The sequence below is a fragment of the Taudactylus pleione genome, unplaced genomic scaffold, assembly GCF_031769625.1.
Source record: "Taudactylus pleione unplaced genomic scaffold, aTauple2 ptg000556l, whole genome shotgun sequence".
Taxonomy (NCBI): Eukaryota; Metazoa; Chordata; class Amphibia; order Anura; family Myobatrachidae; genus Taudactylus; species Taudactylus pleione.
In genome coordinates, this window is record NW_028284958.1 from 19,361,666 (window position 1) to 19,650,023 (window position 288,358).

Consider the following 288,358-nt stretch of genomic DNA (forward strand, 5'->3'; position numbering starts at 1 on the left):
CATTTTAGATAAACACACTTTAGTACATGTGGCGATATTACTATTAGCATCATGCCCATTTCATGACTTTACGTAGTTTGAGTTCTCGGGATAAAGTGTATATATTATTATAATTCCCCTAAAGGATATATTTCAGAAATGGCTGTACAGTATGTCAAAATTGGAATGCATTAGCTAAACAGAGCAAATGGCCACGTGACAACTAGCCTGTGAAGACAAGCTTCATGGACATAACGTCTGCTCCCACTTCAGGTGGCCCTGCTCGAATACAGCAAGAGGGTCGTTTGTAGCACCTTACATTAGCAGGCTTCCTACAATAAAATACCTTCAAAGCCAAGAGTGTTATCTGAGGTTTGGGTATTGTAGCTGTGCTAATTTGCATCTACACAGGCCCTGGGAGAACAAAGACCAGTATTTTGGAGCCTGAAAAGGGTGGGAGCTGCTGGGGCATGAGCAAGTCATGGAACTATAATGCTCAGCATTCCACACTGCTAGGTGTTCACTTCTAGAGATCGCTGAGAGCGAAGAAGTGCTCCCCATGTCGGTCTATGGTGGTCTCCCTCCACGCAGATTCTCTAAGACTTCAGATCAGCATTATCTCTGTGCTCTAATGAATTCACGTGCCTGTAGAGGCTCATGCTATAATTGCGTAATCACTGCTCATGCTATAATTGCGTAATCAATCTCATACACACATTAATACGCACAATTGCGCTGTTAACTAGTCGCATATTAGCGAATGCATAAGACCCTGTATGAAAATGTTGAATATTAGCTCCATGCACACGCATCTGCCCCAAGTTAACTAGCGTCTTTACATCAAACCCCACATACTCACACATTACATATTCACATACAAGGTTCCATAAGCTTTAAGGTATAAGATTCAATTATGCACATTTACTATAATTGCTATGAAATAAAGATTATTTCGTAACTAAGGTTTTATACGTGATAAGTAAGCCATGTTTGGTATTGTACTGATTCGTACTCTCTCAACAGTATTCCGGTAATATCGATGGAGAGATCGCAACATGCATTCTCAACTTATGGACCGCAGAGACTTGAAGCAACAAAATGTACATTATATGAACAACTGTTAGGATTTGCATGAGGCTGGAAACCAGAGACCTCCAGTTGTTAGAGGCTGGACTGTATCTATTTGAACCAACCTGTTAAATTCCTTGTAACATATGCCCTCTCCTTTAGGACCAATGGTATTCGCAACAAACTTCTCTATTGTGTTGTTTATTCCTGGGGGGTATAAATACGTGTGCTCTGACGCTGGGTTCCTAGTCTTTGTGCTGATTGACGAGGGGTTTCTTTCTGATGCCTAACATCTGGACCAGAGAGCGCTGCGTATGTATAATTGTACTTGGGTCTGTATAATCTCTTTGCGCTAAGATTATATGAGGATCATAGCGTGTAACTGCTGTACTTTTACTTGAATAATTGTGCTTTGGAACCACAGGTGCTAGTTCTTCGGAAGTTCAAGTAAGGGGGCATGGTCCTGTTGGTAGCTCCTGCTTGGCCCAAACGCCATTGGTACTCTGATCTTCAAAGTCTCCATAGATGCTCCACTCCAACTTCCTCTACGACCAGACCTGTTTTCTGTGTCCCTGTCTACTGTACATCCAGACCTGGCCCATCTGTCTTTAACGGCTTGGCTCTTGAGACATCCATCCTAAGGTCTAAAGGGTTTTCTAGCTCTGTGGTCCAGACTATGCTAAGAGCGCATAAACCGGCCTCTGCCAGGATTTATCACCAGATGTGGCATACATATTTCCAGTGGTGTGCTACTTGAAACTATGACCCTCATGTTTTAGGGTTTCTAGAACCCTTGCCTTTCTTCCAGCTGGATTGGATCCCGGACTCTGTCTAGCCTCTCTGAAAGTGCATGTCTCTGCTCTGTCCATCTGGTTCCAGCGCAGAATTGCTCCTCTGCCGGATGTTCACACCTTCCTGCAAGGTGTTCTCCATATACAACTTCCCTTTGTCCCTCCTGTGGCTTTCAGTGGGATTTGTCAGTGGTTCTCCACGCACTTCAGGAACCTCCATTTGAACCCCTGGATTCAGTAGAGGTAAAAAGGCTCACTGCAAAGACACTTTCTCATGGGTACTTCTAATTGAGACATAATGTTCTCACCAGTATTGGCTAGCAGCTGAATCAATACATACATTTCAACTCTCATATTGTCTGAGTATTATATTTTTATATTCATGTTTTTTATTGTCATGTATTTCATATGCTTTTTTTTTTAATTAGCCTTTCTTTTTATTATAATTTATCCCATGTCAATTGTTATTAAATGTGAGGTTAATTTTTAACTTGCCATCACCATTTATGTGTGTGATTTTACCTATTTCACAAATCATTAGTGCTCCCACATTTGTATTTCTCTCTTTCTGAACTATGCAAAGCGGCCACATGATCTTCTGTCCACACTTTTCTTAGGTTCTATGCCTTTGATACATTTGCCTCTCAGGATGCTTCATTCGGGTGCTGGGTTCTCCTCTCAGCTCAGGAGCGTCCCCACCCTTGAATGACTGCTTTGGGACATCCCCATTTTCTCCCTATGAACCCTGAAGAAGAAAAGGAAAGTTATGGTTAAACTTACCCTTGTTAACTCTCTTTCTTCGAAGTCCATAGGGTCCACAGGGCACCCGCTCTGTTGCACCTGTCTTCTATGGGTTTCTTCTCTTGGTCATTTGTTTCCTTCTCTGTGTGAGTGTGATTCTTCACTGTACCAGTCTTCCTTCTCTCCTATATTGCTCCTGCCTTGAGCTTGTTAACAAAACTGAGTTGCCTTCAGGCTGTGGGTGGGGTATAGGGGGGAAAGACCAGAGCATCCTGGGATAGAAAAAAAGCTTTGCTGTTGGTGTCCGGTCCTCCAAGTACCACCTACACCCTATTGTTTCCCTGTGGACCCTATGGACTTCTAAGAAAGAGTTAACAAGGGTAAGTTTTACCATAACTCTCCTTTTTGCTTTGTGGGAAAATATTGTAGATTTTAGGTTATTATTTTGTTGTCTCTTTGGCAGATGAGGGACACTTTTTCTGGAGCACAAATGGTGAGTGAGGATAGAGATCAGTCTGGTGCTAGACATGCCTCTTTGGTAGCTGGTGCATTCATAATGTGGTGGTGGTACATTGGACCACTCATTTAGACTATACACCCAGGCTAAACATGCCAGCCGCCCTTCCTCAAATACATTAATACATGTCTCTCAGTTGTCCCGACTGTAGCGACTCTAGAAAGAGGACTGGAAAAGACTTCGGGCTAAATTTACTAAGGGTGGTTTTGGTGTAATTTAGAAACTGCTGCCAATTGACGGTAGTTTCTATGTCGAATTGACAGCATTTACTAAGCATTGGTTTTGGAGTCTAAACTGAAACCGCTGTCTATCCCCGTTGGTTTCTAAATGACAATCTGCCACGGTGTGTTCTATTTGGTAGCGGTTTCTGCAGGTTAGAAGCTCTTCTATTCATATTTATTTAATGATGCTTTTATAGAAACATCATTCAATTGACATCATAGAACAGACCATTGTGGAATAGAAGCTATTCTATTCAATATTCATTTACCTGTGCTATTCTATTTGTTATATGGTATAAAACACCATTCATCTGATATCATAGAAATAGACCACAGTGGAAAGAAGCAGACAGTTGGCTACTTTCACTTTGTGGGTTTGTGAGGAGTTTAAATTGAAAACAGGAAAGTTGTAGGAAAGTATAAGGAGAAAGAGATAAAGTGATTGCTAATTGCGCTGAGTGTGCTCAGTTTTTTTTTAATAAGTTGTCTTGTTCTGTATTTGCCTATTTAAGGTCTGTTTCCCATATAGTTTTTTTTTTTTTTTTATTAAAGTCCTGTGTGTTTTTTTTGTGTGAGTGTAGTGCGATTGTGTTTTATTTTTTTCTGAAGATTTTTGTTTGTTTGTTTACTTCTGTTAAAGACCAGTCATGTCTGGTGAGACATCATAATCCTCCATAGCCCAATTGGATGATATTCCTGTCAATCAACTATTGCCTGCCAAAATCAATCAATTTACCTACTATTTCAGCAAACACGCCTGTCAGGCTAGTCATTTTTTGGGGGTGGGTTCAACAGCAATTTTACGGCGGTTTCAAAACTGCCACTAAATCCGTGGTTACCATTCTATTCTTTTTATGGTCTAAAACATTGATAGTGGTTTGATATTCAATTCTGTTCTATTCTCTTCTATGTGCTTTCTTGGCGGTTTTGGCCTTCGTAAATAGACGGATTGCGAAACCACCAAAACTTACAATCCGCCGCTTAGTAAATTTTGCCCTTCATCTTAGAGTGGGAGTGCTTGGAGAGAGTAGGGCATATATGGATGAATTAGAGGCATAGTTTCCATGGATTGGATTTGCCTGTATTATTGTTGCGAGGTATGATAAATACCATATATATTGGAGATGGAGACTACAGAACTGTACACAATACTCAAGGTTGAGCCCTATAATGTGGCAATATAACCTCGCTCTTCCTGCTACCAATCAGAAATCATCTCATCAGATACAGTTAATAAAATGACAGTTTTATACCAATCACTGACTTTTATGCCAAAGTTGATGTCAGGGTTCGGCCTAGAATCGGCAGTTACTCACCACAGTGCCGACTTCCCGACTTCTCCTGCGGTTAGAAGTCAGGTGCAGCGGCAAGTGACGCGCTGATGAATATGCCTTAGGTGCACTTTGACATCCATGTGCAGCTCCGTGATTTGATCACTGAGGTTACCGTCATGGGCGCAGCCATGACAGTCTTCATCACCTGACTGATCCTCCGTCCAATGGTAGCATGGTCGATGTCAGCTAACACTGCCCTCCAACGGACTGCTACCTTAGGGTATTTTACTGTGCTGTGGCCAACAGGAAGTGTCCAGCGCACAGTAAAACAATGTCGTTACTACTAGTGTTTGCTTCCAGTCACTTCGTTCCAGGTTCCATTGCTGTTCTACTCTAGAGTAATTTCTAGTTCCTCTCCTGTGCCAGTGGTGCATCTGGATACCTTACAAGCGTATTCTGTACATCCTCCGAGTACAAGCACAGTGTCACTCATGTGCCAGCAGTGTGTCTGGATACCTTGCCCACGTACTCTGTACATCATTATAGTACAGAATTATCGTTAGTGCTTCTTTCAGAAGTACACTCTCTTGGGCCTTATCTTGGGTGTTATCTCCCTCCATTTCCCACCTGTATCGCATACCTGACCAAAGGGCCGCGACCTGCTTGCTGGGTGCAGCTTAAACCCATATACCGCTTGGAGGGGTCCTTTGGTCAGGTCTCACCAACATCCGATACTTGTGGATGAGGAGGTCGTACATCCAGGCCCCTCGCCTCAGATTTCTTCCTCAATCCCAGACCTCAGCTTTCAGCTGCTCAGTAGGAGATTCTCCTGAGTCAGCCGTGACAGTTGAGTAACATTACAGTAGCTGTTTATGATATTAGTCAAATTATAAACCTACTGAACTGATAGATCACTACCTGCCTGCATTTTACCACTGACATATCTAAAATAACATTCATATGACATTTAGGTTAAAATAAACTTACCTTTCTCCATGCGATATCATATTCGCACATACAGCTAACAAGTAACATTTCTATATGAGGCAGTGACTCATATACCAAAGCTGAGTATCATCAAAAAGGCTTTTTATGATTTAGTTAGTCACATTATTAGCCTACTGAAGGGATAAATAATAACCTGCCTGCATTTACCACTGATATCTAACATTAATCCATTAATATAACCGGTTCAAAATAACCCTTATACCAGACAATGACTTCTATACCAAAGTTGAGTGACTTCACAAAAGCGGTTTATGATGCAAGCCAGTATTATAATTAGTCTACTGAAGTAATAAATCGCTCTCTGCTTGCATTTTACCACTATCATTATAACATTAAACAAAAGATCCTTCTGAAGAAATTCTCAGTGAGAAAAATGCGTTAAGGGTGTCCTTAGAGCAAGACTGCACATCTGATTTGTACTGCTGATCCACAGGAGAGTGTGTTGAACAACTTCCAAGTCTGATTTCCACCGGTGATTATTTATCCATCTTACATTATTTACATATAAAATTTAGATTAAAATAAGCTTACCTTACACAATCAGAAGTTATAGCTGCTAAGTGAAAGTTCTAAATCAGTGACTTCTATGCCCGATTTAAGTGACGTCACATTTAGCCTGCTGTGGTGATAACTTGTATTCATCTATTTTTACATGTATTTACGCATCTATTAGTCTATACATATATCTACACGTATACAGCAGTCGTAATCCCAGTGCCACAATCCTGATCGCCGGCATCTCGATGGTAAGTATTCGGATTTGGGGGAGGATTAGTTTTAGGGTTAGGCACTAGGGGGAGAGCTAGTCTTAGGCTGTGGGGGGGATGTTAGGGGTAGGCTGCTGGGATGGAGGAATAGGGTACTTACCTAGTTGGGTCTGGATTCTGACAGTCGGGATGCCGCTGTCGGTATTGTGATTGCCTGCTTCCCAACCGCCAGGATCCTATACCCAACCAATCTATACATCTTTCATTAATTATATATAACATTTAAAGTAAAATCTGCTTACCTTACACCATGAGTTTGACTGGGGCGGTACACCTGTCAAACCGTAACGCAGGTGTCCTAAGGCGAGCTCAGGGAGGACAGAAACCTCCCGTGGAGCAGAAGGGAGGCTTTTCCAGAAATTAGATACCAGCACCAAGCAGATGTATCCGTGTCTGCCTAAAAGGTTCGAGATCATTTCAGACACGGATACATCTGCTTGGTGCTGGTATCTAATTTCTGGAAAAGCCTCCCTTCTGCTCCACGGGAGGTTTCTGTCCTCCCTGAGCTCGCCTTAAAGAGAAATACGTCTAGCACAAATGTTTTTGTACACTGCCCAAAAGGTTCGAGATCATTTCAGTGCACAAAAACCATTTGTGCTAGACGTATTTCTCTTTAAGGCGAGCTCAGGGAGGACAGAAACCTCCCGTGGAGCAGAAGGGCAAAAGCTTGCTTGATCTTGATTGTCAGTATGAATACAGACCGTGAAAGCGGGGCCTCACGATCCTTCTGACTTTTTGGGTTTTAAGCAGGTGTCAGAAAAGTTATCAGATGCAGCCGATAAGGGACAGTTCTATATAGAGATGAGTGGGTCCGGTTCTCAGAGAACCGAGGCCACCCAAACTTCGTGATCAGAGTACGGATCAGAGTCCGGCTTGGGTTCTGCCGCGGATCCCAAAATGGAGGCAAAAAGTCATCCTCCCGCTGTCAGATTCTTGTGGGTTTTGAAATCTTTAAAGGTCTCCGGACATCTGCGCCATTTCACTCCGTCTGTGGAGAGTGTAGTGAACAGACGTGCTGTGTCCATCCAGGGGTTGTTGTGTCCATCCAGGGGTGAGAGGAGAGCAGGAACTACATACTAGTGCTGGAGCTGCTGCCAATACCACCAGTCATGACGATACTAGTACGTCTAAGTCATCTACTAAAGCCAATGTCCAAGGGCATACAGGGCTTAAGTCAGGGCACCTAAGATCAAAGAAGCAATCTTTTACATAGGTAAAGAAAAAAAACAAAGGAAAGTTAGCTGCAAAAAGACAAAATTGGCAATATGCCTTTCGCCACATTAAGTGGCCTTTATTTATGACTGGTGGTTCTGCCTCTTATGATGCAAGCTCTTCTCCCTGTAGATGTTTAAAAAAATTGAAAATCATGAAGCCACAGGAACTGTGTGCTCAGAAATGTCACAAATGCCTGAGGAGAGCCTAAGTGTGTTGGCGGCTGCCATGTGTGAGCCTGACCTTTCCAATAATGTACTCGAAGAGGAGCTTTCTTCCACCACTTGTGCGTCCTATGCAAATGTGGGGATGAGCAGCACAAGTCAACATGCTGACATAGAAATTGCGGATGCTTCTATGGAAATGAGGATGTTTGTGTAGCTGACACTAATAAGGATGTTCATGAGAATGTTGTTTGTGTAAATCAGGCAGTGTGGAAACAGTTGTTGCCCATAAGGAAAAGCCCATTTTCATGCCTGGGCATAAAACAAAAAAATCCACTTATGTGTGGAATAATTTCTCCAGATAACAATTGTCAAGCCTTCTGTACCCATTGTAAAGCCAGAGTAAGTAGAGGTAGGGACCTTAACCATCTAGGAACCTCCTCCCTGTTACGTCATTTGCAGCGAGTTCATGGAGCATTTTTGGGTAAATCAGAAACTGGTGCTAAAACAATAACAGACAGTCCAGCATCAGTTAACTCCCTTCCCTCAGCTAGATCCCAGCACCTGCAATCTCCACCCCCAACACCTTCGTCATCAATATCTTCACTAATTATCGGAGGTAGTTTTGCATCCAGGATAAGGCTAGGTGACTCCTCCCTTATCCAGTATTCCTCAGAAGAATCCTTGAGTGCTAGGCCTGCTGCTGGGGGTGGATCTTCATTCCAGAAAGACCCCAAGAAGACTACTACTAATAGTATTTTAAAAAATAATTGACTGTTTAACAATCCTTTTGGAAGCAAGTATAACAGCGGTTACGCAGTTGCACAGCTGATCACTGACGCCATGACGGCTGTGCTAGTATTACATGGTGAAAGAATAGAAATAGAGGATGATAGTTTGGAGGAAGTGCAAAAGGAGGATGAGGAGGATATTTGTGTCCTAAATTATAATGCAAAGAAAAAAGCGCTTCAACACAACATTGAAGCACCTAAACTCAGAGGTCGTCACACCCCAAAAAGTCAAGTATATAAAAAAAAAAAGTACACAAAGTCTGGGGTGTTATGACCTATTGTTGAAATTTCCTGGAGTACAATGTTCCTGGGTCTCTTCAGGAATCCATATTTGATAGGGTTATTGATGTCCACTCTATCGTCTGCCTGTACTTTTTGTATTTCTTCTTATAGGTTATTACATAAGGTTATTATATTGATAAAGAAGAGGGATGAGTATTTAGGAGTGACCTCTCCATTTGCTGAATGCCCACTGTCCCAGATAGTTGGAATGCATATAGTGATATAGTGATGTTTGCATTCCAAAGGGAGAAAGCTTAGATCACTCCCGACAGGTTCCGGTGTAAGCGGATTTGATAAAGCGGAGAGTGATAGACGACCAGCCAATCAGCTCCCAACTGTCATTTTTTCAAACACAGTCTATAAACATGACAGATGGGAGCTGATTGGTTGGTCGTCACTCTCCACTTTATCACTTTCCAGAGCTTCATACATCTGCCCCATTATATGTTAATTAGATGATCACCAAGTGGGAACCAGTGAGGGGGGGGATGAAGGTATATTAAGGAGATAAGGCCACCAGGGACATACACTTTGAGAAAAGGCCAGAGGAGAGCCAAAATGCATTGGTGGACATAGGAGGGCAGCAATCCAGGTGAATACAGTGAAGGATTGCAGTATGCAAAGGACCAGGAGTATTCCAGTACATATACCTGGGAGGTGGCTGATAGTACACCCGACCCCACATGTGTGGAGTTCTATGATAGCACCCGAGTCAGTCTGGTATGCTGCTTTTTCTATAATTTTTTATCATTTTGGTGGCATTGCTATGGATATGTTTTAAAGTATCTTTGTGAATGAATGAACAGTATTATACTATATACCTTATCTCAGAAGAGGAATAACCTTATGTAAGAAGCTATAAGAAGAAATACAAAAAGTACAAGCAAAAGGATAGAGTGGATATCAGTAACCCTATCAAGTATGGATTCCTGAAGAGACCCAGGAACATTGTACTCCAGGAAATCTCAGCAATTGGTCATTATACCCCGGAGGGTGCGCACATTCGCAAGTACTTTGTATATTTTTGCCCTATCTGACGCTAATGAGGATGTTTGTGTAAATCAGCCACCATTGGCAGCAGTTCTTGCTCGTGATAAAAATAAACATATGGTCATGTCTAGGCATAAGACCAGGAAAAGCCACATCTTAGGTGTGGAATTATTTTAATCAAAATCCTGACAGTTGTGAAGGCATGTGTACCATTTGTGAAGCCAAAGTTCGTAGCCGTAGGGACGTTAACCATCTAGGCACCTCCTCACTGTTACGTCATTTGCAGCAAGTTCATGCAATTTAACAAAACAATAATTTGTAAATTAACAACAAGTTTGGGCTATATGGAGCATGTTCCAGTGCTGTCCCATTAATTTCATTCAGTGCTGCCAATGCAACAGCAGCAACATGTGGTTGGGCATTGTCTTGGAGAAAAAAAACACACTTTCTTCAGCAAATGTGGTCTTTTCTTCCTCATGGCTCCATGCAAATGGGTTTTCAGGACGTTTGCATAGTAGTCACCATTAATTGTCCACGGGGAACCCAGTGCAGTAGGATAATACCATGCGCTTCAAACACCGGCAGGAGCATGACTTTACATGCAAAAGGAATCACACAGAATATTTTGTGGCGGAGTCAAATTTGCGTGTTTTCATACACTGGACTAATGTTTGGATTCCGGATCATAATGATGAATCCACGATTTGTCACACGTCACAATCGATGTCAGGATATCGGGTATCCTCTCTGACACTCGAACAGTGCATTTTCAGTTCTTTTGTCACTGCTGAATCCATTCGAATGAGATGCAAAGTGAAACCGAAAGTTTACGTAAAGTTAACCTGTCATTTCGCAACATCTCAGCACCTTTGGCAATGTTGACATCTGTAACCGCGGTGCATGGTCTCCCAGAACATGCTTCGTTAGTCACTCACATGTTTCCCTCTTTGAAGTGCTTCCACCACCGAAATACTGCAGCACGGCAAATTTTTTCTCCACCGTATGCTGACCGTAACATTTCCACTTTTTCCAAGTTTATCACAAAATTCAATCAATCACACATCTCTGACAATCTCACAGTCACGTCTTCCTCATCCACCATGACGAAAGGTACGAAGATCTTCAACTCACTGTGACCAAAGACAACTATGGCTGTACAACCACAGGTTCAGACACATTGATGTATGAGCTTCACAATAACCAGGATAATGTTGCTACATCTACCTATGGGACAGAAAAACAGAGGCAGTCTCATTACTTTTCAGTCCGCCCTCGTACATGATTTACATTTATATTAAAATTAGCTTACCTTACACCATGAGATGTTATAGCAGCAGATACAGCTGATATGTGACATTTTCTATATGAGGCAGTGACTTCTTATCCAGAGTAAAATGACATCACAATGGCTGTCTATGATGTAAGCCAGTTACATTATTAGCCTGCCGTGGTGATAAATCATAGCCTCCCTGCATTCAAAGACAGCAATATATCTTTCTATACATCTTATTATCTGTAAATGTATTTGTCTATACATCTATCTATACATCTTTTTGTCTTACATTATATACTTATAACATTTTGGATTAAAATTAGCTTACCTTACACCATGAGATGTTATAGCAGCAGATATTAGCTGATAAATGAGAGTTTTATATCAGGCAGTGACTTCTACTCCAGAGTTGAGTGACATCACAATGGCTATTTATAATTTAAATAGTCACATTATTAGCCTTCCGTGGTGATAAATCATAACTTCTCTGCTTTCAAACAAAGCAATCTATCGATCTGTCTGTCAATCTATCTTTAAATCTATCTAGACATCAATTTATACATATATCTATAAATCTTTGTATCCATCTTACATTTACATATAAAATTTAGATTAAAATTAGCTCGCCTTAAGGTCGGTACACACCTGAAAGATCGAGTGATCTGCAGATATATCTTTAGATGATGGTCGTTCATACACAGTGAACGGCCATCATCTATCAGACAGCTGCGGGTCGCGCTGGCAGGGGGTCAGGGTGGGGTCACCCCTCTCCCCGCTGCAGACCGCCCGTACACACTTGCCGATGGACAGATACGTCTGCAAACATATCTGTCCATCGGCTGTGCAGCACAGCCAATGCGATATATCTGAACGACACGGTTCACCGACATCGTCTGTACATACTGTCCGACGGCCAGCAGATATATTGGCAGATCAATTATTTGGCCAATATATCGGTCAGTGTGCTCCCAGCATAACACCATGCCATGAGATGTTAAAGCAGTAGAAGCAAGTGAAGCAAGCCATCATTAGGCTGAAAAATCAAAACAAACCCATCAGAGAGATAGCAAAAACATTAGGGGGCCTATTCATCAACACTAAAATAACGTTTTTAAGGACATTTTCCTTAAATAACGTTATTTTGGTATTCATGAACAGACTTAACACAGGAGATATCACAGATATCTCCTTGCTAAGTTCCCCTGCGTTAATTTCCACACTCCCCATACATTAGTATGGGGATGTGGAAATTATGGTATTCATTAAATTCCGAAAATTATCAATTTTTGGAATTTGATGCAGTTACTATTCGCCACTGTGAGGTGGCGAATAGCAGAATCGACTTACCTGTATCCGCGTGTGCAGGTCCCCCGACAAGTCCCTCCGGCGCTCTGCTCCGTCCTCAGGCTCGGGAGGCTGGTCTGTCATGTGTGCTCCCCAGCAGAGCACAAGAAAGTTTAGAAAAAGAAATTTTTTTTTTTTTTCTAATCTGTCATGTGGTCTGCTGGGAAACCAGCAGGACGGAGCCGGAGGCTGCTGCGCGGACAGGTAAGTCGGGGAGGGGGGAAGGTGAGCGGAAGGGGGTCGGGGGGGGGTACAAAACTTAATGCATCTGTAGGCAGTGCTGCGCATGCGCTGGTTTTACAGATGTAACAGCGCATGCGCATCACTGTTTCCAGATGCGATAAGGTAGTGTAGGCAGGGAAAAGTATCTATTTCCCTTTATCTATTTTTCGGAATAGATACTTATGGAGAGGTGGAATGATGAATTCCACCTATAATTAGGTAGAACTCCATAATTAGGTAGAAAACCTATAATTAGGTAGAACTTTAGAGTTCTAAAGCTAATTATCTCCATTGAATTTTTACGGTTAAAGAATATGCCCCTAGGTGTGGCCAAATCAACTGTTAAAAAGAAAGAACGCACCGGAGAGCTCAGCAACACCAAAAGACCCGGAAGACCACGGAAAACAACTGTGGTGGATGACAGAAGAATTATTTCCCTGGTGAAGAAAAACCCCTTCACAACAGTTGGCCAAATCAAGAACACTCTCCAGGAGGTAGCTGTATATGTGTCAAAGTCAACAATCAAGAGAAGACTTCACAAGAGTGAATATAGAGGGTTCACCACAAGATGTAAACCATTGGTGAGCCTTAAAAACAGGAAGACCAGATTAGAGTTTGCCAAACAACATCTAAAAAAGCCATTACAGTTCTGGAACAACATCCTATGGACAGATGAGACAAAGATCAACTTGTACCAGAGTGATGGGAAGAGAAGAGTATGGAGAAGGAAAGGAACTGCTCATGATCCAAAACATACCACCTCATCAGTGAAGCATGGTGGTGGTAGTGTCATGGCGTGGGGATGTATGGCTGCCAATGGAACTGGTTCCCTTGTATTTATTGATGATGTGACTTCTGACAAAAGCAGAAGAATGAATTCTGAAGTGTTTCGGGCAATATTATATGCTCATATTCAGTCAAATGCTTCAGAACTCATTGGACGGCGCTGCACAGGCAGATGGACAATGACCCGAAGCATACTGCAAAAGCAACCAAAGAGTTTCTTTTAAGGCTAAAAAGTGGAATGTTATGCAATGGCCAAGTCAATCTCCTGACCTGAATCCGATTGATGCCCCAAAATGCCCCAAGAACAAGCAGGAACTGAAGACATTTGCAGTAGAGGCCTGGCAGAGCATCACCAGGGATGAAACCCAGCGTCTGGTGATGTCTATTCGTTCCAGACTTCAGGCTGTAATTGCCGGCAAAGGATTTGCAACAAAGTATTAAAAAGTGAAGGTTAGATTTAGGATTGTTTAGTTTGTCCCATTACTTTTAGCCCCTTAAAAAGTGGGAGGCACATATAGAAACCATTGTAATTCCTACACCGTTCACCTGATTTGGATGTAATTACCCTCAAATTAAATCTGAAAGTCTGCAGTTAAAGCACATCTTGTTTGTTTCATTTCATAGCCATTGTGGTGGTGAATAGAGGCCAAAATATGAAAAATCATGTCAATGCCCCAATATTTACCCCCACTTGCAGCAAGGGCTGAATGGCTTTCTAGATAAGCAGGGCCCTGCTTGGGTCTGATGGAGGGCCTGTGTAGAAAAACTGGTGGGGTGGCCGTCTTATGAAGGACAGGGCGCACCCATGAGGGAACACTTCTTGTACCCAAGCGTCTGTAGTGGTTTGATGCCAGCACTGGGCAAATTGAAGTCGGCCTCCTACTCTGGGGTCCCCCAGGGGGAGGCCTGCCCCGTCAGGCTGAATACACCGGTATGATAGGGTTATAGTGAGAGGAAAGGGAAAGGCATAGGGTGACAGATTAGAAAATTCATACAGACAGCACTAGGAAAAGTCAAACTATGCAGAAAACCACTAACTGCAAAAGGGCAATGTCTGGTAGGCTATAGCGCTACATAACCTCACTCCTGGGAGAGGTATGTAGGGAGATCGGACCCAGCGTTTTCCAGAGAGCTGTGTCTGAGCCTGCAGAAAATGGCCAATGGACACCTTAGGGGGCGGGGTCCGAGGAGAAGAGCAGCTCAAAGCGTCCAGACCATGGTGGAATGGCGCCTCAAGCTGGGAGAGGGGCCACTGTAATAGGGAAAGCTTACCTCCCCTGGCTGATTTTTGACCTCCGGGACACTGGATTCCTGCACTATATGTACCCTGGTGGTCTAGTGGATCATGCGGTCAAGGCCAGTGTTCACTCCGCACCGCCGGTCTGTCCCCTGAGACCGGGGGTAAGACGTGCCCAGCCGTGGGCTACCGCAACGGCAACCCGCCTTACCTGTCCCCTGCGTCCAAGTTGCAGTCTGCGGTCCTCCGCGGGGCCGGCTAGCAAGGTCCCTGGGAGCCCCGCCGAAAGTACCAAGTGATGCTATGGAGTTGCGGCGCCCAGGGGAGTGATAGAGTGGCAGCACAGACGTCCTAAAGACTCTCTGATGCTGCGCACTCAGCATGCCTCTCAACATGACCCTCTCCAGGAGGGAAACAATGCTCTGGACTTCCCTGGTAAGTTATGATTGGTGGCGGCACCAGAGGTGGGGCTGCAGTACAGTCCAAAATTCAAATAGGGGAGTCACACCAACTGCCAGCGAGTCCCAGCCAGTGATGTTTGGCAGCATGTGAAATGACAGTTGGTGTGGCTCCCCTATTTGAATTTTGAACTGCGCTGCAGCCCCGCCTCTTACAAGGGAAGTCCAGGACCAGAGCATTGTGTCCCTCCTGGAAAGGGTCATGTTGGGAGGTATGACTCAGTAATTAGCTTTGGGCTGTATAAGGCAACCCACTGTTATATAAGGTGATCCGAGCTCCTGCAGGGGTGGGGTTTAGGGGGGAGGGACCGTTGCATCTTGGCAGTTGAAAGCTTAACTGTTGGTGTCTGGTCCTTATCCACCACCTACACCCCATGGTATCCCTGTGGACCCTGAAGAAGAAATCTTTGTATCCATCTTACATTATTTAAATATAACATTTAGATTAAAATTAGCCTTAAGGTGGATATCCACTACACGAGTGTAGAATGACTGTACAACTAACATTGTAATCGTTCAATCAATTATTATACTGTGCAGTGGATATTGTGCCCACACTGAACAATACGTCATTCAGTGTAGGCACCCTCCCTTATCCCCGAACATGCACAACCTGTCGATATCGGCAGGTTGGTCTGTATGTTCAGGCAATGACAGATGCCATGAGATGTTATAGCAGTAGACATAACTGATAATTGACAGTTCTATATGTGTCAGTGACTTCTTTGCCAGAGGTAAGTGACATTACAATGTGCGAGCTGAAATGGTGCGCCGGCAGCTGATCGTGCCAGACAGGAGTAACAATTGAATAGCTCCGTCGAGCACGAAGGGGGCTAGAAACAATTGACTTCTGCCCAAAGAAAGGGAAGGCATTTTCCCAATTGACTAAGCCCTAGCTTAGCAGTTGTAGAGGATTAGATAGTGTTCACTTTAGGAATGTTTTAGGGCAGGGGGTACTGAACAAAGAGGATGATACATCTGTGCAAAGCAGAGCCATTACTACACATTTTGTGCCCTATGTACATAAAGAGCATTGGTGACGCCATCCACAACCATAGCAGGGAGAGTTTGCGTCGAAAGAAAACAGGTGTTGTCTCGCTGGGAAGGGGCGTTACCACACAATTGTATCCCTAATTCAAATGCCACACAGTAGTGCTGTTTAGTCACATTTCACCACACAGTAATGCCCCTTATTCACATAACACCGCACAGTAGTGCCCCTTAGCCACGTTACATTACACAATGGTGCCCCTTATTCACGTTACGCCACACAGTAGAGCCCATTCACTTTATGCCACACAGTACAATAGTACTCCTTATAACACATAAAACACAGTTGTGCCCCTTACAAAAAAAATATGCCTTACAATAATGCCCCTTATAACACAGTAATGCCACACAGTAATGTCTATAACACATTATGCCACACAGCTTTTCCCCTGACACCATAACACTCACTGTAGGATCCCCTTCCGTAGATGTACCCTGACACAATCAGTTACTGTCCAACGTCATTCGTTACACGTCGACATAGATGGGGAATACAAACCTGTGGTGAGCGAGGTGAGCCATTGTGCCCGAAGCCCATCCCTCACACAGCTCTCCCCCTGACACCATCTCTCTCACAAAGTCAGGCCCTGCCATACACCATGAGATATACAGTAGCAGCTGATAAGTGACAGTTCTCTATGAGGCAGTGACATCTATTCCAGAGTTAAGTTACTTTGTAAAGGCGGTTTATGACGTAATCCAGTCTTATACTAGGCCTTCTCCGGTGCTAAATCACAACCTGCCTGCATTTTGCTAGTAATATATATCTGCTCTTCCCTTCATGTAACATTTAGACTAAAATAAGCTTATCTTACATCATGAGATGACATATCAGCAGATACAGGTGAAAAGTGACAGTTCAATATCAGGCAGTGAGGTTTAGTCCATTTTCCCAGAGACCCGTGCATGCGCAATAGATTCTAGCACAATGCCCGAATCTACAGTGTACTGCGGGACCACCGGAGAGAGGAGGAGGCCCGCACTGAGTCTGCACACGGCCCCCTCCTTGCATAAAATGCTCCTGTATAGCAGCAGATATAGCTTACAAGTGACATTTCTATATCGGGCAGTGACTTCTGTTCCAGAGTTTAGTGACATCAAAATGGCTATTTATGATATAAACCAGTCACATTATTAGCCTGCCATGGTGATTAATCATAGTCTCTCTGCTTTCAAACACAGCAATCTATATATCTATGTTACTTCTAATTATCTATACATCATTCTATTCATCTTACATCACTGACATAACATATAGATTATAGTTATCTTACCTTACACCGAGAGATATTATAGCAGCAGATGCAGCTATAAGTGACAGTTCTATATGAGCCAGTGACATCTATGCCAGAGTGAAGTGATATCGCAAAGGCTGTTTATGATGTACACCAGTCATATACTAGGCCTACTGAGGTGATAAAATGGGTTGGGTACGGGATCCCGACGGTCAGAATCATGGCAGGGTTAGGATACCTAACACCCCCCCCCCCCTCCCCTGCATCCTAAACCTCCCCCTAGTGCATTTGTTCACAGGGGACAGGGAATCAAGTCAATCCCCCATACTTAGTGTACTTCACTAGGAAAAGGGCGGCTTGCAGGGACTGACCTGCTTTTCCAGGAGAACTCCATGAAATTCATGAGTCTTCTAGATATTCCTGGAGAGTAAACCACTCAGCGTACCTGGACTTTTATCCCACTACTTGGGTATCCTGTCTCTGAGCTCTCTCTACCAGCCAATCTGGCTGTCGGACTTGGCACATGACTTGGTCACAGCATGCTTTCAGTTTCCACACAGCACTAACGGAAACTTAGAGGCTTCCGCACAGATGAGCCTGTCTCTGGAACACCCCTCACTAGCCATACAGGGGCCTATATATATATCATCACTTAATTTTTACAATTGCAGGTGAAAATGTTATCGGGCCATTCATCAAGAAGGTAAAGCAGGAGATATCACAGATATCTCCTACTTAACCTTCGTTTTGCGGAATGGCCCGCTGTCCCCATAGACTAGTATGGGGACTAATTAATCAAGCTTGACTGTGGGAGCATTGGCCATCTTCGGGCTCGCAACCTTTCGGATCCCTCCGCCCCTGTCCGGCTCCGTCCTGTAGGTCGTGCATGCGCGCAGTCCCGTCGTGAAAAGATTCACTGTTTCCGAAAAGGAGCAGTGAAGCCGCTCACTGGGACAGCTGATTTTGCATCAGCTGTGGCGAGTTAGAATGTTAATTATCAAGGTCCGTTCGGACCCTGACATTTAACATGAATAGGCCCCAGTGTAACAATTTAGGTTAGTGAATGAAGGGATGATCCTCTCAGGGGTTTACTAATTCTACTCCCAGAGGGTAGCATGAATGGTAACCCCCATATGACATATTTATGATGTTAGACCCTCCTAACATTGGACATTCTCTGATACCACCCACAGTTATACAAAACACTCAGGGGTGCCACGGTCCGATCCATGCAGCCCTTGTCCATTATATAGAGGTCAAAGGGACATTACAATACATAAAGGAAGAAATTAAGGTACGGTACTCTCTCTTTGGTCACTGGAGATTGTGTGGAGGGTTCCTTATTTATTATCCCTATAGCAGAGATTCCCAAACTCCGCCATTACAGTCCAGGCTTTTTTTCCCCACAAATGTTCTTACTGAGGTCAAGAAAAACAAACAGACGGCACAGTTTTCAGGTTATACCATTTTGATAACATGTATGACAATGCACTATGATAAGTTATATTTTTACATGCAAAATAGCCACTTACAAAAAGTAATTATAGTAGAATGCAATATATTTGTTGCACAAATCAAGTTATCATATTATAACAAGATTAATAAACATTCTAAAACACTATTGTGTTTGGATATGAAAAAAGATTGTGTCTTTATATTGTCCGTATTAGAAGTGATACATATAATGATTAGATTATTTACAGTTCAGGTTTTAAAGGATATCGATGCTTGAGTCCAGATGGTTAAATCAAATTGACTGAGGTACTAATTAAGTCACCTGTGCTCAAGTATGGAAATGTGGACTGTAATGGCAGAGTGTGGGAATCTCTGCCCTATAGTAGGGGATGTAGTTTCCATCCCAGCGGTCTGGATGCCGGTGCTCAGAATACCGGGGCAGGAATCCCAACAACAGTCTGAATCCCAACGCTGACAAGTATTAGGGTTAGGGGGAGGGTTAGACTGTGAGAAAGGTGGGTTAGGGGGAGGGTTAGGACACTTGCCTAATTGGGTTGGCATCCCGACTGCCGGGATCCCGTACCAAACCCCCCCAATAGTTTTCTTGCTGGATGCCTGTAGCCATGATGTGCCTTTAACAAACTATTACAGAGGTGTGCATTGAATGCAGGTCATATGGATGGACAGTTCCTGACCAATGATGCTGCAATCACTACACGTCTACTACTCTGTTCCTCCTCCGGTTAATCAGCACTGTCCATCAACTATCTGGCAACAGTTGAAATAGCAGGCCAGACCTCCCTAGCTATCCTGGGGAGCATTTTACAGAATCAGGGAAGTAATGCGATTTCTTAAACATCATACAGAAGAATGTCAATACCTACGTAATGTAAGCTACATGATCAGAAATAGTAGAGAATACAAAGATTACCCTACCAACCCGCTGCCCTCGCCAGAGCCCTGGAAGCTGCGCCATGCAACCATTTTCGCTCACATTCTACAACGAGAGTAGAAAAATGAAAATAGCAACATGGAAATGTAAACACAAAAAAGTGCTTCTCTTAACCCGTCTACCACATCCTCAAAAACAAAAACAGACACTGCTTCATTAGCTCATGCACCAACTGCTATTTTCTATTCAGAACACACAGCATTATACAGTATTTAATAAAAAAAAAAATACAAGTTTCTTGGTGCACAGTGATTGTAATGACTGCAAGCTGTATATACAGAACAGGCAAAGCTATTAGAATCTGTAGTCCGTTACATCTTGAGTTCCTAGTAAAGCTGTAATGGCTCGGAGCCTGAAATTCACATTATCCTTTTCATTTTTCTTCTAGTTTCTGTATTAGGACAGCCTTTGTACATTTCCCACATACTGTAAGAAAGTTGAATTTTAGCCTCATTTGTCTGATGTAAAAAAAAATTTAAAATTTGCATGCCCGTGGCGTGATGAAGTACTGTTGCTTGTAATTCCACGCCATAGCAACGGTAATGCACCCCCCTCGCGGCTAATTTAATTAACCCCTTAAAGTGCAGGTTTCTCTCCCAGGTAACAGCTTAGGTACAGATTCGAAAGAATTTAGGCTACATTCGCTGCATCCAGATGTAATGTGACATAAGCAGCTCTCCGCAACACTGCATTCTGTTTTTGCATATTATACTATAAACCGTTGAAGCTACAATATGTTCTTGGGAACTACTGAAGAGCTCATTGCTGTACAAAAGGCTGGGTGGTGGTAATTGCTAATACTGTATATGTCAGTGGTTTCCAAACTTTTCTGAAACACAGCGCCCTAGAGTATCAGCATTTTTTACATGACACACATGGGCCAAAATTTCTTATTGAGAAATTCAGCAAAAATGTAAGTAAATTGTGCTTATAGGTCACCCTTAGGTTCAGTTATGTGGTGGATAACAGAGCTGTGCTTGTTTTTATCCACATTTTTTGATTGGCAGCCATTAGCACTGGTTTTGCCTATCACACTGACTAAAAATTATTTTATTTGGTACTGGACAACCAACCCAAGGCACCCATGCAATGCCCCGAGGCACCCCAGGGTGCCACGGCACACAGTTTGAGAACCACTACTGTATGTTCATATCTTCAGTCATTACTAGCCATACCTGGAGAGATGGTAAATCACAAAGCTTACCTATCAACTTAATACGTGTGTATAACTTCAGACACAACTGGAGCTCTACCACAAAGTATATAATAAGGCAACTTGTGCTTTATTACAAATTAAAGCAGACTGAGGTGAGAAAAATAAAAAATTATAACTTGACATACCAAGGAAAGCCAGCAGGGGGCATCATACTACCAGTTCTAAACTTTCACTGTTTATCCACAATTTAAGTGCACTATAAACTTCTATTAAAAACAAAATTTGAAGTCTGCACAGTGCCATGTTTATATAATGAGGGTAATATTTATTCAGATGCTGAATTAAATCTTCCATTATCCTCATTTAGCCGACACATACCTGACAATGTTTTGTTAACAATTGTTGGGCATGAGAGCAATTACTCTTTGCAGTAATCTACGCAGAACATAAATAACTACTCCAGGCAAGAATAATGTTATTATGGTCTAATCTTTAAAACATTAGCTTTTTCTTTGAAATAATGACCAGTTGAAAAAGATCACTACAGAAAAAAAAGTGCATTTCTAAGTAAAGATTTAACAAAACGGCAAATATAAAACATCCCATATGCTACTTAAAGAGATACATGAATTATGTACCTCCAGAGAATTTAAAGAACTGAATGTGATCGACATGGTAGGGAATATCAGGAGAGGGTAGCAGCTCAGCGAAGTCTTGTAGGAGGGAGTAAAAGGTGGTTATTGGTGACAAGGAAATGAGCAGTTTAGCCTAGAAGCCTACTCTCCCAGAGCGGCCAGGATGCTCCCGAAAATAGTATGGCACTCTAACGCTCCTGGAAGAGAAGCCAAATGTCCTGCAGCAGCCCCCAACCCAGGCCACAGCTGCCCACTTCCTGAGTGAAGTGGTCGGTACAGTCGGTCAATGACGCAGTTCGCTGCGAATCACATCTTGGCCCCGCCCCCACTTTACAATGCCGACAAGCATAGCATTGTCTAGCAGAGGGTGAGGCAGAGGACAAATTTGTGTCACCACTCCCCCAGCACTGCTCACTTCAGCAGCTCGACGCCTGCAGCAGTGCCGACCTCCCGGAGGGGGCAGCCCGAAGATCGGCAATTATGAGCTTAGATGTAGATCTAAGGATGATAGCATCTCAAAATACTTGCAAAAAAAGAGAGAATTGCCTTTGAGGGCTTTGTATGTGGAGTAATTTAACCACATAGCTGGCTAATTATTTCCACAAATGTCCCCAAAATGGTTGATTTTTTTTCTATGATCGAATTATGTAAATAGCCATTTAAACCGGATTCAGTATATCTTCTGCAACAAATATGCAGCTTAGGTAATACTATACTGAATCAAGGCTAGGCTGTTACTTCTTGCAGGATTCCAGAGTCCTGCAAGTGTAAAAAGATAAGATAGCAGCATATAGTGGGTGATCCATCACAGCTGCAGCTTCTCTGCATAGGAGAGGCACAGCTGCAGAGAGCCGTGAGCCTCAGACTGCGAGCGATCCTATCAGGATCACAATCAGACTGGATTGAGAGAGGCTGCCCTGAGCACTGAGGTTGACTGCAGGAAGACAGTCTTCATGCAGCCATGGCTGTGATCCTCAAGTCTGCACTGTGCCCGGGGAGGGAGGGGACTGCAGGGGATTCAGAGGGATCCAAAGGCCCAGCACTGCTTCCTGAGCCCGGCAATAGTTTCTGACACGGTTGCATCAAATGCGACCTAGTCAGGGAAAGTTCGGCTTGGTGTGGTCGCATCTGATGCAACTACTTCAGGCAAGGGGTTAAGTTGGATACTTGGGGAGGGGTGCTAGTGAAGGGATTAGAAGAGGGAGTTCAGTCTTGCAGTGGACTTGGGATAGATGCCAGATAGGAGAAGGCAGGGTCAAGATGGGAGATGAGAATGGATAAGTGTTTTGATTGTATCTTGGATAAGAAAAGTGCATATTCTAGCAATATTCTGAAAATGCATGTAAGGAACTGAGGAAAAGACAAGATGTGAGGAAAAATCAAATCAGTGGCTGACACCAAAATTGACACACAAGAACGTAGTCATGGCAGATTGAGGAAACGGTGGTGACAGAGAGAGACACTTAAAACGAGGTGGTGACTCTTGGAGGAGGGAATGTAGTCTGTTTAGTGCATGTTGTGCTGTAGGTAGTGTTGGTACATTCATGTGGAGATTGTAGCAAGGAAGACTTTAATACAGAAGATAGTATAGAAGGGGAGAGGCCTGGGGAGAAGATAAACATGTAAGTGTAATCAGCATAGAGGTCATATGTAGACAGATACCCCTTTTCAACTAGCTTGAAGTGTGTGTTTTTGCACAGGAATGCACATCAACCTGGGTTTTTGGGCAGTGAAAACTGCTCTAAAAAAAAAATAAAAAAAAAAATCCTGGGTCAAGTGATCCGGGAATCCAACCCGGGTAGCGACCAGGTTTGGACACAGGTTAAGGGGCAGTGTAAACAGGTGCCCCGGGCCCATTTACAGCATGGGGAGATTTGGATTTCCCGGTGCTTGGAAATGTCATCAAAAAGCACCGGCAGAACAGTCCCACTGTGCAGTGTGAATGGGTGCAGTGTGAACGCGGCCGACCTGGGAATAATCCAGGTCAAAGTGTAGTGGCATCGGGCCTGAAGCCGGGCCCAACCCAGGTCTTCAAAACACAGGGTCCAACCCGGTATTTAGGTGGAAAAGGGGTATGAATTAGTTCAGTCGGAGTAAAAGCTGTGCAGTGAGAAAAACAGTAGGACCTACAGCCTTGTAGGACTCCAATAGATATAGGGAGGAGGATGTGTCAAATATACAGTCAGGTGCATAAATATTGGGACATTGACAGAATTTTCATATTTTGGCCTCTATTCACCACCACAATGGCTTTGAAATGAAACAAACAAGATGTGCTTTAACTGCAGACTTTCAGATTTAATTTGAGGGTAATTACATCCAAATCAGGTGAACGGTGTAGGAATTACAACGATTTCTATATGTGCCTCCCACTTTTTAAGGGGCCAAAAGTAATGGGACTATCAACTCAAAAACTATTTCATGGACAGGTGTGGGCTATTCCCTCGTTATTTCATTATCAGTTAAGCAGGTAAAAAGGTCTGGAGTTAATTCTAGGTGTGACATTTGCATTTGGAATCAGTTGCTGTCAACTCTCAATATGAGATCCAAAGAGCTGTCACTATCAGTGAAGCAAGCCATCATTAGGCTGAAAAATCAAAACAAACCCATCAGAGAGATAGCAAAAATATTAGGTGTGGCCAAATCAACTGTTTGGAACATTCTTAAAAAGAAAGAATGCACCGGAGAGCTCAGCAACACCAAAAGACCCGGAAGACCACGGAAAACAACTGAGGTGGATGACAGAAGAATAATTTCCCTGGTGAAGAAAAACCCCTTCACAACAGTTGGCCAAATCAAGAACACTCTCCAGGAGGTAGGTGTATAAGTGTCAAAGTCAACAATCAAGAGAAGACTTCACAAGAGTGAATATAGAGGGTTCACCACAAGATGTAAACCATTGTTGAGCCTCAAAAGCAGAAAGACCAGATTAGAGTTTGCCAAACAACATCTAAAAAAGCCATTACAGTTCTGGAACAACATCCTATGGACAGATGAGACAAAGATCAACTTGTACCAGAGTGATGGGAAGAGAAGAGTATGGAGAAGGAAAGGAACTGCTCATGATCCAAAACATACCACCTCATCAGTGAAGCATGGTGGTGGTAGTGTCATGGCGTGGGCATGTATGGCTGCCAATGGAACTGGTTCCCTTGTATTTATTGATGATGTGACTGCTGACAAAAGCAGCAGAATGAATTCTGAAGTGTTTCGGGCAATATTATATGCTCATATTCAGTCAAATGCTTCAGAACTCATTGGACAGCGCTTCACAGTGCAGATGGACAATGACCCGAAGCATACTGCAAAAGCAACCAAAGAGTTTTTTAAGGCAAAAAAGTGGAATGTTATGCAATGGCCAAGTCAATCCCCTGGCCTGAATCCGATGGAGCATGCATTTCACTTGATGTAGACAAAACTGAAGGGAAAATGCCCCAAGAACAAGCAGGAACTGAAGACATTTGCAGTAGAGTCCTGGCAGAGCATCACCAGGGATGAAACCCAGCGTCTGGTGAGGTCTATGCGTTCCAGACTTCAGGCTGTAATTGCCTGCAAAGGATTTGCAACAAAGTATTAAAAAGTGAAAGTTAGATTTAGGATTGTTTAGTTTGTCCCATTACTTTTGGCCCCTTAAAAAATATGAGATATGGTAAGAACTTACCCTTGTTATCTCTATTTCTACGAAGTCCATAGGGTCCCACAGGATACCTTGGGGTATAGGTGTGACGTCAATCATCGGGCACCAAAGAGTTAAGCTTTCAGCCTCCCAGGATGCACTAGGTCCCCCTCCTATACCCCACCCCCGAGCCAAGGCACCTCAGTTAGTTACCAAGCCATAGGCCGGAGGAGGAGAAGGAAGAGAGAGAAAAAAAGATCTGGATACACACAAGAATTACATTCTCACCAGAGGGAGATGGAAAAAACGGTGACCAGAGCAAAGCCCATCTGCAGCACAGGTGCGACAGGGCGGGAGTCCTGTGGAACCCTATGGACTTCGTAGAAATAGAGATAACAAGGGTAAGTTCTTACCATATCTCATATTTTCTACTTCAGGGTCCATAGGGTATCCACAGGATACCTTGGGGATGTCCCAAAGCAGTATCCTTTAAGGGTGGGGACGCTCCTGTGCTGAAAGGAGAATCCGCCGCCCGAAGGAAGCATCCTGAGAGGCGAAGGTGTGAAACCTGTAATACCTCACCAAGGTATGGACAGAGGACCACGTAGCAGCCTTGCAGATCTGGACTGCAGAGGCACCACGTCGAGCTGCCCACGAAGGACCCACAGACCTAGTGGAATGAGCCTTCAGAGAAGGAGGAACCGGTAGGCCTTCATGAAGATAAGCATCAGAAATAGCCATACAGATCCAGGCTGCCAAAGTGTGCTTTGAGGCAGGCCAACCCTTTTTACGGAAGCCATAGAGGACAAACAAAGCGTCCGACTTCCTAAACGAAGAAGTGCGGTCAACATAAGTCCTTAAGGTCCGCACAACATCCAAAGAGGCCTCACCCACGGAAAGACCCGGTGAGTTAAAGGCCAGAACAACGATTTCCTCATTAACATGAAACTGGGAAACAACTTTGGTAAGAAACTCGGGCCGAGTGCGGAGCACTGCCCTGTTCCCATGAAAAACCAAGAAAGGGGGTCTACAAGAAAGAGCCCCTAAATCAGAAACACGTCTGGCCGAAGCAATAGCCAGAAGGAAAACAGTCTTGGCTGTCAACCATTTAAGATCCACTGAGCCCAGTGGTTCAAACGGCGGTCCTTGGAGAGCCCTCAGGACCACAGCCAAATCCCAAGGCGCCACAGATGGAACAAAGGGCGGTTGAATGCGGAGAACACCTTGCATAAAGGTGCGCACATCCGGGATTGTAGCAATCCTACGGTGAAGCCAGACAGACAGGGCCGAAACCTGTACCTTCAAAGAAGCAAGGCGAAGCCCATGATCTAGTCCCACTTGTAGGAAGGCGAGAATCCGAGACAGACGAAACTCCCGCGGTGCATAACCTCTCGGTCGACACCACTGGAAGAACGTATGCCACACGCGATGGTATATCCTCGCGGAAGACGGTTTCCGAGCTCGCAACATGGTACGCACTACAGGGCTGGAAAACCCCCGAGACCTCAGCATGGCCGTCTCAACAGCCACGCCGTCAAAGACAGCCGAGTCAGGTCCGGGTGAAGGCAAGGACCCTGAGACAGAAGGTCCGGTCGTAGCGGCAACCGCAGAGGACTGTCCACGGACAGACCCTGAAGGTCTGAGAACCAGTGCCGTCTGGGCCACGTGGGAGCTATCAACAGGAGCGTCCCTCCTTCCTGTTTGAATTTCCGGATTACCCGTGGAAGGGAGACCGGAGGGAACAAGTATGCGAACAGGAACGTCCACCGGACGGACAGAGCATCCACCAGAGACGCCCCTTCGTCTCTTGTGCGAGACCCGTACACCGGCAACTTGTTGTTGTGCCGGGACGCCATGAGGTCGATCTCTGGAAGACCCCATCTGTCCACCAGCAGTTGAAAAACGTCCGGGTGCAGGGACCATTCCCCCGGATGAACGTCCTGGCAACTTAGAGAGTCCGCCTCCCAATTTAGCACTCCCGGGATGAAGACCGCTGATATGGCCGGAAGATTGCGCTCCGCCCAAACCAGGATCCGAGAGACCTTGACGAGAGCCGCCCGACTTCGGGTTCCTCCTTGCCTGTTTATGTAGGCCACGGTGGTAGCGTTGTCCGACTGGACCTGTACCGGGCGACCCTGGAGAACCCAATGTGCCTGCTGGAGAGCATTGAAGACCGCATGGAGTTCCAAGATATTGATTGGAAGCTCCGCTTCTGTCGGCGTCCACCTGCCCTGGAACAAGTGTGGACCCGAAACTGCTCCCCAGCCCCGAAGACTGGCGTCCGTTGTCAACAGGACCCAATTTGGAACCCAGAACGGACGTCCCCCGCTGAGATGTGTCGTCTGTAACCACCAGGCAAGGGACAGGCGAACCTCCGGGGTGAGCACAATTGTCTGGGACTTCAGAGACTGCGGCAGCCCGTTCCACTTGGACAGAATCAGGTGCTGCAGAGGTCTGGAGTGAAACTGGGCATATTCCACCATGTCGAACACCGACACCATGGAGCCCAGTAACCTCATCGCCGAGTGTAGAGACACCCGGCGACTGAGCAGACAACTGCGCACCCTCGGCTGTAAAGCAGAGATCTTTTCCTCCGTCACGAAGATTCTCTGCTGTTTCGAGTCCAATAAGGTTCCGAGGTGCAGAATCCTCCGAGACGGGATTAGAGTGGACTTCTGCCAGTTGATTATCCAGCCGTGCCGTTGCAGTAGCGCAATGGTCAGGCCCAAGTGGCGTAGAAGGAGCTCTGGAGATCCTGCCACCAATAAAAGGTCGTCCAAGTACGGTAACATGCGGACTCCCTGCAGCCGCAGAGAAGCCGCCATGACCGCCATCACCTTGGTGTACACACGTGGTGCTGTCGCCAGGCCAAAAGGTAACGCCCGAAACTGGAAGTGGTCGCTGCGGATTGCAAACCTGAGGAACTGTTGATGGCGCAAAAGAATAGGGACATGCAGGTAAACGTCCTGTATGTCCAATAACACCATGTAGTCCCCAGGTTCCAGCGCCAGAATGATGGACCGTAAGGTCTCCATCCGAAACTTCGGTACCCACAAAGACCTGTTGAGAGCTTTGAGGTTGGGTTTCTGTACCAAAAAAAGATTTGAATAGAAACCCTGGCCCCTCTGGGAGAATGGAACAGGCACTATAACTCCAGCCTGGAGCATAGTGTGCAATACCTTCCGCAGCTCCGTAGCCTTGTTCTGGTCTGATGGTAGACCCGTGGTAGAGAATCGAGCCGGGGGTCTGTGCCGGAAGGAGAGGGCGTACCCGTGGGAGACCACCTCGAGAACCCAAGTGTCTGTCGTAGTGACCGACCCACACTGCAGCAGGCGGCCTCCCACTTTGGGATCCCCCAAAGAGAGGCCCGGACCGTCAGGCCGCAGGCTTGTCATCTAGCTTGGGGGACGGACGTCTGGTACTCCATGCCTGCTTCCGGGGCTTGGCCGATTTCTTAGGGCCAGCCTTACCTTTGTCCCCCTTGAATCCGGCCATGGTCCGGAACATCTGGGGTCACCGCTAGCTGTGACCCCAGATGCTCACCAGCATGTCCGGATCAGTACCGGCGTTCTGGTACTGGCTGGGGTATAGGGAAGACAGCATGGACGTCAGGACTGACTGTCCATCCAGATGTGCAGCCACAGCTGCATAGAAGAAAGCTTCAGGGGCTCTTCTAGCCCCCACTCCGACAGGTGCACCCGACTCCGGCCGGGCACCAAACTAAACTGAGGTGCCTTGGCTCGGGGGCGGGGTATAGGAGGGGGACCTAGTGCATCCTGGGAGGCTGAAAGCTTAACTCTTTGGTGCCCGATGACTGACGTCACACCTATACCCCAAGGTATCCTGTGGATACCCTATGGACCCTGAAGTAGAAAGTGGGAGGCACATATAGAAACCATTGTAATTCCTACACCGTTCACCTGATTTGGATGTACTTACCCTCAAATTAAATCTGAAAGTCTGCAGTTAAAGCACATCTTGTTTGTTTAATTTCAAAGCCATTGTGGTGGTGAATAGAGGCCAAAATATGAAAATTCTGTCAATGTCCCAATATTTATGCACCTGACTATAGATACATTAAAGGGTCAGTTTGATAGGTAGGATGTGTACCAGGAATGAACAGTCATGTAGACTAAGGGTGAGGAGGCATGCAAAGGCTGGAGAATTATTATGGAGAAGTGCCTCTTTGCCATTAGTAGATTGTGGATTAGTTTTGTGAGGGGAGGCTCAGTGGTGTTTGTGAGAGAAGTCTGATTGCAGAGTCAACTATGAGCGAAAGGAGAAAAAGCGAGGTGAGCAGTTGTACACAAGTACCTCAAGTACTCTGGAGGTAATAAGGAGGAGAGAAATATGGCAGTATAAAAAGCTAGGCAGAGCAAATTTCTTTAGGATTGGTGATATGTATAAAAGGAGGACAGAAATTTGCCATTGGAGACTGGTTGAAGAGGATGTAGAACTGGGCATACCGGGGAAAGAGGTAGGCGCAAGGAAGCAGAGTAGTTCAGAGGGAATAGGGTTTCAGTGGGCAAGTTGTTGGGTCACAAGAGGAGAGGAGTGCAGATACGTTGCTCTTTCTCCAAAGTAACAAAGGCCCTCATTCAGAGCCGTACGCTCTGAGCAGAGCGCACGCTCTGAATGAGGGCCGGCCTCCATAACTATGGAGCGTCCTCCTGGACGCTCGTATAGCTGTGGGTCACCACCCACAGCCTATACGAGCGTGCAGTTTGATGGCCGCGATGGTCTTGACCATCGCGACCATCGAAACTGCGAGCCGGAGCCTGCGGTTGAGGTTTTCAACCGCAAGCCCCGGAGTGATTTTGGCTTTATCAGAGCCAAAATCACTCCCACTGACATCACTAGTGAGGTCAGTGGGCCGGCTTCTGACGGGAGGCGTTCCCGTGGGAACGCCCCCGTCAGGGAGGCACGCCCCCGGCACGCCCACCAAAGGGGGCGTGCTGTCAATCAACATCGACAGCACGCCCCCTTTGATCAGATACAACGAGCGAAGGAAAGTCCTTCGCTCGTCGCGTCTGGCGCATGCGCACGACGGAGCTCCCTCCGTCGTGCGCATGCTCAGTGCAGAACATCGATCCACTTGCGAGCGGACAGCCGCTCGCGAGTGGGTCTGAATCAGGGCCAAAGGACAGACAGTAGATTAGGGAGTGTAGGTGAGGGTTGCGGTGAGCAGGATCTTTTCAGATGTAATATCCTGTGTAATGGTAGATTGGTCCCTGAAGTGTGTTAGCAAAAGTATGGGCTATGAGGAAATGAAAAGTGGTACAGACAGGCAAATTACTAATACTGTACAATTAGTACTCGTCTATTGCATACCTTTGGGGATAAATCAGGCATTGGTAGGACTACGAAATATGCACCAATCACAATTTTGGGAATGTAGTTAGTATCCCGGCTGTCGGGTTGCCGCAATCTGGACACCAGTCAGAATCCCGGCGCCAGCCTCTCGATCGCTGACATCCTGGCGGTAAGTATTGGGGTTAGGCTGCGGGGAGGGAGGTTAGGGTACTTACCGGCAGGTGTCTGAATGTGAGGCTAATTGGTAAATGTAAAAATTGTTTATTTAAAAATGGTTCAGAGAGGAATTGTGATACTTTCTCAGGTAAGTCCCTTGGAATTACCCTTTACTGTGTATACCTTCCTGATTGGTATGCTCCCCACAATTCTGAGGACCCCTCTAGGGAGTGGGGGTTCTGGATGATCCTTTAGAACACTTTTCACATAAAGTACCTTGCAAAAGTATTCACCCCCCCCCCCCCTTTGGCTTTTTACCTTTTTTGTTACATTGCAACCTGTTATTTTTTTAATCTGAATATTATGTGATGGATCTGCACAAAATAGTCTAATTTGGTGAAGTGAAATGAGAAAAATATATATAAAAAAACGATCTTTATAAATAAAGATCTGAAAATTGGCATGTGCATATGTGATCACCCCCTTTGCTATGAAGCCCCCTCAAAAGTTCTGGTGAAACCAATTACCTTCAGAAGGAGCTCTCCAAACAAGTCAGGGACAAAGTTGTTCAGAAGTACAGTTCTGGGTTGGGTTATAAAAAATATCCAGATCTTTGATGATCCCCCGGAACACCATCAAATCCATCATCATCAAATGGAAAGAACATGGTACCACAACAAACCTGTCAAGAGAGGGCCACCCACCAAAACTCACAGACCAGGCAAGGAGGGCATTAATCAGAGAGGCAGCACAGAGACCAAAAGGTAACCCTGAAGGAGCTGCAGAGTTCCACAGCAGAGACTGGTGTATCTGTGCATGTGACCACAATAAGCCGTATACTCCATAGAGCTGGGCTTTATGGAAGAGTGGCCAGAAAAAAGCCATTACTTCGTGATAAAAATAAGAAGAGACAATTTGAGTTTGCCAAAAGGCATGTGGGCGACTCCCCAAATGTATAGAGGGCAGGTGCTCTGGTCAGATGAGACTAAAATTTAACTTTTCGGCCACCAAGGAAAACGCTATGTCTGGCGCAAACCCAACACATATCATCACCCCAAGAACACCATTCCCACAGTGAAACATGGTGGTGGCAGCATCATGCTGTGGGGATGTTTTTCAGCAGCAGGGACTGGGAAACTGATTTGAGTCGAGGGAAAGATGGATGGTGCTAAATACAGGGATATTCTTGAACAAAACCTGTTTCAGTGTGCCTGTGAATTGAGACTGGGACGGAGGTTCACCTGCCAGCAGGACAATGACCCGAAGCATACTGCTAAAGCAATACTTGAGTGGTTTAAGGGAAACATTTAAATGTGTTGGAATGGCCTAGTCAAAGCCCAGATCTCAATCCAATTGAGAATCTGTGGTCAGACTTGAAGATTGCTGTTCACAAGCGGAAACCATCCAACATGAAGGAGCTGGAGCAGTTTTGCCTTGAGGAATGGGCAAAAATCCCAGGGGCAAGATGTGGCAAGCTCATAGAGGTTTATCCAAAGGGACTTGCAGCTGTAATTGCCGCAAAAGGTGGCTCGACAAAGTACTGACTTTAGGGGGGTGAAGACTTATACACGCTGAAGTTTTCTGTTATATTGTCCTAAATGTTGTTTGATTCACAATATAAAAAAAAACAAAACATAACTTCACAGTTGTAGGCATGTTCTGTGAATGAAATGATGCACACCCTTTAAAAAAAATCCATTTTAATTCCAGGTTGTGAAGCAACAAAACATGAAAAATGCAAAGGGGGTGAATACTTTTGCAAGGCACTGTAGATTCCTAATTCCAGAGCCTGTTACCCTTTATTTGAAAATGTCATGTATAATGTCTTTCCAGCAGTGTATAGCCTGTAAGCGGCATTCGGCTTAAGTTCTCACTGGTTTGCAAATGTCTGTTTCCACACTATTTGTACCAGGGTATCGAGCTTGTGGTTGTAGTCATCACTGGGGACACGCTACTGCATGCCTATGCTTACTCACCCTGTGGTCTCCAGCTCCCTGTGTTCTCTACCTGTCCAGTAAGTCCACTAGCTCCTGCTATAGCTTTTGCTTCACATTCGTCATATAGTATCCTCACCCTCCCATGTGAGTGGATCTGATTTCACCAATTTCTCATTCCCTCTCTGACAATCATCTTCCCTATTTTAACTTATCCCTCACTCCTTCCTCCAAAAGCTACAATCACTAAGCATCACCTTGAGGTTTCTGACACCGTATCCTTATCCTCCTTGCTCGACTCACTTCTCTCCCCCATTGACACACTCTCCTACCAAACATGTGCGCCATCTTGGAGTAATTCTCGACTCCTCCGTCAACCCACACATTCAGCACCTTTCGCAGTCCTGCCATTTCCATCTCAGGATATCTCTAGGATCAGACCCTCTCCCTGGAGGCAAACAAGACTCTCAGCGCCAGACTGGACTACTGTAACCTCCTCTTATCTGGCCTCCCTGACTCCCACTCTCCACTCCAATCTATCCTCAATGCTGCTGCATGGCTCATCTTTCTCTGCAAACATACTACATCTGCCTCCCCTCTCCTACAAGCCCTACACTGGCTCCCTTCCCCTTCAAAACCCAATTCAAGCTTCTCACACTCACAAAGCCTTCACCCAATTCTCTTCTATTTAAATATCTGACCTTATCTCCCCTTACACTCCCGCCCCCACTCACTTCACTCCACAAATGAATGCCACCTCTTCTCCCAATTCATTACTTCCTCCCACTCCTGACTCTTAAGCCTGTCCCCATTCTGCTTCCTACCACTGGAACTCTCTCCCGCAGACTCTCCACAAATCCAACGGCCTTTCAAGACCCACTTCTTTATCAAATCCTTCCAGCTCTCATCCACCCACTGCTCCATGCTCATTGTATCTCCCCTCCATCACCCCAATCTGTTTGCCCCTCAACATTGGACTGTAAGCTCTCACGAGCTGGGCCCTCTTCCCTCATGTGCTTTTCCTCTCCTCACTTATATCATCTTCTTCCCACTGCCTACAACAGTACCTATCGTTTGGGTTCTGCTGCCTTGCTGCGTATTTGGGTACGACTGCTGATGCAGCAATGTTTATAAACCATGTCCTGTTATGTTCTATACTGTAAGCCATTTTTTTCTCTAGTTTTGTTCATACTGTTTCTTTACTTTGTAAGGCGCTGTGGACCCCTTGTGGCACCTCAAAGATAAAAAGTACTATTTTGTTTGTACTGTTATCCAGTAAAGACCAATTAGGTTAGAGCTCATTTTAATACTCACATGAAAGTGTGTGCAGAACTGAAAATAAAGATGGTATCCGGTATAACACCACCTTCAAAACATAATGACGTGCAAGCCACCAGGAATGCTGCTTGACTGCAATGTGCACTTGTGCTGCAGTATGTAATCAATCCTATAAATTAAATAATCATAGGGGACAATTCGTTTGTTTGAGAGAATCCATCTAAAGGAAGCAGTAGCTATTGAATTGTTTTGCGCAACCAGCCCACACTGGTCATGATGGCCACATTCTCGTGCGTGGATGCACAAGATTAGCCGCGTTAAGCAGCTTCTCCCATGTTAAGTGACAAGCACGCTGCAGTTATGTGACCAGCCCCAAAGCTCTACTTATCGCAGATTTCTGCTCACACCTTAGGAGGGTGCAAGCAGAAATCCGCAATAATTGCAGCCTTGGGGATGGTCACCCAAAATTATTAAATAGCTCCCTGGCTCTTTATACGGGAGCTACAAACCAACTGAATTTAGTGTTATGTTGGTGTTGGCAATTTAAGGTTTGCATATTTGCACATTTTATTCCAAAGTCTAAAGCTGTACTTACTAAAATTGTTGTAAACACACAGACACATTGCAATTGTGGTCTCTGAAATAAGAAATCAAAGTCATTTCATGTAAGTAACATTTTATTGATCCAGGTGGCAGATCTTGGACCAGACCTCAAGTTCCACAGACTAAGGCCATGGAATTGTGTCCCTTTCCATTTTACATAGTTCAGAATTGCTGATGAGGCAGAAGGATATTTAATATAAAGCCAATAAATATACCCAGCCCAGTTTGATAAATGAATATAAGGTAATGTATTAAAAGCAGTTCACGTTAACCTGTCGAATGCACAGTGGAGGCAGCCAGTTTGAACCCTCATGCCTTAGTAGATTAGTAGGCAACAAGTGCACTTTAAATGCTAGGACAAAGGTGATCTTATTCCAAATGTATTCTTCTCCCTTCCCAGCTGTGTGCAGAATGGAACCGGGGGCAAACTTTAAACAAGCTACTCTTTAAAAGATTCTACTAAAAATATATTTATATATAATATACATTACATACAACACAGAAGTATCTACAGTTTGATTTATGCATACTGTATATGTGCACACTAGAAAGACTATACGAAACACATTTTTATACAAAATTACATTTATGGAAAAATACACACAAATTGTCATATAATTTAAGACAAAAATTGTAAAAACAGTGCTCAGCATTAGACAACCATTACTTTAAAAACATCCACTTCTTAAGTGACCAGCAGGGCACAGATTCCTACAGCCCCTCTTGCATCTAAGGAGCCATGTACAATTTTGACAATGGTCCTTCTGGCATATTGCGAATGCAAATGATACATGGCATTAGGAATAGTATTGGCTAAAATATCCCAAAGCTTGCATCCTTATCTAGCAATTCTGTATTCATAATGAGGGGTTTTTTTTGTTTTTTTTTGGGTGGACAACCTCTTTAAGTAGCTCCTATTTGTAAATTATTTAATACCTCTGCTTAACATTTCAATGAGTTGCTGGATTGAAGAGTAGATTAAGTAAATCGCAGTATATTCACATGTATGCATTTCCCTCAAACCTCATTCAGTCGATGGTAATATTTTCTGGTTGGTACTGTAAAATCTGTTAAATCAGACTCCGCATTCAAGAGAGATTCATTGTTATTTTTTGGGCTACAGTACCTCACAGCCTGCACCCGCTGTATAGATGTATGTGATTACAGCTCATATATAGCTGGCATCTTAGAACTCTAGTAGGTTGTGTGAGGTGCTACAACCATTACATACTACTTTCCACAACTCCCAAATGGAACACCTACAGTGCTTTAAGTGCATTCAACCCTTAGTGACAATGTAATCCATTCCTTTTATGTACAATTGTGTCATGTGATAGACTGCTGCTAAGCAACAACACACGCTGCCCTCTCCACATTGCAGAACTTATGGTCGCTGTTTTGAAACTGTTGCACTGGGTAACAATTATGATACAAACTGATCACCTATTATACAGAAACCAGGTGACTTTCAAAATTTCTGTGAACTTCTTGCACATTATGAAACAATGCTGGCAGAGTGTATGCTCAATAGAACAGTTTAAATGAAGTGCCCTGTGTGATGGCTTAGGAAAAAACGTGCAAACAAATCTAGATTACTTTGTGGCTAAAAAAAAAGAAATAAGCGCTAAGTAGTGTTAAATGATTGTGTCAATTCATGTCTGTGCATTGTTAAGCTGTGACCCTACAAATTTAGCAGATTTAAGAGATTGCCCGATAACAGCTACACTATTCAGTATCAGTAGATTCACTACGCCAACACTAATCATGCCCAAATGCCATAGAAACTTTGCAAGTTCTCATGTTCATGCACCAACTCCCTCACTCTCTCTCAGGAATGCATGGATACATATGCAGAATGCTTCGGTCAGAATACACAAAGCAGTGGAACCAAGTACTGCCAACACCGATTCACATTATGCATCCCTCCTCACTTCTGTCCACCCATCACAGTAACCAGTGACATTCAGCATTAGAGAATGAGCTGGTAACAAGCCTGAGCATTGGAACATAGGGCCACCAAAAGACAATCAGAAGTATGCTCTTGCACTGAAAAGATAGAAGTCCAATCCTGAATGAGCCCAAAAACCTTTCCAGCCTCAGACATCTGTGGTGGAGAGTGACTAGCAATGCAACAAATTAGGGTTTGGTCAAGTAGAAAAGCCTCTTAACCCATCCAGTCAGCATTGGCATGAAGTATATTAATGCCATCAAAATAGCACCATTGCCAGAAGTGGGTGTTCTGGACAGTATACACGGTAAGCAGTCACTCCATGGTTGGAAGCAGAAGATACTGGAAAGAAACCAGGTTCAGCCTGAGTGCATACAAGTCCGACAGCAAAACTGGATGAAAAGCTTCTGCTCGCAAAGCTTGGTGGACTTCACCATCTCACAGAACATCTCGTCAGCTGGTGCAGAGGGGAAACAAATTCAAGACATTATATACCGACTAACTGTATACCAATGAATTATATAGGCAACTATACAGAATACGGTCAATATCCCTGCACTTGGGATGCCTTGGCACCTGTCAGAATCCTGGCGCCGACATCCCAAAGGTAAATAGCAGGGTTAGGGAAAGGGTTAGCGTTAAGGTTAGGCACTAGGGGGGGAGGGTCAGGTTTATAGTGCGGGGAGGGGGGAGGTTAGGTTTAGGCACTGGGGAAGGTGGTGTTGGGAAAGGGTTAGGATACCTACCGACAGGTATCGGTCTCCTAACCATGTCGAGATGCCGGCGTCAGGATTATGACCACCGGGATCCCGAACACTGGCAACCCGTACCCAGCCCCTGTATAAGGTCACAAATGGTGGCCATAACACACTACATGGAAACAACCAATGCCTAAATCTGCCATCTAGTCAGTGGTTGTGTGGCAGGTTAGAGATCTTGTGATCTTTCACAACTACAGGTGATCTCTTCAAAGGGTTTAACAGCATTTCATCAATTTGAATACTCAAGTGACATTTAAATGATACCAGTTCAGATGTACATGGAAATATTTAATTTTGTAAACATCACCCATATAACCAAATGGGCTACTTCCACACATCTTGCTCCCCAGGATATTGTTCTATGGGGGTCATTCAGACCCGTTCGCGAGCAAAGGAAGCTAGCAAACGGGTCGATGTTCCCCCACTGCGCATAACGGAGGGAGCTCCGTCGTGCGTATGCGCGAGACCCGGACTGCGACAGCCAAGCTGTCGCTCCGGGTCTCGCACCAAAGGGGGCGTGCTGTCTATGTTGATTGACAGCACGCCCCCTTTGGTGGGCGTGCCGACGGCGTGCCTGCCAGACGGAGGCGTTCCCATGGGAACGCCTACCGTCTGGAGCCGGGAGTGGGAGTGATTTTGGCTGATAGAGCCAAAATCACTCCAGGGCTTGCGACAGCGAGACCCTACCGCAGGGTCTCCGTCGCAAGCCCGATGGTCGCGATGGTCAAGACCATCGCGACCATCATCATGGACGCTCGCATATGCTGTGGGTGGTCACCCACAGCTATGCGAGCGTCCAAGAGGATGCTCCATTTTCAGGGAGGAGGGCCCTGATTCAGAGCGAGTGCTCTGGTCAGAGCATTCAGCTCTGAATCAGGCCCTATATTCTTACCCAGAAGCCATTTTTTAGCACATTTGCCAGTAACATCCTCAGGCAATATTCTTAATACAGCTAAAGCTAGGTACACACTGATTGATTTTTTTTTTATCAAACCGATAATTGGGACGATTTTTCAGCAAAATTACCATCCCGATATCTCTGCTACACAATTTAAATGAAATACCTGGTGAATTTCAGTGAATTTGCATAGGAGCGCCCACAAGGAGGATGAAATACTGACAGGAGAACATAGAAAATAAGGGCAGGTTACTGAGAATGCACACACACTGCTCTATATCAGGAAATTGAGGCCGACATTTTCAGACTTGACTGACAGGTCAAATAATGGAAGGAATGAGTTTGTGGATGTTTTTGAACCGTTTTATTGGTGAACAGCTGAAGTAATTCATACACACTATACAATGAAGGTGGCCGATCGTCCCGATTATTGGCAAATCGGCCCAATAATTGTATAGTGTGTAACTAGCTTAAGTCATGATAAAAAAAAGTTGGTCACCATTAACACTTCCATATAAGAGCCATCGGTATTAACTTGCATGATCTTCTGCATGCTTATGGTAAATTCTTTCATTAAAATTCCCCATCCTAGATACTCACCATTGTTACATGTATGATTAGAAACACATGATCCAACGAGCAGGCTGTAGCCCTCTTTGCATTTCACACAACTCTTCCCACCGGCTTCACAGACTAGACAGTTCTCTTCACACCTGTAATCAAGACTGGAGATCAGCACTGAGCATTCTGTGACAAGTAAGAAGTCAATGGATGAAGTCTAGAAATACAGGCTGCTGGATAACATACCTCCTACATATCTTGTGTGGCAACCCAGGCACCTCTTCAGAATAAAAGCCTGAGCTGCAGGTTGAGACACAGCGCCAGTCATGCAGGTTAAAGTCTTTGGTACACTGAGTGCACTGATCCTTCCCTGTCCCTGGGACACAGAGCAAAGTGATTGAGCTTTTCCAAAAACACTGGTGTTGCACATTTATCGCCGACAATTGTTTCCAGGTCAGATTTCTACAAGTAGCTATATATTGAATTTGCTGTACAAATCACAACTTGGATTTTGCAGTAACCCAAGGATATACAACAGGAAGCCCATCTACCTATTCTAGTCTATAGCCCTTGATTTGTATTATGATCTGGAGGCACATAAAAAATGCACACTGCTGAAGTACCAGTCAATGAGGGTCACCATTGAAAATGAAACTAATCCTTCTGGTCATTGCAAAATCCATGCAGTGGGTGTGCAGTGTGCTAACATCTGAATAAATGCAATCTGTACCTACTTATGCAGGTTGGAACATGTTCTACAAGAATGCACATAGTGTAACCAATCTAAATTTACAATAGTTAACTTGAAGATCCACTCCAGCAATAATTTTAACTTTTTAGTTACAAAAATACTGCTTGGTGTAGCCTTCTTTACACATCACTGTTGGGATATATTTCACCTACACATATGGTGCAATGGATAACATTACTGCCTTACAACACTGAGATCTCAGGTTTGATTTCCACCAAGGCCCTCACTGTGCGAAGTTGGTGTGTTCTCCCCGTTTGCATGGGTTTCCTCCCAGACACCAAGCATATATACTGGTAGGTACACTAGTTTCTGGCAAAAATCAACCCTAGTGTAGGGGGGTATGTATAGATGTGGTAGGGAATATAGATTGTAAGCTCCACTTAGACAGAGACTGATGTGAAAACCAATTATGCTCTATAAAGCGCTGTGGAATATGTGTATTATACAACTGGTAATAATAAAAACAGTAACCAACAGAAACGCAAGATGCATTACTGTGTCCCATATAAAGCAAGACCTAAGCATTCCACTCTCATTTGAATAATTCTGTTCCACAAGATGAAATCTTGTTTTTGCACTCTAGTGTTGCATTATGACACTTCAGGGATTTCAACACTAATCTGTATTAAGGAGTGGAGTGATTACCTATAAATATAAGAATTGTTTCCAACATCAGTTACAGTAAACAGCGCTCACATGTCACATTCAAGGCACCTCCTTGATCACTTAACACTTAATTAACGCTGAAGGCTTGCACAGTGGAAATGACAGAAGGTTTCCCACAGCGTGATGTCATCACTCAGATCATGGAGGTGCCAAAGCAATGAAGTGTATGTGCATCCAGTCCGCAAGGAATCAAGCATTTGCTTGTCTGCAAATGACCCTGTGGTTCTAATATAAATCTGTGAAAGCGCTGCTCACCCACTGTCATTCTGCCTTAATGTAGTAAAATCCAGAAACACCTCTCTGCTTTTCCAGCACAGACTGGCGTCACAGGTACATGTGGCCACCCAGACACATCCAAAACACTGTGGAGGGCAAAACCACAGAGCATACAAGAGTCCCCCTGCTTGGAGGTCAAGCAATAGTATCAATGCTAAAGAGATGCAAGTTGGGAAAACACACAGGACCAAAATATTTACTGCAAACCTGAACCAGTCTCCTGCTGGAGCAGCTCAGCATATAGCATACACAACAAATGTAGCTATCCAGATTCATAGCAACTTACTCTCCTCCAAAACAATCTGAGGTTGCCCACACCTACTCTAGACACTGGTTAGAACTGCACCGTGTTCTTATAGAATGAGGTTGGTGTAAATTGCGAACATTTTATGAAAGTATACTAATTTATACTGTTACCATATATGCAATTTTATTTGTAGTTAATAGAGATCTTTTTGTAGGTATGCAATATGCTTATATGTACAAAATCTGTATTTCACAAATCAATATTACCAGGCGTAACCAGGGTATTTGGCACCCAGGGCAAAATGAAAAATGCCATGCATCCCCTCCCAAACTGTGTGCGCACCGAAGTCGTGTGTGTGAAAAATGGGCATGACCACTGGTACATGGGGCGTGTCATGGGAATATTCTTTTCCATTTAAGTTTGAATCCCAGGTATGGCTGTATTTTGGATTATGGAGAATGTGTAGTAGCTTGATCTAGTTCGAATTCACAGGCTTTCACTGTAGTAGCAAGTGGCTCCATTGGAGAGGTGACTGACTGCAAGCATGAAGGTGCCAAGTTCAAATCCTAGGTGTGACTATTTTAGATTAATAAGAATGTGAAGTAGCTTGATAGTTAGAATTCAGTTATCCCTTTTAATAGATGGCTCATTGGTAAGCTGTCTGACTGCAAAGCATGAAGTGACAGGTTCGATTCCCTACTATGAGCCGTATTCAATTAGAGCGGATCCGCGATACTTTTTCGCCTCCCAGACTTCTCGCCTACATCACGTGTTTTGTAGGCGGAAAAGTATCGTGGCCGTCCCAGCTTTACCCCGTATTCAATATGGAAGTACGCGAAAACAAGACCCGGCGAAACTTGAACAGGTGGAAAGTACTGTCAGATTTGAGGAAATCAGCCTGACACCCCCCAAACGATGCTCTGACATGGGAGTTAGCTATGATACCCCCTATTTGGCTTGCTGAAGGTGGGCTCAATAGCTGCTAAATAGTGGTGAAGAATAGTATTCAAGAGTATTTTTTACAGAAAATAAGTTATCCCAACAAATTTGGGGTACTTGAAAATGGGGGCCAGCATATTTAAAAGTTGCTAAAGTTAAGTTGAAAAAAATCGTGAAAAATCCACCTGCCACAAAAGCACCTGCAATTAAAAAAACACTTGGGGCATTCTTGGGGACCCCCCCAGAGTTAAGTACGTTCGTGTTTAACTTTGTCCCCCAACTTTTTTTTGTCCCCCAAATTCAAAGTGATTTTTTGGGTGTCTAAGTGTTTAACATTTTTTTTGACACAGTTTACCTTTGGGGGACTGTCTAAAGGCTGCACGGGGGTTCCTGCAACGTTGTACCCCAATTCTGCACTTTCTTCCGCCTGCTATTCATAGGCAAAACTTTTTCACCTATTACATTGCATTGACTTTCCGCCTAGACGGAAAGTCTTTCAAATTGAATACGGAGTAAAACCAAGCAGGCGAAAATTACGTCATTGGCGAAAAGTTATTGCCAAAAACACGCGAAAACTGCTTAGTTTCAAATTGAATACGGCTCTTAGATGGCCAGCAGCGCCCCCCTCTGCTGGGCCCGCCAGAGCACGTGCCCTGCTCGACCTCCCCCCTAGTTAAGCCATTATTACATACTAGCTGATGTACCCGGTTTTACCCAGGTAGAACTTTTCCATCTCACCACTCCAGTAACACATTAATCCTTCACCTCTATAGTAATGCATCGCTGCTATAGTAAGTCATTAACACATTTCCCTCCCTCGCCCGTGTTGTAACACATTCGACATTCCCCCTCCTTCACCTGTGTAGTAACACATTTCCCTCCCAAACCTATGTAGTAACATATTCCCCTCCCTCACACCTGTAGTAACACAATCCCCTCTCACTGCTGTTGTAACACATTTCCCTCTCATACCTATGTAGCAACACATTTCCTTCCCTCACTATTCAAATAGTGGAGCCACACCAACTGCCAGTGATGTTTGGCAGCAGTTGGGTTGACAGTTGGTGTTTGAAAATGACCTGTGCTACAGCCACGATGAGTCCGTCAGGCAGCACATTGCACAGGGGGAGGAAACATTTTAACCCTTTTTACCCCAATAAGAGCCGATTTTCAAAAAAATCCTTTCTAAGTGGGCACCTACGTCATGGAAGGAATATACTACCGATTTCCATGTTTCTAGGTCCAGAGGTTTGGACTGGACGTTGAGGAGTCTGAGTCAGGACATTTGAGATAGATATATATTTATATATCTATCTATCTATTAGTGATCGGCAACCTGATTCACTCCAGGGGCCACATGCGAGTCCAAATAAACTATAAAAGGGGTCACACGTTACCTTTAATCTCAGTTATCATGCAACATACATTAAAAGAAAAACCACCATCTAATAACATTAGCAGGCATTTTATACAAGCTATAACAAACTTTACAGTAAAGCATGAAGAAGCTAGCTGGGGGCTGCAGGTAAATGTTTGGATGACCACATGCAATCCTAGTTTGCCTTTTCACTTGTATAGATGTTTTGCAGTTTGTACTAATGTTATATTTGCACTGACACCTGCTTTTTCTAATACCCAGGGGGTTAATTTCTAAAAGTGGATGTAAATTACCACCATTGGGTCAGGAAAACTAGTACATCAGACAAGTGTTGCCACAGCAACCAGATGTTTCATTTTGTAAACCACTACGGCTAGAATCAGAATGGTTGTTATTGGTAATGATTCTTTTTTTTTGCCTGGAGGTGAAAGGTGTTATTTTTAAACCAGTTAATTTTTCTTCCATGTTACGAAGTTTTCCTCCACTGTTACCGAATTTCCCCATAGGAATTATGCACCATTTTAACAATTGCACAGGACATAGAAGGGGCAACTAAACGTAAAAGGAGTAGGATCAATTTGGCCTAGTGATAGAATTAAACCAGACAGTTTATTTACAAAACTGCTGATATGCAGAGGAGAAAATGTTAAAATTGGATAAAACCGAGTATTATTATTTCATATACTATCATGGGGAGCGATTCAATATAGCGGGGATTGAATAGAGCCGGGTGGGAGCTCCTGGAGCTTATTCAATTCAGTAGTTTAGTCCAACTAATTATTTTTTCTCACACCCTCCTGAGGGTGAGAGCAGAAATCCAACTACAATGCCGGCCGCGAGGCTGATTTCCGGCTAAGTGCGGCGCTAACAGCCTCGTGGCCGGCACTTTAGTCGGAGAATGCCAGCTCTCACAACTAAACACCCTGGTAAAGTCACAAGAACCGGCATTGTCCGACTTAGCTTCTAGTCTGACTAAACAGCGCGCTGAATTGAATAGCTCCGAGAGCTCTCTCCATGGTGTGGTATGGTAACTGCACAGAGGTAGATTGTAAGTCCATAGATAGGGTGGTTAAAGCGGCAAAAAAGATCATTGGTCAAATTTTCCCTCGCTTGGAGTAGATTTATGTGAGGAGGGGCATGATAAAGGGCAAATACATTCACTGCCGACGCCAGTCATCCTGGTTATACTGCATTTGCATTTTAGATCCCGCACCAACAGGTTGAAATTTTTTTTTTCTTCCTATCGGTGATCTTTAGGCGATTTATAACGGTCTTGTTTTTAGCTTTCTTTTATATCTGGATGTCCTGTAAGTAGTACAAGGTCATTTCACTTCCAATGTTTAATGTTTTGCAGTGACAAACGGATTATCGTGTTTATATGGCAATATATACTGTTGTGCTAAATAATATACACAGTAGATGTTTTATAGAAAGGACAACAAATGGTCAGGAGGAAATATGAATCTAGTACAGGTTGAGTCTCCCATATCCAAATACGGAAAATTTTTAGCATGACTGAGAAAGTGAAACCATTGCTTTCTGATGGTCCAATGTACACAAACTTTGTTTAAAGCACAAATTATTAAAAATATAATATAAAATAACCTTCAGGCTGTGTGTATATGGTGTATATGAAACAAATGAATTTCATGTATATAGACAAACTTTTTCTGATGCACAAAATTATTAAAAATATAGTATAAAATTACCTTTAGGCTGTGTGTATAAGGTGTATATAACACATAAATGCATTCTGTGTTTAGATTTGTGTCCCATTCCCAAGATATTTCATTATTTTATGCAAATATTCCAAAATACGGAATATTCCGGTATCCGAAATACACCTGGTCCCAAGCATTTTGGATATGGGAGACTCAACCTGTATAGTTCTAGGATCGGGAATTTAATTTTCAGCAATGTCTGCAAAGTTCTGTCAAACCGCTGGCACTCTGCAACCAGGAACAGTGCACATTTTATATTGCACCCCTTTATAGTTGCTTCGTAAATTAGCAATGCTGGGCTACCCTAACTATTGTTAATGGGTGGTGTCAAACATTGTGACCGCACATTACTTAGTACTGAATACTTTAACAGGGAAAAATGTTAAAGCTTCATATTTCTTGCAGGAAGTAGTCACTTGGAGAATCTATACAAAGTAAAAATTAAAGTTACAGACTCAAATGAAGTTTTTTTTTTTAGTACCTGAAAGCTTAAATTCATAGATGGCTGCATAACTACAAGAGATATTTAATGTGATTAAACGGATTGAAGCATCTCATGTTACATTTCAAGAATGTAGCAAGTGATCAGTTTAAAAAATACTATTGCTTATAGCTTACATGTCATTTAGTCTTTTTAATAGCTACAGTATGAGTGAATCAATCACTTAAACCTATTGTGTGGACGCTCAATACTGGAGATGATCTTGGAAAAATCACCACATTTGATATGAAACCTTTTGAGTTACAGACAGGGGGCGTATTAATAATGGGTGCAGGGTGTGCGGTGCCCAGGGGGGCCTACACCGCACATCCTGCACCCATATTATCTAAAACTTGCCTTTCCGTGGTCCCGGGTCGGGTCTCTCAGCGCTGCCAAAAACGCGGGTAAAATGGTCACCGCAGCCATTTTTCCGGCAATTTGCGCATGTGATGTGAGGAAATCTCCAGTAAAATGGTGACCGTGCCATTTCCCAGGCGATCTGTGCATGCGCAGTAAACTCTGGGCACACTGTAGTGCCCAGAGTCTACTGATTCTGCGATGGCCGGCCAGCCGCGTCAGTCGGCTGCCGGGGTGAGAGGAGGGAGCCCGTGACTGGGGCCCCATCCTCTCTAAAGACGCCCCTGGTTACAGAATGTGACAACGTTGTGATTATAAAGGGACGCTAGCTGAATACACCATTCCAGACTACATCTTGGTAAATATGTCAGTTATAAAATTAGGAAACATTAATGTGGCCTCAAAGAAAAAAAAACAGTTAATATAACATGGTTTCCAGCCAATCATTGCATGTAAGGAAAATAGTGGTTAATGTATTATCATGTCTGCCTCAGAGGCCTGTTTAATATCAGATTACTTTGATTATTTATCCAGGGATGTCTGGTGTCACTCATCCCTTGTTTATCACCCAGTTAGGAACTTCAGCTTCTCAAAGCTCAAAACACAACGGACTATTTATGGGGTAATACCCAGTTCAGTATATATTCTATATGGGGAATATAATGCAATATAATGGATCAAACGGTTTCCATAATCCAGATTTGATGAAACCGCTGTATAAATATGAAACTACTAAAACGAGCCAGATAAAATACATCGACAGAGCAGCCCAATAAATAGGCTCTCCTCAAGAGATCTATATAAAAAAAAATTCTAAATCATAACATGTTTAGTGGACTTGAAGCAGTATCTCTGCCATGTTCAAGAAGAGCGTTATTACATTTAAAGAACCCATTGCAACAGGGTTTCCCAAACGCAGTCCTCCAGGCACCCTAACAGTCCAGACTTTAAGGATAGCCATGCTTGTGTATGGATGGTATAATCAAATTGACTGAGATACGAATTAAGTCAAGCTGGAATATCCTTAAAACCTGAACTGGAGAATTGAACTTGGGAACCACTGCATTACTAGAACTTAAAAAAATAATGAAAAACTGTTGCATAACAGATTACAATACAAGGTTATCTTCTTGCCATGGTCCTGTCCAAAAAAGATGCAGCTAATAGCTATCTGCCATACAGAGGAGTAGCGTGGAACCATGATGCCCGGAGAAAGTGCACATCATAGCGCCCCCCACCCCTGTACTGAACTGTGCCAGTAGGGTATAGCCAGCCTGTAGGGGAATACTGAAGTGAAGAGGCAAACAGTGGCACAGTATCACGCTGGGGTATGGAGTCCCCATTGGGGGAATAGAATGCTTCGGTGATCTGACATTAAGGAGTTGCTCCTTTGGCACTGCTTTATTTATGTATAGCACCTAGGATCTGACTTTTATCTCCTTTGAATCATAGTTATTAGTCAATAGAGGAGATTGTATGATATATTCTGATCATGTAACTTAAATTAACAGAATATATGTGCTAGAGTGAGATTCCACAGGGTGCACAGCTTATTACTGCAATTACTGCCCCAAGCAGCTATCACTGGAGTGGGAACACCTATGGGAAGCTCCATTCTCAGCTATGCTCTCACTTTGCAAATTTGCTGATAAAATAGGGGAGGTGTTAGAGGCCAATACGAAAGGAGAGGGGAAAGGCAAAGCCAATCAGAAAAGGAGAGGAGAGGGGTAGTGACAGAAGCCAATAAGAATGGAGAGGAGAGGGGTAGTGACAGAAGCCAATAAGAATGGAGAGGTGAGGGACAAAGTCGATCAGAGAGGGGTGGTGACAGAAGCCAATAAGAAAGGAGTGGACAGGGGTAAAGAGCCGATAACATGGTAGAGAGGGGAGGGAATTAAAGAGACGAGTAGTGAATATAATCAATCTGACAGGGAAGGGGAGGTGACAGAAGATTATCACAGAGGAGGGAGGGCCGGTGCGGAGACAATCTGGGCAGCTTGAGGGAGCATGAAATGTAGAAACGGATCTCAGATCCATAACTTATTTAGGTTATAGAGCAAACAAACAAGAGATAAAACTAACAGGCGGCCGTCATACTGTGCAGCGCCGCATGAATTCCAGAACTCTGGATGGCGCCCTCTCTCCAGTTTGGCGCCTGGAGCTCATGCTCCACTGGAACCATCCTCGCTACACCCCTGCTGCTGTAGAGAAAACTGTTTTTTTTTTTTTATATTAACATGTTTGTCCAGGACATTACAGTAATGTCATATATAATTAAATGCCATTTATAAATAAATTAAATTCCTAACCTGTTTGGGGTATTGCTGTGTTATAAACATCTGGTTATTAATTCTGCCCTTACAGTTCCACTTTAATCTGTGACATCCTTGTGGCTCCTCCCTGATGCATGTATATGTGCTCTCCCTAGATGGGTGAGTAAGGGAATGCCTAGTTACAGCTCTGTGTCATAGACACATGTTTTAGGTTTATACCTACCCAGCACTGGAGAGTCTTCTTGTATTTCAATTTGTACCCTAAGAGTAGGCAAAACCCTTAGATCTCCTTAGACTGCAGGTACAGGGTACAGTTTGGCGCTACTCATACACCCAGAATCTCATGTTGTATGTATTACGTGCCTACAAACCAGATTGCGGTCTATGATGTGGTCCGCAGATAGACAGAGGTCTTACCCACACATGAATGACAAGATGAGTGACAACGATCACATTTCATCAAAGCTGTATTGTAGAAAGTCCCCGGCTCACACTCTGGCACACACATTGAACCTGAAAGGCTAAAAGAAAAAAACAAAGCAAATCAAATGATGCTAAAGTATGTCCACAAAATGTCACTAGAACATGAGTTACTAACAAGGAAACCTATTGGCTCACATTAGATAACATTAAAAATTAGCACTAAAGATAATAATGTGGCCCCCAAAAATGTGCCTTTCATTACAGACATTTCTTTTGGCAAGTCCTCAAAATGGCATCATACATCAAGGACTCATGCCATTATTAGAACAACCATATGATCGCCCTACACACTTCACTTTTTCCACATTTTATGTTACAGCCTTATTCCAAAACGGAATGAGGGCCTGATTCACACCTGCTCGCGAGCGCTATGCGCTTGCAAGCGGGTCGATGGTGGCCCAGTGCGCATGATGGAACCAGCTCCATCGTGCGCATGTGCGAGACCCGGATAGCGACGGGCAAACCATGGGTCAGGGTCTCATACCAAAGGGGGCTTGCTGTCGATGTTGAGTGACAGCACGCCCCCTTTGGTGGGCGGGCCGGGGGCGTGGCTGCCCAGACGGAGGCGTTACCATGGGAACGCCTACCGTCTGGGGCAGGCCCCACTGACATCACAAGTGGGAATGCTAACGGCTCTGTTAGAGCCGACAGCACTCTTGGGCTTGCGGCAACGAGACCCAACCACAAGGATCTCGTCGCAAGCCCGATGGTCGCGATGGTCTTGACAGTCATCATGGCCGCTCGCTATAGCTGTGGGTGGTCACCCACAGCTATGCGAGCGGCCATGGGGCAGTTTTGAAAAACCAGAGGGCCGGCCCTGATTCAGAGTGAGCGCTCTGTCAGAGCATTCGACTCTGAATCAGGCCATAAATGAATTTTTGTCCTCAAAATTCTACACACAATAGAGAGGGGAGGTGTCAGAGGCCACTACGAAAGGACAACGTGTAAAGTTTTTTGGAGAAGTTTGCAAATTTAATTCAAATAAAAAACTAAGAAATCACATGTACATAAGTATTCACAGCCTTTGCCATGAAGCTCAAAATTGAGCTCAGGTGCATCCTGTTTCCACTGATCATTCTTGAGATGTTCCTACAGCTTAATTGGAGTCTACCTATGTTTGGACATGATTTTGAAAAAGGCATACACCTGTCTATATAAGGTCCCACCAAGCATGAAGTCCAAGGAATTGTCTGTAGACCTCAGAGACAGGAATGTCCCGAGGCACAAATCTGGGGAAGGGCAGAGAAAAATATCTGCTGCTTTGAAGGTCCCAATGAGCACAGTGGCCACCATCATCCATAAATGGAAGAAGTTCGGAACCACCAGGACTCTTCCTAGAGTTGGCTGGATGTCTAAACTGAGCGATGGCGGGAGAAAGGCCCTAGTCAGGGAGGTGACCAAGAACCAGATGGTCACTGTGTCAGAGCTACAGCATTCCTCTGTGGAGAGAGGAGAACCTTCCAGAAGGACAACCATCTCTGCAGCAATCCACCAATCAAACCTGTATGGTAGAGTGGCCAGACGGAAGCCACTCCTTTGTAAAAAGCACATGGCAGCCCACCTGGAGATTGCCAAAATGCACCTGAAGGACTCGGACCATGAGAGACAAAATTCTCTGGTCTGTTGAGACAAAGATTGAACTCTTTGGCATTAATGCCAGGTGTTATGTTTGGAGGGAACCAGGCACCGCCCATCACCAGGCCAATACCATCCCTACAGTGAAGCAATGGGGTGGCAGCATCATGCTGTGGGGATGTTTTTCAGCGGCAGGAACTGGGAGACTAGGATAGAGGGAAAGATGAATGCAGCAATGAACAGAGACATCCTGGATGAAAACCTGCTCCAAAGGGCTCTTGACCTCAGACTGGGGCGACGGTTCATCTTTCAGCAGGACAATGACCCTAAGCACACAGCAAAGATATCAAAGGAGTGGCTTCAGGATAACTCTGTGAATGTCCTCGAGTGACCCAGCCAGAGCCCAGACTTGAATCAGATTGAACATCTCTGGAGAGATCTGAAAATGGCTGTGCACAGACGCTTCCCATCCAAACTGATGGAAATTGAGAGGTGCTGCAAAGAGGAATGGGCGAAACTGCCCAAAGATAGGTGTGCCAAGCTTGTGGCATCATGTTCAAAAAGACTTGAGGCTGTAATTGCTGCCAAAGCTGCATCAACAAAGTATTGAGTAAAGGCTGTGAATACTTAAGTACATGTGAAATCTTAGTTTTTTGTTAAATAAAATGTGCAAAAATCTAAAAACAAAAAAACTTTCCACGTCATTATGGGGTATTGGGTGTAGAATTTTGAGGACAAAAATTAATTTATTCCATTTTGGAATAAGGCTGTAACATCATAAAATGTGGAAAAAGTGAAGTGCTGTGAATACTTTACGGATGCAATGTACACACACATAGAAATGTACAGCCATGACCAAAAGTTTTGAGAATGATACAAGTATTGATTTTCAAAGTCTGCTGGTTCAGTTTTTCATGATGGCAATTTGCATATACTCCAGAATGTCATGAAGAGTGATCAGATGAATTGCAATGTACCTCTTTGCCATGACAATGGACTTACTACCAAAAATAAAATTTCCACTGCATTTCAGCCCTGCCACAAAAGGACCAGCTGACATCAGGTCAGTGATTCTCTCGTTAACACAGGTGAGAGTGTTGACTAGGACAAGGCTGGAGATCACTCTGTTATTCTAACTCAATCAGCATGACAGACTGGAAGCTTTAAAAAGGAGGGTGGAGCTTGAAATCATTGTTCTTCCTCTATTAACCATGGTTACCTTCAAGAAAACATGTGCAGTCATCATTGTTTTGCACAAAAAGGGTTTCACAAGCAAGGATATTGCTGCTAGTAAGGAGTGAGGTTCAATAGTTGTGAAGAAGGCTACAGGGCACCCAAGAACGTACAAGCAAGCGCCAGGAACATCTCCTAAAGTTGATTTAGCTGCGTGATGGGGGCACCACCAGTGCAGAGATTGCTCAGGAATGGCAGTAGGCAGGTGTGAGTGCATCTTCACGCACAGTGAGGCGAAGACTTTTGGAGAATGGCCTGGTGTCAAGATGGGCGGCAAAGCAGCCACTTCTCTCCAGGAAAAACATTCTGCAAAAGGTACAGGGATTGGACTGCTGAGGACTGGGGTAAAATTATTTTCTCTGATGACTCTCCTTTCAGATTGTTTGGGGCATCTGGAAAACGCTTGTCCGGAGAAGGAAAGGTGAGCGCTACCATCAGTCCTGTGACATGCCAACAGTGAATCATCCTGAGACCATTCATGTGTGGGCTTGCTTCTCAGCCAAGGGAGTTGGCTTACTCATAATTTTGCCTAAGAACACAGCCATGAATAAAGAATGGTACCAAAACATCCTCCAAGAGCAGTTTGGTGACAAACAATGCCTTTTCCAGCATGATGGAGCACCTTGCCATAAGGCAAAAGTGATAACCAAGTGGCTCGCGGAACAAAACATCGAAATTTTGGGTCCATGGCCAGGAAACTCCCCAGACCTTAATCCCATTGAGAACTTGTGGTCAATCCTCAAGAGGTGGGTGGACAAACGAAAACTCACAAATTCTGACAAATTCCAAACATTAAGAATGGGCGGCCATCAGTCAGTATGTGGTCCAGAAGTTGATTGACGGCATGCTCAGGTGAATTGCAGAGGTCTTGAAAAAGAAGGGTCAGCACTGCAAATATTGACACTTTGCATAAACTTTATGTAATTGTCAATAAAAGCCTTTGACGCTTATGAAATGCTTGTAATTTTACTTCAGTATACCATAGTAACATCTGACAAAAAGGTCTAAAAACACTGAAACAGCAAACTTTGTGAAAACCAATCCTTGTATCATTCTCAAAACTTTTGGCCATGGCTGTATACTGTATCTCTCAAAAGCATGTGCTCTCATGGTCACTTCAATGTAACAACTTACCTTTCAAGCGTTACATTTACTTTTTTGTATTTCATGTGGAATCATTCAAGCATTGGGGCAATAAGAATGGGACAATAAGAATATGGGACCTGTCTCAATACTTGACATAATTTAAGATTATGGCTAAAGCAGTGTGTGTGGGGGGGACACACACCAGTATCCCTGCCATAGGCCCCTCAAACTTAACATGTTTAAGAATGAGCTGATAATCTTCCAACCCTCCCAAACAACCTCACCTTCCACATTTTTATTAACTACTGACGGCATCACCATCTCCTCTAGCCTGCAAAAGTGCTTTGGAATTCTCTGCGACTCCTCCCTCTCCTTCAGACCTCACATTCAGTACCATTCGCAGTCCTTCCGTTTCTATCTAAAAAATATCTCCAGGACCAGACACTCTCTCACTCTGGAGGTAACTAAGACCCTCATCCACTACCTGGTCATCTCCAGACTGGATTACTGTAACCACCTCTTATTTGACCTCCCGTGTCTCCCACCTCTCTCCACTCAATCTGTCCTCAAAGCTGCTGCCTGGCTCATCTTCCTCTCCAAATGTACTACATCCCCCTCACCAACAAGCCCTACACTGGCTCCCCTTCCCCTTCAGAACCCAGTTCAAACTTCTCACATTCCCTTACAAAGCTCTCACCCAATACTCTCCTATTTACATCTCCAGCCTCATCTCCCTTCACCCACTTCGCTCCACAAATGAATGCCGCCTCTCCTCCCACTCCAAGAGATCTTGCCCATGCTGCTCCCTATTACTGGCACTCTCCCCCTCCCCCTATCAGACCTTCTACCAAGCTTCAAACAGGCACTCAAGACCCACTTCTTTATCAAAGACTCCCAGTGCCATATTCGCTGTCTCTCCCAAGAGTGTCAATCCCCTTTACACTGTAAGCTTTCATGAGCACGGCCTTCTCATGTGCTTTTCTTTCCCTCACTTATACCATCATCTTCTCCCCACTGCCTACAATGGCACCATACCTTTGGGTTCTGCTGTCCTGATGCTTATTTGGTTATTATGACCGCTGCTGCAGCAATGTTTATAAACCTTGTCCATGTCCTGTACGGTAAGTCACTTCTTTCTCGTTCATACGGTTTATGTACTTCGTAAGGCACTGTGGACCCATTGTGGCACAATACAAATATAGAAACGCCTTTTACTCACCATTAATGTGACATGCCAACCAACAGAATGCCAGTGAAACTTTTTTTTTTTTTTTTTTACAGACTTTGGTGGGGGTTTTTTTGTTGGGTGGGGGTTTTTTGTGTGGGGGGAGAAATTGCTTCTGCCTTGCCACCCTACTGCCTGGCCCAGACATAAGAATATGGGAGATGGTGTCACATGCCAGAAGTGACCAGTCCCTTATAGAAATTCCTGCAGTATTAGGGATGTTAGAGACCCATATGAATGGGGTTCACCTTGACGTGGTGGATGGCCAAACACGTACTAAGAACCTCAGATATACTCCATGTTAATTGTACAGTTTATCAAGATTATTTTGACTATCATTGTTCTTCGTACTCAGAGCACCTGCATTTTATGTTCCCCTTCTTAGCACCTGTATTTTCTGTCCCCTGCATTGTAATACAAGTCTCAGCAAGGTAGCACCTCCTAGGGTGTGCAGTCCAAGCTCCCCCTTTCCAAGATAGTAAATAGCAAGATTCTAAGTTTCATTTTTGACAACAAAATCTGCACTTTAAAATTAAAACCATTTAAACATTTCCTAGTCTCTTCCTATGTGTGGGAAGAATAGGATAGTCCAACAAAGCCTAACATTTCTAACCTACACAACCTACCACATTTTTATTTGATACAAGATGGGGGAGATAAAGGCTTTAGATGCCTCCCAATGTTGGAAAATTGTTTTGTGTACAGTTTCAGTTATTGTCTTGTGATCACCAAACAATCGCTTGCAAGAGGAGTCTCGTCAGGGTGTCCCCATGTGTGTGTGTGTGAGCCATTATGGAAGAGAGTGCACAATGTGCCTTTTCCCATATATGGAAAACTATTTTTATCTGTAGCACTTGGTGATATTGACTGGGGATCAATAGACAATAACTGCTAAGGGGATCACAATTTAAAAAAGACCCTCTCACATATGTGAGCGACCCCACAATGACAGGTGTCATCATGAGGGCGAGTCCCCTCATATACGGAAAACTTTCTTACAGGCACTTTAATTTCCCGATTGCTCCAAATCTACCTCAGTTTTCTTGTGAAAAATCTTAATCTGAGCCAGAGGAGTCTTGGCATGGAAACATGCCTTCTTGCCACTCTCCTTAATGCAGATAGGTTGGAATGACATTTTTCATAAGGAGTGAACAGATTCCCTCCTTGATAAAACCAGGCGTAGACATGATTTCCACACAAGATTATATTAATGCCAAAAGGGCTGGTAAATGTATTTAAAAATGTTTAATACTGTCCGCCTCTGTGGCGGAAGCTTTGATTGTATTCCTCCCCAAGCCTGGTAAGGATCCGGTTCATCTGGATTCATATACTGTAGGCTTATTTCTTTGTCACTCACGGATGCTAAGATTTTGTCAAAATATTAACTATACATTTGAATTAAGGTGATTTTGGAGATTATCCATTATGATACGTTTTATGCTGTGGAAATCAACTACAATTAAGCTCCCACACTTCTATTTCTGTATTCAGTTGTGTTGTGAGAACAGAGATGATGCCATGGTGGTCTCTTGGGGAGGGGGCGAGGGAAGGATTTTATGGTATGATCCAACTCATATTCTTGTCCGGCGGCACGTTCAGGTGTATGTTGATTACAGACTCCTTCGCCTATGGACATGGTATCAGCCAGGGTTGTCCACTATCCCCCTCTGTTTGCCATTGCCATAGAGTCTTTAGCCTGTGATATACAAGCCTCTCATGTTATCTCTGGCATTATGGTCTCTGTCAGCATATAAAGCAATTTTTTTTCTCAGACTATGTTTTTGTTGCATACCAATGCCTCGCTTCCAGTTCTTTTGGTAATAGTAGACTTGTTTGATTCCATTGCGGATATTTGGGTGAAATTGAAGTAAATCTGTAGTGTTTTCTGTACTTCCCACCTTGTCTCAGCCTTCCTCATTCTCGCCTGTTACGCTGGTGTACTCAGCTTAAATACCTCTGCATTTTGATTTCTCGTGAGGTTACACCGTATATTCAATTGAACATTCAGCCCCAGGTTGAATTCAGTTAAATAAATAAGTCTCATGTTTGGTTGACATTCCCTTTGTCGGTCATGGGCAAGACAAATTTAGTGAAAATGATTATTCAACCCAAACTGAATTATGTCCTACAACACTCTCCGGTTTATGTTATTCCTTCTTTGTTCATGAAGGGGACGGATTCAATTCAGCGCCATGTTGACACTAACAGCACTGTGTTCCGGCACTTAAGTCGGTGAATCCCGGTTACTGCAACTAAACAACCAGCTTAAAAAGGTACAGTAACCGGCATTCTCCAATTGAAGTGGTTCTAGTCTGGCTTAACAGCACGTCAATTGAATAGCTCTTGGAACTCTTTCCTGGGGCCATTCCACATCGAGCTGAATTAAAATGCCCTCTAAAATTGCTCAGTATGTTAGATCTTGTCTGGGCTGGTAAGCATCCTTGTGTCACATTTAAGACTGTGTAGACCTTATAGTGATGGTGGAATGGCCCTTGCAGACTTCAGGTACTCCTAGTTCCTCCTTTACATCATTACAGTTTTTACCAACAGACTACCCTCTGACAGGCTGTCCTTCCCTACTGGTACAGGCAGGTAAGGTTTGGCTAAAGAAGCTAAGGGGCTTAGAGCCTATTGGTATGGATCTTGGCACTCCTTTGTGGGGAAACAGAGCCTTTGCTGAATTGTTTAATCTGGATGGAGGTCCTCTCTGGTTATTTTCTGGGATTTCCACTCTTGGGCATATCTATCATACAGGTACTTTATGTTCTTTTATACAGCTCATTATGACTTTGATCTACCAAGATCTATGTTTTATCTATATTTACAGCTTAGACATACATTGCGTGCCCAGTGAGATGGGTGCACTCCTGCCTTGGCGGAATCACCCATGCGTACTACGCTGCCCACTCCCACTAAAAAAACAAACAAAAAACTTTCATGTATGTGCTCAACATGGGCCACTGTTCTGGGTTCGCCTTGTTTTGCCACAGTGTATGCCAGATTTCAGCAGATACAATTATATATACACTCCATAGAGTGTATTGGACTCCAATGCACCTCGGAAAAATTGGAGGTTCTATTTCTACTTCTTGTCCTAAATGTGGAGAGACAGCTGCTGATTTCTGGCATCTGCTTTGGTCTTGTCCTCTAGTGGCTAAATTCTGGACTCAGATCCTGGAATATGTGATTACCTCTGGGATTAGAGTGTGCATCTCTCACCCACACATTTGCTAGTTTGGTCTTGGACTCAGTGATGTTCTTAACAGTTTCTTACAAGCGAATACTATTTCATTGACCCTGGCCAAAATATGTATTTCAAGGATGAGGATGGCTTCCCAGGCCCCCCTCTCAAGGACCTAGTTCATTCCATCATATCTCATGAAAGATTTATGGTCCCTGTGGCAGTCCACTAACTACACCCTAGATCCAGACAATTCTTCTCCTTAGAAGTTATTTTTGCGTCTTGCGGTCTCAGTCACCTTGAAGCAACTTTATCTCTGTATTTTATTACTTCTTCTCAATAGTTCACTACCATTTGTTCCTTTATTATCATCATCCTTTATTTATATGGCGGCACAAGTGTTCCGCAGCGCCTTACATAGTATATAAAACTAATAAGTAAACAAGAAACAAATAACTTACAGTACATTACAGTGCATGACAAGGACACGATTTATATACATTGCTGCAATAGCGATTAAAGCACTCACAATAAGCAGCAGGGAGTTAGCAGTCAAGTGTTAGATGCCCTTATGGGGAGTAAGGAGTAGAAGAAAATGTAAAGACAAGCATATGAGGGAAGAGGTCCCTGCTCGTGAGAGCTTACATGTTATTTTGCTCTATATGTATTATCCATGGAGCTAATCAGCTGTCTCAGTTTACTGTCTTTCTTTGTCTCATTATTTGTATGTGCATAATATGTCAAGATGAAGACCATTCGAGGGTGCAGACAACAAAACCACTGTTCAAATCAGAGGTCCAGAAAGAGATTGCAGAAAACGTCACAGCCTCTCACTAATGGAATACTTCTGTATACTTTATGCTGCTGTTCTCATCTAAACTCTTTAACTGTCTTGCGATATGTAGAACTGACCCATGGAATCTTCTCTACGTTTCCTCCAGTAGGGAAAACTACAGAAATGAATGCGTCCCTGTGATACCGACAAAGGAGAATGTGCCTTTAGGACGTCTACCTGCACACCAAACCCACAATGCAACACAGGGAGCCCTTTCAAACACACTACTCGATTACCTATTTACTCAGCTAAATGATAATATTTGTTCAAGCAAATGTGTTTCTTTGAAAGTGAGCTCGTCAAGTCTTATGGAAACACCAATTCTACCTCTTCACAAGGAGAGGGGGGGGAGGGCTCAGACCAAAAGCTTTACATTTTATTTATGGCACCTTAGCCAATTATGTGGTTAGTTACAATATCCCACTAGGAGACTGATACATTTGTCTGAGGGCTCACTGGGTCTTGATTTAGTAATGGGGTAAATGACTGTTAGATAACATCCCTCCCACTCAATGAAGCCGGTTCCTTTTTTGGAACATGGTCAGATGACACCAGCTCGTGTTTTGCCACATTTAACTATCACCTCATTATTTACAAAGCCTCCTTGGCAAATTATAATCATAATAAAGGGAATGAACTCCTGACCTTGCCCGCAAAAAGGAGAGAACACAAAATAGATCTTTATTATAAATTACAAGCAAAGATCAAAACTGACGGCTTTCAAAAAAAACAAGATTTGGGCACACATTTAGTTTAGCTTCTACCATTCAGAAAAACCCGGTCAACCTTAGAACCCTGGAGAGCCCAAGAACTGCTGTTACTTCCTTGGTTTCAGCTCATGTCTACTTTTAGTTTTCTACATATACGATCCCATTTAGCTTTATAGGCTGATTTATGCACATACATGTTCTAATGATTCATGTCTCCGACCCTTTATTGACTGGATGTGTACTGGGAGCTTATCTTGCATAAATGTGATGACTGTGCTATATAAAACATACAGTATGTGGTGTGAGGAATTCCAGTCGCCAATAGGAACATTAAGCGTGCTACTTTTTTGATATTTGAGTCATTTCAACGGTTTTGTTTTAATTTAATCAAACTGTTGCTCATTTAGTAAATATTTGTGCTTAAAGTTAATAAGTAAAACCTCTATAGACAGTGTGTAAACCTGAAAACTAAAACATCTCATGCTCTGCCAAAGTATGATAACTCTTTCCATATTGATTTAAGAGATTTGCAACTTCTACATAATTGGAGTATTTTACAACCAAAGTAATAACATAACATGAAAGTGAAAAAAAAAAATCTGTAGCACAAGGCTTTGAACATTTAATCCCTTGTATAAAGGGAACACAGTTATGCATGGAGACGTGATATTCTTACGATCTAAAAATGTCAGTAAGGAACTCAAACTACTAGCCACTATAACCTGATTCTGTATCACTACAGGGGATGTAGTCAGCATCCTGGTGCCGGAATCCCGTTTCCAGAGTCCCGACCGCTGACACCCCGACGGTATTCGTGTTAGGTTTGGCACTAGGGGAATGTTTAAGGTTAGGACTATGGTTTAGGCTTAGGCTGCGGGAAAGGTGGGCTATGGTTAGGACACTTAACTACTTGTGCCGAGATTCTGAATATCAGGACGCAGTTGTCTGTATTCTGACCGCTGGCATCCCGACCGCCGGGATCCCGTACCCAACCCCCCACCACAAAATATCAGGAACTATATGTCATATACACAAAACATGCATAGTAGTCAAATGCTTGCATAAAAAGAATTTTCTGCAAACTCTGCTATTAATAGCAGCCTAAAATGATATTCAATAATGAGTGCATTCAAAAAAAGCACCAGGTGTACTACTCTAACTGCTGTAAGACACTTCGCCACCAATTATATGTCTGATAAGTACACAGTATTACCAAATGCTTCCTATAAACAAGGACTTGGCAACCTTATCCCAGTGCCTTCTGTAAGGATAGCCTAATTCAGCACCATTTTCAACACGAAGATGTGGTATGTATGAGGTTTTTGTGCTAATACAGGGAAGATATACTCAACGATAATTTAACAATGTTACAGTGTAACCTAAAAACTTGCTTTATTACTCCATAAGTAATCTATATAGAAATTCCTATGTTTGGCATTCATTCTTGGGCTATAACCAACTCTGTAAACTTTAAAAAGTAGCTGGTGACTTACCTGTAGCCATCTCTACAGACAACACATTTATCGGGGTAACCAAGGCACTTCTTGCAGTTTTGGTTACACTTGAGGCATCGTTTGAGACCTTAAGGAATAAAAAGTATAATAACATCTATCACAGAAGAGTAATTTTCCAGAAAACAAGATTTTAGGACCACAACTACAAGATAAATGATGACTAGAAACACACGATCATCATGATACAGAAAATATTAAATTTCCCTTATAACTGCTTAGAATAAAAGAATGAAGAAATGTTTAAATACTGTCTGGGACCATGCCCAAATGGGGGCTGGCATGAAAGCTAGTCTCCACCAGGAGGAGCCACCTTCATTTCTCACTTGAAACATGAACATTTGCATTCAATTTTGAACATTCCTGCTACTCTACATGGAGCTTCTCACACCGACTCAAACGTTCCCCAGAGACAGATTTACACATACTTAGCAAGGTACTCATACTCCATACAAAGCAAACCCTTACCTGAAAAAACAACAAGAAATTCAAACTCTTCACAAGTGGATATACCTAGTGTATTCATAGCCGGTCCTCACAAGAGGGATTAGTCATGGAAGCATCAAATTCAGGGAAAAATCAAGATCTGTCTCTACACTTCTAAGCTCAGTTGCCAGAGACTCTGGGATAAGTCGCTATATTGAAAACTCTCATATATAAACTAGAATTACACTCAGATGGCAAGGGGTGAGAAGTTCAAGACTTAATAGAAATTACTATTATATAACAAAGGTCATCAGAGAAGACAAAAAACAAGTTATTTGACCAGTGGATGAATGCAGGAATCTGGAAGGAAATTACGATTTGTGAAATTCCGTTAAAAGAGGAGGAGGGATGATTGTTGGATATTAGAAGGAACTGAGAACATTGATTTAGGGGCACAAAATTGGAAACATGACATATTACAGACTCTTTACTTTCATCGGCGTATGCCCCTGCTGGGCAGGACGTTGTACAGGAGCTGCTCTCTGGCTGAAGGTAGAATCCTCTCTTGCAGGAGCTGCACTGGTACTGCCCTCGTCCAAAGCAGATGTCACATCCCCTGTAGCAGCGCCTACATCTCCTGGCAGCAACTTCTGCCATGTACCCCGAGGGACAGGTGCTCACACATTTCCTGCATCAGAGCACAAAGAAAGGGCAAAGCCGGTCACTGCAGCAGATATGGGGAGGCAACAATATTCAGTCCCCGTCTTCAAAACAGGGTTATTAGTGGTAGACTGTCCACACTGTAAATTGTGTTATGGAGTACTACGCTTACAGCCACCAATTTGAAGGTATACATGAAATGAACCTTACAATGGAAAAGATCACTCAAGCTATAAGCTAGCTACAGATTTATTGTGAGCTGTACTGAGGTGCTCTTTACTGTAACAATGGAGTTGAAGTAGGCTTCTGAATGGGACATTTGCACAGAGCTTGCAACAAGTTACCTGCCGGATTTCATGCTTCCCAAACTATAGTGGATGCAGTTGAGACACTGCTCTGCGCCAGGCCCGTCACATCCTCTGTCACCACACTCTGCGTGGCATGGACCTTGGAAAGACAAACATTTACCTCTGTGTGAGAACCAAAGTATTCAACCAAGCAGGCGCTCAGCCATAAAACATGGAAAGTAATTCAAGGACAATGTAGCTCGAAACAACAAATTCTAGCTCAGAGTGAAAGTTCAACATACAGTAACCAAACAGTTTAATAGTTAGGAGTGATAGGGTTCCATCTACCCCATCTTATTTCTATAGGTGTATATGTTGATGCTATGGCCCATTTAGACAAAACCATGCCAAAAGATACACAGCAATGATCTGCTATGTTAGCACGGCTATTATTCAAAGTAGTGAACTATTGTCATTCTATAATTAATCACAAAGTTTAAGTAACCCCTATACTTACTGTTAGGTGTCCACATCTTTCACTTTCTGGGCTGGTATAACCCTGGCAAGTTATTTTCCGCAGGATTATACTAATGAAAAACCTCCATCTCTACCCTCTATTATTTCACTATATAAGAAACAGATGTAGAAGCACCTCAATAAAATAAAGCCAACATGGTCTGTGGTGGGAATTTATAAACATTGAAAATCTAGGACATCAGTGGTAGTACAGCCAATGTTTGCAGCAGGGTACAGATACATTGGTAGTACAGCTAATGTTTGCAGCAGGGTACAGATAACAGGAGATATGGTAAGAACTTACCTTTGTTATCTCTGTTTCTACGAAGTCCATAGGGTCCACAGGGTTGACCTTGGGGTTATAGCTGGAACAGGATCCATGGGCACCACACAGTTAAGCTTTTAGCTCCCAGGATGCACTTGGGTCCTCCTCTATACCCCGCCCCCGAGCCACAGGCACCTCAGTTGGTAAGCAGCCTAGGCCGGAGGAGAATATGGAACAGAGAGAAGGAAGACTGGAACACACAAGAAACCATACTCACAGCAATAGGAGACGGAAAACCGGTGACCAGCCACACAGCCCATTTGAAGCCAGGTACGTCAGGGCGGGCGCCCTGTGGACCCTATGGACTTCGTAGAAACAGAGATAACAAAGGTAAGTTCTTACCATATCTCCTGTTTTCTACTTCAGAGTCCATAGGGGGTCCACAGGGTTGACCTTGGGGATGTCCCAAAGCAGTTCAACTAAGGGCGGGGACGCTCCTGTGCTGAAAGGAGCACCCGGCGCCCAAAGGAAGCATCCTGAGAGGCGAAGGTGTCAAACGCATAGAACCTCAAAAACGTTTGAATAGAAGACCAAGTGGCCGCCTTACACAGCTGAACAGCAGAAGCGCCACTTCTAGCAGCCCAAGAGGGACCCACAGAACGAGTGGAATGAGCCTTAACAGAGGCTGGCACAGGTAAACCCTCTTGTGCATAAGCCTCACAAATAACGGAACGAAGCCAACGGGCTAACGTTTGTTTGTTGGCAGGCCAACCCCTCTTGTGAAAACCAAAGAGGATAAACAAGGAATCAGACTTCCTAACCGAAGCCGTCCGGTCTACATAAATTCTAAGCGCCCGGACCACATCTAAGGAAATCTCACCAGCTGAAATATCAGGGGACTGAAAAGCTGGCACAACAAGTTCCTGATTAATGTGGAACTTCGAGACCACTTTGGGCAAAAACTCAGGACGAGTGCGGAGCACCGCTCTGTCCTGGTGAAAAATCAGGAAAGGAGGGCGACAGGAAAGCGCCCCCAATTCAGACACCCTCCTGGCCGAAGCAATTGCCAGGAGAAAAACCGTCTTAAATGTCAGCCACTTGAGCTCCACCGCCTCAAGAGGCTCAAACGGAGGACCCTGCAGGACCCGTAGCACCACCGCCAAGTCCCAAGGAGCCACAGGAGGCACAAAGGGAGGCTGGATCCTGAGAACACCCTGGAAAAAGGTGTGAACGTCTGGTAGTATTGCAATCCGCCGTTGAAACCACACGGACAAGGCGGACACATGAACCTTCAGAGATGCAAGGCGTAAGCCGAGATCCAATCCTGACTGAAGAAATTCCAAGATCCTGGAAACTCTGAACACCTGAGGATCATAATGTCTGGACTCACACCACTGAAAGTAAGTGTGCCACACTCTGTGATAAATCCGTGCTGAAGCAGGCTTGCGTGCCCTGAGCATGGTACCAATAACCGAACTGGAGAAGCCCCGAGACCTCAAGACGGCTGTCTCAAGAGCCACGCCGTCAAAGACAGCCGACCCAGATCCGGGTAAAGGCAGGGCCCCTGAGACAACAGGTCCCGACGCTGAGGAAGAAGGTACGGAGCGTCGATGGAGAGGCTCCTGAGATCGGAGTACCAAGGACGTCTGGGCCACGCCGGAGCTACCAGCACGAGCATGCCGCCATCCTGCTTGAATTTCCGCAGAACCCGAGGAAGCAGGGATAGCGGAGGAAACAGATACGCCAGGTGAAACGTCCATTTCACCGACAGCGCGTCCACCAGACTTGTGCCTGCGTCTCTTGTCCTTGACCCGTAAACGGGCAACTTGTGATTGTGACGGGAGGCCATCAAGTCCAGCTTCGGCAGTCCCCACCTGTCCACGAGTAGCTGAAACACCTCTGGGTGAAGCGACCATTCCCCGGGATGCACGTCGTGACGGCTGAGGAAGTCCGCCTCCCAATTGAGGACTCCGGGGATGAAGACCGCCGAGATCGCCGGAATGTGACCCTCCGCCCAAGTCAGGATACGAGACACCTCCGACATCGCTGCCTGACTGCGAGTTCCGCCTTGGTGGTTGATATACGCCACCGTGGTGGCGTTGTCGGACTGCACCTGTACCGCCCTTCCGTGAAGAGCGGGGCCGGACGACTGCAGGGCCCTGTATACTGCCCGCAGTTCCAGGATGTTGATGGGGAGAAGTGCTTCTACCGCTGACCAACGACCCTGAAGCGACAAAGAGCCGGTCACTGCCCCCCAACCCCGGAGACTGGCATCCGTCGTGAGCAGGACCCAGTCCGGGATCCAAAATGGGCGCCCCTCGACCAGATGAGCTGTCTGAAGCCACCAAGCCAAAGATTGCCGAACGTCCGGAGACAACACCAGCACCTGAGAGCGGATCCGGTGAGGTAACCCGTTCCATTCTGATAGAATCAGCCCCTGCAGGGGCCGGGAATGGAATTGGGCAAATTCCACCATGTCGAATGTCGACACCATGGACCCCAGAACTCTCATAGCCGAATGGACCGACAGACGGCAACGGCTCAGGCAACTGTGTATCCGTAGCTGTAGGGAGGCGACCTTCTCCGGAGTCAGGAAGATCCTTTGCTGACGCGAATCCAGCAGGGCTCCCAAATGAACCATCCGCTGTGATGGAATCAGGGAGGACTTTTTCCAATTTATCAACCACCCGTGTGCTTGCAGGCAAGCGATCGTCAGGTGGAGATATTGAAGCAGTACCTCCGGGAAGCTCGCCAGCAACAGGAGGTCGTCCAGATACGGCAGCAGCCGTACATTCTGGTTCCGAAGATGTGCGGCCATGACCGCCATAATCTTCGTGAACACCCTTGGTGCCGTGGAGAGACCAAAGGGTAGCGCCCGGAACTGATAGTGGTGTTGAAGGATAGCGAACCTCAGATACCGCTGGTGTGAAAATGCTATCGGAACATGGAGGTAGGCGTCCTGGATGTCCAGGGACACCATTTAATCCCCCGGTTCCATCGCCAGAATGATGGAACGTAACGTTTCCATCCTGAACTTGGGAACTCTGAGGAATTTGTTCAGAGACTTCAAGTTGAGGATAGGGCGATGAGAACCATTGGGTTTCTGCACCAGAAACAGAGACGAATAATACCCCGTCCCTCGTTGTGATAGAGGAACGGGAACAATGACCCCTGCTTTCAGCAAGGACTCTATAGCCTCCTGAACCTGTAATGCCTTGGTCTTGTCCTGAGAAGGACTTGTGCAGAAAAACTGGTGGGGTGGTCTGTGCCGAAAAGACAGGGCGTACCCCTGGGAGACCACTTCTCGAACCCAGGCATCCGTGGTGGTATTGTGCCAGCACTGGGCAAATAGAAGAAGTCGGCCTCCCACTCTGAGGTCCCCCAAAGGGAGGCCCATCCCATCAGGCCGCAGGTTTATCTTCCTGCTTGGAAGAAGGGCGCCGAGCACTCCAGGCTTGCTTCTTGGGTTTAGAGGCAGTCTTACTCGCAGACTGTCTCGGGAAGGACTGACCTTTCGCCTTACCCTGAACCCGAAAGGAACGAAAAGCCGAACTCCGAACCTTAGCAGGCAGTGCCGCCGAAGGGAGGAAGGCCGACTTGGATTTAGCCAGGGTGTCCACTATTTTGTCCAAGTCCGGACCAAATAGTAATTCCCCATTGAAAGGTAAGGCCTCCAGACCCTTCTTTGAATCAGAGTCCGCTCTCCAGGACCGCAACCACAAGGATCGGCGGCCAGACACCGCTGCAGCCGATACCCGCGAGGTCAGCAGACTAGCATCTAAAGAAGCTTCACCAATGTAAGAAGCAGCGTCCCTCACTTGTCCCAACAATGCCCGCTGGACATCCGGAGCGTCGTCTGGGAAGGTATCTTCCAATGCATTGGCCCACCCCTCAATGGCCTTGGCCACCCAGGAGATGGCCATGGACGGTCGGGCCACCGCCCCGGAGAGGGAGTAAATAGACTTTAAGCAAGTCTCAACTTTCCTGTCCGTGGGATCCTTCAGCAAGGATATCGACGGTAATGGTAAGGTGGCGCCCCGAGTTAAACGGGTGACATGGGAATCCGCCGCCGGTGGAGTTTCCCATTTTTTACAATGTGCCTCAGGGAAGGGGTAATTAGAAGCCAACCGCTTCTGAGGAAGGAATCTCTTACTGGGCGCCTGCCAAGCTACCGCCATATGATCCGTCAACTGATCCGACAGGGGAAACACCGCAGAAGCCACCTTAGTTTTTTTTAAACTAGGAAACTTCGACTTAGGAACCGGTGCCTCATCCTCTATAAGAAGAATAGCTCGCACCACCCTAACTAGTGCTCGCACATTAATGGACGACTTGGTATCCATTTCCTGGACCGAGGCGTCCGAGTCAGTGTCATCAGGGACCTCCCCATCATCTGAGGAACCCTCTGAGTCCGATACCTGAGCAGCCCGTGTCATGAGTGGGCGTTTTGAAATCCTAGAAGGCATGTCAGTCTGCAACATTGACTGAAAAGCCGAGGAAGCGGCCGCCAAATTTTGCACGGAGTTGGAGAGCACATCCACCCATGGTGGAGGAGTCGCCATAGGGTCCTGAAAAGGTACCACAGGCTGCTGCGGCACAGGGGAAGCCTGTATATACATAAGCAACCCCGCATAGGGACCTACTGATTGAGACCCAGGAGGACTCCGCAATAACTGCGGGACACCCGGGGAATGGGGGATGGTCGGCTGGGGCACCGCCCTAGTAGGGAGAGCAGTCGGGACCGACAGACGGTCCGCAATAGACACCAGCACTTGAGAAAACATCGCCCACGGTGGTTCCTGCGCCAGAGAAGGTCTGGATGGGCCAGGAGCCACCTGGCATCGACTACACAGGCCATCCTGTGACAAATCCTCCCTATCTACTCCTGCAGAACAGCGTCCGCAGGAGGCCAACACCGGAGCCACTGAGCGCTCAACCTCCTCGTCTGACATGACAGAATATATTATATATCTGGCACCAGGGTAGAAGTAAAACGCACTCACCGGTGTGCTGAACAACAGCCCACAATATGGCACTGAGTAGCACACAACTGTATGTGACGGACCTTACAAATACGTGATCTATATAAGTGAGGTCAGTAGAAACGCCCCTCCCCCACACACCTGTAGGGCTTGTAGGAGAAGTAAAGGGATAGGTATAAGCGGACAGTAAGTAGAAAATAAGCACAGACGGCAGCACTAGCAATAGTCACATACCATGCAGGAAGATATACTCACTGCACCTTTACACTACAATCAACCTGCCCAGATTCAGTGTCTGGGAGGGCTATAGTGCTGTGTACGCTGTCCTTAATCAGGGGAGAGGTACACCGGGGGACCGGTCCGCGTGCTCCCTGAGATCTGCGCTGCCACTGGGAAAATGGCCGCTGGAGACCTCAGAGGAGGAGTGGCCGTGTAACTGCAGCTCAGCGACGCCAGACTGCGTGCTGAAAGGCGCGCTGAGCTGAGGGGAGGAGCCGCTGACAGGAAAGGCTTCCTCCCCTGACATTGGTAGTACAGCTAATGTTTGCAGCAGGGTACAGATACATTGGTAGTACAGCTAATGTTTGCAGCAGGGTACAGATACATTGGTATTACAGCTAATGTTTGCAGCAGGGTACAGATACATTGGTAGTACAGCCAATGTTTGCAGCAGAGTACAGATACATTGGTAGTACAGCCAATGTTTGCAGCAGAGTACAGATACATTGGTATTACAGCCAATGTTTGCAGCAGGGTACAGATACATTGGTAGTACAGCCAATGTTTGCAGCAGGGTACAGATACATTGGTAGTACAGCCAATGTTTGCAGCAGAGTACAGATACATTGGTATTACAGCCAATGTTTGCAGCAGGGTACAGATACATTGGTAGTACAGCCAATGTTTGCAGCAGAGTACAGATACATTGGTAGTACAGCCAATGTTTGCAGCAGAGTACAGATACATTGGTATTACAGCTAATGTTTGCAGCAGGGTACAGATACAGTGGTAGTACAGCCAATGTTTGCAGCAGAGTACAGATACATTGGTAGTACAGCCAATGTTTGCAGCAGAGTACAGATACATTGGTATTACAGCCAATGTTTGCAGCAGGGTACAGATACATTGGTAGTACAGCCAATGTTTGCAGCAGGGTACAGATACATTGGTAGTACAGCCAATGTTTGCAGCAGAGTACAGATACATTGGTAGTACAGCTAATGTTTGCAGCAGGGTACAGATACATTGGTAGTACAGCTAATGTTTGCAGCAGAGTACAGATACATTGGTATTACAGCTAATGTTTGCAGCAGAGTACAGATACATTGGTAGTACAGCTAATGTTTGCAGCAGGGTACAGATACATTGGTAGTACAGCCAATGTTTGCAGCAGGGTACAGATACATTGGTAGTACAGCTAATTATTGCAGCAGGGTACAGATACATTGGTATTACAGCTAATGTTTGCAGCAGAGTACAGATTAATCAAATGCATCCTTTTCCCAAAATGAAGCAACAAGCTCAGTGAACCCCAGTAACGCACAGTAGACTGTAAACACGTGCCTATCCAGAAGGATGGAAACTTTTGCATGGAGGTTAAATGTAATGTTGAGTGGCATATTTGTTAAGTGACATTTAATTATAAACTGTTTACAGTAGATATATCAATCTATTATCTTACACTCCAACCACAAAAAAAAACAACATTGTAATCGTGCAATCGTTCTTCATCTAGTGCAGTGGATTATGTGCCCACACTGAACAATATGTCGTTCAGTGCAGGCACCCCCTCTCATCCCCGAACATGCCCAACCTGTCGTTATCGGCAGGTTAGCCTGTATGTTCAGGAGATTATAGATGTAAAAAACGACCAGCGGGAGCGCGCATCGCTGGTTATTTGACATTTTCCTGGACGATTTATGAACGATTAATGAGCGATTAAACAATAACGATGTTGTAATCGTTCAATCGCTGATTTTCATCGTCTCTTGTGCGTTCGCACCTTAAATCGGGCTTCACATTGGAACCCACTGAAAACAGACGCAGATTGACTGTGATTATAATGGCTAGCATTTACTAAAGGGCGGTTTTGAGGTCTAATAATAATCCACCGCCAATCCTCGTCGGATTGGTGTGTCCTAGATGACGGCAGTTTCTATCCAAACCACTGTGCATCAGACAACAGGACTTGCCACATACAAAACTAAATTTCCATCCCCACACTTACAGTTGTTTCCTGCTACATCTTTGCTGCGTACGCAGCAAATCGCGCCATGCATGGCGCAAGGCGTGTGACCGCGAGCGGATACGCGCACTGTGTTCGCACCCATGCCGTCACAGGAATGAATGGTGCGATCAAAACGCACTTCAGGCAAGATTCATCTCTAACATGTGATTGGCTGCAATGGAATATCAAAATCAGCAACTAGTACAAGACACATGAACCTACACAATGTATACGCTACAAATCTCAAGTTCCTTCTCCGCATGCAGCAGCCTACACAGCTGGCTAGCCGTCAGATTACAATTTAGCTAGTTTGGTGGGCAAATGCATATTTCCTTTATATCAGAAAACTGGAAAGGATAGTGGTGGTTTCAGCAGTTAAGAGTACAAAAGTCTTACAAAGTGGTGCCATTTAACTGTTGTGATGAAATGTAGAACATTTAGGTTAATATGGGAATTCAGTCATTTTGTACATACATGACATACCCTAGCTTGTACCTGAATACTCTTCCTCTTCCTCAAATTCCAGGGCACTCTGAAAGAGAGCAGCCTTAGCAGGCTCCAGGTCAGCAGTTGATATATCCAATGTTTTAGATCTTGACTGATGAAAACCATGAGGATTGTACGGATGCTCAGCGGTACCATAAAGGATAAGTGTCCATTCCTTCAACTTCCCTGAAACACAGGTTTATAGTATCAGATATACAGTACTGCAGGTAGTTATCGAACAGAGGAGTTCACTCAGACCGGCTCTCTAGGTGTGTTCGCTCGCAGCCTGCGTATGCAAATCCAGCGCACGCCCAGCAAGGCAGGCAATCGCACGGCAAAGCATTAGCATGCCCAGTATGTCTTGGCATGCGATCACTTAGTGTATGCAGACGCCCACCAGCCTTTCATAAGACGCCCACTAGCGCATGTCATCTCCTGGAAGTGGATGAAAACACTGGTACATCGAGCACCATCGGATGCGATCGCAGCGCTTGAGGTTGACTATACCCTGCCGCAAGCACTGCGACCACTTCAGAGCAAAATCCCACCAAGTGGTGTACTATGACGCTGCCTTTTAATTATGCACGGCTCTGAAACGGTGTTGAAACACTCAGGCACGCCTGCGTTCGCACCTCCACTCCCCCATTTCCAGTGGCCAGCTCCTGTCACCACCCACAAAAGGCTTCTCCTGTCACTCACTCTGCTGGGCAGTCACTGCACAACGAGCGAATTAAACCCGATCTCTTACACTTGTTCGCGCATTTTGATGCGTACACATGCGCAGAAAGTGACTATCGGCCAGCTACAAGCGTTCGCATCATAGTGAGCGGGTCTGAATCAGCTCCAGAGATTACTCTTTGGCACGTCACTTTACAATGACTGCAAAACATTGTAAATTGCGCCAAATTGGATATACAGATAACATAAAAGGCCACAGTGACAACCAGGGCCGTAACTAGGGTAGTGCGATCAGTGCCATGGCACAAGGCACCGCAGGGCGTGCTGTTTTTGCCTGTCAATTTTCCTGTTTATTATCATTCTCACTTGTAGCTTCCTCTTCTTTTATCCCCATCATCTCCTGATCTCCCCTATGTCTTCCCTGGCCCTTCCCCATGAGGCCATGGCCGTTTTCAGGTGTTCTTATGTCCCTATTTTAAAAAAATGGGGGGGGGGGGGGATTCCAATGCGCTCTCTGGCACAGGGCACCAAAAAGTCTAGTTACGGCTCTGGTGACAACACAGGAAAGATCTGTCATATACTGTATGCATCCATGCCTGGTGTGCTGGTTAAGAGCAGAAAGCACAATACTTGTAGAAACAAAATGGACAATTCTATTAATGGCTAGTCAGCAGAAAAGTGTCCACACCATGCAATGTGTATGCAAAAACACATAACTTATTGTGGGGCAGCAAGTGCAGGAACCCAATGGGGCAGCCTTCCTTCAACAGATCACGTTAAATCTAAATATTGATACCAATAACCTCCCCACTTAATCCTCACCCACCCTAGTACAGAGGAGCCCCATCGACACTCTTACCTCCTTATGTCTGCATAGGGGGTGTCTGTAGGTTAGGATAATTCAATTGGGGTTCTGGATTGTTCAACATGGATACGGCATCATAAAATAAACTGCATGGCAACAAGAGCCCATTTTAAAAAGGAGCACTGGGCATAAAACTCCTTAGCCACTGTGCATATGGTATGAAATATCAGACAGCTCCTGTCACCTTGTCTTGTTGGTGTACAGATGGGCCCAGCTAGTTTATCCATAAGCCATGTAGCGCGCCCTGCATCTCACGCCACACGGTACGCCTTGAGTCGCGCCTTTTAGTATCAATCACAACAGAATGTACAGTGGCACTGGAAAAAAAATCATAGCGTGTAATACAACTTTTTTCCACCAGGTGTCGCTTTTCCTAAACTACATTGCGCATGCATCCGATATCCAATGCATTTTCTGTATTACAGCCCGATTGGCTGACAGAACCTGTGATTCGGTACACTATAGTACAGTGTTTTTGTCTTGGAATTAGGGCTGTAGAAGAATGTGTAAAAGTTTTAAATCAGTACAGTATGTGTGAGTCCTATACTTATTAGTATTTTTGTCTTAGTGGCTGAGACAGGGGTCACACGCACGCACAGCTTTCAATGAGACAGAATGAATTAATATTTGGGTAACTATTTTATACAGTTATGGTGCGTACACACTGGGCGATTAAAGTGGACGACTGAACGATAACGATATCGTTATCGTTCAGTCGTCCACTTTATCGTCCATTTTTAACACAAAAAAGATGAACGATGACGACGACGCGCGTTCCCGCGGGTCGTTCGTCATCATTGTTCATCGCGCTGACATGCAGGCCAACCTGACTACCTCGTCAGGTTGCTGCATGTCAGGGAATGGGTGAGAGAGCCCGGCGCTGAACGATATCGCTAATGATATCGTTCAGCGGCTGTGCTCAATGTCATGAACGACATTGAGCACAGCCTGCCGGGGACACTCTAGACGATATCGCTCAGGGAGCATATCGTCTAGTGTGTATGCACCTTAAGTGTTTGGTCAAAAAGTCTACACAAATGGTCGACTCATGATTTTTTTTTTTTACTTTTTTTTTTTAGAGTTCGAGTTTGTTAAAAAGGTTAAATATGGTCGACATGTTTTTTTAATTGATGTTAATTTTTAATGGTTAAGGTTTGGTCAAAAGGTCGACACTAAAATGGTCGACACAATGATCATTTGTCTTTAGGGTTTGGGTTAGGTTTAGGGGATAATTCATCTCATTGAAAGCTGTGCGTGTGTCTGAGATGTCTCTGTGCCCCTGAAACCCTACACTCGAGCCCCTGCACCCTAGTAACTGTAGGGGGGTGTCACTGCAGAGTGCGGGGGAGTTGTGGAGCAATGTAGTGCCTTCAATACACTACTGCAACATTATTGAACAAGAAATCATGTGGTCTTATTTAAAACTGAGGTTGCGTTTGAGTACCTGAACCCCAGCACCTGTGGGTGTGTGAAATTCGATTAGTGCAGATGGATCCACCACTGTATTTTATTAAAAAAATATAGAGGAATGAAACGAAAGTAATCAATATTAGGATTTTTGGGTACTTACCGTTGAATCCTTTCTCTCTGAGTCAGGCTGGGGGACACTGGACCATGGGTTGTAGGTAGGAAGGCGTGGATTTGGCACGAACACTGAAATCTATAACTCCTCCCCTCTGCAACCCCTGACTTCAGTACAACTGCAAAAGTGCCTGGTAAGGAGAAGCAATACTCAGTGACACTGTCACTCCGAAAAATAAAAAAATTAAATTGACTGTCAATACGACCCCAAAATCATAACTCATACTGAATACTGCTGAGCGTGAGGGAGGGAACGCAGTGTCCCCCAGCCTGACTCAGAGAAAAGGATTCAACGGTAAGTACCCAAAATTCCTATTTTCTCTTTCGTCTGGGCTGGGGGACACTGGACCATGGGATGTTCAAAAGCCGCCCCCATGGGAGGGAACACTCAGATTGCCTGACTGGAAAACTGTACGCCCAAAATGGGCGTCCCCGGAGGCAAAAACATGAAACCTGTAGAACCGCATAAACGTGTGGACAGAGGACCAGGTAGCTGCGCGACAAACCTGTTCAGCCGAGGCCCCGTGACGCGCCGCCCAGGAGGCCGCCACAGCCCTAGTGGAATGAGCCAACACCCTAGCTGGTGCCGGGAGCCCAGACTCTGAGTAAGCCCTTGAAATCACTGAGCGGAGAAGTTTTGCAATGGTCTGCTTTGTGGCTGGCCAGCCCCATCTGTGGGCTTCGAAGAGAACCAATAGAGTCCGTCTTATGTAAGATCGAAGTTCTGTTCTGGGAATTGGAGGCAAAATGTAGGCCAGAAGGAAGTTCCATGGAACTGCCATGGCATCCACTGCAAATGCCAAAGGATCTCAGGACCTTGCACAAAATCGAGGGACCTTACAATTGTGGCGAGACGCCATGCTTGGGCTAATTCCTCTCTACCGCGGAGCAACGTCAGAGAGTGAATAGCCTGAGCCCATGCCGGCTCCTCCGTAAGCGGAGTGGCTCCCCCAGCTGGCTGCGCACACGTGGGCCCCAGCTGACATTGCATACACAAAGCCCCTGCATCCAGTTGTCCACACGGCAATTTAGCCTGACACTGGGCACATGTAAAAAATATAGCCATAGTGGGGTTCTGGCCCTTTGTGAACTTTTTGTCCGTCATTATAGCACCCCCCTTCCTGCGTTGCCCTGCCGCAGCAGTCAGCCCAGAAAAGCTTTTTTTTTTTATATATATTTTTTGTATTTTGTTTTAAAAAATATAACAAGTGGCAATGAATATGCAAATACTCCAAGCAGGCACAAGAACAGATTACAGTAATACTGAAAACTACTTAGCTGTACGCTGCAGAGGAAAAGGAGCTTGCTCTGTCCTCCCTCCATGCTGTTCAGGCTTGTGCTGTGATCAGACTTTCTGGGAGCCTGAATTTTGCCACTGGAGAGCGGGGGGAACCAGCAGCCATGGCTCCTCCCCCCATCATACTGAAGTGAGCCTCACTGCTCCTTCCTTCAAGTGTTACTCTCCTCAGTTGGGAAAGCAAGTGGACTGACACGCATTTACCTACAGCACCTGGTATTCCCAGGTGGTCTCCCATCCAAGTACTAATCAGGCCCAACACTGCATAGCTTCCAAGAACAGTATGTCCAGTGTGGTGTTGCTGTAGGTCTCACCTGCGGTCGGTCTGTAGTCGGTGCTTTCCCCACAGGAGCCGTGAACAAGAAACCCGGCAAGATGGCGCCCGCCATCCAGGACCATGCTGACTGCCTGCATCTCTACCAGGTAACAGCAGCGCACTATCCCCGGGCCCGGACAGTCTCTTCAGAGACCGGAGTGTGTGGAATGGGGGAAGCGCTCAGCGCCATCCCCCCCTCAGAGGCGGCTCTCCCGCCGCTTTACGCTCCAGCTGTGTGCTGCTATAAGCAGCGCACAGTACCTATACTAAAAAATTAACATACCATTACAAATAAGGAAAACAATCCCTAAGCTAAACCAGGGCTGCTCTGCACAGGCACTAAACTTACACTGAAAGTCAGGGGTTGCAGAGGGGAGGAGTTATAGATTTCAGTGTTAGTGCCAAATCCACGCCTTCCCGCCTACAACCCATGGTCCAGTGTCCCCCAGCCCAGACTAAAGAGAAAACAATATTGGGCTGTGGTGAGATTTGAACCCTGGCAATGTATAACCACTGCTCTACCACTACGCCAAGACTACTTGCACATCCATCTACGGAATCCTTGTGCACTCCACCCATCCGCTGCCGTTAGGGAGGGCTCAGCAAGGGAGATATAATAATGATAATAAAAATGTGTCTTCCTTTCAAAATATTATACTAGTACATGTAAACACATATCCCCACCATTAGTGAATAATAATTCATCCCGTCTCATTGAAAAGCTGTGTGTGCGTATCAGTTATACCGTCACAGCACGGCAATTACAATACCGTACAGTACTGTATGTGTACTGATTTGCGTCCCGTTCAACGAGCTTCTGCGATATTAAAAAAAAGATTAGCTGTGCGTACATGCAAATACACTACGTGAACGTGATTGGCCCGCTTGTCAGGGATATCCATCCACTTCTACAGTAAGGTATTCAGTAGTACAAATGTCATCAGTCGCACACTCGCCACCCAGCGGTTAAGCAGTGTATTACATGCCGTGGATTCTCTTACGTTGTAGAACGCCACAGTACAGCCATCACGCAACGTTCCAAGGCGCGACTCAGAGACCTGAATGTGGCGCTATGAGCAACATTCTAGATGGGCCCATATGTGTGCTGTGCAAAGTCACAAATAGCAATTTACCTAGATGTGCTACATCCTGTAGATCTTCTTAGTTTGGAGGGCAGGGTTCACAAATGAAATGACATCTGTGCACAGAATGACTCATCCCTCCTGATAAGCTAGGCTATTTGTGGCATTAATGGCAGACTTATTCCTGACAATCAAAGATTAAAGGAATGTTTGCCAGTGTCATCTTAGTGACAGCAGTGACAGTGACATGAAGCTCCGTCTGAAAAGTGCATCCCTTATATAAATAAAATAAAAACTATTACAGACACCGCGTAAACATAATTTGGGAGGAACAGATTTATACTTGGAAAATGTCCAGTAATGAGAAGAAAAAAAACCCAAGAGGATAACCTTGTATAACCCAGGCAGGAGAGGCTGGGACAGGAAAATGAGCACTTTACTTGCAGGTAATAGAAACCTCTTCTGAGAAACTGGCTTCCAGCTGCTACATGCAAAGGACCTTCATTACACTGACCAGCTAATTAGTGACTCTATGCAGAACACCAGTGAATCATTCCTGTCTACTGAGAAACCATCCTTTAGAAATATATAGAAGTTTAAACTAAATACATTTCCACATGTCTATAACCTCTAAAGTAGTTCTTAAGCTCGGCATACACACTACAATTATCGAGGGGGGATCAGCTCAATATCCGCGGATTGCCCCCATAATTGTAGCGTATGTGCGGGTGACCGAGGGTTAAATATCGCTCGGTTGGGCATACCGGATCAACCAGTATGCCCCTCAGATGCGATATTTGGGAGTTAAAATGGCGGCCGCATCGGGCAGTGTATGCCCGGCAGCGGCCGACAGACAGACATTTCCTGTGTTCCTTCCCATGAAAGGAACAGGGAAAAGTCTCCTCCCCCAGGGGGAGGAGCGCAGATGTCGGGGCTAATACATAGATATCTCACAGTGTATGCCGCCGACACCTGTGGGCTGACAGGCATTTTATCTGGCAGTGTATGCCCAGCATAAGTGATAGGGACCCACTAAGGGGCATCACTCCACAAAAAATAAACCTGTGCCCTAGAAGACCGCACTAACTTGTATAATGTCAATCAGTTTATACTACACAAACGGGGCTGAGTCTGAGTTGGGAGCAAAGCAAAAAAAATAAAAAGCAAGTAACTCTGCATGTGGACAAACCATGTTGCTGTGCAAGGGGTGCAAGTGCATATATGTATTAGCATGCAGGGTAAATACTGGCTGCTTTTGCATGTAGCCCACAAATGCTGGGCAGCTTTTTCACAATTTTGAGTTTGGACACGTCCCTTCCAAATCTACATTTATCTGCACATTTTACATTTATACCCCCTGCAGAGCACCATGGTTTTGCCAAGGTGCAAAGTTACATGATTTTTTTGGCTTTCATGGCTGCACGGAAAAGGTTGAACTTATTGCTTCAATTTTAACACTGGAATTTCCATTTATTTTATTGAAGAGTAACATTTGCGATTTACACATTATAGACTGTATATGGATATCTCCATTCTAGATAACAGAAGAACAAATATAAAATGTTGAAACCAACAATCCAGAGTATATAATGAAAAGTTGGAAAAAGTTTAAAAATAATGGGGATTAAAAAAAAAAACCCAAACAAACAAAATCAATGCGCTTAATATACAGAAAATACAGAAGAACCAGGGATCCAGTTCTGAAGGATTATTTATTTAGCTGCAGAGGAAGGCGCCATGGAGGAGTTTCTTACCACCCCTAGGGTATATAATTAAGCAATGTTCTCTCTGCGTCACGCTTCACCTGCAACCAAAATCCCCTCATCACTGGGTACTCCCACAAAGAAGGGGATAAGTCGGCCCCATCCGGATGACATTATGGACACACACGAGAGGAGTTTAATCCCATAAAACATGGTCTGTGGGGAAAAAGGTTAGTCCTGTGAATATTAAAAAAAAAAAAAAAAAAGTAATTCTAGATGACAGACTTACACGAAACATTATGAACAGACCGTGTCATGGCTAGTGAAAGAGAGGAAATTTGTAATGGGGCCCATAAATTGCCCCAATTTCCCATTCTGCCAACGCCGTGGTTGGGGAAAACCATGTTGTACAGGCTCTATTCCCCGATCACAACCTGAAAATGATCGGAATCAGCAAGTCGGGGATTTTAGAAAGGGTAGGAAGCCATGCCGTCCTGGAACTACAGGGATTTATGGGCGGTAAAACCTAACCGGTGCTGGAAGCTGTAAAAAAAATTTCCACTTATCTACTGTATCTTGGAGGTGTAGTTATAGTTCTTGGTCATGTGGGTGTAAAACAAAAAAAAAAAAGAGAGAATGAATTTAACTATGATAAGCCGCTTTTCGGTAAAAAAAACAAAACGGCTTATCGTGCAAATTTATATTTATCGGGCAATCCAATTAGCCACAGGTTTCGTATCTGCGAATTCTCCATAGCCAAAAGCGGCAAAAAGTTTTCTCCTCCACCAGTGCAGGTGAGAAGTTGTGCAAAACCTCTATTTTAAGGTAAAAATGTCAGGACTTGGTGCAGAACCCATTAGACAGCCCCTTAATGACCAACTGGGGGGACGGGACACGTGTTTTAAACATTGCAGGTGGCTGCACCAGGTGTATTTCAAAAATGTTTTAAAAGTGCCCTAAAATGCTACAAAAATATATTTGCATCCATTTTAATGTACCCCTTATTCAACTGCAGCATTTATTTTGACCTCCAAAATATTGCTTTCCAACATTTTTCCACTGTTACAGCAAAATGCATATAACAGCCATTTGACAATTTAAGAACCCCAAATACTTTTATTAGGGCCACTAATACACTTTAACATAGGAAAACAATATAGGTTTGCCTTTTTCTGATACAGGTTGAGTCTCCCATATCCAAATATTCAGAAATACGGAATATTCCGAAATACGGAATTATTTTGGCATGACAGATAATGAAACCTTTCATTTTTGATGGTTCAATGTACACAAACTTTGTCTAAAAGCACAAATTATTAAAGATATTGTATATAATTACCTATAGGCTGTGTGTATAAGGTGTATATGAACCAAATGAATTTCATGTCTGTACACAAACTTTGCTTGAGGCACAAAATTATTGAAAATATTGTATAAAGTTATCTGCAGGCTGTGTGTATAAGGTGTATATAACACACAAATGCATTGTGTGTGTATATTTGGGTCCCATTACCAAGATATTTCAGTATGATATACAATTATTCCAAAATACGGAATATTCCATTATCCAAAATACCCCTGGCTCCAAGCATTTTGGATATGGGAGACTCAACCTGTATACAGATTTCCCCATTTTCTGCTGTATTTTTCAGCATGGACAGTTTTCGGGAGAATGTCGCATTGCGGCTTTTGGAATTGGATTGTGCGAAAAACGGGAGCGCGCATAGGCAAAAGATGCAAAATGATTGCACAAAAAAAATGAATAAGTGTGCGAAAACTTAATATATGTTAAGTTTTCGCATTATCGTAGCTAACTGAATTCTCCCCCTTACGCTGGCCATGCACCAGACCAACTTTCATCCAACTAGTTGGTTGGTTGGAATGAAAATCCGTTAATGCATGTGAACAAATGACAATCAGCCATTTGCTCCCAAACACCAGAAAATGGACAAAAGCTGTTGTTCAGACAAGTTTTTTGTAAATTAAAAAGATATAACCAACTTGCCTGAACGACTATATTCGTGTTTTATGGTGTTTGGGAGCAAATTGCTGATTGTCATTTGCTCCCATACGTTACTGGATTTTCATTCCAACCAACTAGTTGGATGGTTGGAGGAAAGTGGTTCTGGTGTTTGGCCAGGGTTTGCAGGGTTCCTAGGAAGAGTGGTTGAAGTCAGAAGAAGCAACCCAATTATGTTTGAACTGAGCCTGGTATTTCCATGCAAAAAAACCCAAAAAACAGTCACTTAAGGAAGCATAGCCATACTGTGCTATTTAGCTTATTCCTCTAACAGAGTTCTTTCAGTTCTTTTCACTAATGAACACCAAATACATTATGGGCAGCAGTAGCAATTTTGAAGATCATATGTTGGAATATCGTTACATTTGCGCTTTTTAAAACAACTGTATAGATGTAACACGAGGCAGGCATGTCTTAATTGCAATTACCTGTAATTAAACCAGTACTGCCATGGTGGTTTCCCACAACTGTTGCACTAGTCAGTTGTGCCTCGGTTGCAGTCAAAGGGAGTGGCGCTAAGTCACTGCTAGCTAATGACTGAGTGCTGTGGCCAACATACAGTATAAACATTATCAGACCCTATTCTTCAAATATACTTGGATACAGCTGTTTCATGCATCAGCAAGTGTTTCACAAGAGGGAACATAAAGTAGTGTGGGAGTAACATACCTGGTTCAATGTCACTTCCCCCAAATGAAAGACCATAGTGTACATGTCACCTAAGCACTGACAACCATTATGTCCGATGATTATTAATAAGAATGTAGTCAATTCATGCTCCAAAACGGAACCTCAGGACTTTAAATATTTATTACGCAGACGTAAACTTTTTGACATTGCCAATTCCCAGCATACTGATGGGCTACAATTTTGTCAAGCTCATTAAAGGATACCCTAATGGGTAGGACATGCAAAGCTGGGGGCAGCACAGTACGGCATCGCAAGGCCCACAGGGGGGACGTACCTCTGTGCGGCATCACAGGGCCCACTAGAGGTGTGGGGAGGAGGCGCTATACGGCTTGTCATTTTTATCTTGTAAAATGAGTATTTGATTAAACCTTTTAAAAATACACCCAACGTTATTACATTAGATTGTTTTTGTTATTGCTCTTTAATAGCCATTGAAACGGAGATTCTGTGATTTGTATTCATCAGGAATGAGGAAAGAAGTTTCATATATTTTGAGAGGCATATTTTGAAGGATATTTCCAGACAGTGGGTTCTATAAGTAGTATTGAATTCTGGAATGGTGGAACTGCAACACTTTTCTGTGGAGATTATTGAACACAGGGTGTTTTCCAGATATTTAGAACTTGATACACTATTGCAATTTTTTCTAATGTACACCGATACAAATATCGTGAAGATAATAAGAATAATGGATTACACTGCGCTAAATGTAGATTATTATTTTATTTTATTTTAAATTCTTTGGGTTTTAGATTTTGGTGTATAAATTGGCACTAGATAATTATATTTTGCAGTAGTTTTTTTTTTTTTTCACTATTTTGTAATAAAAATTATCTGCCTTGTGTTGCTGTAGCGCCACCTACCTGTTGATTTTGCCTTGCTTAGGTCTGAAGGGATAATTTACTAATTCCACCTATTTTCATGTTGCTCCGCCTACAGTTGATTTGGTCCCACAAATATGAGGTCACTTCCAGCTCTTTTTTTCTAGGGCCACTATTAGTTTCCAACCCAGCCCTGGGGGTAAACCTAGAATTACTGAAGTATGAAAGCTCTGCACAGCTTTTAACATATATCAAGCTGTTGATGGGGATTTTTAACTCGGTGCTGTAAACAGATTTGTGAAAAAAGGGGTATAAACCAACCCTGCAAGACTAATTCATTCTTTCCATAAGAAACGAAAACCCTACAAAGCAGCATTCTCAGGCGGTCAGCCCTATTCTCACACTGTATATGGTGGGGGACAAGAATCAAACCATTAAATGAAAAATCTACCAAAATCCCATATGCTACCACAAAACCAGGCATATTGTTACTCCATGGCTGGTGTTTTTATAGAAAACTATTAACTGGTAGATTACTACTTATTGGTCACAACAGCAATACCCATGTTTCTAGCAGAGGGAGTCCATGATTGACATTTGAAAATATTCAATCCCCAAAAGTGCCTAAAACCTGAACCTGATCCTACTACTTTCAATGTGAAATTAATCTTCACCTTTTATCTAAACTGTCAACACATCAATATTAATAACATTCTGGAAATTCCTAGAGGCCATTGTCTATGCAAGCAATTAAAATGTCTTCCAACCACAGTTTATAGTTGCTCTTAAACGGTTAACACCATTCTGTACAAGCCGTGAGATTAATGTGTTTTTGCCTGAAATGTTTTGTTTTCAGTGAGAGCAAACACATAATATGAATAAGCTCCATGACTAATGCTCACTGTAGACTAATGTTCTCACCCATCCTGGCCCAGTCCTCGCACACTGCCAGATGTTCACACATCGCTCTTTGATCCGGGTTCAGCACGTGGGCTGACACTCCACTTCCTATGCGAGTTGGCTGCGGTTTCTTCGCCCACCGGGCCATAAAGCTTGTCATCAGTGTCCTTTTGGGACGCTTGTTTGCCTTAAACTACTTAGTGAATGTCAAACTGGGGTCCACCTTATTAAGTAATTCAAATTAAGTAAGGACAAGGAAGGGATGAAGTGGGACTGCATCTTTCAGATCCTAATTCTGCACAGAAACTCAAATGATCCCACATTATTTATAGCTGGTGCAGAATCAGAAAGTTATATCGCTGTCCAAGTTTCTCATAGAAGATCATAAACATGTTATAGTCTATTAAATGCTGCAGGATCTGGAGGAACAAATGCTATTTTTATACACTGGCCATCCTAACTTGAGAAAAAAAAACAATGATGATTTACAGCCCAAAACCACTGTCAATTTAGTTAATAAAAACCACCAGCAATTTTAGCAAGTCAGAATCGAGAAAAGTGGGGAAGAAAAAAACAGAACAGATGGCCAGGGAACATGGAAAAACAGCCTAAGACAATTGTCAAGTGGTTTCAACTGCCTGGAGGATATTAGGGATGTGAGCTTTGGGGGCCCCTTACTCAGATTTTGCATTGAAGTCAACTACCTTTTGGTATCCCTGTGCAGTCCAATTGGGGACCCTGGTTTATGTGGGGGAGTTTTCTATTCTTTATGCTCACACCCAAAGCAAAAGCCAGTACTCGAGAAAGTGGTATGACTTTTCAAAGTTTGTGTATGAAACAAACTTGTGATCTGTGAAAATGCATTTATTGCTTCTAACTTAATACATTTGACCCTTGGCATTTTCAAAGTTCTGCTCCTTGCCAAGCACACTGCCCTATAGAGGGGTCGACTTGTTTATCACCGCAATGGCAACATCCATCAAGTGTCAAACTACTACAGAGGTGACACCAACCACCCACATCAGCTTAATTTTTCACTTTTTTATATTCGTTTTTCTATTATGCAACTTGTGTTTGGATACGGCCGGTTTCCCACATATGCATGTGACAATTACCCTGTGTCTCTGGATTGCGCAGTTGGGATGGGATATCATGAATTTCCAGCATCCATTCCCCTTCAGCCTTTTCACCCCAGCAATGAACAGTCATAAATTCCCAGTTCTTAAAACCTTCGCTTGAGTAATCAAATGTCCTGGAAAGAGAACCGCTGTTTATTCTATGCAAAGAAAGGTTAATTCCACTGAAAAGCGATGTTGCTACATAAAATCATTGTATTGGATAGTACAACTTACTGGAATGATGGAACTTTTGCATGAAATAGCCTCTGAAGTGTGGAATCTAGTTGTGGCTGCTTTTTGACAGATAAACAAATGATACAGTACGTTACCAGGAAGAAACACACTGAGAGGCACTTCTATTTTTCAAGATTGTTTGAGATGCATGAAGCGGTGACCTAGTTCTTGACAGAAAGCATTAAGCAATACAAGCAAACATGCTTATAGAACATTGTGACAGAAAGGTAAAGAGATTTTCCACAAGTGGCAGTTTTAGGTGACTCATAGGTTGTACCAGAGATGGGCAGCTCTGCAGGAGAAGGCAGAGCAGCCAGATGCCTAATTGAATTTAGGAGTCATTAGCTGTCTTCTGGAAGTAGGTTTTACAGTGATTAAATGTAGCATGGATAAAGAAAAACAGGTATTCAGATAATTTGTCCAGCAACCTTATGAAAGCAAAGCGTACTCTACACAGATGTAAGCTGGCCATACACTACACGATTACAATTTCAACTTGCCAGCTAAATGGAAAGTTAGAACGATCATCATCCTGTGTATGGTACGTTAGAAAGAAAACGCTAACAGAGCCAAAAACGGTTGTTCCACTTGTTGGTTGAATTAAGCACATGTGATTTAACAATCCTAACCAGCTGAGGATCACTACAGAGTAGGGGGAGGTTGAAAACATCCCCCACAAATTAAATATTTTCAGCACAGACATGCACATTTTGCCTACTTCTGTATGTAAAACAGGGGGAAATGTATCAAATCTTGGAGAAAGATACAGTACTAACCAATCAACTGTCATTTGACAGGCTGTGCTAGAAAAATTACACTAAGAGCTGATTGGTTGGTACTTTAGCTGTTTCCACTTTCTCAGTCACATTAGTGGTTTAGAATGGTCAATATAAGCAGACCCCGCATTCCTGGTTCACCTGCTGGAGTACATGTGAACATGGGATTAGAGTCTATTGGGGGAGAAGGTGTAGAACTGCTCATATATGGCATCTGAAATAGTATTTGAGTTACATGTCGCCAATAAAGCAGTGCCCACCAAAAAGTGATCATTGAGTGTGCAGGCAATAGCACTATCAATCTTATAGTAGGTGCCTGATGACATGAGGTTGCAAAAATCTATTATGACTTTCCAGAGTTTCTGTAGTCAAAGTGTTATACACAAGCAGCCAGTAATATTGGGCTTTTGCAACAGTGCTCGTTTTCCCAGGGCATATAATCCACAAGTGCCAGTAATCATGCAGATCTATAGTAGATTCACTTTCCATTGCTCTACAATGGAAAACTGAAATGGTAGAAGCCAATAAGATCTTAAGTAACCCAGTTTACGGAAGGGCACATCGAATATGGTGCAGGATTTGGAACTTTGATTCCATAGTTGGTTATGTTCATTCAATGTTGGGTATCAAAAGGATTCGATACCCACAGTCTGTTAAACCAGCATAGAAATGTCCAAGGTTGTTTTAAATAAGGGGTAGGCAACAAGCAGCCCCTCAGCTGTTTTAGAACTACACATCCCAGCATGCCCTGCCACAGTTTTGCTATTGGGCCATGCTAAAACTGTTGCAGGGCATGCAGGGGTGTGTAGTTCAATAACTGGAGGGCCTCTTATTGCCCACCCCTGGTTTAAATGCTCATGGACGAATGCAGAGGAGGGGAGTGCACGAGGTAGACCCAGAAGGAGCAGTGGATAAGTAGGCGTGAGCCAAGACAGAACCATTATGAAGGCCAGTTGAATGACGATTGTGTGGGAGATATGGGTGACCCATGGAGTATAAAGCAGCAGTGAGCCAGGGGAATGTGCTAGGAGAAGTGACCCTTTGGCCTGTATTCAATTGCTGGCGAAAAGTCTGCTAAGTTTCGCCTGCCGGACTTTTCGCTTACATTGCGTGTTTCTGGAGAAAACACTGTGCGCGCGGCCGCTTTTCACCCTATTAAATTCCAAAAAAACGCGTCCCGGCGAAACTCAAACAGGCAAAAACTGCTGTCAGATTTGGGGAAATCAGCCTGACACCCCCCAAAAGATGCACTGACATGGGGGAATCACTATGGATACCCCCGAATAGCCCTGCTGAAGGTATATGTTGTGCTTAAATGCTCTCATTAGCTGCTATTTAGCATCTTTGCACAAGTGGTGAAGAATAGCATTTAGCAGTTTTTTTTCAAAAATAAGTATTCCCAGCAAATTTGGGGTACATGAAAATGGGTGCAAGCATGGTTAAAGTTCGCTAAAGTGAGGGTTTATAAGACGTAAAAAAATGCACCTTCAGCATGCACCTGCAATCAAAAAAACACCTGGGGCATACTTGGGGGACCCCCTGGATTCTATTTTGCTAGTTTTAAAGTTTGTCCCCCAACTTTGAACTTTTTTGTCCCCAAAACGAAAGTACTTTTTTGGGGTGATCTGAAGTTTTTTAAACTTTTTTTTGACGCAGTTTAACTTTGGGGGACTGTCCCAAGGCAGCAAGGGTATTTCCACAACTTTGCACCCCAAACCCCCAATTGTGCACATTTTTCGCCTGCATTCAGAGGCGAATCTTTTCCACTGGTTACAAGGCGCAGACTTTTCACACCGGCGAAAAGTCTTTGGAATTGAATACGGGGATAAGTTCTCGCCTGGCGAAATTACATCATCGGCGGAAGCTTTCAGCCAAAAACGGCTTATCGCAGCTAAAAATGTATAAACCAACTACTTACAGCAAGACTAATACGGCCCTTAGTCTTGCTGTAAGTAGTTGGTTTATACATTTTGTGAATTTAGCCTCAGTGGGATATTGGGGGAGGAACCCCAATTGTAGAGGGTTGGATGGTAATGAGGAGCAAAAGCATGAAAAGTGACACTGCTTAATTAATATGGAGGCAAAGAGGAGGAGAAGAATAGAGGTATTCATTAAAAACAGGGACTGGGTCAAGCAACAACTTCTTTATGATTGATAGGAGTGCTCGTTTATAGGAGAACTGGAATGTTTTCGTGGAGAAGAACAGGCTGAAGGGGTCAGCTGGTGGTGGGCATGCAGTATCTGAGGGGTATTGTAGAACTTCAACGTTAATAGGAACATGGTGCAGATTGTGGAGTGAGGACATCATCATCCTGTTATGGGAATAAACAGGGTGCATAGGGCAGTGCAGGCGAAGGTTTGGCATGAGGATATATTCTTTCAAATGGTACAGATGTGGTTTGCCAATTAGACAAAGTAATTGCTGTTAGGAAGAATGAGAAATTGAAAGTGGGCAGACACGTGAATTTAACCACTTGCCTGTCATGGTCACAACAGATGCGACCACACCAGGCTGTGCTTTCCCTGACATGGTCGCATAGAAGCAGTGATCAGGTATCTACAGCCGGTGGCTGCAGAGCAGGAGCAGCCGCCAAGTAAATAAAACTAAAAGCACGCTGTCCTCACTCTCTCTGTCCCCCTCTTCGCCGCCGCCTTGCTAGAGGCAACCCAGGTAGTACCCACACCTGGCAGCTGCAGAAAGGAAGGAGCAGCCGCCGGACAAATAGACCTAAGCTCTCCCCCCACCACTAGAAGCTCTTTCCACTCTGCAGCTATTGGGAACATATACAGTAGACACAAGCAGCCCGGCTCCCAATCCCCCCTCCCCCACCCCACAGCCCGCTGTAGTAATGCATGCTCGGCGGCTGCTCCTTCCACTCTGCTTCCAACGGGCATACATAGGACAGCGGCAAATAGACCCAATACGCCTGCCCTGACTGGCACAGATGCTGCACATCGATAGCAGCCCCTAACTGATGTTAAGGAAACATTGGTAGCTGTAGTCTCAAATAATCAATTATTTTGTATTGATGGTTGCCGGATGGTGCACCTGTCAATAGCTATCATTACAGTATACCATAAAAATTTATATTTATATTTTTATGGTATACTGTTTAAAAAAAAAAAAAAAATGTTGGATAAGTTTTAAAAAGATGTTCTAATTCAATCATAAAAGAAAAATTACAATTTTGGAGTGGTTTTTGGAAAAAAGAGAAGTCAATTAAATGGTTAATGTAGAAAAAGAAAAAGGCATCAGGAGACAGAAGACTGGGTAAATAATAGAGAAGGTGTTTTGAAAGATAACAGAATAACTAAAAGGAATATGGAGTTTGCGCTAATTAATCCACTTTAGATATGGATGACAGAGCTCATGTGCAAGCTTGAATGGGACAGGGGTAGCAATATACCCATTTGAAAATAGGTTAGGGACAGGGTCAGCTAGGGACAGACACTTAGCAACATATGTAACTAGAGAAACTGAACTGCACCAATTGGTCACATGGTTGAGAAGTATAATTTGTTAGTTTATTGTCAAAAGGCAGCAACATTATTACTCCATTTAAGCAAATTCAGGCAGAAGTTCTATTAATTATAAGGAGTTATTCCAGTAAGTGCTAGCGGTAGTACATGCTGAGTGACATTAACCTAAAGCAATCATAATGGACAACTGGATCATTTTACCACACTGCCAATGGGTGCATAATTTTAAATTACTTTAAATAACGGTGTTCATATTCAAAACATATAAAATGTCATAGCTGTGAGCATATATGTTACTGTAATTCAAATAAGTTGAATTCCAGTCACCCTAATGACCAGAGATTGGGGGGAGAAAAAAAATATTTAAAATGTATTCATATATATCGGCACATACTTACAGTTGCCAGCTAATGTGATTTGGCTAGAAAAGCAAGTTAGTCATTTTACAAATCCCACATTAACAAAGTTACAAGTAATCATTCTCTTCATGCTTAGACAAATACAAAACATAGTCCTACATAGACAGGATGCAAGAAACCCAGGGCCTGACCAAAAACTAGTATTTGCAGCAAGTTTATAGTCAAAATTTTTGAATGGAAAACAGATTCAAGGAGCTAAATGTACAAAAAAGGTTCCATCATTTAAGCTCAATGTGCTTCATTTTAAGATTAGCATTTGTATTTATTTCAGTATATATGAGCAGAACTATTTTGTGAAATAAAATCTGAAAAAAAAAAAAAAACACAAAACCAACACAATATGGATGTATCAGTGCTATAAATCGCAACAGCAATCATTTATGGGTATCTTGCAATTAGTAGCACTGAACATGGTTTTACCAAGTGGCATTAGATACAACTTATGAACCACAGGTATCAGCCAGTTAGACCATTACAGGTAGCACACATAGGTGGTGCATCTTGCCAGTGTCTGTAGCCATACTTAATGGTACAGAAGTTATACTTTATGGACTTACCTCCTGCCCAGAAGCTGAGACTTCGTCCCCGAAGGAGAAATGAGATTTATCTGCAAGTCTCCCCTGCGTGGGTGCGATATAGTAACCCTTACGATGATATGCTCTAGATATGCCACATGCTGCCCGCTGTGATCAGCACAGGCATTGGTCTGCGTTGTTGTGCGAATCAGCTGATTGGCTCTGATAAATCTGCAAACAGGTAAAGAGAAATACATCAAAAGTTGCTATCCATAAACTCATCTTTAAAAACATCCTCACTTTTCTGAACAAATAATTTGCAGGTCATTCATTTATTCTAGATCAAACAAACATACATTGCGGTTACTAATATTGAACAACAGATGCGGAAAAGGTTTGCAGCCCATTTAATACTTGAATATTCCATGGATGAAATTGTAGTGACCCCGTTTTGATTTTACATAGGAACCTTGTTTCTTCGCACAAAAACTGTAACATTCTTGTATGAACCATACAATATAAAGTGTCTATTTTAAAAGGGGTTCTCTACCTAAAAAAACCCTGCATGGGTGTAGTGGCTATAGTAATTACATTGCAGCCCTATGAATGTTTTGAATGTCGTTGCATCCTTGGCAGGTTCCTTACACTGCAGCTGCTGTGTGCAAGCATGATAAAATACTATTTGATAAAATCTTAGTTTAACCTACGTCAAGCTGTGCTGGTTCCATACAGCAGCTGCCAAGTGCCTGATACGACTAGGGGTGTGAAGGCTCACCACCAAACTTATGCAGGATTATTTGGAGTTTGTGGCACTATTTGGCTGTCTGGCGGAAGGATACATCGAAAGTTTTCTCTTTGTTAGTATAAGTACGTACTCAGGGCCTGATTCAGACCTGGTCGCAAGCGCTGAGCGCTCGCAAACCAGGTCGATGTTTGCCCACTGGGCATGTGCGAGATCAGGCTAGTGACGGGTGCTCCGTCGCTCTGGGTCTCGCACCAAAGGGGGCGAGCTGTCGATAGTGATTGACAGCTCGCCCCGTTTTGTAGGCGTGGTCGGGGGGTGGCTTCCCAAGCGAACGCCTGCCGTTTGTGGGCGGCTCCACTGACATCACAAGTGATGTCAGTGGGAGAGCTTCTGGCTCTGTTAGAGCCAGAAGCTCTCTGGAGCTTGCGGCCACGAGACCCTACCACAAGGGTCTCGTCGCAAGCCCAATGGTCGCGATGGTCTTGACCATCGTGACCATCATCCTGGCCGCTCGCAATAGCTGTGGGTGGTCACCCACAGCTATGCGAGCAGCCAGGAGGCCGCACAAAAAAAAAAAAAAAAAAAAACTCCCAGATTCAGAGCGAGCGCTCTTTCAGAGCATCCGGCTCTGAATCAGGGCCTCTGTTCTCTAAAGCCTGTTAAATACAGTTATCCAGTAACTAAGCACACTGCTTGCAATCTGTGTGTGGAGTCAAACATTTTAACATCCTCTCACAGATGCAACAGCTTGCTAGAGGGCAGACTTTTATGTGTAGTGAAGAACCCCTTTAAGTACATTCTTATAGAATTCATAGATATAAACTGAGAACAGCAAAAAGTGTTTTACCCAATTCCATTGTAGCACAACTGTCACAAGAGACAAAACCACTACAGCTAGCACACTACAGAATGAATATACTGCCAATTGTCAGTACACATTCTTGGAGACTACGGAGCTTCTGCAAATGGGGGAAGCATTGATCATTTATAACATTTAAAATTTTATGTAAATTTAAGCAACAGCAATAGAAATGTAGGTGTCATCTGTGTAAGGATTCAGTGAAGCATTGCATAGCTTATCCTAAGTTAGGTGTCTGTAGTATCGAGACCACCTATGTCCTGACATTTCTCATGATGACCGAACAAAAGGTTGGAATTTCATACTCTATATTATATTATAATATAATGTAGCTTATCTGCAAGTAGTCAGCTTATCTGCAAGTAGTCAGTATCATGGAGAGAGACTGGTGCATAGATCCCAACTCATTTCGTCCTGTTTTTGAATTCCTCATTAATATGCTGTTTTGAAGGCAAAAAGGGTGGTCACACCAAATATTGATTTGATTTCAATTTCTCTTCTGTTCATTCACTTTGCATTTTGTTCATTGATAAAAAATAAACTATTAAACACTTCTATTTATGAAAGCATTCTTACTTTGCAGCATTTTTTCCACACCTGCCTAAAACCTTTGCATAGTGCTGTATATAAAATAATTTTTTTCCCACATGGCACATTCAGCATGAAATATTTACCGGCTGCATGCTGAAGATACGACTGAACACTGCTTGTAAACATGACTAACACTTACAGCTCGCTTTAAACCTGCTGTACAAAGCATCAATGCACTGAAACATTAGGCGGAAGAGAGGTGATGTGAAGAGGCACTCAGAGCACAGGGGAAGATCAGAGCTGGAATAACACATCCATATAGCAAAACCCTATTATCATAACCCATTAATGTCAATGATACCCATACCCCTGCATATATAAACAGCATCAGTCTGCACAATATCAATGCTGCTTGCACGAGTCACCTTACAGCTTGGATTTACAAAATTACCCTGATTAAATGTAAATATTTCCATGAATTCCAATGAGAACCCCAGGCATTTCACAGCGCAACCTCATCTGCCACGCAGTTCCCAAATACAGCTCTCTGGCTCCAAACTCCAAACATCACAGTGTGAGCTATCAATCACCAGCTGACCAACAGCTGGGGGTCACTAGCTGCAACCTCAGTACCATCCATGAGAGGTAAAAAGACATGCGCCCAGTAAATGTACTGTAGAAACAGGGAGAAGTCCACTGGTTAACACATGCTTTTTATAGCAATCACGATACCTGAAAAAGGGTTTAATTATGTATTTTATATAATCTCATAAGTATGGAAACTAAGGAGGATGAAAGAAACTTGCCTACATCTGCTACAGCCGGTCCTAAAAATACCTATAATGCAACAGCTACCAAATAACCACAGTACTGCAGACCTGTATGTAATGTTACTTTATATCAGTGCTGATCAGGTAGTGGCTTGTGGGCTATATAGGTCTTTTCAGGCTACTAACTGAAGCATGATGCAGAGAAGCAACAAGCGGTTCTAAGACTGAGGGGTCTATTTACTAAGCAGTGTCAGGAGACAGAGTGTAAAGTGATAAGGTGCCAGCCAGTCAGCTCCTAACTGTCATCTCACAGGCTGTGTTTGAAAAATGACAGTTGGGAGCTGATTGGCTAGCACCTTATCACTTTTCACTCTGTCTCCTAACACTGCTTAGTAAATAGACCCCTGAATCTGCTACTGCAGCCAAAGAGGTAGCCTTATTTTTAAACAGACAAACTGTGTAAGCTATACATTGTATACATAAAACTGAAGTTGCAGTAAATTGTAAATTCCTTTCAGGAATGACAGCCAATAAATTCAGATGTGTATGCCATACACTAAGAGCAGAGAGGACATATGTTCCCAAGAATCAAAGGCCTTTTTCTGTGTCATAGCATTCCTTCATATACATTCTCTTTTTCTATATAGTTACAATTTATGTGACTCGCAGTACCAAGCACCTACTCGTTCTGGATCATGTGAGTTTGTGTATGACCTTGAATAGCAGCAGATTTTCCAGATTTGAAGGCAGCACAGTGGCACAGTTGTTGGCATTGCTGTGGTGTAAAAATACTAGGGTTCATGAATTTGGCTCAGACCAGGGCACAAGCTATATAATCAGTTTCTATATTCTCACTGTTTCCATGAGAATACTCCACTGTATCCCTGCAGCACTGGAGTCTATTACCTTCAATACCAGCAACAGTGGAACACTTCCTAAAGGCCCCCATACAAGGGGCGATTTTTTCACACGATATGGCGGTTTTCAACTGATCGTAACGACCAACCGTGTAAAAAATTGCATTTTCTAGACAATTACGATGCGCGTCCCCGCAGTCGTGTATTGGCATTGTAGATCAGATGGTTTTGCAGAAGGATTTCGACAGATCAGTACGATATGACACATCTTAATACATCGGATCGTATGGTCGTTTGTACAATCGTACCTTTTCTAAACACAAAATCGTACAGAATGTCAAGGGAAGACTTTTCAAAGTAAGCGAGATCAGAACGGATACAAATCGCCCCGTGTATGGGCACCTTAAACCCCTGCAAATGGACACAGACATCTCAATTGCAAAACAGTCAAATTGGGACCGACCTGGCAACATTAGGATGCTAGGTGGTATGCTTATATGTACCATGAAAACAAAATGCACTTTTCAGTGTTAACAGCTCTGTTAAAATAAATATCTCCTCCCCAATTTATTAGCGAGCTCCCGAGCATAGACGGCTCCTTACACATCTTCAGGACATAAGGGGAGATGTGTCGAGCCTTGGAGAGAGAAGGTGGAGCAGCTGCCCAAAGAAACCAATCAGCTTCTAACAGTCAATTCAAAGACTGTGCTAGATAAAAAGACAGTTAGAAGCTGATCAGTTCCTTTGAAGAACTTCTCCACTTTATCTCTCGCTAAGGCTTGATATATCTCCCCTATAGTTTTTTAGGAAACAGAATGCAGTCATTTGCGTTACTGTGACATCACTGACCCTTCCTATATGTATGGATCGGCCAAACTATCACTGCCAGCTTGGTTAGTTAGGGAAGTGTCTCCATCCCAACACTAACATGATACAGAGAGACAGCCTGCGGACATACAGTATATGAATCATTTCTCGTATAATATTCAGCTCAGGAATACAGCCTTTTCTTTTAGGTCTACCCTCTAGAATAAACTTAGATAAAAGCAGCATAACAATTGGGCTAAGCGGCAGTTGAGGGAACAAGGAATTTTAGTGATTTATTTTTCAAGCTGGGTTTCTGCATGGAAATACATTTTAGCTGGTGTGGAAAGTGTCCTTCAGCTTGAGATCATTTGTAAGAGCCAACAGTTAAAAGAGAAATTGCTGAGTGAATGACCAAACTGAAACAAAAATCAGATCAGTCATCCAAAATGCCCTATCCAGTCTTGTAGCCGTGTCTTGTCGCTTTCATTGTATGGCTGGGATTAAGCCTATTGCAGAATAAAGTGACAAGTCAGTCAACTCGGTTTCCTTAATCTTATGAACTTGCTGTACGGAATACCTCGATCAGCATCAAAAGTTAGAAACACCTTACTGTGTCATCAATAAAATCTGAGCTGTAGACACTTTAATCTGCAATATGCAATGCATTTTCTACTGTTCATCTCCTATCCAACCTCAGTCATTTAGATATTACAGATAACCAGTCAATTGCATTAGGTTTCAGATCTTGTTTTAATTTATAAAGCACAAACATCACGCAGTACTGAACATTGAGGGAGACCATGGTACAAATATACAATAGAATGAAATAGCAGGTGAAGACTCCTAACTACTGTAGATGATTTTACAACCTAAGAAGGGCGGGGACCAATTCATACATAAGATCACAGAATAATTGTACTGGTTGGTAGAACAATTGTATGTGGCTACTGCAAGGTAGACGCATTCTCATGCACCAACATTTAAGCAGCCATTGGCATTAATATGTTCACCGCTGGAGTGGGGGAGACACCCCCAAATCCGATAATCTCAAAGTCCCGTAGTGCATTAGCCTAGTGTTGATGAGCTACTTCATGGCTCCTGTCCGACCTCAATGTGCCTGCTCTCTTATAACCGTAAGAAAAAATTGCAGGTGAACCGTGCATACACGAGAAAGTCTGGAGTCGGTGGCAGGACTGGTAACACATAGCACCATCCGCAGATGACAAGTGACAAAAAACTCAGCTGTTTGTCACTTATTAAGTACCCAATAACACTTCATGCAGTGTTCTTTACATAAGCCAAAGGGGGCGCAGCAGAAATCCGATTACTCCACGGTCAGCCTTTTATTACATTTTAGAGAAGCGGTAAGAACTCTTTTTCCAACAAACACACTGAAAAATAGACTATTACCACTTCACACATGGTTACAATGAGGAGAGACCGTGCAAGGTGGGAACATGGAAGATGAACAATCACTATAGAAGCATTAAGGGCCTGATTCAGATCTGAAAATAGAGTAAAGAAGGGTACACACTGACAGATATATTGGCTGATCAATTGATCGGCCAATATATCTGGTGCCCGTCGGCCAATGTGTACCAGCGATATGTCTGAATGACGTCGTTCACAGATATATCGCGTCGGCTATACTGCACAGCTGATGGACAGCTATATCTGCAGACATATCTATCCATCGGCAAGTGTATACAGGTGATCAGCTGATCGCCCCACACATGTAGCGGCAGCCGCAGGAAAGGGGGTGGAAGCACCCCCCCCGACCAGCGGGACCCGCGGCTGCCTGGAAGATGGTCGCTCAGTGTATATAAACGACCATCATCTACAGATATATCTGCAAGGTGTGTACCAACCTTAAGAGATCTCAAGTAACTGTGTACCTGGACAAACCATGCTGCACTGCAGGTGGGGCAGATTTAAAATGTGCAGAGAGAATTAGATTTGGGAGGAGCGTATTCCAAACAAATCTAAATTGCAGTGTAAAAATAAAGCTGGCCAGCATTTACCTTACATGCAAAAAACTATATGTATTTGCACCCCTTGCATTGCAACAGTTTGTCCAGATGCAGTGTTACTCGTCATTTCTTCTATTCCCATCTCTGAATCAGGTCTTAAGTCAGCTACTGAGAAACATAACTGGCCGTCACAATTTATCTCAACTGACCTGTGCCTGGAGAAGGTCTTGCACCAGAACAGACAATGGCATTGCACAGATCCCCTCCAAACAAAGATGACCTTGTCAATGTCAGGTATTAAGGAGTTATCTAGACACCATAGGTCTTCCCATTACAGTGCCACACCTCAGAAAAAACCACTACCCCCCTCAAACAAACAAAAATGTATTTTAGCTCAAAACAGACAGTCAGTTGGCTGCTAGATGCCTCTAGATAGGGACACAATACAGTAACACCGGAGGATTCCCCATTCTTTGTTGCACCACCTATATTATCGTCTCTAATACAAGGAGGAATAATCACACTATTAGGACAAAGGCCCTTTCAGTGATATAATTGCTGTTATAACAGGACATCCATACACAAAAAATATGAGATATGGTAAGAACTTACCTTTGTTATCTCTATTTCTACGAAGTCCATAGGGTTCCACAGGATACCTTGGGGGTATAGGTGTGACGTCAGTCATCGGGCACCATAGAGTTAAGCTTTCAGCCTCCCAGGATGCACTAGGGTCCCCCTCTTATACCCCGCCCCCGAGCCAAGGCACCTCAGTTAGTTACCAAGCCATAGGCCGGAGGAGGAGAAGGAAGAGAGAGAAAGAAGATCTGGATACACACAAGAATCACACTCTCACCAGAGGGAGACGGAAAAACCGGTGACCAGAGCAAAGCCCATTTGCAGCACAGGTGCGACAGGGCGGGAGTCCCTTTGGACTTCGTAGAAATAGAGATAACAAAGGTAAGTTCTTACCATATCTCATATTTTCTACTTCAGGGTCCATAGGGTATCCACAGGATACCTTGGGGATGTCCCAAAGCAGTATCCTTTAAGGGTGGGGACGCTCCTGTGCTGAAAGGAGAATCCGCCGCCCGAAGGAAGCATCCTGAGAGGCAAAGGTGTCAAACCTGTAATACCTCACGAAGGTATGGACAGAGGACCACGTAGCAGCCTTGCAGATCTGGACTGCAGAGGCACCACGTCGAGCTGCCCACGAAGGACCCACAGACCTAGTGGAATGAGCCTTCAAAGAAGGAGGAACCGGCAGACCTTCATGAAGATAAGCTTCAGAAATAGCCATACGGATCCAGGCTGCCAAAGTTTGCTTTGAAGCAGGCCAAACCTTTTTACGGAAGCCATAGAGGACAAACAAGGCGTCCGACTTCCTAAACGAAGAAGTGCGGTCAACATAAGTCCTTAAGGCCCGCACAACATCCAAAGTGGCCTCACCCACTGAAAGACCAGGTGAGTTAAAGCCCGGAACAACTATTTCCTCGTTAACATGAAACTGGGAAACAACTTTGGGAAGAAATTCAGGCCGAGTGCGGAGCACTGCCCTGTTCCCATGAAAAATCAAGAAAGGGGGTCTACAAGAGAGAGCCCCTAAATCAGAAACACGTCTGGCCGAAGCTATGGCCAGAAGGAAAACAGTCTTAGCTGTTAGCCATTTAAGATCCACTGAGCCCAGTGGTTCAAACGGCGGTCCCTGGAGAGCCCTCAGGACCACAGCCAAATCCCAAGGCGCCACAGGTGGAACAAAGGGCGGCTGAATGCGGAGAACACCTTGCATAAAGGTGCACACATCCGGGATTGTAGCAATCCTACGGTGAAACCAGACAGACAGGGCCGAAACCTGTACCTTCAAAGAAGCAAGGCGAAGCCCATGATCTAGTCCCGCTTGTAGGAAGGCAAGTATCCTAGACAGACGAAACTCCCACGGTGCATAACCTCTCGGTCAACACCATTGGAAGAACGTATGCCACACGCGATGGTATATCCTCGCGGACGACGGTTTCCGAGCTCGCAACATGGTACGCACCACAGAGCTGGAAAACCCCCTGGACCTCAACATGGCTGTCTCAACAGCCACGCCGTCAAAGACAGCCGAGCCAGGTCCGGGTGAAGACAAGGACCCTGCGACAGAAGGTCCGGTCGTAGCGGCAACCGCAGAGGACTGTCCACGGACAGACCCTGAAGGTCTGAGAACCAGTGCCGTCTGGGCCACGCCGGAGCTATCAACAGGAGTGTCCCTCCTTCCTGTTTGAATTTCCGGATTACCCGTGGAAGAAGGGAAACCGGAGGAAACAGGTATGCGAACCGGAACGTCCACTGGACGGACAGAGCATCCACCAGAGACGCCTCTTCGTCTCTTGTGCGAGACCAGTACACCGGCAACTTGTTGTTGTGCCGGGACGCCATGAGGTCGATCTCTGGAAGAGCCCACCTGTCCACCAGCAGTTGAAAAACGTCCGGGTGCAGAGACCATTCCCCCGGATGAATGTCCTGGCGACTTAGAAAGTCCGCCTCCCAATTTAGCACTCCCGGGATGAAGACCGCTGATATGGCCGGAAGATTGCGCTCCGCCCATACCAGGATCCGAGACACCTCTACGAGAGCCGCCTGACTTCGGGTTCCTCCTTGCCTGTTTATGTAGGCCACGGTGGTAGCGTTGTCCGACTGGACCTGCACCGGGCGACCCTGGAGAACCCGATGTGCCTGCTGGAGAGCATTGAAGACCGCACGGAGTTCCAAGATATTTATTGGAAGCTCCGCTTCTGTCGGCGTCCACCTGCCCTGGAACAAGTGTGGACCCGAAACTGCTCCCCAGCCCCGAAGACTGGTGTCCGTTGTCAACAGGACCCAATTTGGTACCCAGAACGGACGTCCCTTGCTGAGATGGGTCGTCTACACCATCCAGGCAAGGGACAGGCGAACCTCCGGGGTGAGCACTATCGTCTGGGACTTTAGAGACTGAGGCAGCCCGTTCCACTTGGACAGGATCAGGTGCTGCAGAGGTCTGGAGTGAAACTGGGCATATTCCACCATGTCGAACACCGACACCATGGAGCACAGTAACCTCATCGCCGAGTGTAGAGACACCCGGCGGCTGTGCAGACAACTGCGCACCTTCGACTGTAAAGCAGAGATCTTTTCCCCCGTCAAAGATTCTTTGCTGTCCCGAGTCCAATAAGGCTCCGAGGTGCAGAATCCGCCGAGACGGGATTAGAGTGGACTTCTGCCAGTTGATTAACCAGCCGTGCCGTTGCAGTAGCGCAATGGTCAGGTCCAAGTGGCGTAGAAGGAGCTCTGGAGATCCTGCCACTAATAACAGGTCGTCCAAGTACGGCAACATGCAGACTCCCTGCAGCCGCAGAGAAGCCTCCATGACCGTCATCACCTTGGTGAACACACGCGGTGCTGTCGCCAGGCCAAAAGGTAACGCCCGAAACTGAAAGTGGTCACTGCGGATTGCAAACCTGAGGAACTGTTGATGGCGCAAAAGAATAGGGACATGCAGGTAAGCGTCCTGTATGTCCAATGACACCATGTAGTCCCCAGGTTCCAGCGCCAGAATGATGGACCGTAGGGTCTCCATCCGAAACTTCGGCACCCGCAAAGACTTGTTGAGAGCTTTGAGGTTGAGAATCGGACAATACGACCCGTTGAGTTTCTGCACCAAAAAAGCTTTGAATAGAAACCCTGGCCCCTCTGGGAGAATGGAACAGGCACTATAACTCCAGCCTGGAGCATAGTGTGCAAGACCTTCCGCAGCTCCGTGGCCTTGTTCCGGTCTGATGGTAGACCCGTGGTGAAGAATCGAGCCGGGGGTCTGTGCCGGAAAGAGAGGGCGTACCCGTGGGAGACCACCTCGAGAACCCAAGTGTCCGTCGTGGTGACCGACCAACACCGGGCGAACTGCAGCAGGCGGCCTCCCACTTTGGGATCCCCCAACGGGAGGCCCGGACCGTCAGGCTGCAGGCTTGTCATCAGGCTTAGGGGCCGGACGTCTGGTACTCCATGCCTGCTTCCGGGGCTTGGCCGATTTCTTGGGACCAGCCTGTCGGGGAAAAGACTGGTTTGGGCCTGCCCTGGGCCCTATAAGACCGAAAGGACGATGGTCCTGAACCAGAAGGAACCGCGGCCGACGGGAGACATGCCGATTTGTCTGCCGCCAGCGTGGCCACAATCTTGTCCAGATCTGGACCAAAGAGAACTTCTCTGTTAAGTGGCCGAATCATGGAGATTACGAATCAACTCCGTTTGTTCAGCCGGACAGTCGGAATCAAAGGACGCCTCCAATGAATCCCCCAGTGCTCGATCGCTCTGGCAACCCAGCAAATGGCCATAGCCGGCCGCGCTGCCCCCCCCGCAAGGGAATAAGCGGACTTCAGGCAGATCTCCACCTTGCGGTCCGTAGCATCCTTAAGGGAGGACATGGATGGCATCGGCAATGTGGCACTACGGGCAAGACGTGTCACATGAGAATCCACCTGTGGAGGGGATTCCCACTTAGCAAAATAATTATCCGCGAACGAATAAGCCACTGCCAGGCGCCTCTGCGGCTGGTATCGCTTGCCAGGCTGTTTCCACGCCTCCTCTAAATGGTCCATTAACTGACCCGAAAGAGGAAAGACTGTGGCGTCACCCTTCACATCCTTAAAAAAGGCATACTTGGATTTAGCAGCTGGGGGAACTTCGTCCTCAATCACCAAGGCTGTGCGGACTGCCCGAATAAGTCCAGGAATATACACCTTGGACCTAGCGTCAGCGTACTTAGCATGGAGAGGTTCCTGATCGTAAGGATCCAGAATCTCCCCACCATCAGACGTCACTTCGTCATCCTCATAAGGAGCCGACAGAGACGCCACCGGCAGTTTATGTGGCCGCATCACAGCCTCCCCCTGCAACACATCCGACAAGTGCTGTACAGAACTCGGTAGGGAGTTAACCCACGCCGGCTCCTGAGAAACCGGGAGAGGGGAAATAGGGAGACTGCGGGGTACCACCAATTGTCTTGGGAAACCCTGCATGGGTGACGACACCACTGACTGCTGGGACAAACCCATCTGCGTAAACGCGGGCTGCGGATCTAACTGGCCCACTAAGGTTGTAAGCGCCTGAGCAAAACAAGCCCAGGGCGGCTCCTGTACCGGTGCTGTAACCGTAATAGGCCGCGCCATTGACAAACACTGCCGGCAGAGGCCCTCCGCTAAAGGTACTTTACACGTAGTACACTGTAGCCGGAGAGGAAAATCACTTTCAGACATGATGGTACTAAGTATGTGACCCCTCTCACCAATTGTATTTTAAAGAGGCGAGAGACCACCCTGCAGCACCGCACCGCAAGGGCTTAGCAGAAAGAACAGGGACAGTAATAAAGCTGACAGTCAGAATAGAAGATACAGGCAGCAGCGCTAGCACAGTCACATACAATGCAAAGAAAATCAATTCCTGCACTAACCAGCGCTGATCACTCAACTACGCAGACAGAGTCTGGTAGGACATAGCGCTGCATACACAGACCTGACCACAGCAGAGGAGAGGTATGCGTGGGAACCCAGACCACGATGCTTCCGTCCAGGCTTCCAGCAGCGTTCACCATGCGTTCTGGAAGATGGCCACCGAGGAGCAGAGAGGAGGCTGGCCTGGGGGAGGAGCGCTGCCACAGGGCCAGTCGGCAGAGTGCAGAGAGGGCTGTGTGCAGCGGGGGAGGCGCCGGCTGTGAGACAGGGAAGGCGCGCTCCCCTGGCATGCATTTAACTCCCGGGACGCCGCAGCGCTACCGCTCTGCTGCGGTCCGCTGTCCCAGGGGGGTAGTGGAAACGCAGGTTCTTACCTGGCTCCACGCTGCAGCCAGTCCCCAGGGAGCCCCCTGCCTGGGGACTCTGGACCATGTAACAGCGGGGACCCACCGTGGGACCCCGCTGCTTACCTTGCTGTCCCCATTGATTCCGGCCATGGTCCGGAACATCTGGGGTCACCGCTAACTGTGACCCCAGATGCTCACCAGCATCCCCGGATCGGTACCGGCGTTCTGGTACCGGCGGGGGTGTAGGGAAGACAGCATGGACGTCAGGACTGACTGTCCATGCTGTACATCCAGAAAACTTCAGGGGCTCTTCTTAGCCCCCACTCCAACAGGTGCACCCGACTCCGGCCGGGCACCAAACTAAACTGAGGTGCCTTGGCTCGGGGGCGGGGTATAGGAGGGGGACCCTAGTGCATCCTGGGAGGCTGAAAGCTTAACTCTATGGTGCCCGATGACTGACGTCACACCTATACCCCAAGGTATCCTGTGGATACCCTATGGACCCTGAAGTAGAAAAAGAGTTAGCTTTTAAATAGAAGACCAAAGTTTAAAGTGTCTTATATGCACAAAGATTCAGAAAGCACTCCATGACATAACACTCAATCATTTTACCAAAATACTCTATTGCCTTGTGATTATTTGCAGGGAGTTGGCTGTTGCTCCAATAACTTACTCCTCAGCATTCCTGTTTCTGATTGGAAGAGCAGTTTACTTCTAGTCATTTACATATGGTGGTTCCTCTTGTAGTAGAGAAAATATGGAAATTCCTGGTTACATGAGGGACACCGCGTGTATAAACAGTAAGGTACCGTATATACATGTGTGGCTTATACATCACAGCATGGTCAGGCTCGGGTATAAAACCAGTTTTAAAGTAGGATATAGTCAGGGTGCAGTAACAAATCGTCCAGAAACCATTTTCTAAAAAGGTGGTTAATGCTTGGTACAGCAACGTCACTGCCAGGTCAGCCCTCTATATGTTTCACCCCAATCCGCCCTGCCCACCCAGAATAAGCGGATGTCTGGTCACTGGAGTCAGTGCCCATGCAGTGGCGTGGGGCGGCAGACAGACTATAAGAGCCAGACAGCCTGTCAACAGGACGACGATTACAGAAGGTAACATGAGGGGGGCTCTGGGCTGGCATATAAGTAAATGAGGGGGAGGGGGACCCTGGGCTGGCATATAAGAAAACGAGGTTCGTGGCTCTCTGCTGTGAGAAATGTGTGTCCCTTCGTTCAGTCATTTTCTTAATATGGAACCCAAGAAACAAATAAAAAATAAATAAAGTTTGCACCTCGGCCCTCGATATGTACTTACAGTTAAAGACGAGCAATCTTCAGATTCAGACTTAGGATTTAGATTAACAGCTCATTGAGTTCTAGTCCTTCATTAAGACCCATGGATCTCAGGGCTTGCACTCAAGAGGTCTATTGGATCCACAGATAAAATACACTGAACCCCATTGGTCTTAATAAAAGACTAGAACTCATTGAGCTATCTAAATCCTCACTCAAATACTGCAAACACATTTTTTCAGTGTAATTGGATATTTGCATTGGCGCAAAGTTCCAGCATCAAAAAGTTCTGCTTATACTGTGCCCAGTCTACATTGTATTCGTAAAGCCCACATTCCATTACATAGGATTACTTCTTCCAATCTATTCTGCACTGTGGCAAAGGGATACTTTGAGGAAGACTGAAAAGGGTGAATTCCACACAGAACACTAAGGGCCCCCCTACATAGCGCTGCATGGGATCGAACATCGCATCACCAGATCTCATGTGCAGCATGTAAGATCTGGGAGGTGGCGATGTACGATCCCACGGGAGCGCGCACTGGCCGGTATCATGCCCAAACATGGTACAATATAGCATAGATATCGTACCTATCCGTCGGATCGGCTGCTACATCGCACCGTGTATGGTAGCCTTAAGACCCAAGTGCTGCCAGTTTATTGTGAGAAGTTTTGCAGCCAAATGCAGAACAATTAATCCATGAAACAAGTTTTTTTCTGTAATCATAAATGCATAACAGAACTCCTGATTAGAAGAAAACTTTTTATTTAAACACACAGAACCCATTCTCCCACGAAAATGACATGACCACCAATAAGCTTGGTGCACAATATCACATTACCACAGCTCTCACCTGGGCCGTCTGTCTGCTGCTCCGACACAGATGTGTTGATCCGGCACGCTTCTCCACTTTTTGGCCAAAACCACCATAGCGTCGGCATCCACCAAGCCAAAGCCGTAAAGATGGCTGACTGAAAAGAATAAGAGTCTGACAAATTCTGGTTTGCGACTCTGTAAATCACAGCCCTGGTGCTATCAAACTTTAGAGACAACAAAGGATAGGATTTCACAGCCCTGTGTGTGTGCGCGCTGCAGAAAGCTTGCATTATTATGAAATAAATTAAAAGTCACATAAGTAAAATGACTCCATGGCAAATTGTTTCCGGAAACACAGACAGGGCACCTGCAGCAGGAATGTGCAGAGTTTTTAGTAACTGAAGCTGAATGAGCTCTCTGACCTGTTATGTGGCCACACATTGAGCTCTTTGGATGGACTCATGTTTTATCAGCTGGAACTTGTGTAACATGAACACAGGTTCACAACTGAGATTCATGCTAAATATCCTCTTCAAAAGAAAAACTTTGGATCGAGTTTCAGCCAACTGGGTCACATAAAAGGAGTGCAATGAAAATAATGCTGAAATAATGCGAGACAGGGAGCCAAGCATTATATATGGGCCAAGCACAGAATGCAACCATATTTCATGCACGTAGTGACACCATCTACAGATCGATTTGTTTCTCTGACCTTTGCGTCCAGCTCCATTTGTCCTCCAGTCGGGGGCTCGGAGATGGACAGATCGGGAGGTCTTCACCAGCAGATGTTGTACATCTCTCCAAGTAAGCAATGGACTGCACAAGAAAGCCAAAATAAGTCCCCAACCAGGAGCTAGGAATTGGGAGTACTGCTGACTAACCACTTTCCGGAAAGTTATAATATAAGGGTTTGGAAATAGGAGGTTCCCATTCAAAGCCTAGAGTGAGAGAATGCCAATATGGCTTTTATAAGCTCTTTGTGTGATCTATTCCCCCTTTGATGCTGCTTAAACAATGGTGATAAATTCGGATCTTTAATCTCTATGTCTAATCAATCCTTTTGTCTAATCAATTATCCATGTTCAGTGTTCCAACACACAATTTATTCATGGCCTATTATACAATTAAAACGAGGCTTAATGATCCCTATGTTTGCCAGTTTAAATAAAATAATGAATACGTACCCTAAAATATAATTTAAGCCACTTTAATTGTCATTTAAGCCACAATATGCATATGGATATATGTAAGTTTCCATTAGAAAATAAATAGCTAAAATAACCTTTAACCTGGCCACGTTTGCACACTGAGTGCTTCTGCATATGGTACACTATGACTGTACAGTGAATGCAAAAAAACACCTGAAACAGAATACAGGCAATGGCCTCACAGCATACAAGACACTGCCTGCAACCACTGAGTCCCGTTTACTCAACCACCAGAAAATGCCTGATGAATACAGGCCTACACATTGCAACATGATTACCCAAAACAATCCAGAAGCTGACAACTTACTTCGCCTCCAGTGCCAAAGCAATAACACCAGCCACCATAGGAGCAGAGACTGACGTCCCGGTGTGGTCTTCTGTACACTTCTGTCTAAGATCCGTGGTGACCTACAAATTACAAATTGTTCCAATTCATCACATTTGTGCAGTAGGTAAAAAGCCAGTTTGATGCACATTTTTAACCTTATTTAAATATAATAGGTGGAAATGCAACAGAACTCGAGATTAATTTGGGGTGGGGTGGGGAATGTATTAGACTTCTTAAAGGTGACAAATGTAGAAGATGTCTATTCCAACCAATCAGCCTCTAGATAACATCAAGTACATTCGGATACCTAGAAGATGATTGGTTGCTATGTTCTCTTTACATGGATATCTCTCCCCTTATTTTCACTGAACTAGTGCAGATAACATTTGGCCAGTAATTTAAATTAAAGGGAGTTATTTTTTTAAAATATAAAATATATTATGAACATTGCTCAGGTGTCCCTTAAGGGGCACATCCACTAGCAGAGTGTGAAAAGACTGCACGATTATGACACCGTAATCGTGCAGTCGTTTCAGAGTCTGTGCTGTGCCTATACTGAATAGTCAGTCATTCAGTGTAGGCACCCTCCCTCATCCCTGAACATGAGCAATCTGTCGTTATCGGCAAATTGACCAGCATGTTCAGGCTATAATAGATGTCAAAAACGACCAGCGGGAGTACGCATCGCTGGTAGTTTACGACATTTTCATGGCCGATTTGTAAAACGATGAAACTATATAGTTATCGTTCAATCGCTCATTTTAATTGGGTAGTGGATACCCACCTTTACAGTTGGGACAGAAATTGTGGGCTAAACCAATATTCATTAATTAACTATAGTCACTTGATTTTATGCATTAGTTTTGTTCTAAAAGTTACTAATTGTCCCCTTCTGGTGTAAGATAATAGCTGTGTCTTCGGAGATTTTGGGTCAAACTGTCCCATCTGGCCTGGATTTCTGGTTACTGTCTCTCAAATCTGTCCCGATTTCTCAATATAAAAAAAAAAAAAAAAAAAAGCTTCTGCAGCATATTAATACTGCTGCAAGGGCAAAATCTTCACTTCTAACAACTCTCACTTTAGTAAATTTACCCCTTAGAGTCTATTTGATCTCCCCGCCCTCCCTATTCCTCCTCTTAACTTTCGCTTTATGGTCTCTTTCTTTATTCTCTCTTTATTTTTAGATATTGTTATACGGTCTATGTTTTGTCATTTCTTTATATGTCCACTTTCGTTATGTATTATTGCGCTTTTTCTATGCAGTTTGTTTTGTGTTGAATTTGTTATAAAAAAAATTGTCTGTACAAATAAAGAATTTATAAAAAAAAAAAAAAAAAAAATACTGTGCCTATTGGATTACAAAAACGGTATGACAAGTATTTAGCATACATTTGGAAACCTGGTTTTAACTCCAAGGACCACTATGAAGTTTTGAAAAACATTTTATTTTGAACCCTCCATATTGAATGGACATTTTTAGGTTTACAGCTCACTGAAGTTGGAGTGAGTAAAATGTGTTCCTATGTTCAGATTCCAACACACAAGTCATCATGCTATATAGTCACGAACCATAGAACCCAAAACTTTCTCATGGTTTAGAAATACTTGATTGTTAAGACCCTGGCAAAAAAAACCTGCTGTTCATATTTCAGCCAACTATTGTTTTTTTTTATTGAACACTGATAATTCTCTCTCATGAACAGGTTATTTTCGGTCCTTATTCAAGATTTTAAGTGGTCTCCAAAGTCACTAAGTGCCAACCGCTGATTTGTTAGTTTTTTGCCTCCACCTCTCCTCAATCCTGCTGTACCACACAACCCTAAGCTACACAGAAATGCCATTCATCAATGGCTGCTATATTATTGTCAGCTAATAATGCTTTTGCTTTACAATATACTGTAAGCAAGTCAGGAACTTTTACTAATTGGGAGAAGGCTTTTAATCTATTGATATCCAAACTTCTATTACTGTATCTTTATTCTCCCCCTTAGCAGATGTTAACCCACTGCCATGCAGCAGTACCTGGTCAATGCCAGCATTACATTTATCAGTAGCCTGCAGGCAGAGTACTACAAATCCCAAAATGCCATGCCTCTCCTGCCTGCGACTGCACGGTCTATATAAATGCTGGCAGGATTTTCAATAGAGAAGACCTATGTCTGCTCAGTTGAAATGGAGAGGGAGAGACTAGGTGCTGTATTGATGGCTGTCCCTTCAAGACCGTGGTAAAGGATGGGGGAAGATTGACACTATGCTAGAATCATAACCTACATGTTTAGGAGGATTGCTTTAAAACAGTAGTGGAAAAGGAAGACCAAAGGCCATGCTGTATAGCGCGAAAATTCGTCAGCCAAGGCTACAAGAAAACCCCAAGATATAGTTAACAAAAGGTTCCACTTAACTAAGCAAGAAAGTGCACTATTCTAAATATACCCTGATTTATGCTTCATTGAATCTATTGTATAATGCTCCTGAGTGGATTTGGTGCAGATAAGCAAGACTCCCAACAGTGCTTCTCACATCCAGTCTTCAGGACACACAGTGCATGTTTTCCAGGTCTCCTCACAGAATATAAGTGAAATAATTAGAACCACCTGTAGCTCTTTTAAAAATGGAAAACATGCACTGTTCTTGTGTCCCAAGGACTGGATTTGAGAAACACTGTCATAAGACATAGAAGTTTTAATCACTATCCTAACAATCCATCTATTTGTGGATGAGGTAGGGTCTATGACTTTTTTGTTCTAACAGATTGTCTGATTGTCTTATATCAACTTTGTTCTCCATGCCATATTTAATTAGGACCTTACAGTGAACCTATATCCACAGCCTTAAGTACTTCAAAATCCAGAAACACGCATTCAGGCATACAGGAACCAAAACTTCAATGGTCGTGGCTAGCTCTGTGTCATTTTTAGCGTTGGCTAAAGTCACTTTAACACATTGTCTCATCTCTGGCTCAGGGTTTATTTCTGCAAAATCTAAACTCACATTTTTGTGGCAAATCTGCCGTTCCAATGGCCAAGACCTGCTCGGTGTTTTGGGACACTAAGCTTGTGGACTTGTAGGAGTCCGGGCAACTGTGTTGCTCAACTGTATTGTGACTTCACGATGCCACAGGTATTCTGAGTCACAACACCATGTAGGTTCACTGACAGAGCCAAGAGCAGGGGGCTCGGAACAAAAGGCAAGGCTGAGGTCAGTTCCAGAGTACCTTCACCAGCATCAGAGGGCCCCTCAAAGTTTAAAATTTGTGACTAGCTGAGCCAGGCAGCATCCCACTCCCTCAACCAAAACCCCTGGTAAGTGCCAACCTGGTCATGCAGTAGTTACGGCCCTGCTTCCAACCCCAGCATTTTTGTAGAACTTTTATATTTATAAAGTGCCTCAGGCCTCAGTGACATCACTAATTACAAGTGAATTTTTATTGTCCATTCTCAAGATTGTTAATTACACGAAACAGCTGCCTCCACTGTGTGTAGCAAACAGCCGCACTAAGATATAGGCAAGCTTTAGCACTATAGAAACACTATATGGAAACAAATAAACTGCTAACTGAATTATCCATGAGGCTTTATAAGCAGCAGCCATTACCCATCTGTGGTTAATAAGTGTACTAACGGCTGCACCTGTTTATGTGGCAACGCAAAATGCGACCTGCACAGTTCTACATCTTTCATTCATTAAGTGGCAGCCCTAAGTATGTTTCTGAAGTTGAAGCCTCGTAGTCCATGAAATTTGGACATCAGAGAGATACATATATTTAGCATATTTCAAAGGAGTTTACAAAATACTGCGCTCGTTCCATTAAAGATTTATAAGTCTGTTCAGGTTATTTTGGAGCTCACGCTGAGCTTTTTCTCTCAGGGAGAAGTTGTGCCTTATAATATATACAGGATCAGGTTGCATATTAAGTACTCAATTACAGCAAAATCCTTCAACTATTTGCTACTCCACCTTCCCTCAAAAACTATTAAACTCTGATCGCCTGCAACACTGAGAAAATAAACCTCATATGGGTGGATGCTTTCTAGTCCTTAATACGTTATATGGAGCACATTTAAAGGGTAGACAGTTCGATAATTTATCTTACATCATAAATACATGCCGTGCAGAACTAAGGCCTGAGCCTAAAATACCAGGCACATTAATTATCACTTTCCACAGCCTTCTAGCCAATTAGTGCAGCACAGTGTGGAGGAGCTGTCCTTTAATATTTAAATGCAAATATCTGGCACAGGGATTCACAGTACAGAAATCGTGAAAAGGTAATTGGATGTGGGTCTGGCTACAAGCGTATGGGAAAGATCGATGGAGAATAATTTCAGGTCATTGAGCGGTAAAAATTAGAGAAGAATATTCTCCACTTGTTTAATGTCACCACCTGTTATCTCATGCCTCATCACAGCAAGGTGCAGGAAACGTACCTCCGAGTGCTCCTCATTAAATGGGAACTGTAAGTGCTTTATCAATGGCTCTGTAACCCCATATGTACTTTTTGTTTCATGACAATATACAGGTAATGGATCCATAAAAAGTTGGCACTAATCAGGGAATGGACGGCAACTCAAGAAGAGCAAGAATACTCATATCCGGGGGCACGCTTTAGAAAAATGATTGAAAAATATTAAAACTTATTACTATATAAAAATGGACTGTAAACGACCACTTTGTTAGACATGCATACGAGGGCTGATTGAAAAGTAATGAGTGATTTTTTTTTTTAAATTCAGAATCAGACGACTCCACGGGATCTGAATATTTTGCTTTTTCAAAGTAGCGTCCTTCATACTCAATACATTTTTTGCAGCGTTTCAACAATTCAACTGTTAGTGTTGCAGCTGTGGCATTTTTCACTTCATCATCTGTTGTGAACTTCTTTCCGTGCAGTTGTTTTTTCAGGGTTGGGAATGCCCGGATATCACAGGTCACTAAGTCCGGGCTATATGGAGGGTGTTCCAGCGCTGTCCCATTAATTTCAGTCAGTGCTGCCAATGCAATAGCAGCAACATGTGGTTGGGCATGATCTTGATGCAAAAAACACTTTCTCCAGCAAATGTGGTCTTTTCTTCCTCATGGCTCCACGCGAAAGGGTTTTCAGGACGTTTGCATAGTAGTCACCATTGTGTGTCCACGAGGAACCAAGTGCAGTAGGATCATACTGTGCACATCAAAGAACAGCAGAAGCATGACTTTACAGGCAGAAGGAATCACACAGAAGTGATCTGCTCTTCTGTGAGATTTCTGGGTACCCACCTGTCACATACACAATGCATTTTCAGTTCCTTTTTTATAATATGCTGAATCCGTTCGAAGCATAAAGTTAACCTTTTGTCACCTCTGCAGCTTTGGCAATGTTGACATCTGTAACCGTGGCGGATGGTCTCCCAGAACGCGCTGTGTCAGTCACTCAAGTATTACCCTCTTTGAAGTGCTTCCACCCACCACCGAAGTACTGCAGCATGGCTAATTGTTTCTCCACCATATGCTTGCCATAACATTTCATGAGTTTAATTTCGCATTTTCAAAGTTTAACACAAAATTCAAATCACACATCTCTGACGTAATCTCAGACACGTCTTCATCATCTCCAATAACGGACTGTACTGTACGAAGATCTCTCACTCGCTGTGAACAAACAAAGAAAACTACAACAGTCCAACTGCAGTATCAGACACATCGATGTATGAGATTCACAATAACCAGCATAGCGTTACCATGTCTACCTATGGGACAGAAAAACCGAGCCAGTCTCATTACTTTGAAATCAGCCCTTGTAAAATTAACATAACATACAAAGGGGTTAGGTGGGTTTAAACAAATATCGTTATAATCTGATTGCAGCGGGTAAGTTCAGATGACCAATGGAAGATTGAGGTCTTGCAAACAAGCAAGCTTTTTATTCCACAGTTGAAAAGGCAGAGTCAGTGTAATGGCTTCTTACATTAGGCAAACAGTTCAGGAATAACAAATCAGCTTTCATGAGACAGCAGTTTAAACGAGCAGAGTATTCACAGCAGTCATGGTTCAGATTGTCCAGCATAGATCGCTGCTGAATGTGCAACCTCTCTCATTTCCACAGACTATCTAAACTTACCAGGTTTTTATCTTAGCTGGTCTTAATTGAGGTAAGGGTGTGGGATCCTCCCTGGCTACAGGGAGGTTAACACTTTCCTCAGAATGTGGGGAGAGACTCACTCTGTCACACTGAGACCCACAATTAAGGTGCCGCCTCTCAACCTGCAACACGACCCCCCTGTTAAACGTAATGCAGTGAAGACGCCTTGAACCACCGACCATGCGGCCGGAGGTATATCATACTGGTTCCCTGTTAAACATACACACGATATGGTATACAAATGGGTCAGGCGGGTCTAGGCAAATATTCTTGTTTCACCAAAAACACCATTAATATGCAATCTCCTCACCTGCACATGTATTCATATTAAATATATATAATTTGGCAGTAGGCATAAATAATATTGTATCAACACTTCGATCATAACATCAGCCGTGTGTGTGTGTACGTACGTACGTACCGCAGATGTATATGTTTTAAATCAAATAGCATGTGAGGAAAACATCTGTGCCGATAGGTGGTAAGCATCTACTGTCCCTCGGGTGTCTCCCTCCACCCAAGTCAAATGAATATCGTAGGGCAGTGGTTCCCAAACTGTTTTGAATCGCGGTGCCCTAGAGTATCAGCATTTTTTCCACAGCACCCCTAAGCCAAAAGTTTGTTATTGAGAAGAAAAATTAAGTAAATTGTGTTTAACTGTCATCCTCAGGGTCAGTTATGTGGTGGTGGACAGGTTTGGACATCTGTTTGTCCACATATTTACATTACATTGACCATAAATAATTTGATTTGGTGCTAGACCACCAACCTGAGGCACCCCTGCAAGTGTCCCAAGGCACCCCAGGGTGCCACGGCGCACAGTTTGGGAACCACTGTCATAGGGACAGTCTGCATCTGCTGTCATTCAGGGTGCTAATTTACCTAATGGAAGATTTGCCCTATTTCCAATGCTGATGAGTACAGTAAAATTGAAGAAAGAATAAGGTAGGTACCTGTACTGTATATGTAGGCCGGTCACACAGGCTTGCCATTGGTCAGAAATTGCTGCAGATACAGGGAGATTTTCTAACAACCGGAACAGACTCTGAACAAGCCAGTTGCATCAGACGCATTAGGGGACCTGATGGTGTGCACCCAGGGTTCCCTTTGATACTAATAAAACTGGCCGTGCGACCGCTGTACATAAACAGTACAGGTACCTACCCTGGCTGACAGCAGAATTTAAAAGGGGGGTCGTGTTGCAAGTTGAGAGGCAGCACAATAATTGTCTGTAAATCAGATTGTAACAATATTTGTTTAAACTCGCCTGACCCATTTGTATGTTATATGTATGTCTAAAAGTGGCCGTTTAGAGTCCTTGTATTTATATAGTTATAACAAAATGTTAAGAAAAAGTATAAAACTTAAGAGTGCCCCAGCGAATGAGTATTCTCTCTCTTCTTGAGCGGTGTCATATATATATATATATATATATATATATATATATATATATATATATATATATATATATATATATATATATATATATATGTATGTATGTATATATATATATATATATACATATATATATATATATATATATATACACATACATACACACATATATATACACACATATACACACACACAGTATTTATTATTATATATATATATATGTATATATATATATATATATTATTTTTTTTTTTTATTCTTCTTTCTAGGAGTGCAGTGTTCAGTGCCATTGCAATCAATGTTTCTTTTCTGAAAAATTCTAACTTTTCCCTTGTTCTTGGTTGTTATTTAAAAAAGGCGTTACTATACTGGTTCTTTGATATTGAAATGATGGTATGTGCCCCAGTGCGATGACTATTCGTTTGTACTAATCAGGGAATGAACAGAGGGTGGAAACATGGGTGGAAGAATCTTCCACCAACTATTCCAATTCAAAACAAGTAGTTGGTCTGCGAAAAGCAGGTACCGGCGCAATCTCAGTAATTTAACAGTTAGATTTAAAGTCACAATAATTTAAAAGGCTATAGCAACCTGGTTTTGCCTTTTAAATGATTGTTGCTTTAATTCTATCAGATAAATTGGCAAAAGTGTGCTGGCGCCTGCAATTCACAAGATATTACATTTGCGCCTTCGTGTTCTAAAATAAACTGGTTCTTCGATATACGGTCATTTGAAATTGGGGAAGGGAGAAGACAAGTGGCATCTGTACAATTACACACTGTTGTTGCAGATTTCTCGACTACACATTCATGCTGCAATTCTCCCACTTCACCACATACCAAAGACTTCATATTGGACGGCGATTTAAGTCTGAAGGCCATAGGAATACTTTCGGTAATATTCATGGTACCACCTTGAGATGACATGTGCTTGGTAACATGGTGGAGTAGCCTGATGGAATTAGCCATTAGAAAACAAGGCGACAAAAAAAATATGTACATTGGCAGCAGCAATACTTACGTAGGCTGTGGTATTTAAACAATCAGTTGGTATTATGGGGCCTGATGCGTCCCAAGAAACATTCTCCTTACCACTATGCCAACAGCACTAAACTGAATGACTAACCCAAGGCTGGATAATGTCACATTTACGCCAAACTCCGACCCTACCATCTACATGTCACAACAGAAATCAAGATGCCAGACTGGGCAATGTCTTTCCAATCTTTCCTGTTGAAAGGAGTTGTGAAAATCCCAGGAGATCAGCAGCTTCCGAGATACACAAACCACCTACAGCCATGGCCAAAAGTTTTGAGAATGACACAAGTATTGGTTGTCACAAAGTTTGCTGCTTCAGTGTTTTTAGACTTTTTTGTCAGATGTTACTATGGTATACTGAAGTAAAATTACAGGCATTTCATACGTGTCAAAGGCTTTTATTGACAATTACATTAAGTTTATGCAGTATTTGCAATTTTGACCCTTCTGTTTCAAGACCTCTGCAATTCACCCGGGCATGCTGTCAATCAACTTCTGGGCCACATACTGACTGATGGCCGCTCATTCTTGCCTAATTAATGCTTGGAGTTTGTCAGAATTTGTGGGTTTTTGTTTGTACATCCACTTCTGGAGGATTGACCACAAGTTCTCAATGGGATTAAGGTCTGGGGAGTTTCCTGGCCATGGACCCAAAATTTCGATGTTTTGTTACCCGAGCCACTTAGTTATCACTTTTGCTTTTTTTGTCAAGCTTCTCCATCATGCTGGAAAAGGCATTGTTCATCACCAAACTGTTCTTGGATGGTTGGGAGACGTTGCTCTTGGAGGATGTTTTGGTACCATTCTTTATTCATGGCTGTGTTCTTAGGCAAAATTGTGAGTGATCCCACTCCCTTGGCTGAGAAGCAACCCCACACATGAATGGCCTCAGGATGCTTTACTGTTGGCATGACACAAGACAGACTTTTGGAGGATGGCCTGGTGTTAAGAATGGCAGCAAAGAAGCCACTTCTCTCCAGGAAATACATCAGGGACAGACCGATATTCTGCAAAAGGTACAGGGATTGCATTGCTGAGGACTGGGGGGGTAAAGTAATTTTCTCTGATGAATCCCCTTTCAGATTGTTTGGGGCATCTGGAAAAACGCTTGTCCGGAGAAGGAAAGGTGAGCGATACCATCAGTCCTGTGTCATGAAAATAGTAAAGTATCCTGAGACCATTCATTTGTGGGGTTGCTTCTCAGCCAAGGGAATGGGATCACTCACAATTTTGCCTAAGAACACAGCCATGAATAAAGAATGGTACCAAAACATCCTCCAAGAGCAACGTCTTCCAACCATCAAAGATCAGCTTGGTGACAAACAATGCCTTTTCCTGCATGATGGAGCACCTTGCCATAAGGGAAATGTGATAACTAAGTGGCTCGAGGAACAAAACATCAAAATTTTGGGTCCATGGCCAGGAAACTCCCTAGACCTTAATCCCATTCAGAACTTGTGGTCAATCCTCAAGAGGCGGGTGGACAAACAAAAAAAAACAACACAAATTCTGACAAACTCCAAGCATTGATTAGGCAAGAATGGGCGGTCATCAGTCAGTATGTGGCCCAGAAGTTGATTGTCAGCATGCCAGAGGTCTTGAAACAGAAGGGTCAAAATTGCAAATATTGACTCTCTGCATAAACTTAATGTAATTGCCAATAAAAGCCTTTGACACGTATGAAATGCTTGTCGTTTTACTTCAGTATACCATAGTAACATCTTCCACAAGGTCTAAAAATACTGAAGCAGCAAACTTTGTGAAAACCAATACTTGGGTCAGTCTCAAAACTTTTGGCCATGGCTGTAGTCTGATGCCAATAATCATTCCATGGTCATAGTTACTTAGTTGAGAATTCATCGCCATTCTGGTGTTTGGTCAGATCAAAAACAGAGATACTGGTCCATGTCTGCATGCTTTCATCATCAAGTTGCTTGGAGTCTGATTGGCTCATTAGTGTTCTCCCTAGCATTTTTATTTTTTTAAAGCCGGTTGGCATTATGAGGGAACCAGGGGGGACTGAACTCTATCACAGGAGGTAAGCAACAACCCGTTATGTATCCTCCCCCCTGGCATCTCACTTACGGTTTGGCTGGAAGGAGAAGGGGAGGCTGTGAGTCTGCAATGATTGCCTCCAATGCAGGGTGGGCCAGAGTCAAGGCAGACTTGTGGAGGGGATCCACACCCAGGATCCTCCTTCCAGTGTGGGCGGCTCAGTGTAGTGAGCATTTCTGTTGCCAGTGCACTCTTCTGCAAGTCAGGCGGCCCTGGGTGTCTGATGCTGTATTTCCCTAACTGTCAGCTGGGAGGTATAAGAAAAATGCCAGGCAGTGTGCCTATGAAAAAGGCCCTTGGGAGAACACTGTTAGAGAAGACTAGTAAGGTGGCCACTGAGTATATGACGTACCAAGATCAGCATTAAATATACGTATATTCTACACGTATGTTAAAAATGCTGTCAAAAATACTCCTGAAACAACCTAAGGACAAGGTCACTACTGAGAGGCACAAAAAGGATTAGCACCAGAGGACCGGGTGATCAATCTAAATATGCTTACAAACACATTAGCTGCAGAGAAGATCTGTGGTGGAAAAGCAGCAAGTTATTCAATACAATGTTCAATAAACACAAACTTAAGAATTCTAATTAAAATTAAAACATTTTCCTTGAAATACTCTACGGCAATTATACCTGCATTGGTTTATTGATCGAATGGAGCAATGTCACAAAGTAAAAAGAATAATAGACTAACAGCATTACTTACTATCTTCCTCTCGTAGAAGGCACCACTGCTGTACGTTGTAGCAAGCGTAGATGCACATTCTTCTAAATACCACGGTTTGTATCCATTTTCTGTTGTGCTACTGATGGAGATGGTATAGATGCTGTTGGTATATCCATCGCAGGAACAGTAGTCAGCCTCTCGACCACCATTCCCTGATGCCCAGACAAAGATGGAGCCCAGTCCTTTACGACCCTAGAAGCCAATATGAAAACACAATAAAAGTCTTAAACCACACCCCTTTAAAGGGCACCAATGGCCAACTTCTAGTAAGATGCAGCCTATCAATTCAATAGGAACATTCATGTGTCAGGGACGTCAAATATCCTAGTGACTGATAGGGTCTGTGAACACAGTTATTTGATAGGCAGTAGACTCACGAAAGGTCATCCCCTCCATTATTAGGAAGCAGGTGTATGACAAACAGGACTTTGCAATCTTTGTCATATACAGTGCATCCGGAAAGTATTCACAACGATTAATACCCCATAATGACAATGTGTAAAAAGTTTTGAGAGTTTTGCAAATTTAATTAAAAAGAAAAAAAAAAAAACACTAAGAAATCACATGTACATAAGTATTCACGGCCTTTGCCATGAAGCTCAAAATTGAGCTCAGGTGCATCCTGTTTCCACTGATCATCCTTGCGATGTTCCTACAGCTTAAATGGAGTCCACCTGTGGTAAATCCAGTTGATTGGACATGATTTTGAAAGGCATACACCTGTCTATATAAGGTCTCATGCTTGACAGTGCATGTCAGAGCACAAGACAAGCATGAAGTTCAAGGAATTGTCTGTAGACCTCCGATACAGGATTGTCTCGAGGCACAAATCTGGGGAAGGGTACAGAAAAATATCTGCTGCTTTGAAGGTCCCAATGAGCACAGTGGCCTCCATCATCCGTAAATCGAAGACGTTTGGAACCACCAGGACTCTTCCTAGAGTTGACTGGTTGCCTAAACTGAGCGATCGGGGGAGAAGGGCCCTAGTCAGGGAGGTGACCAAGAACCCGATGGTCACTGTGTCAGAGCTACAGCATTCCTCTGTGGTGAGAGGAGAACCTTCCAGAAGGACAACCATCTCTGCAGCAATCCACCAATCAGGCCTGTATATCAGAGTGGCCAAACGGAAGCCACTCTTTAGTAAAAAGCATATGGCAGCCCACCTGGAGTTTGCCAAAATGCACCTGAAGGACGCTCTGGTCTGATGAGACAAAGATTGAACTCTTTGATGTGAATGCCAGGCATTCTGTTTGGAGGAAACCAGGCACCGCTCATCACCAGGCCAATACCATCCCTACAGTGAAGCAATGTGGTGGCAGCATCATGCTGTGGGGATGTTTTTCAGTGGCAGGAACTTGGAGACTAGTCAGGATAGAGAGAAAGTTGAATGTAGCAATGTACAGAGACATCCTGGATGAAAACCTGCTCCAGAGCGCTCTTGATCTCAGACTGGGGCGACTGTTCATCTTTCAGCAGGACAACGGCCCTAAGCACACAGCCAAGATATCAAAGGAGTGGCTTCAGGATAACTCTGTGAATGTCCTTGAGTGGCCCAGACTTGAATCCAATTGAACATCTCTGGAGAGATCTGAAAATGGCTGTGCACAGACTTCTCATCCAACCTGATGGAGGAGCTTGAGAGGTGCTGCAAAGAGGAATGGGCGAAACTGCCCAAAGATAGGTGTATGGCATCATATTCAAAAAGACTTGAGGCTGTAATTGCTGCCAATGGTGCATCAACAAAGTATTGTGCAAAGGTTGTGAATACTTATGTACGTGTGATTTTTTTAGTTTTTTTTTTATAAATTTGCAAAAAAAATTTTTTACATGTCGTCATTTTGGGGTATTGTGTGTAGAATTTTGAGGACAAAAATGAATTTATTCCATTTTGGAATAAGGCTGTAACATAACAAAATGTGGAAAAAGTGAAGAGTTGTGAATACTTTCCAGATGCACTGTAGCATTATTTATGCTGATGGCTTTGCTGCCTAATGCCAAACTCAACTAAACCAAAAGCACCATGGGTCTCTCCTATGGTTAGGTCACATTAAAGTGGGAAGTTAAAAAAAAAAAAAAATGTGTAGTGCCCCATTGGCTGCAAAACTGTGGGCACAGGGAAATACCACTACTTTTGTTTTTTTAAATCATGTAGATTTTTATTAGAAAATTTTCTACAAATTATAAACAAAACAAAAAACAGATAAACAAGTAAATAAGTGTTGCCAATAAAAAAGGAAAGTACAGTGGTATAATTAAATACCAAAATATACAATCAAAGAAGAATCAGCAGTAAACCGAACCTGAGATCACAAATATGACATACAGTATAAACAGCTCGCGCATGGAAGTAAAATAAAATAATCGAACAATAAGGAAGCAAACAAAACAAAGAAAGGGGCAAAAACAAAAAAGGGAAAGAAAAAGGAGAATAGAAGAGGCTAGATTACACGGAAGGATCCCCAATTGGTCTACGAAGGCCCAAAAAAGAAAGAGCCCATCTATCCCATAATTTGTGAAATTTAGAAAGGGCTTTACGACTAGTATAGACATACCTTTCATGATCAATGGTATCATTAACAAGTGCCCTCCATTTGTTTATATCAGGAGGATCTGGAGCACACCAAGAACGGGCAATAATTACTTTTGCTAAAGTGGATAAGCCTAAAACATAACGATAAATATTTGAATTAAACAATTCCTCAATATCCAATGCGAATGAGGGGAAAGTAAACTGTATATCAGACCATACCAAGGTCCAAAAATCATTAACTCTAGGGCAATCCCATAACAAATGCCAAAAATCGCAACCAAGAGCATGACATTTGGGGCAATTAGTTGGAGCATTAATATCAATACGTGCAATAGAAACAGGGGACCGGTAAGACCTGTGCAAAATAAAATAATGGATTTGTTGGAAACGAACACAAGGGGAAGTGTATCTTATAGAGCCCAACAACTGAGACCATTGTTCATCCTGAAGAGAATCCAAATCTAGTTCCCATTTATTCCTAAGGGGGAGAAAGGCATCTGGCAAATTACGAGAGGTAAGATCACTATAAAGATAGGAGACTGTCTTACGAACAGGTAACTTGATAAGTGCAAGTTTAAGAAGAGAAGGTGATAATAAAACAGGGTCAGATCCAAACTGGGAGTGCAGGGCATAACGAAGTTGAAGGTATCTATAAAATGCCGTACGAGGAAGGCCAAACTCCATGCACAAATGATCAAAGGAGTGAAGCATCCCATTATGAAACAAATGGCCAAGGCATTTGATACCATAGGAAATCCAGAAGGACTCCAGCACTCCAGCACTCCCAGCTCAGAAAAACCATCATTATACCACAGGGGGATCTCCGGATCCACACCCTCATCCCCAAATAATCCCTGAGCAAAATGCCAAACCAGTCGAGCCTGTCGAAGTAAGGGGGAGATCTACCCGGCAATTTTACAGATAACAAAATTTGTAGAGGAGCTAAAGGGAAGCCTGTTTGCACACTAAGAAATCCCGCCAAAGCGGTATCAGTACTAGCAGATAACCAGGGCACCAATTGTGACAGCTGTGAAGCCATATAATAAATACGTAAATTAGAAAGGGCCAGTCCACCTGAAGATTTAGATCTACAAAGTTTTCGGAGAGCAATCCATGGTCTCTTATCCCCCCACACAAAAGAAGATAAAATAGAATCAATATGAGAAAAAACTTTTTTGGGAATATATACAGGGGAATGCTGTAAAACATACAAGTATTTAGGTTGAATGGACATCTTAAATAAGTTAATACGATCTGTCACTGTAAGCGGAAGTTTCTTCCACACATGAATCTTTTGTTTAAAAGCTGAGGTAATGGGCATCACATTTAATTCTACAAAGTCAGCAGGGATAGGTAAAATGGAGACGCCCAAATACCGAAAGGAGAGAGTCCATTGTAAAGGGCAGGAGAGAGAGGGGGATAGAGGCAGGGAGCCATTCAAAGGAAAAATATTAGATTTGGACCAATTAATCAGCAACCCCGAAAAAAACCCAAAATCCTTAATAATGTCCATCAAACGATCCAAAGCTGGGCCCGCGTCTGCCAGAAACAGGAGCATATCGTCCGCATAAAGAGCTATTTTGTCAATTACATGGCCCACTCGCACGCCCGGAATATCGGAATCTGAGCGAATGACACACGCCAGGGGCTCGATAGCCAGTGCAAACAATGCAGGGGATAAAGGGCACCCCTGGCATGTGCCAAGCCCAAGTTGAAAAGAAGAGGAGACACAACCATTCACCGACACTCTGGCTGCCGGGGAAGAGTACAAAAGACGGACCCAGCCAATAAAACGAGGACCAAAACCAAATTTAGACAAGACCTCCCATAAATAGGAGGAGGAACACACTGCCAGTCAGCAGCACCAGCGTGCATCCACAAGCCAGCGCCAGGGAGAAGAGGAGAAACGCTCCAGCGCCGATCCAGGGGCAGCAGCAGACACGGTAAGTGAAAAGCCCGGGGCACTGCTCCTGTAGGATTAATGAAGGATAGATAGTAGGAGAGCACGCAGGTATGCTCCTACTACATGCCGCTCCAAGCCACGCCCCCCAAGTTACCACTACTTTAAAGAAGTGTGTATACACTGCAGTTACATCTGTGCCTTCATATTCATCAACATACTACTGGGTCTGCATGTACGGGGGAGTCTGATCACCTAAAATTTGAACCCACCAGACCTTGAGAGAAGGAGACTTGAGATGGCCCGAAAGCGCCTTTGCCAGTGAAGAGGGGGCTATAAATATGAAACAACGGTTTACATTTTTTTTTTTTTAAACTTTTAAAAGTTGAAATGTTTTACAAAGTAATCTTCCCTACAGCCTAGCAACAGGGTGAAAAAATAGTTTAAGCAAAAATGTACATCTGTACAATAGGTGTGATGTTCCGTAACTGCCCCGTGCCTGGTAAGTTGTTAGATATAAAAATATCCTTCCACAGAATGTCAGCACATGTGAAAATGATCTTTAAGTTCTGGTCTCCAAATGATCACTACATCCCCCCCAACATGAAGAATAAGGTGGAGTGAAGCTGTGATGCTTGGTGGCTTCCAGCCAACACTGTCCTGACAGAGCTGGACAAACCCCAGCATCGTACAGCTGCAACTTTAGCCTATATAGACAGTAAAATGCTAGGGAAAAATCTGATGGCTTCTCTAGAAAATAAGCCAATAACCAGCCAGGAGACCCTTCGGGTCTTATCAAAACACTGCAGCATGTGGCAAATGTGTCAGCTGCTCCCACACCCTTACCATATGGACCCATGTAATGGAAAATAATATGATTTAATAAAACATTGCAGCACTAAAGTCAATTAACAAAACATGTTTTTTTCCCCATGCATCAATAGCATAACTGCTCCCTAAATTATACACACAAACGTAACATTGGGGCTTTTTAGAAAATCAAACCAGATTCTTTTTTAGCATCACAGATTAATGCATAGGACAATAATGTATATTAATAATGCATAGGATTAATGTAACAGACGCTGATTGGCTGCTCCCACATGGGTCCCAGCCAATGAGCGGCCGCTTTCGGCCGCCTATTGGCTCGCACCCAGTGAGAAATTACAGCTGACTTCGGTCATCTGTCATTTCACGAGGTGTAAGTGTATACTTTCATCTGCCCAGACTGGTTTGGGTAACTCGTTTATTTGTTTTACCAAGACCCTGGATGCTACGGAGAGCAGCGCCAGGATCTAGGGGAGTATAGATTCTTTTATGCAGGGCCAGGCACACAGATTCTACTTGAGAAGGGGACAGACACATCTGCAGCAGGTATGTGCGAATGGGCAGATGTATGAAATAAAGTTTTACTAGGCACGGTGTGTGTGCTTTGTCTTTATTTAACCATTTATTTTACAGTGGGGGTACGGGTGCCGGCTGTCTGCTGACACTTGTAGTTCCATAAGTGCCAAAGGGCAGGCATGCTGGCACCTGTAGTCCCACTGTAAAATACATTAGTTTCCTTATATTTCTAACTTTATTACCCCCCCGTACCCAATGCTCCGGGGGTACGGGGAAGAGCCCCGGGCTTCAGACCAAGCCTGGAGTTTCAGGAAGGGGGAGGTCCCATCTCCCCTGAGATCCCCGGCTTGGCCTTACCGGCTTGGGCTGATAATGCTGGGGCCACGGAGCCCCGGTGAAAGGGTCTCAGGGCTGTGGTATTACTCATTATGTTCCCCATAATTTTAGGAACCAGGACTGGCTGGCAAGTCCGGGGCTGGTTAGGCGATTTTTTTTTTTGGGGGGTGGGGGCGATCCGTCATTTTTTTACATAAAAAAAATAAAGGTTTTTTTTTTTTTTTTTTAGGTATTCAAGCAGAAACTTTCTGTGTATGTTTCTGCCAAACTCGCAGCTCAGGAGGTTGTCTAAATGAAACATCTAATTTTCAGTGAGTTTGCTACAAGCTCACCCCAGATTGTAAACTCGATTCTTTGTAAATTTGCTAGTTGCACCTTTTTCATGTAAAGCACTTCCTAGTTTGGCCGATGGTGAGTTTAGTCGAGTTTGCAAACTCACATGAGTCTTAACAGTGAGAAGGGAAAACTCACTTCCAAACTCGTTGGGTCTTCGTAAATTCGCGAGTTTGAAAAAACAGGCTAAACTCGCATGATTTTAAAAACTCACCCAAACTCGATTCTTAGTAAATTTACCCCTAAGTGTAAAAAACAGCAATACTGCACACGGTGTAAACAAACCAAACAAGTATTTTGTGGAGAATAGTTAATTAAATGTTTACCCAGAAGCATCTCTGTTGTATGCAGACTTAATGCACAATCTTGCCAGACATTTTGGCATTAATCCAGTGCTGGGTTTGGGTCACATATTGCAGTTACTAGTCCAGCTGCCTTTTATAGGCTTCATTAGTGCAGCGTTTGTGGCCAGCATAAAGAGAAGCGCCTGTTAAATAGACCCACGAGTTTCTGCTACACGGACTAAGTTTTTTCAGAAATAAAACATTTAGCTAGCGCTGAATCATAACCTCAACATTTCCCAACGCATTTTTTAAGCCAAGGTCTGAAGGAGTATCCAACCATCACCCATTAAAAACATTAAACCCTTGTTAAGACATCTGAATGTCTTATGTCAGCAAACCAAGCCTTCAACAAAGTCAAAATAATCACCTTCTTAATTCCATCTTCAAATGCTTTTTTGGCCAGTGGTCCAGGACCATCTACAGTCTTCCCATCATCATCAGGGCCCCAGCTTGCGCTGTAAATATCAATATAGTCGGGCCGGATGCCCAGAGACTTTGCTTCAACCACATCAGTTACATCCCCATCTAGCATACGGATCCCTGATAGGGGGAGAGAAAAAAAACAACATAATTTTGCTAAACTTTAAAGTCAAATAGTTACAGCTTTAACAATATTGAAATTAGTACTTGTGTGGCCTGAGTTGCAGTTTTTGACCACATATCCATGTTTTCCAGTCAAAGACCATGGGGTATATTTACAAAAGTGAGTTTTTAGAAGTGGAGATATTGCCCATAGCAATCAGATTCTACTTATTTATCTAGCACCTTCTAGAAGATAATATCTAGAATCTGACTGGTTGCTATGGGCAACATCTCCACTTCTAAAAACTCTCATTTTAGTAAATATACCCCCAGGACGCAGTTATATCCATCTATAAATGATCCGGGCAGTTCTGCATCACATAACCTTAACTAACTACATACAAATTGCAAGAACCAATTTAATTAAAGGAGTGTTTCCAATTAAGCAGTTTTAATTTACAGTTGACTTCTCTCTTCTCAGGGGAAACCTTCCAAAAACTACTTCAGTCAAACAAACTATTCTGTGTGCTCTTGCACTCACCAACACTGATCTCCCACTGTACTCCTGTGTCATTAAAATCTTATTCCCTACTTCTGTCACTCAAAAACAGTCCGAAAAAAAAAACATTTGCAGAAATGAACAAGGAAAATTTTACTCTAAATTCAAATAATAAATCCCTAGCATTGTACAACAACCAGAATGACTAACCTGGCCATAACTGTACTCTAGTTATAACAGGGGTCTTCAACTGGTCTATGTACTTCTTACTGGTTGCTTCTCTCTTTTTTTACTTACTGGTTGCCAGTAACCATTATATCAAGCAGTGTCACTATAATGGCTGATCATTCTACTTCAATCAACCTAAAGCTGTAAGGTGGTCTAGGGATGGACATCCAGACTGCATGGTGCTTCAAACAGTTATGAATGTAAAGCAGTAACATTACAAAAAAAGTGTCCTCCTAGGAACACCTAGAGCAGAGTATCTCAAACTTGGCCCTCAAGACTAACAGTCCAGGTTTTAAGGATATCCATGCTTGAACACAGGTGACTAATTAGTACTGCAGTCTATTTTGATTTAAGTTACTGTGCTACCCTTAAAACCTGGACTGTTTGTGTCTCTCGAGGACAGAGTTTGAGAAGAACTGCTCTAGAGGACAGTTCAAACCAGGTTAGAAGAATATATCCTATCAGTAGGGGGTTTACTTTTAAGGTCGAGAGACCCTTTAAAATGTTGCACATTTCTTAATTTTTGACAAGGCTTTGAAGTTAAAACTAGAACAAAGTAGATAAAGACAAGGCAAAACCAGGTCAAAAGCAGTATTAACTCTTCCAATATCTATAAAGGTGCATACACACACAAAGATTTTTTGAACGATTATCGTTAAACGATATCGTTTAAAAAAATCGTTCACTTTCTGACTCAAACGATGAACGATTATTGTTCATGCGCGTTCACATTTGTAGTTTGTAGTTCAGTCAGACTCAACGATAAGTTAATATGCAAAAATTGTTTGTAGTTCATAAAAATCGTTCATTACATTTAAATGAACATAGTAAATGAACAACTTTAGTAAACTATTTTAGTTCATTTTTTTCAAGGTAGAAAATCGTTTACTAAAATCGTTCATTAACTAAATCGTTGTGTGTGTATGCACCTTAAGTGCCCAAATCTTTCCCCATCACACAGATCATCATTTCCTGACTAAACAGGAGAAGGTGATTGGCAGGGAATGTGTGAATGCATACAAAGCTACAAGAAGAGATTAAAATACATTTATACAGATATTTTGGACCAGTGCTAAAATTGCAGAATTGTGATAGGTGCTAGTAACCTTTATGCGTACAACCATTTCTCTGGGGAACAATCTCTTCCAGGCCTCTTTGCACGATATCCTCACACACTAGTTTTTAACCACCAGAGGATTGGCAAATCATAGAGCAGAGGTACCCAAAGTACACCATTACAGTCCAGTTTTTAGGGATATCCATGCTTGAGCACAGGTGACTTAATTAGTATATCAGTCAATTTGATTTTACCATCTGGGCTCAAGCATGGAAATCTTTAAAATCTGGACTGCAATGGCGGAGTTAGGCAACCTCTGCCATAAAGAAAAAGAAAATTGTACAAAAGGCAGCATGGTTGGCATAGTGCTTTGCATTACCAAAAACATACTTGTAGGTAAATTGGCTTCTAATAAAAGTTAATATTAAGGTGTGTGTGTCCATGTTATAGGGAATATGGATTGTAAGCTCCACTAGGGAAGGGACTGATGTGACTGCCTAAATATTCTCTGCAAAGCACTGCGTAATGTGTGGGCTGCATAAATAACTTAACGGATGAGTTGTACGTATGGACTATCTCTGCACCAGTTCTTTCAGGGGGCCGCAGTCAGCATCCTGGCATGTGGAACACTAATGGGGGGGGGGGATATTGGGATAAGGCACCGGGGAGGGAGGGTTAGTGGAGGGGGACAGGTTAGTGTTAGCAGTACTTACCTACAGGTGTCGGGATTTTGACTGTCGGGATGCCGCTGTCTGTATTCTGACCAGTAGTATCCCGACCACCAGGATCACATACCCAGCCTTTTTTAGGGGAGGTCGCATTTATGACTGCAAATGGAAGGTCGCTAAATACATACTCACTACTACTTATGGAACCCAAGGACCCGTGTGAGACCACATATGCATATATTCATGACATGTCTGAGGAGTCAGAGACCTAGATGCTGGCCTCCTCACTCTTTTGTGCACAGTAATCAAACTGTGGTGTCCCCAATTGAGCAGACAGCCACCACAATACGCTATCTAAGTGATGGATACCATTAAACCTTCTATCGGATGAGGTGTTGTCATGTGTGCAAACCACTTATCATACTAACATAAAATAAAGACACTGAGACGTGGATTTGGCAGATAACTTGATGGCGATTTATTGGAGCAATAATAATTATTATTTATTTAAGGATGTATGGTGGCAAAGAAAGGACGGCCAGAAATCAGCCAGATCTGCTATGCCCACACACAAACAACAAAAGGCATAGCAGGCGTAGATCGCCCAGAGTGCATACACATAACCATGTAACTCATATCATCAACAAAAGGTAACGCTCACCCCCATCTTGACTTCCCACCCGTTTAGGTGGTGATACTGCCCCCCGTTAGGTTGGTACAGCCAACTACCAGTCAACGAAGGGAGCGCCCTTAAATCATAATTGCACCCGGACTGGCGACCTGCCGTTCTTTCCCGCCACAGCAAGGTTCTGCTTATAGAACCGCTGCACCGCCACCATACCAAGTACTACCCCAATAACGCCAACTCCTCAAAAAGATCCCCAATAAACAATGACCAACCCTCCTCTGTTAAATGAACTCCATCAGGTCTATACATATAACTAAATCGAAATTGAATGTTCTTATGGTAAATGAAACGGCCATAATTGGCCATCACAAATTTGGCAACTGCGAAATTAAGTTTCTTCCTAGCTTCGTCATTAGCAGGAAAACTCCTAACCCCACGCCAGACCTGTCGAGGTACAATGCAAGACCAAATTAATTTACACAAGGGCCAGGCCGATAGCACCCTCGCCAAATCGTTGACAATATCAACTCGTAATTCTACAGTGGACCTCTGCCCTAAGTCGTTGCCTCCTAAATAAGCCACCAAAATACGTGGCCTACCAAAAAGCCTTGCATACTCTAACAGTTTAGGACAAAAGGAATGCCATCTCATACCTCTGGAACCTATGCAACGGACCCTAGCTGAATATTCAAAAATTGGAGCTTGATCTGAACTCAAACCTAGCAGCCCAGAAAATATATGAGTGGCCTAAAACCCAAATTTCCTGCGTGTCAAAGAGCAATCCTAAAGGTGGAAGAAAGCAGTAAATAAAAAATTAATAACTGTCATAAAACAATAAAATTTTATGGTGTATTAGTGGGATCTGATAGAACATAAGTGAGTATCTGCCAAAAAGAAAAATTTTCTATTGGTCGCCGACTTTACTATTTGAAGTGGCTGAGACAAACAGAAGACACAAAGGGGAAGAATGGGTGGGGGGGAATTGGGAAAAAACAGGTGAACTCGGCAAGAGGTAAAATAAAAACCTGCTGAGGGATGGACTATGGCCTAATTAAATGATTGAGAATAGCCGAATTGAATCCGTCAGTTCAGGTAAAAATTGTAAAATCCCTCAAGACTCCCATTGCCAGCAATGGCGAGTAGCTAATCCCGAGTAGGACGGACAGGGGTAACAGACAAGACAGGACAGTACATGAGACAAGACAAAAACCAGGCAAGCATAAAATATAAACGTAACCGGAACAGACTGTGAAATGACTTTAAAACAAAGGGCCTTCACGCCTAGGTCGAATGTAACCTTTATAACTATCCGATTTCCAACGTCCTAGGGCCTTAATTTCTGATGCCGAGAAACCCGCAGCTGCCGCCGAAGTTGCGGCTCCGATCAGAAACGAGTGTGTACCAAAATCTTGAGGCGGGAGGCCTAAAACTGATACACACCTCTTCAAAAACCAACCAAACTGGTATTTGGTAAGCGGAGTCCTGTCCATATGCATGAGTCATGAACCAGGAACATCCGGCCGCAATAACTCATACCGCATAGCTAGTGCCACGGGGCAGATCTGTTCGTACCTAGATGGACCCAACGAGATCCACCCACCCCTACCAGTCTGGTCGGTCTTTGACCGCTGAATCCTACAGAGAACAGACCTCTCACTGACCAGGATATCCGAGAGGAGCATGGCGGCATCAACCCATTTGGATGATGCCACCAGCTCCGATACCCTCAAGGTGCCGTGAAAAGCCTCTGAAAACACCACTTGAATCAGGACCGCCTCATACGCAGTAAGAGCCACTCCGAGAACCGCCCCTAATACTGCCGGAAGCAGATGAGCGTCCACAGGTCTCCTAAGGTCAGCTACTGGCCGGGAGACCCGTGCCCAACCCTTTAAAGCCTTCACAATCAGAAAACTTTTAGTAAAGTCAGGTTGGCCCTTCAATTTACAATAAAATGCAATGCCCCCCAAAGAGCGCGCAACAGAAGCCCTGGATCTGCCAGCCAAATGGAGACTCCAAATAAAAGAAAGCATCGAACGATGCTGACTCTTACCTGCCTGTTTGCTGCTACGGGAATAATCTTCCCATTCATTCCATGCCTGCCGATATGCTCGCAACGTGGAGGGGGCTAAAGACTGTTCTGCTAAGCCCTCCATGCCGGCTCGATCACCTGCCAAACATAAGAGGGGCAAAGCACAACGTCAGCACCAGGGGCCACAGATCGGGACCTAGCCCACTGGAAACGTGATAACGCATCGTCTATCTCATTCTCCACCCCAGGAACGTGTCTTGCCTTAAACATGATGTTACAGCGCAAACATGTGAGCACAGCTGCGCTAGCAAGCGCAAACCAGCAGGGAAGCCGCATGTTGCTGATTGTATCGCATGGACCACGCCCAGGTTGTCACACCTGATAATGATGCTGCGATTGCGTAACCATTCCCCCCAGATTTCCAAGGAAACCATTATGGGAAAGAGTTTGAGAAGGAGTAAGTCCTTAGTCAAACCCTTTCCCACCCATTCTTCCAGCCAACGGCCAACGCACCAGGAGCCATCAAGGTAACATCCGAACCCTGTGGTGCCTGCTGCGTCGGTGAACAGCTGCAGCTGCAAATTGTCAGCGGCTGGAGACATCCACAACCGAACGCCATTAAAATCCCGAAGAAACGAGACCCAGACAGAGAGGTCCTGCTTAATCTCTGAGGATAAACGTAGCAAATGTCTCGGTTAGTGACACCAGCCGTGGCCCTTTCCAATTTACGTGAAAAAGCTCTGCCCATTGGAATTACTTTACAGGCCCAGGAGGGATTGCGCCTGCCGCAGGGTAATTCTACTGGAAGCCGTGCATTCCGCTATGGCATTACGCAACTTGACAGGCTTATCGAGAGGAATGCGACAAGAACCCGCTGAGGTACAGATCTCGATACCCAGGAATGACAAGGGGAAGGGCCCTCCGTTTTGTCCGCAGCAACGGGAACTCCAAATGAAAAAACAGCGCTCGTAAAGAAAACAAAAGATAACTGCAACTGCCTGAACCGGAAGGGCCGACACACAGAAAGTCATCGAGATAGTGGGCTATTCCATGACTACCGCAAAAATTAAATAAATAAATTCCGCGCACCAGTGTAGGAAGGTGCTAAAATGCTCGAAAAACGCACAGGACACAGAACACCCCATAGGCAAGCATTTGTCTATGCAATATCCGTTGTCCAAGCTAAAAACCCATAAACTGGAATGACTCTGGGTGCAAAGGAAGTAGACGAAAAGCTGACTCAACATCTATCTTCGCCATCAGTGCGCCCGGACCATAACACCTAATGACATCCAAAGCATCGTCAAAAGACTGGTACACCACCGAGGAAACCTCAACTGGTATGGCAAAATTTACTGACGAGCCTGGCGGATAAGACAGATGTTGCATGAGCCTGTATTTTCCTGGAATTTTCTTGGGAACCACTCCCACCGGGGAATTCACAAGATCCCTAATGGGGGTTCTGCAAAAGGCCCTGCAATGCGCCTGACGCTAACCTCGCCAGCCACTTTTTCCCTAAGAATGTGAGGCAATTCAAAGGCAGACTTCAAATTTCTAGGCGAATATGTGTCGACATCCCTGCAAATAGGTAAACGAAAACCAAAACTGAAGCCTTTTAACGAAAATTCTGCGTCCTGCAGAACCGGGTACCAACTCAACCATTTTGCTATCGCTGTGACACGGACAGGGGATGGAACTTTACTTAGCACTTGTGCCTTTTGCTGGCTGTGCAGGCTGCTGCTGGGTACCCCCCTTGAAACACTTGGCAACTGGGTGATTGCCACCACATCGCAAGCAGAGGTGACGAAAATGACATTTTCGTCCCTGCGTACAGGTGGAATTATTAAAGGCGAAGCATTTTCCCCAGACGCCTGCTGTTAGCCCTGACGAACTGAACTAGCTGCTTTGCTCGCGTTGTACCCCTCATAGGCAGGACGCGAAGGCTGCGTGACCTCCAGCAATGTATATTTGTCGAAGTAGGAGCATAGCTGAGAATGGAGCTTCCCGGTGATAGCTGCTTGGGGCAGTGATTGCAATAATAAGCTGTGCACCCTGTAGAAATTCACTGTAGCACATGTATTCTGTCTATTTTGTAAGTTAAATGCTCAGAATACAGTATATAATACAATCTCCTCTATTGACTGATAATATGATTCAAAGGAGATAAAAGCTAGATCTAAGGTGCCATACATAAATAAAGCAGTGTCAAAGCCATTACCCCTTACTGTCAGATAACGCATCACTAAAGCATTCTATTCCCCCAATGATACCTCAATGCCCAGCATAATACTGACACTGTTTGCTGCAACTGTTTTCTACCATTAAGAGTGCATAATCAGCACAGACCAGCTATAAAATACATCATACGAATGTACTGAATGATATAATTCTGGCATATACAGGACCAGCAAACACAGTAAGCAATTATATGTAGAAGTAGAGCCATCCTGTCTGAGCTGAATCTTTTTATTTCATGTGCAGGCTCCTTTACAGATCATATGAGCAAGTTGGGGAATCTGGGAGAGGGCAGAAAAAGAAACCATGCACTGTCCTGGACATAGATGCACAGATTGGTCCCCTTATGTACTGGATGGTGTATTATCCAGTATTAATAATTGATCCAATAGGTGATCCATATCAGTGCACCCCGTACAGTGCATGTTTTCCAGATCTAGTTGGTGCACAACAATATTCATTACTGGCTTTTAACTTTTTCTACTGGCTGACACATTTAAAAGATCAACAGGGACTGTAGTGCTAGTTATTTCATTTGTGACACTGAGGGGATCCTAAAAAACATGCAACTTTAGTATTATATGCTATTTCTATTGTAGTCATCATGGTGTGTGCTGAGGGGGGGTTCAGGCAAGGCACTCATAAACCCCTCCTGCATTTGCCTATGGTGCTGGCCACTGCAGCCACAAAGATGATATTGACCAGGGGCATTAAGGACTGAAGGGAAGCACCCCTCCCCCGCACTGGCACACCTTCCACAAAGCTGCTGCAGCCTGAGGGGGGATAGAACTATCAATAGGGGAACCACACCTGCAGCTCCTAATAACATGGGGGCACTGTGGAGCCAGGGACCAGGGTCTGGGGAGGCTCATTACTAGGCAGGACATAGCTACACCCACCCCCAGCAGAACAAGAAATCAGAAAAGACAGTGATTGAGGACAGAAAGGAAAAGGAAAAGCAATGATATGAAGTAAATGAAAAGAGACTAAATACAATAAGGAAAAGGAGGAGAGAAGAAGAGAAGAAGGAGGAGAAGCACTAAGAGAGTTTTATTAAGGAAAATGACAACTGACAAAATGCACTTCCCTGTCCTGGAGGAATCTGGAACAAAGAGGCTTTGGCCCACACTTTTATCCCACTATATAATGTTCCTGTTACAAACCCGCCCCTGCTTGCCATAGGCTAACTCCCACAAGTAATTTGCATACATGCCTGCCCCCATCCTAGAGGTTTAAAACACCTCTTTTCTTATGCAATCTTTCGGTTTCTCTTACAAGTGGATTGCCAGAATTTGTATATATATTGCAATACTGAAAATCAAACCCACATATGATACCCGCTCTGAGCCTAAACATTGGGTTTGTTCATCTGTAAACGATTATATTTTTAGTAGAGAGAGTTCAATCACAGTGTAAGCGAGAAGTGTGCATTGCACTACGACCCAACCGTAACATGCAGGCAGGAAAGCTCAGCACATTGTTTTGCCACAGTCATTTAATACTCTGAAAATATGAGACATGCTGTTTAGTTGGAGTATAAAAGGAATTTCTCAGACTATTTGCAAATCTCAATGCAGCAAAGAAAAGGAAAGTCTATTATTCCAAGGCATAAACAACAGGCCAATGCAGAGATGTGGACGGACATCCCAAACAGCTATGAACACTGTAGACAACTCTGGAAAGCATTTGTAGGACACGTGTTATTTTATCGACTTATGACACCATGGGAACTGGCCTGTAAAACAGATTTTGAAAATCTTTATTATAAAATTACTGTGGAAATACGGAGGAGCTTTTACACTTATCTTGGGACAGACTGAAATGCGATTGCATCCATCAATCATCTTAAACGCAGTGCATTTAGCCAGGTTCACCTTACGATAAAGTCTTAACAGATCTTTGATAAGTACCGTAAACAGGTTATCTGTATGCAGCGAAGCAACAGACAGCTGAATGTACGAACTGCTTCATTTGAGAATGTTTGTAATGCCACAATCTTCTAGCACCAATAGCACATAAGACTCTCATACATTACTGATTGAGGAGCCCAACTTCTTCCACAGTGGGGCTATGACCTATTGCTTTACTTAAGCCTCCTGACATCATGACTAACATGCAGTCCTCAAGTCCACAAGTGTCTCTCACAGAAGATCACTAAATACCATGTGGCTATGAACATTCTGATGTTCATTGGATATAGGAGAACCTCATTGTCTTATCACCCAGTCTTGTTTTATTATGGTTTTGTTCCCACTTGTAATGTGCAATGCATCACCATAACAGGACAGCAGAGCACCATCTGCCGGCAGTGCCCCCTAAACCCCCGCATTATTACTTCATGCCCAGGGGGCGGGGCCACAGATTTTGGGAAGTAAAGCTCTGCCCGTAGCTTCCTAGGGATGCTTCAGGGTAGTGTTCCCGCTAGGCTGTTTTAGTGGGGTGCCCTGCCCGATTTTAAAAGGGCAAAATGTGCCCTGCCCTTTTAGTGGCATCCTGCTAAAACAGAATACCCTGAGACCTCCCCTCCCGCGGGTGGGAAAAGTTGTGGTGACATCACTGCCCCGGTGAATAGATGCCATGTGCACGGCATCTATTCACTGTGAGGGGAGAGCTTGGGGGAAGCTCAACACCTCTAGGCACTACCCCAAGTGTGACAAATTGGGCAGGGGGGGGGGGGAGGACCGGTCGCACCCTATCCCCAATCGGCCATGCCCCCTTTTCAGGACCACGCAGAAGCTTTTTAGTGGGAACATTACAGGCAGCTCTAGTGGCTGCCCGGAGCGTCCCATGAACGCTCTGGACAGCTCTGCAGTAGTGCTACTGGCTGCTGAGCGCCGTTCCAGGCACCCTGCTAGCCACATGCAGGCAGCGATGGTGCCGCCCTCAGGGCCCTGCACGACGGCACCACTAGTTAGGCCCTGGTGCAACAGAATATGCTGGCACTATATATATATATATATATATATATAAATGTTCATAAATTATAAAGGTATGGTAGTTCAATCTCCACCTATTCTCTCTCAAAATGGGAAGATAGAAATAAAGAAGTTACACAGACCTGAATCTACAAATGCATAAGCAGACACAGCCTTAGATGCATCTGCTTCTCTTAGAAACAGAGCTGATAATTTGATAAACCCGCAATACCACCCTCAATCCTTGCATGAATGGCCTATCCACAGTTGCTGATCAATAAACAAAGAGTGAAGAGTCTAAAGTCTTTTCCCAGCTAGTTAGCTGCAAAACATTAGCACTGAGGATCATGGCAGTTTGCCATTACTGCATATAAAAATAAAACAGACAAGACCACTTGAGACTTTACATTATAATCCTGCCAAAAGGGGAATTGTTTTGGTCTCCTATAAAATTCTTAATGTGCTCCCTAACTGCAAACTCAAGTCTTGATATCAAGAGAAATATGGCAAAGGAGAGTATCCAAAGTAACTAATACAAGAAAATATATAAATGCATTTAGGAGTGGTGGTTCTCCAATATGTGTACTAGGGCACCACAGATGGTCCTGTTCCAAAGGTTTGCAGACAGCCTCCTCCTCCTCTATCATCATCATTTATTTATATGGTGCCACAATTGTTCCGCAGCGCCTCACAAAGTACATAAACAAAAAGATGACCAGTGACTTACAGTACAATACAATACAATGCAGGACCAGGACATGGATAATATACATTGCTACATTAGCGACCATAACACCCACATAGGCAGCAGAGCATAAGCAACCAAGTGTTAGGTGCCAGGGAGGGGAGTAAGACTGAAGTAAGGAGAAGCACAAGAGGGTAGAGGGCCCTGCACCTGTTTAGGTGCGACACAGATGGGGTAAACTGAGAGGAAGGAACATGTAGCAGCAAGTTAGGAGGACAGCTGGAAGGCATTAATAAAGTAGTGGGTCTTTAGAGTCCATTTGAATGATTATAGAGAGGTGGAGAGTCTGATGGAGGGGGAGAGAGTTCCAGAGGTGGGGAGCAGCACAGGCAAACTCTTGGAGGTGGGAGTGGGAGGAAGGGCGGCGTACATTTGTTGAACAAAGAGGGGTGACAACAGAGTGAAGGGAGATGAGATCAGAGATATAAATGGAAGAGGAATGGGTGCAGGCTTTGTAAGAGTGAGAGAACCTTGAATTAGGTTCTGAAAGGTAAGGTGAGCCAGTGGAGGGCTTGTAGGAGTGGGGAGGCAGATGTAGAGCATTTGGAGAGGAAGATGAGGCTAGCAGCAGCATTGAGGACAGATTGGAGGGGATTTGGGGAGGCAAGATAGGAGGAGGTTACAGTAATCCAATCTGGAGATTATCAGGTTTTAGTAGGATCCTGGGTGAGATTGGGTCTGATCTTGGAAATATTTTTGAGATGGAAACGACAAGACTGCGAGAGGTTCTGGATATGTGGTTTGAAGGAGAGGGATGAGTCCTGGATAACTGCAAGACAGCGCACTTTGGGGCTAAATGAGATAGTTGTGCCATCAATTGATAAAGAAATCGTGGGAAGTGAGGTTATGTGGGAGGATGATTAGCTCAGTCTTAGACATACTGAGTTTAAGAAATCGCTGGGACATCCAGGAAGAGATGGCAGAGAAACAGTTGGAAATACGAGTCAGTAGAGAGGGGGAGAGTTTAGGGGAGGAAAGGTAGACCTGAGTATCATCAGCATAGAGATGATATTGGAGGTCAAAGGAGCTGAGTTCTCCCTCTATACATCATCTCTAGGTGAATAGGAGAGGTCCAAGAACAGAACCTTGGGAAACACCTACTGTAAGAGTCTGTAAGGGGGGGGGGGGGGGAGAGGAGTCATGAGAGGAAACAGAAGGATCGGTCAGAGAGGTAGGAGGACAGCCAGGAGAGAGCAGAGTCACGTAGATCAAGAGTGTGAAAGATTTGCAGCAGGAGAGGGTGGTCCACAGCGCCGAAAGCAGCAGAGAAGTCAAGGAGAATAAGAAGAGTAGTGGCCCTTGGATTTGGCAGCAAGGAGGTCGCTGCTGACTTTCGTGAGGGCAGTTTCAGTGGAGAGAACGGAAGCCAGACTGAAAAATGGTCAAGGAGGGAGTGGGAGGAAAGAAAGGTGGTAAGACTGTTGTAAACAATCGGAGTTTGGAGGCAAAAGGGAGGAGAGAGATGGGTCGGTAGTTAGAGAAAATGTTAGGATCAAGGGTAGGTTTTTTTTAAGAATGGGGGGAGACAAGGGCATGCTTGAATGCACAAGGGACAGTGCCAGATGAGAGGTAGAGATTAAGGAGGTGGGCAAGATGGGAGCAGGCAGAAGGCGAAATGTAGGAGGAGATGGGAGGAGATAGGGTCAAGGGGGAAGGTGGGAGGACTGGATGAGGGCCATGACTTCCTATTGCTTCCCCAACTCCTCCTCAGCTTCTCCTCCACCCCCGAATCCCCCCCCCCCCAACTACAGTATGTCTGTCCTATCATCTTTGTTTCACCACTGAGTATCTGTCAACTATGTGGGTTAGGGTGTGGTTCTTATGCTTTCGAAGTGTTTGGATGTTATGAGAGACATCTTAACACCCATTCATTGCCGTGTGCAACACTGGCAGCAGCGCATGGATTCTGTTCATGAGAGCAGCGGGACAAGCAAATTGGCTAAAATCAAGACAGTCGGGAGGCACAGTATAACACTTCAAATTAAATCAAACTTCATAAAATCGGATGAAAAAAAACAAAAACAATTGCATATACAGTTCTAACAGAAGAAAATTTACACTTTAGGTTTCCTTCTAAGTGGTTGCATGGGAACAGATGTGTGCTTCAAAGTGACTTAATAGATTTACGCTTGATCAATTTTGTCCCCTGGCACTCAAGCAGTTAACGGCCAATTACTGTAAAATACTTCAGATTAATATCCCAGGTGGCAGGGCAGTGCGTAACAGAAAAGCATTGTACAGCAGTGACCAGGTCTAGAGACTTGTTTAACCCTTTTGGTGATGAAGAAAACTGCACCGCTACTCACTGCCAGAATTCCAGCATATGATGAACATAGCAAGATACAGGATGAGCAGCACAATACACGGCAAGGCCACGAAGTGTGACTAATGACTGCTGTCCCCTGGCACAAGTTCCAGCTCATTGCCCAGGAGCAGGTGACGCACAATACAGACATCTACAGCTGTGTGTCCTCACAGTCAAGGCATCAGAGGAACAATTCAAAACCCAGTGAATAGAAATTTATATACAAAGACTGCAGCAAAGCAGGCATCACTCGGCAATTATAACAAGTCAAAGTATGGAAACAGAACAAGAATGTTTGCAGCTAGAAGAACCACAGCACAATAGGAGGTGCACAGATTGCAATCAACACTGACCTAAAAAAAAATATATAATTTTTTTTAAATAGAGAGCAGGCAATGTTAGAGAGCCAAGGGTTTCCCAGCTGGTCCATAGCATCACGGCACAGCAGTTAGGTCAGGCAATCTTTTCAACTAATCACGTAATCCCAAAGAACCAAACACCAACAAGTGAGGAATTCAATTAGCCTCAGGACTTACCGTGTGGTTGCAGCTCCTGGGTTTAACACCCGAAGCTGTACAATTAGCAGCCTGCTTTCTTGAGCTGTAACCCAAAGATTCCAGGATAAGTGCCCGGAGGTACTGTATGGATTAACCGTGGCAAGCCCCGAAAGCACTACTTACTGTGGATTTCTGTTCAAACCTCAGGAAAGTATAAACAGAAATCCGCGTTAAGTGCAGCCATTCGTTAACGCACTGGGGGCTCGTTCCAAGTGTTCCACCATGTACTGACATAAAACTACCATATAGTTATGTTTACACCACTTCTGAGCAATTTTTATGATCATGAACAAAGTGAACTCCAAACTGAAGAAAGTTATGACAGGCATAGGGCCTAGCATCTGTCAGGGTACAGAAAAATAATAGCAGCCACTTTATGAAGAATGGTCACGTTAAAGTTGTACTCAAAAGGTTTCTCAAAAAGGAAGGATTAATGAGAACATGTAACCAAGAACAGCAGTCTCACTCACTGGTAGCAGGCAAGGAAAGCAGTGTCTGATAATCAGTTCCTAGACTCCCCAATGGTGCATGCACACGGCAGATGCTATTTAAAAGCTTTACAAGCATCAGTAGTCACCGTCTCTCAGATATTCCAGGGAATGTTTATAATAGGGAAAATGTTACCCTGGAGGGACAAACAGTCTGCAAATAAAGTCTGAAAGGACATCATGTGCACCACTTGACTGACTTACCTGATCCGATTCTAGAACACTATTGCATATTTAGCTTTGAATGAGACCGCTATTCTGGGTATATATATACGTTTTCATTTCAAACTCCATGTTAGCCATAACAAATGTGTGCACATCGTACTTGTATACCTTCTGGGAATGTTTTTTTTCCTGTCTCTGGTCTGCTGATAGTGTCACCCTTCCCTTCTGTGTCAATTTCTGTCTTTAGGCACAGGTGAGTAAAGTCTAGTGTTTTCAGTAAACTAGCTTAACCACTCACGGTGAGCCCAGATGGACCCTGCAATGCACCACTGGAACCACACACTAGAATAGGCCTTACACAAAGAGGTTCTTCAACTCCAAGTATAGAAGTATGGGCCTCAATTGGTGTCTGAGTTACCTTAGTGTTTCAGGATGCTACCATTCTCAAAGTTCTTCAGGTCACATGGAAACCAAGCCAAAAGGTGCTCTATCAATTCCATAGAGCTTACAACTAGATCATGTATTCCCTCTATTTATTGTGTGTAACATCAAGAGATAAGCAGTAGAAGTCAAAGCGGTGTTTTGGTTTTGGATGAAGGAGGTCATTGGGCAAGCTTCTGAAAGGAATGGATGTACGGTGCCAGACGTAATAAAGGCAGTGTTATCAAAAGCGTCAGCAACCTCCTGGTCATTTATACTTCAGAAGACTATTGAGGCAAAGCAGCAGGGTGGTCATCTCTTCATACCTTTACCAAACATTATCTTCTGGATGTAAAATCTTTTGCAGTTCTCCATTGTATATTCCCACCCATGTCGTCTATTTATGGGGTTTTTTTTGTACAGCTTGGAAATTTCTCAAAGACACCAAAGGATAGCATCTGACTAAGGATTTAACCCATTCCTGATGGTTGTTACCAAGTATTTCACGGAAAATAATTTGAGTTCAGCAAGGCTTCCTCTTTTTGAAATACATTTGGCGAGTGCAGATTTTACAGTAACCACTTTCTTGTAGGGCTGATAATTATATCTGCCGCCTGACCGATTCATTACATCCTGCTGGTCATAACTAGCAAATAAAGGCTAAATTCTAATATAGTTATGTGCTTTGCTCACCTTTCCTAATGAGTTTACTGTTAACTATTAACAGTCTAAGGAGGGTATTTATCAAAGCTTGGAGAGAGATAACATTTTGAAAGATAAGTACTAACCATTTAGCTTCAAACTTACAATTTACAGGCTGAAAAAAAAAAAAAAAAAAAAAAGACAGGAGCTTTCTCTCACAATTTCATCTCTCCCCAAGCGTTGATAAAATATTCCTAAGGGCTCAATCCTATTAGGTGCAATTTTAACAATGTGAGTTTGTTTCATGAAACTTTCATGCACTGAACAAATACATGCACCCAAAAATGCAAGAACCAAATGGAAATTACAATTTGCGGTAGTCGTGGCGAGGGTGTGCGACTTTTCTACAAAAATGCAACCTGGGAGAAGCACATGAAAAAGTGGGGAAACCATCCGGTAAAAAGTTGAAATCAACACTTTTACCTCTAATCTGTAAGTTCTAAAACCCCTCTCCTATTGATGCAACACCTCCCCATACCTGTCCCCCATCATTTACAGCTCCCCATACCTGTCCCCCATCATTTACACCTCCCCATACCAGTCCCCCATCATTTACACCTCCCCATACCAGTCCCCCATCATTTACACCTCCCCATACCAGTCCCCCATCATTTACACCTCCCCATACCAGTCCCCCATCATTTACACCTCCCCATACCTGTCCCCCATCATTTACACCTCCACATACCTGACCCCCATCATTTACACCTCCCCATACCTGACCCCCATCATTTACACCTCCCCATACCAGTCCCCCATCATTTACACCTCCCCATACCAGTCCCCCATCATTTACACCTCCACATACCAGTCCCCCATCATTTACACCTCCACATACCTGTCCCCCATCATTTACACCTCAACATACCTGACCCCCATCATTTACACCTCCACATACCTGACCCCCATCATTTACACCTCCACATACCTCCCCCACATCATTTACACCTCCCCATACCTGCCCCACATCATTTAACCGAATATTGAGCTTTTTAGAGAAACTCACCTGAAAATTGACATGTCTTTATTGGACAAATTATGCTATATAAACCCCTCCAAGTGCATGATTATTCATTGGAAGAGGTGTTCTAGAGGTTGTGCACTGTGGGCCTGATTCATACTTGGGAATAGAGTGAGATATCTCTCTCAACTGATCATCTTGGTGAAACCATGTTGCACTGCAGGTGAGGCAGATTTAAAATGTGCAGAGAGATTTAGATTTGGGAGGAGTGTTTCCAAACTGACATCTAAATTGTAGAGTAATAATAAAGCTGTGCAATATTTGTGGGCTACATGCAAAAGCAGCCAGTATTTACCCCACATGTAAAAAAAAAAAAAAAAAAAAAAATGTATGTATTTTTTACACCCCTTGCATTACAATATGGTTTGTTCAGGTTCACAGTTGAGGAGATAGCTCTCTATTCCCAAGGCTGAATCAGACCTTCAAATAAAGATTTTCCCTACCCTCTCCCCTGCTCAAGGGGGTGCGCACAAAAAAAAAAATAAAAAGGGAACTTCTTCTGAATAAGCAAAGAGTTTGGAATTGGATTGCAAATACAATTCACAATGTGAGTTTGCCATGAAAACGGCTTGCAGGACCCAACTAGCACCTAATAGGAATGAGCCCTTAGATCAGGGATGGGAAATCTCCTGCCCGGGGGCCGTATGAGGCCCTCGGAATCATTTGGTCTGGCTCTCTGAGCTTTTTTCTGCTAGTCTCATCTGGCTAGTAGGGTGCCTAGAATGGCACCCTGCAGCCAGAATCTATGCAGCAGTGCCGCCTTGAGCGCCCTTAGGATGCTTAAGACTAGGGATGAGCGGGTTCGGATTTCTGAAATCTGAACCCCCCCCATCCGAGTCGTATCCGAGTCAGGCTCGACTTTTCCCGCCTGACTCGGAACTGAAATCAAGGCAAAACGTCATCATCCCGCCTTCCGGATCTCGAGGGTTTTGGACTCTATAAAAAGGTCCCCGCGTCTGCGCCATTTCTCACTCCGGCTGTGGACAGTGAAGAGGGAGGGTGGGAGCTTGGGCTGGCTGGGCTGTGTTGTGCTGCTGTTGTCCATAGGGGCTGGCTGGGTTGTGCAATCAGTTGTCCATAGGGGCTGTGTCCACTCCAAAGTCTATAGGGGCTGGCTGGACTGTGTTGTGCAGTGTCCCATTAAGGCTGTAGTCCTAGAGGGGTGCTGTAGTGTTATCCAGAGGGTGATCTGTGCATCAGGGGTGCTCCCCCAAAGTGCACTCCAAAAAAAAAAAAAAATTTTCTGTGTTTGTGAATTGTGCGCGCAGTAGCCGCACGTACATCAACAAAGTAACGCCAAGCGTGCGCCTGTGTCATAAGTAAAGGGCCGACTGCCTTGACCGTTAAAGGGTGCTGTAACCCCCAAAGTGCACTCCAAATAAAATAAAAAAAAATTTTCTGTGTTTGTGAATTGTGTGCACTGTGGCTGCACGTGCATCAACAAAGGAGCAGCGCCAAGCATGCGCCTGTGTCCCATAAGTCTGTTAAAGGGTGGTGTAACCCCCAAAGTGCACTCCACAAAAAATAAACAATTCCTTTTTTTTGTGTGCGAAATGTATGCGCAGTAGCCGCACGTGTATCAACACAGCAGCAGCGCCAAGCGTGCGCCTGTGTCATAAGTCAAGGGCCGGTTTGGACATCTGGTCCGGACTGAAGGACGTGCCAACAATTTCTGACATGTCTTCTGTCACTGCATATGATACTGTCACCATTGACAGAATGGTGGAGGATTACATCGGTGACAGCATTCAAATAGGCATATCAGACAGTCCATCAGTCCATACCTGTACTGGCAGGAAAAAGAGGCAATTTGGAGGCCCCTGTACAAGCTGGCTCTATTTTACCTGAGTTGCCCCCCCTCCAGTGTGTACTCTGAAAGTGTTTAGTGCAGCCGGGAACCTGGTCAGCGAAAGGCGTAGGAGGTTGCTTCCACAATATGTGGAGAAGATGATGTTCATAAAAATGAATTATCAACTCTTCCAGGGAGACCAGCCTCCAGAACGTACAGAGGGACCTGTGGTGGTGAATTCCAGCGGGGACGAATTAATACTCTGAGGATGAGGATGTACACAACACTAAAGAGGGTGAGGAATCGGTGGATGAGGAGGATGAGGGCGACATCTTGCCTCCGTAGAGCCAGTTTGTGCAGGGACAGATTAATTGCCAGCTTGTTTTGTGGGGGCCCAAACGAACCAATCATTTCAGCCACAGTCGTGTGGCAGACCCTGGCACTGAAATGACTGGTTTGTTAAAGTGTGCATGTCCTGTTTATACAACATAAGGGTGGGAGAGAGGGAGGGCCCAAGGACAATTCCATCTTGCACCTCTTTTTTTTCTTCTTTGCATTATGTACTGTTTGGGGCCTAGTTTTTTAAACTGCCATCCTGTCTGCCACTGCAGTGTCACTCCTAGATGGGCAACGTGTTTGTGCTGCCCACTCGTGTCGCTTAGCATAGTCATCCAGCTACCTCGGTGCAACCTTTTGGACATATAAACACTATTGTGAGGTGTTCAGAATAGACTGGAAATGAGTGGAAATGAAGGTTATTAAGGTTAATAATAGCATAGGAGCAGAAAAACCAACACATTCTGTGATTTTAGCTGTTTTTATGCTTTTTTTAAAAAAAAATACAGATCCAAAACACAAAACCCAGAACCCAAAACACGGAAGGGTGGTTTTGGCAAAACCAATCCAGATCCAAAACACTAAGAAATATCCAGATCCAAAACACGAAAAGTGGCCGGTGCACACCCCTACTTCAGACGGTCACACCGCAGCCCTTACAGCTCCCCGAGCATCCACAGGGTCCTCCGGGCATAGTTGTAATCACTGTCAATTGTGGCCCTGCCCCCATGTGACATCACGCAGAGGGGGCGTGGCCTGCACCGGGCCCGCAAATAATGTTATATATCAATATGGCCCTCGACAGAAAAAAAGGTTCCCCACCCCTGCCTTAGATATCTAGAAATAAGCTTTGACTGCTACCATGATCATAGAAGCTCTTTCCAGCAGCACTAACTCCCTCGGTACGTTATTTCCCATCACCAGGGTAATCACACTGCCATAGCCAATCATACTCTAACAGTTTAAGCCACAATCCATCTTTCATTTCACCTCCACAAATCCAGCCTGCCAGTGCAAACAGATTCATGCTGGCAGCTCAGACCCCAACATGAGTGATAAGGAGTCAGTGCTTATATAGCATCCCCATATGCCGACGCTGCCTGTTATAATCGCTTACACTGTTACAGAACCTGCAAATTTCAAGTCTTAGAAGTTTGTTGGTGAGTAAAAGAAAGGACAACCTTAAATTGCCATCTGCAAGTATTGTCTTCCACAGAGTGGGGCAACTTCTTACAATTCTACATACCTCATTTATATTCTCAATGACTGGCATCCACTTACCACCAATCCTGGCATTATATGCAACGCCCACAATACAATAAGAGTTATTGGCAGATGCTGCTACTTCCCCAGCACAGCGGGTACCATGCCTAGAGGGAGAAGAATGGCATAGTTACACTGACTGTGGATTACATACATGATCATATGTCCTTTGCCAAGCACAGACTTGTACTGTACATTTTCAATACATTTCCTAACAGGACTGTACTACAGGCAAAAGCTATTAATCTCAGTATGCCCATCAACACTGCCCATCCCTGCTCTACAACACGTGCTTTCTGTGCCCTACTGCTAACATGTCATAGCCTCTTAAAGCCAATGAGCACTGTAAATGTTCCTGTATAGAAAACAGCTAGTGTGTTGAGACGATGAAGAAAAAGCCGATTATGCATTTGTGATGGATGTTAGGCCAGAGAAAAGCAAATTGTGATTAATCGTAAATTGAAGCAATACAAGTTTCAGCATTCCAACGCGACCATTGCTAAGGTGCCAAATATAGGCTACTTCAGTTTAACGTTCTTTTGCCCAACCTATGAGTGGTAATGATTATATTAATGTGACATACAGTACAATACAATGCAGGACAAAGACAAGGTTTATATACATTGCTGCATTAGGGATCATAACACTCAAATAAGCAACAGGGTGTAAGCAAAAAAGTGTTAGGTGCCCTGATGGGGAGTAAGGAGTATAAGTAAGGAGAAGGGACAAGAGGGTAGAGGGCCCTGCCTGTGAGAGCTTACATTCTAAAGAATGAACAAGACCATAAAGAAAAAGCTTACTCTACTGTTTATTTTCACACATTCCAGTACTCAATGGCCCATCAGCTTTTGTAAGCGAGCAAATCACTAAGCCTACAACTAATCACTAAAATAATAGACTAACCCCAATCACCATGTCAGGCAGGACTTGTGTAAAATACTACTTAAGAAAAACTGAAACCAACGCACTTATTTTCATTGCTGGCATCATATCTTGGACTTGGGTCCTGGTCATCCCCATTCACATCATGGCTTGCAAAGGGATCCTAAGAGAAAGCAATGCAGTGTGAGTCTTTCAAAGCACTGTGATCACCGGCACTGTGGCTGCCTACACGCGGCTACAGCAACACCCCGGCAAACACACCAGCTGAGACCGCACTGGCTTGTGCGGTCAACTGAACAGTCCCCTGCTGAGGCGGACATATAGCCACAGCAGAAGGCTGAAAACATCCCGCAGCCGGCACTTGTCTCACGCTCTCTCCACGGGACACCGCCGCTACCCTCCATACACGGCACCAGTAGCATCCCAGCAATTACATCTGCTGAGACCACACGGGACCTTGCGGTTACAAGAGCCCACACCCACCAAGGCGGATGACAGCTACAGCAGCCGACTGCAATACCACACAGCCGCCAATTACACCACGCTCCTACCAGTAGGTCAGCTTTCTACTCTCCAGTGTGGGACGCCGCTATTAGGGGGTGCCCCAGCACTGTCACACCCTATACTCTCAGTTAATAAGTCTGTAGACCATAGGTCCAGCAGGGGACACATATTGGTCAAGAACGGTACGGTTAGGAGCCCTGTCAAAGGGTCGACTTATCTCCCCACTGAGCCACACCACTACCAATGTCGCAACAGGGATCAGTCACAGACTGCACCGAATAAGACTGCAATCCTGGACATTATTCTATAAAACAAATTGACTAGCCTTGAGAAGCATTGTGTCTACTCCAATAAAGAGGTCTGGTCCTGTACATTTATACACGCCTGCCCCACCAGTCACATTTCAGGTACATACTATATTCCCATTTACCCCCATTGTTCTCCCAGATCCAGCACTCTACCATCATCCCTCGACATTTGGCATCGGCCCCCAACCCTGCATCAGCACCAGACCTGACATCCCCCTTTTTCTGTTGACCCACAGTAGGACCGGACACCCCTACTTCACAGTGCTGCACTCGTAGACTCATCCCCTCCACTCCCCCTTGTGTCTTTACCTCTCCCCCATCTGCCCAAACCTCCCTTTCCCACTCCCCCATCTGCCCAAACCTCCCTTTCCCACTCCCCCACCCCCTTTTTCCCTTAACACTTCACCACACCTATGCAACGCAGCTCACCTCCAAATATTCCACAAACAGGATTCAGTTCATAAAAAAAAAGTAATAATTTAAATGAAAATCTCAACACTGTATGAATAAAGACTTTGATGATGACAACACTACATACTCTGGGACACACACTTTGTACATACAAACCCCTTGGAGAACAGGTGCCACTATATCCTGGGCACTTCCTATATTTACCTATTGCGTGACCCAACAGCAGATCAATTTGGTTGATGTTCAGAAGAAGAGGACTAATCCATAGGAATTTAATATATTCATAGAGAACTGACCAGCTGTCCCTGTAATATGTATTGTACATCAACTGCCGAAGCAGCACTTCACATAGTACATCCATGAAAACCTATGGTCCTGCTTGATCATTGGGGATTTGGGAGCCCTATGTCTGGGGTCCCATTATTTGCTGCTTTATTCACTCCTCTTGGTTAATGGTTAGTACTCCAGGGATTGATACACTGGAGTACGCTGAATGAATACAAAAAGTACTGCAAGTGTAATACATGCCTGCCAGTCCAATCCAATTTATACATATGCTGTTCTCATTGTATTAAACATTCTCCAGGGTGTTCAGATAAGGATATAAATATTTTTTTTATACTAATATACACATCATGCAAGGGATTGTAGATGCTGGAGGTCAGCAGCATGCCTTGGCCTGAGCTGTCACATACTCACATAGTTGTGAATGAGATCTGGGTGATTTCTTTCCACGCCATCATCCAAAATACTGACCACCACGTTCTTGCCAGTGTAACCTCTCTGCCAAGCAGCCATGACATTCATTTCTGACCTGCATCGGCTTCTCTTATCCCCACAATGCTGCACAACAGTGACAGATAGATTAGGTCAGACATGCAAAGTTGCTCCTGGAAAACCTGTTTTAAGGTAACAGCCATCACAGTCTGTGCCTAGCAGCATCGCTTCTCACCCTTTATGATGGATGCAAGTTAAAAAGGCAACAGAAATATATTTCGATCATGTCGACTTGCAGCTTTATGTTGGCGGTCGTAGCCCTCTATATTGCATGGGTCAGGCACAAATACTTGTGTTGTACTAAAGAGAGCTTACCACAAATGCATGCATTTTCCTTATTTTATGTAAATGATGTGGCTTTTGTACAGGCTTTTACATAAGCTAAAGTATACTTTTGTTCTTTTCTGTAGCTCGCGGCAAAGCAGGACATTCACGACTATGAAAAACATCAGCGTTAATTGGGAAAAGGACAATAGGAATTCAGATCTCAAAGTATTCATTCTACAAAACAGGGACTCCATATACAGTACATGTACCCAGAGGATAAGCCAAATGCAGACTGTTACACTGCACTAAACCTGTCCTACTATAAATTCCACCACGTTCAGTCTCACAAGAAAGAAAGCATTTTTATATTTTACTTCTTGTTTGAAGTTCTCTCCATAAAAGCACATAATGCGTAGTTATGGGGCAGTCAATTGATCTGCACTCTAGGACATAGATGACGACTCATCTGGCTCCCAGGAGTGAGAATCTGTAGGTCACCAAAAAACACTGCACTGGGCACAATACTTACCAGGTACCACATGTTAGACCAGATGGGGTCATTAAAGTACATAAGGTTGGGATCTGCTCGAATGTGTCGCTTAACCCTCTTCTTCACTTGCTGCTGCTGCAGCCACTCTACCTGTAGAGAAAAGACAGACCTAAGAGCTAGTAATATACCTGTACAAGAAAACCACACAAGCAAAATACAGTAACATTCACCAATCAAATACTGGTTATCCAATTTTCTTTTATAAAAAAAAAAAAAGAGCAGAATCCTACCCAGTGGTCTCAGACTACTCAAATCACAATTGTAGATGAAATATAAGACAAACTAACGCTGTGGATCAATCATCAAGTCAAAAACCATTTTAACAACCTTGTTTGCATACATAACCAATGTCAGAGCAATAGTGATGCCAAGCAAACTCTCCTCGCTCGGACAGGCCACAAGACTGGCTTCCCGACATCACAGGACTCTGACTAGACTGGAAATTACGGAAATGTGAAATACGGTCTGAAACTCACTAAATGCAGCTTCTCGGAGCAGTTACTAACCCCATTAGTCTCTATAAAAACAGACTTAAAATAGAAAGCTATAAATAGTCTGTAGCGTTACATTTATGTCCACCCACATGCCTCACGCTGTCTGCACCAACTACTGCATGAAGCCGCTCGCTAGTTTCAGAACAGACATTTAACAGCCAAGGGTGGCGTCAAGTGTCATCACAAACTATAAAAATTAAAAACACTGCCATATCTTCCAAACCCAGCCTAAAAAATGTCATATGTTAAAGTCCTTCTGCAAAAGTCACTGTAGCGGAGTGCCGTGGAGTTCAGGAACTATAAAGGAGAAGTCACAGAAAATAGAGAGGATGAGGAAGACCAGTGGTTGTTAAAGTATCACATGGATTGTTGTGAATTTACAACTCATGTTAGTTGTGTAATATACTGTAGGGGTTGATGTATCAAGCTGTGAAAAAGTGGACCAGTGGAGAAGTTACCCATAGCAGCCAATCAGCATGTACCTATCATTTTTCAGAACGTACTTCATAAATGCATCCTTAAAGCGGATTGGTTTGGTATGGGTAACTTCTACACTTTTCACTGCTCGATACATTAACCACAAAGTTATAGGAGTCATGCAGAACTGCCACTTTTAGGCTAAAGAAAGCAAATCACTGAAACCACAAAAACGCTTACCAAATAATGAACAACAGTGTTTGCATACGTACTGGTTAGACTGGTGATGCAGGAACCCGTGCTATGTTGACAGATATTGACTGGTTTTGTTTTTTTTGACCACTAAAGGGAATTAAATGTAATTTTAAACTGTTTTGATATCAAATAGTTCATATGTAATCCAGTTTTACTACTGTGGCTCATCCAACTTGCCATTGTGATCCCTAAATGTGCCCTGACGCACCGTTTGGAAATCTGTGGCTTGCACACCATTTTTATTTTGACCCAAAAATATATGCATCTTCCTTTCAAGTTATTGTGGATCCCTTGGGTGGCCGTCTTCATGTTATGTGTTGTTCTGTCGGCAGCCCCCTGATCCTTCTATCCCTGCTAGTAGAGAAAACCTGCATGAAATGGTCAATAGTCTGCAGGTTTCCTTTTTCCAGCCAGCTCCCTGACATGGGAAGAGCACAGTTTGACACGAGGTTAACATTCGTGTGTCACAATACAAGTATTAATGTACTGTGCCATCTGTCACAGTCTGCAGAAGCATTAGTCAGAGGGACCGTTCTACTCACAGTAGATGTAATATAGCCAATGCAGGTATTTATTGCATCTCACTGAAATCAGTTTTGTTTATCAGTGAATGTAATCGCTAGAAGCAATAGCTGCATTCAGTGTCTGTCAGCAACTTCCGCTGCTACCAACAGCCCCTGTGACAGTGGAGGATTTTTTATTATAATTATGTATAAATAATTTAATACCTAAGCTAAATGAAAACATAAGCAAGTACGCCAACTCTGACATCGGTATTTACAAATTTGTATATAGGCGTATAATAGCACTGCAGCTTACAGAAGCCAGAATAGCTTTCCATTGATCGCATTTCCTGAACATTAACAGGGCGCTATTGCAAGCAGCACATTGCAACTAACGTGATCTGACAATCTTTGTTGTTTTATCGAATTTACAGAACATGCAGCTTTAGTGACTCCATTGTTTCTGCATTACAGTCTTCTCAGGAGGCTGCAGATTTGTGGGTGACCCACCTGATCATTATATACTCCTATACAAACCAATCATTGATCAGCAGCAATGGATGGAATGGGAATCTAGTTTCAAACAGTACACTAGAGTTTAGAATATTGCCTGCCAGCTGGATGGGAAACAATGGTACAATATTCTGCCTTCATTGTCTCATTCCGGTTTCAGTGCATAAAAATAAATTTATAATGTTGGTGTCTCAGGTCCGATTTAGACCGGATATCCAACTGCAGTATACATAACTGGGCTTTTCCACACCGCACTGTAAGATGCAGCCACATGTCGTGTTTTGTATAACTTGCACCTGGAGTGTCGGATAGGGAACATGCCAGAGCAATGGTAAGGGGGAGATAGATTTACTTTATTTATACAAACTCCATTTCACTAGGATTTCAGCTCTGAGCTGATCCGGTAGAGTCTGGTTTTACTTTAAGACAGGGGACTGTACCAATGCAATTATCCCCATTATAGTGGACAGCAGGACTGGGAAAAGGTCACCCAGTGTTTCTTATATTAAATCAAAACTATTTCAACAAACAGTTATAAATACTGAAAGGAGTAAGTCCGATGCAGAAAAAAAAAAAAAAAAAACCCATCGGGTACACTTTGCCATAGATGGCAGAAAACCATTGGCTCTCTGCCATCGATGGCAAAACCAACCACCATCAGTAGTATACCATCGATATTTGTAAACTATTGATGGTCATCCGTAGTTCTGTCCCATAACTGGGCTGTTTACAGTATATTCAGAGAGACATGGCAGCTCTCAGTCACCAGTTTAATATCATTTATGTTTTCTGGCACAGTCCAGATGCTGTGAATACAAATAACACTCCCATGGCACTACAGGGCCGATTTCATTCAGCACGAGGTTGCTATCTGCAGCTATGCATATTTCAGGCCACCATGTTTCGGAAATCATGCTTGGACTTCTATAGATGTGAGCTAAAACAAGTGAGATTTCCCTGTCCAGGTATCTTGCATTGTATTAAGCGCCGTACACACGGAGCGAATTAACGATCAGACAATGATTAGATGATCGTTCTGCATGTGCTGGATCGAACATCCAGCACATGCAGCAACCCCCCCCCCAACTATTATATAGTAAACAGGTTAACTTGGTCGATCTCAACCATGTTGGCCTGCACGCACGGGTGATGGTCGATATCTATATCGACCATTCGTGCCCGCGCATCGTCCATCGTTTGAGGGGGTCAGAAACCAGAAGATATGAACGATAACGATATAGTGAATATTGTCCGGTTTAATCGTACAGTGTGTACGCAGCATTAGCCCACAAAATTCTTACAGAACCAAACAGCTCCTTGAGTTGCCCTTTATATTTCGTAGCAAAACCCCATGAATCAAAATACCACTCTCCATAATCCTTATTTATTTATTTATTAACAGTTTCTTATATAGCGCAGCATATTCCGTTGCACTTTACAAATGGAAACATTGATAGAACAAAACAGGGTAACATCTGAGAAGACTACTGTACATATTTGTAACCAGTGAAATGAGCTACATGAAATTAGTTATCGGTAATACCAGCCTGATGGGGAATACAAGATGGAATTTGATACCAATATTTCATAATGATGATTTCTGTGGACATGTGAATATGCTCATACTATTATATATTATTGGATGTAATATACCTCATGTTAAAATAAAAATTCCTCTGCTTGCTTCCTGGAATCTTGGTGCAACCATAGCTCATCTGAGTTAACCAACTTCTTATGTTAACCTACCTCTAACGTTTATTCTCGTTCTCTCTTGTGGTTCCCTTCCCTTGTCTACAGCACTGAGCCCCACTTTTTCCTTCAGACATCCCTTAAAAGTCTGTTGCTTTTCGGTCTGCTCTTTTCTGTAGAGCTCTCCCCTCTCAGCCTCCTTATTACACTTACCCCAATGATTACAACACTTTAAAACTTCCTCTCCTAGAAGGCTTGACGTTTCAATGATACTCTTCTTCCTTATCTGTTTCATCGCACACTTTCCCTCTTATTCACCAGTGTTTCTTGCCTTAATGAAATCTGCTCTGTACTTAGTTATCCCTTGTTTCTTTAAATTTTTTTTTTTTCTTACTGGAAAAAAAACAAAATTTTCCCAATGGACATCTTAATATACTCCCACCATCACATCTCTCAAAACCCATGTTTCACAGTTTTTTTACCCCTCTTGTTCCTTTGAGTACTCCAATATTTCATCCCAATAGCTACAGATGTGTCCACATACATCTTTCCTCTGTGCGCTACAAGTCGCATTAAACATAACACGCGAGTGCCATGCCACTCTGTAGCACAGAGCATTTTTCATGCAACTTACCTTAACATGCATCTTATTTGCAAAGTAATGTGAATAGGACACAAGCAGCTTCTGCCGATTACAATGATATGCTGCATGCCTATATTCTGTGTACAACTGCGGATGTATCCGACGGCGAAATGCTACGTCAGTGTCAGCGGCTGTGACACTAACGTAGCATTTTGCATGCAGATACGTCCTCAGTTGCCCACAGAATATAGGCATGCAGCATATCATTTTAATCCGCACAAGCGGCTTGTGTCCTATTTGCATGACTTAGAGAGAATAAGACATTTGAAGAAACGTTGCATGAATAGACTACAGAGTCACAACACTGTGTGGCGCTTCTAGAAGGTCTGTTTAACGCACAAGGAAGATGTGCAGTACTGTGCAAAAGTTTTAGGCAGGTGTGGAAAAAATGCTCCAAAAAGTAAGAATGCTTTGAAAAATAGATTGTTCGTGGTACAAACTGCCTTCTGTTACAGCCAAATATTTCACATTTTGACTCATCAGTCCAGAGCACCTGCTGCCATTTTTCTGCACCCTGGTTCCTATGTTTTAGTGCATAGTTGAGTCACTTGGCCTTGTTTCCACATCGAAGGTATGGCTTTTGGCCGCAATTCTTCCATGAAGACCACTGCTGGCCAGACTTCACCGAACAGTAGATGGGTGTACCTGGGTCCCACTGGCTTCTGCCAGTTATGAACAGAATGGCTGGAGAGTGCGACAATAATGAGTGTCTGCAGACAACAGTGAAGCATGGTGGAGGTTCCCTGCAAATGTGGGGCTGCATTTCAGCAAATGGAGTTGGGGATTTGGTCAGGATTAATGGTGTCCTGCTGAGAAATACAGGCAGGTATTTATCCATCATGTAATACCATCAGGGAGGCGTCCGATTGGCTCCAAATGTATTCTACAGCAGGACAACGACCCCAAACATACAGCTAATGGCAATAAGAGCTATCTTCAGCGTAAAGAAGAACAAGGAGTCCTGGTGATATGGCCTCCACAGAGCCCTGATCTCAACATCAAGTCTGTCTGGGATTACATTAAGAGACAGAAGGATTTGAGCAAGACTACATTCACAGAAGATCTGTGGTTAGTTCTCAAAGATGTATGGAACAACCTCCCTGCCGCATTCCTTCAAAAACTGTGTGCAAGTGTACCTAAAGAATTGATGCCGTTTTGAAGGCAAAGGGTGGTAACACCAAATATTAATTTGATTTAGATTTCGCTTCTGTTCATTCACTTTGCATTTTGTTAATTGATAAAATTAAACTTCCATTTTTGAAAGTATTCTTACTTTGCAGCATTTTTTCCACACCTGCCTAAAACTTTTGCACAGTGCTGTATTTGGACACACTTATTGCTTCTCTTTTCCTAAGGGTCTTCTAAGCAGTGTGTATGCTGGATACACACTAGGCTATTTTATGAACGATTTGTCCAATTCTAACGCATCGGAACAACAAATCGTTCATATCGTCCAGTGTGTATGCACTAGGTCACAGACGATGCCTGCTCCTGCGCGTTGTCAGTGACATCATTCGACGGACAATGTTGTTAGCATGGCCCCCGGCATCCTTCCTTCTCTGCCGGCATTGGCAAGTGTGCATGCACTTGCCGATGCTGGCACCCCCGCTGGGTCCCGTGCCTAGCGACATGGCGCTGGATACACATCGATTAGTATACCGAGCTTTAGTCAGCTGTTCAACTGGTTCTAAAAGCAGACTGGTCTATCCAGAGGGACCAGCTGGAGGCAAACAACTACTGCTTGTTAATACCACTTATACTACTCAGTACCATCGGTTTTGTATGTAATAGTATTGCAGTTAAACTGACCAGGTACCAAGTTATGTTTAAAAGTGTTGGTGCCCTGACTACCTATAATTATTGCTTGAATAAGAGAAGACTTTGAAAGAGGGATGATTGAATCAGTTTCAAAGGGTCCTACCAAACATGCACCAATAGAGGGCCCGATTCAGAAATGTACGCTGACTTAATGGTTACCACACATCTCCGATGTTTTGTATTCTGCTCATGTGCAGGACCCATTTTGCACATGTGCACAGAGTTACCCCAAAGCATCTACCCGATTGACAGGCAAATACATTTGGGGAGCAGTGCAGAGGCGGGGAAGGCCTGTGTTCCTGGTAATGAGGGCAGGTCGCCCCTATTTTCTGAGAGTGCCGAGGCCAGGCTCTGCCTCCATGGACGCAGACTTCCTGGCCTCGCAAATCGCCAGGACCAGATTGTTCTTATGATAATCCCAGGTTGAGATCTCGGTCGCAGTGCAGAGAGCACTCAGATGCAGCAAGGAGGCATCGGTTTCCTACAGACACCTCCTGCTGCATTTGAAATTTGTAAAGCCGCTTGTGTGTATCGGTGAATTTCCATCCATCTCTGAATCAGGCCTAGTCTCACACAGCCACATTGTTAGCTTGAAAAAAAAAAAAAATGTGGATCTCCATATGTATTCAGTCGGCCACATACCATCCCTATACATCCTCTTGTGAAAGTAGCCACCATTTTCAGCAAGCATTTGATCCAGCTGTATCTTTAGTGCAAAAAAAAACCCAGCCAAAATCAGCTGGATCTCGGCACACTTATTTCTGAATAAGTTGCAACAGGTCTCCAGAACGCACTTATACTACAAGCAAAAGCCCCTTTGCCACTTAGTTACTTATTTAGCCACAAGCTGAGATACTGTACATCTCAGCTGTGCGCTATGGATCAAGTCCTTGGTGTCCAAGACAGCTAAACTTGCTAATGTTGAACAAGCAATGAGGTCTTTGGTAGTGCAAGCATGGAATACTGTGGGGAAAAACGAAAGGAAACACTGGGTGGATCATGACCTGCATTCCCTTGAAGTGCAAAACAAAGGACAAGCAACTGCAGATCAATTGACTACAAACTGCAACCTATGACACAAGCAGCCAGATTTAGATTAAAAGATCCAATGGGAACCCTACAGAGCAGGATCATATCAGGATGCAGTGTATAAGCATCCTCACTTGTCAATTCAGGTTTAGGGGACAAGAAGGGCACCAAGCAGTGGAGGAAGGCTATCAAATGTTCTTCCAAAGTGTGCCGCCAACTTAAAGAACGCAGCAGCCCTTAGAGATTGTTTACAAAAATGAAGCACTCGGGCGGCTCCATAATATTGTAGGGCACATTTTCTGTGCATGGTTTGCTTGCAGTCTTTCCATTATAATGCAATCCATCCTAAACACTACTTAATGGTACCGAGTGATGATCTTCACCCCATGCTGCATTACCTTTCCTGGTCACCGAATAAGCTTGCTGATCAGGATCATGGCTTTCTTGGTCAGATTTGAAATAAATTGAAAATGTAAGACAGCACTGTTGGCATACTGGTTAGCATTACTGCCTCACACCACTGAAGTCACAAGTTCAATTCCGGATGATGGTTGTCCTGTGTTGAGTTTGTATGTTCTGCCAGTGTTTCCGTTGATTTCATCTGGGTGCTCAGGTTTCCTCCCACGCTACAACATCATACTGGTAGGTGGGTGCTGACAGTGTGTGTCCATGTCATCAATAGAAGATATGGCACTGGTGTAGTTTATAATACGATGCCTGATCATGGAAAGGCTAATATGACTGTCACTTTGAACATCACAAAGCGTCAACTGGTTCTTTGACTTTGTCTACACTGCTGGGAATACCTGCATGCTCCTGGCTCCTTCGGTACGCTGCTGTAAAAGCCATGGGGTGACAGCCGTGGATTTTCTAGATGCTGATGCAGAATCCATTGGATCAGGTGGGAGAAAGCGGGAAAACACATGCTCGCTTTGCTCTGCTGATTGGCTAGAGCCCAGCTTCGCATCACCCGGCCTTTCACCCTGCTGTCATTCAATGCGACACACAAGACACCAACCTCGCGACACAATAAGATGTCAAGATACATCTTGAGAAGCGCTGCCCTACTGCACTAGGCATCAGCTGAGTGACTTGTAGAAGAATGCTCCTGGATCCCAACTGCATAATTCCACACACTGGTAGACTCCGTGCCTCCGAGCATACAACACAACAGTCCCTAAAGTGGGTATACTGGTGGTTTTTTGCCCACAACCTATAACAAGTACCTCTGTTCATGGTTGGCTATTTCATGTATTGAAATGGTCTTAAAATATGCAAATGGCGTTAGTGATATTTTACATAACACTTCAAGGACTCAGCATCTGTAGAAACAGGTATAGATATTTGAAAGAAACATTTAATAAATTAACATGCCAATAAAAACTGGAAAAAAAAAAAAAAAAGAGAGAATTTCACTTTGGAAATAAATGAAAACGATAGCTTGGGGAACTAACACACTGTATCTAGAGTCACACATTACACCAGCAATAACCAGATGGCATCTGGCTCACATTAACCAAAGATTGCTGCAGTCAGTCAATGTAAAAGGCCACCAGTGCTTCCATGGTCCCCGTGTTACCTTTCAAAGTATGGCCAGTGTCCAAATGCTCCCAGTTCTTAAAATAAGGTTCCTGAAGCCTAATTATAAAAAAGCCTTGGTACAGAGATGGTTAAAAAATATCTTGTACATACAGGCAAAGTAGCCCGCGGTTGAAAATGTGTTCGGATCCGGGAAATGACAATGTTGGCAGGTCTGATCTTATGTCAAAATCTATGTTTTGCTTTTTGCCCCTTCCTTCCACTGACGCTTAAGAGATTATTGCATTCCATGTCTCTGCACATCGCCATCAATTATTAATAGCCATTTAATGCCTCACAAGCAACAAGACCCTAAGAGCTTGTCGGAGCCTTGAGCAAAGTCTTGCTCATCTCCTGATTGAGTCTCTAGGGCTAGGGAAAGGTGAACATCAGAAAGCCTGCAGCCACTGAGCCTGCTGTGACACGCACGGACAAGAGGGAAATGACAGACGGCCCAGAGGTCTTTCATTATTCAATGTGAATACCTTGAAGAACGTGCATTACTGCACAGCACCATAGCAAAAGGTGAGGAGGGTCAGTACTTCGCACAAGGCAAATTAGTAAAAACTGTATTCAGCTAAAAAGGTCATCTAAATAACCAGGAATACTGACAGTGCTGTGTTAAGTCTTTAGAAGACAGTGGAGATGTATTACAGTGGCACGGATCGTGCAGTTATAGCTCTTCCTGCTTTGCCTCTTTACCGAGGCGAAGCAGTACCGACTACATGTGTTAACATCTCATCTGCCGGAGTGGGGGAGTGAAAACGCCAACCTTCGGCGATCCCTGCCAGACTAGTGCTGATTCCCTATCTCACCTCCCGGCCAGCTCCACTGGGCATGCGCAAGATCTCGTAAGCATCGCAAAATCTGTTGTGCACAGCCCAGAGCCCAGCAGCTGCCGCAGCCAGGGACAGTGTTGTGCATATGGTGGCAGCTGCAACTATTGCAATAGATAGCTGCAGCTGTGGAAACGGTCAGTGCCACTGACCATTCATACATTTGCCGGCCCATGGGCGCACTCTCGTAGATAGCAGCGCCGATAATGACAGGGCGCATAGGTCATTTCAAACCCATCTCCGCATGGGGGAGAAGCTGTATCAGCATACCTAAAGTGCGCTGATACCACTAAACCCATTAACGCCCCTTCATACATCTCCCCCAATAATCCTAAAGGCCAGTGGGTCTCACCTCTAAACCTCCTCAAGATCTAGCAACAGGTTATGTTTTTAGGATTTCTGTCCGAAAACATAGGGATCAAGCAAAATAGATTAAAGTATCGGCGTACCCCGACCTGTTGGGGGGGTACGTGAGGAGTGGAGAGGATAACTCCTGCTTTGGATAGAATGGAGAGAATCCTTTAAAAGAAAAAAAAAAGAAAAGAAAAATCTATCACTGATATTTATTGAGACAGATTTTTTAAAAACAGTGAGGGTACAAAGCACGGGGGGGAGGCAGGATAAATGCCAGTTCGGGGAAGGCAGGATAAATGATGAAAAAGATGGGGTAAACCGTTGCATTCAACAAAATGCAGTATGGTGCATTGGGGTAGGTGAGAGTGGAGAAGTGTGCCAATGCAGAAGTTGCTCAACCAATCAGCTCCACCCTATAGAATGTACTTGATAAATGCAACCTCAATTCTGATTGGTTGCAATGGGCAATTTCGCCACTCTTTTCACTGCTTCATACATCTACCCCATTGTACATAGTAGGCTTCTTGTCTCAAATAAAAGTATAAAACAGCATAGGCCCCATTTTACAATGTTACATAAAACTGATGTAATATAGCACCAGCTCTCGCTGCCGCTTACAGTGCTATTTCCCTAACAGCTTTTATTTGACACTACTGATTGGAAAGCAGAGTTATTTTACCTAGCAGCATTTTCTCTTGATGGAATACCTGGCAGCCTAGCATGAGATGGGTAGAAGGGGAGTGGGTGACAGGGCTCAATGTACTGTTCCCATCCAGGTGATCATGTGTCTGAACCTAAATCACCTATGTGGATTACTATTCCCAATGCTAGGATTGCAGCCAGGTGATCATCCATATTCTGTATCAGACACACTGAGAATGGGGTGCTTGTGGCTAACTATGAAACGAACGGTACCCCCTAACCAGACCAGACATCCAAAATCCAGAAGACTGGATGTCTTTAGAAGTGAGCTGGGGATTAACTGCTGCTGGGTCACACATTATTTGTAAAAAAAAACCATCCCACCCACTCCCAGTGGTCCAGACTTGTGTCGAGTTACTGGATGCCTATAAAGTACACACCCTGCAGGTAGGTCACCTACACAACAGTGCACAAAAATGCAATTCCACATTTATACTGGTGTTTTTAGAATAAATCTTAAATTATATTTCTTATGAACAGATTCTGTTACTAGAATCCCCACCATTAGGTCAGGAGAATCAAGTAACAAAAAAAAAGTATATTTTATGTTTGTATTCTACCAGAATGTGCTAAACAAGCTGTTAACAAATGATAAAATCACAGTACAGTTTATTTAGTATGTTAACAAAAGAGCTGCTATTTGTCAGCATGCCAGGATTATCTTCAGCCATTCGCATTTGTAAAGTATTAAGCAAAATAAATAAATGTACTGAAATATCACTATTGAAAGTTGCCAAATTGTGACCCTGTCGTAGCAACATATATAAACAGGAGGGTGCAATATCAGTCACTCTTCCCTGACAAGCAGAACACTTATTCCCAGAACTGTGAAAACCAGGAAATTAAAAAAAAAAAAAAAAGACTTGATAATTGCAGAGGAGGCAACAGAGGTTTGCTTAAAATTAACATGGCATCAAAGTGCCATTATTTAGAAAGTACCAAACCGTGATACTAGCATTTTTGTAGAGGTGCAAAGAAACCTGAAAAAAAAAAAAAAAAAATGTAAAGCCGATACTTATTTTTAAAACTAAGCAAGCAACACAAAATACCGACTGCGCAGCAATAGAACATGAGAGAAAGTGACAGAACGAATATTTATCTATTTACGGAATTCCAAAAAACTTGGCTGCAATTCACAGTAGATTTTCAATGTGAACAGGATTTATATATAGGACATTTGGAATAAAACCTTTTCTACACCAAGGGGGCATTTAATTAGCAGCAATGGCTGGGGGGTACCAGCGTTCCGACCATTTCACAGGCACCACACTACAACTATCAGATAATCCCCTCAAATCCCATATAGGTGTACAGAAAAATATGCAAAGTTGAGCTACAAATCCTGTACCAGTCAAAACTACAATACTACAGATGTGTCCTCATACATCTAGCCTCCTTACGCGTTAAACAGCCATTCTAGCTGTGCTATGTTGTGCCAATTTTCCGTGCAACTTTTTACTTTCAAATGAGTCTTATTCGCACAGCGATGCAAACAGGACACAAGCAGGTTCTGCTGATTAAAATGCTATGCGGCATGCCTATATTCTGTGTGCGACTGCGGGTGTATCTGCATGCGAAACGCTACGTCAGTGTCACAGCCGCTGACAGTGTAACGTAGCATTTCGCATGCAGATACACCCACAGCTGCACACAGAATATAGGCATGCCGCATAGCATTTTAATCAGCAGAACCTGCTTGCGAGTCCTATTCGCATCGCTAGTTTTTTTTGTTTTATTTTAAATAATCCAATTGAAATAATTAGTTACAGGTTTATTTTTTTACTTACCTCTCCACCCATTCCGCTGCTGTCCACGGAGCTCTGGATCTTCTGCAATATATGCTGCTTGTGCTGTGTTCGGCGCATACGTAATGGACATCGGACATCACTGGGTCATCCATTTTTGCAATGGCTGGTCCAGCGGGATGTAGTTGGCATCCTGGTGCTGAGGATGCCGGCGCTCAGAAGTACTAGGGTTAAGGGGATGGTTAGGCACTAGGGGGAGGAAGGGGAGTTAGACTTTGGGGTAGGGTTAGGGAACTTACTGACCGCTGTCGGTATTTTAAACCAGTCGGGATGGTGGCATCGAGATTCTCACCGCTGGAATTCTGAGTGCCGGTATCCCGTAACCAACCCGTTTTGGCTGCACATTCTTAATCCATACTGCCGAAAACAATTCTTATCGCCACTATTTGTGATAAGAATTATACTTTATGGGCTAAGAGCCAGAAAACTGATACATCAGCCCCTAAGAGTGTTACATATAATTTTTAGACGTTTCATACTAAATATATTACATCTATTGTGATATTTTTTAGTTATTTGTCTAACAATCTGTCCTTTATTTTATTGCGGTTTAATAAATCGCTTGTATACTATTTTCCTGACACTATTTAGAGCACTGCTCTTCCTTTTTTCCAACTTTCCAGAGATGCTAGTATCCACTACATGTAAGTAACCCAAAACTCTACCACACCCAGAACTATTTCCATGAGGGACAATATTTGAGACAGATTTACCACCTTGCATTAGTGCTGGGACTATTCTGCCCTTATAGCTTAATAAATCCCAATTAGAGGAAACAAATTAATTTGTGCCACTTGGACAAAGTCACTCAAACATTTCCAGGTAGAGAACCAGTCAGCAGCTAGGGGATTTTAAAGCAGTTATTGCAGATAGATTACAGAATAACCCTAAGAGCACGTAGCTACAGAAATGTAGGTTTGCTAATGGAGTGATGTTTGTTTCATGTGCAAACCTCTTGTCCCTGGACTCCCAGTACGAACTGCAACTCTACACAGAGCAGAAAAATAAGACAACTTAAAGGCAGTGCGTGTGACGTGAGTGAGGGTGCAGAAATGTCAATCTGCTAGGAAAATAGAAGTGCCATTACAAGTCTGGAGAGACTGTGCTTAATCCAAAAATAACTGTAGAGAATTCTGCAAACACTTCCAAACTCGCACTCTCATCTCAGAGAAAGACTTTAACCACTATACTGCCAGAAAAACAAAAAGCTGACTGAGCAGCAAGTGCATCTTGCCTCAATTATTAGACTGTCCTACTAGAAATCATATTTTATATTATATTATATATACATATATATATTGGCAGCAGTCTTTCCGTATGGCGACCGGATTGAAGTTATCTGAAAGGGTGGTTGGAATGAACATGCTCCTGATAGTGTACTAAACGAAGTAAAGTGCATGTGCTTAAAGTAGAATTGTGCATACCAAATAAAAAAAATCTGAGGCTTATATGAAACTCTGCATGGATATTCCAACCAGTAGGATGAACCTGATGTTCTGGTGTCTGGAGTCCTTAATGGGACTTGCTCTGTCAGAGCCAGATGGGATATGTAATATAGTGTAGTACTTCTTTGTTAAGAAAGTTTTTGGCAAAACAGATAATAAGCTCAGGCACACAATGATGGCACAATAAAGCAGGGTAGAATAAACAGGGTCAGATTAACAATGGGGCAGATGGGACGTCGGCCATGACTCAGAAGTATTTACATTGTATTACTGTTGTCCTTACCAAATGATGCAATTTTTCTACCTTTGCATATTTAGGGAGACATTGGGGCTGATTGTGTAGAGGTGTACACGCCCACATGGCACTGGCCACACCTCCTCTACTTCTCGCAATAGGACCCTTGATCACTGTCAGCCTCAGGACCATGTGCCCCTTTAAACTGGTCCTGGGTATAAAGAGAAAGCGATGTACAGCAGAAAGATAATAGAGGACATTTTATATGGACAGAGTAACAAAACTAGGTCCTGGGGCTGCTTATTCAGTGAACACATGGAAAGGGGAGGAGCCTGTGGCTGTTGGGTTATGCCATACTTGCCGACATTTCGGCAGGAGAATCCGGGAGGGGGCTGGCAGGTCCGTCCAGCAGGGAAGATGGGGGCGGGTCAAATAGGCGGAGCAGGGGCTGGCTGACGAGATCGCGTCATAGTGGCCCCGCCCCCCGCTTTATAATGCCAATATTACTGCCTGTATAAGGCAGGGGGCGGGCTAAGATGACGCAATTCATGCTGAATCGCGTCATCTTAGCCCGCCCCCTGCCTTATAATGGCAGTAATATTGGCATTATAAAGCGGGGGGCGGGGCCACTATGACGCGATCTCGTCAGCACACCCCCGCACTGCCCACTTTTGCGGCTGGCGCGGGGGTTAGCGGGGTGCCGGCATCCATTCCGGGGAACTTGCCTGGTCTTGCGGGGTGTTGGGAGGGGCACCCGATTTTCGGGAGGCTCCCGACAGTCCCGGGAGAGTAGCAAAGTATGGGTTATGCAGGTGACCTTTAGGATTAGGTCATGAGCTGAGCGGTTCCCTTCTCTTTTTCAGTTGCTGCCCGAGTGTGGGCGGTCTCTTTTACTGGTAAACATTGAACCGAGAAATACTCGGCTTGTGGTTGTCTGGCATTATTAAATAGTCTTAAAATTCTCTTTAACTTCTATCTTTGTTAAATTTCCTGGTCTGTCCTTGCTTTCTTTATTTCTGGTATTTCTATTCTTCACCCCATTATCTTTTACTCTCCAAGACATTTTTTTCTTTATTAGGTCTCGCCCACGTTGGGTTTACCTCACAGTTATTTGGAGGATGTCAGAGGGGGTGCTGCTGAGGCTTGCTTGGCGGAGATTTGTGCCACCGCTAGGGGTCAGGGTCACCCACTGGATCAGGCCACTATACGCGGCATAACTGCATCACCACCTCCGAGGGGCAGGGTTTCAGGTTCTGCATTGACGAAAGTAGCTGCCAGAGGTCGGGCACGAATGGACATGGCTGATCTATGAAGCGGGGGTCGTTACCCATGACGGGAGTCTAAGCATCCGTGGTGCAGAGGCGCGCCCCGGTCACTGGTCCCGGAGTACCTGGGCACATCTCGTATGGGACTTGAGGGGGTCGTAGAAGAAGTCGATGGCATTGTGTTTCCCAGGGGGACTTAAAAATGCGGGGGGCAAGTGCTGGGGATGCCAGGATCATTAGGACACATATGGGTCGTGGCGCTGCATCAAGCAGTCGATCAGTGTTAAGGAGGTTGCGCGGCCCCATCTCAGACACAGTCTGCTAGAGAAGGCGGCCTGACAGAGGGGCACACAGTAGTTTTAATAGAGGGGGGGCGCACGGGGAACTAGATGTATTCAGCCTGGCAGATCATGAGAGAAGCACTTTGGTGGTAGTCACCCACTGATTGGGAGAGATTCTCGCGCTGTGCATATTAGTTCAGTGCCAAGCACATCACAGGGTGGTGGGGCGGCGTCACTAGTCCTCACTGTGTGCCAACATTGTTACGGCATTGGTACCAATGTTGGTGTCGAGTGGAATCTGATTTGTCTAGTGCTGCAGGGAATCAGCAGGCTGTGCAGTTATCCCAGTTCATTAGCTCAGCTATATCCATGGTGTTGCAGGCGCAGGCCACTCCTTCTGGAAATGTTGCGCGCAGGGATGACATGTTCATTGAATCTGTCCTGGAGGATGTGTCCTCTTTGGTTTCCTCTGCAGGATCGGTGGATCGTGGTCATTTGCAGGAGGAAGCAGCAGGTTCAGCACAGTCTGCTGAGGTTCCATTGGTGGTCATTCCTGGTCCTTCGAGTGAGTCAGGTTCTGGATCCAGATTGGGGTATTTCTATGGCTTCCATTTCTGCGTCTAGATAGTCATCTCGGGTATCTATCGAGGTTGTTAGAGACCGAGCATAAATTAAAAAAAAAAGGGCTGCAAAAAGAGGCGCATGGTAAGAGTAGCGTCTCAGTTCTTTAACCAAGTCAACAAATTCGGTGGATAGTGAGAAGGGGAGGAAAAAAAGACGTAAGCGCAAGCACCATTCTAGTGGCATTCCATTGTGCAAATAGTGTGGTGTTGCGGGGTTTACGTCCCAGGATACGGGAACGTATTCGTGAAGGGAAAATAATTTAACCTGTTTGCCCTTACCAGTGAAACCATGAAGACGCTTGCGGCAGCGAAAAAGAGGAATGGCATAGGGTAAGAAGCTTACATGTCCTATTTTAATTAGCAGGAGGACATGCATGATTTTGCTGTGTGTTACTTAGAGACACGGCCAGAGGAGCATATGGATTATTATTAAATATTTTTACATTATGCACAGTTGGAGCGTTCAGCTAGGGGGTCTGCATGGTGCATTTATGAGGAGGAGTTCCTTAGGACGCAGCACGGTAAGGATATTATAGAGTTTGGCATCAAGGATGTGGAGGTTTTTGTAGATGAATTGCAACCTTTGTGTGGGCGAATCAGGAGGGCGCTCAGCAAAGGCGTGCTTTGCCTTTAACAATGGCCAAAGCACCCTCGGATCATGGTGTCAATTTCAACACCTTCGTATCCAGTGTGGGGAGTGCCCATTAAGGATTGCGGGCGACCAGCTGGAGGAGGGCCCAACAATCAGCAGAGCCGAGGTCCCTCGCTCCTGTGGCTAAGTAGGGCACCAACTCCGGTTAGGCTAGTTGCCTACCCTTATAAAGAGGATGCTACTTTTTTTTTTTTTTTTTTTAAAGGATGTTTTCTTTATAGTTTCCCATTGCCGATCATGGGTGAAGTTCGCGCAGGTATAAAGTCAAATTTGCACTCTGCGGATGAATTTCCAGAGGTCTTGCAGAGTAAGGCGATTCAAGAGGTGGCATTAGGTCATGTATGATTGGCCCTTTTAGCAGTCCTCCAATTGAGGGGTTGGTATTATTCCCTGTGGGGATCATCGCCAAGAAAGCACCTGGGAAGTGTCGGCTGATTCAACATCTGTCTTATTCACTGGGAACTTTACCAGAATCTTGTTCCCGAGTGGTTATCAGTCATTTGAAGAGGCATTGGACTCAGGCCCTGATTCAGAGCCGGACGCTTTGACAGAGCGCTCGCTCTGTATCAGGGCTGTCCCTCTGAATTTTAGAGCGGCCTCCTGGCCGCTCGCATAGCTGTGGGTAACCACCCACAGCTATAGCGCACGGCCAGGAAGATGGTCGCGATGGTCAAAACCATCACGACCATCGGGCTTGCGACGAGACCCTGCGGTAGGGTCTCGCTGCCGCAAGCCCAGGAGTGCTTTTGGCTCTATCAGAGCCAAAAGCACTCCCACTGACAACACTCACCATCAACAGCACGCCCCCTTTATAGCGAGACCCGTCACTATCCGGGTCTCGCGCATGTGCACGACGGAGCCGGCTCCCTCGTGCACATGCGCACTTGGCCAACATCGACCCGCTTGCGAGCGGGTCTGAATTAGGCCCTCAGTTCATTCGGTCCTGGAGCCTTGATGTGTAAAATAGATGTTGAATCAGCTTTTCACTTGCTGCCCATTCATCCAAAGTTTTTCCGGTATATGGGGTTTCATCTTCGTTCAGGTTTTTATTTGAATAGGTGCTTGCCCATGGGCTGTTCAGTATTATGTGCATACTTTGAGAAATTTAGTGGCTTTCCTTTGCTGGTGTCTCCGTTGGATCAGGTGAGCAAGGAGTGGCTCGCTGTCTGGATGATTTTCTCCTGATTGGTTCAGCTGGGTCTCCTCAGTGTGGCAAGTTACTGTACGATGCTTTAGCTTTACTTACCATCTTTGGGGTGCCAGTAGGACAAGACAGTTGGTCCCATCCCGATGCTGGTCTACTTAGGAATTGAGATTGACACAGTGGCGGGTTGTTGACGTTTGCCAGAGGTGAAGGTTTTGCGCATGCGGGATGAGTTAATGTTGGCTTTAGCGCATGGTAAAGTTACGCTTTGGAGGGCGCAATAGCTCCTGGGTCTGTTCAATTTTGCTTGTCGTATCATACTTATGGGTAATGTGTTTTGTAGGAAGCTTGAGCATGCAACGGCTGTGGGGTGCGAGCTCCATCTCATTTTATTCGTTTGTCTGGAGAAATCAGGAGGGACTTGGCCATCTTGCATGAGTTTTTAGTATGTTTTAATGGATTGTGAATATGGCCTTCACGTACTGCATCTAATTTGGTTCTCCAGTTGCTCGCTGACGCGGCAGGTTAGACTGTTTCGCGGCTTATTTTCAGGGCCGTTGGTGCGCTTCCCCTCGGATTGCCGTATGACATACTTCAGGTTTGACTGGGAATTTGCTTCTGTTAGTGCTTTTTACCATTATGGTTGCCCTGGAGATGTGGCATGGACTGTTTGAGAACATATTAGTAAATTTAGGTGCGGTTCATGAAGTAAGTGTCAGGATTACATGCTCTGCGTATTTTGGCACAGAAATTAGCTTGCAGACATCGCAACACTATCACTTTCGTGCTAAACATGCCCCAGGTGTAGAGAACTCGACTGCAGATGCACATTTTCAGTATGATAGGTTCAGGCATTTAACGCCTGAGGCGAATGCGTTGGGTGAAACTTGCCCATCTTATGTCCGGGAGGTAATACAGCCAGCTTGGAGAACTCGTGGTGCAATAAGACACCCTTGTTTCATTTTGAGTGAGGCCTACCTGTTTATGTCGGATAGTGTGCATTTGTCCGAGCGGGGGAGATCTGTCTTTTTAGAAGACTTAGTTGAGTTGATCGTGGCTCTGTAAGAGTTTGAGTCTTGTTCTCAAAGGGATTTTCTAATAGCTGGTTAACGTTAAGAACAAATTGACTGTTATAAGTTAGAAGGGTTAAGGTTTAGAGGAGTAGACCATTCTAATGGTGTAGAACCTTTGGCAGGTGGGAAGGCCTAATTGACTTGGGTCTATAGTAGAATGTGTCCTGCGGTGTTTCCTGGGATGTAGGCGATTTCCTCGCGGAGGATTGGGGCACCACCAGTCCATGTGGGCTCCTTTTTTCGCGGGAGGAAGCGGTGACAAGAACCTAGTTGAGTCAGGGTGGGGTGGGCAGTTGGCCACCACCCTTTCACTTTGTGGTCCCAAATGGGGGTGGCAGAAGGCCAACTAACAGCCCTCTTTCTTTTGTAATTTGAGCTGGGGGAATGCTTTATTGTTTGTTAGATTTACATATACACATTCCCCAAATAAATAGGCCTTCCTTAATCTTGGCCACCATACTTCTTTGTAATTTATTCAATAAAGCTGACCGAACTATAATTGGCAATCTGGTTGTCAGTGTCATTTATTTTGCAGGTGTCTGCATGTGTGCATGGGTGAATGCAGGCCATGGACCGATAATTTTATACATCAAGAATTTTACACATGTGAATAAAAAAGGCACAAATCGAATGCCGCCACCATTCTATGCCCGGTTACCAAGAGTAAATCACTTACACTTGGATCCATCTGCAGGAAGTTGTGCATCCCACGGCTGCTGAACGTTGAGCGTTTAATAGTCTTGCTGTGATAGAAGTGGTAATAATTCTCAAGACTTCCAATCTGTAAAAAAAAAGAAAAAAAAAAAAAGTCTGAATGCATTATTTTTTCTGGAGAGAAGATTACACTTTTCCTGTGATTTTCAAATTAATTAGCATGATTAGTGACATTTCAGCATTTTACTTCTTTGAGACAAAATTACACTTCTAGGTACAGGCAGGGTAGTGCAGCACCACGTGCCACCACCTTGTATTAAATATGGTTTAGAAATCTTTTCCTTCAGGGACGATGCCGACGGAATAGGCAATGTAGCATTTCTGATTAAATGCGTCACATGAGCATCCACAGTAGGAGGTACCTCCCGCTTAGTACATACAGAAGCCGGGAAAGGAAACAACAATGTTATTCTCTTATTCACATAAAAACGTTTGTCAGGGTTACCCCATGCCTCATCCATAAGCTCAGTGAGCTGTTCAGATACAGGAAACTCAGTTTTGACCACCTTCCAGTGGTGATTAAACACTGGAGCCTTCTTACTATGAGCTGGTTCATCATCCTGAATATCTAGGATTGATTTAACTGCCTTTAAAGAAGGAACATCCACTGTGGACTGATGGTCCTCCTCCCCCAAGTTAGACCCTGGAGAGGAACCCTGCACATCATCTGATTCCACAGATGATGCATCTTAATCCATATGTTGAGCAGACTGATAAAAAGATAACTTGCGCTTAGGCGCTTTAGTAACTACCGGTCTGCTATCAGCAGTAGATGGTGCCATACTCCGACCAGAATGGTCATCAACATCCTTCCAGGAAAAATGCATAGGAGGTACAACATAGCATGCTGTGAACACCCCATTCAAGGAGGCATAGTGGGAGTAGCCATACGATCCACAAACTGCTTCATTACCTGGGACAAAGAGGCTACCCAAGATGGCTCTTGTCCAGGGACAGGTTCACTGGACTGGTTAGGTGGCTTTTTATGACAGACAACACACAAACCATCCTTTACATCCTGAGTGGAAAAATAAGCCATACATGATTTACATGAAACCAGCACAGAGGGCTCCCACCTCCAGTACACCTTTATCTTTGGACATGTTCACTAAAGGCAATAATTGCAATGTTATGTGGCAGCCTTTACAAAATCTAAATGAATGTGAAGTAATCAGAGAAAAACCTCCACCCCAAGAGGATGGAAAGAAAAAACAGTGTCTTTTATTTCTGTCTGTCAATTATAACGATCAGTGTCAATACAGCAGCTAGCAAACAGTCACATACAATGCATATGTAATAAAATTACAGTAGACTCTAAATCAACTACACAAAAGGATTGGTAAGATATAGAGCACTATATACCTTAACCAAGGGAGAGGTATACAGGGAGACTGACCCAAACCCTCCTGAGACCAACAGCTACAGGGCACATTGAACGTGGATCGTGAGTATCTCATATACATGTGGAGGGTAGGCGGAGCAACCCAGACGCGCAAAACCATTCATAGGGACTGAGTCAGAGTCAGGGGAGGAGCTGCCAAGGGAGCGCCTACCCTCCCCTAAGCTGCAATAACCAGCCGTGTACGCTGGCCTTGTGGCAGCAGAAGTGTCTGCTGCCGTTCCCCGGCGTCAGATAAGGCCCCGGTGGTGTAGTGAGGACGCGGACAATCCCAGACCCTGACAGCAGCGGCTTCTGGTGAGCCTCTGACACCAGAAGCAAGGATTGCCGCGCGAGATTCCCCGTAAGCGAGGAATAATCTTACCTGACATCTCCGTGCATCCGGTTGCAGTCTAGGTCGCAGCATTGTGGCTAGCAAGCTTAGCCGCGACACGCCGAACTCACCAGCCCAGTTACTGGTGTTGTGACCCGGCGGAGATAGATGGAGTCGCAGTATATGCATCTTAATTCAGACTCTTAGTACTGCCAAAAACAAAAAAATAAAATAAAACATAAAAGCTTAGGACTGCCAGAGCAGTCCCGTTACAAAAGGTGCATCTTGATCCTGCCACACCAAACGAACAACTGAAGTCCTATGGCTACGGGTGGGGTATATATGGAGGAGGACCCCAAGGCATCTTTAACAGTTTGGTGCCTGGTCGCCAGCCATAATATCCCCATGGTATGCCTGTGGATCCCTATGGACCCTTTAGAATTACACAGTGCTATTCGCTTCCACTTGTCACCACCTTGTATTAAACATGGTTTAGAAATCTTTACAACACTGGGCTCTTTCCACTCAAAATCCTAGACATACGAAGACTTCCGTTTCATCAGCAGAGGTCCCTCAAAGCCTTTGTGAGCAAGGATGAAACAAAGGGCCACAATAGTATTTTTGAGCTTTGAATTTCCCCTCAAGTGTTCAAATGAATCCTATAGCAAGGCAATGTTAATTAATAGTGAGTGCAGTTGCAAATGATTCACCCCTGCCAATGAGCTGCAAGAAAAAAAAAAGTGTCATAATTACAAGTCTCTAACTTTTATCCAGTATTTGTAGGTGGCCAGAAAAAGGAGATTTAGGTTCTTTCCTGTTAAATTCTTTTCTTTGAATCCATAGGGGATACAGGGATAAAGCTGGTATAGGCTAATGAGCTGGAGTTTGGGTACCAAGTGGTTAAGATTTTTCCCAACAGCCCAGGCTCCCTTTCCTATTCTCCACCCGAACCACAGGCAGCCAGTTAGGGTAAGAAGCCCAAGGCAAGAAGCAAAAGGAAGGAGAAGGAAGACAGACACACAGTATGTGCAAAAGGAAACTGGTAGCAGTGCAAACCCCCACAAGCCAGGTGTGTCAGGGTGGGGGCACCTAAGGATTCGAAGAAAAGGATTCAACAGGCAATAAATCTAATTTTCCTCTTCATGCCATAGGGGACATAGGGATAATCCTAGGACGTCCCAGATATGGCCCCCTAAGGGAGGGGACGCTCCTGAGCTGCACAGACAACCCTTCGCCCAAAGGCTGCATCCGTGGAGGTGAAGGTGTCAAAGGTATAGAATTTAATAGATGTATGGGCAGAGGCATGGTTACTTTACAGAGCTGCTCCGCAGGGGCACCATGTCTAGCCGGCCAAGAAGTTACCACTGACCAGGTAGAATGAGCAGTCACCACTGGGGGGGCAGGAAGGTCTGCCATCAAATAAGCCTGGCAGAGAGAAGATTTTAGCCAGGTGGCCCTGTTTGACTAAGTGGCTGGCCAGCCCAGTTTGTAAAAGTCATAAAGGACAAAATCCATTTTACGGATATCCTTATATCCACATAAATCCAGAGGGCCCTCACAAAGAGGCTTGTGCCAGGGAAGAATCCGGCACTCAGAAGGAAAGGACCATGACCTCCTGGTTGATTTAAAACCTGGATACCACCTTAAGAAGGTAGCCCAATCGCTCGGTCTGAGTGAAAAATAAGAATAGATGAGCGACAGGACAATGAGCTCAAGTCAGACTATGGGCTGAAAGGAAAACAGTCTACATGTAAGCCATCAAATGTTCACAGTGCTCAAAAGGTTAAAAAGGGACAGACTGGAGAATCTGCAAAATCAAAGTCAAATTCCATTGAATCACCAAACAGGCGTTGCACATGGACACAGTGCAAAAAATTCCAGACATCAGGCAACAGAGAAATCTGTCACTGAAAGAGGAGAGAAAGGGCCAAAAGCTGCACCTTCAAAAGAAGAATGGCGGAGGCTCAACTCCAGACCGTCCTGTAAGACAGACAGGACACGCAATAGACTGAAAGATCTGGGGTTGAAGTCTTGAGCCAAACACCAGATGAAGGAGGTTTTCTAAACTCTGATGAATCCTGACAGAAGGATTCCAGGCATTAATCATGGTATAAATAAACAGACAGTGAAAACCCCTTAGCTCTCAGAACGGATGTCTCAAAAGCCACCCCGTGTGAGATCGTCCAGATCTGGATAAAAGCATGGGCCCGGAGACGGAGATCCAGCCATAGAGGAAAACTAAGTGGAGCGTCAATGGAGAGGCAAAGAATATCTGTGTACCAAGCCCTTCGTGGCCTTGCGGCGGACCCACGTAAACAAGAATGGAGGTAAGATGTACATGAGAGGAAATGTCCACCGTACTGCCAGGAGGTCCACCAGGGGAGCCCCCAGATTCATAGTGAGTGAGCAGTACATCGGCAGTTTGTGGTTGTGCCAAGACGCCATCATGTCAATGTCCGGCAAGCTCCACTGTAGGACGAGGAGCTGAAAAGTCCTGTGTAGGGCCCCCTCGCCCGAGTGAACATCCTGGCAGCTTAGGCAGTCCACCTCACAATTTTGGACCTCGGGAACACAGACTGCAGAAAGAGCTGAAGGATGATTCTCTGCCCACAAAATAATGTGACTCGCCTCTCATGGCACCACAACTGCGAGTGCCACCCTGAAGGTTTATGTAGGTGACGGCTATCGATTTGTCCAACTGCATACTAAGCAAAGAGCCATGTATACCACTCTGAGCTCAAAAGTATTGATGGGTAGCAAACTATCCTGAGAATCCACAGTCTTTGAACCAACATGCATAGGTGGTCAGCAGGACCCAGTCGGATCAAAAAGGGACAGTCCTTGTTCAGTTGGGGCTGGTGGAGCCACCCCACCATAAAAGGGAGTGACAGTTCCCCCAAGAGAGCATGATCATCTGTGCTTTGAGGTGCAGATGGGACTTGTTCCACCGAGCCAAAAATTCCATCTATAGAGGAAAGGAGTGAAACCGGGCATACTTCACAATGTCGAAGGTGGAGACGAGGGAGCCCAGGACCTGCATGCACGAGCGGATTAACACGTGATGGCGACTTAAGAATGTAAATACTGATCTGCAAGGCCTGCAGTTTGTCCGTGGGAAACAGATTTGATGCGGATTTCCTCCAATTAACGATCCACCTCTAAGAATGGAGGAGATCTACTGTCAGACGTATGTGTTCCCCGAGGACATCCGATGACTAAGCCAGGAGAAGTAGGTCATCCAGACAAGGCAGGATTTGGCACTGCCATGACCACCATGACTTTTGTGAAAACACGAAGAGCCGTGGAAAGTTCAAATGGCAATGCCTGAAACTGGAAGTGTTCCTCCCGCACCGCAAACCTGAGGAACCGCTGGTGACTGACCTGGATGGGAATATGCAAATAGGCATTCTGGACATCTGAGAAGGCCATGAAGTACCTTGGTTCAAGAGCTAAAATGTTGGAACGAAGAGACTCCATGTGGATCCTGGGAACCCGCAGATGCTTTTTGAGCAAGTTCAGGAGTTGGAACAAGCCGTCCAGCTTCTGAACCGGAAAGTGGTTGGTATAGAAGCCCATGCCTCTCTGAGACGGGGGAACTGATAATTACCTTGAAGGTCAGAAGGGATCGGATGGGCTCCCACAAAGCTCCTGGTTTTCCTGGAAGACCTCTGGAAAAATATTGGGCTGGAGGACGCTTTTGAAAGGTCAAGGCGCAGCCTTGTGTAACCACTCCCCTGAACCAGGCATATCACGTGGTCACCATTCATGCATCAGAGAAAAGCAGAAGCCAGCTTCCCACACTGGGGTCCCCCAGGTGGAGGCCCACCCTGTCATGTGGTAAGTTTGTCAGTTGCCTTGTTGGCAGGGCCTCTTGTAAACTAGAGCTGTTTACTCCAGGACTTGGAGCTTTGGAGGAGGAACCCTAGAATCTAGAAAGAGACAGGTCTACAGTGAGATCAGGAGCCCATGCTTTCTCTGAAGATGTGCTGCGACCGGCAAGTGTGGAAAATGGACACTCAGCATTTTCTTTTTGGTAGGAGGAGAGGAGTAACCCTGTGGTGGGACAGCACTGCGGTTAAGGACCCCATACATCGGCCTGCAACTTCCCTTGTGACCGGAAACGCTGATCTTCGCCGATCCGTCTGGGAATCTATAAAAATTCTTCATATTAAAAGATTCCAGATTTACAGATCCAGATTATATTTTGGTTGGGATTGGCACATCCAACATGTTGGATTTCACTGATGCCCTAACCCCGGAATCTGGATGAATCAGGGAATTGCCTCAATCCGTTGCAGATGTATGGGGGCCTTTAGATATACAATGGGACATCCCTCCCATTTAGCTCACAGGGATGCCTTTCCAGTCCATAGATAGACCAATACCTATATGAATACTTCACTAATGTTCATACTGATCCTCATACAAAACATTCTGTATACCAACACTTGTGAACTGTGTGCCTACAATCAGGGACATGCAGTCAGAGTAGGCATACTCCTGAAATTTTATATAAAAATTATTAGAATACAAGAAAGATGATATTTTTAACTTAAAAACATCATCTTTGTTAACTATAACAATTATTAAACAGTCACCAGCTTTGTGAAGCTCCGTGGTACTGCAAGGAGACAAGAGATGAGGCAGCAACAGTTCTGCCTCACTTCTGTATAGCCAGACACTGCTTTCAGAGCTGAGGGCAGGCCACACCACAGGCAGTAAAGCTGGCCACACACTAGACCAACTTACATCAAACCAGCTAACTAGTTGATTGGTTGGAATGAAAATCTGGTAAGGTATGAAAGCAAATGACATCAGCAATTTGCTCCCAAACGCCGGAAAATGGACAAAAACTGTTTGAACAAATGGTTTAGATCAGTGGTTCTCAAACGGTCCTCAGGACCCCACACAGTTCACTTAATCCAGGTCACCCAGCAGGTGCACAGGTGTATTCATTACTTTTTACATGTTTTAAGAGATCAACAGGTGTAGCAAATTCACTAGTAATTATGTGAGGAGACCTGCAAAACATGCACTGTTTGGGGTCCTGAGGACAGAGTTTGAGAACCTGTGGTTTAGATCAAACATTTAACAAACTTGTCTGAACGATCATTTTCATCTGTTTTCTGGCATTTGGGAGCAAATTGCTAATCATTTACTCCCATACATTACCAGATTTTCATTCCAACCAATCAACTAGTTGGATGGTTGTATGAAAGTTGGTCTAGTGTGTGGCCAGCTTAAGCTGCACAGAAAGAGCTAATAGAGGCATGCCTCTGGGTATGGGGGGTGCCTTGAGCACTGATCGACACCTTGAATGCGTCATGTGACCAGGAAGTGCACTGTAGTATAGATCAGAGCTCAGTCAGCAGCAAGAGAAGACCTACCCTCCAACTTGACCCCTTCCATCCGGTACAAATGCTCTGCTCCTGGACTTCCATCTTAATTGATGATTGCAGACACCTGTGTTGAACTAGTTAATAGATGAGACAGGTGTTTCACCACAGGTGTCTGGAATCATCAATTAAGATGGAAGTCCAGGAGTAGATAATTTTGTACCGGATGGAAGGAGTCTTGTTGGAGGGTATGGAGAAGACAGTGATGTAGGTAGGAGAATCAATGGACACTAAAGCATAGTGTAGTGAGGGGAGAGTTAGTGAGTAAGGGGTGAGCCAGGCTCCCAGCCTACAATGCACACACTGATAGCAGACAGCATCAGTTACGTCCAATTAACTTATGTGATCACCGGCTCCTGTTGTATCTTCTCACGTTGTGAGGAGCTATTAAGCAAGACTGCAATCTGGAAACCACCTGCATATGCAGATTAAAGGCCCCCATACATCAGAGATTGATTGCAGAATTGCACGATTGCTGCAATCAATCTCTCATGTATGGCGGCCTTAAGGTTAATTCACTAATAAATCAGTATCCATCACCTTTTAGTGACTCCATATTCTCCCTGATGCAGCTCAGGCGAAGCAGAATAATCAGCTACTTATTTTGTGAAAGCAATAGCTTGGAGGTTTTACTGCTCAGGATAATCTTGTTCTTATTAAGGATGTTGGTGCAGGAATGTCTCGCAACCCACAACTCACTATATTTTTAGTTCTACTTTCCTATGTGAGAGTAATGACGCACTTTGATCATCTTCCTATGATTTCTTTATGCTGCTTGGGTGAGCTAAATAGCTCGCTTCATCTTTAGATATGACACACGCAATTCTACTCTCCTAATGGAAATAAATAAAAACACCAGCCTAAATCCTTTTTTGTCTTATAATCTATGGCATTTCCCTGATAAAACCAGCAGATTTAATAAAAAATAAACACGGTTGAGTAACCTCTAGCTAGGCCTTCTGCGTGGTGCAATAAAGTAAAAATTAAAAGGCTGAGCTTAAAACTCTCTGGAATACAAATCTTTGTGTAATATTTAATATGATCCAGGCACTCAATACCCAAGATGACATTGTGAAGAGATTGCTCCATGACCAAACATCTTTTAAATGTAATAGTTGTGTTAAGGGAAAATAAATTTACCAGTACATAAAAGGTAACACTATATAAGAAGTACATAAGTGCATGTTTCTGAGCCAAATTTCAGTAAAGGGAATGTTATGCGATCATGTCAGTTGGCATGGTTGGCACAGTGGTTAGCATCTGTCTTAGCAGTAGAAATTCCATCAAGACCCTATTTGTGTGGAGCTTGTATGTGCTCCCTGTGTTTGCTTGGGTTTCCTTCGGGTGCTCCAGTTTCCTCCCTCAAGCCAAAAATAGTGGTAGGTTAACTGGATTTTTACAAAAATAACCCTAATGTACGTATATGTGCAGACCCTCCAGCATGGCCCATTCAATCAGGTATAAAATGCTCTAAGCTCCTGGGCTTCCCACCTAATTTATGTTTCCAGTCACCTGTGTTGAACTAGTTAATTGATGAGAAGGGTGTTTCACCACAGTTGGCTGCAATCATAAATTAAGATGGAAGACCAGGAGCAGATCATTTTTTACCTGATGGAATGAGTCATGTTGGAGGTCTGTATGTGTGTTCATCCATGTGGTAGGGAATATAGGTGTCAATTTACTAAGCCTTGGATGGAGATAAAGTACCAGCCAATCAGGTCCATCTACTTTATCGCCATCCAAGGCTTAGTAAATAGACCCCATAGAGCAGGGGTTCCCAACCACGGTCCTCAAGGCACACTAACAGTCCAGGTTTTGAGGATAGCCATACTGGAGCACAGGTGACTTAATTAGTGCCTTAGTTATTTTGATTTAACCATCTGTGCTCAAGCCTGGATATCATCAAAACCAGGACTGTTAGTGTGCCTTGAGGACCGAGGTTGGGAATCACTGCCATAGAGTGTAACATCTACTGAGGCAAGGACAGATATGAATGATGGAATATTTTCTGTAAAGTGCTGCGATATGTAAATAACTTGATCAGTGGTTCTCACCCTCAATCAAGTACCCCCCCCAACAGGTCACATTTTGAGGGTCTGACTGTGGAAGCAGGTGGGATAACTACTGATAAAGCAAAAACATTTATTAAACACACCTGCCCATAATTAGAAAAATCCACAAAACATGAGCTGATGGTGGTACTGGAGTACTCATGTTTTTCCACTGATCATTTTAATAATTACCTACATTGGGGTCAGTCCATGAAATATAGGACAATATATGAAAATTAAACTTGTATCACAATTCCTGGAGTGGAGCAGGGCGTATTCCACCAATGTCGAAGGTGGAAACCATGGACCCCACGACCTGCATCGCTGCATGGACCGATACTCTGATTGTGGAGCAATTTGTGAACCCACAAATGTAAAGCTGCAATCTTTTCTACTAGTAAAAAGATCTTCTACACCTGAGAATCCAGGAGTGCTCCCAAATGCATCATCCGCTGTGTTGGAAAAAGTGACAACTTTTTCCAATTGACAATCCAGCCGTGCTCCTTTGGGCAGGCCACTGTCAAGTGGAGATGATGAAGTAAAACATCCTGAGATTGTGCCAATATTAGGAAATCGTCCAAGTATGGCAGAATTCTGACTCCTTGTCTGAGATGAGCTGTCATAACTGCCATTATCTTGGTAAACACCCAAGGAGCTGTGGACAGACCAAAGGGTAGAGTCTGAAACCTTTGATGGGATAGTGCTATAGGCACATGTAGATATACATCTTTTATATCTAGGGAAACCATAAAATCCCCAGGTTCCCTTGCCAGCATAATTGACCGTAGGGTTTCAATACGGAATTTGGGTACATGAAAAAAATTTTTGGAGATGCTTTAGATTCAGGATAGGGCAATAAGACCCAGTTTCTGGAATAAGAACAGATTTGAATAATATCCGCTTCCCTGTTGAGCCAAGGGAACCGGAATGATAACCCCTGAACCCAAGTGAATGGCTTCCTAGAGGGCCAGGGCCATGACAGAGCTTGACGGGGGATTTGTGCCAAAGAATTTCTGGGGAGGATGTCCCCAGAAAGTGATTACATATCCCTGAGAGACCACATCTCTGACCCAGGCATCTGTTGTCTGATGCCTAGTGGTGCAAAACTGAAATCAGCCCCCCATCCTGGAGGTCCACCCCATCACGCTGAAGGTTTGACGTCCGGCTTGGCAGCTGGACGTCTAATTGACCATGACTTTTGCTTGTTGTGGCTTGTAGTCCTACGCCTTCCAGGACATTAACCAGAGGCCTCTGCGTGCCACAATTGAGGCTGCTAACGCCCTAGATGCCATAATTCCTGCGTCCACTGCCGCATCCCCTATGTAAGATGCTGCCTCCTGCATAAGAGAAATAAGACAGTTCTCTCGTAGCATCTGGCAGTCTCTTCCAATGCCGCCATCCACTCTTCCATGGCCTTGGCCACCCAGGTTGTCGTCATAGCCGGCCACGTGATTGCACCAGATAAAGTAAAAAAAACTGATTTTGAACAGGTTTCCAATCTTTGATTAGTAGCATCTTTAAGAAAGAATACGGACGGAATAGGCAACGTGGAACTCTTATTTAAATGAGTCACATGAGCATCCACTGTAAGAGAGTTCTCCCACTTATCACATTCACACCCTGGAAATAGATATAAAGAGGATAACTTCTTTGTAGCAAGGCAGAGTCGTCCATGCCTCAGCCATGAGTTCTGAAAGTTGTTTAGACTGATGGAACTCATCCTTAACCACCTTCTGTCATCTACAGAGCGGAGCTTTAGACCTAAGAGGTGCCTTTTCATCTTCTAAATTTAATATAGATCTAACCGCTCTCAGCAGAGAGGGAACATCCACAGAAGCATGACAATCCTCCTCGTCAGATACAGATTCAGAGGAGGAATCCTGTGCAACATCCAATTCATCTGACGATGCATCTGAGTCTAAAGGCTGGGCGTAATGACCCTAGGTTTAAGAGCGGCAGACTGTTGAACCATACTGTGAAGAATGAGCATAAGCATCCATCCAAGATGGATACATAGGGGGAACACATCAGGTTGCAACTGTTGTGGAAATCCCATAGAAGGGAGCAGTATAGGCGCCACTAAACAGTTCACTAAATGTGTTAGCACCTGTGAAAAAGAGGACACCCACGGTCACTCTTGCACAAGAGCTGGTATACTGGGTTGATGTGATAGAATCTTATAACAAGAAATACACAAACCATCCTGTATGAAATCCTGAGGAGTCAGGCCTGCCTGACAGGATTTACATGATACCAGCACTGGGGCCTCAGCCTTATGTTTCCCTTTGACCTTAGACATAAGGTGCAAAGGTACAAAATAATGCAAATGCGACTTTTAAACACTGATCTAGAAAACCAATCCCACCACATGCACAGAGGGATGAGGAACAATAGTGATAGAAACAAGTGACAGTAGAACACAGCAGTGCTAGTACCAAGTCACATACAAGGCAGATACAACTTTCAGTTGAAATGGGCTCTGAATCAACTAGTCAAAACCCTATTAGAGTTGATTGATAGGATATAGAGAGTTATATACCTGGACCCTAGTATACAGGGAGATCCCAACCGCTTTCAAAGAGCACAGAACATAGGTCCGTGAGCATCTAATATACAGAGGTGGGTGGGGAAACCCAGACGTGCGAAACTTCCATAGCCTGGCACCTAGGTCGGGGGGAGGGGCTGCCTGGGTGACAAACCAATCGGGAACACTGGCCTCTCAGCAACAGAATGCGTCTGAAGCCAGTCACCAGCGACAGGTAATATGGCCCCGTTGGCCTAGTTTGGGAGCGGACGAACCAGGCCCTCACTGCAGCAGCTTCCACGCATCTCCCATGCTGGAAGCCCGAACTGCCCCTCTCTTACCAGACTTCCCTGTGTCCTCCGATTGCAGTCCAGGTCACGGCATAACAGCTAGCATGCTCCTCCGCGACCCTGCTGAAATCACCAGACCACACAGGTTACTAGTGTTGCAGCGCCAGCACGGGTAGATGGAAAGAAAAAGAAAAAACCCTTGTACTGTTTCAGTCCAATACTGTTATAATGGTGAGCCTCCTGCAGCACCAAACAAAAAAACTGAGTACCTGAGGAGGGCTATATATAGGGGAGGATCCAGTGCATCCTGGGACCAGAAAGAGCTGACTATTTGGTGGCGGGTTTCCTCCAAACCATATTCCCCAAGGTAGCTCCTGTGGACCTTATGGATGCATAGGGAAGAGGCCCTAGATTGCACACCCTAAGCACAATGTGAGATGCTACCTGCTGAGACTTGTAGTGCTGCAAGCAAAAAAAAAAAGGGGAAAAAATGCAAGTGCACACTAATAGTAATTCTGCTAAATTGTTTCAAAGAGGTTCTTAGCATAATAATGGCCCTTAATTATGGGCCTGCCCACCGCGTCCAGGTGACCGCTATCAGTCAAGTCCCTAACATTCCTATGGAACAAGTACAGGGCACAGGACCCCTCAGGCCAACCCAGCAGAACCGCCCCAACACTAGTATGAGATCACAAGTGATAGAGAAATATAAAGAAACTCCTATGTGTGAAGTCCTACATGAGTAAGAGGTTATTATAATTAAAAGTGTAAGAAATATATATTATATAAACTAAAGAAGTGAAAAAAAAGTGTACATTATGATGCCATGAAACAGTCCAGCCACACCAGCCCAGAGAGCCCCGGACCCAAAACTAAAGGGGGGTATCCACTAGACGATAAAGTTGAACGACTGAACGATAATGATAAAATCGTTCGATAATCATCTGAACATCGTTTGCAAATCGTGCAGTAATTGTTTCTAACGATGTACGATGCGCACTCCCGCTGGTTGTTTGATCGTCTCCTCCATCGACTGAACATGCAGGTCAATTTCACTTCATTTACACATCGTTCACGCTGAACGATCAAACGATGAACCACTATCTGCCCACTATAGCTGAAAGCTCTCAATCACAGATTGAAACAACAGTTTATCGTTAGATCTTTTACAAATCTTTTACAAATTGTTCAGAGTGGAAGATCAAATTTCAAGGGAAGCTTCAAGGGAAAATCGTTAAGAGGTTGGACAGGGATAAAATCGTCTAGTGGATGCCCCCCATTACACACAGCATATATTTAGTAGGTCTTACCCTCATATTGCCTTATTAGATGTGCAGTCTCACAGTGCAAGGACTCCTTGCTAATTAAAAACACCCAGGAATAGGTGGGAGGGGTGCTAATCTCTATGGACCCTGAAGAAAAAAAATTGAATTTCAGATTCATTTGTGTGTGTTGTGCATTTAAGCTTCTAAAAATTAACATTAAATGTAAGATGAGTCACACTGAATGACCCATTGGTGATTTTACCTAGGGTCTACAGCTCCCCCTGTAAAATCCACCACCCGCAGGAATGCCTAGCGTGATTTACCATTGGAAGTATTCCCTGCTAATCACAACCGGACAGACAGTCCCAAGGGGAGACGTTTGCTCCCCCTGGGACTGCCAGTCCAGACTGCAATAGCAAGCCAAGAGTGCTTCTCATGGTTAGCCATTCCTCTGCTATTACGGCAGCCCTTACCAGCATCAAGGGGCGCAGCATTCACATGCTCGGTCGAAGGCCCAGCCAGGTGCCTTGCGCATGCACAATGTACCTGGCATAAGCCACAGAGTACAGGAATTGGCCAGGCCGCTGCACATGCAGCCCCTCTGCACCAAAAAAGGTAGGAGCCGTTTCTGCTTCCATATATTTTTAGAAATCATGGGACATTTATAAACATTTTACAGTGTGTGGCAGCGAAAAAAAAAAAAACTTAGGGGGATATTGAGATTATTTGATCACACATTTTGACAAAAAAATGGAGCAGTACACAAGAGTTTTCTAAATCACTGTTGCTTAACTATTGTCACTTGGAACCCAATTACCAGTGTTCCAGGCAACCACAGATTTTGAAACCCGCACAATCTATACATTGTAAGCTTGCAAACAGGGCCCTCTTACCTTTGTCTGTTATTACCCAGATTTGTATTATTACTGTTCTGTTCCCAATTATAGAGCACAAAAGAATATGCTGGTGCTGTATAAGTAACTAAATAATTCTCCATTTTCATTAGTTATTTGAGTGGCAGTCCAAGGGGTCAATTCAATCAGAGGCGAAGAACTCATGGCGTAAGTGCAGCTATATGCCGCATTTACTTGTTGTAAGTACCTCTGGACATACGGCAAGTAAGTGCACTTGGACTCACGGATTTTTGTTTGCAGCCCCATAGGGCTGCGTCCAAAAGTCTGAGTCCAGGGCAAAATTGGGGCAAGAGTGGCACCACTGGCGGTGCTTCCATGCCGTTACAACGGCTTCTCAACCTTCTCATGTCTCATTGAATTGACTCTCAAATATGTTTTAAAGGTACAATATAATATAATAATGTGGGATGTAATAAATTCATCTGCCAATTGAAGGGTGGGCCCAAGGAACCGCACATTGACACCGCAAAACAAACCACAGCAACATAAAGGTCTCGACTATTTTGTCCAAGTAAAAGGCTTTAAATACAGACCGTAGTTGAAACTGGATACATTCAGTATTCACCCTTGCTTTATTCTAACTGGTCTAAATAAACCACATGCAATACACATTAAAACGTCAACCCATGATAAAGCACCACATCCCCAGCTATGGAAACTAGGACCTACAGTACACAGGCTTATTTCTAACAATAGACACCGCTCCACTTCACGTCACTACAGAATCATACACTACACCACTGAGGACTAAGGACCAGAAATACAAGAGCAGTCTGTCCAGAGCCTTCAGATTTACAGAAGACCGAATTCTACATAACATTAAACGTAGCACCTTAAAGTACTGTACTAAACTAAATAAAAATAGCAAGAGTGCAGTGGAGGTCGCAGTGACTAATCAAACACACCTTGTTATCTAGTTAGATGTGTACCCATTTTACCTTTCCACAAAGATCAGTATCTGTAGGAAAAAACAGCAAGCTGGAAAACTGGAAAGTTATTTCCCTAAATACATTACTACCTAAACTTGTTCCATTAGGAGTTCCGTTTGTTCCTTAGATCACTGTCAAATGGGAATAGAGATTAACATGAGTGTTTAACACATTAAACTGCAACTTCAAACCACAACGTGTTTGTTTGCATTAACTTTTTTTTTTTTTTTTTAAATGTGACAAAATAAGATGCGCTTCTGATCTAGATAAATGCACATGCAAACACATGTAGAAGCTTGTTAACCTCATCTGATTATCTTTACAGTACGCTCCCATTGAAAGATTTTAGCTGGCGATATTTTATTTCCAAAAAAACGCTCAGAAATTGACAGGTTTTTTTATGGTTGAATTGGGAAGAGAACATCGGTTTTCAAACTTATCCAATACGATTCTATAACAAAAGAAAAAAAAAAATGTACAAAACACTAACATTGATTATTAGAAATATTGGCCATCGATATATCAGACGATGTTCGAAACATCGCGACAGATCGGTTGCAAGGCAGACACTGGGGGAGGGTACACTGATGCAGAAAGGCCGGGGGGGTCCCTCTGCTAGTGGTGGCTGCTGGAAGATCATCTTCTGACAGCCAACTGTGCATTTCTGACTGGTCGCATCATTTGAGACTGTCCGTTAACGTACAGCCTAGTGTGGTCGCAAACTGCAACCACGCCAAGCAAGTGGTTTAGTGTAACTGCACTGACACAGCAAAACATGTTGCCTACATAGAGTGGAAAGTAATGCACTGTTGAGGAACATGAGTTATATGCATGTAAATACAAAAATATGCAATTTAGATCATTGTTATTTTCACATGTACAGTATTCTACATCCGCTTTTTGCAGTGAAAAACTTTAACAATTAACGCATGTATACATTCACATTATAGGCGATATCTTGAATATTCTAAAGCTGGGGACACACTGACAGATATTGCCCGTTCATTTAACGGGTGACATATCTGTAGTGCATTGGCGGTTGTGTACAGACGATGTGTCGGAACGATGTAGTTTACAGACATATCGCATCTGCCCTGCAGCACGGCCAATGCGTGCCTTGCTGTGTGTACCTGTACACTCGCTGCAGGGACACGGCGGTGATTGACAACACAACTGGGCTGGCAAATTCAAATGCCCGGCCAGTTACGATGTCAGCCCTGACAGCGCAGACACATCGGCAGAACAATTGGTAAGTGTGTGTGCACTTACCAATCGTTCGATAGTGTAGATCAGCGCGATGGCCAAGTGTGTACCCATCTTAACATACTGAATTTCAGACTTCTGGGTATATTAAACCTGATCACTAGTGAACTTCCCATTTGACCAGAGCACTGCATTTTGGCACAGTGATTAACGTGGCTTCCAAAAGGCTGGGCCCATGGATTATATTATAAGTCATGGTCTGGGTGTGGAGTTTGGATGTTTTTTTCCACATTCTCATGGTTTACGGCAGATGCTCCTTTTTCCACCCACATTCTGAAAACATGCTGGAGATGCACTAAGCCTCGGAGTGCAATAAAGTGGAGAGTGATAAAGTACCAACCAATCAGCTTCTGTCAGTTTACAGGCGGTGTTTGAGAAATGACAGTTAGGAGCCGATTGGTTGGTACCTTATCATACTCCACAGCTTAGTGCATCTCAATGGGGTCTATTTACGAAGCAGTGTTAGAAGTGAAAAGTGATAAGGTGCCAGCCAATCAGCTCCTAACTGCCATCTCACAGGCTGTGTTTGAAAAAGGACAGTTGGGAGCTGATTGCCTGGCACCTTATCATCACTTTTCCTAACACTGCTTAGTAAATAGACCCCAATGTCTTTTTAACAAGCCCTTGTGATATCAATCATTATGTAGCACTTCTTAATGCATAGATATGTACTGATGTGGGTCGCTCCACTAGGAGCCCTAGCAATAACCCCCACTACTCAGTGAGTATTCTAATTCACGCAAGACACGCTATGCTGCCAGCGAAGGGTTAACATCCAACCTATGAAGATAGTGATTTTATTAGTAGAGGACCCAGCAAGCTTCCAGTTTCGCTGGTACCCATTGCTGGAAACAGTTAAGGCATTGCCCAGTATCAATTATTGTTATATTAATTACATTGATAAACTTTGTAGCAGTTTAGGCTGGGTACACATCAGAATGAGTCTCAGGATTAGGCAGCTCACTCATGCCAGGCATGGTGTATTGAGTCTAGATGAGCAAGGACACATCTGTAGCCTTCCATCCTCAACTTACCTGCATGGCGTCGTCAGAGACTGCGTCCCATTTGACGCACAGCACAACCGACGGACGACATAACACGATTGTGCGTACACATTAGATGATAAGATATATATCGTCCAATGTGTACCCAGCCTAAGACTCATCCCTCCTCTGTACTGTTGTACATAAAGTTGGACCCTATGTAATGCTATGAACAACCGTAGCGGAAAGCGTAATGCTCTGGCTTCTTGTCCATATGGTTAAGGAAAATTATCCAAAAATCGTTGCTTCATGAATAGCACAATGCTGTGAAAAGCAGTGTTATCACAGGTGATAGCTGATTAAGGGCTTTACACAGCTTTATAAACAGAGCCCAAAGAGGGACCACAGGAGAGATCAATGATTTCCCTGCAGCTTACCTCCTGGTAAATAGTGAGAAGCTGAGCTGCTCTGTCTCTGGTGTTTACACCAGGTAAAAAAGGGGCTAATCTCCACTTCATAAATAGACCCCCTAATACCCCTTTCAGATGGGATGACATCATAATCCCGACTGCTGGGATTCCGGCGTTCAGAATGCAGACGTCGGAATCCTGCACTTATCAGAATACCGGCGCCAGAATCCCAAATGTAAGTACTGGGGTTAGGGAAGGTTTAGGGCTTAGAGTAAAGCTGGCCACACATCTAAAGATTATCTGTCCAATCAGCCAACTAGTTGATTGGTTGGAATGAAAATCTGGTAAGGTGTGAAAGCAAATGACAATCAGGCTGGAAAATGGGCAAAAACTGTTTGAACAAATTGTTTAGATCAAACATTTAATAAACTTGTCTGACAACCATTTTCATCTGTTTTCTGGCATTTAGGAGCAAATTGCTGATCATCAGTTACTCCCATACATTACCAGATTTTCATTCCAACCAATCAACTAGTTGGCCGGTTGGATGTAAGTTGGTCTAGTGTGTGGCCAGCTTTAGATACTAGGGGGAGGGTTAGGGTTTAGGCTGTGTGGGGCGGAGGGGGAGATGGGTTAGGTCTAGACACTGGGGGGGTGGGGAAGGTTAGGTTTAGGCTGCGGGGAGGGAGAGATTCTGACAGCCGAGATTTTGAGTGATGGCACCCTGAACCCTTTCAGACATATCGAGAATCACAGATTTATGCCGGGGCTTGGCCAAACTGCCCGGAAGGTGTGTGTGATTGCATGTAGCGTGTGATTGAGTGTGACGTGTGTAGGAGATTGACATGAGAGCAGCCTGTCAGCCCTGGCAGTTAATACACCAGGGCAGACCTGAATTATGTCTGAAAGGGGTCAACCCAGGAATTTTCCAGGTCTCAGGTGAAGTGTGAAACGGAGCCTCAAAACAAAAATCTGGGGTTTTGCAGAGGTGAAAAATCCGAGTCTGAGCAGGAATTCACGGGTCGTATGTCTGAAAGTGGTATAAGTTTCAGTGGGGTAGGGACTGAGGAGAATAGAACAACGGAATATGCTGCGCTATATAAGAAACTGTTAATAAATAATAAAATAAATTATTCAATATAGACAGCATTAAATATAGCACCACTATACAAATGATTACTCGGTTATTTATGTAACGCACACATATTCCACAGCGCGTTACAGAGAATATTTGGCCAAATAAATAACTGCAGGCAAAATGGAATGATGTACCTTGTTAGCTAGTAATTTTTTGCTTTCGTAATTATGCCCAAAATTTCCTAAAAACCTAACAAAGCATATTCATGGTCATCAACGCGTTTCACCTGTCATTAGGCTTCCTCAGGATGGTGTGGGGCGGAGGGGGGAAGCCTAATGACAGGTGAAACGCGTTGATGAGAGTGGAGGGGGACCTGGACGTTATACTGCAGTTTATCAGGTACCCTTTAGTTTGCCGGCAAACTTTTCAACTGATCGCCCCCTGCTTGGATTTAATTTTTGGACTACATGTGTTGAATTTAAGACATTTCACTACCAAAGGAAACTTCCTGGATATTGATCCTGAATAGGGACCAGAATAATTCGCTATTTAGCGTGTCTGCATCCCCTTTTTTATTCTATTTTATTTCTCTACTCTATATGTTAGTATGTCCTACAGTTCTATGTTATTTGTTACGTGTTGTAAGTCAGTGTTTTTTAAAATAGTTAGCATGATCAATAAACCTGCATTATAATTATCACTGCTTATTTCATTTATTTAGTATCTATAGGATGTGCTAGAGGTTTTTCTTTTATCCACTATATCTATCAGGGAGGGTGAGCCCCCTTTTTTCCTTCCTCTAAAAGCGATACCTATAGGATCTGTAAATACTAGCGCTACCTTCATTTTTGTCTTTTTTTCCCTATAAATGTTTATTACTATGTCTTCACATTCTTACCCAAGGAAAATGTCAGTCACATGGGTGAGACAGATACAATCAACTCCAATTTTTGGAAATTCTGCAAATGAGATATTGAGCTGTATAATCCATATACAGAAACACGTAGATAACCTAGAGAATGATCCCATTTGATCTGCCTTTTCCATGAATTACTATATTTTCAGTAAATGTGTACCCTAGAAGTTTATGAATGTAAGAGCTGGCCACACATCTAAAAGATTATCTTTCCAACCAGCCAACTAGTTTCTGGTTGGAATGAAAATCTGGTAATGTATGGGAGCAAACAGAACAAAAAAATAATAATAATTTGATTTAACCAATTGTCTGAATGACCGGTATCGTCCATTTCCAAATTGTTGTTTGCCCCCATACATTACAAGATTTTCATTTCAACCAGCCAACTAGTTGTGTTTGCTTACTAAAATTTTCATTTACCCAAGCTTTAAAAAAAAAAAAAAAAAAAAATGGTGTGCTCTCACGATTTGGACCATTGCACACTATAGTGACTGGTATAAGTATCTAAAGCAGGGATGGGGAACCGCTGGCCCACAAGACCATTTAATCAGGCCCAGCCAGCTGTTGCTATCTTCCCTCTCTGTTTTTTTTCTGGACCGCGCTGCCCGGCTGTGTGCCGTGCCACGGTGTGACATCAGGAGTCACACAGCGCCTTGCAGCCCCATGCCGCCCGTCCTCCTTCAGCCCGCCCGCAGTCATCTTAAGCGGAGGAGGATGGAGAGGTGCAGTGCAGAGCAGCGGTGTGGCCGTGGGACATGGAGATAGACAGCCTGCAGACTGTATTCAATTAATAAAAATACAGCGCTGCTGAATATCTGAGAATATCTGGAGTACCCCTTGGCTGCTGTGCTGTAGCTATTTTGGAGGAGAAAAGACTGCACTGGAGTTGTACAATACTGGCCTGGGTGAGTCTTAATAAATACTGTGGGGCTGGGCTCTACAGTCAGGTGCATAAATATTGGGACATTGACAGAATTTTAATATTTTGGCCTCTATTCACCACCACAATGGCTTTGAAATGAAACAAAGATGTGATTTAACTGCAGACTTTCAGATTTAATTTGAGGGTAATTATAATTACATCCAAATCAGGTGAACGGTGTAGGAATTAAAAAGTGGGAGACACATATAGAAACAGTTGTAATTCCTACACCGTTCACCTGATTTGGATGTAATTACCCTCAAATTAAATCTGAAAGTCTGCAGTTAAAGCACATCTTGTTTGTTTCATTTCAAAGCCATTGTGGTGGTGAATAGAGGCCAAAATATGAAAATTCTGTCAATGTCCCAATATTTATGCACCTGACTGTATATAGCAGGCAACATTTTTAAGTTCATCATTTTGTATGGCCCGTGAATGATCCAATTGGCCCTAGGCAGAAAAAAAAGATTCCCCACCCCTGATCTCAAGCTGCACAGAAGTGGTCTAGTGACAGAATATTAAGATATATGCAGAACAAACTTGTAGAAAAAAAAAATATTCAAGTTTAGATTTAATAGCATTCCAATATAGAAATAAACATGGAACTAGGCATTGGAAACACCTGGATATAGGAATCAAACACAGATGTACCATCTCACTCATTTGGATTTAACAGGTCAGGCAGATACCAGCTTTCAGAAGCTGTATCCTATTGCCTCTGCGCATCTTGCCAGCCCAATGACATGTATTCAATCAATTAGGTCCACTGAAGACCATACAAAAACAAGCTTTAATGCCAAAGATTTTGCAGCTATAGCAAGACACTGCTGCCATAACATATTGGTTACGATGCATTTACTTTGTCATTGTATGCCCACTTGTCTTAGTTCTTAGTCTTGTTTTAGAAATAGTGTAAAACCAATATACAATTCGGGTGTAATCCAGAGCAGTGGCCCAAGATGTAACCACCTCAGAATTATTGCAAGTCAGAACTCTGCGATCTTGAACACGCCGTGTTTGCAGTACATTACGCATGTAGTGGTTGCTTGCCAGTCAACCCATACTGACTGCATACAGTACAAACTATAACAAAAATAAAGGCATTGGTGTCAGTGTAACAGATGTCAGCAGAACCATGCCACTTAGTATCCACAATATTAATCTGGTAAAAGCTGAGGCTTTGTCTAATATTCATGAGGCCTGCCATTTTAGTAGGCAGAGCTGGAATTAGGCTTTGGGGGGCTAGGGGCAATTAAGACAGGAGGGCCCTAAAGTCTAAAAATAAAATTATAGCATCATTTTAAATACACACTTCTTTATACTGTCTGCTCCAAAACCTTCTGCACCCCCACTTCCCTCACCAGCAGAGCCAGATTAAACCTCATGGGGCCCCCAGCAAGATATCAGTTTGGGGCCCCACTCACTCAACTGCATGAAATTTTACACACACACACTGCCCCCATAGCCGCACACGCACAGCCCCCATAGCCGCACACGCACTGCCCCCATGGCCGTACACACGCACACACACTGCCCCCATGGCCGTACACACACACACACACACTGCCCCCATGGCCGTACACACACACACAATGCCACCATAGCCACACACACCACACACAAATGCCCCCCATAGCCGCACACGGCTCCCATAGCCGCATACACACACACACACTGCCCCCATAGCAGCACACACACTGCCCCAAAGCGTCACACAAATACTTCCCCACAGCCACAAACATACACTGCCCTCATACAATAGTTGCACACACACACAACCTTACTGATAGACACCCCTTACTAACAGATACCACTTTATGACACATCTTGCTGACACTGATACACCTAACACTTACTTACACTTATTGACACAGACACCACTTACTAACAGACACTTACCTACACAGACTCCTCTTACTGACACACACACTTACTAACAGATACTGCTTGCTGACATAGACACACTTACCTACACAGACACCTTACTGATACAGACACCCCTTATTGACATGAACAGCCCTTCCTGACACATGCCACTTATTGACACAGATACCACATACTGAAACCCCTGCTGACACCACTTATTGGCACATTATTATATATACTTACTGACAGACACCCCTCAAATGAAAAAATACTTCTTTATGAATAAATTACCCACATTGCTCACCACAGGGTATATAACGGGAAACAGTCGGGAAGCTGATGGACGGAATCCGACCGCCGTCTTCACGACTGTATAATCCCAGCAAGGGTTAAATGACAGGCGGCGAAATCCCAATGCCTGCCATTTTCCCTACGCCGGGAGACCGACACCCGGCTTACCAATCGAAGGTAAGCCAGGCAACGACAGCCGCGGGGAGGGGGACACGGCTAGGCACCCCCCGGGAGGTTAGGTTTAGGCTAGGGGAAGGGGGGGTTAGGGTTAGGCAGCCCAGGGGGGAGGTTAGGGTTAGACATCCCCTCGGGGGACTTGGAATTAGGCGGCAGGGAAGGGGGGGGGGGGTAGGTTTAGACAACCCTAAGGGAGGGTTAGGGTTAGGGGGTAGAATAAGTTAGGTAATACTTACCTTGGGACGATCAGGATTTTCATCCTTGTCGGGCTGCCACTGTCGGGATTTGCGGCCGGCGGTATATCATACTGAATCCAATATAACATTGCTCCCCACAGAAAAAAGTACATTGCTACCACAGAGAGCACAACAATGCTCCACTAATTACAGCTACCCTCCTCCTCCGCCTCCAAGGAAGCGACAGGCAGCCTGACAGGTGGGTTAGCTGTGCTCACCTTGATTCCAGAAAAGTGTGAGCATCCTAGGAGGAGCTGGAACAGCGAGCGTGGTTAAAGCACAAGCAGCCGGCGGGCGGTTGTGCGGTGGCTGCGTGAAGTCATCACCCCACTCAACGGGTGGGCCAGCCCTGACTAGTTTTCGCAATGACAAGCGGGCGGCTGAATGGGCCGCTTGTCATTGTGCAGGGGTGGAATGCAGCAGGCCAAGAAGTTTTGCTGTTCCTGCAGTAAAGTTCCAGAACGGTGACCTCAGAAGGAGTGACAATCATCCCCAGCTTGTTCATACGCAGTGGTCCAAAACTCCCCTCCGCTCCAATGCACTGCAGAGTAGACTACAGTGCAAGAAACTGTGAACCGCTGGGCTGGTCCACCTGACGTCATGTGGTGCGCGCTGTGCTCCTCTGGGAAGATTTCACAGAGGCACGGAATAGATTTCCGACTACATGCCATGAGATCTAGTTTTGTGGGGCCCCACGGGCCCCTTGGTACCCGCCGGGCCCTAGGTGGCTGCTTATGCTGCCTTGTGGCAAATCCGCCCCTGTTCACCAGTGTACAGAATAAACACTGTTGTGGTCACGTCTTATTCACAATTATATTGTCTCCCAGTGTCTATCCCCCCCCCCTTTAATTTTAAATTCTTACAATCTCACTGTCCATCAGTGTCACTCTGGAACACACCACTTTCCATTCAATTTTAATAACAAAAAAAAAAAAGTTCTACAGTCTGGATTCTAGAGTTTTAGGAATATACAGTTCTCAGTATTCGTAATCTAAAAAGTAAGTCACACTGAAATAAGAGGAACAAGCGTGTCCTAATAGTTATTCGGGTGAGTGTGATAGGCAGCTTTTTCAATATTGGGAAGGTGGGAAAATTGGGTCACGTTAAGGTGATTGTATTCCATATTTTGCTAATCTCAATCTGTGCAATTATCGCAAGTGAATAAATAAGGCTCATTTCAATGGGCACTACATTCCGCTTTGCTGCAAAACAGTAAACATTAGAGATGAGCAGTTTGGTTTCTGTGCAAATAGAAAACACCCGAACGTGGGGGTTCAGAGTCAACCCGAAGCATGGTTCCGGTCCTCCCAGCAAATTTGGGTCTCAAAACGTCATTATCCCGGAAAGGTCAGATCTCAGATGTATCAGATTACATACAACTCCCTCCCTGTCATATTCCACTTCGACTTCCTATTCCTCCGAGAAGCAGCTCAGCCTTTGAGGTAGGACTGAAAGCACTGCACAGATCAGTATGATATGTGCAGGCTTAGTTAGGTGTTAAAAATAGAAAGGTTAATTTAAAAAAAAAAAAAAAAAAAGTGGGGTCTCCTCCCAAATCCATAACTAGCCCTGGATCTCTCAGCCTGGTCTGGTACTGAAAAATAGGGGGGAAAAAGCATATTCAGGCTAGTGTAAATAGGGAAAGCGCTGTACTGAGTATTGAGGCTAGGTGTACGAGGACACATCTGTACATTTCCAAGATTCCAGGAGAGTAAAATTTAGACATTTGCACAAGTCTATTACATTAGTTTCAAGCTCTCAGCTCCCTCATTCAGTGGCTCAGTTGGTAAATGGAGAAAGTTACTGTGATATCATCTTGAGCTCCCAGAGAAAACAGCTCTTTAAATACCATTCACTTCAGTGCAGCATATCTTGCTGTGTTAATCGAATGGTTTTTATTTTCACCACAGGAAGCCTAAGTGCAAAGTTGTTTGACGCAAATGGAGAACTACCACATATAGATCCTGTGGCACAAAAAAACTAATCTTCATACTGCTAGCTAAAACAATTGTTACATTATAATCCCAAATATATTAAAAAAATAAAATAGGCTTCTGTTTTTACTTAAGTACTTTTTATGCCATCTCTTGTTACAGCCAGGTAGAAAACTATGATGCTCTTACATGCACAGCGTGAGCATAAAGTTACTGAGACTCAGTTTTATTTACCTCACTCTACCACATCTATTGGGTGTAACACTAAAATGGGTGTGCAGACAGTCCCTGATGTTCTGTACAGCTAAGCTGTATTTCCATGTGCTGCATGACCAGATATACTCCATTAACTTCTCACCACTGCAAAACACCAAACATAAAAGGAAACAGCAGGAAGAGTTAAAAGGTGGCAAGCTTAGGTATTCACATACCTTCAGATTTGTTTGGGGGTGGTGGACACCAAAGTGAGTGCCCAAAGTGTGAGTGCTGTGTAAATGTTTAATTAACAGGTTGCAGGCTACTAGGCACACCTGTGTTAACAGCATGGCAGGGATCATTGGTTGTTCAATTTCTCTAAATAGAACCTAACATATAGCTCACATGGTTACAAGATACCTGCACAGACAAATCCTAATTAAAGAACACACACAAAGATGCCTCATATTAAACATAGGTGTGGTGTGCGGCCTATTTGCTGTAACATTCTATTTACCTGTTGTAATTTTTTTAATATACTTCAAAATGCAGTAAGTGTGTGCTTTTTATGTTAGTGTCGTGTCACCCTTCGCAACACGCTTTCGCCAGGTGATACCCAACGTATAACCCAACAAGGCCAAACTCCAAAAAGCTTTGCTTTTCGGAGTTTGGTACAAAGGGGTCAGATCATCATCATTGATAATAATGGGGACTGCGGTCTGCAGCGGTTGTTAGCCTTTTGCAGTAAATTTCTGTAAAAACTCCTGCAATAGGCAGTTATGGTTCGAATACATACAATTAAGAAACAGAAGTTTCTGCATACTTTGATGAAAAACAGTCTTGATAATAGATCCCCTTAAAACTAGTTTGATAACTTGATCACCAGATGGTTAAAATATTTTATTGCTGTGATGAGAAGAGTATATTAAGCAAACTATATGAATATTAGGTTTCAGATTTACCTTATTGTATGCATTTGCAAAGCATTAACATTCTAGGTATCTTTCCAGAGATCTTTAGCAGAGGAATAAATACAATCTAGAAAGTACAGCTGTTAGGTATAGGGGACATACACTTGAAAAATCTAAGGGCCGTATTCAATTAGTGCCGAAAATGGCTGATTTCGCTATAGTCAGCGAAAATCGGGCATGTAATTTGCAGATTTTTACAAAAAAAAAATAAAAATTGCGAAATCGAACGAAAAACAGGCAAAAAGTTTTCAATCTCACACCAGTAGAAAAATAAATGCAAAAATTCTTATTTTCGCCTAAAAATGTGGGGATTTCTTTCAGAAACCCTAATAATAAATTACCCCAAAACATTTTCATAAGGTGCGTACTTTGGTGAAAAAATTTTGGGTGAAAAACGTTGAAAATGGGTTTAACGTATTGTGACTAGTTTTCCGGGGACCGTATGGATGCGACAAGTGTTTTAAACATCACATGTGGCTGGCGCAGGCTTTTTTTTAATGGTGCAAGTGTGTTAAACACTTGTCGCATCCATAGAGGCCCCCCGAAAAACAAGACCCAATACATTAAACCCATTTTCAACTATTTATTTTTTCACCCAAAATTTGACCAGTTGATTTTCGCCAAAATATGCAACTTATGAAACAATGTTGGAGTAATTTATCATTAGGAGGGGTGTCCAAAGGGTTCTGAAAGAAATCCCCACAATTAGGTAAAAATGGGGATGTTTCAATTTTTTCCCCCTGGTCTGAAATCGAGAAAACTTTTCATCTGTTTATGTCTATCCGATTATCGATAATCAGCCAATATTAAATCGCCGCTAATTGAATCCTGCCCTATGTTGGCAATATCAAACAATTTTCCCTTCAAGCATGCCAAATTAGTTAAAAGATTGCTTTATATTTGTTTATTAAATGATTAATACACAACTGTTTAAAGAAAAAAAAGGTGACCATTTAAGTGCATTAGGTTTTTAGATTTTTCTTAAGTAAAACCAAATTTTATATTTGAAAAATAAATTACATTTAACAAATAAAATTAACCATAAACAGTATTTACAGATCAAAGGCCTTAATAAATTGTATTAATGGAGGTCATTTTAAATTATGCCCACATCCTTATAACCCTTAAGTTTAAATGGCCGTTATGTTGGGAGTCACAGGTGGACGTTGTATAAGCTACATGGCAAATGCATGTAGACAATCTAAATTCACACACCTATGGACTTGTTTAACATTGCATTCCAAAATCATGGAAATATGTAGTTAGTCCCCGCTCTTCTGGGAGGGTCTTCCATTAAAGATATTGGAACATGGCTTGAGGGATTTTCATCCTAATAGATCAGTAGTCAGTTTATGTACCGATATTGTGCTGCAAGGTCTGGCTCATGGTTGTCATCCTAATTCATCCCAGTGGTTTTCAATGGGGTTGATGTCAGGGCTTTAAGCAGGCCAGACAAGTTCTTCCACACCACTTTGTGGTCCATCAAATAATGTTGCCACATTGTGTGTTTCCAACTTAGTTGCCACAAAGTTGGAAACAATGCTCTAGAACAGGGATGGGCAATAAGCCAGCTGTTTTAGAACTACACATCCCAGAATGCCCCGCCACAGCTTTGCTATTTGGCTATGCTAAAACTATTGCAGGGCATGCTGGTATGTGTAATACTATAGCAGCTGGAGGGTCACTTATTGCTCTAGAATGCCACAGCATTAAGATGGAATCAGCATGATATACCGCCCGCCGCATGATGATCCCGATCATTCAATCCGGTAAGTATAGCTAACCTTAACCTCCTCCCGGAGGTGCCTAACCCTAACCCCCCTTCACCTAGCCTAACTCTAACCCTCCCGGGGGGCTGCCTAACCCTAAGTCCCCCCCCCGGGAGCCGCTAACCCAACAGTCCCCCTCCCCCCCCCCTTGGCTGTCCACGCCCGGCTTACCTTTGATCGGTATGCTGGGTGTCGGGCTCCCGTCGTAGGTTTAATGACAGGCGTCGGGAATTCGACGCCTGTCATTAGTACCTTGCCGGGAGTAGACAGTCTGGAAGCCGGCAGTCAGGATTTCTTCCGTCGGCTTCCTCATTAAGATATCCAATTACTGGAACTAAGAGGTCCAGATATAAAAAATGGAAAGGATTTATGGTCTTACCTTTGTTAAATCCTCTTTTTTTTACTCCATAGGGGGTACAGGGAGGATGATGGGTATAGCCTGAAGAGGAGAGAGTGGGCACCAAACAGTTAATTTTTATTACCCAGCAGCACTGGTCTCCCTCTCCCCTATACCCAGCACAAAGAAAGCCAGGCGAAGGTTTCAAAGGCATAGAAACGTATGAAAGTATGGGCAGAGAACCACGTGGCAGCCTTACAAAGCTGCTCTGAAGAAGTGCCACGTTGAGCTGCCCATAAGGCTGCCACTGACCTAGTGGAATGAGTAGTTACCACGGCAGGGGCAGCAAGATCCGCCACAGAATAGGCATGGCAAATAATCAGAGTCACCTGGCCATAGTCTGTTTAGAAGCCGGCCAGCCCTGCTTTTGAAATCATACAGGACAAACAGAATCAGATCTGCTGAGATCTCTGGTCCTGTCTATGTAAACCCAGAGAGCCCTCACTATATCCAGAGTGGCCTCCTCTGGTGAAAATCAGAAAGTGGAAGCAACAAATTAAGGAGCTCAAGTCAGACACTCACTGTGCCAACACAATGCCAAATAAGACTATAATCTTCCATGTAAACCTACAAATGTCCACTGTATCCAAGGGCTCAAAAGGAGCCGACTGGAGAGCCCGAAGTGTCAAGGAGAGATTCTGTGGAGCCATTGAAGGAACAAACGTCGGCTACATGTGGAGGACGCCCTAAAAAAAAAAAATCTACATCCAGTAAGAGCGCAATCTGCTGCTGAAAGAGTACAGATAGGGCGGAGACCTGTACTCTTAAAGAAAAGAGCCGGAGGCCCAATTACAGACCCACCTGCAGTAAACAGTGAGGGCCTGATTCAGAGCCGCTCGTAAGCGGCCGCTCGTTCGCTCCGAGCGATGTTTGCCCAACTGCGCATGCGTACGGATCGTTATACGCATGCGCGAACCAGTCAGTGCGGTCGAAATTCATGTGCTCGCAAAATAGCGAATGTCTGATAATTTGAGTGACAGAAAGAGGCGTTTGTGGGTGGTAACAGGGGAAGGTGCTTGAAAACGGGGAGTGGAGATCCGATCGCAGGCGTGCTTAAAGGTCAAAACGGGCGTTTTATGGGTGTGCATAATTAAAACAGCAGCGTCATTGACCACGTCACTGGGTTATTTTATAGCCAGAACTGCTCGCAAAATTGTGGTAGCAAACACCAACCACAAGAATAGTGAGCAGCTCATACCCTGGTCGATGTACTCGATTAATCTAATAAATAGCGGACATGACGTAGGATGCGAGCGGTCAGGGGGCGTAGTTTCCCAAAAAACGAACGCAAGTTTTGTTCGCTCGTTCAGACCTAGAGGCGTGAACAGACCGCAAACAGTGAACGGTTCATTTGAATAGCCACCCCTATTTTCTGGACGAGCGAGCGCTAATTGCGTCTGGCTCTGAATCAGGCCCTGAGTGCTTAGTTTCCCATTTTTCATGCAAACTTCTTGTAACATTTAAGTACATTTACACAGAGCGTATACATTTATGCACATGTTCCCTTTATAGTAAATCTTAAAATCTAGTTTTGGTACCTGGCCAAGCGGTGTGGGTTAGTGTCTTCTCAAATTCCAGAAATAGCCCATGCTGGGCTTTGAACGGTTATATATCTGTGAATAAGAATAATAATAATAAGAAGAATAAAGAGGACTCTCGAGAGCCGGAAGGACAAAGGATTGAAATCTCTGGTCAACCACCACACAAATTATGGCCCAAACATACGGTAATAAATCTTTGCAGAAGGAGGCTTCCGGGCATTAAGCATAGTACGAATTACTCAACTGGAAAACCCCTTTCCTCTCAGGAAGGATGTCTCAAGAGCCACCCCTTCAAAGCAAGATGGGCCAGATCTAGATAGATGCACGGACCCTGAGACAGAAGATCTTGCCGCAGAGGAGCATTGATTGAGAAGTCCAGAAGATCCACGTATCACACTCGCCGTGACAAATTTGGAGACACCAGAATCAACGTGCCACCCTCCAATTTCACCTTGGATCAAATAAATTGGAGGAAAGACTTTGTGCCAGGGGAAGGTCATCCAGATCAGTCCACGGCACTACCAAAGCATCCACCAGGGATGCTCCAGGATCCCTGGTGTGGGAACAGTATCTCAGCAGCTAGTGGCTGTGCAGAGACGTCATCATATCTATTCCTAATAGGCCCCAACGGCTGACCAGTAACTAACCCTCGATGCAGAGACTACTCGCCCGAATGACCATGCTGGTGATTTAGGAAGTCCGCTTCCTTATTCTGCAATGCGCTCTGTACACTGCCCTGAGTTTCAGGACATTGATTGATAATCAGCTCTCCTGAGCCATCCACCATTGCTGGAATGTCTGCTGACAAGATATCCCACCCCACCCCCGAGAATTTGCATCTGTGGTGAGAACGACCCAGTCATGGATCCAAAAAGGGGTGGCCCCTGTTCTGGTGGGACTGGTGTATCCACTACAAGTGTGACTAACCTTCTGTGAGAGAATGATAGTCTGCACCCTGATGTGCAGATGGTATTTGTTCCACCTGGCCAGAACCTTCTGTTGAAGAGGATGGGAGCGAAACTGGGAATACTCCACCATGTCGAATGTGGAGACCAAGGAACCCAAGATCTGCATGCAGGAATAGATAGACACCAGACTATGACTGAGGAATGTGCAAACCTTGGATTGCAGGGCCTGAATCTTGCATGTTGGAAGGAAGATATGCTGAACCCTGAAATCCTGCCAAGCTCCTAAAGGCAACATATCTTGAGAAGGCATCAATGCAGACTTTTGCCAATTGATCATCCACCCATGTGACTCTGGAATAGGGGTGGGCAATAAGCGGCCCCCCAGCTGTTGTAGAACTACACCATCCCAGCATGCCCTGCCACCGTTTTGCTATTTGGCCATGCTAAAACGGTTGCAAGGCATGCTGAAATTTATAGTTCAACAGTTGGAGGGCAGCTTATTGCCCACCCCTGCTCTAGAAGATGCACAGTCAGACTAATGTGGTCCCTCAGGACATCCGGAGACTGTGCGAGGAGAAGGTCATCCATATAAGGCAAGATTCTGACTCCCCTTTGACAAAGGTACGCTGTTATTACCACAATGACTTTCATGAACACACGAGGAGCTGTGGACAATCCAAATGGTAATGTCTAACACTGGTAGTGATCCAATCGCACCACAAATCTGAGGAAGCAATGGTGGCCAACTCATATGGGGATGTGTACATAGGCATCCTGGATATCCAAAGAAGACATAAAATCCTATGGTTCCATAGCTAGAATGATGGAGTGAAGAGACTCCATGTAGAATCTGGGAATCTGCAGATGTGTTCAGCACCTTTAAACTGAGGATGGGTCGTAATGAGTTGTCCGGCTTCTGGACCAGCAAGGAGATTGGCATATAAACCCATACCTCTCAGAGATGGGGAAACCGGTATGATGACCCTGAGAGCCAGAAGGGAGTAAGCCGCCTCCCTGAGAGCAAACATGCTTCTGAAAAGTCAGTGCGTATCCCTGAACGACTATACCCCTGACGTGTGTTGTGGTTCCCATCCAAACTCCAGTGAAAAACCAAAAGCCAGCCTCCCACACTGGAGTCCCCCAGGTGGAGCCTCTCCCAGTCATGTGGCAGGCTTGTCAGCTGATTGGTAGCTGGATGCCTGGTGGACCAAGACTACTTTCCACATGGTTTAGATCCCTTGGAGGAGGAACTCTGGAATCTAGATGACGCCTGACCTTTGGCCTTTACCTGTGGATGAAAGGAACAAAAAGGTAGGCCCTTGGAGGTGCTGCCAAAGGCCGGAAGGCCACCCTGGATTCCGCCACTGTAGCAACAATCCTGTCCAACTCATGACCAAAGAGATTGTTGCCAGAATATAGGAGTATCTGCTCATCAAGAATGTAGCTAGAGGGTTCTCCTAGCCACAACAGTAGATGACGACACCTTAGAGGTCAAGACCCCCATGTCAATGGCCGCCTCACCCAGGTAAGAACCCGCCTCCATAATGTGCCCCATAAGTTAATTTCCTTTCTGCTGGTACCAGAGCTGAGGCCGGCTTCCAGTGCCTTTGCCCAGCTGACAAACAGCCTTGGCCACCCAAGCCGAAGCCAGGGTGGGGTGTGCAATAGCCCCCACATTGTTATAGGCTGTCTTAAGAAAAAAAGTCTCCAACTTACTCTCCGTAAGATCCCTAAGGGAAGCCGTATTAGGAATAGGAAGATCTAACAAAGGCAAGAGATGTGGGCATCAACCACCTAGCCTGCTCTGCAACAGTTAGCAGGTAGAAGGATGTAATGTGCTTTGACAACTGGAAGCACTTACTAGAATGAGACCATGCTTCCATAAGGAGGTCCTTCAACGGCCCTTAAGAAAAGAGCTTAGTGGTCCCCTTCTTCAAATGCTTGAAAACTGGGGCTTTGGACCTAGGAGCCTGTTCAGAACCCTCCACCCAGAGTACATAACTGCCTTGATCAAAACCTCAACATTAACACTAGACACAGTATCCTCAGGCACTGAGGAAGTTTCCCCATCGGAGGAGACAGATACTAGCCCCGTGCTCTGAGGACAACTCAGAATCTTAATCTCCTTCAGATAAGGGTGGAGAACCTCCCCCTCTAGAAGGCTTAAACTTGGATGAACTATCCCTGTCTAGCATCTGCTGGGGAGATGCTGACACCTGCGCCAATCTGTGCAAATCACTGCATCCACAGAGGCTCTATAGTAGACAGCTAAGCAGCCTGGGTAGTCAAGATACTGGTACCCAGGAGCACCCCTGTAGCTAGACTAGCGGGAGGTGGTCCCAGGCACCACAAGTTATCAACTAATTGATGATTGTGTATCTGCGAGGCAACAGCCACAAAGGCCCTTGTTGTCCGGGTATGTTAACACAGGTCTGATAAGTGCATGGCACAGAAGCATCCAACTCCTTGAGAGCTTTCTTTCTAGAGACAATAATAAATGCAATCCAGGGGTGTTCCCACACACAAAAGCTGAGACAGACAAAAATGATTGTTAAGCAGCTCCAATACACCATAAATGAGCTGCACAAGAAAAAAAAAGCACTGACCTTTGGGGTGTGTGACCGGAATAAAGCAGAAGTGCACACACACGGGCCCAAATCACTTATCTCTCACAAGCACACAGAACCACTCAATGCATTAGAATAGTGGACAAATACTGCTTAACAATCCAGCAACAGAAGTAGCTAAACAATATAACCAAACTATTAGGAGCGAAGTATAAGCAGAGACAGGAGCCCAAGTTTCTCTCTGCATGTGCAGAGGCAGGCAATGCAATTAAATTGGCCGCCCAGATTTAATTAAGAGGGGGATAGAGGAGAAGTGAACACCTGAGACAGGCTGTCTGAACCGGGGAATGTGTGCTCAGGTGTGGGGGAGGGGCTAACAGGAGGAGCCTGCCTCTCCCTCTAGTACGGACCCCAGAGAAGTTGCTGCCACCGCTGCGAGCCGTATTCCTAGTCTAAATGCCCTGGTGGTCTAGTGTACAGAGCAGGGACAGACAATACCAGCACCATCGGTGATATCCACAGCGGCGGTGTAAAGTCTGCCTACCTTGTGTCCACCTGGAAGGTTAGTGCAATCTTTTCTGGAGCCAGTGGTGGAAGTCACCAACCCATTTGCCGTTGATGCTGCCCCATCACTGGGGTTGCTGGAGCGGTAGGACACCTTTCACTGCCTGCTCTGAAAAAAAAAACAAAATAAAAAGATAACTGGGGACCAACCACTTACAAGCAGTCTCCTCCTGCAAACTATGCCCGCTCCTGCTAGTACCAAACTGAAAACTTTTAGGCCGTGGGCTGGAGTGTGGGGTATAGGGGGAAATGGTAAATAAAATTGAGTTTGGTACCCATACTCTCCTCTCCAGGCTATACCCATCGTCCTCCCTGTGCCCCCTTAGCGGAGGAAGAAAAAGCAGTAGGCCATTATTCCATCAAACTGTACAGATAACAATATACATCTGCACAGGAATGATTCTCCTGGCATGCACCAAACCCAGAACAGACTGCCAGATGGTGATTTGTGGTAGAACCGCTCCAGATCCTAATGACTGTGTATATTACACCACTTCAGCTGACGTTCAGCATTGCACATGTTGAACGGAGTCTTCTTGCTCAGCCATGAAACTCCTGTACAGTTATCGTGCAGACATTCATTCCAGAGGCAGACTTGAACTCTATAGTGAGAGCTGTGACCGAGGACTGATTCATTTTACAAGCTTCAGCACTTCGCAGGCCTGTTGTGTGAGCTTGTGTTGCTTACAGCTTCACAGTGCTGGCTCCTAAATAATCCACTTCAAAATAAAAGCACTCAGTTAACCTGGGCAGCTCTGGCAGGGTATAAAGGTGACATTCCATGACAGCGCCAGGTGGTCACTCAGCTGTTCATTACAATCCATACTGCTAATGTTTCACTACGGAGACTGCTCGATTTTATTATTCTTTTATGTTTAAAGCTCCATAGTGTCTGCAGCACCATACAGGGAATACACGCAGTAACTAAAATTTATCATGGGAACAGTAAAATTAACAGAGCAATACACCAACAAACTAGGTAGAACTAGGGCAAGGACGGAGGGGTCGGGTAACTGACTATCTTGGCCGGTAAGTTGAGGTGAGTCACAGGGAAGGAGAGACTGTTAGGGAAACAATGAGCCTATACCCAGTGGGAGGAGTCACGGTCGCAGAATGGGACTAGGAAACAATACAAGGAGCACTGGTATTTTATGCACTTGTTGCCAATGGGTGTTACAGAAATGGTCAAGCAGGCTAATTAGAATCAATGTCCACATACTGTTGGCCATGTAGTGTATGTAAGCTCTAACGAGCAGGGACCTCTTCCCTCATGTGCTTCTCCTTACACTTTCTTCTACTCCTTACTCCTCATAAGGGCACCTAACACGTCTCTGCCAACTCCCTGCTGCTTATTGTGAGTGTTTTAATAACTATTGCAGCAATGTATATTATGTCCTTCACTGTACTGAAAGTTACTTTTTCTTGTTCACTTATAAGTTTTAAGTACTATGTAAGGCACTGCGGAACGCCCAAAATAATAGGATAAGCCGGAAAAAAAAAATATCGGCGAAAATCAGGGATAATTGGCGAAAAATCCCCGTTTTTCGCCGATCGCGGGGATCAATTAGCGCCGAACAGTGTTCAGGGCTAATTGGATATGGCCCAAAATGTTTAAAGATAAATATTTATGTTGTAGTTTCACTGGTCACTAATAGACTTTCCCACAAGTACAAGATCTCACCCACTCCTACAGCTGCTTTTGTGCAAATGCTTTATCTAGTTCCTTTTATCCTCAGACAGATTAATTATTTCAGATGATCCACAACCTTCCTCACTGGTGGCTTTCTAAAGTCCTTCCTGCCTCTGGGCTGATTGATTTTGAGGAATTCAGAAGAGGCAAAAGACAATACAGGTTGAGTCTCCCATATCCAAAATGCTTGGGACCAGGGGTATTTTGGAATATTTGAATATCATAATGAAATATCTTGGGAATGGGACCCAAATATACACACGGAATGCATTTATGTGTTATATACACCTTATACACACAGCCTGCAGGTAATTTTCATTTTCAATAATTTTGTGGCTCAAGCGAAGTTTGTGTACATACATGAAATTCATTTGTTTCATATACACCTTACACACAGCCTGAAGGTAATTTTATACAATATTTTTAATAATTTGTGCCTTAGACAAAGTTTGTGTACATTTAACCATCAAAAATCAAAGGTTTCATTATCTCAGTCATGCCAAAATAATTCCGTATTTCGGAATATTTGGATATGGGAGACTCAATCTGTACAGGATGAATTCTGCAAGTTGCTGCAGTCTCCAAAGTAAGGATGATTTTCTACCATCTTCCCTGTTGCCAAATTTCTGAAATTGACAATTACACAAATCCTGCTAAACAAGTACTTTGATCTTTATTAGTCAATTTATACTTCGGGCATACTTGCCAACTCTCCCTGATTGTTAGTGAGGCTTCCTGAAATAGTAGCAATCTCCCAAACTCCCTGAAGAGGCTAGCAATTTCCCTGATTTCATCTTACCCCCATGATGAAGCAGAGAGATACACACACATATTTTATATATATATTATATATATATTTTACACGTACACAGCGCTTTGCAAAAGTATTGACCACCTTTGCATTTTTCATGTTTTGTTGCCTCACAACCTGGAATTAAAATGGAGTCTTTGAAGGTGTGCATCATTTCATTCACAGAATATGCCTACAACTGAAGTTTGTGTTTTTTTTTATATTGTAAATCACACATTTAAGACAACATAACAGAAAACTTCAGCGGGCATAACTATTCACCCCCCTAAAGTCAGTACTTTGTCGAGCCACCTTTTGCGGCAATTACAGCTGCAAGTCGCTTTGGATAAGTCTCTATGAGCTTACCACATCTTGCCCCTGGGATTTTTGCCCATTCCTCAAGGCAAAACTGCCCCAGCTCCTTAACGTTGGATGGTTTCCACTTGTGAACAGCAATCTTCAAGTCTGACCACAGATTCTCAATTGGATTGAGATCTGGGCTTTGACTAGGCCATTCCAACACATTTAAAGGTTTCCCCTTAAACCACTGGAATGTTGCTTTAGCAGTATGCTTCGGGTCATTGTCCTGATGGAAGGTGAACCTCCATCCCAGTCTCAATTCACAGGCAGACAAACAGGTTTTGCTCAAGAATATCCCTGTATTTAGCACCATCCATCTTTCCCTCAACTCAAATCAGTTTCCCAGTCTCTGCTGCTGAAAAACATCCCCACAGCATGATGCTGCCACCACCATGTTTCACCATGTCTGGTTTGCGCCAGACAGCATTTTCCTTGGTGGCCGGAAAGTTACATTTTAGTCTCATCTGACCAGAGCACCTTCCTCCATACATTTGGGGAGTCGCCCACATGCCTTTTGGCAAACTCAAATCGTGTCTTATTATTATAACCAAGTAATGGCTTTTTTCTGGCCACTCTTCCATAAAGCCCAGCTCTATGAAGTGTACGGCTTATTGTGGTCACATGCACAGATACACCAGTCTCTGCTGTGGAACTCTGCAGCTCCTTCAGGGTTACTTTTGGTCTCTGTGCTGCCTCTAATTAATGCCCCCCTTGCTCGGTCTGAGTTTTGGTGGGCGGGCCTCTCTTGGCAGGTTTGTTGTGGTACCATGTTCTTTCCATTTGTTGATTATGGATTTGATGGTGCTCCGGTGGATCATCAAAGATTTGGATATTTTTTTTTTTTTAATAACCCAACCCAGAATTGTACTTCTCAACAACTTCGTCCCTGACTTGTTTGGAGAGCTCCTTGGTCTTCATGGTGTGATGCCTCTTGCTTAGTGGTGTTGCAGCCTCTGGGGCCTTTCAGAAAAGGTGTGTTTATACTGACAGATCGTGTGACACTTAGATTTCACACAGGTGGACTTCATTTCACTAATTATGTGACTTCTGAAGGTAATTGGTTGCACCAGAACTTTTGAGGGGCTTCATAGCAAAGGGGGTGATTATATATGTACATGCCAATTTTCAGAATTTTATTTATAAAGATTCTTTTTTATATATATTTTTCTCATTTCACTTCAAATTAGACTATTTTGTGCAGATCCATCACAAAATTAAGATTAAAAATTAAATAAATTACAGGTTGTAATGTAACAAAAAAGGTAAATAGCCACAGGGGGGTGAACACTTTTGCAAGGCATAATTTATATATATATATCATACATACACAACAAAAGGATCAGCAGCACGCCTGGTCTTTATACGAATAATCAATTAAGTTTATTGCATGCCTGTATCAGTCGAAACAGTATTAAATCAGTCTTACCTTAAGTAGTGTCACTACTTAAGGTAAGACTGATCTAATACTCTGTTTCGTTATTATTGTTATTACATTGCAGTGCTAGCCTTGATAAAAGGGTCCTGCGTGACTCTGAAACGTCAGCTGATACAGGCATGCAATAAACTTCATTGATTATTCGTATAAAGACCAGGAGTGCCACTGATCCTTTTGGTACATATTCTTGGAATTTATCCATAAAGCACCCTGGCAATATATTGCTGAATGCACTGAGTGCCGGTTCTACATTGGACTGTATATATAAAGGCACAATGATCCCTATGGCAACATGCATTTTCTGAAAAGTATCAGTGGGTTTTCATCAAATAGATCTTACTAACTGCTCTCAGATGTAGCAGTACACGCCCACTATACGGCCACGCTCATAGGTGTTGCTTTCACAATCTCCCTGAAAATCCTTTTCAAAAGTAGGCGGTGTCATTTCAATTAGGAGTGATTTTGCAAAACAAGTCTGTATAATTAAAAACACACATACATCGCGCAAATGTGTGCATCCAAGAAATGCGAGATTCAATTAGAAAGGAAAAATCGCAGGACTTGTGGTGAGGTTGCGCAACTTTTCTACAAAAAGCGACCTGGGAGAAGTACATGCAAAAGTGGGGAAACCATTATGGACCTCAAAAAAGTGGCAAAAGAGATAGCAGGACCATATAGAAGGCTGTGAGTGGCCATGAGGAAAGTACTGAGGTTCTCAAATGGTGGCTGATTTTTGCACTTTATTAACGGTGGAAAACTTCTAGCAATCATTTTTCATCATTTTGGGGTAAATAAAAAGGTCTGCACTGTGAATTTCCAGTGTTGTAATATTTTGTAAAAAGTTGGGAAAAAACACCTTTATTTTCCATCTGCAAGTTCTAAAACCCCTCTCCCATCATTTACACCTCCACATGCCTGTCCCCCATCATTTACACCTCCACATGCCTGTCCCCCATCATTTACACCTCCACATGCCTGTCCCGCATCATTTACACCTCCATGTACCCGTCGCACATCATTTACACCCAGGGACGTAGTGAGGGTGGTTCCAGTGGAGCTCCTGCTCCAGGCGCCTGCTTTAGCCAGGGCGCTGGAGAGCAGCCATCCGACTGGGGGTGTGGATCACCTGCTGCTGAGCCGACCTAAAGCACATAAAAAGAGATCAGTGCTTCCAGACAGGGGGCATGGTGTAGGTAGAGCGGCATTTGTGGCTAAGCCCACACAACTCCCCCAATATGGAGGCACTGATCTGTTTATGTGCTTCAGGCTAAGCTCAGAAGCAGGTGATCCGCCCCTCCACCTTCCCCCTACCTGGTCGGATGGCTGCTCTCCAGTGCCCTGCAACAGTCAGTCAAGGTGGGGGGGGGAGAAGCGAAAGGCAAGGTGGGAAATCTGTATGTGAAGGGAGGGGAGCTATATTAAGAGGAAGAGCTGTGTGTGTGTGGGGGTTAGTCTGTCTGAGGAGGGTGAGATCTGCGTGTGTGTGTGTGTGTGTGTGTGTGTGTGTGTGTGTGTGTGTGTGAAGGGGGGGGCATCTGAGTGAGGGGGTGATCTGTGTGTGGGGATCTCAGTGAATGGGGAAAGCTCTGTGTGGGTGGCTGAGTTAGTGGGAGAGCTGAGTGAGGGTGGAGGAGAGCTATGGGGGGTGGGTTCCCAGAGAGGAGATCTGAGTGATGGTGGAGCGTTGTGTGTGGGAGAGTGAGGGAGGAGCCTGAGTGCCTGAGCCTAAGTGGTCCTGCCTATGTGAGGCTGAGCATTGTGTGTGTTTGAGGGGAGGAGAGCTGTGTGAGAAATTCACTTTTTGTGTTTTGGTTTTGCCAAAACCACCCTTCCGTGTTTTGGATCTGTATTTCTTTTGGAAAAAAGAATAAAAACCAGCTAAAATCAGAGTTTGAGTTTTTCTGTTCCTATGCTATTAACCTCAACATTCATTTCCACTCATTTCCAGTCTATTCTGAACACCTCACAATATATATATATATATATATATATATATATATATATATATATATATATATATATATATATTATATAAAATATTGTTTTTAGGCCAAAAGGTTGCACCAAGGTAGCTGGATGACTATGCTAAGCGACACGAGTGGGCGGCACAAACACGTGGCCCATCTAGGAGTAACACTGCAGTGGCAGACAGGATGGCAGTTTGAAAAACTAGGCCCCAAACAGTACATAATGCAAAGAAAAAAAAAAAGAAGAGGTGCAAGATGGAATTGTCCGAAATCTGTACGATATTCCGGCTGCTGCATGGCCGGGAGTTCGAATCCCATCAGCGGCAGCCCGACAAAACAGCAGAGCCCGGCAGCGGAAGCCCGACAGCGCTGGAAATCCCGATCGTGGTATGGCAAGTATCTACTAATCTAACCTAACCCCCCTAACCCCCCCCCTTCCCCGCTGCCTAAACCTAAGTCCCCAGGGGGGGTGCCTAACCCTAACCTCCCCCCGGTGGTGCCCGGCATCCGCTCGATCGGGATGCTGGGCGCCGGTCTCCCGGTGTCGTGGATATGAGCGCCGTCTAGATATAGACGCCGGTCATTTATCCCACGGTGGGATAAAGCAGACGGGAAGCGGCAGCCGGCTTCCTGATTGTATACCAATTGTCCTTGGGCCCTCCCACCTACCCTTATGTTGTATAAACAGGACATGCACACTTTAACAAAACCAATCATTTCAGCGCCAGGGTCTGCCACACGACTGTGGCTGAAATTATTGGTTCGTTTGGGCCCCCACAAAATAAGCTAGCAATTAATCTGTCCCTACACAAACTGGCTCTACGGAGGCAAGATGTCATCCTCATCCACCGATTCCTCACACTCTTCAGTGTTGTGTACATCCTCATCCTCAGAGTACTAATTTGTCCCTGCTGGAATCCACCACCACAGGTCCCTCTGTACTTTTTGGAGGCTGGTCTCCCTAGAAGAATCGATAATTCATTTTGATGAACATCATCTTCTCCACATTTTGTGGAAGCAACCTCCTATGCCTTTCGCTGACAAGGTTCCCGGCTGCACTAAACACTCTTTCAGAGTACACACTGGAGGGGGGGGTAAAATAGAGTCAGTTTGTACAGGGGCCTCCAAATTGCCTCGTTTTTCTGCCAGTACAGGTACAGACTGTCTGACATACCTACTTGGATGCTGTCACCGATGTAATCCTCCACCATTCTGTCAATGGTGACAGTATCATATGCAGTGACAGTAAACATGTCAGAAATTGTTGGCAGGACCAGATGTCCAAACTTGGTCCTGTCTGCCCTGAATCACCACCAGCGGGTTGCTTAGGATACCCAAGTTGTTTCCTGGCAGCCCCAGTTGCGGGAGAAAATGAAGAAGGAGCTGTTGACGTGTCACGTTCCGCTTCAGCTGACAATGTGTTCACCAGCAGGTCTTTGCACCTCTGCAGGCTTGTGTCCGCCAGAAAGACACCTCGTAGGCTTTAAACCTAGGATCGAGCACAGTGGCCAAAATGTAGTGGTCTGATTTCAACAGATCAGTGGCGTCCTCACCTTTAGTTGCACCCGGTGCGGGTGTACAATCGGGAGCACGGTGTAGCCGCGCGCCGGGGAAAGGGGCGGGGCCTCAGGACAAGTGGGCGGGGCCTCGCACACAAACCCTGGTTTTAGTGTCTCCGGGGGTCCAGGAGGTGCGGGCTGCCCCCGGGGACCAGTGTGTTTGTAGTGCTGGCTCCTTCACTGTGACAGCAGCCGAGTGCTGCACGTAATTCTACAGTGCAGCACCCGGCTCCTGTCACCAGAGGGGTAGTCTGCACTTTGGTGTCACCCCTCGCAGGTGACACCCGGGTGCGGCCCGCACCCCCCTTGTGACGCCACTGGAACAGATTGACCACCCTCGAATCCTGGCAAAGCGAATGAAGGACTTCAACAAATCCCACATGCCGAGCGGAATCGCTCCATCTTAGCTCCTCCTTCACTATCTCCAGCTGCTTCTGCAAAAGCCTGATGAGGGGAATGACCTGACTCAAGCTGGCAGTGTCTGAACTAACGTCACGTGTGGCAAGTTTAAAGGGCTGGAGAACCTTGCACAACACGGAAATCATTCTCCACTGCGCTTGAGTCAGGTGCATACACCCTCCTTTGCCTATGTCATAGGTGGATGTATAGGCTTGAATGGCCTTTTGCAGCTTCTCCATCCGCTGAAGCATATAGAGGGTTGAGTTCCACCGCGTCACAACCTCTTGCTTCAGGTGATGGCGGGGCAGGTTCAAGAGTGTTTGCTGGCGCTCCAGTCTTCAGCACGTAGTCGCTGAATGGCGAAAGTGGCCCGAAATTTTTGGGGCCACCCAAAGAGTCTCCTCCATGCCCCTGTCGTTTTTCAGAAAATTCTGCACCACCAAATTTACTGTATGAGCAAAACATGGGATGTGCTGGAACTTGCCCAGATGTAATGCCCGCACAATATTGGTGGCGTTGTCAGATATCACAAATTCCCAGGAGAGTGTAAGTGGGGTAAGTCATTGGGGATGATTTCCCTCAGTTTCTCTAAGAGGTTGTCGGCTGTGTGCCTCTTACTGAAACCGGTGATACACAGCGTAGCCTGCCTTGGAACGAGCTGGCGTTTGAGCTGCTGTTACTGGTGATGCTGCTGCATAAGGCGATACATCTACCCAGTGGGCTGTCACAGTCATATAGTCCTTAGGTACAACTGCATTTTTTAGGACACTGAGGACACTTTGACGTCTCTGTACATTCTCGGTATCGCCTGCCTAGTGAAGTGGACTCTAGATGGGATTTGGTACCGAGGACACACTACCTCCATCAATTGTCTAAATCCCACTGCACTAATGGCGTATACCGGATGCACGTCTAACACCAACATAGCTGTCAAGGCCTCAGTTATCCGCTTTGCTTCAGGATGACTGCTGTTGTACTTCATCCTCCTCGCTAAAGGACTGTTGGAGGGTCAATTGCTTAGTAAAAGAAGTAGTGGTGTTCCTACTTCCTCTCTGGGATGAACGACTCCCAGCAGCAACAGCAGCAGCAGTAGGCGTTGCAATGCAGGATCCTCCCGAGGAATCCCAGATAGGCAAGTCAGTCATGCCAGTGACATGGCCTGCAGGACTACTTCCGATCCTGACTGAGGAGGAAATGGACGAGGAGGGAGTTGACGGTGTGGTTTGCAGACGCTTGGATACAACAGGACAAAGGGATTTAGGTGTCCCTAGACTGCTAACGGTCTTAGCCACAGTTTCTGAACTTGACAGTAACTTTTTATGAACGATGTATAAGGGAGGATATTCCTAGGTGGTTAGCTAGCGTCCCTACCCCTACTTATTCCACCTTTACATATGGTACATATGGCAAGACAGTTGTCCGGATTTGGATAGAAATATTTCCAGACCAGAGAAGGTGGAATGTTTGGTCTTCTGCCCAGGCATGACCGTGATGGGATTTTTCATCCCACGGACAACTGTCTCCCCCAGTGCCTGATTTAAACAAACCACCTCACCATCAGAATCCTCCTCGTCAACTTCCTCCTCACCGCCAGTTACAACAATATCCTGTTGTACTTCAACAGTGACATCTTCAATTTTAATATTATCAAGTGGACTGTGGGTGCTCCTTCCAGCACTTGCAGAGGGCGTGCAAATGGTGGAAGGAGCCAACTCTTCCCGTTTAGTGTCGGGAAGGTCAGGCATTGCAATCGTAGCCACACTTGGACTCTCCATGGGGATTTGTGATATCTTCTTAGAAATAGAACGCACAGTTCTTTGCTGTGCTTTTGCCAGCTTAACTCGTTTCATTTTTCTAGCGGGCAGAGGGCTTCCATCGTCATGTGAAGCTGAATCACTAGTCATGAACATAGGGGAGGACCTTAGCCGTTCCTTGCCACTCCGTGTCGTAAATGGCATATTGGCAAGTTTACATTTCTCCTCAGATGATTTAAATTTATTTTTTAAGGTCATTTTCCTGAACTTTGCCCTTTGTGATTTTATATGCCCTCTACTATGACATTGGGCATCGACGTTGATGCCATTTCATCGTCTATGTCATGACTAGTGGCAGCAACTTCAGCACTAGAAAGAAGTGGTTCTTGATCTTTCCCTATTTTTATCGGACAAATTTTTGTCCTCCATTTATGTGATATTGATATACGTGCGGCTAAGGCGCACACAAACACAGAAAAATATATTTTTTTATTTTTTGGAGCACTTTGGGGGTTACACCACCCTTCAACAGACGAACCAGGCAGGCCTTTACTTATGACACAGGCGCACGCTTGGCGCTACTTTGTTGATGCACGTGCGGCTACAGCAAAAACAAGTCACAAACACAGAAAAACAATTTTTTTTTCCCCCAGGCATTTTGGGGGTTACACCACCCTTCAACAGACGAGCCAGCCGAGCCTTTACTTATGACACAGGCAACGCTTCTCTGTTGATGCACGTGCGGCTAATGCGCACACAGACAGAAAAAAATTAAAAATTTTGCACTTGGGGGGGGGGGGGGCATGCACCCCTGCTGTTCAGAGCACCCCCTGGACAACAGCCTTTATGGGACACTGCACAACACAGCCCAGCCAGCCCCTATGGACTTTGGAGTGGACACAGCCCCTATGGTAGTGGTTCCCAAACTGTGCGCCGTGGCACCCTGAGGTGCCTCGGGACACGTGCAGGGGTGCCTCAGGTTGGTGGTCCAGCACCAAATCAAATTATTTATGGCCAATGTAATGTAAATCTGTGGACAAACAGAAGAGCAAACCTGTCCACCATCACATAACTGAGCCTAAGTATGACAGGTAAGCACAATTTACTTTACATTTTTTCTGACTTTCTCAATAACAAACTTTTGGCTTAGGGGTGCCTTGAAAATTTTGCTGATACTATAGGGCGCCGGGATTCAAAAAAGTTTGCTGTGCTGGTGCTGCTGTTGTCAATAGGGCAGCGGTTCCCAAACTCCCACCCTCCCTCTTCACTGTCCACAGCCGAAGTGAAAAATGGCGCCGACGCAGGGACCTTTTATAGAATCCAAAACCCACGAGAATCCAGCAGCGGGATGACGTTTTGCCTCGATTTGAGATCCGAGCCAGGCGGGAAAACTGGAACCTGACTCGGATCCGGCTCGGATCGGGGGGGGGTGGAGGTTCGGAATTCAGAATCCGAACCCGCTCATCCCTTATTTATATATACAATATGCAGCCCCGAGGCAGTATTTTGCGTAGGACCCTGTGGGGTCTTAATCCGGCTCTGGGACTGAGTATAAGGGAGAAGGGGTGGAACCATGGGCAACAAAAAGGGAGGAGGAGACTGTCCCCTCCCATCATCAACCCAGCTTCTCCTCTTTTCCACCTCTGTAGTGGGTCCCACCTGGCCCTTAACGTCAGCCTGCCTGGTTTGCACAGAGGAAAGAACATGGCAGCTGTGTCCATGCTGCTGAGGGAAAGCCAAAGCTGGATGCTGCTGCGAGCCTGGGTTGCGGCACCCGTGACTGGGAGGAGGCTGAGCAGTGAGTCTGGTGATGTCAAGCGTGACTGCTCTGACGCCACATGCCAAGAAGGGGCACTAATAATATTTTTATTTCCCTTTAATTTGCCCTGGCACACTCTCACTGGAGGGGGAGGAGGGCACAGTAGCACACATGCTCCAGGCACCATGGCTGCACGCTACGCCCCTGTTTACACTTCCACATACCTGTCCCACATCATTCAATCCTTTATTGGGCTTTTTAAAGAAACTGGCATGAAAACTGAGATGTCTTTATTGGCCAAATTATGCTTTTTAAACCCCTCCAAGTTCATGATTATTCATTGGGAGAGATATACAAGAGGTTCTGCAGTGTGTCCTGAAGATTTTACCCTACAATAAAGATTTTTCTCTACCTTTTAAACTGCTAGTTTGGAATTGAATTACAAATAGAATTTACGGTGCGAGTTCGCTGTGAGAGTAGCTCACAAAACCCAACTGCACCTAACAGAACTGACCCCTATGTCTCACCATGCAGCATGTTAGGAACTGCAATTCCTGAAAGCAGGCATCCTAATATTCTTGCCAGAGGAACATCTACTGTATGTTGGCATTGGACAACTATTAGGTCCCTCTAATCCTGTGATGAGGAACAGGCGGCCAGAGGGTTTCCTGCTTCTCCGCAAACTTTTCCGGTAGCCCTCAAGACGCTGCACAATGCACATATAAATCAGAGGATTAGTGGGTAGAGGCAGTGCAGTGTATTCCTCATTCCGCTGGGGTAGCCAGATTCAGGTAGTTTAACCACTTGCCTGGTATGGTGGCATCAGATGCAACCCCACCAAGCTGAGCTTTCCCTGACATGGTCACATCTGATGCAGCCAGTTTGAGACTTGCGGCTGCTATTGCAGTGTGTTTCTGAGGGACCTTCCGGCCCGTCTGCACCTTTGGATCCTCCCCCAGTGTGTGCCAATCACTGCTGACAGCACCCCCGACCCGGTGGCTGCAGAGTTTTAGCAGCTGCAGATAGGAGCAGCCATCTGCCCTCAGTGTGTATACATGGCAGCTGCAGAAAAGAGCAGCAGACTGTAAATCCAGAGCTAACGCCAATGTGTACACTTCTCTCTGCAACCGCAGGGGATGCTTATCCATTTTCCGATTTATCGTAAATATCTGTATGCATGATAGACATTAGGGGCGAGATGTACTAAGCATTGCATCCACAACGCGGTACATCCCACCTCCCATCGGGTACATACAGCGGTATGTACCTAGAATATTGCAAAGGACAGCTCTCCCAATAAGAGCTGTCCTTTGCGATGTCCCTGGATAGAGGAACTTACGGGTTTAACACCCAGAAGTCCATCTAGCATCCCTTCTGCACATGTGGCGTTACCCAGCGGGATGAAATACCGCTCGATACATAAGAATGCAGTAAATCTCCCCCCCACCAAAAAACCCTGAGTTTTCAGGGGTTTTACCACATTTTCCCCTTTAGTACATCCCGCCCTAGAACGTTTAAGTAAACAAATCATTTGATCGCACAGGCCAATTCTGCCGCTGTTATCTTTCTTAGACCAGCTCATGTCAGAGCAGCAGCCCTGGACCTCCTGTAGACTACAACTATTTAGTAGTAAACATTAATTATAAATATCGATAGAAATATTAGTATATTTTATTTTTATAGGGTTTAAAAAAAATTCTATATTTATAGAATATAAAAATCATTTTGGATAAGTTTTAAAATTGATGTTCTTGACCTAATTCAAATTACAAAAAAGAATTTGAGCAGTTTTTCAAAAAAACTATTTGTCAGTTGTCGTTAAGAATAGATAACGGATTTTTTTATTTTTTTATTTAACCAATGAGAAGTTGTTATTATTTCTCTTATAAAAAATACAAAGCAAACTGGTTTTATTAAGCCATTTTAGGATAAGCAGATTCTGCCATATTAAGAAATGCCAGTCTGGCAACCTGCAATAAATGGTATTTCCTGTGACAATATGATATTATGCAAGAATTCTAAGGCTAAACGCAAGGCAATTATCAATTCTAAAAACAGGAACTCGAGAAGACATAGGGCTCTATTTATTAACATTATTTTTACTAAAATAAAGTGAAAAAGGGTGTTTTCACACCCTTTTCACGTTATTTTAGTATCACCTATAGTTATTACAGGGCAATTGGAGTAGAATTCGTAAAATTCTACTCCAACCCCTAAACATCACTTATTTTTAGTAAAGCAGATCACATTTCCCAGAACTGTAATGGGAAATGTGATCCGACCAGAGTTACTAAAAATAAATGTGAAAAAAATATCGGGAAAGCCCTGTGATAATAACACCACCTGGAGGTGGCGTTATTCAGGGTCTCCCCCGGTTACCGGCCTCCTGCCCTGCTCTAACGGGATGAGCAGAGCCGGTCCCAGTAATCAGCTGTGTCATCTAAACAGACCGCAAGCTGATTACTGTAAAAAAAAATAAAAAAAATAAATAAAATAAAATAAAAAAAAAAAATAGTAAAAAAAAATAAAAAAAATTCACTTACCTGACTCCAGGGTCCGGTGATCGGGCCTCCGGTGATGACTCCCCTCCGGCCAGCTGGTCTCCCACAGTGCACTGCGGCCCGGTCATCAGGTTATCTGTCCCCAGTGCAGTATGGGAGATCACCAGACTGGAGAACATCACCGGAGGCCTGGAGCATGCAGGTAAATGTAAGTAAGGGAGGGGGGGGGGGGGGGGGATGTCGTGATCACGGGGGCAGGGCCTAGCGCCGGAGGGGAGTTAGCAGCAGCGACCGGTCGGCGCATGCGCGGGCACTTAATCACGGTATTTTTTTGCAAAAATACCGTGATAAGGCTCCGAAGGGGATTCGCAGGGACAGAGCTTTATCGCAAGCTCTGTCCCTGCAAGGGATTTGTAGTAAATCCCTGTGATATTGCCTGAATTCGCAATGCGAATTCAGGCGGTAATATCACACTACAATCTGCATTACCAATGCGGATTGTAGTAAATATAGCCCATAGTATGGTTTATGTCTCCTTTCACAACATCCACTCATGCCTCCTCCATGTAGCAAATATGGAGGCTGCTCAACCACCTACATTAGCAACCCCAGAGCTAGCACTCTATTGTAATGGCACATGAATTTGTTTAGGCAATGTATCAAATACACTGACTAGTGCTTACTAAGTGCTCTGGCAGATGCTGTGTGAGCATTCCTACAAAAATCTACTGGATTTACAAAAAAACAAAGTACGCAGATGCACTGGCTTACATTTGATGGACTATCCGCATCAATGGAGCTTTGACAGGCTAATTGTGCATTTTAAATGTACTACAAGAAAAATGTGAGTGGCTTTAAAAATTATACCTGGCAATTTTAAGTAGTGCTGGCTCATTGCAAAAATGAAAACTGCTTTAGAGTTGAATACCCCATGGAAGACATTAGTGCTTACCTACCATCCATTTATGTACAGATGTGTCCTCATTCATCTTTGCGGCAGTCACATCACGAATGGTCCCGTGAGACCTTCTAGCGCCGGCCATCTTTTATGCCGAAAATGTGCCTAAATTGCCATGTAATGGGACTAGGACACACCAGGAGATTGTGGTGATTAATCGGATAAGTGACACTTGTATATCTGCAACTGTCTCTCAATCAGCATACGAAATGTTACACCTGTGGTGTCAAACTCGGGCCCTTCAGCTGCAGTGGAACTACACATCCCAGCATGCACTGCCACAGTTTTGCCATTAGGGCATGCTAAAACTGTGGCACGGAATACTGGGATATGTAGTCCCACAGCAGCTGTAGGGCCCGAGATTGACACCACTGTTACACGGTAGCGGCTGCAGCTTTTTTTCCATGACAAGATCAGTTTACAGACTCAGTTGCACACTAATCTAAAAAAGTCACGTATCAATTTAATCAGCACAGTCTCCTGGTGCACCCTTGTGGCATCGCGACTTTTCGGTAAAAAAAATGCCTGGCGTTAGCAGAGTTGTACGGGACCTGGTGACCAGGCATATCGTGCTGCATGGCGTGTTGAGGCTAGATGAGCAAGGACATCTGTATGCACCAGCTATTTATTCCCATGATCACTGAAGAGCACAAGTCAACACCTACATACATACAGCATGTTTGCCTAAGAAAACAAGTGTATAGAAGCACTAATACAACTAGACTGGAGTAAACACAGTCAAACATTTCCAGACTAAACCCATTATGCTTATACCATCTATAAAGTCACGTTTTCTCCACATGACCTAATCAGAATAAGGGGCAATTAAATAGTTTTAATGCATGTAATGTGCCAGAGATTTATTCCATTAGAAGACCTGCGATGAGCAATGCATCTGGAAATAGAGCTAATTTTCGCAAACATTGATCATATTACGCGCATTATAGTGTATGAGGCAAACTGCACCTAACTGCATCACCCCCACAGCATTAAAGCTTTGATTTAGGTTTACAGTGACTTAGAGTAGTGAGAGAAGCAGGCAATGGTAATCTACGTTTGGCGATAAATTAAAAGCCTGTGTTACCATGAAGGTGTGTATATACACACACAATTTATCCTAATGTTGTGTCCCTTCAAGTGATGCTGCCCGTCCATTACACGATGCGGGGACGACGGCACGATTACGACGCAGTCATCTCCCGCGGGGTGAAGTGCATACTGAACGTTCAGTGTATGCAGATCAATCATCCCCGAACATGGCAACCTGACAGCGGTCGTCAGGTCGACAGTCATGTTCGGGCGATGATTGATGTTAAAAACGACCAGCGGGCGCGCGCATCACTGGTCATTTTTAACCTTTTACTGCCCGATTTGCAGGCGATTACCAAGCAATGGAGCGACAACGACAGTCGTTATCGCGCCATTGCTAGGTTTAATCGCCTAGTGGATGGGCAGCATTAAAGTAAAGGCAAACAGTATATACTGTACTGTTATTTTGGCCTCGCACAGTTGGCTGTTAGACAAATCTGGCTTTTTGGGACTTGTGTAGGAAGTTCAGCAGATGATCGCACAGGCAGATTGTCATCTAACAGACTGACCAAGCACTATTTGATCGTTGATCAAATTGTCTGGCATTATGCGGATTTTGGGGCAACATAAGAGGCCAATCTTGGGACAATTTCCAATGTCTGAGTGTGTCCAGCATAAACTACGTTTGATCACCGAAACATGCTCTCATTTTGTAATAACTGTTGTAGAGAACAACTAGTGTGATCAAATGCCTCTGAACATTACATTTTTATTTTGCAGCTAGTCTTCAGTTATCGTACATAGCGAAACATGAAAGTGCTTTATGCTTCATTATAAACCCAACTAAATTAAGCTACAGCAGTTTAATTTTTCAGTAGCTAAATGTGAGATCTTAATATGCTGTTGAACTCGGTTTACTGGTAACAATGTTAACAAATCAATTGTGCTTACTACTTATTTGTCAGATTTGTCTAACAGCTAACTGTGTGAGGCCAAAATAAAAAGTACAGCATATCCTGTTTGTCTTACCTTTAACTTGAAAGGACACAACATTAGGATAAAGTGTGTGTGTATAATATAAAAATATATATTCTCCCTGTGCTTGTGTGGGTTTCCTCCGGGTACTCTTTTTCCTCCCACACTCCAAAAATATACAGGAACCCTCCCTCCCTGTCTGAGACCCAGAGTTTCCACCCCCCCCTATCCTCTAGCAGTCACTACAGGTCCCTGACTATTAGTCTGTTCTATTGAAACTCCCGTGACTGTCCCTGACGTGCTCTGTCCCCTCACCGTGACTCTGTCCCCTCCTGTCTGTCACTACTCTGACTCTATTCTACTGAATATACTCATCACCTGTCCCTAGCCAAGACCCCACCCCTCACACAGAGTCCCCGTCCCATCATCTACCCTGTCTGACTATTCTATCCCCTCCTGGCTAAGACCCTGCCCACCCATACACTCTGAGTTTTCTAATCTACTGCCTCCTCTCCCTTGCCAAGACCCCACCCCCTTGCCCCGAGTCCCCACCCCTTTCCCAGTCTATCCTGTTTCTAATTATTTTCCTGTACCCTGGAGCTCCGCAGCAGCCAAACACTTCCTCCTTCTGGAAGGTATGGGATAATGAAGGTGTGAACATTTTTAAATATTATCTAGGGGGATGGTATACTTATGTAATGAGATGGAGTGCATTGGTTTTTTACTTGGGGGGGGGGGGGGTTTAATAATGTCTGTGCTGGGGATGGTGTATTAATGTGTGCGTGGGTATTATTGAATTTGTGCGAGGGGTGTATTCATGTTCTGCAAATCCTTCACACCCTTGGTTTACGTGACACTGCTCTCTCCTGGCTGCCATCCTACCTCACAGACTGGTCCTTCTCTGTCTCTTCTCAGGACTCCTCTTCCCCACCACAGCCTCTTACAGTAGGTGGTGTTCCCAAAGGTTCCGTTCTTGGACCTTCACTATTCTCCCTCTATACGTCCTCTCTAGGTGAACTCATCAGCTCTTTTGACCTCCATCATCTCTATGCTTATGATACTCAGATCTACCTTTCCTCCCCTGACTTCTCCCCCTCTCCTCACTCGTCTCTCAAACTGTCTCTGCTATTTCTTCCTGGATGTACACAATATAGAAAAATAAAACAATAAAGTGGGCGCTAATCAATGTCTAATAACCAATTATGTGGTTCTGATGAATAAAATTTGCCGTTGGAGCTGCCCCCACACAGGTAAATCTGGAAATTTACCAAAAAATTTAGCAATTTACCAAAAAATGTAGCAATACTAGATATAAAAATAATGGTAACTGGCTACTGATTTAAAAAATAAATTTATTCCATAAAAAAACAATCAATTATACATTGCATCAATCCAATCTTTCCAACGCAAGTGGAATCATTAATAAGGCTAAATTGCCACAATTTAAGGCACGGATCCGGCTTTAACTATTTAAAACAATATATAACATACAGTACTACATGTAAAACATTGATGTATAATAAAATCAATCCGATAATATCAAACACTATTTAGGATCATTAGGCATCGACTCGGTTCGATTATAGTAGCGGAGTGTATAGTCAGGGGTTAATGGTGGTCAGCGGATTTATATTAGTAGTTAGTATAGATATCCATTCACTGACAATTAGTATGTAAATTAACAGTCACGTGCAGTCACAATATAGCAGATGATAGAAAGCAGCTTATATTATGCAGTTTGAAAGGTATTCCTGCTGCTGTATATTTCATACATTACCATCCATCCAATATTGGAAAGGTTTAATAGAATAGAGCTAACCTCTACCCCAGTGCAGGGGGAGGAAATAGGGCAATGCTGACCACTTGTGAAAGTCAGTGTTGGACACAGTGTGTCAATGGTATCAGCGCTGTATGACAAGCGGTCCAGAGGTACTTGTAGCCTCAGACAGAGGGACCTCTATTGCTGATTCACAGCACTCCTTACCGCTGGCTGTATGTAAGTCACTAAGACACCATGAAACACGCTGGCTCCGTCACGCTCCGCTACTTCCGGTATCGGGCTTGTAGCTTCCGGTTTGCGTTCCACAAGTCATCTGACGCGTTTCTCCGCCCTATGACACGGCGGTTTCTGGTGGTGTTCCCCAAGGTTCCGTTCTTGGACCTCCACTATTCTCCCTCTATACGTCCTCGCTAGGTGAACTCACCAGCTTTTTTGACCTACATCAGCTCTATGCTGATACTCAGATCTACCTTTCCTCCCCTGACTTCTCCCCCTCTCCTCACTCGTCTCTCTGCTATTTCTTCCTGGATGTCCCAGCGATTTCTTAAACTTAATATGTCTAAGACAGAGATGATCATTTTCCCACCCTCCAACATAACCTCACTTCCCACTATTTTTTTAACAATTGATGGCACATCTATCTATCTATTTGGGCCCCAAAGGGCGCTGTCTTGGAGTTATCCTGGACTCCTCCCTCTCCTACAAACCACATATCCAGAGCCTCACAGTCCTGTCGTTTCCATCTCAAAAATATTTCCAACATTAGACCCTTTCTCACCCAGGATGCCACCAAAACCCTCATACACTCACTGGTCATAGCCAGATTGGACTACTGTAACCTCTCCAGTCTGTCCTTAGTGCTGCTGCTCGACTCATCTTCCTCCCCTCTCCTACAAGCCCTCCACTGGCTCCCCTTCCCTTTCAGAACCCAATTCAAGGTTCTCACACTTACTTACAAAGCCCTCACCCATTCCTCTCTCATTTACATCTTTGACCTCATCTCCCTCCACTCTCCTGTCTGCCCCCTTCGCTCAACTAATGCATGCCGCCTCTCATGCCAACTGATTACTTCCTCCCACTCCCGCCTCCAAGATTTTGCTCCCGAACTTTGGAACTCTCTCCCTCTCAGACTCTCCTCCTCTTTACAATCCTTCAAACGGGCTCTCAAGACCCACTACTTCATCAAAGTCTTCCAGCTCCCATCCTAACCCGCTGCTACATGCTCCTTCCTCCCAGTCTACCCCATCTGTGTCATACCTGTTTGTCTGCCGCTCCCCTTTAGAATGTAAGCTCTTACGTGCAGGGCCTCTACCCTCTTGTGCTTCTCCTTACTTTACTTTCATCTACTTCTTACCCCCCCACCAGGGCACCCAACACTTGCTTGCTTATGCTATGTTGCATATCTAGGTGTTATGGTCACTAATGTAGCAATGTATATTACCCATGTCCGTGTCCTATTTTGTACTGTAAGTCAGTTGTCAAATTATTTATGTACTTTGTAAGGCACTGCGAAACACTTGTGGCGCCATATAAAGGATGATGATGATAATAATAATGATGATAATAATAATAATAATAATAATGTGGGTCTCTGCATTATTTGATGGTCATTGCTACACTCTGCATTATATAGCAGTCACCTTTACTTTAAAATTAACTCCACCCAAGCTAAACAGTGCTGCAATCTGCTTTCGTACTAAAGCTGGGTACACACCTATACAATCATCGGGCCGTTCATCCAATATCAACAGAACGGGCGTTGGAGGGTATAGGTGTGTACGCTGTCTCGATGCAGGACCATTAGCCGATAAATGGCCATTAACGCTCCTGCAAAGGTCGGGAGGTCCCATCTTGAGTACGATTTAATATTTATTGGTTCAACCTCCCGATCCCATAGAAGCCCGTACACACTGCGCTATGTCTGCACAGAGTGTACGTGGCTCACAAGCAGCTGACAGGGGGTCACAGTGGGGACAGACTGCACAACTGATCAGGACAGTGTTACCCGATCAGCCTGCAATTGAAAAAGTGTCTACCCAGTTTAAGATGGGTATCGAAAAGGGCGACTATAGGATGTGGTGTGCAACACCTGCTGCCTACTGCCTAACACAAAAGGAGGGAAACTCACAAAATCCCAATGTGAACAGAATGATAAAAAATATTTTTGCGTGGCCGAATGGCGCTGGATATTCAAAGATGAAAATGTAGGACAAATAATATGGTACTTAGTCCTTATTGCAGATGGAGAATCCTGACGTATGTCCCATCATATGTAGAGTTCTCGAAGTCTCCCAATATTGTTTATTTAGTACATGAAAAAGAATAAACACAGAAAAAATGTCTTTAAAGGGCTGATGGGTTTTCTTTGCAGTGTCTATTTATGTTAGTATAATTCTGTTCGTTGGTCGGGTGTAGTGGAAGCGTACCCTGACTCACGTTCAGATAAGTGAATGTAATCCCAAAAAGGTTTCTTTATCCCTTCTATGTTAAATGATTTTCTGTATGTATGCCACTTTCACAAAGAGGGGTTGGGTCATGAGTACCCTACTCATGTGGTAAATATCTTGTGTTCTGCCTATAAAGGTTTCTTTAGGTTTACAACAGGATTCTCTTATAATATATCTCCATACAGTACATCCTCAAAAGAAAGAGGAATGGTGCCATGTATAGTACAATGTCTTTAATGATAAAATAACATAAGCCACAAAACATAAAATCCCCCAAAAAAGGAAAGATATTGACCTGTAAATTAAGCAGATATTGCCAGGTCTCCCATTTAGTTGTCCAGTAAGTTCCTTATAACCAACGCGTTTCAACCTGTCACTGCAGGTCTTTTTCAAGGTATAAGGATTGGTGCATACCAGGGTGCTTTAAATACCCTGTCTGACCAATTAATTGAGCATAGGAACTTAACTGGTGTGTATTGCAAAACATATATATTGAAAACCTAAGTGTGGTGTGTAGCAATTCATGTTCCAGGGCACAGGGTTAACCCAACTGTTCTCACTTGCATACTTATTTGCCCACTGGAGGTGACGACTGGTGTGTCCCCAATAACAATCCCTATCCAGCTCTAACCTTCCGCTTGTGTATCATCCAAATCTCCCCCCCCCCCCCGAAGCACGTGGTGTCCATCTACGCCAGCCGGCGGGCACAGTGACGGAACACCGCCCGCATAGTTCGTCAGTACAGCCAGAAGTCGCGTCACACCTTGGTGACGCTCTTCCGGTAAAGGACGGAGATAGGGCGAAAATTCATGGGAAAAGAGCAGTCTCCCAATTACGGAGCCTCCATATTGGAGTCCAGATTAACATAGATAACAACGTGCCATCTAAACAAATCCAAAGTGTAAAAAACTGGCAACACGTATACCGGACATCCCGCAAAGGAAAATAACCAAAGTATAAAAGATACTTCGGCTGCATAACGTGATCCCCTAAAAAAATGGGGCAAACGCGTTATAATTAAAAAACAATATTGACCATACCATAATGGATAAATAGCAGTATCACAAATCATTTAGGGCATAAGATGTACTTTTGGCCCCTTAAAAAGTGGGAGGCACATATAGAAACCGTTGTAATTCCTACACCTGATTTGGATGTAATTACCCTCAAATTAAATCTGAAAGTCTGCAGTTAAAGCACATCTTGTTTGTTTCATTTCAAAGCCATTGTGGTGGTGAATAGAGGCCAAAATATGAAAATTCTGTCAATGCCCCAATATTTATGCACCTGACTGTATATATCTACCTATATCTAATAAAATCCCCAGTTTAGGAGTGTATGTTTATTCTGTCTAATCTCTTGAACCACTAGACATTTTGATGGTGTTTTCACTATACAGCACTGGTGGAGGAAGGTTTAGGTGTTTGAACCATTCACCTGTGACAAAAGGGAGTTGAGCAGTGACGATTTTTGTGAAGCAAAGTCACACAAAAAATCTTGCACCAAGCTGCTGTATAGGAGCTGGCCAGGGTACTGACACAGCAAGAGACATTGGGGTCTGTTTACTAAGCCGTGGATGGAGATAAAGTCCCAACCAATCAGCTCATAACTGCCATGTCACAGGCTGTGTTTGAAAAATGACAGTTAGGAGCCGATTGGTTAATAGTTCCTCTCCATTCACTTTGTCTCCATCCAAGGATTAGTAAATAGACCCCAGTGAGACCCAGAGATAGCAATGTGCCCTGTTTGCTTGGCAGCAGCCTAGGGAGGGGAGGCAGTCAGGGACTGAGCAGGATCACGTCTGAGGCAGATAGAGACAGCCTCCAACAAACCCATGAAGATGCCCTGATGCAGACATAGTAGCCAGAAATGAGCCTGGAGAGGTATAGCCATCAGGAATTTAATAAAACCAACCATCGGAAGACCATCAAACTTCTATTTGATGGTGGCAAACATCGGACCCCTCCACCATCAAATTGTAAAAACACTACCATCAGAACAAAACATCAATGTTAGCAACCATTGGATTCCAATGTAGATCCCTACGCAGAACCTGCAGGCAGATTCCAGCCACTACTCCACTCAGCTACACGCTTTCAGTGAACAGAAGGCACCTCCCATGGAAATCAGCGCTGTTCTTGGACAGATACATACATATATGTAGAAAATAATATTAAGAAAATAGGCATGAGGTGGTATTTTCTATCCAAAGAAAAGTATGGCAAAATATACTTTGACATAATTGCTCCAGTCTGCCTCCATCACACACTACCCTGCAATCATTACTAGTTACAACATGCAGCCATAACACTGCGATAGAATTAACCCATCCTCCTGTTATAGAATATGAATATATTATATATATAAAAATATAAATTTCTACTACTATCTCATGACTTCAACTACTATTTGATCCTTAAAGAAATCATGCAGATTCAAATTGTAGTTTAGATCGAATGAGTGTTAAATATACATTTGTCATCTATGAAGGAGTCAGAGTCGAAGGTTTGGTGTTCCCATTCTACAGTCCTGGAAAATATCAAAATAATTCCATATTAGAGGAAAATATACATGTAAACATGACTTGTTATTTGGTGAACACTCCAAATAGAACTATGGCCCTCATTCAGAGCCGTACGCTCCGAGCAGAGCGCACGCTCTGAATGAGGGCCGTCCTCCATAACTATGGAGCGTCCTCCTGGACGCTCGTATAGCTGTGGGTCACCACCCACAGCCTATACGAGCGTGCAGTTTGATGGGCGCGATGGTCGTGACCATCGAAACTGCGTACAAAAGCCTGTGGTTGAGTTTTTCAACCACAAGGCTCGGAGTGATTTTGGCTCTATCAGAGCCAAAATCACTCCCACTGACATCACTAGTGATGTCAGTGGGCCGGCTTCTGACGGGAGGCGTTCCCGTGGGAACGCCCCCGTCAGGGAGGCACGCCCTCCGTCGTGCGCATGCTCAGTGCAGAACATCGACCCACTTGCGAGCGGACAGCCGCTCGCGAGTGGGTCTGAATCAGGCCCTATATCACTTACTCAAGGAAAGTTTTCAAGAACTTTTTAACTATATCAAGATAAGCTTTTATTATTTAATAAGACTTCAGATCAGAGATTAGAACTGCAAAATAATAGAAAGATAGCAATTTTGGATATGTATTGAAACTGGTGTGAAACGTTGGCATATTCCACTGCAGCAAGGTACAGATTCAGATATTGAAAGGAACGGGACCGGTATATTAGTTTGACTTGCAATGGGGCAATTCAATTGAATGCCATGCGAATAGCGCCAGGAAGGAGTTCCCGGATCTCTTCAACTGTCCCCCTCACGCACTGTACTTAGTCGGGAGATGATGGTCAGTACGCTTTAAGCCGGGAGTTTAGGCACAATTACTGTCATTTTAAGGTTTAAGTGCTGAGCGCTATGCTGTTAGAGCCACGCTAAGCTGAAAGACAGCATCGCGCCCAGTACGTTAGTCCGATTTCTGCTTGCACTTCAGAAGGGCTTAATAGTGTGGTCACATCGTGCTCAATTTAATTGCCCCCATGTCTGCATGAGAATGTAAACATTGTCATTATGCTGACCATGAACATGTCGACATTCTTTAAGTCAACACTAACGATGTTAACACTGATGAAATGTTCACAACTCTATCCCTAGCCCCTATGTCGACTGTCAATGCAGACATTACCAAGGTGTTAATTATGTCGTCATAATTTTAACCATTTCATTGTAACAGTCGACATTATGAATATCGATAATGTGACAAAGGAACCATTTGGCTGAAGCCACAAACTACTTTTATCCATAGAATAGAATCAGAAATGGTCTTCTGGTTAGAACCTGATAAAGCTAAATAGTCCAAACTGCAAAAATAAATTGCATTAAATAAATGGTTATTATGTACAGTATATGTAACAAAAAAGACATAATGAAATTCCAGAAGGATATAAGTAAATCAAAGTCTAGCCATAAAGTACAAATGGGTAGAACAAAATCATAATATAACAAAGGAATGGAACACTAAATGCATGCAACACATCTGGATAAATGGACTTCATGCTCAAGCCAAAAATGATTGATTTGCACAATGTACACAGCACATGCCACAAGAATGTGTAAACTTTCTAATGGATAAACAACTTCAGAAAATGCAAATTTAATACTCAGGGGAAGTTTCGCAATTATGTAACCCCCTGTTTTCCTGGTGTATTTCTCCATTACAACCATTAGGCTACATATAAATATCCTTTGGTCAACCCGCCCAAATGGGCAGGTCTCTCTCAACTTAGGCTACTGGTGAACATTAAATAGGAGTCTGCACAGACTAAATAACAGAAAGTGGTAGTTACAAGAAATTACTGGGCACTAGAATCTACTTTGAAGAAAATACAATTTTATCTACAGCTTCCAACTTTACACTATAGCATAGTTCACTGTTACATAGGGGCCCATTTATTAATGATCGCATTTTGCAATGCGATCAGGGCATGCAGTACCGCCCCTGATCGCATTGCAAAATGCGATCCTATCTGCCGGATGTATTATCCGGGATATGCAGGGAGATGGGCTCCGAAAAGAGCCTTTCCCTGCGATGTCTCCGGAGGGCAGTCGGGGCTTCTGCGCATGCGCAGTCCCGTGGACTGCACATGAGCGGCGCCCATTGCCGGCGGAGGGATCTGGAAGATCCCTCCGCCGGCTAATATGCGGTAAGTCTCCATAGACTACAGCAGCTAACGCTATCTTCAGATAGCGTTAGCTGCTTGGGCCAATATCGGGAATGCTTTGCATTCCCGATATTGATACATTTGGCAGCATCGCATCCCCTATAGAAACCTATGTGGGAGGTGGCTGCCAGCGGCAATGGAGGGATCGCAGCAGGTATCGGAGATACCTGCTGCGGTCCCTCCTTTATACATCCGGGGGATACTTCGTATTTGCGGTAAACCCCCGAAAACAGGTGTTTTCAGGTAATTTACCTCAAATTCACTTTGATAAATGGGCCCCATAGACAGTAGTTTCACTGGCCATAAGAGACTACCCTCTTGGGGGTGGTACTCACTAGCTCTCACTTCCACCTGTTCACAGATGCAGTCTGCTCTTGATAACACTTGCGGTCAGATGTCCCGTTCAGAGTGCAGATTCATGTGTATACACCTTTACAATCTAAAGGTGCCTACACACATAGCGATGTGCTCACGATCAGATATCGTGTACGATTTCCCCTGAACTCTCCCCGGGAACAACCCAGATGACTACAGCAACTACCTGCGCATGGATGACTCCACTTTCCAGGAATTGCTGAGTATGGTGACCCCCCACATCTGGAGGCAGGACAAAGTGGCAGAGGGAAATCCCTGCTGAAAAGAGACTGGTGGCTACCCAGAGGTCTGGCTACAGTAAGGTCACTGGAAGACCTGAAGTTTGGGACCCTCATCACTCCTCAGTCCTTGGGCGTCATCATTCCAGAGACCTGCAAGGCTATCGTTAAAGTGCTGCAGTACCAGTATTGCAAGGTAAGAAAGACAAAAAAAAAAAAAAAAAAAACACACTACACTTTTGTTTCTTGTGAAAAAAAAAATAAATAAATTAACTTTTTTCCTAACTCTTTATATAAAACTGTTGTCAGCCAATAAGGCTGCATAAACAAGACTGCCAACAACACTGCACAGTATTAAACATTTTTTTTTAAATATCAATTTTACATTATGTATATAAACTGTAGAAACCGCTTAATCACCAAATTTGATCAATCCCTATAGGTAGGCCGCTGTATGGCATACGCTGGGTCAGACAATAGTTTGAACAGGCCAATATACACATGGCACAAGTACAGATTGTGGCCCCGGCTTCCATCAATCTGTACTTGTGTGTAGTGACCTTGTCCAATCAGCGTCATCACCACCGTATACCATACAGCAGCACCTATTTGGAGTGATAAAATCTGGTGATAGTACAGACAATAAAAAAACAAAAATTACGAGTAACGGGGCAAATCTTCCTCTGCCTCCAGCAGAGCATTATAAATGTCTGGCTTGTGTAGTAACCTCCAACTAGGCTGGGGGGGGGCTCACATATGCAGTTGAGGCAGGCGAATATAGAAGTGGGTCTGCTATGCAAGTTGAGTCATGTAAATTGCTATTGAGTGATCTTATTAATAGCTCATACACGAGCCTGTGGAAATTTTTCTTAGTTGGATCATCCATTTTTCGCATTCTACTGTTAATATGCGCTGCGAAATTGTCAATGTCATCCGGCTGTTTCTGAAGGATGCGTTCCGCTTGTTGCAGAAATAGGTCGTCCTGTTCTATGTACTGCTGCTCCTTTTTCCCCTGTTTTTTTTCTTTTCGTTGGGGAGGTGCGGAACATGATGGGGGGGGGGGGGGGGGGTTGAATGCTTGTTGGCACTGGGGAAGAAGTTTCCACCTCGCTGTCGCTGTCCCAGATGAAACTTAGGTCCGGCGTGGTGGACATATCAGGCTCTTGGGTGGGAGTCTACATAGGAAAAAAAAAAAAAAGTGATGGAGAAAAAAAAATTATAGTCCTGTTTTAACCCATTTTTTACTATTTTTCTAGTTTACAAACACCGTGGAGGAGAGGAAGAGCATCGCTCAAGAGTTTGAACAACATTGGAATTACCCTAATTGCGGAGGAGCCATCGATGGAAAACACATCCGGAACAACCCACCTGCCAACACCGGATCATATTACCACAACGGCTTCTTCAGTATCGTTCTCATGGCAGTGGTGAATGCCAACTACAAATTTTGTTTGTGGATGTTGGTAAGAGTGGCCCGTGCTTCGGATGGTGGGTCCTTCAAATAGACGGCATTCTACCAGAGACTCACCAACAAAACCCTTAACTTGCCGTCACTGGACGAGACACAGCACGGCCTAAATTATGTTTTCGTTGCAGACAAGGCTTTTGCTTTACATGAACATGTGATGAAGCCATTTGCACAGAGGGGCCTGACCAGACAGAAAAGGATCTACAACTCCCATCTATCCCGTGCACGGCGCATTGTGGAAAATGCGTTTGGAATACTCAGCAACGGGTTCCGCATTTTCCACACCACCATAAACCTACGTGTGGACAAGATAGGGTCGTGATGGCGTGCTGCATAACTTTCTGCGAAGAAACACTACCCAACGAGGACCAGTCACAGCTAGACCAGAAGATGCAGGACATCCAGAGTAGATTGCCCAGTTTACATCAGTGTCTGCACCACCAATTTCAACATCACCCGCACGTGCCAAAGTAGTGAGGGAGGAGTATATGGCCTATTTCAACGGACCAGGTGCGGTGCCATGGCAGGAGGACTGTCTGTGAACTGACTACAGTGGACATTTGGGATTATTCTAAATCCTCAGACGGTCCACTCACTTCTGCAGCCTCTTCTTCTCCCTCGGCCATCAGCACGACAGACTGGCACTGTGGCTCCTGATCGCTGATGAAGCTCATCATCAAGTGATAGTACCACAACGTTGGATGATGCACGCCGTCGGTGCCTGCTCTGGATCTTTTGGAATCGTTCACTTTCTTCTCCTTGACGTAGACCATACGCAGGTTCTGGATTTTCTGGCAGACTGTTTTCAGGTCAGCATCCGCAATGAACTTTTTAGTGTAGTCCAACAACTGTAAAGCTGCCAACATATGAGACTTATTATGGTATTGTCTACAGCTTATCCGTCATAGACATTCTTTTGACTGTAGGATGTCAAGGAATCTAGTCACAAACTCGCGCTATCCATTGACATTCCTAGGAAAAATAAAAAATAAGGACATATAAATATTTAAGTATTATTGTAAATAGTTTTGTGATTTTTAATGTTAAATGTTTTAATTTTTTTTTCGTTTTTAAAGGATTTTAATATGTTTGTTATGGTATTGTAATAAGTTTTTCTTTTACAGGAATGTAATGTGTTTTTATTTGTATTGTAATTTGTTTTTTTTACAGGTTATATTACAACATCATAAACAAATATATTACAGCAACAAACAAAGGTAATATATTTGATTATGCTGTTGAAATATATTTTATGTTGTTGTAATATAATTATTTATGTTGTTGTAATATATTTGTTTTGGAAATGTTAATATATTTGGAGTGTTTTCTATTTATTTATTGCCCATGACATTGGTGGCCAATGAGTGGGTAGGTGGGTGGCGCACATTGGTGGTCATGGGAGGTTAATACATGATCCAGCCACTGCCCGCCTCATTCCGGCGGACGGTGACTGGATCATGCATTTATAGGTGGGTGGCACACATTGGTGGTCATGGGAGGTTAAAGCATGACCCAGCCACCGCCCGGCTCATTCCGGCGGGCGGTGGCTGGAACATGCATGTATAGGTGGGTGGCACATATTGGTGGGTAGGGGGGTTGCATTAATACAGTACCAATACTCAAAGTGCTGAAATCCAGACTTCAGGTGTGCAGGCTCCCAATCGTGCTTCCTTCTTCTATCCACAATGCTGCACAAGATGGCGGATGGGCGTGTACAGGGTCCTGTGTCAAATTCCGCAACTTCGCTGAATCGTGAGATACATCGTGAGTAAAAAGTACTCACGATCGGCACCACATCGTGTCCCAGATTGGCAAATCTGCCCTACAGCACGGCAGGTCTGAAGATGCGATGTATGATGAACGGGGACGCGCATTGGCATCGTGAGTGGAAACTCACGATTTGTCGTCACGATTCGTCCAAATCGGGTAAAAAAAAAAATCGCTATGTGTTTAGACACCTTAACCTGTGATTTAGGAAACTCGTCTGCTGAAAAGTCCCAAAGGTGGCACTGATGCTGGAGGAGTAAGTACCATTGATTGGATGAAAATTAAACTGCACATAAAACCTTATCTATCCATGCAACCAGTCTTCTTCAGACAAAACAAGATCAAAGGTAAGCACACACTCTTAAGATCTCACATGCAGGGTCGGATTAACAATGGGGTGGGTGGAGTGGCCCCCATGAAAATAGGCCCATGGGTTCCTCTGCAATGTAGACAGTGTTGACAAGAAAATAATTTCTGTCACAACTACAGCACTTCAAATCCTTGACCATTCATCTCCCGGCTGCCCATTCGCCCCCATTTCCAGCCGATCAAAGCCAAGCCTACCCCACCGAGGCTATCCAAAGCTCCGCCCCGGGCCAAACTAAGCTGCTCCCCACATGCCCGCCCCCAGGATGTTCTAAGCTCCACCACCACTGCTGTCACTCAATGGGGTGGACATGGCCCTGGCAGTGATATTTGTTACAGCATCTTCCACAGCAAAGCTGGCTGAAGGGATCTTAAGCCGCATACACACTAGACGATTTTTATGGACGATAACTATATCGTTCATGTCTTTCAGTGTGTATGCAGTGAACGACCAACGATGCACGCTCCCACGGGTCGTTAAAGAGGTCTTGTCATCTGTACATGCAGGCCAATCTGACGATATCGCAAGAATTGCCTGTTCAAAGATGTGGCAGGACTTCACTGAGAGATCTTTAAAGATCTTTCAGTATGTACACCCAATATTGTTTGTCCTGCACTACAGAAAGTGTAAATCTTTCACCAATATCGTTCATACAGCACATCGTCTAGTGTGTATGAGCCTTTAGTCTGCCGATGGCAGCTCTGCCAGAGGCTGATGAATAGGGAGGAGTGAGTTATTGGTAAGAGGAGCATGGCGGAGTGGAGGAAGAGGAAAGACTAACCATCGTGTTAGAAGTAGAGAACCGCTTAAAGAGACCCATAAGAGAGCCCCTCTGCAGGAGAAAGTGTGCAAGAGGTGGGAGCCCACGAGAGGAGGAAAAGGAGTGCTTGCTGGTTTGTCCAGTGCTGGTGGTGTAGGGAGAAGTGGGGCCTGCACTGAGGCAGCATCTCAGGTTTGGGAGAGAAAGACAGGCTCCCTCCCTGTTTAATCAATGAATGGAATGTGAACATAATTTTTTTCTTTTAAAAAACTGCCCATTCAAGCCTTATTTCTGCCTAAAGTACCTTCTTAATGGAGCATACACACGGTCAGATTTGTCAGACTTGTCAGATTTGTCAGATGAACGACTGAACGATTTGAACGATTTGAACGATTTTATCAAAGTTTTGAACGATTTGAACGATTTGAACGATTGAACGATTTTTGACTGCATTAAAATGAATGGAATCGTCCAAGTCTGACTGCAAACACATCAGATGTCAGAAATCGTTATCTGACCATCGGGAACGCGCATCGTTGATCGTCCATCGTTCAGGCATGTCAGATATGAACGATTTTCCTTCAGATATGAACGACTGAACGATTTTTAAATCGTTATCGTTCATATCTGAAGGAAAAATCTGATCGTGTGTATGCACCATTGGTGCATACACACGATCAGATTTTTCCTTCAGATATGAACGATAACGATTTAAAAATCGTTCAGTCGTTCATATCTGAAGGAAAATCGTTCATATCTGACATGCCTGAACGATGGACGATCAACGATGCGCGTTCCCGTTTGTCAGATAACGATATCTGACATCTGATGTGTTTGCAGTCAGACTTGGACGATTCCATTCATTTTAATGCAGTCAAAAATCGTTCAATCGTTCAAATCGTTCAAAACTTTGGTCAAATCGTTCAAATCGTTCAAATCTGACAAGTCTGACAAATCTGACCGTGTGTACGCTCCATTAGTGTAAGGCAGACGTGTAAAACTCACAGCATGTGGCCGATCTACTTGAGGTGACACTGTCAGGGATAGTAAAGGAAGCAAGTATTAATTTAGTCAACTCCCATCACACACTGTTATGTGGTATTATTGCATATAAGACTTTTTTGGTCTCTGAACATGCCAAACTTGACTAGCGTCGTCAGGTTGGCAGGCATGTTCAGCAGACAGTCGGGGACGGCAAGGACCCAGTGTGAACGCGCATCGCTGGTACTTGCCGGCTATCCATTACCCGGCTTTGTGAACAATGCGACCAAAACCTCCTTGTTTTGGTCGGATTGTTCACAAAGTCGGGTAATGGATAGGCCCCTTAAGCCTTTGTGCTATGTCTCTGAACCCTAAGTCACTATCCAAACTCTCCTTATGTGCCCACTCAAGGCGTTGCATTTCCAGATAGTTCCCAAGAAACATGGCATTTCCTCTGCCACCTTATGGTTCAATTAAAATGAGGATGGTGGATTACACACAGGCTGCAATTGAGTACAGATACCAGTGTCTGTTATAGCTCATTAAACATTGGTTTTACACCCGCAGTCACACACACAATACAGGCATGCCAATATAAAATTTTAATCAGCAGAAGCTGCTTGTGCTTGAAGCGGCTTGTCCCTTTGCAAATACCCCTTTCAGATATACAACCCGGGAAATTTCCTGCTCAGACCCGGGAATTTCTCCTGTGCAAATTCCCGGGTATTTGGTCGAGACTCACCTTTCACACTACAGTGTCTATCCCGGGAAGAGCAGGGTTTTTCTGCTTACCTGCCTATTCTCTGCAGTCTGCTCCTCCTAGCCTATCCCCTCTCTGGCTGATGATGATGATGTCATTCAGCAGCCGGAAGCCGGCCAATCATAATGCAGATTTTATTTTATTTATTTTTTTTAATTATAATTTTTTTTTTTTTTCCATTTATTTTAAATTCCCTGGCGGTCCAGCGGGAGTGCGGTCAGCCAGCTGTGGCACAGCCAGCCAGCGCTGGTGAGCAGCAGCGCTGAGCGTCCTATAGGACGCTCTGTGCTGCCAACTACATGTAAAAGCTGTTTGGTGCTGCCTGGGAGTAGTAAATTCCCGGGTAGCACCATTCAGACAGAAGCAGGGTAATTTCCCGGGACTTAAGCCCCGGGAAAAACCCTGGTCGATTGCAGGGGCGGCTACCTGGGAACGTGTTCCCGGGTAGGTACCATTCAGACAGACATGGCTACCCGGGAATTTGGCTGAGGCAGGCCAAATTCCCGAGAATCTCGAGATGTCTGAAAGGGGTATAAGACTCATTTGAAGGGAAAAAGTTAAACAATAAGATGCTCTGCGCCACAGCATGGCGAGCCTATAAGAGCTGTTTAACGTGCATGGATGTATGATATATATGGACACATCAGTAGCTTACACTTGTTCATTTACTTTCAGCTTTCGATAACATGCCCCATCAGTCAGCTTTTGCCATATTTTAGAAAAGACGCACAGCATGGACCAACCTTTGGGCAAGATTAGGAAACAGTTTGCACTCATGCAAATTAGTGCGAACTGTTTACTACTTTGGGACTTTCAATCTGATGACAGCAAGGGAAAAGTGCTACAAAAATAGAGATAATAGAGCAGGGAGCCCACCTGCACAGTCATTGGTATCCCTGCTCTCAGGTCCACCATGGTACTGTGGTAATGGAAGTGGGATGGGAGGGAGTGGATTGAAGTGAATGGCTAGGCTATAGACTCTTAAATATTCACCAAAACACATCTGTCTGCACTTTGGCAACAGTAGGTTGCTGGTACACTTACAGGTTTTGCCATAGACTCTTCAGCAACATTGCAATCAACTTCAGGACCATTCAGAAAGCGTAGCGCATTGAAGTGTCACTTTTGCTAGCATGGTAAGGGTTATTCATTTTCCAGCACTGTGAAAGGCCACTAAATAGATTTCAAAGTCAGCAGATTCAGAACCCAAGACACCAGGATTATTTGATCCCATCTTTCCAGCCCCACCCTCAGCAAAACAAATCAGAATTCAGTGTGACTGGAAAATGAACGTTTTTAAATTAAATATTGATTGAATGCAGGTTGCAGTTTTGCAGAGGTCCCAGATCTGACATTTCACATAATCACAAATTCCAAGTCGGAGACTTATAAGCAGCCGAAACAGGTTATTCAGTAAGTGTGCCAAACTATGCATGAGACCTTTATAGTAACAAAGGACTTTAACAGTTTGCTCTGACCACATGACCTACACTTCACCCCCACCTGCTTCAAACACATTTGGTCTGAAATTGCATTCACGACACAAATGATGTATCTACTACAACAGTGTCTCACAACCTGTGTTACACACTTAAATCTCCTTGGTAATTCAGGGTTGATGTGATAATGTTATGAGGCAGAAGATTAATGGACAGTTTACAAAAGCACTGGGAAATGAGTAAAATGCATAAAAACCAATGTGCACTTTAGATGCATTTTAGTGAAGCTTTTTATTGCATTTTCCATGCTCTTTTACAAATACAATCTATTGTACTGGCAAGCGTGTGTAACATGAGAAATAGGTCAAGCCACTTTTTAAAATGTTAAATGTAGCCATTAAATTTCCACAACAGTGGAACGAGCTCATAAGAAACCATTCAACTTGTTTTTGTTCCTATGTTCTTCCATTAATTCTTGAAAATCACATTAACCACAGACAGATGCGAACAAGCTGTATATTGGGTGTTTCATTAGTTCAAGAAAAAAAAAACACCTACACAAATATATCATGGGCGCACACTAGAACATGTTACAGACTGTGTATTAAAGATGTTGCAAGGAACGGGAAAGCATTGCTACAGGAGACTCAGACGTCCATTTACCAATCTGTAGCACTAAGCCTCATCAAGTCAGCCATCAATGCAATTTAACAAGAACAGTTCACCAGCTTGTAGCAGTAAGAGAACACTCACAGCTTCGCTGGCCAGTCCTGGTCCCCTATACCAAAGCGTGCTGGAAGTCCAGACCTGTCCTTCCAATTGAACTGTCACTTAATCCAATAGCAAATTAAATAGATTAAAAATAGAATTTGCAAAAAAAATGTTATTTCTTAATATATTTGCCAAAGGAAAAATGCTTTATTTTAATAAGACATTTATCACCACCCTAAAACATAAGTCGGGAGGAACCCTATATTTAGCGAAAACACCTCTTTTCACCAGGCTTACCTTCTTTTAGTATAGCCCTCAAATCAAAAATGAAGAAACATGGAGAATGAACTGCCTGAGAGCAAGATTTGGTTTGTGGCCTTTACTGAGAAATCTGAAGGCCAGAAACCAGGGTCATGTGAAAACTGCTTAGAGGCCTCACTGTCAAGGCTAGCCCCCCACCACCGCCACCATTTTCTCAATGAGGTGGGAAGGGGGCTCATAGGGACTCATCACCAACTTCCCCCTGTTGCCCCACAAATATATCTAGCAGTCAGGCTGCTTTGCACAGGGATAGGGTTATTGTCCGTCTTCCACAAACATTATCCGTATCTGTTTGATTACAGTGTGCAGCTATGTATGAAACACCTATAGTAGTGACTGCTCTTGCAAGTAACTGCTGTCAATGAAGAAGCAATCTGCCATTGAGAAAGATTTCTCTCCTTCTGTAATGTGCTCATGATGAAGCCAAACAATTTACACTGCCGAGTTCCATCCTGGCCGTGTTACTGCACTTGTGCAAACTTAGATCTGCATGAGCATTGTGAGAACTGGAGCAGGTGGAGGAACCCACATGGGTCCCTCTTCACAATCTGGGCACTCCTTCTATAGGAAGAAACAGGGTTCAGTGGGCTAAATGCATCTGAAGAGGACATTCGTTCCCACAGTCAAAGAATGATACTTCCATAGAAAACTATAAGGGGACCGCTGGACTGGAAGTCATTAGTACAGGAGATATTTGCATATATCCTTCAATGACCCATTCATATATAGGTTGGAAAATGACACCTGAAAAATTAATGAGCGTAGAACTTTGGATACATAGGCCCCAAAGTCTTGCGGTAATGTAACATTTTTGGCATTAAAAACTACAGTTAAAAATGTTTTATGAAAATCACAGGAGGAAAACTGCTCTCAATGACATTAAAGGAAGGTAAAATGTTCCTCCCCTACCAAACCAGTCTTTATATCAGAGCTGAAGCTCACTCAAGGCAGGGGTAGAGCCTTTCATCTTCACTGCAATGTGTCAGTAAGAGATTCAGCTTGTATGAAAGGTGTTTATCTAGCTGTCAATGCATACTGTTCAATTGCTACCCTCCTGCACAATCATTAAGCTGGAATAGCTTACTCTTGGTGCGTGTCAGTTTTTAATCTTACTTCAACAGCTTGCTTAGCTTAATTATGACATCACTCAAAACAATGCTCTATATTTAAAAAAACATTAAATAAATAAACACAACTGCCTTCAACAACTGCAAAGGGGACGTGAAAACTGCAAACTGTTTAAACAAACATGAGATTTCTAAAATGCTGCACAACACAGATTTTTTGATTTGTAATTATTTCTGATGCACGACAGGCTTAGAACCAGTGCTCAATAATTCAGTTCGATGGTGGCCAACTATGTCTCGTATGTAATTTGAATAAACAATTTTAAATCTAAAATGTTGTTATCTACTCCGGCTTAGGTATAGGAGTGAGCTGTACTGTAATAAAGCCCCGTTTTGCTTGGACTGCACTCAGTACAGATAGGGCTATTCATGACAACTGGAACATTTCAAGATCAACAATTTCCTTGCCACAGAAAATGCAGCATATTGCAGTTTACATCAAGTTACTTACAGCCCGCAAAAAATGGGACAGTCAGAAATTCACATCTCTGAAAACCGTAAGAGGGATTCAAGTGCAAGATTAACCGACACAGCCACAGAACAGAAATATATGCTCAGGGCAGTGCCAACGCTTCTGTTATAATGGACAGCTATATCGTGGAATACAATCTACCAATGAGCCGCAATAGAGGTAGATCACAAAATTGCAGTCCATGAAAATAAACTTTGACTAAGGCAGTAATAATATATAGATATTATATATATACATATATACACACATATACACACACATACACATACACATATAAACATAACCACACACATACATACACACACACTGCAGACTTTAATTACTACATAACATGCCAGGAAATCTAGGCATCAGTCCACGAAGGAGTACATGATTGAAAATTATTTTAGACAGCAAATCAACAAAAATTAACCTAGATGTCACAATACCCAGCACCTCCCCACAAACCTGGCCAATCCAAAACCTGGAACATTCACAAATCCCTGGTTGGCTGTGAAATTCTAGATATACCCCATAGATTAAAGTAGTTACCGTATCTGAAGTTCACTACAGTGCCCATACACTAACTTATTATGAATCTACTTAAATATTTCATACCGCAGTTATTTACACAAAGTAAATTGAATCCTATATCTTGCCCATAAGAGAAATTCTCAGCTGTGCAGAAATGACCGGCACCAGATGTACTAGCGTTATAAAGTTAGTGTCAGTGTTAACAGAGGAACATTCCGGTCAGATTTGATATGTTGGAAATATAATGAGGGAGCTGTAGGTCGCTCAGAAGCAGACAAGAAATATGCAATATGGTTTAACTGCAAATTCCTCCTAGCAGACTTAATAAATAAAAACTGCTTATGATAAATACACATCTGCAGTGTTACTAGCAAACTGAATCATCTGGGATAGATAAATACAGTCTTTTAAAGTCTTATCTGATTCATGAGGAAAAAAAAACATACTATATATAAGCTGTCTTCCAATACTAGCAATAAAACCTTACATTAATCTTGTTCCCAATAAAATATGCAATATTTTTTAGACAAAGTCCCAGGTACAGTAACTAATACTTTGTTCAACATAACACTACATTGGAAACCCACTTTATATTAAACATATGAACATCATCCTATACATCAGAGAAACAAAATAACCCACTGTGATATCACCTGCTGACCAAACTATTAAATGGGACTATTAAATATATGGTGTTAATAAAATATGGTGCTAGTAAAATCCTAGTAATACAATACAACCCTGATTATTAACTTATAAAGAAGTTGAACTAAAAGTCTCAAATGGAACAAAAATCAGACAATAAGCACATACTGATGTCACATTAATTTGCAATTAACCTAATTCTGTTATCACCCCATACATCACACATGATGGCAGTAACAAAAATCAGACAATAAGCACAAACTGATGTCACATTAATTTGCCATGAACCTAATTCTGTTATCACACATGATGGCAGTAACAAAAGACAAACTTCTTGCCAGGAATGAATTATTCCATAGTACATACAGTGTGACATTACAATGCATTAGTATAGGCACAATCCCGCACTATAAACATTAATATAAAAACAGCCACAAAACAAATTTAAAACACATTAAAGATCAACTACAAAAAAAAAATTAGTTAGAAAGTATTGTGGAAAATATTCCAAGTGTAAAGAATGCAATACAGAATATACTGGTGGTATGCAACAATAATATGAATATTGATATGTATATTTATATGAATATTGATGATTAATAATGTTAATATTAATGACCAATTTAAATATGATTAACATGAATAATAGTAATCGTGTCACAAATACAATCATGCAGTCTTCCCCTCCGTCCAGTAACATTACAGGGAGTGAAAGCAGATGTACATGGGGGAATAGGACAGAGCCGGGTTATATAGGACCAGAGAAGTTTGCAACAGGAATAAACAGCTGCCCGGGTATACCGCGGGCACGGAGTATTACAGGCACCAGAGGCAGCGCTCCGGGTAAGATGCCCACCTGCCCCAGGCTCAGGTAGCCGTACTTCACAGCCAGCTCCGCAGCTTTCTCGGGTCCCCCCGGCACTCGCACAGCCCAGTGGTTGGAGTAGACAGTGCGGGGGTTCGGCGCCAGGCACACGGGAAGAAGGAGCAGGAAAAGAGGAACGGCGGCCGGACGGGGCATGTTGCGAGTCCGCTGCCCGCTCACAGGGCGCACTAGGCGGGCAGAGTGCAGAGAATTCCCGGCTCAGGACATCTGCTGGAAGCCGTGCTCCGCCAGATACTATTTGTCAGCTCGTCAGCCAATCAGGAGCTGGACCTGAGTACGGTGTGCGGAGGGGGCGGGGCTGACTTGGTAAGCCACACCCCCAGTAGACTGGAATGCGGGGTGTGTGTGTTGTAGAAGGAGATAAACGTGGGAATGGGAAATCCAATGGTCCAGTGATGACCAGCAGTGCGGTGTGTGGCTCATCGTGTACCTGTTCTATACATACATTATAGCATCACTCACCTGCAGACCAGGAAGGAGGACAGCCTGTCCCTAACAGTAACAACATGAGACTGTCATTACCCCCCACACTCACAGGTGCACAGGAGGGCTCATTACACAAGTCTGATATAAAAAAAAAAAAAGACAAATCTTTAAAATACAGATATACTGTTTATCCATAATACTTATAAATTAGAACGTCTGTTTGTTTGTCTGATTGCTTTAAACTCCGCAACAACTGAGCCAATTGTGTAGGTAAATTTCCTAGGCAGGTTTTAGGCTAAGGATAACCACGATTGGTCATCAGGGGGCTGTTAGCGGGGCTCTCTGGCAAGGGATTCCATGCACTGCTCTCGGCAAGTCTAAAGCTAGCTACACACTGTCAGATTTTTTAAATCGGAACAAGGAATGGGGCGATTTTTCTGAAAATTGAAAGCCCCAATATCTGTGCTACACATTATGCAGTTTTCCCATAGAAGCTAGCGTTTTTTCACCACATCACACTGATTTTGCATATGTCCACTCACAAGGATGATGAAGGGATGTAGTTATCAGACCGCCGTTCTGAATCCCGGCACTGGAAGTCCGACACGGGACTTAAGGTAGGTATACCAACACCTATCTTAATCCCGACGCCGGAATCCAGAACGCCGTTGCTTGGGCGTGCATAAATTAGCCACTGCGATTGCATATGCAGTTTGAGAACCCAATGCATGTGAGGAGACATGCAGTTTCTGAGGCTGGTCAGACGGTGTGAATGTTGCTTTCCTGTGTGATGTGCGTCAATGGTACCAATGTTTACGCAGAAGAGTGACATTGGATGGATGTGGAAAGCAGTAGTGGACATCTTTATGCAGGCTAAGCTTTGCAAAGCATTAACATATTTTTGCCACTGCGTTCCGTGTGCAATCACATTAGCGATCGCTGCTGAATCAGGCCTTCGGTTAAGCAGTAGATTTTCACTTACCTGCTCCTTCAGCTTAGTGAAGCCACAGCAACTGCATGCCGAAGCAGTTTACACAGGGGTGTCTACTGTATATTCCTGCAGCTTAGTGCTGCAGAGCACTACTGTACCTTACACATCAACTACAATAATATTAGCGCCTGCAAATCTTTTTTCATTCATAGCTTCATAATAGCTGCTGAGATGGGGGAGAGTTGGAAGACCAATAAAAACTGCAGTCTCTGTGATTTGGGATTCTTATGAATCGTGCAGCCAAAATTCCGTCCGTGGTTGTGATACAAACAACTAGGGCTGACCATCAACCATCAGTGGTTGGGAACAGTTTATGGGTTGCCACAGACAATAGGATAGTTATACCATCAATGGTGGGGCCCCAGTGTTTGACAATTCTGGGGGGGGGTTTTCGTGGCTGCAAACTTCTGCTCACTGTGCCTGCTCTGTTGCATGCCACCATCTATGGTGGTTTTTATTGTGTATTAAAACTGAACTGCCATCTAGGAAACATTTTTCCTAATGTAACCTTCCCTCTAGCCAGGGCCCATGGGGATTCTCCATTCTGCCTGCTCTCCTGGGGCTTCTCCATTTCTCTTGCAGAAAATCGGTGGGGTGGAGGGTGTTAGCAGAAAGATCAATCACAAGCTGCAATAAAGTGATTGCAGCTGTGATTGGTTCTTTAGCTTTAAAATCCCTTTAAGTTCTTTTATTGATAACAAAATTAGTTTATCAGTTCTGTAAAATACAAGTTTAAGAGCCCCAGCAAAAACATCTGCATGTAGCCAGGGCCGGTGCAAGGTTTCTCGCCACCCTAGGCAAAGCTCCCTCCTTTCACCAATACACACACAGTGCCTCACAAACTTATCTATTGTAAAATAAAAATAATAACTAGACGTGTAGTGTGCGGCGGGAGAACCAGCATCGGCAAGTGCATACACACTTGCTGATGCCGGCAGCGATGGAGGGACTGATAGAGCGGATCAGCAGACAATGAACGTTTGACGAGGAAGATGAGCCTCACAACTGCATTCAAGATGGATTCTAGCGGCAAGAGTCTGTTTTTGGGAAGACCAGTAAGGAGACTATTGCAATAGTCCAGTGGTTCTCAAACTCGGACACAGGTCACGTTTTCCAGGTCACCATTCAGGTGCACAGGTGTAGTCATTACTCACTGCCACATTTTAAAAGATCCACAGGTGAAGCAAATTATTTCACTTGTGATTCTGTGAGGAGAGATAGAAAACATGTACTGTTTGGCACGGCCGTAGCTAGGGTGGTGCGGCCGGTGCCATTGCACAGAGCGCAATGCTCTGGGGGCGGCACGGCCGCTGCTCTGATGATGATGCCCATGAAGAACAAGCTGTGTGCCGAAATCGCGATGCCTGAACTGAATGAGGTTCCACTGCCTGCGCACGGCTTTCAGACTCCTCAGCACCTAGGTAAAGGGGAGGAGCGGGTGAGATCTGCACTTTTTGGCTGCTGTGCTTTTAGGCAGCGTATGCAGCGATGGCTTGTCTTTTCCCACTCCCTGCATGGTGCTGCTGCTGCTTCTGAAGAGGACTCCGGGGCTGAGCCGCTAAGTGGACTCGGTCTGTTAAGAGGAGCTGCCCACAGGGAAGTGAAGAAGCTCCTTCTTTCTACTCCGGCATTTGCCTGCCGCCCGGCTCCGCGATACCTGCAGTATTGAAATCCCACACCGCTCCCACTCCTCCCCTACTCCTGAGCAGCACACATAAAAACAAAGTTACTTTGTAGTAGCTGCAGGACCTCACCCCGCCTGCTGCCTGCTCTTATCCCCAGCATACCCAGCACAGCAACCCGGATGCAGCCCTCACCCAGACTGCAGGATGTGTGTATGCCAAGCCAGCTCGAAGGTAATGAGGCTGCCTGCATGTACTGTATAGCAGATCTCACTGGTGTCCAGTACAGCCGGTTACAGATGCCTGGTGGGGGTGGGGGGGGGGCTGGGAGAGCTGCAGTGCTGGGCCTCATTACTAGGCTATGTGCAGACCCCCCCAGGGGTAGGGATAATTATACTATGGTCTGCATTAGGGGAGGGGAGGTCATTAATAGGGGTCTGCATTGGTGGAGGGGGATTATCAGGGTATGGTCTGCATTAGACAGGGATCTTCATTAGGGGAAGGGGTCATTAGAAATGTGTCTGCAATAGGAGAGGGGGTCAATAGTCAGGGATCTTCATTAGGGGAAGGGGTATTTAGACAAGGGTTAGATCATTAGACAAGGGTTAGAATTAGGAGTAGTTGGTAATTAGACAAGGATCTGTCTAAAGCTGCATACACACACAACGATATTTTTAATGATTATCGTTAAACGATATCGTTTAACGATAATCATTTGAAAAATCGTTCACTTTCTGAGTCAAACGATGAACGATTATCGTTCATGCGCGTTCACGTTTGTAGTTTGTCGTTTGTAGTTCAGTCAGACTTGTCAACTCAACGATTTTCATTAAGGGAATATGCAAAAATCGTTTGTAGTTCATAAAAATCGTTCATTACATTTAGTAAATGAATAATTATTAGTAAACGATTTTAGTAAATTTTTTCAAGGGAAAAAATCGTTTACTAAAATCGTTCATTAACTAAATCGTTGTGTGTGTAGGTTGGAGGTTATTATTAGACAATTAGGGGTAGAAATCATTAGACATGCATCAGACCCTCCAACTCTACTGTTTTTGCCTGTACCACCAGTGCAAGTGATGCCGGGCTGCCCCCAGGCACTCCCACACATCTACACAGTGCGGAAGAGATCCTGGGACGGCGCAACATCTCCAGGAGTGCCGGTCACAACCCCAGTAATGAAAATGGTGGTGTGCCGTGATGCTGTTGCCTTCTGCATGTGGTCACTTCCCTTTTTAAGCATAATTTCTGCATATGAAAAATCGTGGGGGGACGGGGACGACGGAGCGTCGATGCTTATTCTGGCACAGGGCACCAAAATGTCTACCTATGGCTCTGCTGTTTGGGGTTCTGAGGACCAAGTTGGAGAACCTGTGCAATAGTCAATGCGGGAAATAATCAGTGCATGTATTAGAGTTTTTACAGCTATTGCTTAGGGCTCTATTTAACAACATTACTTATTGTGAGTTGCATATTTCAATTAGTATCAAAATTATGCTTATGAATTTACCACAGGTATTTAACATTACTTACCTGTCCAACGAGGTCCAGCGACATCCACCTCCTTGAAGGTATCTAAGTTGCCAGGATCCTACTGCTACCACTGACGGGTTGATGAGTAATGCGCATTCAAAACGGCTGTCTGCACAAGCACATAGCACTTCAACACAGCAGGGACACAGCAAAGCCTGTAAGTCTTCGCTGAAGCCGAAAAGGCTTTGCTGGATCCCAATTGCCAGAAATGGGAACTCTATCACTAATGCCATCTATAGGTGTGTAAGCTGTAAAGTCACAAACTTCGGTAAGCTAAATAGTAATAGGGTCATAACCTGGCTCGTTCTTAAATAGACTCCATATTGCATACCCCCAACTGTCCTGATTTTGGTGGTAGTGTCACACTTTTTAGGCACTATCCCTCCAACCTACCTGTGGGCCACAGTGTCCCGCAGAGGGGGAAGGTTGAGGGTCACCTCCTACTCTACAGTAAATGGAGGCTGCTCACACACAGTGTTGAGAGAGCCTGAGGCAGCCCAACAGCTCGGAGAGTGCTGGGCACGCCCTTGGTGTGACATCGAATGGGGGCGTAATCACAAATAATATATGCCTTTGGCGCACACCCGGTGTCCTGATCCCATCCTCCCAAATGTTGGAAAGTAATGCCTTCAACTCCTGAGCTACTCGTCTGGAGCTTCACTGTTTCACTGGCGTGGAGGGAGGGAGAGAGGGACCCGCGGTCAGTGCCTGGTTTCCTGCATGCAGCAGCAGTATTGACACACACACTGACACACAGCATGGCCAGTCAAACCAGGTGAAGGGGGAATGGGGTGCGAGATTAAGAGAAAAAACATAACTGCAATAAGAAGCCGAGTGAATCTTTATTCCTCTACAAACTTTCTGTCATGATCATCTCTATTGTTCTTCAGCTACGACATTGCTTGTTCGGTACATTGAAACAAGATATACACATCACAACCTTTGTAAAAAGTCCCAGCTCTGTATGATATGACCCTGATATCATCAAAGTCCTAGGCTTATACTATTACGGTTGCACTAGAGCCCAGTTTCAGAATTCATCCCTGGTGCCTGGAGGCAAGGTCTCCCTCCCACCCCGAATGTCCCCTCCACTTCATTTTAAAAAATAATACATTTTTTCCTGTGGGTACCCCCTGCTAATGACATCAAAGCACAGCACTGTCCTCAATATATATGCTTTCCTATACTTTGACCTTGACAATAGTAAGGCACACAAATGCAGTCAGACTGAATACACTTCTACAGCTGGCAATATGAAGGGATCCACTTCCCTTAAAAAAATAAGCAAACAGAAAAAGAAGCGATTATCGTAGTGCTAGTGAAATTAGAAGGTGTATATAGTAAACCAAAGTGCAAGACCACTGAAACTATAGGGATCCGGTTAAGATACCGGCGGACGGGATGCCGGAAGCCAGGATACTGACGCAGGTATCACGTTGCCCGTCAAAATGCAGACGCCGCTATCTCGGAGAGATCAAGAGATCAAGATACCTACGTCGGCATCCCGAAGGTAAGTATGCTGATTAGCATTAGGGTTAGCCCAGGGATGGGGGGGGTTGGTTTAGGGACCTCCCGGGGTGGGTTAGGTTTAGGCATCAGCTGGGAAGAGTTAAGGTTAGGCTACGGGAAGGGGGGTTAGGCACCACCAACCCGGGAGCGTTAGGTTTAGGGTGCGGGAAGGGGAGGTTAGGCATAGGCACCACCGGGGGAGGGTTAGGGGTGGAGAGGGGATGGGTTAGTCTACTTACCGGTCCCTGCCAGTATTTTGCACATCAGTATGCTGCTGTTGGTCTTTCGACCGCCGGCATCCCGTCCGCCGGTCATTCATACTGATTCCGAAACTATATATATATATATTTATATATATATACAGTCAGGTCCATAAATATTGGGACATTGACAGAATTTACAGATTTTGGCCTCTATTCACCACCACAATGGTTTTGAAATGAAACCAACAAGATGTGCTTTAACTGCAGACTTTCAGATTTAATTTGAGGGTAATTACATCCAAATCGGGTGAACGGTGTAGGAATTACAACAGTTTCAATATGTGCCTCCCACTTTTTAAGGGGCCAAAAGTAATGGGACTATCAACTCAAAAGCTATTTAATGGACAGGTGTAGGCTATTCCCTCATTATTTCATTATCAATTAAGCAGGTAAAAGGTCTGGAGTTGATTCTAGGTGTGACATTTGCATTTGGAATCAGTTGCTGTCAACTCTCAATATGAGATCCAAAAAGCTGTCACTATCAGCGAAGCAAGCCATCATTAGGCTGAAAAATGAAAACAAACCCATCAGAGAGATTGCAAAAACATTAGGTGTGGCCAAATCAACTCTTTGGAACATTCTTAAAAAGAAAGAATGCACCGGAGAGCTCAGCAACACCAAAAGACCCGGAAGACAACTGTGGTGGATGACAAAAGAATTATTTCCCTGGTGAAGAAAAACCCCTTCACAACAGTTGGCCATATCAAGAACACTCTCCAGGAGGTAGATGTATATGTGTCAAAGTCAACAATCAAGAGAAGACTTGACAAGAGTGAATATAGAGGGTTTACCACAAGATGCAAACCATTGGTGAGCCACAAAAACAGGAAGACCAGATTAGAGTTTGCCAAACAACATCTAAAAAAGCCATTACAGTTCTGGAACAACGTCCTATGGACAGATGAGACAAAGATCAACTTGTACCAGAGTGATGGGAAGAGAAGAGAAGGAAAGGAACTGCTCATGATCCAAAACATACCACCTCATCAGTGAAGCATGGTGGTGGTAGTGTCATGGCGTGGGCATGTATGGCTGCCAATGGAACTGGTTCCCTTGTATTTATTGATGATGTGACTGCTGACAAAAGCAGCAGAATGAATTCTGAAGTGTTTCGGGCAATATTATATGCTCATATTCAGTCAAATGCTTCAGAACTCATTGGACAGCACTTCACAGTGCAGATGGACAATGACCCGAAGCATACTGCAAAAGCAACCAAAGAGTTTTTTAAGGCTAAAAAGTGGAATGTTCTGCAATGGCCAAGTCAATCCCCTGACCTGAATCCAATTGAGCATGCATTTCACTTGATGAAGACAAAACTGAAGGGAAAATGCCCCAAGAACAAGCAGGAACTGAAGACATTTGCAGTAGAGGCCTGGCAGAGCATCACCAGGGATGAAACCCAGCGCCTGGTGATGTCTATGCGTTCCAGACTTGTAATTGCCTGCAAAGGATTTGCAACAAAGTATTAAAAAGTGAAAGTTAGATTTAGGATTGTTTAGTTTGTCCCATTACTTATGGCCCCTTAAAAAGTGGGAGGCACATATAGAAACCGTTGCAATTCCCACACCGTTCACCTGATTTGGATGTAATTACCCTCAAACTAAATCTGAAAGTCTGCAGTTAAATCACATCTTGGTTGTTTCATTTCAAAGCCATTGTGGTGGTGAATAGAGGCCAAAATATGAAAATTCTGTCAATGTCCCAATATTTATGGACCTGACTGTGTGTGTGTGTGTGTGTGTGTGTGTGTGTGTGTGTGTGTGTGTGTGTGTGTGTGTGTGTGTGTGTGTGTGTGTGTGTATGTATATATATATATATATATATATATATATATATAATTATATATATATATCAAAAAAATATTTCTTAACTATTAACTAGCTAACATGATGCATGCAATAAAAATATATACAGAGCTACCAAGAGTTGCAACAAATAAACAATCACCAATACATTGAATTAAAAATTCACAAGGATCATTCTAAATCATAAAACAATATCTTATAAGGTTCCAGTGGAGGAAGAACCTGGCCAGGTAAGTCAATATGAAAAAAAATATATATATTTAACAATTATATGGCTCACATGTATAGCAGCATTATTTTTCAGAGTGAATATTAATATACTGTATAAGAACAGATTTACACAGGGATATAATTCAACAACCAAGTACTGTAAATTCAGTAAATGTCACTGCATCTCATTAGTAGAGCCAAAGGACTGAGGGCAAGGTGGATAGTATGTATAATAGATCAGTCTATTTTGGGACCCAGCATCTCTCTGAGGGGCCTATTCATTAACACATAAAATTCGATGGAGGTAATTAGGTTTAGAACTCGCATGGAGTTCTACCTAATTACCGGAGGAATTCATTCCTCCTCCCCATAACTATCTATTCCGAAAAGCTGTCATTTTTGCGGTGACAGCTTTTCGGGAAATAGATACTATTCCCTACCTAGTCCTACCTTACCGCAGCTGTAATCAGTGCTGTGCATGCGCCGTTACATCGTAAAAGCAGCGCATGCACAGCACTACCTACAGCTGCGGTAATTGTGTGTGTGTCCCCAGCCCTGCCTCCCTCCTCCGCTCACCTCCCCCCTGTCCCCCAATTACCTGGATGCTGCAGCCAGCTCAGGCTCTGTCTGCTGTGCTGACACTATGTTCTCCCAGTAGAGCACAGAAAAGTTTAGAAGAAAAAAAAATATATTTTTTTTTTCTAAACTTTACTGTGTTCTGCCGGGAGAACACAATGTCAGCACAGCAGACAGAGTCTGTGAAGCGACCAGAGTGACGGAGGGAGCCGGCGGAGAATCTGCCCAGCTGACAGCATGTAAGTGTAACTTGCTATACGCCACCTGAGAGTGGCGTATAGTAACACCATCAAATTCCGAAAATACTTAATTTTCGAAATTTGATGAATAGCAGAATATCCATATCCCCATACTAATGCACTAATGTATGGGGAGGGTGGAATTTAACGTAGGCGGACTTAACCAGGAGATATCAGTGATATCTCCCGTGTTAAGTGTCTTCATGAATACTAAAATAACGGTAATTAAGGAAAATGTCCTTAAAAACATTATTTTAGTGTTGATGAATAGGCCCCTAATACAGTAAAAATTATTATCTTTTATGCCTGAGGAATTGGGCATCTAATGGCAGCAGAAATCAGTTTATTTCAGGACCCAGCATCCCTCTGACTTTTTGGAACAATATAATACATATGCTTAATGTTGTTCCTTATTATGAGGCTAATTCAGATGGTTAGCGCACATCTTCTATTGTAGCCATTCTGCGCCAGCTCAGGACCCTTACTGCACATGTACAGTACGGATCTGCGATCCCGCACGCAGAGTAGCAGCAGACTGTCAGTGATTGACAGTCAGCTGCCGTTTCTGGGTGGGGAGGGGGCGATGACGGACTCCGTTCCCAAAATGGAGGCGTTTCTCAGCCGTTGTGGGGGAGGGATGAGGCCAGGATTTCCTGGCCTCTTTAGAGCAACTGCGACCGCCGGCTTAAGTGACCGCATGGTCACTCAGCCAGTCGAGGGGATCGCAGATGATCTGATGCTGTGTCCACGGAATCAGCTCAGATCATTAATGCATGCAGGAGGCAGGACGCCTCCTGCTGCTTTACCATATTAGTGTGTGCCAGCCTGCGTACACTGAGCTGGTTGGTGCCAAACTACATCGATGGTCACAATCAGAGGCGTCACTTACATGGGTTACACCTGGTGTGGCAGCTAGACTGGTCAAAGTTCTTCCGCGCGCCCCAGATGCACGCACGCATGGGGGTGGGGCTTAGCAAAAGGGCCGCGGCACGGCTCTGTGAAGCCACACCCACTTATGTGTGCCAAACTTGGAGGCGTTACTGCCCCCCGTTCTCGGCACACTGTGGGCTTACCCAGCGCTCCAGCAGCTGCTGGGGCAGCCCACAGACTCTCCCCTGCATCTCTCCACGTGCTGGCTTCTCGTTGACACCATCTGACGGGGTGACACCAAAATAGCAGAGCAGCTCTGCTATTTTGGTGTCACCCCCTTGGATGGTGTCACCCCGTGCGGCCTGCACCCCCCTAATGACATCAGTGGTCACAATGGTCAATGATGGTCGCAATGGTGATCCCAGGCTGTGACCTTGATCGCAGCGCTAGGATTGCAGATGCTGACAGAAGGCGTCTTTTCACTTCAGATGCCCCCTGCAGCATTTGAATTTTAGAAGGACAGAATTGCTTGTCTGCGGATTCGCAAATCCGTCCACTGCTGAATCAGCCGCTCAATTAGCTGATGATTTAAGCCTGTACAGCCCATGTCTCCCAATTGTCAGCGCTCAGAGGCGCTCAGAGACATTCCTGGGAGGTAACAGGAATCTGACACAGGGTCATATTTACTACAATCCGTTTTAAAATGCGGTTGTAGTGTGATATTTCTGACTATATTTGCATTGCGAATTTAGGAAATATCATAGGAATCTATCAAAAATCCTTTGCAGGCACAGAGCTTGCTTCCGCAACCGCCCCACCGCTCCCTGCCCCCCGCTTAACTTACACTTGCCACCGGTGATCCGGTGATGTCCTCTGGGGCTCTGGTCAGCTGTGACCCCAGTAAGCTGTTCTATGTAGTAGCTGACCAGGGTCACAGTGCAGGAAACCAGCTGACCAGAGCCTCAGAGGACATCACTGGAACACCGATCTCCGGTTCCTGGATACAGGTAAGGTTGTTTTTGTTTTGTTTTTAAAAAATTTTTTTTAAGTGATCACCTTGTGGTCTATTTAGACCACACAGCTGATCACTGGGGCCCATTTCTCGGCTCTGCTCTGCCTGTGAAGGCAGGTACACACTAGACGTTGTCTAATGTGTACTGACCTAGGCCCTCATTCAGAGCCGGACGCTCTGAGCAGAGCGCTCGCTCTGAATGAGGGCCGTCCTCCATAAAAATGGAGCGTCCTCCTGGACGCTCGTATAGCTGTGGGTCACCACCCACAGCTCATACGAGCGTGCAGGATGATGGTCGCGATGGTCTTGACCATCGCCAGTGCGACCAGAAGTCTGTGGTCGGGTTTTTCGACCACAAGCCCTGGAGTGATTTTGGCTCTATCAGAGCCAAAATCACTCCCACTGACATCACTAGTGATGTCAGTGGGCCGGCTTCTGACGGTAGGCGTTCCCTTGGGAACGCCCCCGTCTGGGAGGCACGCCCCTGGCACGCCCACCAAAGGGGGCGTGCTGTCAATCAACATCGACAGCACGCCCCCTTTGATCAGACACAACGAGCGAAGGAAATTCCTTCGCTCGTCGCGTCTCGCGCATGCGCACGACGGAGCTCCCTCCGTCGTGCGCATGCTCAGTGCAGACCATCGACCCACTTGCGAGCAGAGTGGGTCTGAATCAGGCCCCTAGTTAGCAACCGGATCCGACAGGGTGCCAGCATCGGCAAGTGCATGCACACTAGCTGATGACGGAACGACGGCAAGGGCCATGCTGCCAAATGCATCGTCAGCGAAATAGCGGGTACACACTAGACTATGTGATCGATATGACCTCTGATCCTGCCAGAACAGATGACATATCGTCATGTGTGTACCCGGCATTAGAGCAGAGCAGGAGTCAGGGAAGCGGGGGAAGCCCTGGATAACACCATCTCCAGGTGGCGTTATTATCACAGGGCTTCCCCAGTTTTTTTTCACATTTTTTTTTTTTTAGTAAATCTGGCCGGATCACATTTCCTATTACAAATATGGGAAATGCGATTTCCTTACTACAAATATGTGATACTTAGGGTTTGGAGTAGAATTTTACGGATTTTACTCTAATTGTCCTTTAGTAAATTATGTGATACTAAAATAATGTGAAAAAGGTTTTCACTTTATTTTAGTAAAAATAATGTTAATAATTAGGCCCCACAGTCATGTCGCAGGTGTGTCGCTGAAAGCGGCTGCGTCCACACAGGAGACCATGGCAAGAAGCATAAACCCCATGGTAACGAGCATGAAATCCCCTGGCAACGAGCATGAAATCCCCTGGCAACGAGCATGAAATCCCCTGGCAACGACCATGAAACCCCATGGCAACAAGCATGAAACCCCATGGCAACGAGCATGTAACCCCTAACAACGAGCAGGTAATTTTAAAGTAATTAGAAGCCTTATTGTGGGGTATAAAATGGTGTTGGGCAAATATGTAAGTGGCACTTTGGTAATAGGCATTACAGTGTGTGGTATAATGTGTAATGGGCATTATGGTGTGTGGATGTGGAATAATGTAAGTCACTATACTAGGGACGTCTGAGTAGTGCACTGCCTTATGGAGGGAGAAGGACAAACCAGGTACAGGAAGGGAGGGGGCGCAAAATTGCTGCCTTGCACCGGGTGACAGATATCCTAGTTTCGGCCCTGTTAACGCAGGAGATATCACTGATATCTCCTGGTTTAGTCCGCCTGTGTTCATTTCCACACTCCACATACATTAGTATGGGGATGTAGAAATTAGGCAATTCATCAAATTCCGAAAATTATGTATTTTTGGAATTTGATGGTGTTACTATACGCCACTCTCAGGTGGCATATAGCGGGTTACACTTACCTGATTTCAGCTGGGCAGGTCCTCCTCTGGCTCGCTCCGTCGCTCCCTGGTCCCTCCTCCGACTCCGGCTGCTGCTCTGACTATGTTCTCCCGGCAGAACACAGTAAAGTAAACAAAAAAATAATAATAAAGTTAAAAAAAATAAATAAATCTCCAGCAAGCCGGGCGGAAGATTGGGGTCTGTGGCTGCAGCCTGTCGGGGACCAGGTGGCCAGGTAGGTGGGGGAGGGGAGCGAAGGGGGGGCGGACGAACACAGAGTTAACACAGCTGTAATCAGTGCTGCGCATGCGCTGCTTTTGTGAACGTAACAGAGCATGCGCAGCCCTGATTACAGCTGCGGTAAGGTAGAGTAGATAGGGAAAAGTATCTACTTCCTGAAAAGCTGTCATCAAAAAATGACAGCTTTTCGGAATAGATACTTATGGAGAGGAGGAATGATGAATTCCTCAAGTAATTAGGTAGAACTCTATGCGAGTTCTAAACCTAATTACCTCCATCCATATTTTCGTGTTGATGAATAGGCCCCTCAGACAGAGAAACTGCACCTGCTATAGGGCTGGTACAAGTTTCAATGGTGCGATGTGCCATCTCAAGACGCTGCAATCGGGCATCTAAGTTATGTGGCAATCGGCCGTGGCATTAGCATAAGACTCAGACGTGTCTGCATCCTACTCAGAATCAGGCCCTTACTGACAACACAATTTTCATATGCAAACTAAACGTGCATCACATAAAATAGGACACGTCTGCAGCAAAATATTTACAATAAGAAATGACACTGCCGTAGTTTTCAACCATAAGGCATCAGAATAACATTGTTTTCAGATCAGATTGGGGAATATAATGCAAATGAATAAATCAAACCCTTTGTTTCTTTCAAGGTTGGAGAGCTCTGAACTGCGGCGCAGGAAACTTTTGCTGAGTTTTCCTACTTGTATTTTTTTTTTTTAATGAATTCATTGTCACTTTCTCAGTCAGTGTTTTTAAGTAAATCTGCTGTTTTCTAGCAGAGTAAATCTTGTTCTTTTTTTAAATGCTGCATTGGGGAGATTATAAATTATGTATACATATTACACTTTGTTATTTGATTTTCACACAAGCCACAGAACTGCCAGTTGTTTTTATTGGCTGGCAAGCTTTATGTCTGAAAGTCTAGCGTTATTGTCTAAAAGAAACGGCAGGACTGATGGCAGTCTGGATTTTTTTGTGCAAGAAATAAAGCTTAAAGAAGATTAAAAATTTATAATTCATTCTTCCTAATTTTTCTCCAGTTAATGATCTGTGAAAATATGCAAATACATTTTATATTCAAGTTTTATCTATAGTGCTAACATTTTCATAAACTAAAATTATGGAATTATGTTTGTGTTTTTGCATAATAATTTAGCAGCAGTATAATTTAAAAAAAACGGCTAGTGTGTACCCCCTATGTTGGCCCATGTGCGCTCCTGTTTGGTCGTCAGTCTCATTGTCAGGTTGGTTCTACAGTACATGCAGCTCAGTCTGACAATGGAGCTGATGACCCAATGCAGCGGGATGCGGCTGGTGCCAACGTATCGGGCGGTCGGACACCAGATCGTGTAATGTGTACCGGCCGCCCGATATGTCGGCCCGTTGGCGGTGCGGTCATCTGTTGCATCGCTGGGTATACACATTAAGTGTGTACTCAGCTTTACACTGCAAAGTCTGTCTGTACATCCCTCCAACCTACAAAAGTGCTTCAATACCCTTAGGGGGAGATGTACTAAAGGGGAAAATGCAGTGAAACCCCCATTCCTTGTATGTACTAAATATTCTGCTGCTTCGCGTCGCTAGGTAACCATTAGAAGCCTATGGGCTTCTTAACGCGACGCTCCTGGCTGGGAGGGATCAGCACGCGCAGAAGGACTTCTGGGTGTTCAACCCAGAAGTCCCTCTGCCTGGCAGCATCGCAAAGGACAGCTCTTATTGGCAGAGCTGTCCTTTGTGAAATCCTTAGTACATACCGCGGTAATGAACGGCGGTATGTATGCGAAGTCAGGGGGGATGTACTGCATTGCGGAAGCGATGCTTAGTACATCTCCCCCTTACTATGATAAGTTAGCCATAAATGTAATCATAGATAAACATGAATTTGTAGTAAAATGTCAGCAGCTATGGGAATGCAAGATCAGTGCCCCAGTATTAAATATTATGCCCGAGTGCCCCCTTCAGAATATTATGCTCCGCAGTGCCACCAACATTAAATATTATGCCTAACAGTGTCCCCTCCAGATTTGTATGCCCAGTAGTAATTATTATGCCCCACAATGCCACCAGTATGCCACATAATACCCCAAGTATGAATAGTATGCCCCCAAGTATTAACATTATGCCCCACAGTGCCCTCTAACATTAATATTTTGCCCCAGTATTAAAAAGTATGCCCCACCAGAATTAATATGACAGAGTACTTACCTTTTGAGGCAGGCTCCTCTCCTGATGATAGCCTGGCGTCCCGAACAGGCTACCGCTGCTTCTGAATGCATAGTGCATACAGAGCGGCTTCCGAGTACCTTAAGTATCACGGAAGTGATGTGAAACTTAAGGGACTAGGAGCCGCTCAGTATGCACTATGCATTCAGAAGCTGAAACCAAGCGCTGGGCTTGTGATGGTCGGGGGGCGGCACCTGCTCTCGGGCATCGGAGGCTCAAACTGTGTGGGGGACCATTGCCCCACTGTTAATCCAGCTCTGCTGCTTGCTCGACCGGCCACTGCTATCCACAACCCCGCGGTGGCCGGCCTTTAAATCATGATGTCCCCTTCGCAGACCCCGCCCTCCGTCCCATTCCGAACTCGCGGGAGTTGAAGCATACATTACATTGCAGCAGGAGGCTAAATTAAAAATAGTGAGCCTCCCGCTAAAATCGGGAGGGTCGGCAGCTATGAGTATACACCAGAGATTTGACTATAAAAATTATAAGAAAAATGTAATGAAAATATTATAAATACCTTCTTTGTATTATTCTAATCATTTTTATAGTCAAGTTTCTGGAATAAAAAGTGTATGACACGTGAGGCACTGCCTCCCCTGTCTATCTGATCAAAACACACCAAATTTCCAGCACTATATACTGCTGCACCACCACCACCACCACACATCACTGCTTTTTTCATAAGCTAGAATAATAGATACCTATAGGGCTGTTGCTAGATCCAAGTCGGTTGTGACATCACAGGTCCTTTCTCCATGTGACCACTACAGCAGGGCCGGTCAGCTACCAGTGTTACTATCCACTTGGACATAGAGGGGGAATATAAACCTGTGGCAAGCGAAGCAAGCCTGTGAGGGGACACTTTTGGCCCCCTGTTCTGAACCTTGCTCCTCCCCCTCTTGTCCCAAGTCACATGGTTGTTACGTCAGAGGTCCTGTAAAACACTTCACTTTAGACCTATCCATACCTATAGTGGTCAAAATTTTTAGTTCGTTGCTAATTCACCAGCAGTATTTGTATATGAGAGCAGTATACACATCCACCTGTTGCATCACTTCCAGTGTCAGGGAACTGAAACTGCCACTATTTTTTTCTATCTGAATTCCCTGATAAAAAGTTAATGACAGGGAGCTAAGGGCCTGATTCACTACAGATCGCAACATTACTAGAGATGTGCGCCGGACCATTTTTGCTGGATTTGGACTTGGCTCTGATTCGTCGTCCGGTTTTGGATTTGTATTTGCCAAACCTGCCATGACTGACTTTGGATTTGGATTTAAAAAAAAAAATCACAAAAAAAGCTAAAATCACATAATTTGGTCTTTTTGTTTGTTCCTAGAGTATTATTAGCTTCAATAACATTAATTTCCAGTCATTTACAGTCAATTTAGACCACATCACAGTAGTGCCCCATATACAGTGCCCCCAGTAGTGGTCCCCATATGCAGTGCCCCCAGTAGTAGTCCTCCCAGTAGTAGTTCCCCTAATGCTGCATTATCCCCAGTAGTAGTCCCCCTTATGCTTCATTGCCCCCAGTAGTAGCCCCCGCTATGCTGCATTGCCCCCAGTAGTAGTCCCCGTTATGCTGCAATGCCCCCAGTAGTAGTCCCCCCTATGCTCCATTGCCCCCAGTAGTAATCCCCTTTATGCTGTGTGTTTGTTACTGTGTAGGGCAGACTGCTCTCACTGTGGTCTGCCCTACACTTGTCGCGAGGATCAGAGTCAGGCGGGGAACGCCCGAACAGGGTTCGGGTGGACTCGGATCCCCGATGTTCGGAGTGGTTTGGATTCCACAGAATCCGAATCACTCATCCCTAGTGATTACGCATGCAGTCTGACTGCGATGATATGCTAATCCATTGTGAGCTCAGTACTACATAGGGACGCACACCTTACCTTACACACATCCATAATGTTTAGCAAGACTGCGAAACTACCGGTAACATCGAGTACAATTGGAGTCTCATGCACACTTGCACAAGGTCTGACCTTACTCAGGAATTGCTAACCTCATCGCACGCACTGAGTATTCAAGCTGCATCACAGTGCCTAATTTATACACGCGTAGGCACGCCTGAGATTCGCCGCCTCCCCATCACCTCCTACAAACGGTACTCCCTGTCAAACGCTCTGCGATGGCTCTGCGTAGTCTCTGCGATCGCAGTGGCCGGTTCGCACACGCGCTCAGCGATGCATTCTCAGAACTCAACAATCGGCCGATTGCATGCATAATCACAGTTGCGATCCTTGCTGAATCAGGCCCTAAATCTGTCAGCTCAAATTGGAGATGAGTGGATCAGTTTTCCTGCAAACCGTACACATCCGAATGTTGGGGGTCATAGTCGAACTGAGGGCCTGATTCAGAACCACTCGCGAGCGCTGAGTGCTCGCAAGCGGGTCGATAGTGGCTCAGTGCGACTGAGCCGGCTCCGTCGTGCACATGTGCCAAAGTGGGAGTGCTGTCGATGTTGACTGACAGCATGCCCCCTTTGGTGGGCGTGCCGGGGGCGTGGCTGCCCAGACGGAGGCGTTCCCATGGAAGTGATGTCAGTGGGAGTGCTTTCGGCTCTGTTTGAGCCGAAAGCACTCCAGGGCTTGCGGCAACGAGACCCTGCCACAAGGGTCTCGTCGCAAGCCCGATGGTCGCAATGGTCTTGACCATCGCGACCATCTTCCTGGCCGCTCGCTATACCTGTGGGTGGTCACCCACCGCTATACGAGCGGAGGCCGCTCGCTATAGCTATGGGTGGTCACCCACAGCTATACGAGCGGCTAGGAGGCCGCTCTAAAAAAACAGAGGGCCGGCCCTGATTCAGAGCGAGCGCTCTGTCAGAGCGTCCGGCTCTGAAGCCGGCCCTGGGGCCCTGATTCAGAGCCGGATGCTCTGACAGAGCGTTCGCTCTGAATCAGGGCCGGGCTATTTTTTTTTTTTAATGGCCTCCTGCCCGCTTGCAAAAGCTGTGGGTGACCACCCACAGCTATAGCGAGCGGGCAGGAAGATAGTCACGATGGTCAAGACCATCGCGACCATCGGGCTTGCTACCGACCATCGGGCTTGCGAGACCCAGAGCGACGGCTTGTCCATCGCTATCCGGGTCTCACGCATGCGCACGACGGAGCCGGCTCCGTCGTGCGCATGCGCACTGGGCCACCATCGACCCGCTTGCGAGCGCTCAGCGCTCGCGAACGGGTCTGAATCAGGCCCTGAGTCCCGGCTCAGGTCTGCTGTAAGTTCGGAACTCGGAGTTAAAAAACTTAAACAGGTCCAAATTACATGATTTTATCAATTTTAAAATAATCCAAACCAAAACCGAATCCGTACCAAAACACTTGAGGGTGGATTTGCCTAAACCAAAACCATAACATTTCAGGGTAGTTTTTCCAAAACCAAAAGCAAAACATGGGGGCCAGCACACATCTCTAGCTCAAATAGAGACTCACTACCAGTGTATTATACCTGTAACTTGAAAACTGAAAGTGGGATCTTGTTAGAATCATAAGAGATTACGACACAGCACCTGAAGTGTGAAGTAACATCCCCATGGGGCACCTAAGTAAATATAAAACAACTTGAATAACAGAGAACAAAGAATGTTAATGATTAAAATATCACGGTTGAGTAAATCGTGCCATAGAGCACTAAATAAATTGGGACAAGATGGGAGCAGGGGAGCCGTGCGGAGAGTCCCACATCTTGAAGTTGAGTCACCATGGATGGATACGGAAAGTCATTGTTAAACCCCTAGTAGTATGGGGGGATCATTGGACAGCAGATGTTGTTCATACCATAAGGTTTGTTTGAGGAAATCTCTGATTCTTATTTGGAAATCAGTAGTTATATAACTTTCCCATGTAGCAAAAAACGTTGGTGCTAATTTTTCTTTATCTAATTAAGTTTCTAACCAACATATTAAAAGTATGGAATATTTTTGCCTTAAAAAGGGTGAAAGAGGGTGGTGTAGGTGTAATCCAGGTTTGTAAGATTGCTTTACGTGCAGCCACTCTAATGGTAAGGATCAGTTTCCTACAACCTTTAGAGACTTTCTGGTCATTCGAAAATCATCCCAAAAATGGCCCATTCAGCAGAAAAGGGCAAATCAATAAGAAATTTGTTAAACAAGAATTGTTGGATCTAAAGGAAGAGCAGGTCCACAAACAATGTAACAAATCTGCCTGCAACAATCATAGGATGGGAACATTCCAGCCAGGAATTGTCTATGGGGAGAGCAATATGAGCTGTGAAATAATAAAAAAATTATATTGCGCTAAAGATAACAGCCTAAGTCAATTATTGAGTAAGATGTCACGAGAGTGTGATTATCACAAAACAGGGATTTAGTCATACTTACCCTGTCCAGCGGTGGTTTATTAAGATGGGCCATTCTGTTCCATAGTGCTGTCATTGTACTCCTGAAGTCATTGGCACAGCCATGTTGATTCTGATCAGGTGAGTGCTAGTATCCAGTCACTGTCTGCTGCACTCACATGACTGCCTCCTCCTATCCCTTGCAAGAGCGCCCTATTTAAGACTGCACCTGCCACTAGCACATTGTCGGAACACTGTGGTTCAATACTCCTCTTCACGCTCACTCACCGATGCATTGCTTGAACCTGTCCTTTTGTGTGCTGGATTCCTTCAAGCTGCTGCTTCAACCATTCTGCAGTCCAGCACTGTGACAAGTCTCCAGTTTGCACCTTTACCATCCTGTATTCAAGCTGCTCTCACCTGGTCCCATGCCAGTTATATTGCTGTTACCTCTGTTCCCAGTCCATTCCAAGCCTGTTCTATTGCTGTTACCTCCAGTCCCAATCCGGTTCAGTCTGTATTACTTTGCCTATGCCTTCCATTCCGGTTCCAGCCAGGCCCAAGCCTATGTGTTCCAGACTGAGCAGCAGTCTCAAGTATCCTGAGTATATCATACACAATCCTAGTGCTTCAAGTGCCAACTCTTCAGCCTACAGTGATCCTGACTTCAAGCAAGTCCTCTGAGTACAACTCTCCTACTTATTGCGGGTCCAATCCGGACTAACACCGGATTGGACCTGTGAATGATCAATTTGTTTTCGCAATGTAGCAGAGTGTCATGAAATGGCTCATTGTGTGGCCGGTGGAGACCCCAGCAACACGTCAAACCCGATTTAGCCAATCCTGGTCTAAAAACCCCTGAATAGCAGCACTTACATAATGATGTACTTGGTAAAACACCAGTGGATAGTGTTGAAGTACAGTAAATTTCTCCCCTGCTTCTGCAAATGTCAATGGTATTTTTGATGTACAATCAACAAGACAACCCACATCTTTTGCCCCTTCCTGCCATCACGCCGTAAACAGAAAGGAAGCCATGCCATATTGGAAGTCAGGAATGGCAAAAACAGAGGTCTGTGCAGGGACGTTTTAAGAGAGGAGGGGGCCCGTGTGCAGACACAGGCCCTGAGTCAGAGCCGGACGCTCTCTCAGAGCGCTCGCTCTGAATCAGGGCGTTATGTTTTTTTTGGAGCTGGCCTCCAGGCCGCTCGTTAAGCTGTGGGTGATCACCCACAGCTTTTGCAAGTGGCCAGGTGATGGTCGCGACGAGACCCTTGTGGTAGAGTCTTGTTCCCGCAAGCCCTAGTGAGCTTCCTGCTCTAATAGAGCAGGAAGCTCAACTACTGACATCACGAGACATCACAAGTGATGTCAGTAGGGCCGCCCTCAAACGGCAGGCGTTCCTTCGGGAACGCCTCCGTTTGGCCAGCCACCCCCCTCCCCGCCTACAAAACAGGGCGAGCTGTCGATCAACATTGACAGCCGCCCCGTCTTGTAGTGAGTCCCGCAGCGAGTGATTTCTCGCTCGCTACGAGGCATGCACAGTACGCACTGCCCGGCCATCGACCCGCTTGTGAGCGCATAGCGCTTGCGAGTGGGTCTGAATCAGGCCCACAGTGCGGGCCCCCTCCTCTCTCTAGCGGTGCCGCAGTGGGTGCAGTCAAGTAGATTCTAGCTTAGTGCCAGAATTTACTGCATGGGTCTCCGGGAAAATGGCGCTTGCACCGTTTTTCAGGGGACAGCAGTACCACACATGCGTGAATCACCGGGAAAATGGCCGCTGCCATTTTCCCAGTGATTTCTGCCATTCTGCAGTGCCGGTGTCTGCATGAAGAGACAGCAGGATTTGAGCAAGCCTACATCCACAGAAGATCTGTGGTTAGTTCTTTAAGATGTTTGGAACAATCTCCCTGCCGAGTTCCTTCAAAAATTGTGTGCAAGTGTACCTGGAAGAATTGATGCTGTTTTGAAGGTAAAGGGTGGTCACACCAAATATTGATTTTGCTTTAGATCTCTCTTCTGTTCATTCACTTTGCAGTTTATTGATAAAAATAAACTGTTAACACTTCCATTTTTGAAAGTATTCTTACTTTGCAGCATTTTTTCCACACCTGCCGAAAACTTTTGCACAGTACTGTACATTGTAAAAGTCAGATCCACATAAAAGAAACATTGAAAAAGCCAGATCCGCATAAAAAAATTGAAAAAGCCAGATTCACATAAAATACTTCAAAAACGGATGATCCATTGAAAAAGCCAGATCCACATATAAAAAAAAATTGACGAAGTATGATCCACATAAAATACAAATTTGAAGGGGCCCCAAAATGCATTTAGATAGTAGGAAGATTGTGCTTACCTGCCATCTTTATGTTAAGTTTTGCAGCGTCAAACACGGTCTTGTCACTAGTCACCCACATTACTATTGATTGTCAGCCACCAGCCTTGGGTAGGAAGCAGTGGCGTATCTATAATGGGGGCAGTGTGTGCCACCGTCCATCCAAGTCAGCAGCACTGCAGTCAGGGATAAGCTGCCCTGCAGACGGCAGCCAAACTGTAGTAATTCCCCCAGTGCAAGCTACACTGTACTATGCAGCAAATATCAAATTAAAAATATAACATTTTAGGTGGTTCCAGAAGATATAATTTTTCACATGAATTTCCGGAACGGAGTTCCGGAGTGTTGCAGCTGAAATATAGCACTGTATATATAAAGTCCACGGGTCCAAATCCAAACCCACAAAAACCTAGGGCCATGACATAGGATGGCTAATCTTGGTGTAGTTTCCATAGAAATTAACCAAGCACCCAAGTTCATCCATAGTTTTGTCACGGTCTGGAACATGACACCTTAAGAAGGGTCCCTCAGGCAGTGAGATCCACCAGGAATTTGTCCTGTACACCTGTGGGCCTGTCTGACCCTGCTCAAGAGTGTCCCAAATGTACAGTCAGGTGCATAAATATTGGGACATTGACAGAATTTTCATATTTTGGCCTCTATTCACCACCACAATGGCTTTGAAATGAAATAAACAAGATGTGCTTTAACTGCAGACTTTCAGATTTAATTTGAGGGTAATTACATCCAAATCAGGTGTAGGAATTACAATGGTTTCTATATGTGCATCCCACTTTTTAAGGGGCCAAAAGTAATGGGACAAACTAAACAATCCTAAATCTAACTTTCACTTTTTAATACTTTGTTGCAAATGCTTTGCAGGCAATTACAGCCTGAAGTCTGGAACGCATAGACATCACCAAACGTTGGGTTTCATACCTGGTGATGCTCTGCCAGGCCTCTACTGTAAATGTCTTCAGTTCCTGCTTGTTCTTGGGGCATTTTCCCTTCAGTTTTGTTTTCATCAAGTGAAATGCATGCTCAATTGGATTCAGGTCAGGGGATTGACTTGGCCATTGCATAACATTCCACTTTTTAGCCTTAAAAAACTGTGTGGTTGCTTTTGCAGTATGCTTCGGGTCATTGTCCACCTGCACTGTGAAGCGCCGTCCAATGAGTTCTGAAGCATTTGACTGAATATGAGCATATAATAATGCCCGAAACACTTCAGAATTCATTCTGCTGCTTTTGTCAGCAGTCACATCATCAATAAATACAAGGGAACCAGTTCCATTGGCAGCCATACATGCCCACGCCATGACACTACCACCACCATGCTTCACTGATGAGGTGGTATGTTTTGGATAATGAGCAGTTCCTTTCCTTCTCCATACTCTTCTCTTCCCATCACTCTGGTACAAGTTGATCTTTGTCTCATCTGTCCATAGGACGTTGTTCCAGAACTGTAATGGCTTTTTTAGATGTTGTTTGGCAAACTCTAATCTGGTCTTCCTGTTTTTGTGGCTCACCAATGGTTTACATCTTGTGGTGAACCCTCTATATTCACTCTTGTGAAGTCTTCTCTTGATTGTTGACTTTGACACATATACACCTACCTCCTGGAGAGTGTTCTTGATTTGGCCAACTGTTGTGAAGGGGTTTTTCTTCACCAGGGAAATAATTCTTCTGCCATCCACCACATTTGTTTTCCGTGGTCTTCCGGGTCTTTTGGTGTTGCTGAGCTCTCTGGTGCATTCTTTCTTTTTAAGAATGTTCCAAACAGTTGATTTGGCCACACCTAATGTTTTTGCTATCTCTCTGATGGGTTTGTTTTGATTTTTCAGCCTAATGATGGCTTGCTTCACTGATAGTGACAGCTCTTTGGATTTCATATTGAGAGTCGACAGCAACTAATTCCAAATGCAAATGTCACACCTAGAATCAACTCAGGGCCGCAACTAGGGGGGGAGGCTAAAGGTGCACGTGCACTGGGTGCCAGAATGCAGGGGGTGAAAAAAGGCTGACTTAACCCCTGCACACCCCGCGCAGTCTTGTTGCGCACGGTGACTTGGGGGCTGCAAATTCCATGCGGACGACTCCATCCGCATGGGCTCTGCTGAAATCGGCCATCCAAAAATGGCCACCGCCGAGGAGAAGACAGATGCTTGAGGTCCTACTGGACCTCTATGTGTCTGTTAGGCTAGCGCAATGCACATAGCATTCCCGGAAGTGCCGGGAACGCTGGCGCTACCAGGAGAAGATGCAGAAAGCTGCATCTTCTCCTGTGAAACCCCCTGGCAATGAGCGTGAAACCCCCTGGCTATGTGCATGAAACCCCCTGGCAAAGAGCATGAAACCCCCTGGCAATGAGCATGAAACCACCTGGCAATGAGCATAAAACCACCTGGCAACGAGCATAAAGCCCCTGACAACGAGCAGGTAATTTTAAAGTAATTAGAAGCCTTACTGTGGGGCATAAAATGGTGTCGGGAAAATATGTAAGTGGTACTTTGGTAATAGGTATTACAGTGTGTGGCATAATGTGTAATGGGCATTATGATGTGTGGAATAATGTTAATCACTACACCAGGGACGTCTGACTAGTGCACTGCCTTATGGAGGGAGGAGCAAGGACAAAATCCAGGTACGGGAAGGAAGGGGGCGCAAAATTACTGCCTTGCATCGGGTGACAGATATCCTAGTTTCGGCCCTGATCAACTTCAGACCTTTTACCTGCTTAATTGATAATGAAATAACGAGGGAATAGCCCACACCTGTCCATGAAATAGCTTTTGAGTTGATAGTCCCATCACTTTTGGCCCCTTAAAAAGTGTGAGGCGCATATAGAAACCATTGTAATTCCTACACCGTTCACCTGATTTGGATGTAATTACCCTCAAATTAAATCTGAAAGTCTGCAGTTAAAGCACATCTTGTTTGTTTCCTTTCAAAGCCATTGTGGTGGTGAATAGAGACCAAAATATGAAAATTCTGTCAATGTCCCAATATTTATGCACCTGACTGTATATTAATAGCACATATTCAGATGTAAGCTGAAACAGGAGATAAAAACAACAGTGGCACTTTCATCAACTGAAGATGAATATATTGCTACAGCTTCAGCTTGCTAAAACATAATCTGGCCACTCTTAATGGACTTGAAAATGGATATGCATATTGATCCTTATCCTGGGTGACAATCAAGGATGTATAAAGTTGTAATCAGAGAAAATGAACACATGTACTAAACACGTTGATATGAAGTGTCACTTCAAGTAAGACTATGATTGTGGATGCATTAACCAAGTCACTAATCAAAGAGCCTTGTGAGATGAATATTGCGGAATAATCCTCATACTGTGTAACCCTGGTTAAGGGTTAAAAAACCCATACTATATTAATAAATATATGTATGAGGTAATACTGTGTGTATATATATATATATATATATATATATATATACACACATACATATGTATGTAGTCGCAACTCATGAGGTAATATGTATATGTGTGTCATGTATTTATAATGGATTTAATAATTGTAGTTCATGATATACTGTATATATTTAATGTATTTACATATCAGTTTATGTGGAACTTTTCTCTCTGTGGTGAGGATGTCCCCCAGCGTGTGGGATGCACATGCACTGGAGAAGAAGGGGCGGAGTGATACGCTGGGGAGTTTTTTGGTCCCGGTCAGGGAAAGAGGGGCCAAGTTTAGAGAGAGAGAATAAGAGCTGCCAGATGACTGACAGCCAGTGCCCACCCCCCCTGTGTCCCGAGCGTCAGAGCGGTGTTAGTCTGCCGGGCACAGGGGGAGGGAGCCTTACACAGCGGGAGTTATGAGCAGGCTCGGACTGGGGTGCCGGGGATTCAGGGATATCCCCATTGGGCCTTGGTGTTTCATAGCAACGCCCTATTTTGCGAGAGGGCGGGGCCTAGCCCAGGTCACCAGCAGGGTTTATTATAGCAGGCTTTTATGATGACCGGCCCGGGTGCTAATCACTCCCCCCCTGCACTGGGCTGTCTCAATCACCTGCGGGGCATCTGTGCTGCTCACTAGTATTGTTTATAGTCTTGTCTGCAGAGTTAGTTGCTGCCCGTCCCCCAGGACCAGCCACCAATGAGCAGGGCTGGATTAAGACTTGTGGGGGCCCTGGGTCAACTAAGATGTGGGGGCCCCAACCAATCAAATTGACGCTAATCGCCTTTTGCCACTCCTATGCCCCGCATGATAGTACGACACATGGCAGGTGGCATTTGTATAGCACATTGGGGGCAGTAGAGTCGGCAGGGAGGGTGATTTCTGGGCAGCCAGGTGCAATCTTGCAATGCAAGGTTGCCGTCTGGAGCCCCTCATCGCAGCCACAATGGGCAGTGGAGGGCAGAACACGCGCACACACACTTACGTACAAGAAGGGGGCCAGGAACCGGTGTGTTACCTGTCAGGACCCCGGTGGCCGAGAGTGGTGCGCATGGCGCCATCGGCTGCCATCTTCCTTCTGCCGGAGGTGCTGTCACTGGCCCGGCTTTCACATAGGAGCAGAACCAGCAGCAGCAGCCTAGGCTGGTAGAGTGGGGAGCCAGGCAAGTGAGCAGAGCACCAAGGAGCACATCCCCTCCGCCGGAGGGAAAGCCGGACTGGAAGGTGAGTAGGTGGAGGGTCAAACTTTGTAGTGTGCGAATCAGCTATGCTTGCAGAAGATAGACAAGCAAGGGAGGTGGCAGAGTAGGCCAGGTAAGGGGCAATGTGTGGGGGCCCCCAGTGTGTGGGGGCCCCTGGACAACCACCCCATTCGCCCCACCTATAATCCGGCCCTGCCAATGAGATATGTTTGTCTCTCCTAGACACGCCCACTTCTCCTCTCTGTCTCCACGACGGACTCCTGCAGTGGCTTCCGTTCCTTTTCCCTGCACAGCTATCTGCACTGTGACACTACAGTGAGTGTGAGGCTGGCAGGAGGCTGCTGTATATTATACAGCATGGATTGCTTTATGTCTCCTTGCAGCAAATGTCTCCAGTAACCTGTTATGAGCATAGCTGCAGGTAACAAAGGACATTAAAAAAGTTAAGCATGTAAAAGACCCTCTTGTCATCTTGTCTTGTAACCCTCTCCCTGCCAACATTTTATTTATTATCAATTTCTTATATAGCGCAACATATTCTGTTGTGCATTACAATTGGAAACATTAATAGAACAAAACTGGGTAATAACAGACAGATATATAGTTAGGAGGGCCCTGCTCGCAAGCTTACTATCTATTCCAAAAAGCTGTCATCTTTGCAATGACAGCTTTTCAGAAAATAGATACTTTTCCCTGCCTGCTCTAACTTACCGCAGCTGTAATAGAAACATAGAAATCAGTGCTGTGCATGCACCGTTCACAAAACCAGCGCATGTGCAGCACTGATTACAGCTGCGGAAATTCTGTGTCCGGTTCAGGTGTGATGCAGCAGTCTCAGGAGAAGTGAATATATAAAAATTGGTGAGAGTAGTTGTTGGAGAGGTGGATAGTTGTTGAAAATTAATAGCATTAATAGTTCTGCGGGTTTTAGGAAGTTTGGTTGTGTTTGACGTAATGGAGGAGAGTGTGCAGGTGATGAGGTTGTGATCTGTGAGGGAAAGGAGCATTAGTGAAATCAGAAACTGAGCATAGTTTGGTGAATACAAGATCAAGGCAGTGGCCATCCTAATGTGTAGGAGTCAGGCTCTGATTCAGAGCCGGACGCTCTGACAGAGCGCTCACTCTGAATCAGGGCCTTCCTTCTTGATTTTTAGAGCGGCCTCCTGGCCGCTCATATAGCTGTGGGTGACCACCCACAGCTATAGCGAGCGGCCAGGAAGATGGTCCCGATGGTCAAGACCATCGCGACCAGCGAGCTAGCGACGAGACCCTTGTGGTAGGGTCTCATTGCCGCAAGCCCTAGAGTGCTTTCGGCTCAAACAGAGCCGAAAGCACTCCCACTGACATCACTTGTGATGTCAGTGGGGCCAGCCCCAGACGGTAGGCGTTCCCTCCTTCTGGGCAGGCACGCCCACCAAAGGGGGCGTGCTGTCACTCAACATCGACAGCACGCCCCCTTTGGTATGAGACCCGGAGCGACGGTTTGCCCAGTCGCTATCCGGGCCTCGCGCATGCGCACTACGGAGCAGGCTCCGTCGTGCACATGCGCACTGGGCCAACATCGACCCGCTTGCGAGTGCTTAGCGCTTGCAAGCGGGTCTGAATCAGGCCCTCAGTCCATTGGGAGAGGCCAAGAGAGGAGGTTAAAGAGAGTAGTTTGAAGGCATGAGGAGATTATGGACTGTCAATGGGGATATTGAAATCACCCATAATAATGGTGGAGATGTCTGAGGATAGGAAGTGAGGGAGCCAGGCAGAAAAATGTTTCAGAATCCTATTCTAAGTACTATGCATCCTATTCTATGTATTATGCATCCTATTCTATGTACTATGTATACCAAATATACACTGTATATATACTATGTATGTGTATACTATGTATATGTATGTACAGTATGTATGTGTATACTATGTATATGTATTGTGATAGGATCACTGGCAGGGACATTTATCCCAGATTCCTGTCCTATGTGTTTAAAATCCCCAGGAGAAAGTCTGCAGTGTAACAGGCTTGATTGGGTTCCCACCTGAGAGTGGCCAATATAAGCCTAGTGGGTTGAGGTCTGATTGTCTCACCTGGGAGAGCAGACAGGGAGTTTGCTCAGAGACACTTGAAAACCTAACTGTAAGTGTTGTGCTGTGTTTTTGTTGCTGGTGAGGGCATTAGGCCCTGCCAGGTTCTGGTAGTGAGGGAACTACCTGTGAAGTTAGTGCCCTGACAGGGCTAGGACTTTTGTTTATGTTTTCTTTGTTATTTCTGACATTGTACAATAAAGACTGGCGCCGACCAGCTTGTACTTGCATCCAGACTGGTGTGCTGCTTCCCTGCTGCTGTGTGTGTGTGTGTGTGTAAGGAAGGAGTCCTCTACCCAGGAGAGGGACCCCCTAACCTAATTGTGTCACAATTTGGTGGAGAATGCGAGCACCCACACACACTGAAGTTGCAGCAAGAGGAAAACTTTCCGTTTAAAAATTAAAGGGACAGACACCCAATTTGTGAGTGTGGAAATAACACTGTGTCCTTGAAGTCCCATAGAGGAGGCGTCAGCCAATGCTCAGAGAGGCAAGGTTCAGCTTCCATCCTACACCCCAGAACAAAATGGAGGAAATTATTAAGGCCTTGCTTCAAGCTACAGGAGCTCAGCAGGAGACGAACAAACTTCAGCAGGTATCTACCAGGGCTCAGCAGGAAGCCACCAGGGTGCAACTGTTGGCCTTGGAGACAGCCCAGAGGCAACAACAGGTCGCCATCGTGGAAAACAGCCAGGCCATAAAAGAGGTGGTACAGCACCTGGTCGCCCGGCCCAGAGATGTTAATACTGGTCCTCCCACCACCACTCACTCCGTACGAGCCAGTCACTTCCTCCAAAAGATGACTTCGGGCGATGATGTGGAGGCCTATCTTGCCACATTTGAAAGAACGGCTGAAAGGGAGAGTTGACCCCCGGAGCAGTGGGCAAGTCTGGTGGCACCTTTTTTGTCTGGGGAGCCACAAAAAGCATATTTCGACTTATGCCTGGCTGATGCCAAGGACTATAAAAAACTAAAACAGGAGATCCTATCTCGCTTGGGAGTCACCACCTTTGTTCGTGCCCAATGGGTCCACCGCTGGGAGTTCCATATGGACAAGCCTCCACGTTCACAGATGCATGACCTCGTCCATCTGTCCTCAAAATGGCTACAGCCCGAGACGCTGACGGGACCACAGATCGTAGAAAGGGTCGTGATGGACCGGTACCTGCGATCATTACCTGCGACTCTGCGCAAGTGGGTGAGCCATGCAGACCCTAAGACCGCGGACCAGTTGGGCGAGCTAGTGGAGAGGTACGTGGCGGCTGAGGAGCTGAGGAGTATGCCCCGATGGCGCACCGGCAAACTCCCACAGACACTGGTAAGACTGTTCCAGGGGAGAAGGGTGCTGGGCGGTGGGATGTACCTAAGACTGAGGGTGTAGAACCTGGAGACAGGCCTGCCAGGCCAGGAAGGTTCTTGCCCCGTAAACGACTAGACATTAATATGATTCAGTGTTTCCGGTGTGGTGACTTTGGCCATATTTCCGCTAATTGTTCACTTACAATTGAACCTATGCAATGTGATACTGCTCATGTCTACCGCAAGGGGTCTTTCTTTGCACAGACAGCCTGTACGGCTGACCGGCAGGCTGAGACTGATAAGCACATGTGTGTACTCACTGTAGATGGCAACCGAGTAGAGGCACTGTTAGACTCTGGTAGCTTGGTGACACTTATAAAAGCTGAGCTGGTGAACCCCTCGAGGCATAAGGGGAAAACTGTTGGTGTGACCTGCATACATGGGGATAATCAATATTATGTTACTGCCGAGGTGAACATGGAGACACCATGTGGCTCTGCTATAGTTTCTGTGGGTTTGGTGCCTGGTCTGATGTACGATGCAATATTGGGGAGAGACTTTGCTCACGTCTGGAAATTATGGGAAAGCCGTTTTGTTCCAGAAGTGAACAACCCCGTTCCACTTGAGAAGGTTGTCGATATAGTGGAGGAGGGAGTTTCTTCTGAGTCAGAGTTATTCCCTTTTTCTACTATAATTGGCGAACTAGAGAATGTGGAGCGTGACGGTGGCCCGCCAACTGATGTGCCTCCCATTGAGGTGGGAAGTGTTGTTGGGCCAGTTGATCGTCTGCCTGATTTAGAGGTCAGAAGAGAGGTCTTTGCCGTGGAGCAGTTGAAAGACCCTACTTTGGTAAAAGCCAGGAAGAATGTAAAGGTAGTTGATGGTAAACCCGTAGACCCTGATAGTCCTTTGTCCTATCCCCACATGGCAATGTGTCAGGATTTATCCTGCCCTGAGTGTCAGTATCATGATCCCAGACCACGTTTTAAGGGTCCACTAGTTCCATTGCCTATTGTAGAGGTGCCAATAGTGAGAGAGCACCTGAAACAGGCTCAACAAGCACAGCAGAGGGTATACAACCGCAATGCTCGGTTACGCAGCTTTGCTCCTGGGGACAGAGTGTTAGTGTTGGTTCCCACTGTGGAAAATAAACTTTTGGCTAAATGGCAAGGCCCCTTTGAAATCTTAGAAAGAGTGGGACAGGTCAATTACAAAGTTTACCAGCCGGGGAAAAGAAAGCCGGAACAGATATACCATATAAATTGGTTAAAGCCCTGGAAAGATAGAACGGTACTGTCGGCCGTCCGAGCCCCTCTAGTAAAACCAGGGCCCTTAGTTCCCGAAGTGACAGTGGCAAAAACCCTGTCGGCAATTCAACAACGAGAGGTCAAGGAGTTTCTGGTTAGAAATAGGGTGCTGTTCTCTGACGTACCTGGGAAAACCTCGGTCATTAAACAGGACATCATCACTGACCCAGGGGTTAAAGTTAATCTAAAGCCCTATAGGTTACTAGAAGCACCAAGAGCATTGGTGTCGAAAGAAATTAAAAATATGCTAGAGTTAGGGGTTCTTGAAGTATCACATAGTGAATGGTCAAGTCCCATTGTGTTGATTCCAAAGCCCGATGGGAGTGTGCGTTTCTGCAAAGACTTCCGAAAGTTGAACAGTGCTTCAAAATTCGATGCCTACCCGGTGCCACAGTGGAGAAGGAGGCGTTGGCCATAAAGTGGGCATTACAAACTTTAAAATTTTCGGTGGAACACAGGCCAGGGGGCCTGTTGTTTAAAGCAGTACCAATATCATGTGATACCGTTAAATGAATAAGCTTTTTTATAGAAAGATAGAAATGCACTCACCATTTGTAGGTGGGTGATAAGCAATGGACACAATTTTCATCATTGTCCTACAGTGGTTGCAAAATACAACGTTGATCCGGTATGTTCTTGGATAACCCAAGAGCGGTCAGTCGTTAGGGGAAAACACACATACTGTAACATGCCTCCATAGTGCAATAAACCCAATATAAAGTCCTACAAGATTATTTAGTGTACTCACTTTGCATATGGTATGATGTAAGCCGTGGACATTTATTTTTTTTAAAATGATGTTCGTCGGTTTTGTAGAATTTCTGGTCCTTAGATCCAAAAACTTATTTGCAAAAAATCCAGTTACCACATAAAAAGTGTTTTCCAAAAGTATTTTATTGGTCCGTAATGGTGTAATCTATATACATCAATTATTAAAAAGACATACAATAAATTACACAATAGAAAAAATATATATAAATAAGAATTATAATTCTAAAAAATAATAAAACATAAAATGAGATAAAATATACTAATAAGAAAAATGAAAGAGCAGAGAGAACCAATGAGTGGTTACCTAGCAACGCGTTTCGCAGAGCCTCTGTCTGCTCCTCAGAAACTCAGAGAACACGATCAAACAAATCCGCAGTACAGGTCTCAGGATAGCGCTGGAACCATTCTACTTCTCATCCACATTATGACTATCTTTTCTTCAAATTCTCCCTTTACTCAGTGCCTACCTTATCATTTATTCTGCCCCGTTCCCACCTCTATCTTGCCCCCCTAGTCTCATCCACCTCTTCCTCCCCTTCTCTCCTCTCCTCTTTTATTCCTCCACTCTGCTTCCCTCCCCCTCCTCTCCTGTTACTCCACTTTCATTATTTTCTCCCCCAAAATAGTCCTACTATCCCACTGCTAAGCTTTGCACTCACCCTCTTCTCCTTCACCACACCTCCATCGGCATCACACTAAACTCCCTCCCTTCCCTACTTCTATAGGTTCCCTTCCAAGTTCAGGTGCCTGCACTATCCCAACACTCTGTTCAACCCTGCCTTCCAAATTCGTATCACCTCAATGCTACAGCAACCCTAATAATCTCAATCCCATCTCTCCTACTACCTTGGTCCCTCTCTCCTGTGCCCTCTGGAATGACAGATCTCTCAGTAATAAACTGTTCCCAACCCATGACCTTTTCATCTCCAACTCCCTGAATCTCCTAGCCATTACTGAAACCTGGATTTCCTCCTCTGACACCACTTCTCCTGCTGTTCTCTCCTCTGGAGGCCTCACATTCTCTCACAACCCCCCTGCCCTGGGGGTCGCCACGGTGGTGGTGTTGGGGTCCTCCTTCTATCCCACAGTTATTCCAACCAACTCATACCCTCAGAACCATTCCTTATATTTTATACATTTGAGGTGCATGCCATACACCTCTTCCAACCAGTACACCTGCGAGTAGCTGTCATTTACTGTCCCCCTGGAGTTCCTTCCAGGTTCCTAGACATCTTTGCTTCCTGGCTCCCTCACTTTCTCTCCTCAGATCTTCCCTCTATTATCTTAGGTGACTTCAATATCCCAACTGATGTCCCTACAGAATCTTCTGCCTCTAAACTCCTTAACCTTACATCTTCATTTGGTCTCTCCCAATGGACCTCCTCACCCTCCCATGTGAGTGGCCACTCTCTTGATCTGGTTTCCACTCATCGTTGTGATATTACTGATTACTCCAACTCCCTATTCCCCCTCTCTGACCATCACCATCTCTCTTTTAACCTATCACTCTCTCCTCTTCTGCCTCCAAAGGCTACCATTACTAAGCGTAACATTGACGCTATTGACACAGTTTCCTTATCCTCCCTACTAGACTCTCTCTCTCCCCCAGATTCTCTCTTGTCCTGAATAAGCAGCTTCCTTATACAATGCCTCCCTTACTTCTGCACTGGATTATGTTGCTCCAGCGATCACTACTCACCCTCAGAGATCCACACCTCAACCCTGGCATTCCAAATGCACCAGACACCTACAAAAGTATTCACGTACTGCCGAGCAACAGTGGAGGAAATCACACTCTAAGGCTGACTTTCTCCATTCTAAATTTATGCTCTCATCCTACAGTGCTCCCCTTTCCATCTCTAAAATATCATATTTCAAGAACCTCATCTCCTCCCAGTTACCTAACCCCCAACATCTCTTTGACACTTTTAACTCCTTCCTCTGTAGTCACCTTTGTTGAAACTGCATTCTCATCAATTAACTAGTTCAGTACAGGTGACTGCAATCTTAAATTAAGTGGGAAGTCCAGGAGCAGAGCATTTTGTACCTGATGAAAGGGGTCATGTTGGAGGGTAGGCATATCATGTGCGGTTTTAAATGTATGTGATTTCATCTCTCATCCTGCTTACTGCACCTACACTCTGAATAGAACTTCATGCAATCATGTCCGGTTTTAAATGTATGTGATTTTATCTTTTGCATATATTTGCTATTACCCATATAGGATATATTGTCCAGTGAAGCATAGTTTATGGCATATATCTGGCCTGGTTTTTGCTTCAACTCAGAGCAAGTTATTTCCTTGATCAGCAGACCAATTGATTCAGATGTAGCCTGTCTTAATCAAGGATACCAGTCCTTTAGATTCAGTCTAGGGGCAGCTGTGGCTAAATGCACAAAGGGGTCTATTTACTACAATCCGCATATTGAATGCAGATTGTTGTGTGATATTAACGACTGAATTTGCATTGCGAATTCAAGCAATATCACAGGGATTTACTACAAATCCCTTGCAAGGACAGAGCTTGCGATAAAGCTCTGTCCCTGCGAATCCCCTTCAGAGCCTTATCACTGTATTTTCGCAAAAAATACAGTGACAAAGTGCTCGCGCATGTGCCGACTGGCCGCCGCTGCTATCCCGCCCCCGGCGTTAAGCCCTGCCCCCGTGATCGCGGACCCCCCGCGACCCCCCCTCCTCCCCCCGCAACCCTCCCTCCCTCAATTACACTTACCTGCATGATCCAGGCCTCCGGTAATGTTCTCCATGCCTCCGGTCAGGTGATCTCCCATACTGCACTGGGATCCGATCACCTGATGAGCGGGCAGCAGTGCACTATGGGAGACCAGCTGACCAGAGGGGAGTCCTTACCGGAGGCCCGATCACCGGTCCCTGGAGTCAGGTAAGTAATTTTTTTTTTTTTTTATCAATTTTTTTTTTTTTGCAGTAATCAGCTTGCGGTCTGTTTAGACCACACAGCTGATTACTGGGACCGGCTCTGCTCTCCCCGTTAGAGCATGGCGGGAGTCCAGTAACCGGGGGAGACCCTGGATAACGCCACTTCCAGGTGGCGTTATTATCACAGGGCTTTCCCCGATATTTTTTTACAATTTATTTTTAGTAACTTTGGCCAGATCACATTTCCCATTACAATTATGGGAAATGCGATCTGATTACTAAAAATAAGTGATACTTAGAGGTTGGAGTAGAATTTTATGAATTCTACTCCAATTGCCCTGTAATAACTATAGGTGATACTAAAATAACGTGAAAAAGGGTGTGAAAACATCCTTTTTCACTTTATTTTAGTCAAAATAATGTTAATAAATAGAGCCCAAAGTGTTAAATCACAAAGTGCGCTAACATAACAGTTAATCAAACAGTTGAACAAACATTGACCAACATTTAAGGTAATTTCAGATTAAAAAATTGTGATTTCTTTAAATTCTGTACACAAATAACTTACCAAAAACTCACCATGTACTACACATTTCTTGACATCAAAACACTCCATTGTATTTTCTCTAAGGATATAACATCCTTACCTCTCCCTGCATCTCACCTCTCTGTGCTCATTGCAGCCCTATTGATTCACTCCCCTCCTCTAAAAACTCATGAGCTTCCTTTTCATCATACATTGACTATTACAACCTCATCGTGTGACCATAAAAAACGTTTACACACCTCCTGCAACTATATTTACTTCTCTCTCCTTCTGCTTTTATTAGCTGGTGACAGATCACCAAATCCAGGCCCTACACACATACAGTTGATTTACTTTGAAATAAAAATCCTGCAAACCTCATACACATCTTATGTCTCCTATCACCATTCAAATCACTAAACGTGCCTTATGGAATCCACACTGGGCCTGATTCAGAGACTGTCGCTCTGAATCAGGGCGTTGTTTTGTTTTGGAGCGACCTCCTGGCCGCTCGCATAGCTGTGGGTGACGAGACCATCGCGACCATCGGGCTTGTGACGAGACCCTTGTGGTAGGGTCTCGTGGCCGCAAGCCCCAGAGAGCTTTCGTCTCAAACAGAGCCGGAAGCTCTCCCACTGACATCACTGGTGATGCCAGTGGGGCCGCCCACAAATGGCAGGCGTTCGCATGGGAACGCCTCAGTTTGTGAAGCCACCCCCCCGCCACGCCTACAAAATTGGGCGAGCTGTCGATCAACATCGACAACCGCCCCTTTTGTAGTGAGCCACGGAGCGAGTGCTTTTTGCGCTCGCTCCGGGGCTCGCACATTGCGCACGCCACGCGTGCGCACTGGGCCACCATTGATCTGCTTGCGAGTGCTATGCGCTCACGAGCGGGTCTGAATCAGGCCCACTGTGTCACAACTTATCATTATTTTCAACAACTGTCCACTTCTCCACAACTACTGTCACCAATTTCTACAATCACTTCTCCTGAGACTACTGTTTCACACCTTAACCAAACTCTTTAACCACTTGCCTGGCACGGTCGTATCAGATACGACCATACCAGACAGGGCTTTCCGTGACATGGTCGTATCAGATACGACCAGTCAGAAACACACAGTGGGTGGCATGCTGGAAGTTAACTTCCAGTAGCCGCCCACCTCAGAGGGACCTGCTGGTCCCTCTACACCTGTGCCTCCACCTCCTTTGTGTCCCGACAGGGGTGTATCTTGGGGTCCGAGCGCCCCTGGCAAACTAAGGGACTGGCGCCCCCCTCCAATGACTGCTTCTACTTTAAAAAATAAAATAACACACACTGGGGGTAGTTTAATTCAGACACCTGTAGAAATAGGGAGAATATTTTTTTTTATTTCTCTTTTTAATATATATATATATATATATATATATATATATATATATATATATATTTTACAGAACTTACTCTATTGCAAACCACTATTTACTAATGGCAAAAAACACAGGAAAAGCGTGAAAACATAGCATCAAAAACAAACATGCATTGTGGGTAAAATAATTTACAAATATTTAAATTGGACTGTACACTGCATTATGCTTTTTTAACTCTGCCATATAATTCACTGGTAAAACAGCCCACATGGGTCCATTGCTATCTCACACACAATAATAAAACCAGTCCATAAGGATCATGTCTTAATCCTGACACCTAAATATCCACAATACCGAGAAAAAGTTCATTTTATTAGTACTACACTGGGGGTAGTTCAACTTACACGCCTGTAGAAATAGGGAGACTATATATATATATATATATATATATATATATATATATATATATATATATATATATATATATATATATATATATATATTATAGATAGATATACTTTTTTTTTAATATATATATTTTTATTTTTTTTCAGTCATAACACTTACTACATGCAAGCACTGTTTATTCATTTCTATATGTCAAAAACACAGGAAAAGAAGGCATCAATAACAAACAAGGTGCATTGTGGGCAAGATAATTTGCATATATGCAAATTACCTTGCGAATAGAGCATTGTGGTTGATGTGGTGCTTGCAATCTTTTCCTGCAAGGTTGACAGATGGGAATTAGTGAGTGGTGATTGGTATGTGGTGGGTATTGTGGGAGAAGAGATATATTAGAAAAAAAAAATAAAAAAAAATTAGTCTCTCTAATTTTAAATGTTTCTGATATAAAGGGACATATAAGAAACCTGATACACATTATCAATCAATGGAGGCCATTGATAAGAGGAGAGGAGACAGAAGGGATAATTTACTAATGACAGCTGTCTGTGGGACACTGTGCAGAGCATACAGGAGAAGAGTGATCATTTGTTAATGGTGGCAACGGTGCCCCCCTCTCCCTCTCTACACATTATCAATCAATGGAGGCCATTGATAAGAGGAGAGGAGACAGAAGGGATAATTTACTAATGACAGCTGTCTGTGGGACACTGTGCAGAGCATACAGGAGAAGAGTGATCATTTGTTAATGGTGGCAACGGTGCCCCCCTCTCCCCGGCGCCCCTGGTGAGGGCCATCCAGGCCAATAGGAAGATACATCCCTGATCACTGCTGGCACCCCCCTAGAAGCAGCAGCCACGGCTCTATCAGAGCCAAAAATCACTCCCACTGGTATCACTAGTGATAGCCAAAAATCACTCCCACTGGTATCACTAGTGATGTTAGTGGGGCCGGCTTCTGACGGTAGGCGTTCCCTTGGGAACGCTTCTGTCTGGGAGGCACGCCCACCAAAGGGGGAGTGCTGTCAATCAACATCGACAGCGCACCCCCTTTCATCAGACACTACAAGCGAAGTAAAGCTCGTCGCGCATGCGCACAACGGAGCATGCGGACAGCCGCTCGCGAGTGGGTCTGAATCAGGCCCATAGCCATCACATTAGTGTTAAACTCAGGGTATGCTATCAAGGTTTAAAGCTCACAGCAACTTTGCTTTTAAATGTGAGACCATTACCAAGCACACCTGTTGCAAAGCACCTAGGAAAACAGCTGACACAAGTTAGATAACTAGTTAAAAGGGGTGCATGAGAAAATGTGATCACAAAAGTAGAGTGGGGACTTGCAGGAAAGCGGGGTCCCGTGACGATGGGCTGCAAGCTTAAATGCATTGATCAATTCATGAACCAAAACCCCACTGTTTATTATGTTATTATTATTGTTAGTTATTATGGTGAGTGCAGAGCCCCTGTGATTTCTATTTAAACAATGTGGTCACATACCATGTTGCACCCCAAAACTAGGATTGGTGAGTGCCGTGGATTAGTGCTTTTTTTTATATATATATATATATATATATATATATATATAATTTATTACGTGTGTGTGTGTGTGTGCAAGCAGGAGCAGATAGATTATATATATATATATATATAATCTATCGTTCGATGGATATCGAAGAGCCTATGATTAGCTGGCAACCGACCATCGATGGTTAGCAAACCATCGATGGCCTGACTGAAAACAAGTGAGTTTGCCATTGCTGGTGGCTATCAATGTTGCGCCATCGATGGCAAACCACAAACTATGTTTATGAAACATCGGCAGTTGTGGTCTACACAGATCTCCTCGACCAATCGCGAAACAATTGATGGCTTCTAACGATGGTTGGACCATCGATGGTACAGCCGTCAATGGCCATCACTAGAGTATAACATAAAAATTGCATATTTTTATGGTATACTGGTGTTTTAAAAAAAAAAAAAAATTTAAATAAAATAGTGATGGATAAGTTTAAAATTATGTTCGTGACCTAATTCAATCATAAAAGAAACCGACAATTTTGTAGCAATTTTAAAAAAAATTATTTGTAAGTTAAGTGGTTAAATAGCCCTTGCAGTCTCTCCAACATGACCCCTTCCATCTGGTACAAAAAGCTCTGCTCCTGGATTTCTCTCTTAATTGATGATTGCAACCACCTGTGGTGATACACCTGCCTCATCTATTAACAAGCTCAACACAGGTGTCTGCAATCATTAATTAGGTGGGAAGCCCAGGAGCACAGCATTTTGTACTGGACGGAAAGGGTAGGTCCTTGATGAAGTGGCTCCAGCTACCCATCAAAGTTCACATAAACTGAATTGACAGCTGTGGCTTTCCACAGTAACAAAACAATTACAAAAACTCTCAAAGTAGAATGTCAGTGGCATAAATATATCTTACTCCAAATGACTTCTTCACATACTGTATAGTAGGAATCCAACCATCTCTCACCCTAACCCCTGTCTCATGCTCATTGTCTACCCCATCTGTGTCACCCCTGTCTGTCTGCCCCTCCCCATTAGAATGTAAGCTCTCACGAGCAGGGCCCTCTTTCCTCATTTGATTTTCCTTCCTTATATTGATATCTATTCTATACTCCTTACAACAGCACCAAACCAGGGGCGTAACTAGAACTTTTTGTGCCCCATAGCAACATTTTTAAGGGGCCCCCCTAACTTAGGTCTTACACAGTAACCACAGTAGTTCCCCTAAAACAGCAGTTCTCAAACTGTGGGTCGTGACCCCAAAGTGGGTCGCAACCATCTCAGCTTGGGGTCGCGACTCACATGGGGTGAGGTTGATGACCCCTCTGAGGAGAGTGAAACCAATTGAACTGTCTGTTATTTCAGACTCCTTGGATCACTGGCTGAGAGATCCAAGGAGTCATCAGGCAGCTCCGTCCCACCCCAGTGCTCAGCTACTCTTGTCCTCCTACCCAGCAGCAGAAACTGACACACAGGCAGCAAGCCTCAGCAGCAGACAGACTCAGAGGAGCCAGCTGCCAGACTCTCTCTGCAGTCTGTGCAGATGTTGTTAAGTAAGTGCAGCCTGGGTGACCGCTGCTGCCAGGGTGAGAGGACACAGAATGTGTGTTGATTGCTGTGTAGGGAGAAGAAACTTCAGCAGGAGGAGGAATGAGGGGAGTGCTGAGCACAGACCATATGGGGGAACAGGAGAGCACACAGTGTGGGAACTGGAGGGGGGAACAGAATTTTTTTTTTATTAAAAACCCATTGCCTCCCCCTTGTCATCCACTACCTCCCCTTGAAACGCACTGCACCCTCTGTCTTTCTCATCTACTACCTCCTCCTGTTACCCACTGGTTCTCCCTGTTACCCACTGTGTCCTATGTCACCCTTAGCCTCCCACTACCTCCCCAGTCACTCACTTTCTTTCCTGCCACCCTTTGCTGCTCCTTGCCACCCACTGCTGCCTCATGTCACCCACTGCCATCCTCTGCTTCTCCCTGCCTCTCCATCACCCACCAACATCCTCTGCCTCCCCCTGTCACCCACTGCTTCTCCCTATTACTCACTGCCTCCTATGTCACCTATTGCTTCCCCAGTCACTCTCTGCCTTTCCATGCCATGATCTGCATCCCCCCTATCACCCTCTGTCTCTCCCTGTCATCAAGTCACCCCCTGCCACCCTCTGTCTCTGCCCATGTGAGCCACTCATTCTCCCTGTTACCCACTGCCTCCTATGTCACCCTTTGCCTCCCCTGCCACCCAATGTCTTCCCTGACACCCTTTGCTGTTCCTTGCCACCCACTGCTTCTCTCTTTCACCCACTTCCTCCCCATCACCCACTGCTTCTCGCTGCAACCCACTGCCTTCCCCTCACCCACTGCCATCCTATGCTTCTCCCTGCCACCCACTGCCTCTCCGTCACCCAACACCCTCTGCCTACCCCGTCATCCACTGCTTCTCCCTATTACCCACTGCCTCCTATGTCACCTATTGCCTCCCCAGTCACCCTCTGCCTTTTCATGCCACCCTCTGCCACCATCACCCACTGTTTCTCCCTGTCAACCACAGCTTCTCCCTGTTATCCACTGCCTCCTACATCACCCTTTGCCTCCCCAGTCACCCACTATCTCCCCAGTCACTCTCTGCCTCACCTTGCAAGGACAGGGGCAGATACCTCACTTCAGTTTTGCGTCTCCATAGTGCTACTGTGCATGAGCGGTCTGCTGACAATGCATGTGTGGCAGTCATTCTGCAGTAACTTGCTGGGGTCCTGTGATCATTTTTATTGTTAGAACAAAAAAGTTTGAGAACCCCTGCCCTAAAACATTAAATGCCCACTGTAATGGTGCCCCTTATGCAATGCCCACTGTAATGGTGCCCCTTATGCAGTGCCCCCAGTAATGAGCCCCCTGTAATGCCCCCAGTAGTGAGCCCCTTGTAGTTGCCCCCAGTAGTGAGCCCCCTGCAATGCCTCCAGTAGTGGACCCCTTGTAGCTGCCCCCAGTAGTGAGCCCCCTGCAATGCCTCCAGTAGTGGGCCCCTTGTAACTGCCTCCCCCCCTGCCCCCGCGCGCGCACACACACAAAAACACCTTACCATATTCCCGCTCCTGTGAAGCCGCCGTCCGCCCCGGCGCCCGCTCCTCGGCACTATGGGAGTGACGTCATGATGTCACTCCCATAGTGCTCTGCGGGACCTGGAAGACGGAGCTCACTCCTGAGCTCCGTCCCCGGCGTCCGCTCCTCGGCACTATGGGAGTGACGTCATGACGTCACTCCCATAGTGCACTGCGGGACCCGGAAGACGGAGTGAGCTCCGTCCTCCGACTGCCGTCGGGGGTTTGAGTAGGAGCCGGGCGTCCGCTGGTAACACAATCTCAGCGGCACCCGGCATATGGAGGGTGCAGGGGGTGCGATCGCTGGGCCAGCGGGCCCCATAAGCTGCCGGGCCCCATGGCAACTGCACCCCTTGCACCCTCCATAGTTACGCCACTGCACCAAACACTTGACTTTTGCCATTCTGCTACTGTTGCAGTAATATTTATATACCATGTACTTGTCCTGCAATGTCTTGTACTGTATGTCACTGTTTCATTGTTCTGTTTAATTGTTTATGTACTTTGTTAGGCGCTGCGGAACCCTTGTGGCGCCATATAACTAAAGCATAATAATAACAAGGAGAATAATGTATGTGTTGTGACAGGATCACTGGTAAAGTGGTCTGTGGCAGGTACATTTGTCCCAGATTCCTGTCTTATGTGTTTTAAACCCCCAGGAGAAAGTCTGCAGTGTAGCAGGCTTGAGTCTCGGCTTTTTGAAAAGCTGGTTTGGGACCTGGGGGTTGTGGGTGAGAGGAGAGGGAGGGCTCCACCCACGGCCACTCCAGGTTTTGGTTCTTGCAGCCTGGTAACAGGCTTGTTAGGGTTCCCACTTGAGAGTGGCCAATATAAGCCTAGTGTGTTTAGGACTGAGTGTCTCACCTGGGAGACCAGACAGGGAGTTTGCTCAGAGACACTGGGAAAACCTATCCTGTGAGTGTTGTGCTGTGCCTTTGTTGCTGGTGAGGACATTAGGCCTTGCCAGGTTCTGGTAGTGAGGGAACCACCTGTGAAGTTAGTGCCCCGACAGGGCTAGGATTTATGTTTATGTTTTCTTTATGTTATTTCTGACATTGTACAATAAAGACTGGCACCGACCAGCTTGTACTCGAATCCAGTCTGGCGTACTGTTTCCCAGCTGCCGTGTGTGTAAGGAAGGAGTCCCCTACCCAGGAGAGGGACCTCCTAATCTGACTGTCACAGTGTATACAATGTATATCTATGTATGTGTATACTATGTATGTGTATGTATATGTATATGTGTATACTATGTATATTATTTTTAGTCTAATAAAAGGGGCACCAATTATTGCTACTCTCAGGGGGCAGATTGGGCCACCGGGACAGTGGGTAAGTTCACGCTGGGCCGGTCCCATAGTCCCCTCGGCCAGGCTCACAATGTTTGCCAGAGTCGTGCTTTCAGTACTTGCGTTCCACTGTGGAACACAAACTGGAAGCGGTCATATGCTCCGGATAGCGGGCACTTCCGGGTGCCACTAGCCACGAGCAGCAGCTGCCTAACATGGCTCTGACTGGGGGTGATAGGCTAACCAGCCTACCCCCTGGTACAGTACAGGACAGCACCCGGAAGCAGGGTAGCCAATAGGGGTGAGTTCAATATGTGAGCCTAAGTCTCCTCTCCCCGTCCCCTTCTCGAGTCCCCACCCCTTCCCTCTCTCTCCTGCTCTCGGCGGCCGGTCTGTCTCCCGTGCATGCTGTGGCTGCAGCAGTGTGTGAGGACTTCTCTGCCCACACCTTTCCTGTCCACAGTATTAATATAATGTCCCACAGTGCCCCTCTATATTACACAATGCCCCCATTAATAATATTATGCCCCCACTATGCCACACTGCCTCTAGTATTAAATAGTATGACCCACAGTGCCCACTCCAGTATAATATATTATGCCTCAGACAGGGCCGCCATCTGGGGTGGGGAGGGGGCTTGTGACTGTCAGGACTTGAGTCCCAGGCCTGGAGAGAGGAGGGTTCCTGCCTATTTTGGCAGTCCCAGGGCCCACAATCTCTAATGGCAGCCCTGCCCTGAACTGAAATTGAGGGCCCCCTGACCTGCTACAAGGTGTGTGGTGCAGCCCGTATGTCCCGGAGCCAAGCATGTCAGCAAGTACTGCAGACAGGTCAGTCTTCTGTGGGGGACTGGGGCAATTATGTATGTTTTATATTTTTCCTGTGGTGACCAAAGCGTTTTTTTTTCTTATGTGATGTTATTAGTCTGCGCATGCATACAGAGTTGCAATACAAATTCAGACAGCTGCACCAAGAAGTGTATCAGAACTGTGTCGGGCGTTCCTAGTTAGTTGGCTAATCAGAGGCAGATGTAACATTTAATTGGCGTGTTATAATAGAGACGCGGGCATGTTGATGAAAGTGGTTGTGTACAGAGGTGCCGAATTACCCACATTGGAGCCCATAATCAGATGGATGATCGGCACTTAGCATAGGGCTGGTAAAAGCTTAAATAGTGCGACCGATGGTGGCGTCTAAACATGCACAAACCACGATTGCAGCGTCTATAGACACGGTCAGTGGGCATCTCAGTCCTTGCATATTCGGATGCATGGATGTACTCCAGGGAAGGTAATTGTAGCGGCATTAGCCTAAAGTTGCAGACACAACTGCAGCAAAAGACGCAAGGAAGGCGCAACTGTGTCAGGCTCAGAATTACAGAAACTGCCCCTATCAGGAGGGATACCGCCCCCCTTAACAATCATTACCCAATTGGAACATAAGTATTAGTTTAAGTATTGTAAGGCTTACCCAAGCAAGTCTAAATTGCTTAATAGGGTTTTCCCAAGTAGGCCCATACCTTCTACAGATACTTGGGTTGAGGCACTGATCAAAGGATGTATACCACTTAGCATGAGGTTAAGGGTGGGTACATTACACAACAAGGGAGTTAGTAACCTAGGGTCCCTTTACAGAGATAAAAGGGGGGTTACATACTATATAAGTTTACTGTACAACACGGAACTAGAGCACTGAGAGTGTTAATAGTACTTACGTACACGGCAGGGGGAGAGAATAGTTGCTAGGCAATGGGAGAACTCATGTGTTACTCTTGACCCTGTGTATTCTCCTTTATGCTTTTGCATTACGCTCCCTGTTGTTCCAATTTCGATGTGTTACAGCTGTTCTATCCTGTGTACACTGAAGACACCTGAGTTCTTGTTCCACAACTGTTCCTAATAAACCTGAAGTTACAAATCAGTGTTATAATAGTTGTATTAAAAATGTGCTACTTAGGTTATAGCAGGGATTCCTACCCTCCCGATTCGGATGGGAGCCTCCCAATAATCGGGTGCAGCTCCCGACAGCCGCTGATCCCCCCCCCGAACTACAGCAGGTCTGGCCAACCTGTGGCTCTCCAGCTGTTGTGAGCCTACAAGCCACAGCATGCCCTGCCACAGTTTTGCTATTAGGGAATGCTAATACTGTGGCAGTGCATGTTGGTGTGTGTAGTTTCACAACAGCTGGAGAGCCAAAGGTTGGCCAGGCCTGTACTACAGCAAAAGTTAGAAAAAAGTGGAGTTACCCTTAAAAACAACAATACACTATTTGTTTAAGTGCCACAGTAGATCTATTTTTTATATTTTTGGCTTAGGTAAGAGGGTGTACATGTAAATTCTGCACATTCGGTAGGCTGGCACTTTACTGCTTACTTGCAACCAGAATATAGGATCTAGGCTGTCTGTGACAGTCTCCGCTTCCAGCAGCATGCTTGGGAACCAGTTTGATACTCCGAAAAAAAAAAAAAGAGAAAAGGTCGAAGAAATAAAATAAATTCTATAAATTAGATAAAAATGCAAAGAAATAAGTCAAATAAATTTACAATGAAAAATCCCCATCTCCCTCCTAGAAGAACAATGTATTATGGTCACATAGAGTAAATATTGCCTGACCCCGTAAACAAGGCCGCAGTGCCAGCTTATTAAAAATACTTTTATAATGAAACGATGAACCTTTGTTTCTGGCTGTATAACCTACCAGCAAGTATGCACTATACACTTATTTTGTATCCCCATGATCAGAATAACAAGTCAATAAAACTTGGGGATATCTTACTGGGTTAATATTTATGATTTCCTATATTTACCCATATAATGACTATGAAGTGTAAATACAATTACTCTACTATGTTGATAAGAAAAAGTTCCATAAGTCTCTAAAAGACAAAATAAAAATAGTCAACAGTGTAGACCACAAAATGAAAATCCATTCATGGCCACATCTTCAAAGTTCAATCATGAAGTCTGGGCAATAACATAACTAAAGTAGAAAATTGGGTGATGCACTGGTAGGGCTTGCAATGATTTCACAATACATTCTCCTAATAGCTGCATAATCAGGCAAGTTTATGAAAGACCACCAAGATAAATTTCGGGGCTTGACACTTTTAGGAAGCATGGTCAAGCATTGGGGGGTTACAAAGCCCTGTTGTGAATATCAGGTTTCCTGTAGATGTGAAGTGGTGTGCCGCACCATCCTGGGGGCCCCCTAGGTGGCACAGGCATGGGTACTTTGTATCCACCCCATTTCCCCTTTTCATGGTATACAAAAGTATATGTATGTTGTAGAGAAGCATGGTGCACAAGCAAATGGGTTGGGTACGGGATGCCGGTGCTCGGAATCCCGGCGATCAGATCCTGACGCCGGCATCCCGACCAGGTTAGAATGCCGATGCCCCCAGGTTAGTTAGAGATGGTGTCTGTCTAGCTGACTCCAGGAGGTCCTAGTGCCTGCCGAGTCAGTCTACAGTACCTTGTCTGAGTACTGGGAGGAAGCAGCACAGGAGCGTACTCCTTCCATCACTTTCTGTTATTTTCCTATAGTATCTCCCAGTTTAGGGCCTACACTTTGGGCCCATTAATAGCTTAAATTAATGAAGAGTCACTTTTTATTATATTATATAGGGGGCAGGGCCGTAACTAGGGTAGTGCGGCCTGTGCCATGGCACAGAGCACCGCAGGACAAGGGGCGCTGTTCAGGTCTGTCAATTTTCCTTTATATTATTATTCTCACTTGTAGCTTCCTCTTATTTCATCCCCAGAATCTCCTGGCCTCTCCTATCTCTTCCCTGGCCCTACCCCATGAGGCCATTCCCCTTTTGTGTGTGCATTATCATACCTCCCAACATGACCCTCTCCAGGAGGGACACAATGCTCTGGTCCTGGACTTCCCTGGTAAGAGTTGGGGCTGCAGCGCAGTTCAAAATTCAAATAGGGGAGCCACACCAACTGTCTTTTCACACGCTGCCAAACATCACTGGCTATGACTCACTGGCAGTTGGTGTGACTCCCCTATTTGAATTTTGGACTGTGCTGCAGCCTCACCTCTGCAGCCGCCACCAATCATACATTGCCAGGGAAGTCCAGGACCAGAGCATTGTGTCCCTCCTGGAGAGGGTCATGTTGGGAGCTATGCATTATGTTTCTATTTGAAAAATGGGGAGGCGCCAATGCTGTTTCTGGCACAGGGCCCCAAAAAGTCTAGTTACGGCTCTTATAGGGGGTATGTATCAAGTTTTTCAGAAAAGAATACATTAAAATGAAAAACTTTACATTTTTGCAATAAATAAGTATGAATGTAGGAAGCAGTTTAGCTATAATTTTCACATTTTTTTTTTCCGGTAATCAGTCACTTTCATAATTCTGATCGGAAATTTCTGTTTTGTATGGGAAGTGGTGAGTAAGATTCTTATGTATAATTCTCAGATCGTGAATTGTACCCATTGTTTAACATGTATTTTTTTATCATAGATTTTTATTAGCAAATAGTATACAAATAATTGAAATAAATAATTAATAGTAATTAAATGACCATTGGCTTGTAATATCCAGGCCTGGCAACAGGGCCACAGCTATACTGGGTCACGAGGTTCCAGGGGACCCCAGAGCCCCACAGATTAATTTTATCTAACCGTTGCCTGTGCTTTTGCAGTGATCAGCTGGGTGCAAGCAATGGGATTCGTTCAGAGAGATGCTGTAGCTGCTTTTGCAATAAAGCCTTTTTCCATTTATTGCGGCGCAGCACGCATGACGTCGTGACATTGTGCAGTGCCGTACCTCTGAAACAGAACAGAGGAGCAGCATCGGGCTGCCAGAAGAAGGTAAGTGTGTAGGCTGGAGAGCCACTTGGGGGCAGGAGAGAGACTGTGGGGGCTTGAGGGTGACTGTGGGGGCTTGAGTGCGACTGTAGGGTCTGGAGGACGATTGCGGGAGCTGGAAAGCCACTGTGTGGGCTGGGGAATGACTGTGGAGGACTGGAGGGAGTCACTGGGGGCTGGAGAGAGTCACTGGGGGCTGGAGAGAGTCACTGGGGGCTGGTGAGAGACTGTGGGGGATGGGGAGAGACTGGTGGCTGGAGAGAGACTGGTGGGGCTGGAGAGAGACTAGTGGGGATGTAGAGACACTGTGGGGGCTGTAGAGACACTGTGAGGGTTGAAGGAACACTGCTATATAACAATGACATTGGTTATATTCCTACACAGACAGGCATCTTCTGGACCATATGATCTCTAACGTGAATACCGACTGAAGTCACCATCTACCCATAGAGGAGCAATTCCTTCAGAGGTTCCCCATTGCAGACAAACTAAGCTAAGGATGACTCTCAAATGACTGGCCTCTACCTGCCAGGGACCCAGGGATGGGGGGCGGGAGGCCCTAAAATTGTAGGTGTACTAGGCCCCATAATTTCTGTTGCCAGCCCTGTGGCCTTTATGCCAGGGAGGTTATCCTGTGGTGTTACTCTCTGATAGTGGGCATACATTTATCCAGAAATCACTAGCAAGAGGAAGGGGCACAAAAGCTGCCCCATTATTTACAGCTACTTACTGAATGTACACTTTACAGTATTGTTTTTTTTTTAGAGTGTCTATCCCGTTTGCTTGTGCACCATGCGTTTATTCTCCGAAAACTGGTGTTTTCTGGGAATATTCAGCAAATACTGTATTTAATGATAAATGGGCCCCTGAGAATTAAAAGGCAAGTAGTCGTGTGAGAGACTTGTATCTTCTTTGAAAGTTAATTGTATGCGT

General features: G+C 44.6%; 1 protein-coding gene across 1 annotated transcript; it reads right to left on the reverse strand.

The window, feature by feature from the left end:
- Positions 1 to 34,564: 34,564 nt before the first annotated feature.
- Positions 34,565 to 239,651, reverse strand: PCSK6 (proprotein convertase subtilisin/kexin type 6). Its single transcript, XM_088452719.1, has 21 exons — positions 239,390 to 239,651; positions 166,370 to 166,474; positions 146,319 to 146,429; positions 145,445 to 145,588; positions 143,609 to 143,685; positions 142,659 to 142,747; positions 122,436 to 122,608; positions 115,261 to 115,473; positions 103,925 to 104,025; positions 103,122 to 103,225; positions 102,447 to 102,564; positions 87,991 to 88,179; positions 82,522 to 82,658; positions 69,463 to 69,639; positions 61,035 to 61,137; positions 60,522 to 60,718; positions 59,587 to 59,674; positions 48,183 to 48,286; positions 38,923 to 39,052; positions 38,716 to 38,828; positions 34,565 to 36,913 (listed from the first exon to the last, which is right to left on the reverse strand). Exons 1-21 carry the CDS (start codon positions 239,552 to 239,554, stop codon positions 36,816 to 36,818), a joined length of 2,736 nt encoding a protein of 911 aa, XP_088308845.1. The 5' UTR covers positions 239,555 to 239,651; the 3' UTR covers positions 34,565 to 36,815.
- Between the last annotated feature and the right edge of the window lie 48,707 nt (positions 239,652 to 288,358).

Excerpts from the sequence above, each read along its gene's own strand:
- PCSK6 (XM_088452719.1), bottom strand. The coding sequence starts at position 239,554 with ATGCCCCGTCCGGCCGCCGTTCCTCTTTTCCTGCTCCTTCTTCCCGTG. Across the intron at positions 69,640-82,521 it reads GCGCAATCCAGAGACACAGG|GGAAGTTGAAGGAATGGACA; the intron begins GTAATTGTCACA and ends CCTGTGTTTCAG. Across the intron at positions 61,138-69,462 it reads GGAAGAGGAAGAGTATTCAG|GTCCATGCCACGCAGAGTGT; the intron begins GTACAAGCTAGG and ends TGTCTTTCCAAG.